The sequence below is a fragment of the Molothrus ater genome, chromosome 2 (assembly GCF_012460135.2).
Source record: "Molothrus ater isolate BHLD 08-10-18 breed brown headed cowbird chromosome 2, BPBGC_Mater_1.1, whole genome shotgun sequence".
In the NCBI taxonomy this organism is placed as follows: domain Eukaryota; kingdom Metazoa; phylum Chordata; class Aves; order Passeriformes; family Icteridae; genus Molothrus; species Molothrus ater.
The window spans coordinates 5,152,880-5,376,698 of NC_050479.2; the positions used below are offsets into that span (position 1 = coordinate 5,152,880).

A 223,819-nucleotide genomic window follows, 5' to 3' on the forward strand; every position below is an offset into this window, starting at 1 on the left:
GGCTTTATGCTTACTCTGAATCAGGTGAGGGAGGAGGGCTGGAGCTGTGATACCTCCAAGCTTCAGGAGAGCACTGTGCACCTGAAAAAATACATAAACACAGAAAATGGAAGGTGTGGCTGAGAAATACTGAGCACATAAGGCCACTGTTGGTTTCCACACAAGGGGATTTAGGAAAAGAAGGTAAGAGCAGGGAAAAAACCAAACCCCAAAAGCCCCAGAGGTCCAACACCATAGAGACACCAGAGAAGAAATGAGAGTTTCTGTGTGATCTCAGCCTATCCCACAGGTGCTGTGCCCACCCAGGCATCAGTCCTGAGAGCCCCAGCTTCATTCTGGAGTTGCTGCCCTGTGCAAGGCCCTGTTCCAGACGTGCCACCTCAGGGGCTGTCCCCATCCCCTCTGCCTGATCCCCAGAGAGGAGCAGCACTTCCCAACCCATCCAACACCACCTGCATTGGTTTTGACAAAACCAAACTTCTGAAGCACCGTGTTTGACCTAATAATTTCCTGATTGCTTTTCTCCTGGTTTCAAAGGTGGCCTCCCAGGCAGCCTTTGGGTTGTTTTGGCACAACAGGCCTTAGGACTTGGACTGCTGAAGGCTTTTATCTTCCTTATGGTAGGGCAATTTCCTACCATTTAGTGTAACATTTCTTAACTTCTAGCTACTTGTCAGCTCTTAAAAACAATCAGAGCAGGGCCAGGGAGGGGGGAGAAGCAGTGGGATGGTGGAACCATCTCCCCACAGGAGGCACCTGCAGAGCAGGCAGGGCAGGCTGCAGCCCCTTGGGTGCTCTGCAGCATCACTTTTCCTATGGGAAAACCACCAGGTGACCCTTCCTGGTCATCACCAAAATAAAGAGATTCAATGCACTTTTTGCATCTTTGACAGAATTGTGTCTTTTTGCTTTTGAATATTACATATGAATTAGTTTTGTGCATCTTTCCATTACAAAGCTCAAAGTGAGAACTTTCAGCTTCTTATGCTTGTGTTTTGGAGGAATTTTATTTGTTGAAAAGTATTTCCAACAAAGTGGGAGGGATTTTGTCCTACAAGGGAAAAAAATAATAGGGTTCTTTTTCCTAAAGGTGAACTTATTCAATACTGTATGAACTCTATTTATATCCATCCCTATTTCAGACATGGGAGGCATTTCTCATTGACAGCCACAACTGATAAATTAGATATTTGTAGTAATGTAAATTAGATATTTTAGTATCCTCCATGTCACAAGAGCCCAGGCTGCAGGCAGAAGAGGGAGATGGAGCAGAAGGGGCAGAAGAGGGACATGGGGCAGAAGAAGGAGATGGAGCAGAAGGGGTGGAAGAGGGAGATGGAGCAGAAGGGGCAGATGGAGCAGAAGGGGTGGAAGAGGGAGATGGAGCAGAAGAGGGACATGAGAGAGAGGGACATGGAGGAGAAGAGGGACATGGAGGAGAAGGGGCAGAAGAGGCAGCTGGAGCTGCAGCAGCTCCATCACTCAGCAGCACGGATCACATTTTCACCTCCATCACTTAGAGAAAATGGACTGAAAACTTTAAAATCCAGTTTTCCCCTGATGTGCAGAGGTCCACCATGATGCTTTGTGCAGAGAAATCATGGGGAGCTTTTCCAGAGCCTGGGAGATGGGCAGTGAGGGTGGCTGCAGGAGGAAAGCAGCGATCCCGATCCTGAGGAGGACCATGGAATTCTCAGCAGATTATCAGCCCATCGTGTGAGTCAGCTGAAACTGCAGATAAGTTTGTTGGTCCTGCTCCTTTCTGGACATTAATCAAGCCCTTATCTGCTGGCTGTCACCCCTTGGGCCCGATCCCAGCTGCGGGCACAAAGGCAAATCTGGCCCCGAGCTCTCGCTGCGGAAAGAGCGTTTGATTGGCATCTCAGAGCAAACACAGCACAGGGAATGGGCTGCCTGCTTTCTGCCAGGGGATTACTTAAAGATCTTTAATATGTTTATATAGCAAAGCCTTGAAAATTATCTGGGGTTTCCCTGTAAATGTGTTTCCTTCTGAGAGGCCGGCACCTGCCTAAAGCTTTCGGTAACTCTGTGATGGAGCTCAGGCTCTGCAGGTGCCCAGGAGGGGCCTGGAGGGCTCCTTCCTCCTCTCCAGGCTCCTTCCTCCTCTCCAGGCTCTGTGTCCTCCTGTCAAAACCCAAACCATTCCTCTGGCTGCCCTAGAAGACTCAAGACCCTGGCAGGAAGCTCAAAGTCAAAGACAGCTGTGCCTTTGATTTTAACCCACAGAAACAATCACCAGCTTTGTGTGAAGAGTTACAAACCACAAAAGTTTGAACAGAATGTTAGTGAATTTATCACAAAGTAAAAATGTGGAATTTTGGAGTTTTTGAATGGAGGTTCAAGAAGCAAAATAAAAGAATCTAAGTGTGTTGAATCTATGTGTTCTGTATTTCTTCTTCTTCTTTTCCTCCATCACCTGCTGCGACAGTGACAATTTTAGATTAGTTTAAAGTAGAGAGAAACTGCCTAACATAAGTAATAAGTATTACTTATAAGTAGTAATAATAATAATAATAACAATAAATAAAACAATTTAATAATAAAAAATATTTAGAATAAAATAAAAATCAATAATAAGTAAAAAAATATTGTAAATAAAATACATGTCGTTTCTAGTATAAAAAGTTAACACCACCCCAAGGGCGGTCAGTGTGCCTCAACCCAACCTGCTGGACAGACCTCAGCAAGTCAAAAAAAAAAAAATTAGATAAAAAATAAACAACCTCAAAAACCAAAGCTGAAGAATCTTGACTTCTTCAGTGGCAGAGCTGAGAAAAAAGACTCTTTAATACCTTGAAAGCCATTCCAGCAACACCAAACCCGAGATCCTCCCTCATCATCCTCCCCTGGTCCCTTTCAGCTGCACTGGGGTGCTCTCATTTCCTCCCCAGCAAGGAGAAACCACAGCTGGATCTTGCTGTGGAATGGTGGCAGCCTAAAACTCTTTATTCTCCTAATCCAGAATTTTTGAAGGATAAGGGTGTTTTTTTTTCTACCTCTTTTCACTTAAAATAACAAGCAAACAGTACAACTTTGATTTTCATCCTGAAGGGACTGTTTTTCCCTGAAGGGAATTTCTTTTTGTGGTAACTCTTCGTTTGGATGCTGACATGAAGAAATCTGTCACTGGGCCAACATCACTGCTGATCAGCCCACAAAGTAAATCCCAAGTTTTTAGTGCTCTCTAAAATAAATCATCATAACAGAGAAAAAAAATCAGCGGCAAAGGAAAGGGGTGTCTGCAATTTGCTCCTTCCAGCTGTGTGAGGCACAGAAAATATTAAGTTGGCACATGGAGTTCCTCAAACCAGGACAATATCTATATCAGATAACACTGAGGGGTCAAAAACAAACAGAGAAAACCCTACATCTTCATTTTGAAAATGGACAGTTCAAAATGACCCCTGAGATCCCTGGCTTTGATAAAGATCCCTGCCACAGATGTGTTCATGCAGTTGTCGAAATCAACTTGAACTTTGTGAGTTCAAACTCCTTCAGGGGAGTTTTTTTCAAAGAATATGTCATTCCTGTAAACCACAGACAGTGCTGGAAGAGGACTTTTGTCACATTTCTGTGGCAAACATCCTTGCCCAAGGTGAAAAGAAAGATTTAATTACTGAAGTGAATCAAATGTGTAACTCAGAGCTGAGTCAGATCTAAAAGCCTGAATTTCAGCATCCAATACACTACAAAAAGGTCTGATTGTGACTGCAAAGCCCAGTGCCAGCTCAGAAATACTGATCTGAGCCAGTAATTTTCCCTAATGCTTCTGGGATCTCCAAGCAGTCCATGATCTCAGCATTGCCATCATTTTCTGTGAGCACCAAAATAACCCCAGAAAATCCTTATCCTTCCTGAAATGAGGTGGGGACCAGCCTGTGGAGAAGAGGACACACTGGCTGGAGCCAGCAAAGCAGGGAAATATGTATTTTGTTTATTTTCTAGACCCCATCAGATATGTAGTGACCCAGAGAAGGAAAGAAACTCCTAAAAAATGCAGATCTCGTTCAAAAGGTCTGGCCTCTGAAAGGTCTTGTTATGATAATGGTTATGATGCATTCCAGTTTACCATGCCACAGGCAATGAGGGAACCCAAATCCTGACCTGCTACCATCTAAAAAGGGAAAAATAAATCAAGAAGACTTATTAAATTGGGCTTAAAGGAAGAGTGAAATGTGTGAGGTGTTGGTAAACAGCAGGGTGCTATTGAAAGACACAATCTGAAAAACTCAGTAAATATTTACCATCAAACAAAAAATATGAGAAGGATGTCCTCAGGCACACATATAGACCCAGAATAATTAAATGAGAGAGTAAAGGAAGATACTAGAAGAAAAAAGATTTTTTTTTAAAGTAAAATAAAGAAAATAGAAAAAAATACTGCAGAGAAGTAAATTCAGAAAGAGGTAAACAAATAACTTCAGAGAGGAGACAAAGGCCAGCAATCACAGGGGAGAGGAGAGGATTTTTGCTCAGCATACTCATAAATGATCAGGAAAGCTTGGTGAATAATGAAGCAATGAATATGCTGATGATTCAGAATTATTTTTCATATTTTTTTTTAAGTGCAGCTAGCTGAACAGGGGTGAAAATATTTTACAAGATTGACTGGGTGATAAACGGTAAATGAAATAAAAAGTAAAGTGCAGAGAGGAAGAGTAACCTAAGATATAATCACCAAGATGGGCTGCAAATTAGCTGCTGTCACTCACAGGGCTTCCCATCACTGTGCATGTGCCAGCTGAATATTCAAAGTGAAAAAAAGGCAAATTGCTTTCAGCGGTTATTAGGAAAGGAGCACAAAGGAGAAAACACAGTTCTGGTTCTGTCCCAGTCCCTTTGTGACGTTCTGGCTGCCCTGGGTTAAAAAGGAGACAGTGCAATTAGAAGAGATGCTGAGAAAAGCCCTCTGGCTCATGAGAGCAGTGAGCTATGGAAAAATGTTTTGAAGAGAGTTGGGATCTTAGAAACTAAATCATCCCAGGCCAGATGGGGAAATTTTCTCCTGGATTAAAACAAGCAGAGAGCAGGATGGTTTTCACTGCAGGGAGAGGTCATGAGAGGGCTCCTGCAGGGAGTTATGCTGGGACCTTTGCAGCCTAACGGGCTCAAAAACCTCTGAAAGAGGAGGTGAGAGAGTAAAATCTGTTGGTGACACAGGATTTCAGTGGCAGTGAAAATATGGGGCAGCTGCTCTGATGGATTGTGCAAAATGGAATGACTGCAGGGTTGGATGTGTGTGAAACAACAGCTCACTTTGAAAAGTTAAAGAGGTTTATTAAACCTTGACAGAAATACAGCAAAGGACTACATAAGGAAAAAGCTGCAGTGCTGGGAACTGCCCCTCATGCACACCACATGGCCAGTTCATCTTCAGGATGGATGCTCAGTCTTTTATACCCCTGGGGGTTGCATCAGCCAGCCCTGGCCCTCCCAGAGTCTGTCACTCAGCTCTTCTGTGCCATTTATCAGTGCAAACTGCTTTCTTGTCACTGGATTGGAGCTCAGGTGTTGCCATGCCCACCCCCTGAGCACCCCCAAGCTTTTCCATTCCCAGCTGCCCCATGCAAGGGACACCTGTGCAGCTTCTTTGTACCTGTCCTGGACAGCCCAGGCTGTCTGATGGCAACAATACAGGGGGGAAAGGGAACCGTGGGGAGAACAGAGGACATCTAAACCACAATAACATAACCATACATCACTAAAGCTTTTATTGACATTCACACGATAGTTATCCCTTAATTGCCAGAGCCAATCATCTCATTATCCATCTCTAACAGGTGGCATGTGAGGCATCACATCTGGAAATGTGGAGTGATGCACACCTGGGAAAGGGACAATCCCACCTTTTCAGCTCCAGCAAAGGACCCTGAGCTGGCTGTGATCACTGAGTGTGACGGTGTCCACAGGGGTCTCAGGATGAGGGAAGAGATGAGGATCTGACTCCATGTTTCAGAAGGCTGATTTATTATTTTATGATATATATTATATTAAAACTATACTAAAAGAATAGAAGAAAGGATTTCATCAGAAGGCTGGCTAAGAATAGAAAAAGAAGAAATGATAACAAAGGCTTCTGTCTCAGACCCTCTGTCCGAGTCCCCTCACTGTGATTGGCCATTAATTAGAAACAACCCCATGAGACCAATCACAGATGCACCTGTTGCATTCCACAGCAGCAGATAACCATTGGTTACATTTTGTTCCTGAGGCCTCTCAGCTTCTCAGGAGAAAAAATCCTAAGGAAAGGGATTTTTCATAAAAGATGTCTGTGACACTGAGGTTCCTGTGAGTGCAGGGTGAGGATGGCAGGAGCTCATGGAGGATAACAGGGAGTTTGGAGAAAACAGCAGCTCAGTGCTTAGCAACCATGACAAAAGAAAATGCCAGATTAACAATCCTTAGGCAAGGAATTGAGAATCACAGATTTACAAAGTTTTTCCATTTTATAAACCCACTCTGTGTCTACTTTTTCATCCTGTGCTCTCAATCTCCAGCCTGTAAAAGGTCCCTGTGAAAGGGAACAGCAGTGTGGGCCAGCATGCCCATCAGGAATATTTGTGTACACCAGGCCTCTCCAGGTCCAGACAGGTCACAGGGGGCACAGCTCATGGTCTCATCTAACATAAAAGTCTCAGTGGTAAGTTAGAAGCACATGAAGGAAGATGGTTCATCACACAGCACAGGGATACGATGCAATTCAGCTGTGGATGCTAAAACTTCCCACAAGTCTGTTTGTTTTTTGACCTGGATGAATTCATTGAACAAATATTGTTTGGGGCTGTTAAATCCCCAGACTGCACATCTATCTCAGGAAATGTCTAAGCTGCAGATCCTTGGAGATTGGAAGGGTATTTTTTGGAAAGTGTCACTGCCTGTGGCTGGCTGGACTTGAGCAAAAGTTACTCATCGTTTCTCAGAATAAAACAACCAGAAAGCATTTAATAAAATGATGGAGCAGGATTGGGAAATGAGAATTATGTAGTGTATGACTGGATTATCTTTGCTTCTTGTTGAAGATCTCCTGTGAGCACCTGTAACTGGCTCAGGAAACTGGGCTAGGGAGGGATTGATTTAGTTTGGCCAATCCCACGATTTTATCATTGCATCTTTTGATTTTCATCATTTCTCAACGACACCTTTTCAAATCATCTAGTGAAAGTTTCAAGCTCAAAGACAAGATAATCTAGCTTGGGTTTAATACTGAATCTGGTAAAATTTGGTCCTGGTTTGGAGAATGTAAAATGCTGATGTGTGACCGTGGTCACAAGGGTTTTCAGGATGAAGAAGAGATGAGAATGTTGACTCCATGATCAGAAGGCTTGATTTATTATTTTATGATATATGTTACATTAAGACTATACTAAAAAGAAATAGAAAGGAAAAGGTTTCTTCAGAAGCTAGCTAAGCTAAGAATAGACAAGAATGAATAACAAAGATCTGTGTCTCAGACAGAGCAAGAGCCAGCTCTGCCATGAGTGGTCAGTAAATCCAAACACCCACAGGAGACCAATCACGGGTCTACCTGTTGCATTCCACAGCAGCAGATAACCATTGTTTACTTTTGGTTGCTGAAACTGCAGCTTCTCACAAGGAAAAATCCTAAGAAAGGATTTTTCATAAAGATGTCTGCGACACTGATGGGTGAGGCTTCACAGATCATTCAGAAACTCACCAAAACCTGAAGCAAACCCCACATCTGTGGATTGGCTGTGATTCCCAGAAGAAAGACCCAAATCCAGCATCAGTTGTGACGTGGAGAAGGCTTTTGGGTCTGTTCCCTTCCACAGTGACTGGAGGGATTCTTACAGTGCAGTGAAAGAGCAGCAGCTGCAAGGGACTGAGCCAGCCCCTCTCACTGCACACAGGTACAGGGACCAGGGGGTCACTGAGACCACCCAGCAGCCCCAAACACTGATGTTCTGAGGGCAATGGCATCAAACAGCTGATACACATTGCCCATCTTGCATCTGTGAAAAAGGAGTATTTTGTGATTGGCTTTTCGCAAACATTCAAATGAATATTATGTGTGTTATGTTAGAAAGTTATGCTGTATTCATTTTCTTAAGTAGTGTGTTAAGTATAGTTTGAGATTATAACATAATGTTAAAATAGAAACTATGCAATGTAAGATACTTTTTTTAAAGAAAGGACTCACACCAAGATAGCAGCCACAGGACACCTGAATCTGTCAGAGAAAGAGAATTTATTGCCCCATTATCAGAAGAAATGAACTTCTTCCTGCCTCGTTCAGCCCTGAAGATACAGTCAGGATAAAGAGGAAGAAGCTGACACTGCCCAGACAGAATCCTGTGTTTGAATGGAATTTATGCATCATGTATGAGATGTATGAATATGCAACAGGCTGTTGTTTTTAAGGGTTAATCCTCTGTTAAAGTGTGTCCTTTTTCGGGCTTATGCTGCCCAGAAAAGGGTACCCAGGCTGTCTGTAATTCTTTGTCTCTATTGTCTTGTTTTGTTCTAATCCAAGTTGTCCAAATTATTATTACTCTAATTATATTATTATTTTTATAACCATTTTATTATCATTAAACTTATGAAATTTTAAAAACAAGTGATTGGCGTTTTTCACACATGACTTTAGCATAATTCATTCATTAATGTCAGAGCAATTAGCAGTGTAAACAGGAGCAGGCAGGGGTCAGCAGCCATTCACCCTGCCAGCTGAAAGGAAATGTTACCCCTTTCCTTTTCTGGCAGTTTCTTAGAGCAGATTGAGAGCTCTGGGCTTCACCTCACATGTCAAGGACGGAATATTATTTGGAACACATGAGATAAAAAAAAAAAAATCCATGGCTCTCATTTGCTACAATGGGAACAATGATCAAAACTTTGAAAACCAGGCAATGCAGGCAAAGGGCTGCAAGGTTATTTCTGATACAAATAGCTAAAGAGATAAGTACGAATGAGAAATGCCTGAAATAGGAGAAGCAGGAGACTTAGGAAATAATCAGTGAGCCTAAGACCCTGTGTGGGAGGAAAAGGTCATTTCAGAGGAGTTTTGCTCTAGTGGTTTCAAAAGTGGGCAGCAAAAAGATATTGCTTGAACTGCTGATGGTGAGGACTGGAAAGGCTGAGAGGGACGTGCAGTGTGACAGGGTCTGGGAAAGAATTGAGGTCAGAAAGTGACCTGGGCTGGCTCAGCTGAGCTGATAGCAAAAATTACCTACAGAGCTGGCAGAGTGCAGTCGAGATTATTGCTGTTTTTAGCAAGTTTCACTTACTGCTCTTTTCATTGATGACTGTGAGGGGAGGAAATATTGGCTAGGAAGTGTTTTTCTGCATCAATTCAATGTGGTTAAAAATAGAGGGAGAAATATTAAGCTCCAGTGTTAGCAAGAGTTGATATATGATAATTACTGGGAGAGCTACTTCAGGGGAAAACTGGGTCTCTATTCAGTTGAATTCTTCAAGGGATTTAACAAAATAATGATAAAGTAGAAAGTAGAAAGAAAGTAAGTAGAAATTTCAACAGAAAAAAGAAAGGCTAGCTATGAAATTCCTTTGAAATCTTCACTTTAAAGATTTTAAAGAGACTGGGCATACAAAATGAACAAATGTAAAGTTCTGGCAAGAATCAGAAAAGAAAAAAAAATCTCTCGAGACAGAAAAATCTTAACAAGAACGTCTTATTTTACTGTGGTTTTTTCACAAAAAGTTACTGCAGGTGAGAGCATTGCAGAAGCCAGAGCTCAGCCTAGAGGAGCACATTGGAGATTTCCAGCTGGGATGAAGGATGCCCCAGCACAGGAAAGGGCACCTGAGGCTGCCCTTGCTGTGTCCTGCTTACCTGGAGTAACCCCAGGAAAGGAAAAGAGCTGCAGCCACTCTGATCTACAGCTGAGGAGCAAGGGCTGGGCCAAATGCACCCAGCAGGATCAAAATTCGGCTGCTAGAGCTGGCTGGGGGCTCTCCAACATGAAGTTTTGTCAGGATGAGTGGACTGAAGCAGAAACTTGAGGCCTGCAAGGATTGTGTTGGCAGAACAGAGCTGTGACAGCCCTTCCCCTCCTGAAGGTGTTTTGGGATAGGGCAAACAAGAGGGGTCCTTGTCACCTCAACAAAAAGCCATTTGCAACAGTTCCTGGGAGGGAAAATCCATCTGGGCTTTTAAAGACCAAAAATATCACAGCTGGTTCATGAATTCCCTGAGTCTGTGGCAGCAGCAGCTGGGAGGACACGAGAAGGGGACACTTCCCCTCTTGCTGTGGCCTAAAGTGTGTCCAGGGCCCAAGGCAGCACAGCTTTGCCCGTCCACGCTTGCTGTAAGAGCCTAAGTGAGGGATGCAGGACTCCAGGGCCTCTCCAAATGCAGTTTATTCCATCCAAGAGGTTGCAGCAGCCCAGGGTGGTGGGTGACAGAGCCTGTGCCTACAGCTGCCAGCTCCAGCTGCAGGCAGGCCTGGAGACCCTTTAGTTTAGGTTCCAATGCATTATAGACTGTTCTTTGCCCGCATCTTCATGCAGTACAACCAATCTATACCTCAACTTTTATCTATAGCCTATCATAACTACTGTAATTACCATATTCATGTTACTGTTCTCCAATCACTAAAAGTCAGTACATTGCAGTTTAAGCTAGAAGTTGTTTTTCAGTTTTCTTGCAGTGGAAAATTCTGAGACCTTTTTTCTACTTGCAGCTTTGCTGCCTTGTTTGCCTGTGCTGTCTTTCTGCTTGGTAAAAACATCTTCTTGTTTGGGGTGGGTTTATCCTTTGCTCTAAGCCATAAAAGCCCCTTCTACCTAACACACCCTGTGCCTCCTTGGTTATCCAGTCAGACTGGCCCAGCAATTCTTTTCTTCTATATCAAAACTTGCTTCCATCTCTATTCCTTCATCAGATTCTACGTTCAAAAATCTTTCTGCTAAGCATACATATCTGTGAGACTTCCTTGTCAAACTTTCATCCTTCCCAACAACTTGCCAAGGGTGTGGCACTGCCTCAACCTTCCCCACTCTCATATGAAGTCCTTTCTCAAGAGCAAAGTGAAAGCCAGAAAACCTCTTTGGTAGTGAGAACATAAAGCTAGTTTGGTGCAAACAGCAGAGCAATCAAATGTTAATGATGAAAGATTTTCTTCACATTTTCTCTATATGTTAAACAGACAATGCAGTAACCCAAGAGGGCTCTCACGTTGGATCACTGGGTTAAATCTATCATTTGTAGCATAATAAAATGAAATTAAAGATATTCAATATGAATTCAAATGGATTTCTGTCCACAGCAGCAAAACAGCAATTAATCCATGCCCATAAATATGGGGAGGAAATTCTAACACTGCAGTAAACCAAGCAGCTTCCCTCTCTAACATATTTTGCTTTTCATAAATGAGACCTGAATTCTCAATGTCTCTCCACTAATGAGAAAATTCTTAAAACCTAATTAAAAGGTCTCTATTCAATGGGCTGTGGAGAATTTATAGCAGTGGAACTGCCTGTGTCAGACAGATATGCTACTGATAGTCCTGTGGGAGCTGATGATGAAGGGCTGCGAGTCAGAATAGAGAGGAAAAGGAACTGGGAGAGCAAAAATAACTGGGCAGCAGGCTGGGCATGTGGAGCCATGATATTTTCTGAAAAAGCCTTTCCTTAGGATTTTTCCTCCTGACAAGCTGAGAGGCCTCAGGAACAGAATGTAACCAATGGTTATCTGCTGCTGTGGGATGCAACAGGTGCATCTGGGATTGGTCTCATGTGGTTGTTTCTAATTAATGGCCAATCGCAGTCAGCTGGCTCAGACAGAGAGTCCGAGCCACAAACTTTTGTTATCATTCTTTCTTTTTCTATTCTTAGCTAGCCTTCTGATGAAATCCTTTCTTCTATTCTTTTAGTATATTTTTAATATAATATATATCATAAAATAAAAAATCAGCCTTCTGAACCATGGAGTCAGATCCTCATCTCTTCCCTCTTCTTGGCCCCCTGTGAACACCACCACAGGCATGGTTTCAGGCAGCTGGGGTGGTGTGCAGGGAGGCTGGGGAAGGGTCAGGGCTGGTGTGAGAAATAGCTACTCACTTTAATTTAGAAAGGTTTATTAAATCTTATCAAAAATACAACAGAAGACTGAATAGAGAAAATGTTATGGTGCTGAGAGCAAAGTATTTTCCCCACCACGTGCTCACCCACACAATGGAGGTTTTGCCTTTTAACCCTTTAGCCCCCCCCAAAATCCTGTCCATTGACTCCTTCACTGTCCAGTGGGATTGAATCCCAATATTGCTGGATGGAACGTGCCTGGGCTCGTCTGACCCTCGGTGCTCGACCAAGGGTGGCAGCTGTGGTGGTTTCACCTCAGAGACACCTTTGGCTGGCTGGATGCTGCAGCTGGCGCTTGGGACAAGTCCAGGCAAGCAGGAGCTCAGGTTTACCTCTGGTGGAAGGCCTTAGGGGATGGTGAAGGAAAAAGAGATGGGTCCTGCTGGAGGGTTTTGATCCAGAGCTTTATTCCTGGCACCCAGGCCTCTGAATGCAGCACCAGCTCCAACAGAACCAAGGGCCACGTGGTTGCTGTGTCTTTTAACCCCGGGGACAGGGGCAGGGAAGGGGTAGGGGTCCCACCAACCAGGTAAGGGAGGGGAAGTCTCAAGGGACAAATGACACCTGGATGCCCAATGTCCCCAGGGCTGAGAGGCATCTTTGGAACTCTGCCAGTCAGAGGATGCCCTTGCTGGAATGTTAAGATTGATGGACAGCACTTAGCAGGGGCAAGGGAGGGGAAGGGAGGGGTTATAGGTACACCTGGGTAAGGAACTGGGACACTGAGACAGGGTAATGGTGGAGTTTGCTTCCTCAAATCCTGACTGGAGGTCAACCCTCCCAAATATCCCAACTCCAGCTGTCCCTTGATAACTACACAGGAGGTGAAAAAAACCCCCCCTTTTTTTTAACCTATATACCTGATATTTGTCTGGTAATTGTGAGAGTCAATCATCACATTACTCATCTATCACAGCTGGGGATGTGCTGGTGTCAGCCCATGCTGGTGACATCCAGTGGCTCTGGTAAAAGCCACTGAGGCTTCTGGAAGGGCAACAGCAGCAGCAGCAGCACCTGTGAGGACAAACAGATGTGCTAAGAGCAGGCTTTGCTGTTGATGAACTGCATGGAAACCTGGTGGATTCAGGGGGAGTTCACAGCACTTCTCATTTCAGCAGCCACAGAACAAACTCTGCTTTTCTCCCAAAGTTAAACCAGTTTGCTCAAAGCTGGAGCAGGCTCTGGCCCAGCATTACAGGCATGCTCATGCCAGGCAGGTAAACAAAGGAAAGCAGCCCAGCTCTTTCACCAGCCCTGCCCCACTGAAAATGCTGAATTGGTGGCAAAAGTCCCCCTCCTGCAGCTTTAGAGAGCCACTGGGTTAAATTCTGAGCTGGCACCAGTGCAGAGCACAGGCACACAGCACGGTGCAGCCAAGGGTCTCTCACTGTAGATATTCCAGAGCACTGGACACAATTCTGTGCTCTGGGATGCCCCTGCTTGGGCAGGGAGGAGGGACCAGATGAGCCTGACCCTTCCTGTGAAGGGCTTTGCACTGGCAGCACCCACTGAGGCCAGTGGGGATTAATTGCTAATAACCTGAACTATGAGTTTCTGCTTGTTGGAACCCACTGTTCCTCTGCTGTACAAATGCTCTTTCTGGGTTTTAGTCCCAGCCTGGTTGGACTTTGTTTGGAGTGGTTCAAAACCTCTTTATTCACCTCCTCGATAACAGAGGAGAGGTTTGGAAATGTGGAGAACATGAGGCCCCTGTAAAAATAGGGGACTGATTTCTGAGGAACCCTTCCCTGCCTGCTGGATGTTCCTCCTCATTTGGCAACAGGAGCAGCCACCTTCACCTAAAGCCCATTTAATTGTTGGCATTAAGAAGGGGAGAAGCTGAGAGGGGAATTGTGTGAGCCAGAATGAAGCCTTGGAAGTTGGGAGCCCCAGCCTGCTGCTCTCACCTGAGGGTTTCAGGATTGGAGCTTTTCCCCTCATTCTCTCCTCTAGACTGGAGTTAAATGCCTGGCTCAGTCCCTTTACCCCTTAAAGATATTTTTACTTAATAAAATTGCATTAGCAGTAAGAAAAAAACTCCTGCCAATGATTTAAATTATTTGTTGCCACCTCTACAAGCCCTGCTGTGTGTGCTGGGATCTGTTCAGAGTAACTGTTATTTAGTAAATGCTTTGTTTGCTATTCCTAAGAGTAGTTTTATACAAACTTTGATTAGAACGTTCCCTACCAGTTATGGGAGTGAACACACTGGTCAGGAATTTTTAGTCAGAGGTTTTCTTCCCGTGTTGGATCTAAACTTGGCCATTGTAACTGCATGATGTAACAAAATAATCACTACTGCAAGCCCTAATTTGGTGAATTTCTTGGTGTTGCATTGCTCTCAATGAGATTTGCAATGTTCAAAGCAAGGGATGCCCATTGCTGCCCTTAGGGAAGCACAGACCTGCAGATGGTGTGAAAGGATGAGATACCCTCAGCTGAAATGCTCCTGAAAAACAGCTCCCAAACAGATTTCAGGTGAGAGGACAGCTGGGAAGGTCTTTAAAGGGCAACCTTGGCAATGAAGCTTTCTCCCTTTTTGAAGGAGCCTGTCTGGACATGGAAAGGTGAAATTAATTTGCTTTAGATGTCACCAGGGTCAGGGACCAGCCTGGCGTGAACATTTGGCTGCCATTCACATTAGGTGGGTCATCCTAGTGCCAACAGGACTTTCTGGAACTTTCCTGACCTCATTCATTTCACCTTTTAATAGAAAGAAAGAAAACAAATTTGCTTGTGTCCTTGGAGAGACCAATTCCTGTGCCATGGTGGCAGCAAAGGGGGTGAGTGGGGACAGGATGAGGACAAAGGGCTTTGTGTGCTCCATCTGTCATCTTTATGTTCCTCTGGGATATAAAAATGTGAGTCACCTGTCTGTGGGACTGGTAGAGAGAAAATGAACCCTTAAATAACCTCTTCCTCTCTTTCTTCCTCTTTGTAGTTGGTTAAATCCACTGGGCTTTGTGCATAGAGACCCCTACAAAGCAGATGTGCCTTAAATCCTGTCCTTTACTAAAGTTTGGGCCATTCCTGTTCTGAACTCATCCTTCTCATGCCACAGCTCAAAGGAGGGTGAGATTTAGGAGAAGGAAATCATTTTCTCTTAGCATCCTTTTACCTTTCTAGACATTTTAAAATTAAAAAACTGCTCATGCCCTAGTGAATATTTGCCTTAACAGCTTCAGGATTCCTGCACTGCAGGTTACCCCTCTGACTCCAAGTCCCCTGAAGCTCAGTGTGGGTCACTGATGGCTTGGTGTGACTGCTCATGGTCACCAGGGAAAACAGCCCAGCCAAAGCCCCACCCCTGATTCCAGGAAAATGCTACAACAACCCCAGACTGAGGTGGCCAGACCCCTTTTTCACCTCCCTGCACACCCCAGGAGGCAGCAGGGCTCTCCTGAGCCCCTCATTTGTGCTGGGTCAGTGTGTGATCCTGCAGGAATGAGGCTGGAATTGCTGGAACAGCCTCTTGCCCTGGTTTTGGGAGCCAGCCTTTTGCTCCTACCTCATTTTCCTCACAGGAGAGTCAGCAAAGCAGCAGGATGAAAGCAGATTTCAGCAGGTTCTCTGCTTCACCCCCTTGCCATCCAGCTAAACTCAGATGGTGTCTTTCCTCTCCAGTCCTCCATAACAAACCTAAAAGTTAGCAAAACTGGCTTTGAAATCACAAATTAATTAGGTTGGAAAAGACCTCTGAGATCATGGAGTCCAAAAAATTCTCCTCCACGTGCTGTGGGGTGTGGTTGATTGTTCAGAGCTGAAGTCATGGGAGTAGAACCCATCTGAGATGTGAGATCCCTGCAGGAGATGGGGAGGGATGAAGCCACAGCCCAGCACTTTTCCCCCATTTTTCCTGAAACCAGAAGTGCCCAGGGATAAAGGAGCAGGAGTTCAGCTTTGAGTGGGCCACAGGGAGGGCAGAACCTGCACCAGCCATGGCTGGGCCCTGCCTGTCCCAGGTTTGGGGCCATCTCTGACCTGGAGGAGCCAGTCCTGAGGGCTGCATGGGAGGGGCTGATAATTGCAAACTCCATTTTTCCTCCAGCTTTCCTCTTCTTCAGCAGTATTGGGACAGGAATACGAAGGGATTAATTACCAGAGACAGAGGTCTTTATGTTTTCTTGGCAAACTGAGCACGTTTGGGTATGCCCAAGTCCCTGAGTGCTGTTCCTCAGGGCTCAGTTTGGTTGTCTGCACCCTTAATAGCCCATGGCATCTGCAGCACCAGCCAGGACCTGGGGGATGTGCACAGCACCCCAGTGTGAGCATCCCCATCCATGCCCAGCCTCTCTGCCCTGCCCTGGTTCCTGTGCACAGCTGGGACAATGCTGCTGTTTAAAAGATTCCCATAATCCAGGGGTGCTGAGAGGACAAATTTTCCCATTCCCCTTCCTCCCTCCACCAGCATCTGAGCACATCTATGCCTGAGCTTGCTGCAGCAGAAAGGAATTGATTTTTTTCTGGTTAATTTGTGTACTTAATGACCTGGAGATAGGGTTGTTTTTCTTCCAGGATTACCCTGAGCTCCTCCTAGCCCTTGTTCTTGCTCCCCAGCCATGCTCAGGAGATCTCTGCTGTGGGCACACACTGGCATTTGCCTCCCCAAGTATTCCCAAGTCCTCCTCCCATGCCACAGCCCTGGAATAAGGGACACCACAGCACAGGCTGTCCCCTGAAGGCTGCATGTCACAGAATCGTTGACTGCTTTGGCTTGGAAAGAACCTCAAAGATCATCTGTTTCCAAACCACTGCCATGTCACAGGGTCCTGCTGTCAGCTTCTCCTTGGTGCCTCTGCTCCTGTCAGGGCCACACCTGCCCTTGCACTGATGGATCCAAACCTGGATCCAAAGCAGCCACAAGCCCAGGGCTGCACTGTCACTAGAAATGGAACAACACAGGTCAATCCTCTGAGCAAAGGGCTGCCTAGTGAAATAGGTTATTGTCACAGGCATCTTTTATGGAAAATCCTTTGGCTAGGATCCTTCCTCCTGAGAAGCTGAGAGGCCTCAGGAACAAAATGTATCCAATGGTTATCTGCTGCTGTGGAATGCAACAGGAGCATCTGGGATTGGTCTCATGGGGTTGTTTCTAATTAATGGCCAATCGCAGTCAGCTGACTTGGACAGAGTGTCTGAGCCACAAGCTTTTGTTATCATTCCTTCTTTTTCTATTCTTAGCCAGCCTTCTGAGGGAATCCTTTCTTCTATTCTTTTAGTATAGTTTTAATATAATATATATCATTAAATAATAAATCAAACCTTCTGCAACAAGGAGTCAGATTCTCGTCTCTTCCCTCATCCTGGGACCCCTGCGAACACCACCACAACCTTAAAGTTAAAACTTTCTCCATAAGAAACCTTAAAGTTAAAGCTTTCTCCATAAGAAACCTTAAAGCTTTCTCCATAAGAAACCCTTCTGAGCTGTGTAAAGCACGGATTATACAGGATGATGCCCCAGAAACTTATTTAAATAAACCTTACACTGTTTGCAGATTAACTAAACCTTTAGGAAATCTTTTTTCCCTTCTGAATATTGGCTTGTTTTTTGAGTTCATTTATGTTGGAGAATGAAAATTGATTTGATCTTTTGTAGCACAGTCCTTGGGGTATGTTCTCAAAGCCACTTTATTTTTCCTGATGTCACATACACAACAGAGTGAGAGGCTCCCATACAGAATTTGAAAGCATCAACACAGCTTTACTCCCTAGTTCTCTGCTGGTAGGATGAGGCTGCTCCCTTTGAGCTACTGAATGGTTTAAATCAGCTTTTCACCAACTCAAGAAAGAAAGAAGCTCCAATAATTCCTAATCTGATTCAGAAAAATGTGATTTTTGATCTGTTCAACAAGCAGCATTGCTGGGACAGCAGATCTCTGTGTGACTGTGCTACCACAGCTCAGAGAAACCCAAATCATTGGTGTCCCAACCTTTACCCTCCTCCTTTTCTGAGGAACAGTGCTCAAATTTTCTTCATTTGCTGTGTCCATCATGTCCACCATGGTCCTGTACTGAGCTACATTTCACCTTTGCACATAACTTTACAGCTATAAGCATAATCTTCACTTAATGTTTAATATTTCTTGGTAGTGAAGCATCACTTCCCTATGAAGTGTTATGCAGGAGTCCAGGCTAATTTCAGATGCTGGGTTTTACATTTCCTGGATGCTGATAGAGAAACTCCTGAGTTATCAGAGATTCAGGATAATGCCCATCTGCAGGCTTTGGGCAGGACATGTATCCAAAGGAAAAAAATCCCTTTTGAGGCTTTTATTTGACACTGGTTGTGTTCACTCAAACACACTGATATTAATTGTGGAGCTTTTAATTGTTTTAATTTTTTAATCACTTTTGATTAACATGTTTTTAGCACATTCAAAGCAGGCAAGTGGCTGATCCTGGGCAAAGGGAAGTTCAACCATCAAGCTGGGCATTCTCACCAGCCTGGCTCTCATTTATCACTGGGTGTGTGCTCTGTCAGCTGCTAAATAAGTTCTCCAATACAGTGAATCACCAGATCAATGCTTTTATATGTGTGTGCAGCAATATTTTCTATTTGCTTCTTAAATTATGCAAGTGATGGCGATCCAGGGGACAAAATGAACAGGGGCTGCAAGTGATGGGGGGGAAAAGGAAGAAATTGTTTTTTTCTTTGCGAGGCAAATTTGTGCAGCCCCAAATGAGACAGGATTTACAGAGGGGCTTGTTATTATACCTCCTTTCTTTTACCAGTGTTTGGTGGATTTGGTCCCTGTGCTTTCAGGTAAAAGGCAGAGCAGTGGTGCAGTCCTTCCATTCCAGGCTCTCCCTGCCTTGCTAGATAATCTGCAGAGGTTGTAGCACTGGGGAAATTGGGATTCTGGATCTGGGGGAGCTGCAGTTCAGCAGCAAAACCATCATTGACAAAAAAAGCCTGGCAGAAGCCCCATTCCTGTGTGTGCCTGTGGTTTCTGTTGCTTCCTGGGAACTTCCAGAGGGCCTGAAGAGAGCTCATTAAATGCTACACTCATTGCAGTAATTGCTATCCATAGGGACTGATTAGGGCTCAGTCAACATTGCAGGGCTGGTGACGTCAGTGGGGTACAAAAGGTGACACTGCTGCCTGCCAAGCTTTGGGGTGCAGGGGTCACCCCAGGCAGGCACCAGCTGGGTGCAGGCAGCCCTGGGGAACAGGGAGATTTTGGGAACCGGCAGCTCTTGGGAACTGGCAGCTTTTGGGAATGGGTAGCTTTTAGGGGAAGGTAGCTTTTGGGAACAGGCAGCCCTTAGAAACAGGGAGCTTTTGGGAACAGGCAGCTTTTGGGAAGAGGCAGCTTTTGGGAAAAGATAGCCCTTGGGAAGAGGGAGCTTTTGGGAACAGGCAGCCCTTAGGAACAGGCAGCTTTTGGGAACAGGCAGCTTTTGGGAACAGGCAGCTTTTGGGAACTGGCAGCTTTTAGGAGAAGGTAGCTTTTGGGAACAGGCAGCTTTTGGGAAAAGATAGCCCTTGGGAAGAGGCAGCCTTTGGGAACAGGCAGCTTTTGGGAAGAGGCAGCCCTTAGAAACAGGGAGCTTTTGGGAACAGGCAGCTTTTGGGAAGAGGGAGCTTTTGGGAACAGGCAGCCCCTAGGAACAGGCAGCTCTTGAAAACAGGCAGCTTTTGGGAACAGGGAGCTTTTGGGAACAGGCAGCCCCTAGGAACAGGCAGCTCTTGAAAACAGGCAGCTTTTGGGAACAGGGAGCTTTTGGGAACAGGCAGCCCTTGGGAACAGGCAGCTTTTGGGAACAGGCAGCCCTTGGGAACAGGCAGCCCTTGGGAACAGGCAGCCCTTGGGAACAGGCAGCCCTTGCTGGACTGCAGGAGCCCTTCCTGAGGGGAAGGATGCCCTGTGGGCTGGGAGCTCTCTCCCAACAGCTTCCCTGTCCTTGGGATGGCTCTGGCTCCATCCCTGCTCTGCTGCAGGGCTCACACTTGAGCTGTGTGTGTTTGTGTGATTCTCATGAGTGACAAATCCCCCTGTCATGCAGGTCCCTGTGAGCTCAGGTCTGACAGTGACACCCCTGGTGTCTCACAAAGGGATGCTGGCAGCACTCACAGGGCTGTCAGGAACAGCAGTCATCACCCCCCTCCCCAGCAAATCCATAGCTCAGGCAGGGACCAGGATTTTTCAGGTCCCAGAATCAGCCTTTGCAGTGGGAAGGGGATTAATTATTTACCTGAAGCAGCATTTCTGAATTTCCAGTCCCAATCTGTCAGTGACCACAGCTGTTGCTGGACAGCACAGCAGCTGCCAAAAATGAAAAGGAAATTTCAGGGAAAGGAAATTTCAAGGAAAGGAAAAGGAGAAAAGGAAAAAGAAAGGAAAGCTTTATAAATATGAACAGGTGTCCATGCATACACATGGGTGAACAGGAAAAGGGCAGTCCCATAAATAAAGGAGCATCTCTACTTGTAAATAAAAAATCATTTGGCTGCATGGTCCAAGGTGGTCCTGACTTTGTTTCAAATGACTGTGACCCTTAGCTGAGAAAGCTGGGAAGGGCTGATCCAGAGGTGCAGCACATCTGGCACTGCACAGAAAGCTGGGAAGGGCTGATCCAGAGGTGCAGCACATCTGGCACTGCACAGCAGGCAGGGCTGCCAGAGGAAAGGCCTGGTATCTGTCAGCACACAACCTGGGATGCTCCCAGTTTGCTCCATCTGCTGCTGGCAGGGAGGGGAGCAGCTCTGAGTGCCCACAGCCCCCGAGGCAGTGAGGTGTGCTCTGCCTCTGCAGCCACTGACCTGGCCTTGAGCTTCTCTGTGGAGCCCAATCCCCACCAAACACAGCCTTTTGGGAGCTCCTGGACTGTGAAAGATGGAGCAGAAGGTCCTGGATATAAACCACAAACTCAAAGCTCTTTCACTTTTCCAAGGTGTTTGTTTTCAATCCTATCTGCAGTTCGAGGCTCCATTCCTTTCTCTGCCTCCCTCCTTTCTCTGCAAACACCCCCCAGGAGGTTCAGTTCCCCAAGAGTGAAGGGTGAGGTGGCATGGGGGGCTGTGGATCCCTTGGGAAGGAGCAGGGGACAGGATCTGCTGCAGTGACACCTGTGCAGGGACAGCAGCACAAGCCCAGGGATGCTCAAGGACTGACTGGGGCTGTGACAGGGACAAGAGGCTCCACCCCAGATGGGTGAGGAGCTGAGGATGCTGCCTTGAGGTATTTGTAGGGTCCCCAGGACGAGGTGAAGAGATGAGTTTGACTGTATGTTCTTAGAAGGCTAATTTATTATTTTATGTATTTATATTAAAACTATACTAAAGAATAGAGAAAAGATACAGACAGAAGGTTACAAAGGAGAATAATGAAAAACTCATGACTGACTCTTCAGAGTCCAACACAGCTGATGGTGATTGGTTATTAAGTAAAAACAATTCACATGAAACCAATCAAACAATGACCTGGCAGTAAACAATCTCTAGACCACATTCTAAAGCAGAAAACACAGGAGAAGCAATTAGATAATTATTGTTTTCACTTCTCTCTGAGGCTTCTCAGCTTTCAGGAGAAGAAATCTTGGTGAAGGGATTTTTCCAGAAAATATGACAGTGACACTGCCTTAGGAAGGGAATTAAGGCTTGAAGTTTTCTTATACCTTGGGGTTCTGCCTGTTTCTTGCAAGTGGGGAGCACATCTGCCCTCCTCCCTCTGGGCTGCCCAGTCCCCCAGTCACTCCATGCCGTGGTTTTGGCTGGGACAGAATTAATTTGGCTGGGACAGAGTTAATTTTCTCCTCAGTAGGTGGTAGAGTGCTGTGTTTTGGATTTAGCAGCAGAATAATGTTGATAACACACGGATGTTTTGGCTGTTGCTAAGTAGTGATCACTTTAAAACAAGGACTTCTCAGTCTCCCATGCTCTGCCAGTGAGGAGCTGCACAAGGAGCCACGAGGGACAGGACAGGTGATCTGAGGAAGCCAAAGGGATATTCCATGCTGTGGAACCTCATCCTCAATGCAGAAACTGGGGGCAGCTGTCTGAGAGGGGCTGGGGCTGGGCTGGGCATTGGTCACTGGGAGGTGAGCACTGGGCATTGGTCACTGGGAGGTGAGCACTGGGCATCACTTGGTTCTCCTGGGTTTTATTTCTCTCCCTCTCTCCTTTTCACTGTTGTTGTTGCTTTGATTAATATTATTATTTTCAGCTATTAAGCTGTTCTTATCTCAACCCACATTTTCACCTTTTCCTTCTGATTCTCCTCGTCCTGAGGCAGCTGCGTGGGACTGGAGTCAAACCACAACACCCCTCATCCTGTTGGACAGAATTTGAGGCAGAAACTGCAGGAGAAACTCCTGAAACGGTGACACCAACATCTGCCAAGTTTTGTGCCAATTTGTGACAGCTCCCACTGAGGGAAAAGCAGGGATGTGGCAGGTTTGCCTTGGCACCAGCTGCTGGGCTGGGGGTCTGGTGCCTGCCCTGCCTCCTGGCCAGGGGACAGGAGGGACAGCCAGCAGAGGGAAGGTTGGCATTTAGGGACACAGACCTGTGGAGAAAGCAAAGGGCTTGTGAGGCAAGAAGGTGTCTGAGAGGTGGAGAGGATCTGGGGTATTGCAGAGGAGGGGCTATAAAAATCAGGGATTATCCTGGTGTGGGTGATGTGGGGATGCAGAGCCAGGGAGGGACAGGGACACAGAGCCTCCAGCTGCCATGGGCATCCTTTCCTCTTTCTGCAGGAGAAGCAGGAGAAGGATGTGGTATTTTTTGGGGTCCCCCGTGGCAGGAAGGAATGAATCTGACTCCATGTTCTTAGAAGGCTAATTTATTATTTTATGATGTTATTTTATATTTAAGAATGCTATACTAAAACTATACTAAAGAATAGAGAAAGGATACAGACAGAAGGCTTAACAAGATACTAATTAAAAACTGTGGCTCTCTCCAGAGCCTCGACACAGCTGGACCATGATTGGTCATTGAGTAAAAACAATTCACATGAAACCAATCAAACAATGACCAGTTGGATAAAAATTCACATGAAACCAATCAAACAATGACCAGTTGGTAAACAATCTCCAAACCATATTCCAAAGCAGCAAAAAACAGGAGGAGCAAATGAGATAATATTGTTTTCCCTTTTCTCAGAGGCTTCTCAGCCTCCCAGGAGAAAAATCCTGGGCAAAGAGGATTTTTCAGAAAATTTGACAGTGACAGGAGGAGGTAAAGGAAATCTTGAATAGGTGTCACCTTTCTCTTCCCTCTTCGTTGCAGCCACGGTACAATGAAGTATTTTGTTTCTAAAGTTTAACTTCCACTTCCCTAACAGCTTCTTAAAATTATCTGTACCTGGCTGTAAGTGTCTAGCATCAGGAACCTGTGCAGGAATATTTTTATGTGATGTATCTTATTTTGCCCTGAGGCCTGTAAGTTGTGATCCCATCCCAGTTCTAGTGCTAGGTGTGCACTAACAGTGTTAATAAAAAGGAAGGTTGCTAAACCTCTAAATAAACTTTTTTCTTCCTGTCATTGGTGAGTGACAAAATAATTTCTAAGGAGAAGGTTCTTTTTCACTGTTCATGTCCAATTATAAATTCAGCCTCCAATGGGAATAGACAGGTGTTTGGAGATGTGGATAATAAACTGCTCAACAGATCTCTCTGGATCAGAGCCAGCTCTGCAGTGACATCTTACTGCTATTCCACTGTAATTTTTTAAATATTTTGAAAATAACAATATATGACAGCACGAGGAATGCTGAGGCTGTGATTTCCAGGGCATCCCACAGCATGAGAAGCCAGCAGCACTAGCACACAGCACTCACACAGTTTGGGGATCTGGGGCCAGCACCCACCAGAGGAGACCTGGGGAGGGCTGGGGATGCTCTGACCACACTCCCAGGTGCCTGAGAGTCCCCTCCTCTGCTGGGGGAGCTCCATCTCCTCAGTAACCTCTCCTCAAGCAGCCAAAAATGTGACAAGTGCTGTGACTGCATTTGCATTGTCCACTGCTGCTGGCTGGGGCATGAACTGGGCAGCGTTTATTTATTTATTTGTTAACAGAGGATGGAGGCAAAGTTTTGCTGTATGCTGCCATCTGCTGTGGGCTTCACATGATTATGAGCATTTCAAATTTGTTTCTGACAGAGATAATGCTGCTTAGAGGAAAGGTGGCCAAACAAATGACACATGGAGTTGTATGAAAAGGATCTAAAACTCCCTTTCCACTTGACCCCCTATGCAAAACATCCTTCAAACAGTGAGAAACGTGTAGGAATGAATTATGATTTACTGGTGCTTTTAAGGGCAAATTATTTCCTCTAAGTGCTTCATGCTGTGGTGCTTCAAGGCATTCTTGTTCTTTTCTCTTCCCTTATCATTTTCCTCCCTCCCTGCCTTCCCTGTCTCACCTGAAAGCTCCAGGGGGACCAAGTTAAGGTTGGCAGCCTCAGAGCAGAGCTCTGACGTGGGTGCCTGAGGCAGAGCCAGGCTCCTGTCTCAGCTGCCAGCCCTGTGCCTGCATCTACCTTGAGTAAATACACTCCAGCATTAGGAGGTGGGGAAATCAATAATCTTTTTTCCTCTTGCTCATTGCATTTTACAATTGCATTGCTCAGACTATCAAAGCTCTCTTCAGGGAAATGAATTGGTGATGGAGTCAGTTTTCTTTTGATCAAGAAATACTGGTCTAGTTGTATTTTGACAACCCATAAGATTGGTTGCCTTTTTTACCTCCCCCTTGCCAAAAATGATGCAAACTACTTAAAAACTTACTCATACACCTGGTGGGGATGCTGGGGCCACAGCCTGCTGTCCTCTGCTGGAGCTGGAGCTCCACCAGCAAGAAAACAAAGTGTGACAAAAGCAACAAAACAAACTTGGAAGCCTCTGCTGGTGTTAAACACATCAAAAGAGAGATTAGAGGCAATGATCAAATGTGCTCTTGCAGTCCAGATAAGAAACACTTCCTTGTACCTTCCCTAAAGTCAAACACACCAGGCAAGCTCCTTTCTTACTGTGCTTTATGTAATCTGGGGCTCTTGGTGCTCACAACTCTGATACTGCTTCTAACAGGGCTTTTTGTTGGAGGAAATAAATTTGGCCTGCAGGTCTCAAACCAGTGCTGCTCTCCCAGAGATGCTGGATGTGTGTGCAGCTTCCAGGGATCCAACCAGGCTGGAAGCAGCACCAGCAGGATGCACAGTGCAGCCCTTAGAGGGAAAGCTCTCAACCTGCATTGTTTGGGTATTGGAGGCACTCTAAGAAGTGAAGAGCCACATTTAGGTGCTTTTGCTTTAAAGGTACTTAAAAAGTACCTTTAAATTTGCAGTACTTAAATTTGCATTTACAGATTTGAGTCTTCCCCTAAGAGCAGAGCTGGGCAGATCCTCACCTCTGTGCTGGGATGTACCCAGTGCAGGATGTATTAAAAGCATTTCAATTGCAAGTTAAATGCATGTCACCCTGTCACTGTCATATTTTTGGAAAAATCCCTTCACCAGGATTTCTTCTCCTGGGAAGCTGAGAAGCTTCAGAGAAAAATGAAAACAATAATTATCTGGTTGCTTCTCCTGTGTTTTGCTGCTTTAGAATGTAGTTTAGACATTGTTTACTACCAGGTCATTGTTTGTTTGGTTTCATGTGAATTGTTCTGACTTAATGACCAATCACAGCCAGCTGTGTCGAGGCTCTGGAGAGAGTCACAGGTTTTATGTTAGTATCTTGTTAAACCTTCTGTAAGTATCCTTTCTCTACTCTTTAGTATAGTTATAATATAATATAATATAATATAATATAATATAATATAATATAATATAATATAATATAATATAATATAATATAATATAATATAATATAATATATCCTTCTAAAAACATAGAGTCAGATCCATCTTTCCTCCTGCCACGAGGAACCCCAAAAAATACCACATCACCCCTCAGAAGTCACTTTGGCTTCCTCAGACACCAAACTTAGGCTCTCATTTTTACGCTTATCTCTGACTCTTTACAGAAATTTCCTGCTCATTTGTACATCACAAGTGGAAGAGAAAATATTTTGGATTGGCCAAAGGAGAGTTCATCCATGTGATATTTCTCAGAATGTCTGGGGAAAGTTCATATTGAATAAAAATCACATGTGGTTCATCCAAACTTCCCAGCTTTGTCTCAGTTTCCTGGCTAAACTGTCACAGCGACAGGAACAGATGATGAATGGCAAAGGAATTTTTCCTCAAGTGCTGGACAGGTCTCACAAAGTCCAGCATGTGGAGAACATTGGATTCATGTCCTGACAGTCTGTGGCACGTTGCTGCAAGGCTGTGCCCACAGGCAGGTATTTCTAAGGGATACTGTGGTTGTAATTTAACCCAGTGTCACACCAGGGTTCCCAAAGCAGAGGCTGTTTCATCAGCCTCTTTAATAACGTGGCAAATAGACACTCCCCTAATAGAAAGGTCTTAAACACTCCCAAGGTGTTTACCATGAAACCCCTAATCGGGATTGCTTAAACCAGAGCTGCCTCCAGCCCCACCTCCTTTGGCAGCCCTCTGTACCTGCACATGTGGTGTTGAAAATGGTTTTTGTTGAACGAAGAGAAGAAGTGCCAAGGAAAAGGAAAAGTTTGTTAACCTGCCTTAAAAACTCTTAAAAAAACTTACTCTTGTGTGCACCAGTTCATTCCAGCTGTAATGCTGATAACCAGTTCATCAGTCCCACACCTCTGAATAAAACACAATGCCCATGTCCATACAAAACACCTCCCACAGCAAACGTCTTAAACCCCCAGGTATATTCCCCTGGCTTAATGTTAAGAAATATGTTAATATTGTGATTATATTTATTTTAAAGCCTCTGGCATGAATGTTAATGGCATATGGAGGGGGAGGAAAATCCAACTGTAGGGAGACACTCTTTTTTGTGGCAAGGGGGTTGGAGTTGGATGATGTAAGGTCCCTTAGAAACCAAACCATTCCATGATTCTGTGATTCTACATCCTGCCAGTGCATTATTAAGACAGCACTGCAAGGGGTCTAGCAGAAATCAGAAGGAAGAATGAGGGAAGATTTGCAGGCTCACTGGGCTGGGTCTACCCATAAGTGACTGTCATTGATCTGGGGGTCAGTGTGGCTTCTGGTTGGGAAGATTTCAGTAGCTTTCCACAGTTTACACTGGGTTTCTCTTTAATACAAAAGCAGACCACAATGGATACATATCATACAGCCTTTTTATAGAAACAGAAGAGTTCAAAAGGAATTTTCAGGGGTCCTTTCAGAAATATGAAATAACAACACTGTCAGCTCCAAGAGCAGCACCCTCATCTCCAGACTGCTGATACTACTAAAATATCAGCCATGTTAGGCTGTGAAAATGTCATTATAACAAGCAATAAACATGAAAACTCTTCTGAAAATGTCTCAGCTACACAAGGGTTCAACATACTTTGTTGTAGCTCTGTCATGCTTCTGTCAGTTGAAATTAATTCCAGTTTTGGTGTCAGCTTTGCAATAATCATTCCCTTTCTTTTTAACAACATGCAGGCTTGGGAAGTGCTGTTTCCATTGCACTGCAGTTTCTTCAGTCAGGGTGAAAGGGTTTGGAGCAGTGTCCTGTGATATCAAGGTTTGTATCCACAGAACAGAGTGGAGGCTGGCAGTCCATGTGGGTTTGCTGTTTTCTCCTGGATTTGACATTGCAGCAAAAATTCAGTGCTGATTCTGCTGGCGCTTTCTTGCAGCAATGGTGATCAAATACTGATTGAGAAGCACACAGGCTGCATCCAAAACCACATCTCAAGCAGATCACCAGCACCTGATCAGATGATAAGATTAATTTTGGCTGATATTGGAAAGCTCTGACAATATTATCCATTATTCAGCCCACGCCATCCCCGGCGATCAATTCAGAAATTGACAACTTTCACCCTGGGAGTTTTACAAAGGGCAAGTGTCAAACCATCAGGCATTTTCCAGCCTAAAAATAGCTGAGACTGTTGCATTAAAATGGAAATCAGGAAACCACAGCAGCATTTCTGATATTTTGTCCTTTGTCTGGCTGGCATCAGTCCATCCACACACTGATGTCACTAAGAGGGACAGAGGGTGTGGGATCTGTATTGCCCCATTAACAGAGAAAAGGAGGGAAAGCAGGGCATAAAGAAGCTTCTCTTCCATTTAAATTCTGTAATCTCAGAACTTTCCAGTCAAGTTACAACCTGTTGCTCATTTCAGAGCTATTTACTGCAGGAAAACACAGAAGTATTTGATTTTTATGAACTTTGTTCGCAGCGACATGATAATACATTTGAATTCAGAGACTATTTTTTCTAAGAGTTGAACATACTTGTCAAAAGTGCCAACCTTCTGCTTCCTGCTTGCTTTTGGATCCAAAGGAAGCTGCTGCTGCCTGTGCAACAAGAGCAACAAGAGCAACAAGAGCACAGAACTCTTTGTGGACCTATATGAATGCTTTCAGGAAAATGGTATTTTTGCAGTCGGGTACTTGGAAGGTAAATACTAAAACAACAGCGAGCAACCTGATCTATAGTTATTCTAGTCTTTGTCTGCAAAACTTTATTGTGACAGCATTCAGGGTTATCAATCTTAGCTTTTTCTCTCTGTGGAAAATCTGTAGCTGACAGCAAACACACATGCTGATCATCCATCTGCTTCTTGCACCCAAACCAGGCGGAATGTGCAACAGTTTGCGTCACGTGCAGTTGCCAGTCACAAAAAGAAACGGTGAAAGGTGCTCTGTGAAGGTCCAGAGCTCAGAGCAGGTGACCAGAAGAATGGGCTGGGTCCTTCTGCAGGGCTGGAGTGTGGTGTGGGTTTTCAGGAGCCCAGAGCAGGGCCACTCCCCTCAGGTCTGCAGTTCTTCTCTCTGGGGGAAAGAAAAACACATTTATGCATCTCTTGCAAAGGCTGGTGTTGGCACCCACTGAGCTCTGGAAGGCTTTTCCCACTGCACTCAGGTCTCCAAGGGGACTGAGGGGCTGCTGGAGCTGGTCCTGCCAGCAGGATCATAGAAACATGGAATGGCTTGGGTGGGAAGAGACCTTAAAGATCATCTCATTCCAACCCCCCTGCCATGGGCTGGGACACCTTCCACTATCCCAGGTTGCTCCAAGCCCCAATGTCCAACCTGGCCTTGGACACTTCCAGGGATCCAGGGGCAGCCAGAGCTGCTCTGGGCACCCTATGCCAGGGCCTGCCCACTCTCACAGGGAAGAATTTATATCCTAACATCTAATTTAAACCTACTATCTGTTGGTTTGAAGCCATTGTCCCTTGTCCTGTCACTCCAGGCCCTTGTCAAAGTCTCTCTCCATCTTTCAGGCTCCCTCAGGCACTGGAAGGCTGCAATTAGGTCACCCCAAAGCTGCTCTGCTCCAGTTTGATCTGGGCTGTGCCCCAGTACAGCTCTGCCAGGTACAACCCATTTCCTTGGCCCCACTTCTAAAGGTACACTAGTTCTAATTTCTTTAGGTTTGCTTTAAAGTCCATTAAAAAGTGTCCAAGTTTCCATGCTGCACCTGAAAATCCTTTCTAAGGGGATAAACTTACATCTGAAGGATGTCCCTCTGAAAAATTCCAGGATTTTAGCACTTGGCTCAACAAAGATTTTGCTGCACTTTTTTTCTCCTTTGATTGCTTTATAACGGAGATCTGTAATTTCATGTGATATGAGCTCTTAATCTGAAGTGTTTGTATAAGCAAATAAATCACAGTGATATATTCAGGGGGAATAAAATCAAGTAATATTACAGGTCTTGAAGACTCAGAAGTATTCTGTTTTCCTCTTTCCTTTGAGTGACAGATAGGCTTGTGATAGCACAAATCATCATGTGCAATACAAGTTGTGAAAACAGCGTGTGTCATCCAGCATTCAGAGGTGGGCTGAGCTGAAATTGCACACATCACCTTATTTTGGGCATTTGCTTGTCTGTGAATGTTTGATATTGGCAGTTTGGTTTGAGGAGGGAGTCTCACATACTTCACAAGCGAGGTGGCCACGGGGGTGGTTTCAGCAGGTGCCTGCATTGCTGGGTTGCTGCTGCTGGGATGGCACCATTGCTATCCCTGCATAATCCCCATGTACTCCCCCCAGGCTGGGTGTGGGAGCAGCAGCTCTGCCTGCCAGGGCAAAGCTGCAGCAGGAAGGGATGCACACTCTGTGGCTTTGCCACAAAGACAGGAAAATCACAATGAAAAGCCTGTGCACAGCACTCTACCTGTGCAGAACCCTCCCAGGGAGCTGGAGGAGGGTTCTCCTGCCTTGCACTTGCCCTGTCTGTCACTGTCATATTTTCTGGAAAAATCCCCTTGCCCAGGATTTCTCTCCTGGGAAGCTGAGAAGCCTCAGAGAAAAAGGAAAACAATAATTATCTGATTTGCTTCTCCTGTGTTTTTCTGCTTTGGAATGTGGTTTGAGATTGTTTATCCAACATGTGAATTGTTTTTACTTATTGGCCAATTGTCACAGACACCTTTTATGAAAAATCTTTTCTTTAGGATTTTTCCTCCTGAGAAGCTGAGAGGCCTCAGGAACAAAATGTAAACAATGGTTATCTGCTGCTGTGGAATGCAACAGGTGCATCTGGGATTGGTCTCATGGGGTTGTTTCTAATTAATGGCCAATCACAGCTCAGCTAGCTCGGACAGAGAGCTGAGCCACAAGCCTTTGTAATCATTCCTTCCTACTCTATTCTTAGCTAGCCTTCTGATGAAATCCTTTCTTCTATTCTTTTAGTATGGTTTTAATATAATATATATCATAAAATAATAAATCAGCCTTCTGAAACATGGAGTCAACATTCTCGTCTCTTCCCTCATCCTAAGACCCCCTGTGAACACGGTCACAGCCAATCACAGCCAAGCTGTGTCAGACTCTGGAGGAGAGAGACACGAGTTTTTCATTAGTATCTTTTATCCTTCTGTCTGTATCCTTTCTGTATTCTTTAGTATAGTTTAGTATAGTATTCTTTAATATAATATAGTAACATAAAATAATAAATTAGCCTTCTAAGAGCATGGAGTCGGATTCATCATTTCCTCCTTTCATTGGGGGTCTCAGAAAATACCACACCCTGTCTAGTGCCACTTGAAGGGTCTGAGTGCCCTTGGCACCACCTGAGCCATGTAGGGTATCTGAGCCATCCCTATGGGGATGCAACCCAGGGTGAGCTGCAGGTCCTTGCCTTCTTCAGGAGCACCTGTGAGCCTGGCAGGACAGCCTGGGATCTTTGGAATGGCTCTGGATGGCCCTGCCCGGGCAATGGAGCCCCAGCAGGAGCACAGTGCCTGTCTGTGCTCAGCTGCCTGAACCCTGACACTGGGCCACCCTTGGGTCAGCTGAAGGTGGCTGCAGTGTCCCCTCACTTCCCTGGCTCTGCTCTCCTTCCAGCCAACACCGTGTTCCCTCTTCGGCCCACTCAGCTTCCACTCCCCAGGCTCCTCTGGAGAAGCCCCAGGGCTTCAAACCAAGTCACAGAATCACAGAATGGTGAGGATTGGAAGGGACCTCTAAGATCAGCTCATCCCAACCTCCCCTACCTCGGGCAGGGACATCTCCTGCTATTTCAGGCTGCTCCAGGCCTTATCCAGCCTGGCCTGGGACACTGCCAGGGATGGGGCATCCATTACCTCAGGGCCTCCCCACCCTCACAGTAAAGAATTTCTTCCTGTCTAACCTCAATTTCCCCTCTTTCTGTTCATACCCATCACTCCTTGTCCTGTCACTGCAGTTCCTGACAAGGTGTCCTTCTCCAGCTTCCCTGCAGCCCCTTCAGACTCTGGAAGGTGCTCTGAGGTCTCCATACAACCTCCTCTTCCTCAGGCTGAACAGCCACAGCTTTCCCAGCCTGTCTTCTTTGTGGAGGTGCTGCAGTCCTCTTATCAATGTTGTGTCCCTTCTCTGGACTTGCTCCAACATTCCCATGCCTTTCCTATTTTGAGGCCACCAGAACTGTACATTATATATTCCCCAATGGTTTCCTGGTCCCCATCTCCTGACCCAGCCCTTCCACACCTCCCTGCTCCCTGTTCTGCTCCAGCCCCCCTTCCCTATGATTCCCACCCCTTGGATGTGCTGGCCTCTCCTCTCTACCCCTGTGGGGTGCCCCCAGCCCCTCACCAAACCCCAGCACCCTGCTCTGCCCCAGCCCCAGTCCCCAAACACCCCCTCCAATCTCAATGTCCATACAACACAGCTCAGCTCTGACAAATATGGGCCAAACCCCGTGTGGCACAAAGTGACAAGCAGGGGTGACAAGCAGGGCAAGCCCAGACCTCCATCTGCTCGTGGATCCAGTCCAGGAAGGAGGTGGTTCTGCTGTAGACCCCTGGCTTGTTCTTCTCTGCACAGCCCACTCCAAAGCTGGTGGTGCCCACCAGCTTCCAGACACTCATATCTTCACATGCTAAAGGACCCCCACTGTCTCCCTGAGGGAAAAAGAATTAAAACAAATGTCAGTGTCCTAGAAAAGGAGGGAATTGTGTGTTTGGGGAGGCAGGGGGAGAGACATAGTCCAGTAATTCAAAATCTCTTGTTCCTGCTTTGTTCTGGATCCTGGGAAAAGCACCTTACGGGAGGGCTTGGAGACTTTTGAGACATGAATGAGATCATATTTTTCTTTCCCTGGCTCCTGGCTATTGAGCTGAGCTTAGCCCAAGGTTGCAACACCAAGCTCCCATTTGACCTCCTCCCCTGCCTGCTCCTGCCTGCTTCTCCAGCCCTTCCCAGGCACTTTGCTAGGCAGATTCAGCTCAATGAACTCACATCCAAGTACTGAAAACTTCCCATTTCTTCTTTGCTGCCCTACAATAATCAGAGCCAGAACAACAACTGGAAAAAAGGGAATTTGGAACAAGCATTCCCACTGGTGAGCAGGGCTCCTCCTGTCACGTGGAGCTGTGCGTTGAACACGCTGCCTTTGGGCAGCTCTCCTGGTTCCAAGTGCCTTTTTGGGGGGGTTATGTGCAAAAAAGAGATGAAATGCAGATTTAGGCACACACTGCCTTTGCTTTTTTTTTGTCCCAAGTGTGATTGGTATGGAGCAAATCTGGAAACATGAAGTTCACAGAATCATTGACAGGTTTGGGTTGGAAGGGACATTGAAGTATGTGTAGATCCAAGCCTCCTGCTTGGAACAGGGACATCTTCCACGAGGAATTCCTGCCCAGCCCGATCTGGCTGCTTTTCACCATGGGCTTTCTGCACCTTGCAGGTCTCTGGAGCTGCTCACAGTGCAGGGAAGTGCAATTCAGTGCAGAGCAGAGGTCACAGCCAAGGCAGAGAAAGGATGGCACCGTGCTGCAGCACATGCAGCAAAATATGTCTTAAGCAAATTTGGCTTCAGAAGTATCAGATAAAGTCCAGAGAAGAAGTATAAAAAGGAAATTGTAGCGTGTGAATGCACACGGTCAGTGATTGATAATTGTGGTGAGCAGAATAAATGGCACAAACCCAAATGTTTGCCCAAGAAAAGCCTGGGAGTGCCTTCTGATAACTTATCACTCATGTTTTTCCATTTCCAATGAGCACAGTTGCAGTTTGGAAACTTCCATACCTGGCAGGTGTCCACCCCTCCCTTTAGGAAACCAGCACAAAGCATTGAAGAAGTTATGATCCCACCGTAGACATCCCTGTGATTGCAAATTGCATTGGAAATCAGAGGAACACCTGCATAATTCATGGTGTCAGATGTGTCACCTGTTAAAAAAAACCAGAAAAAAACAGTAAAAACCTTCCTGCCCTTGAAAATAATCTCCATTTATAAACAGAGAATGTTTTATATACAAAGAATTGGCAAGGAAGGATGAAAGAAACGTGGTTAAATGGAAAGACAAAAGTAAGGCAACTTGGTGTCTCATCATTTACAGAACACAGCAATTATCCATTCTGCAGAGATGGGGATTATCACAGTGTATAAAATAACAATAAAATCTGGACATTGTGTGTTGCCACTTCAAACTAGACAATTAATTACACTAATAAACCAAAAAGCTTGTTGAACATTGTGTTCAATACTAGTGCCAAAACATGTTCCGAATTTATCGCCTGTTCTGTTAGTCAACAAATCATCTGCAAACATCTGATTTACTTTATAAATATTTATTTTATTTCATTCACAGCCTGAACAGATCCTTTCTACAAAGGGGAGTATTTGCACACTGCCTATTGTCAATTTAGGGCTGTTTTTTTTTTTAATGTGGCAAACCTTGCTTTCATTTTCTCCCCACCTTTGGCTGTTATCTGTGGGTCAGGTAATGTTCTGTTCCTGTTCTCTGAACAACAGGAACACGTTCAGTGACACGAATGAAGAGTGATAAAAAACAATTAATGGGTGACAATTCACCCATTTTCACGTGAAGGTGGTTCAGTTTATATTATTGATTAACATGACCCATGAGTCATGGTAAAAAAAAAATTCCCTTTTCTTTTTGATTTTGTTTTATCCAATTTCTACCCAGCCTGCTTTAAAATACACATATCCTTTCTCTAAAAAAAAAAAAAAGGATGGTTAATTCTTGCATTCATGCTGTGCTTCCTATGCTTGGAGTTCTAAAGGGCACAGCCCTGTTTGACTGAGGCTGGGTACAACACTTGGGACATTTTATGTGTGTCATTTTCAACTGTTTCAGAGAATGCCCATCCATTCCTTGTGATAAGAGTTTGCACAACACTTTTGCAGTACAGTTTGTGCATAAAATTTAGTAATATGTCTTCTTTCCCCCTCCAGATATTCCAGAAAATTTAGTGTTAAACAGTGCCCCAACCAAATCCTGTATTTACTGCATGTAAGATGTGTGCATGTAGTGAAATCATCAGCAGGCAATTTAAAATACCTCCTTCCACAGTTGCTCCCCATCCTGATACCCAGCACATTTTCCCTGCTGGGAAATGTTCACCAAAATTGGGCAGACAGATTGGCTCAATGTGACCTATTTATGAAAAAAAAAAAGGAAAAAAAAAGAGAGAGAGAGAGAAGATAATCAAAATTTAGCAAAAAAAAAAGTTTATATGTCTCAGAAAAACTTGAAGATTTGGCTTGCAATGAACTTGTGATGAACACCACCCACTCCCCACATAAATAGCCTGGCAGTTTTCTGAGGTTTTTTGTCTTGTGGGCAACACTGAGGGTTTGAGACAACACCCACGGTAGCCCCAGTGAGTTTTGGGTATGAAGCAACACAAGGAGGTCTCAGCAGGTCAATAAATTGAAGAATGAGCAAAAAGAAGGGCAGATCAGAGGCCCTGGGGTGAGACAAGGAGCTGGGTGTGCACATCCCTGAGAGGGCAGAAAAATTCTTGGATTCTTTGCTTCCCACCCATCAGCTCACAGAGTTTTGGTGCCTCTGTGCTCTGGGACGTGGAATTTCATGGGGTAAAATCAGAGCTTGATGCTTGCAGGGACAAATGGGTGCTCAGGAAAGGGAGGGAAAATACAAAATACAACTGGGCAGCCCCCAGGGGTTCTGTTCTGCACAGTGCAGTGATCCCAGCTCAAGGCATCAAGCCCCCAGCATGGGATACAGTGGGATTGTGCTCAGGTGCAGAGACACTACTATTCCTTACTATTCCTTCCTACTATTCCTTAAATATCCCTTAATATTTCTTATTCCCAAGTAATGAGCAAAAGAAATCAACAGAAATATGAGACAAAACAGAACAAAACCTAGATTAATTTTCATTAAAAGTGAAATTTTAAACCATTACAAGAGAATTGATTTAGAAAATGACTGCCAAGATGTGTCAAAGAGCACCAGCTCCCCTTTACAGCCAGCTCACAGTGATTAGGAGGTATTGGCAGGTATTTCAATTCATACAATATTATTACATATTATTCAACTCATTGTATCAACTGCAGGTAGCATCCTATCAAGAAAATAAAAGTAGTTTTCATTTAAATAATCATTATATTCAAATTGCCTTCTCTTCTCTTTGAAATTCAAGCTTGATTTTCAGCTTTGGACACTTCTGGATCCCCCGGCACTCATGGAAAGGACATGATAAAAATCTCTGTGACCTCCAAGCAGAATGAGGCAGGGTGTTTATTTTAGATAGGAAGAATACTTAGAAAGAATAAAGTTAATGTTTGCCTATTAATAAATGCCTGCAGTAAATCAATACCAGAGTGCACTGGGAACATTTTGCAGCACGTTGTTGCTGTCCATGCCTGGATATGGAGCACAGAGGAGATGCTCACACTGAGGCTGGGGGGTTTCTGCTGGTCCTGTGTGGACAGGGATGTTTTAGCTGGGGAGGTGGGAAAGTCAAGTGAAAGCTCACAGAGATAAATTACCATTGAGAGCAAGAGGTGCTGCCAGTTTCATCAGGGCTATGTCATTCCCCATGGTCTTGGGTTTATAATTCCGGTGGTAAATGATTTTTTCCACTGAGTGTGGGTGAGCCTTGGTGTCCTGCTGAGTCACAAAACCAACCTGGACACTCCATGAGCTCGGCAGGTACAGGCTGGAACAAAGAGGTAGAAGAGAGGGTCAGACCTCCAGAAAAACCCTCAGGTTTTTCTAATTGTCCCCTGAGCTTACACATACAACAGGCAAATAACTCCAGTCTGCTGTGCTGGCTTACCTCTCTATTAATAATGGCCATGTTTCGCATCTAATTTTTAAAAATGAAAAACTAATTTTAGTAAGACACTGGGTCACTGGCACATTATCAGGGCAATTATATGGATCTTCCTAGAAATATCTGAGAGTTTTCCATCAGCCCAGCTGTGTGTGCTCCTGTGAGACCCCACAGCTGCTGCCTGGCACACCTGCACTCAGCCAGGCCTCAGCAGCTTGTGGCAAGGTGTTTTCAAGGAGAAGCTTTCCCTCTGGAAGGTGTTTCTGCCCCAGTCCACGAGCTGGCACATCCTTCAGCCTCCAGCACATGAGCAGCTCCTCTCTTTTTGGCCTCACTCCCCTGGGAAAAGGCTCCAGGGATAGGGGTTGTGTTGCCAGCTCCCATCCCCATCACCCTTCAAACACTCCACAACCAACTGGGTTGGGGTGACAAAGTCAAGGACAAAGGTTCTAAAATGCTGAATTCCTAAGTAATTATTTTTATGGCAACACAGGGCTCTAAATAGGAACTAGGAGTGGGGTTTGTCTATCCTATCTCTTCTCTCTCCTGGGTATAAAAGCATCCTACAAGAACTTACTCAGAAGAAGGCCTCCATGTTGTAGGTGCTTAAAAGTGGGCAGACAAATCCCATTTTAGCTGTCTAAATGTCTTTGGTGAAAGTGGCCAGGAGTTTGTGAGAGCAAGAGGTGCCTCTGCACTATTAGCATCAAACAGGACTGCAAAACCAGACAGCTCATTATAAATATGTTTGTAATTACACAGGGTTTAAATAACTATTTAGCATCTATTTCCCACCTGAAGACCTCTTCAGCTGCATAGAAAGGAGCAGTGAGTAAGTGGCAAAGGGCACAAAACACAGCACAAAAGACTAATAATCACTGATTGATCCTGTCAACTTGAAAAGAATCCTGTAATTTATTTTGGAGCTCCACTGGATCAGAGAAGCCAAATACAAATTCTGTACATGCAATTTACAGAAATTGCAGGTTGGGATACCTAAAATCTAGCACTTAAATCTTGTTTTAAGATGTTTTCCCAGGGAGCTGGGAGTGGCCAGGACATCTGGAAACTGGGGTCCTGAGTTTAGATCACTTCTTGGGGAAGTTTTTTTCAATACTCATGCAAAAAGAGAGGAACAGCTTAAATGTTATGATGCCTTTTGGGGACTACCTTAAAACAGATAGCAGAAAAAAATTAAGAGAATAAAAAATAGTTATATTTATTGAAGGGGCATTAGGTACACTTAGGGCAGACAAAGCCCCTCCAGGGGCTATACTCAAAATGGATGATGGGTCATGGGTTTTCACACTTTTATAAGTTTGGTCCATTTGCATATTGGGGGTGTGATAGATGAGTAATGCAATGGTTGACTCTCACAATTAAAAGGTAAATATCATGTATATATGTTCAGAGAAGTTTTATAGATTTATAGTTATGTTTTATCCCCCCTTGTGTTGTTATTATGGGGTGGCCTGGGTTTGGGACATTTGGGGGGGGGCAGTTTGTTACTATGGCAGCACCTGACATCCAATCAAGATTTAAGGAACCAAACTCCAGCACTGGACAGCAAAGAAGGAGTTGATGGACAGAACTTTGGGAGGGGCTAAAGGGTTAAAAGGAAAAACCTCCCTTGTGTGGGTGAGCACATGGTGGGAAAGATCCTCTGCTCCCTGCCCCATATTATTTTTCTCTATTCAGTCTTCTGTTGTATTTTTGATAAGGTTTTAATAAACCTTTAAAAATTTTGGAAGTGAGTATCGTTTCTCACAGGGGTTAATCTTCCAATTACAGCTTCAGGTAATGAAGCCATTTACTCCAAGTTTGCTCTCCCCCACCTCACTTTTGTTTACATTTCTTGGTACTCAAGACAGTGAGGAGTCCTTGATTCCCAGGCCTAGAGAGGAATTCTGTTGTCTGACCAAAATGGGAAAGCAGCAGCTAACACATAATACTAAATACTTAATACTCTACTAATGGAGCTTAGAGTTACACACTGAAGAATTACAGGATTACAAACTCATGAAAACCATAAAAGCCAAAACCGCACGGCATCGGCCCCGGATGAGGCTGCGCGTCCTGCAGGTTATTTTGAAAATCAATCCGAGTGTCCCCCAAGCAGGGGGGTTTGGGCAGGGGGGTTTGGGCACTCACTCATAGACGCAGTGGGCGGCTGTGAGGATCCAGAGGGGGGTGATGACCGAGCCCCCGCACAGGTGGTGGCCCTGGAACTGCAGGCTGACCTGCCACGGCCACTGCCGCGGTGACGACGCGTTGCCCCCCACGATGCGCGGCCCGTAGCTGGCCCGAGTGCCACACGCTGCCAGGGAGCAAAGGTTACAGTGCAGAGAGGAAACACAGCCCTGGTTTGGGTCACATTCAGCCCCTCTCACAACCACAGAAGCACAGAATAATGAGGTTGGAAGAGACCTCTAAGATGAGTCCAACCCATGCCCTAACACCTCAACCAGTGCCATGTCCAGTCTTTTCTTAAACACATCCAGAGATGGTGATTCTACCACCTCCCTGGGAAGAGCATTCCAGTACTTTATTATTCTTTTGGTGAAAAATTTTTTCCTGATATCCAACCTCTACCTTCCCTGACGTAGCTGGAGGCTGTGTCCTCTGGTTCTGTCAGTGCTGCCTGGTGGAAGAGACCAACCCCACCTGTCTGCAGCCTCCCTTCAGGAAGGTGTAGAGAGCAGTAAGGTCACCTCTAAGCCTTCTCTTCTCTAGGCAAAACAACCCCAGCTCCTTCAAACGTTCCTCACAAGGCTTGTGTTCAAGCCCCTCACCAGCCTTGTTGCCTCCTCTGGATGTGCTCAAGCATCTCCACATCCTTCCTGAAGTGAGGGACCAGAACAGGGCACAGCACTCAAGGTACAGCCTCACCAGTGCCCAGTGCAGGGCAAGGATGACCTCCCTGCTCCTGCTGGCCACACAATTCCCAATGCAGGCCAGGATGCCATTGGCCTTCTTGGCCACCAAGGCTCACTGCCAGCTCATATTCAGCCGGCTGTCGACCAGCACCCCCAGGTCCCTTCTTGCCTGAACACTGTCCAGCCACACCGCCCCCAGCTTGTAACGTTGTAGGGGATTTTTGTGGCCAAAATGTAGAACTCGGCACTTAGACTTATTAAACTTCATCCCAGCCTTGCTGAGGGTGGGAGGTCTCTGCAGCTGGAGCATCCCCACTCCATCCCCATGGCCACATCCCAAGGGTTTCTCCTCCTCCCTCCCATCCCTGCAGGTCACTCATGGTCTGGGGTTTGTGGGGTCCATGTCTCTCCTTCCCTGCAGGTGCAGTGCTCAGCTGTGTCACTGTCATATTTTCTGAAAAATCCCTTTGCCAGTATTACTTCTCCTGGGAAGATGAGAAACCTCAGAGAAAAAACAATATTATCTCATTTGCTACTCCTGAGTTTTGCTGCTTTGGAATGTGGTCTGGAGATTGTTTACCAACTGGTCATTGTTTGATTGGTTTCATGTGAATTGTTTTTACTTAATGACCAATCACCATCAGCTGTGTCAGACTCTGAGGAGTCAGTCACGAGTTTTTCATAATCATTCTTGTTAAGCCTTCTGTCTGTATTCTTTCTCTACTCTTTAGCATAGTTTTAGTATAATAATATAATATAATAATATAATATAATATAATATAATATAATATAATATAATATAATATAATATAATATAATATAATAGCCTTCTAAGAACATGGAGTCAGATTCTCAATTCCTTCTTTGTCCTGGACACCCAGCAAACACCACACAGCTGAGCTGTAAAACCCCCCTGCTCTGCCCTCCTTCATCCTCAGGGTCCCACACAGGCAGGCTCAAGCATCTCCTCTTCCCTCATGGTGATTTTGCTGTTGTATTTTGATTTTTTGTATCCCAATTTGAGAACTAGGTGGCATGGAGAGGTGTGGGATGGGAATTCCATTAAGGCAGAATTTCCCTTTTCCTGCCAAGATGCCAAGGACTTGGAATTATGGTGTGAGTCCATGGACTCAACACACAGTCCTTAAATATACACTTCCTGCTGGATTCTCACTGCAATGCTCCTGCTGTCTGATGCTCCCAATCTGCCCTCCCAGCCTATTTTCACTTTCTGAAATTCTTTCAAATTTTACATAAAAATACAATTTTTTTTTTGGTGTGATAAGCTGATAGTATAATATGCCCTGAGTACACAGCTGCTCTCAAGTCTTGCCATGCAGTGGATAAAGGAGAGTTTCTGCTTTTATTTTCACTTTTTCTCATTCTTACCCAAACACTTTAAGATGATCACATTGCCAGAAGTGCATTCCTCCCTGAGATGAGAAGACAATGCAGCATTAGTCCCAATTCACAAATCCCTTGGGTTTTTTCAATATTATATCATTTTCCCGTGCACACAAATTTAAGTAACTCATATATTGAAAGAGGTACAAAGGCATGAACTCATCCAATCTAATCAGGGCCTTTAACTGGAATTCTGAAGTTGGGAGCTTGGCCACCATCAGGACCACGTGCTGCCCTGCTGAGGAGGGGTTCACTCTTCCACCAGGGAAGATCTGAAGTCTCCTTGGATTCATTGCTCCCTTCTCGCTGGAAGGTAACTAAAAAAACCCAGCATTTGTCAGGAGGAGTAAATGGACCATAAAGGGTTCATAAACCCACTGAGAAATGTATAAGGATCTGCAAACTGAAACAAACTGCTTCATAATGGAAAAACAGAAGTGCCTGGTGCCTATCCATTTGTGAAAATGGCATCATGGGACAAACAGTCATCTCAAACAGCTAATTTGAAAGCCTTTGTTGATTTTAAATGAGTCCTGGATCAGACTCTTAGTTTATATTCCAGCAAGATGCTGCTGAACCTCAGTCCAGCATGTGTAACACCACCAAACACTTAGAAAGTACCTGAAAAAACAGCAACAATCCCAAACTATCAGTAATTCCCCTTCTATTGATTAGTGCCTTCCTGAAGCAGCTGAGGCATACCTGAGGTTGGTGGCATTGTGCAGGGATGTCACTTGATCAGCTGAGAACCAGTGGCTGAGGGACACAAAATGTCTTTGGAACTGTTTTTCAACTGCATCCACGGGCAGATCACCTGAACTCACATAACTGCAAATAAACCATAAACACAGCTTCCCCAGACAGCATTGCAGCAACCTGCTTAAATAATTCACCAGTTCTGCTAATGAAAACCACAATAATCAGATCCTGGCATTTGACAAAAGTAATTATTTCCTCCCCCTATGCTCCTTACCACGTGCATGTATTTTTGACATAATCATGTGTGGAAGCCACATGTGCTGAGATGTATTTAACTGGCAGAGAAAACAGATTTTAATTGTAATATTACAACGAAGCTTTTCATTGTGAGTGGCTGGCACATTTCCTAAGCCACTTATAAGCTCATTGTCTCCTTTTTCTAGAGTTATGTTTCGCAGCAGGGAGGATGAATAATTTTTAATTTTTCTTCTCTTCTTTGTTGAAAAACTGAGATGTATTTTATCCTAAAGGCAACAAGAATTTATTCAAAGAAACTTTATACTGCTAACTATGAAAGAAATCGTAAGAAGTAACAGAGCATCATGCCAAATCACAACTTCAAATCTTTCTCAGTTTTGTGAAAGTTGGTGAAAGAAACGGTGCTTTTTCAGGAATGGGATCAAGCCAGCAAGAACTGCCTTGCCATGTTCTTCTCTAATTATGAGGTGGACCTTAAAGCCTACCAGATGTCATGACATGAATTGTGTACACAATTTACCTATAGGGGAAGCAAAAGAAGTGGAAAATGCTCATATATTCTTAGTGAGACAAAGTAGAAATTCTCCAGAGTAGAAATCCATTTTGATGTAGGTGAAATGTACATCTTTGGGTTAAGTCTGTGGTTAGAAAACATGGCTATTTAGCCCGACTGCAAAAAGCCTAGGCTCAGAGAAACTGCTTCAGTGAAAGACAGAGATAAGGGGGGGGACGGGACAGAGGGTGATAAAGAGAGACAGAGACAGCTGTGAGAGCAGGTCAACCTGACCTAAGAATTCTTTCTGATAAAGAAGAACTAGCAGCAAATGTCATGTGAAATTAGTAAAAATGAATATGTATGAGCCTATTGTGAAATTGTATGCATATGGATTTGAGAAGAGGATAAAAAGAGACCTGAAGTCCCCAGAAGTACACATGTCATTTTAGGGGAACGATTCCCACATGCGTCCAGCGCTGTAATAAACATACCAGCTTTCATAAAGTTGTAGAGCTTTGTTTATCTCCACAAAACATTAGTGCCTCTCTGACAGGCCACTAGAGTGACAAATAGGATTTGGGCACCTGCATCGCACAGGAAGACTTAGCCAAGCCATTCTATTTAGCCATCCTGCAGGATTTATAGCAGTAATAAAAGGTATTTGCCATCTACAAGTACATCACCTCAAATCTCCTCAGCCGTGTGACTCACAAAGGTGGATTGTTAAGTCATTTTTAAGGCACAAACTAGCACAAGGCTTCATTAGGAAGGCTGAAAGACTCAGAGCTTGTTCAAAATGCCAGATGAAGCTGCTGGCACGTGGTGTCCCTACCTTGAGAAGCCCAGGTGCTTGCAGGTGCTGTTGCCATACTCTGCCCGCCAGTCGTCGGAGCAGACGGTGCGCCAGGAGCCCAGGGTGAACACCTGCAGCACTGCCCTCTTCCCACTCAGCCTGACTTTGGGATTCAGGACAAGAAAAGCCTCAGTGAGCTGTGGAGATGAACATCAGGCACACAACAGGCACACCACACCGCTGTGGTGTCTGTGTTTTCTGGCTCACTGAGCCACTACTTATCTTTTTCATCATTTGGATTCTTTGACAGAATTTTTCTGTGCTTTGTTTTCTTTTGGGTTTTTTTGGTTTTTCTTGTTTTTTTTTTTTTTTTGCTTTCTTAAAATAAGGTACTCTGAGCTAGGACAGCTAGGGGAAGAAAATCTTTGCTGATAGGAATGCCAGCTCAAATCCAGGAGGTGGGGCTGCCTGGCCCTGCAGTGAACTTTAAGGAAGTCTTGGTGATTGCACTGAGCTGGAGCTGCAGGTGCTTTGCCCTGAGGAAACCCATGGTCAGGGTAAGGGATGAAGGTGGTGAGCACCTCCTGTGTCAGAGAGGTGACACTTGTGCCCAGCTGTCCTGCACCTGGGAAAGGGCACATTTGTGAGGGAGAAGGGGGGCCATGCATGTGGTCACTGCTGAACAGGGCTTTCTCCCATGTGCCCATGATTCCAGTGGTATGGAATTGCAAAGGAAGACAGGAAAAGCAGAGGCTTTTCCTGGCTCCACTGATACCTCAAGCCTCCCTGGGGAAAACGCTCCAAATGCTGAACACATTGTTCAGGGTTAGCTGGGGCCAAAACCTTGTGGTTCTTGTCATTCCTACAGAGGGAAAGCTGTGCTGCCTCCTTGGCTGTAGGTACAGGAGCCAGGATTACAAGTGCACTGAGCTAAAACCCACTTATTCTGTTTATTAAAATTAGAGTCCTTTCCCTCCAGAGGGTGTGAACACCACAGTCACCTTCCATAGCAGAGGGAAGTCACTTCCATAGGACAGGGAAGTACCCTTTAAATATCCCTGTGATTCCCAAAACCACTACAGAGAGAAACTCAGAAATAAGTTATACACTTCACAGATGAAGCAACAAATTCTGCAGCACCAAATGCACAAAAGGCTGGTTTCTCCCATTCCCACATCCTTTAAGATAACACCAGGATTTTGCAGCCTTCAAAACTGACACAGCACAATGGTGTGCCAGTGAATTCAGTGTATTCTGTATTTACACACCATAAGGCAGTGGGGTTACACCTTGCAGGCAGAGGAAATGTGAGCAGTCAAAAAGCATCTGGGCTTCTGATGGAGAAAATTATCAAAAATGGCAGTAACAATACTCAGCAATCATCACGTTTATCTAAAAAGCAGTTTGGTTTTTCATAAACTGCAAATCAGTACCTCAGTACCTTCCTCTGAAGTGGTGATTTAGATATTCCATTGGTCTCTGTCTTTCTTGTCTCACCCAAACTCTTTACAACAAGCATTCCTTGATAACTTGCCAGTTCTACAGGGGGAGGTAGGAGGGAATTATAATCAAAATTAAATTACCACATCTGTACTCATCCTCCCCTTCTTTACAGTTGAAGACACCATTGCACCTGGCTGATTTCTGGATACACTTAAAGGACGAGCGACAGCGAAACTTCCCAATGCAGTTGTACTGGACTAAAAGGAATAAAGAACACAGAGCAATGAAAACACACTTGGATTTTAATTTAACACTTCTGCATTCCATTATCTGTCCAGATTTCAGTCTTGCTAAGGAAAAGCCAGCTCCTGTATCTCAGGTTCTCTAGCTGGTCAGAGTGACCCTGAGATATGTTAGAAAGTCTCTTTTCCCAGCCTGGCAGTCGAAGGAGTCAGAGCTCTTCAGTTCTCAGTCTCAAGGTTGTTTATTGTTCCTTATCTATAAAATTCTTTCTCCTGTCCTGCCAAGGTCCACTCAGCAAGACAGTCCAGGCACTCTGCCTGCCCCCAGGGCAGTGTTATCTTTTTATACTAAAAACTACATATACAATATTTACAATTGCTTTCCAATACCTATCACCTATGTTAGACAGTGAGCTTCTACTCTAAACCAATCTAAAAGTGCCACCATCACAGCAGAAGATGGAGGCCAAGAAGAAGAAGGAGAAAGGCTGGACATGCCCAGATTCTTCCATCTTGCCCCCTGAACCCCCATTCTAAAAACCTCAAAAAATCTACTTTTTCACTGCATGATACATTCACTATCATTCTACTTAAACTCTCTTGACTTGTAATTCTTCATACAAGGTTGGTAATTGTTTGTTCCAAGGGCTGAATCAAAGGCACAGGGGTCTTGGGCTCTGTGCCAAGGTCTCTGAGCCCCCTGGGCAGGGGCTCGAGTCCTGCAGGGCAGCCAGAGGAATTTCCTGGGTTCCGGTGCCTGTACTCCAGGAACTTTTGAAATACAGCCTGGAGGCTGCTACCTGGCGCTGCTAAAACTCATTTATTAGTAATGATTTGCAGGAGGAGTCAGCCTTGCTGTGTGTGCTGCCTCCTTCCCAGCTCCCTCTGCACAGTTTAAGTTTCATTTGAGGATGAGTTCCTGCCTGGTGCCTCAGACCCTGAGCAGGAAATTAGGGAGACCCTTGGAAAACACATCCAGTGCTCACTCGCCCAGGGGAATGCCTCAACCTCCCACAAGCTGCTCCCTGCTCCAGGTGTGGAGACACAACAAGCCCTGCACCTGGGCAGATTACACTTCCCAGCCACAACTAAACTCATTTTGCATTTTCTTTTCCTTTGTAGAAGTTGTTTTCGATAGGGGAAAGTTCTTTAATTCTTTGGAAGCAAACTTAGAGGAGTGAATTACAGAACAAAAATATAGTGTGGGCTACCCACAGGAGCCTTTTTGCCCCCAGTTTCTAAACTCAGCACAGTGCCTGAGGGGAGCTGATAAAATTTTACTGGGGAAAGGTTTCCTGAAGCTGCAGGTTCCCCAGTGTTGTAAATATTACACCAATCTTCCCAGGAATGCCAGACCTATTTTACCCCTACATGTAAATAAAATTTAAAGCCATCACCTCAACAAGATTTTTTACTTCCACAAACAAGCCACAGTAGCAGTTTAATTCCATTCTCAGTAAAATGCTCATGAAAAATTAAGCATTTGAATGGCTAAGTGAGAACTTAATAAATAACTAATGGTACTCACCACCCAGGCCAATGGCAACTGCTAGGATTACTGCAAGGAATAAACCACAGATATATGGGAAGTATTTTAGGGAGACAAGAGCATGGCACATTGAAGGTGGTTCAATATCTCCTGGAAAAAAAAAATCCCAAAAAACAGTGAGAAAGTTTCTGTGAGGTTAAACCAGCTGAGCTGGCAATCAAAAAGGTTTATCCAACATTAAACTAGATGTCATCCCTAACTCCTGGATATGCTTCATGAGCTGACCTCACCTGAAGGGATTTAGATTTGCTCTTTCAGGGAATGAGAGGTTTCCAAGTGCTTTGGGGCTGCTGCTGCTCTCAGACATCCCTTGAGCATTTGCCTTGGGAGGGTCTGAGTTGTGCCCCTGCAGAGCACCTGGCCTGTCCTCAATGCAATCAGCAATGTGAGCTCCAAACTCTCATTTTCATGGGCTACATCACACTGGGAGCTTTTCAAGCATATGAGCACCTCTGCTGAAAACTTGAGTCCTGGGGTAAAAATGAAAATCAGACCTGTTCTGTCCCTGCAATCAAACCTGTGTGTAGCTCATAAATAGAAGTTCAAGACAAGAAGGAGGAAATTCACTGGCCCTTTGGACTTGGAAGCAAGGTTAACTGAAAATTATTGAAAGCTAAAGTGATTTGTTCAAAGTTTTGCTATAAATGCAAGAAGAGAACTGAGTGATGGCTCAAGGCTGAGTCTTGAATTTTCAAGTACAAAAAGCTGCATCTAAAGTTGAAATATACATTAGTAGTTATTGCAGAATACATTTCATGAGCTGGATCTGTTTACCAACCACTGACCTCCAGAGCTGACCTCTGCTTAGGGACATTGCCAGTCTGGAAGATAACAAGAGATTCTGCTGAAAATAATGAGTGATTCACTTGTCTCAAATGTATTCTGATGTACAAAGGGCAAACTGTGGGGAAATAGCAAACACCGCTGGGTCATGAGTGCATACAGGAACTGACAGAACCTTGTCTTTAATTTTCGTTCATACAGCTCTTCACTTCCCCATTCCTCAGGCTTTATAATTGAGATTGGCAGGTACAATAAGTCAAAGATAAGGAGTGTCTCCAAGGGCTTAGAGACTCTCTAGGTAAAGCCCAGCTTCCTCAGACCCTCAGGAGCAGCTGAGTAACTGGTTTTGGCAATGGAGCTGGTGTATGCCAAAAATCTTAGACAGCTGTAGCAGCTAATGGACTAGAAAATTAAATAGCTCTATTTTCATTCTGGAAGCTCAGCCTGTCTCTATTGGAACCCATGGTTATTTTGAAACCAATGGGAAGCAGCAAACAGACATGCTAATCCTCCAGGGCTGCTGCATTCTATATTCAGGTTTTTTAATGGACCATTTTCCAGGCTGGCAAAATTTCAAACAAACCATTCAAAAATGTGTCTGGAAAGAGAGGGGAAACGATTGCTTCTGTGTGAACAATCTGGCTGTGAAAAATGCTTGTGTGTGCAAGTGGACACAAGATGTCATCACATCACTGAGCTGGCAAACCTCACACCTGGGGGAGGGAGGTTGTGTTTCCTCCTCCTCGGTGCGATTGCTCCCTCTGGGTGGGCAAGCACAGCTTGGCACACAGTGGTCCACACTGGGATTGCAAAGGCCTGGATTGTCCCACAGTCCCAAAGGGCTCTGGATTGTCCCTACCAGATCCATCTGCACTCGGGTCCACTCTTGCTTGTGGTATGAAGAAGAATCTTTTGAAGGTAAACTGAATTTGTGGTACTGGCGGTTCATCTTCTGTAACGGAGATGATTTCAAGACTTCCAGTAGTGGGATTTGTCTCTTGAACCTGGCTCAACAGGAAAGGAAAAAAAAAGAAAGAAGAAAGAAAATAATCATTATAATGTTGTCACAGAGTCACAGAATGGTTTGGGTTGTAAGGAGCTTAAAGTTCATCCATCCTCTGCCATGGACAGGGACACCTTCCATTATCTCAGGCTGCTCCAAGCCCTGTCCAACCTGCCCTTGGACACTTCCAGGGATGGGGCACCCAGAAATTCTCTGGGCTCTCTGTTGCCAGGGCCTCACCACAGTCACAGTCATGAATTTCTTCTCATCTAAACCCTCTTGCAGCCCTCTTTGGGTACTGGAAGGGCACAACAAGGGCTGTCTGGAGCCTTCTGTTCTCCAGGATGAACAACACCAACTCTCTCAGCCTTTCCACATAGCAAAGGTGCTCCAGCCCTCTGAGCATCTCTCTGGCCTCCTCTGGATTCACTCCAGCAAGGTCCAGGTCCTTCCTGTGTTGGGGACTTCAGAGCTGGGCACAATACATCATTATGTACTTAATTTTCATGAGAGAAACACTTACAATTAATTTACCAGCAAACAACTCAGGTTAATTTTTGTTCAGATTTGTCTAAGCACTGGAGCTACTTTTAATAACTCACACTGGGCTGTGAATCCATCTCCTGCTCTATAATTGCAACAGGAAACAAGAGAAAGCCTAAAATGCATAGGACACCAGCACAGCACCTGACAGGATGTTCATTCATGGAAATTTTACTCCAGTAAAGTTTTGATGGCTTACTATACAGGGGAAAAAATAAAGTTAGCTACACTAGAATTTGGGGCAAATAGATTTGAAATGCTAATTTCCGACTCTGATTCTGCACAATGGCAAAAAGAATCAGATTTTTGATCTCAGAGTGATTGAAATAGGTCCAGGTTTGTTAAAGGCAGTGGAGCTGGTAAGCTGTAAAAGCATCATGCTTGCAGAGTCAGTCCCATAAAATGCTGACAGTAACACATTTTTGGCAAAGAATACATGTTCTATCTGTGATATATCTATAATGGAAAATATCCTGGAGTATTTTTTCACCTTTCAGCAATAAAGGTTTATTTCATTATTTCTTTCATTTAATTTCCTTTATATCTTTCATTTGGTAAAATTTCACCTACATTTAATTGAACATAAATTAAACTTTGTAGAGAATCTGCCAGCATGATTGTTAAATATTAAAAGCAAAAAAGCCTTCTAGCTGGTGCATAATTTGCCCATCAGGAAACAAAACTGCACTCTGAACCAAATTACATGCAAGCCAAACACTGACATTTCGCTTATCCAGAGGCTGTGCAAGGCCCAGAAAGAGTTCGGGCGGGACTCCTGGCTATCACATGCTCCCAAATCTTCACTCACCTCTTCCTGAGAAGTCATAGTTAAAAGCAAAACTGTTTTCCTTCTTCATTATCAAACTCAGAGTTTGCTGAGCCTCTCTGCTCGGGGAGGGTTTCCAGCTGGCCGCTGCGTGCGGCATCAGGGCCGCAGCCGTGTAACCCAACCTGGAGAGGGGTATCGGGTGGCCCTGGATGGCATGGCTACGGAAAGGGGCAGATAAAAATTCAGCATGCTGTTTAATTAGCTGAAAAACGCCAGGCAACACTGTGGGATCTGCAAACCTTCCCATAAACCCTTAGCAAAGGAGCCCCATGAGCGCTCGCTCATCCTCTGCCAAAAGCGAGGGCGCTGAACACCAGGAGCTGGGGGTGGCAGGGAGCAGCAGCCCCAGGACTTCATCTCTTCATCTCTTCTCTTCATTGTCAGAACTCAGGACATCCCCTCTGGCTGTCCTGGACTCCCAAGACCCCTGCTAGGGGCTCAGAGACCCCGGCACAGAGCCCAAAACACCTGTGGTTTTGATTATGACCCATGGAGCAAATTACCAACTTTAGATGAAGATCTGCAAGCCACGACAGTTTAAGTAGAATGATAGTGAATTTATCACAGGGTGAAAAAGTAGATTTTTGGGGTTTTTAGAATGAGAGTTCAGGAGGCAAGATGGAGGGATCTGGGTGTGTCCAGCCTTTCTCCTTCTTCTTCTTGGCCTCCATCTTCTGCTGTGATGTTGGCACTTTTGGATTAGTTTTGAGTAGAAGCTCACTGTCTAACATAGGTGATAGGTATAGGAGAGTAATTGTAAATATTATAAATGTAGTTTTTAGTATAAAAAGATAACACTGCCCTGGGGGCAGGCAGAGTGCCTGGACTGTCCTGCTGAGCGGACCTTGGCAGGACAGGAGAAAGAATTTTATAGCTAAGGAACAATAAACAACCTTGAGACCAAGAAATGAAGAATTCTTCGAGCGCCGGGCTGGAAAAAGAGACTTTCTAACGTATCTCGAGGTCACTCTGACCAGCTAAAGCCCTGAGACTTCATCTCTTCATCTCTGATCTCACAGACTCACCTTGCTCCTCCTTCACTGGGTTTAGCCTTCGCCATGTGCATACAGAAGGTTTGTGAAAAAGCAGCCTCTCACATTGCTGAAGGATCAACTCAGGAGTACTCTGGGATTTAGAAAATGGAAATGTACATTTGTGGTGGTGTTCACAGGGGTCCCAGGAAGAGGGAAGAGATGAGAATGTTGACTCCATGTTTCAGAAGGCTGATTTATTATTTTATTATATACATTATATTAAAACTATACTAAAAGAATAGAAGAAAGGATTTCATCAGAAGGCTTGAAAGGAATAGAAAGGAAAGGAATGATAAAATCTTGTGACTGACCAGAGAGTCCGAGCCAGCTGAGCTGTGATTGGCCATTAATTAAAAACAACCACATGACACCAATTAAAGATGCATGTGTTGCATTCCACAGCAGCAGATAATTTTTGTTTACATTTTGTTCCTGAGGCCTCTCAGCTTCTCAGGAGAAAAAATCCTAAGGAAAGGATTTTTCATAAAATATCACGGCTACATACGCTCAGCTGCAAGGAATGCTCAAGAGTAGTAATAGTTTGGCTGGGTTGTTTTCACTTAGAAGAGAGATTCTTGATAGAGGGAAGGATGGAGGGAAGAAGGAGAAGGAAGGATAATGCAAAAAGCCACAGCAGTGTAAGTGAAACAATGAGAGGCCAGGGAGGACATGAAAATTAAGGAGGAGGACATGATAAAATCCATGTCCCTGGAATATGGCTGAGGTGAGAGAAGCTCTTCAGTCCTATTTCTGTGCATGATGGAGACTGGCACTTCCAAAGGAGAGGACCCCACCTCATGTGCAGTATTTTCAGGGTCCCCTGTGGCAGGAAGGAAATGATGAATCTGACTTCATGTTCTTAGAAGGTAAATATATTCTATTCTATTCTATTATGCTATACTAAAACTATACTAAATAATAGAGACAAGATACTTACAGAAGGTTTAACAAGGTACTGATGAAAACTCGTGACTCTCCAGAACCCCGACACAGCTGGACAGGGATTGGTCATTAAGTAAAAACAATTCCCATGTTGGATAAACAATCTGCAACCACATTTAAAGCAACAAAACACAGGAGAAGCAATGAGATAATTATTGTTTTCATTTTTCTCTGATGCTTCTCAGCTTCCCAGGAGAAGAAATCCTGGGAAGGGTTTTTCCAGAAAATATGACAGTGACAGGGATTTTTCCAGAAAATATGACAGTGATACTCATGATCCTGTTAACTTAAGCCATGACATCAAGAATCCTTCACCATCTCTTGTGTGACTCTTTCAGCAGCGTTCCCTGGAAATGGGGACACTCTCCCCACCCGGTTTCAGACAGTTCTGATCATTCTCCAAATGGCTGGAGAACCAGCTCAAGCTGGCCAGGTGTCCCAAGGGGAACTTCAGCCAAAGTGGGGAAAACATGAGGGCTCATTTCAGGTGACCAGCAGCTCAGGTGATCTTTTCAGTCCATGGGGTGAGGTGTCCTGTCCTCCAGAGGGAACACTGATACCTGCAATGAGGACAGAAAAACTGTCACCCACCAATTCACTCACTCTGTCCATGCTGGAAGGGCTGGGGACCAGCCAGGGCAGCTCTGCAAAGGCTCCCACAGTGGGATTGGCACCACTGGAAAGGACAAATTCTTCTCCCTGCTTCCACCCTGAGCTGCTCCAAGCTCAGCCTCAGGGTGTGATGTCTGGGTAGGACATTGGGTTTAATCTTCCACAGTTTTGTTGCTCATTGCTTTTGGCTGAGAAGACCAAAGCAGAAGCCTCATATGGTATGGGCAGGAGGACTTGAAAGCTGAGCCCAAAAGGAGAGTTTTGACCTCCAGACTATCTTCCTACTCACTGCAGGACAGCCCCAGTTGTTCCCCCCTGGTGCAGTTGCAGCTCAGGTGGATTTTGTGGCATTCATGAGACAGTTTATAAGTGAAAAGCTTATATATTCCACCTCAGCTCCTTCAGCAAGCCCACTCTGACTGTGGTGGTTACCTTTGGGCTCCTCATCTTGTTCTGCCAGGGCAGATAGGAAAATAGGATAGGAAAAGCTTTTGCTTTTTCAGCCACCCTATGACAAAAATTCAGAGGCGCAGATTCTATGAAAACAGGATGTCAGCTTTTGTCAGAAAAGATCACAAGGGGTGTAAGGCTGGTTTGTTTTTTTTTTTTTTTCATTTATCTGCCTCCTTCTCTCTCTCTCTCTCTGTTTCATTTTCTGACTCCCTCCCTCTCTCCTTCACACCCTCCTCCCACCTGCCAGTGTGCCAGAGCACACGGAGAGGGGAGGACAGGGAGGAGATGGCGGTGGCTGAGGCACAGCTGTACTCAAAGGTGTCCAACAAGCCCCGGGGCAGGGGCACCTCTGCCCTCCTGGAGCCTCTCCTGGCCAAAGGATTCCCGGCTCATCTCGCGTGAGTACTGTGCTCAGCTGCCCTGGCTCTGGCAGATTTATCCAAGATATGAGGGGTTTGCCATAAAATCCCCATTTAGGCAGCCTGGTTTTCTTGATCAGGCGATTGGGCTGCTCCTGGGGGTGATGCTCCCATGCAGGGATCTGACCTGTCTTGCTCTGAATTTCATAAGGAAATTCTCATATAGAGTATGATACATGATATATATTCTCATTTATATATTCTCATATATAGCGTGTATTGCCCACCCAGCAAAACCAATCTGCTCAATATGCAATAATTTAAAATACTGTGTAAATCTATAGTATGATATATATTCTCATATATATATATATATATATATATATATATATATATATATATATATATATTCTCATATATAGGGTGTATTGCCCACCCAGCAAAACCAATCTGCTCAATATCCAATAATTTAAAATACTGTGTAAATCTATAGTATGATATATATTCTCATATATATATATATTCTCATATATAGGGTGTATTGCCCACCCAGCAAAACCAATCTGCTCAATATCCAATATTTTAAAACACTGTGTAAATCTAAAGTATTGTGTAAATCTAAATCTATAGTAGGATATCTATTCTCCTGCATTCTCATATATAATGTGTACTGTTCACACAGCAAAACCCATCTGCTCAATATCTAATATTTTAAAATACTATGTAAATCTAAAATACTGTGTAAATCTAAATCTATAGTAGAATATATATTCTCATATATATATATATTCTCATATATAATGTGTATTCCCCACGCAGCAAAACCAGTCTGCTCAACATCCAATATTTTAAAATACTGTGTAAACCTAAGTCACAAACCTTTCCACATCCTGAGTTTTGAGAGGCTTCTCAATGAGTTGAGAAGTTGACCATAGTTTGTTCTTGGGATACATCCTCTTTCATTTTTTTCTGCTTATTACTCTTATTATAAGGGAATTAAACATGGGTGTAATTTCTAGCCAAAGGTTTTTTTCAGGCCTGGCAAAAATCTCCTGCTGAACGGTGTCACTGGAAACTGTTTTTTCTCCTTAAGATGCTCCCTAAGTCTGTCAATTTTTCTTCCTGTCTTGAATCAGGATCTTGTTCCAAAAATCATGTCCTGCCTAGAAAATGCCATAGTAAAGAATGAGGCTCTATTCTTGGCAACTCCAATGGATGGGAGAGTGACTGGTGGCAGGTAGACGAGTTAATGCAAAAGAAAAGTGCAGGTCATTCCTCCCCCAAACATCTCTCATGTTGGACAGGCATGTTTTGGGGAGGATTTTCCAATTTCTGGATGGCAAGTAGGGACATTTTTGTTCAAACTGTTCAAAAAATAAATCTCATTATTTAAATATCAAAGAACCAATCAAAGAAATATTTTAGAAAGAAGAGCAGTACCTTTCTACCTTTTGAATGAAAATTAAGTGAGTGGAAGAGGTTCCATTTGTAAGTGCTGTGTTGTTTTTTGGGAACAGCTGTGGTAGCAAACAGTATCAGACACGATGGGCACAGCTCTCAAGGGAACTGTGAGTCCCTTGTTCCCAGTGATGCACATTGGAATTTTAGCTGAAAATATGGCTCATAATTTCTTTATTAGTACTGTAACTTTGGTCAGGTCAAAGTAATGGCTACTTTTTGAATTTTTTTCTGTTTTATGTGATGCTTTTCCAATCCCCTTCAAAACACTTTCTGCTGTTACTGAGATGACTTTGTGCTTCCCAGTTCAAAATCAAGAAGCAGCAGCAGAAATACAGTGCAATTTGATGTAAGATAACAAAATCTCAAAAAGACATTTTAAAAAATTTTATTTCCTATTATTGATCTTAAGACATTCAAAATTTTGGTTGTATTTTTAAAAAACCTTTTAGCTGTCTCTGTTGTCCCTCAATTAAACCATGAATGAAAGTACTGAAAAGTTTCTTTTGAGATGTCCTGGCCTGAGAAATATGAGGTGGGGTGGAAGGATTACAAAATTTTCCATGTAGAACCAACAGGCCAAAGCAGCATTTCCCCAATAAACAAAACTCAAATATGTGAAGGTCAAGTCTAGCCTAAGATCAAAAAATTTCCACAAGAAACTGTGCCAGCAGTTTCTGTTTTAGGGAAGAGCCAGCTCATTCTCACTGTAGATGTATTTTTAATCTACTTTCATTACAGATTCTCAATGGTTTGTTCTTCTCTCTATCTGAGAGAAATTGGTACGTGCAGAACTTCTTCTTTGCGTTATTTTTCAGTTTTGACTTCTCATCTTGGAAGTGTAGGATTAGTCACACCCCTGGTGCTAAGGGCTCTATAAACCTTGCTGGAAATCATCCTTACTGGAATTTCCTGCTGGAAATCACGTCCTCATATGTGATGAGACAAAAGGTGGGACGGGTACGGAGAGGAACACGAGAGAACGGTGAGATGGGACTGAGCAGGATGGCAGTTCATGGCCTCAGGTCTCACTTGTCTTATTACATTTAGTTTTGAAGGCCTCGTTGAAAAGAAAATCTGAAGCCAAGCTCGGTTTTAGCTTCAGAGCTGTTTGCACAGAGCTTGTGCCCAGGTGGGAGAGCAGCATGGCATGGAGTGGTGAAACACTCCCTTGGAGGTGCAGGGAGTGGTTCTGAACCCTGCCATCGCTGCCACTGACGCTTCCACCAGGCACAGGCTGGGAAATGGATTGGTAGAGAATTCTGACAGAAGGCTCACACAGTGTGCATCTGCACGCAAACCTTGAGACAAGAAATGCTAACTTAGAAATGCCATGGAATAAGACAGATAATGTTGAGAGAGAAATGGAGCTAGAAACAAGTTTCAAAGGATGGCCTTGCAAATAAGACGGGATATTTTAGAGAAATAGAACTATGAAAGATGCATTGGAGTAGGACCCACTGTCACGGACACAATTTATGAAAAATCCTTTTGCTAGGATTTTTTCTACTGAGAAGCCTCAGAGGAAAAAAAAAACAATGGTTATCTGCCACTGTGGAATGCAACAGGTGCATCTTTGATTGGTCTCATGTGGTTGTTTTTAATTAATGGCCAATGACAGTCCAGCTGTCTCGGACTCTCTGCTCAGTCACAAGATTTTATTATCATTCCATTCCTTTCCTTGCTAGCCTTCTGATTAAATCCTTTCTTCTATTCTTTAGTATAGTTTTAATATATAATTTTCTTTCAATATAATATAAAATAATAAATCAGCCTTCTGAAACATGGAGTCAAGATTCTCATCTCTTCCCTCATCCTGAAACCCCTGTGAACACCACCACAACCCACGAGGGGTAATTTTAGATGATTGGCTTTAAGGCATTTACAGCATGGTGTGGCAAAAGCTGATAGGCCAAGAAACACTTGTGATGTATTGTAAGTAGGAAATAGTTGGCTTCTGATTGTGATGGTGTGAATTATAACATCTGTATTGTCTCACCCTTCACATGAGACTGAAAATGGAATAGGAGTTTTTAAATCACCTCTCAGTTGCCCCATCTCTGGGTGAGAAAAAGGCTTAATCCAACAGCAGAGCAGAAAAGACTGTGTGAGGAGAGGGACAGATGGAGGGCTCAGAGGAGAGGTAGAAGGTAAAGTTTGAGTGGAAAGGCTCATGTTTGTCCTCATCCCAGTTCACCCCCACTGAAGAGCCAGCAGTGGCTGCATATAAATGTTATTAACAAGCCCAAGTGTGGTTTTTACACTGAAGAGAGGGCAGAAGACTGGGAGAGAACATAAGCCTGAGTCCTGCAGCTCAGAGCACTCACTGCTGATGTGTGATGGTGTCATGGGGATGGATGAAGAACAAAAATGGGAGGAGACAACACAACTCAATGCCCTCAGGAGCCAGTGGCCAGAAAAGATGGCCTCAAAAGAGAAGGAAGAACATCAGCAGATCCCAAGAAATTCAGTTGTTTTCTTTCAGTGTCCTCTGTCTCTGCTTCCCCTTCATGCTGCTTCTGAGAAGTTTGTAGGGGCATTTCAGGGGTGGAAATGGGGATCATGAATGCAGCTGCTGCTTGAACACTGGAATCCTCCACCCATTACCCAGTATTTAGGCACAAAGATTTGCTCATGTGAAACCTGAGGCTGGCTTTTTGAAAGCTCTAGTTAGAAAAGGAAACCAAATCCTACCCCAGAGAACGGAAGTTGCATTAACAGAGAGAAATGAGAGATTTTGTCCCCTCATCTCTGAGTTGCTGGCTTAGATTTGGCTCTCTGCTGGCTCTGGGGGGTCCTCAATCCAAATGTCAAACCCCAATGTAATTTTGCTTAGTTTTAATGTATGGGCTTGGGCCCGGCATCTTGAATCAGCCCCTTTTTGCTATGAACCAAGAGAACCCTGTTCTTACAGTGCTTGGGTGGATGGTTCATCTAACCCCAAGGAAATTCATACAGTCAGTAAGGCTGCTAAGGAAACACCTCCAGAACACAAAGGAAGGCATCTCAAGGGGAGCACAGGGTACCAATCTTCAAGGAATTAAAGACCTGCAGTGAGGAAAAAGCTGTTTGGAAGGCTTCAAGAACAATAACATTTGCTAGGAGAAACCTTCTTGCTAAAGGTCCTGCCTGTGCTGGAAAATAGACTTGATGATCAAAGACACTGAATGCCTTTACTTCATAAAAGTTTTCTTTCAGGAATTCTGAGGAACCAATTTTGTGCTTTTTCTAGGCAAAAAGCTTTGGTTGCTACTGGACAAAAGACAGTAGAAGATGCAGTAAAATGGTAAGTACCTGTGATTTCTAAGGTGTGCCTTCACCTTTAAAGCTGCCTAAAAATCCTTGTTGACGTGCTCGTCCTGTTGCTGAATTTGAAGTTAGATGCCATAAAAAACAAACCTGAATTTGAGATTTTTTTTTTATTTCACTCAGAGAGAGAGAAATATTTATATTTGTACTTATTCAGGGACACAAGGTAACTTGCAGAAGGTCCAGGTAAATTAAAAACAAGCAGCTACTGTTATCAATGGGTCAGTTCACAGGACCAGCTGGTCTGGTCAGAAAATCCTCCTCAGCTTTAAGCCTCCTGAGAGAAAGGAGCAAGGAAAGAGGGAAAATTTTTGTAAACCCCTGCCTGCACTTAGAAACACGTGCAGAAACAACAGCTGAAGGGGAACAGAAAGGCCCATCACAAATTAAGGTGAAAGGCTGATGGTCAGAGGGAGGTATTATTACAATTTAAATAACTTCTCCGTTTTGAATGCCACTATGTTTTCTCCTCTCTACCAAGACTCTCACAGAGTGAGAGTGTCATTCATGTGCTGATAACTGATTTTTTTTGTTGCTGTTTTAATTCACCTTCACATTAAATACAGTCTTTCCTTGCACTTTCTTTTGTCTTTTTCCCCCCTTTTTTCCTTGGTTCAGTTGTTTTTTCTTTTTTCTTCTATTTTATTTTCTTTTGTAAAAAGCCAGAGGAGGCATTTGAGAATGGCATATTCTTTCCAAATAATTTTTTTCAGGGATGCTGCCACACTTCCCAACAGCCATTCCCAATCCAACAGCTACAAAGACAAACATCATGTGAAAGACATGGCGAACAACATCATCACATGGCATATAAATTTCTGACCTTTCCTTGTGTGTTTCTGATTTGTCTTGCTAGCTTTTCTTAGGGCTGAATAAAAAAGGTCATTCTGAGTGGTTTTTTAATCTTCAGCTGGTTTTAATTTTGTCATTCTTCAACATATTCCACCTATTGCCTTTTTCCTCCTCCAGCTCTCTGTTTCCAGTCATGAAAAAGGGGGGAAAAAACCCCAAACCCTAAAAAAGTTATTTTTAGTTTTCCTTATTTTCCTGAGATTCCCACAGACTTGTACCAAAGCTGTCTGCATCCTAGCATAACACTGTCCCTGCTGCACAGCTGGCTGACACTGACAGGAGTAAAGGCACATGAAAAAATGTAAAGTAGTCAAAAAATAAGCAGGAAAAAATTGAGCTTTAACTTCAGCTTTTCATTTGAAAGAAAATAAAACCGTATTTCCTTTTTGTGATCTCTGTTATAGAGTGTGGTAATGTTCCTCACTTGGGGTCACCAAACATTGTGGTGTTCACAGGGGTTTCAGGATGAGGGAAGAGATGGGAATCTTGACTCCATGTTTCAGAAGGCTGATTTATTATTTTATGATATATATTATATTAAAAGAAAATGATATATTAAAACTATACTAAAAGAATAAAGGATTCATCAGAAGGCTAGCTAAGAATAGAAAGGAATGATAATAAAATCTTGTGACTGAGCAGAGTCCGAGACAGCTGGACTGTGATTGGCCATTAATTAAAAACAACCACATGAGACCAATCAAAGATGCACCTGTTGCCTTCCACAGCAGCAGATAATCATTGTTTACATTTCATTTCTGAGGCCTCTCAGCTTCTCAGGAGAAAAAGATCCCATCAAAAGGATCTTTCATAAAATGTGTCCTGTGACAATAGAGGCCTTCAGCCCCAGGAAACCAGAGCGATGCACACACTCACTCTCAGCATTGTACTCTTGATTTCAGGCTGCATTCCCACTGCAATGACCCCTCCCTGGATGACCCAATCCCCCAGGAATATGCCCTTTACTTGTGCCCCCGGGGCCGCCTGCACAGCCGCCTGCAGGACTTCTGGAGGGAGAGCAAGCGCCAGTGCGGCAAGAACAGGGCCCACGAGGTCTTCCCACACATCACCCTCTGCGACTTCTTCACGGTGAGGCAAGGACAGTGCAGGGGTCGGGTTTCAGCTGGGTGATGTTTGGTGTAACTGGGCCACCTGCTGTTGTCTGACACCACAACTTGCTGGTGATCAAATGACGTGAGCCAGGTCCAGGCACGTTGCTTAATGTCTGAGTGATGCTGAATGTCTGAGTGAGGATTAATGTCTGAGTGATGATTAATGTCTGAGTGATGATTAATGCCTGAGTGATGCTGAATGTTTGGGTCACAGTTAATGCTTGAGTTGGATGTTTCGGGGTAGCTGGCAGCTGGTACTGGAATCAGATTTATTTCATTTCCTGACCCTTTAATTTGCTTTGTTGCAGTCATCTTGCCTTTTCCAGCTTTAAGAAAATCTCTGCCTGCTCAGCACAGTGTTTCAAAGGACAGGGTTGTTTCCAGTGCCATTTTGGTAGATCCATCTAGAGCAGCCCTGTGCAGTCCAGCAGCTGTCAGACTTCCATGTGTCCATTGCTGCATGGATTTAGGATGATAAACTTTCCCATCCAGGGCAGCAGGGACTGCCATCAGCCAGCTGTGCAGCAGGGACAGTGTTATCCTAGGATGCAGACAGCTTTGGTACAAGCTTTTGGGAATCTCAGGAAAAGATCTGCCTTCCCTAGAGAGCCCCATCACTGCTATGGTGGTGTGTCCCAAACTTTACTCTTTTATTGAAGCTGAAGATTTTGTGAAATCTTTTGTGATGTCCAGCATTGGACTGGTCTGGAAAAACTCTGGAGCCTCCTGGGAGCCAGTTTTAGCACGTTGATGGTGCAACACATGAACATCAGCTGTGTCTGGGATGTGCTGAAACAGGCTTGGGCTAGAGCAGCTGGACAAAAATTACCTTGTTCATCATGCTTTTATGTTAAACCATTAAGTGCTTCCTTCCCACCAAGGGTGGATCATCACAACCATGCCAAAAAGTAGAGACAGTGAAAATAAGACTGTTGCAAAATTCTGAGTGGTGCTCTTTGACCATTAAACACAATTCTACAGAACAAAAATTGTTCATAAATAATGAATGCCATGCACTTGGGAGGCATTAAGTTTAAAGGCCTGTCTGGAAGAGATGACTGCATTGCAACCCTCACCTTGCACATCTCAGTAAAGGACTGTAGGGTAACAATAACACAAATTCCTACTTAGAACTGAAGAAGGAAATCATGATCCCTGGCTCATTTCAGACTGGTTCCTGCACACCTGACAGATGGTAAAATATTTTGGCTTTTTCCTACCCAAGTGAGATAAACCTTGGGTTGAAGGCTCCATCTCCTGTCATAGAACCAGGACATTGTGCTGATCCAGCTGCCAAATACTGCTGGGTTTAATGCCAGGGATTTCAGGCAAATTCCTAGGTATTTTGTGTTTCTCAGGAAGTTTATAGCCCCACAGTTTTCTGGCAGTGCTGTATGACAGAGGCTACAACACTGGCTGTGAGCTGGTGGATGAAGCCTGCTCCTCCTCTGTTTTCTTTCAGTGTGAAGACCAGAAAGTGGAATTGTTGTACGACGTCTTAAAGAAAGTGGGTGACAGCTTTTCCCAGATCTTTCCACCATCCATTTTCCTAACACTACATGCATCTCCCAGCTACCTTGGCTTCTTCATTGATGACAGCCAAGCAAATGTCCTCAAAGACTTTGCTGTGGCATTCTCAACAGAGGCTTCAGCCCTGGCAGGTAGGACCAACACCAGGGGGAAAATGGGAGGGTTGTAGCACAAATGTGTAGCCACAATACTGAAAACATTCCCTGTGTCTCCAGGGGAGCTTAGATGATGTTTTCCTGCCAGCTAACAGCTTCTGCTGCTACAGATTTGCAAGCAGAGTAGCCAGAGGAGGATGTTTTAATCTTTAAAGACACAGCACTTTTGCCTAGAAGCTGAAATAATTTTGTGTGCAACTTGGCAGGTGATTGATCAGGATATCTGAGATGGGCAGGGACATAACACATCCCAGATCTCCACCCTCATGGTGCTGTGGCCCAGCTTGAACTCAGAAGAGGAAAGTTATTGGAGAAGACTTCAGCAAAATATTTTATGTATTTTAGAATATACAAATGTTGTAAAGTTTGTAAATGACCTGGCTGCATCCTTAGGAACAGGGCCCAATTCCTTTTCCAAGGGAAACTGCATCACCAGTGGAGACTGAAGGGGCACAGCCCCACCACAGCTTTGTCTGGGAGAAATGAGTTCAGTACACCTCAGGCTGGGAGAGAAATTCAAGCATGATCATTTCTTTTCCTCACAGATGAAGCCAGGAAGCAAATCCAGTCCACATTTGTGAATGATTTTGGCACGATTAAAACCATGACGCCCTTCAAAACCATTATTCAGTAGATCTGCTCTACCACTAGTTGCTGTGATATTTCCTACATCATGCAGATTGTGTGGGATAAAACAAGAGGAATTTTCAATGACCTTTCTTCCTATGTTGTGCTGTGATTGTTTCATCCCTAGACTGCCACGTGAAGCCCTCCTTGAAGCAGTTCCACCTCACCTTGGCTCACAGGTTTTATCCTCACCACCTGAAGACTTTGGAACAACTGGCCAAATGCATTAACCCAGGGGAGCCCTGCCAGTGGGTGGCTGCTCTCTATTCACGGGACATGCGTTTTGTGCATTACCAGGTACTGGAGCCAGATTTATTTCATCTCCTGAGCCTTTCATTTTCTTATCTACAGTCTTCTTGCCTTTTTCATCCTTAAGAAAATCTCTGCTTGCTCAGCACAGTGTTTCAAAGAGCATGGTTGTTTCCAGTGCCATTTTGGGCTGTAGAACTGCACTCCTGAATCAGTAGATAACACCTTTATTTTGGCAGATTGCTTGACCTGTATGTCTCAAAATATAATTCCAAACGCCAGGGAAAAAAACCTAATCTTACCATGACATGAGAAAATAAGAGACAAGAAATTGTGATTCTTTAATATTTTCTAGGATTTGTCAGTTTACAGTTTTGCAGCAAAATTCCCTTCAGCAAAATTAGTTTTCTTGATTGTTCAAGCCATGCTGAAAACTGCAGCTGTGAGCAGGGGTCAGTTCTCATTGATGATTTTCTGCTTAGCAGACTCAGTTGAAACCAGTCAACATTCTTTCAGTTCTCATTTCCAAATTTAAATTACAGAATGTTCAAGAGCTTTTTGTCAGATCAGTAAATCGCTTTGTCACAAGTCTCATGTTGGATTTTAGTCACACTCAGGAGACAAGCAAGCAATCACAAAAATAGGTCAGATCTATGTTTGCTTGCAAATGTCTGTACCAGTTAGAGGGGGAAAAAAGTATTTTTGTGAAAACCAAGTGCCTGTATTTAAACATATTGTAAGTGTAGTAGTTCTTCCTTTTCTGTTGGAATCTGAAACGCAGGGAATTCTCTGAACTTTGGGCTTGGAAGCCAAAGTTTAGAATTAAACATAGGATTTTTTCTGAGACCTTGGAAAAGGTTTCCAAACTTAGGTGCTAAGAACCTGGCTAAGAATGTGGCTTTATGGTTTAAAGTAGAGACATGTTAAGTAGAGGAAAGTTTAGCGTTTTAGAGCGTAAGATATAGAAAAATAAAAGTAGCTACAGAGGAAAACAAGAAGTTTAGAATGCAGCACTGTAGGTTTGTGTGTCATAACATGGTTGGCTAAGAAAGCTTACACTGTAGCATGGGTCCATAAGATGAAATATTTAAGGATTGGGTCAAAACCATAAATATCCTTGTTGGCAGTGTTTTATTGGTCAAAAAACCCTTAAAAGGTCTTCTAACTAGGGGTCCTGTGACCTTCTGAACCATGCAGTAAAGATGTGAGCCGAACTCACCCTTCCTGCCTATGTAGAAGAAAAATAAATCACATCATTAAAAATCTCAGAGGTCCCATCTCGGATTCTTTCCAAAACCCCTACACTTTCCCTCTGCCAAGGTGCCACTGCAGAGCAGGCTGCAGAGTGGGAAACAGAGCTGGTTCCAAAGTGCCACAGCAGAGCAGGCTGCAGAGTGGGAAACAGAGCTGGTTCCAAAGTGCCACAGCAGAGCAGGCTGCAGAGTGGGAAACAGAGCTGGTTCCAAAGTGCCACAGCAGAGCAGGCTGCAGAGTGGGAAACAGAGCTGGTTCTATGTCCAGGAGAGGCGAACAGCCATCCCCTGAGCAGCTGCAGCCCGGGGCACACCCCCTGACCCTGCTGTGCGTCCCTGCAGAGGCTCAGGGCCCTCTTCCAGTACAAGCCCCAGAACATTGATGAGCTGATGATCAACGCTGGGGACTTGATCTACGTGGATCCCAGGCAGCAGAGCGAGGCCGGCGAGGGCTGGGTGATCGGCACCTCGCACCGCACCGGCTGCAGGGGCTTCCTGCCCGAGAACTACACCGAGAGAGCCCTCGAGTCAGACACCTGGGTCAAGCACAGGTAATTTGGGCTAGGCTTTTCCTTGGCAGCTCCTCCTTGCTGGGAATCCTGAGGGTCTGGGTGGGATGCTGGCACGTCCTCTGAGAGAAAAGAGACAGGACACAAAGCTGCAGGTTTGAGCACAGAGTTCGTAAGTGCAGCTGCTCCAGGGATGACCCCTGATCACTCTTGAAGAACCTGAACACCCTAATGAATTTTGAAAGAGCACATTCTGCCAGGGTAGGCTCAGCCTTCAGCCTGGCTCTCTGATCTCTTCTTTTTTTTCTCCTCATTTCAAGGGCTTGTAAAGTTAGCTTGAAATGAAACCACACAAAGGTTGCTCCACCACCTTGGCACCACCCTTATCTTGTTGATGTGCCCTGCATCAGAAGGCACCTGTCTGGCTTCCTGCACCTCATTCTGAGGCACAGCTGATGCTGCTTGCAGATTAGAGCTGATTTTTCTAAGCTGGGAAGTTTTGGTGTGCTTCTTGATGTCTCAGAGAAAGGGAGGAGGCCACCAGGTAGTTATTTCCTGCTTGAAGGTCCCACTTTGGCAGGGTTACACCATCAATACACACCATCAGTTCCTCATATTTTAACCTAATTTTTATGGGGCATATTCTAAATGAACAGCAAACTGATGAGCTGGATTGCAAGTGTGCAAAAAATATTGAATGGAACATGAATCCTGGCTTGCTGGTCCTGTAAACAACATCATGACTCAAAAGTCTCTTCTATTTGTGTGTGTGTGTGTTGCTTCTGCTTTTTCTACAGGGAATATGTTTTTGACACAGCTTCAAGATCCTTCACCAAAACAGAAAAGCAACCCAATGTAAAGCCAAACGGGGAAGCCCATAATCTCAGTATGTCAAGAAGTGTAACCAATGTTGTTTCTCTTCAGGTAATTGTTTTTTCCATTTCTCATCTTTGCCACATGCTTAGGCAAATATGCTACTAATTAATGGCATTTAGTTAATTCAGTAGTATCTTCCTTTTCTTCCCTCGTATTTTCGTGTTTTGTTGTACATTTATACACGCTTTTATTTGTTATATTGTATATTTATATATACATACAAACTCATACTGTATTGTATCATATCTCATAGGGGTTTTTTTTAATGTATATGATGTATATCACACTTGTCTTTCATAAACTTTCCCTGTTCCTGTCAGAGTAGCACAACACATGAATTCTCTGCTCAGGTTTCTCTGAGCACAGCCTCAGTGGGTATGGAGGCAAGTCTGACAGGTGAGACACAGGCACAAACTCCCCTGACTTCCACATGGCTTCAGGCAGAGTAAATAAATCAGAATTAGGCTGACTGTTCACAGCTGCTCTTACATCTGGATTCTGTGGATGTCAGCTTGGAGGTTTCCAAGGCCCCAGATAATATTGAAATGTTCATTTTTCTTCTTTATTTTTAGATATGTAGCTAGTGCAGATAACTGCACAGAACAGATAGCTGGAGTGGTTCACAGCACTGGTAGGATCACATTTTTCACCCAGGTCCAAAATCTACATGATCATTTTTTCCCATGTCCACTGATCTTCTGGGAGGAAGAGCAAAATGAATAAGGATTCTGATTTTTTTCCTACAGCACATTTGCACCTGAGTTGCCTTTTTGGCTCTGTCAGAGATGCCAAAATGCATTTTCAGCACAGACATGCCTCAGAAACCCCTTTAGCTTGCTGTGCTGGGCAATAACCCTGGGCTGGTTTGTGCTAACATCAGAGGAACTGGGGGCACCTTGAGGGAGTTTCCATCCTGGGGCCTCTAGGACAACATCTATATGACTGTAAGAACTTTCTGAACATCACACGTCCTTCCTCTGGCTCTTGGCCTCTCTTATCCAGGTCAGATCTGGGGCAGAGCCAAGGCTTGGCCTGAGAAATGTGTTTTGCAGAAGGGCACATCTCCAGTCTAGAGCTTCCATGGCCTCTGGGTTCCTCTCAAGGAGAAGGGGAAGACCACAAAACCTTGGGTTTATACTCAGATCTTGTGGCAGTTGATGGGTGTTTCATGGCAGAATTGCAAGTATTTAACAGAATGCATGAACATCAACCTCAAACAACTTCTTAAGAGTTCCCTTCTCTGTTGCTGAAGATGCAGAGCACTTAATTCAGTCCTGCAGCAGTAACACTGTTTTAAAGTTTTAAAACCTTTGACCTGTTTCTCCTTATCTTCTTCTCATTTGTATTTAATGTGCATTGTATACTAACCCCAAACTACTTCAAGTTTATTTGTAATTCCATGCAGACTGAGTAAAAAAGTGGCCTTGTAGGAGATCTGGGTTCACTGTTGATTTGGCCACACAAATGAAAATGTAGAAATAGTATTTTCACTAGGAAAAGAAGGAGAAGCTTGGTGTTAGTCCTGGTGTAGAAAAGGGCATTGCCAGTCAGACCTTAGCTAATTTTCTGCTTTTTGTTTATATCACCCATATGATATAAATTAAAATTATGATTCCTTCCCACACTGAGGTTGAAAGATCTGTAACCAGCACTGCTTTTCACTTGTGCTAACACAGAATTAAAACCTGCAGCCCATGAGGGTCAGGGATGTGACCTTTGACAGGACAAGAGCAAGAGACCTTAAGAACACCAGGGGAGGTTCAGGCTGGGTATCAGGAAGAATTTTTCCACTGAAAGGATGGTCAAGCACTGAACAGACTTCCCAGGGAGGTGTCGAGTCACCAAACTTGGAAGTGTACAAGAAACATCTGGATGTGGCACTCAGTGCTGTGCTTGATTTGACAACGTGCTGGTCAGTCAAAGGCTGGACTCAAAAATCCCGAAGGTCTTTTCCAACCTTAATGATTTTATGATTCTCTTTCATTTGCCTTCAGTGGAGAACCAGTCAGGCTTATCACTGTCCTAAGGACAGGCATCTATTCTGCTGTCTCTTCTCCAGGAATCCAGGCTTTTCCTGCAGGTTGTAGATAACATCCTTATGAAATTCCCTCTTCCCAGAACGCTGCCCTGAGGAGAGGGGTGCTGGTGATGAGCCACGGGGAAAGAGTGGATCAGGTCTTTGGCAAGTCTTGGCTTCAGCAGTGCTTGACTGCAGATGGTGAGTAAGGGAACAGGAGGATCTTCAAAAGCCAGGACCAAACCCAATTAACCCCAGGAATGGGTAGAGGAGATTCAATCTTTGTGTAAATGATAACAGTGCAGGTCAGGCACAGTGCTGCTTCAACCTGCACATAACCAGGTCACGGTGTCCTAAAGTCCATCGTGTTTATGCTCCCTACATTCTGCAGATAAACAAAGCTCTCGTGCTGCTGATGGAAGTGTGTCTCACTGTGCATGAACAAATCACAGGAGCACCCTCATCACCTCTCATTAGGTGGTTCTTGTCAGACCCCTCCACCTTTCTGGGCCTGGGTCAGAACTGTGGGCTCTTGATCAGAGTCACACTACATCACTAGTCTAACCTGGGCAATCTGTGGTGGAAATGAAATGCCAGCACTAACCTAAATAAAAATCTGAATTTCCTCTCTCTCAAAAAATAAAAATAAAAAGGTATGTTTTCAGGTGAAGAAAATTGACCCAAAACAGGGAGATGTGTGTCAGGAAGAAGGAGGGGAGCAAGAAGGTGGGTGTTCAAAAGTGAGAGGTTTGTGCTGAAAGTCTGCCTTGCTATGCTGGAGACTTCCCATCTTTAAGGCGTGGAATTCACACCAGATAAGGAGAGTGGTGTATATATATACCATATAGCTGTGTAATCAATAATCAATTGCTTTCATTTTGATTCAGTGGAAATGGGGTTTTTTCAGTGATTTTGGCAACTATAAAAAAATACAGATAAAGAGTCAATTTTTGTTTGTCTTGAGTCCCACAAAGCCAAATTCTCCTGATTTCCTGTTCTTCCTCTCCTCCTCCCCATTTGCTCCTTCTCAGCTTGAAGAAGAGAGGGGCTGTTCTCTTAGGACAGATGATTTCCCAAGCCAGTGTTTTGATCTTAAAATAAGGTAATAGCACTGGCTGTTATTCATCAGTGAGACACTGACTGTCTGTAAAACAAACACACCACAGCTGCTGCCTCCATTGTGCCACAGCAAAACGTCCTGCCTTGTTTCAGGGAAATACTACAGAGCAGATCTGAACTTTCCCCCCTCCCTGCCGAGGCAGAAAGACAGCATGAAGCAGTTTGAATGTGATCCTCCTTTATCTTGCTGTGGTATTTTCCAGTCAAGGCTTATAGGTAAGCTGGATATTATCCTCCTGCAAATGTAAGGGTTTGGGAAGCAGGCTGTCATCATCTGCCAAAGCTCATGCTGGCCTTGCAGCAGAAAAATCTCCTGCCAGCATTCAATTGTGGCCACAATTCTCTGTGGGCAACCACTGCAATATCTTCTTAAATAGTAAAACAGAGAACACAGCTGATTACTTCTCTTTGAGATCCCCTCTGCCAGTTCCTGGAAGAAATCAGAACACAGCCTGTGCCCTGCTGCTTGTCTGCAAGGGATGAATGGGAGTGAAGGGGCTGGCCAGAGGGAGCAGCTCCATGGTCAGCAGAGTGTGGTCACCTTGCTGCAGGAGGATGGGTGGTGTGGGTTAGGCTGACTCAATTCACTCACCAGATTGTGCTCCCTGGGCAAGAGGCATGACTGTGACAGTGCTGGTCTCCTGCAATTGCTTGCCCCTGATGGTTCAGATTTATGGACACAGCCACATGCCTAACTGCTGTTTGCAAAGTTGGGGTGAATCTTCTGTAATTATCTTTCCAGCACTCATTTTAGAATTGATGTTTCCACCAGAATGAGCTTTCTAATGAGCTCAATCAGCAGATAGTGAGAAAAAAGTGAATGAAAAGGGACTGTCAATATATGCCATGTGGATGAAATTGCAAAACTCTGAGGGTTTTTTTTGCAGAAAGTGTTTTGTAGTAATCTCTCATCTGTCACACTTTGCTGTTGCCATCCAGGGGAAGCTCTGCTGGACCAGGAGGTGACAGTCAGCTACGTGTACTCGTCCCCTGCCCTGCGCTGCGTGCAGACAGCTCAGCATGTACTGCAGGGTAAGGCAGCAAAACCTGCCAGGTGCTTCTGCCACACTGCAAACATCTTCACCAAACCTCTCTGAAGCCTCTGACATCAGCAATTAAGGGAGATGCTCAACTTTGTGGTTGTTTGTGGTTTTCTTTAAGCAGGCAACACGAGGTGGTTTTGACTGCTGGTAAGGCAGGCAGCAACAAACCTGCTGGTGTGTGTGTGTGTGCATTCTGTGGGATACATCAGGGTAACTCTGGGCTTTCCTGGTTAGAATGGACCTGCTGGTGTGTGTGTGCATTCTCAGGGATATATCAGGGTAATTCTGGGCTTTCCTGGTTAGAATGGACCTGCTGGTGTGTGTGTGTGTGTGCATTCTCAGGGATATATCAGAGTAACTCTGGGCTTTCCTGGTTAGAATGGACCTGCTGGTGTGTGTGTGTGCATTCTCAGGGATATATCAGAGTAACTCTGGGCTTTCCTGGTTAGAATGGACCTGCTGGTGTGTGTGTGCATTCTGTGGGATATATCAGAGTAACTCTGGGCTTTCCTGGTTAGAATGGACCTGCTGGTGTGTGTGTGCATTCTGTGGGATATATCAGAGTAACTCTGGGCTTTCCTGGTTAGAATGGACATGCTGGTGTGTGTGTGTGCATTCTGTGGGATATATCAGAGTAACTCTGGGCTTTCCTGGTTAGAATGGACCTGCTGGTGTGTGTGTGTGTGTGCATTCTCAGGGATATATCAGAGTAACTCTGGGCTTTCCTGGTTAGAATGGACCTGCTGGTGTGTGTGTGCATTCTGTGGGATGTATCCCAGTAACTCTGGGCTTTCCTGGTTAGAATGGACCTGCTGGTGTGTGTGTGCATTCTGTGGGATTTACCAGAGTAACTCTGGGCTTTCCTGGTTAGAATGGACCTGCTGGTGTGTGTGTGCATTCTGTGGAATACATCAGAGTAACTCTGGGCTTTCCTGGTTAGAATGGACCTGCTGGTGTGTGTGTGCATTCTGTGGGATTTACCAGAGTAACTCTGGGCTTTCCTGGTTAGAATGGACCTGCTGGTGTGTGTGTGCATTCTGTGGAATACATCAGAGTAACTCTGGGCTTTCCTGGTTAGAATGGACCTGCTGGTGTGTGTGTGCATTCTGTGGGATGTATCCCAGTAACTCTGGGCTTTCCTAGTTAGACTGCAATCTAATGTTATATAAAAGAGGTGTTTCATATCTGCTGGAATTCAACATTAGTAGCTGCTCATCAAATCACCACTGCCATGTCTTCCAGAAGATGTTTTGGCCCAAATATCAGATGTTTCCAGAGCTCTGAAGGAACTGATTGTGAATCAGGGAAGACTGCTTCCATGCTTCCTTTTGCAAGCCAAACTATTTTAATCCTTCATATTGCAGAACATCTTTCCCTTCCTTTCCTCTCCCTCTCTTCTTTTTTCATCTCCTGTTCCTTTCAGCAAGTTCACACTTCATTGCCATGTTTACATCAGAATGCATTCACTGCCATGGAGTAACCTGTCTTGAGAATACTCAAAATATTTCTTTTGACAAGAGAATTCCATTTCTAATACTGGACAATTTGGACAGTTTACTGCCCCACTGATGGCAAATTTACTGAGGAACATTGGGCAAAATGCCATAAAAAAATGGTAAAAATATTTCCTGTCTGAAGTTTTTTCAGATTGCAACATTGCAAAACTGAGTTTTTCCCCTCTAGCAGAGCATCACAAGAGAGCTTCAAAAATTATGATTATGATGATAATAATTTGCAGTCCCTTTATGTTAGTCATACAAGAATATAATGGTGGCTTCCTTTAATCATTTGGTTACTAATAAGTAATTAATTTTCATTAATGAAAGTATAACAGCAAACAAAGCAGAATGTATAACCTGAATGTAGCACTTCGAGTGTACCTTTCTCCTAAGATCTATTTCTTGTTCTTGCAGGGCTTAAATTAAATCAAAAAGTCAGAATCAGGGTGGAACCAGGACTGTTTGAATGGACCAAGTGGGAAGCAAGCAGAGCAATCCCTAAATTCATGACTGTGGCAGAACTGGTGGAGGCATCTTACGACATAGACACCAGTTACAGGTAATTGTGTCTGGCTGATAAAGCTGTGGGGTTTTCCCTGAGATGTCTTGTCCTTTTATGTGTCACAAATCATTGCAAACACTGCAAAGATGGGGTGATTCTGATCAAATTCAGATCAAAATAGGATATAGAAATAAGATATGCTGTCACCAGCACATGGGTGCACTAGCACAAATGTCTTGTGCATGGGACCAGCCCTCCTCTGGTGCTGCCTTGACATTATGGGCATTAATGTCAGGTCCCAGGAGCTTTGCTTTTGTCTTTGGTTCATGTGAGAAACACTTTGGAAATGTGAAGAATAACCTGATTTTCAGTGACAAAGAAATGTGACATTATATAAGGTCAGTCAGCCCTTGGCTGAGGGTCTGCAGGGCAGCAGCAAGAGGTCTTGGGGACAGGCAAGATAAGAGCATTTCACTTTAATTGATGTTTCTGGCATCATTTTAAGTTGCTCAAAGATTAATACTGTGCTCAGCAAGGACTTTTTGGAGCCCTCATAACTTGGCAGGGTGAGGGTCGATGCCGTTTCAGAGCTCTTGCAAACCACAGCCTGGCAGGAAATGATAAACCTCCAGTTCAGTCTAACTCCTCATCTTGTTCACAAACCAGGCTGCTCAGTGTTTGCAGTGCACAGCCAGATCCAGGAAATTACTCAGCTGTCTCTGGGATTTCCCACATATTCAAGAAACAGGGAAAGGAAGCATCTAATTTCTTAACACATTCCTTACAGCCAAGGATGTGTCTTTGTTTCAGACTGCATAAAGTCTCCAAAGTCCTTATTTTTTGGAGCACAGGTCTTTCTGGTGTGTTCTTCACTAACAGGCTGTATTCTCTAGGGGTTTTTTTTGGTCCAAAATCACTTGCCTCAAAAGAAACTGTGCAAATGCACAGCAGTGGGAGGTTCAGAGGGGAATCTCTAAGGCAATGTTACCTACCGTGTTGAGGCCCCTCACAGCTCACTCAGGTCCAGGCAAAAACAGGGGGGGATGAACTATAAACTTCCACATAGAATGCCAATTTCTTCCCATCACATGCAGGGCTAAAAAATCCTTGGGTGCCAGCTGTTACCAATGAGTGAGATCACTTAAAGGATCATCAGCAAAGGGTATCAGTAAAAAACAGATATAATATTAAGCGTCAGCACAACAAAATTCATTGGCAAGGTTCACCCTACTACTGAGCTCATGGGACAGCAGGGTCTGGTTTTACCAATTCAACCCCTGCAAAAGCTGTCCATCACCCAAGCCCCACCAGACATCTGAGGCTGCCCTGATTCACAGCAGTGTCAAGGTCTGGCTCTTAGTTTTTTTGGGTGCCTGAAAAGCCTTGGTATATAAATGAAAGAATGCCTGGTCTCAGCAGAAGTGCTCAGATATTTTGGAGTGAGGCATTGTGATTTCTGTCCCTGGAAACACCTTTTTTTTAAACTCTAGCAGTGAAAGCCTTTACTATCCATTTGGCCAGCATTGCAGATAAGCCTTGTTCATTGTAGATTTTTATTTACTTGGTTTATTGAAGAGATTAATGCTGAGGTACCAAATCTTGCAAGCATTCACATCATTGTTGTCTCTCCTGCTTGAACTCAGTCAGGATTAGAAGACCCAGGCAGCTCTGCAGCTCATGTCTGGGCAGTGGTTCTTGCTGGCAGAATTGCTCAAAGCTTTTCTTAGGCGCAAATCCTGCTTTAAATAATCTCCACTGTAAACTACAAGTTTTATTGAAGCCTGGTTTTCCCTGCATCTGGTGCTTTATGAGCTATGAGACTTAGACATGAAATGGAATGGAAATTACTCAGAGAGAAGCTAATGCTTCAGACAAGCAGAGGTAACAGTGTGTCAGCCAAGGCAGTAGATAAATCTTTTCACTAAGTGCCTTTTTCTCTGGTCTAGTCATTCAATGCTGCTAAGAGTGCATTCATCTTGATTAACATATATTTGTGATTTTATTGTCAGGGGTAACTTCCCACTCTCCTCTCTGGTGCCATCAGAAAGTTATGAAGACTATGTCAGCAGGAGCTCTGCGGTTATCAAACACATCATCAGTGCCTGCCCCTGCAAAGGTAGGGGTCTCAGGTCTTTGAATATTCTGTCAGACCCTTGCAGTAAGAGGAACTGGCAGAGATTTGCCATCAGAAACACATTTAATGTGAGCTGTTGGCACTGCACAGAGCTTAAGGTAGACTCAGTGCTTGCCCTGGGCTACACTGAAGTAACATAAATGCAATTTATAGAATAGAAATGAAAAAAGTGAAATAAAACTGAGACAGAGTACTAAATTGTAAAAGTATATGCTTTTCTTTGTCTTTCTACACCAGGAGGTAGCTCAGCAAAAGATAACATGCTTTTCTGGAAAGCTTTTTTCTCTTTCCCTCACAAATGCCTTCTCTCAGTAGCTGGCATGCTTAACACACCAGATATTTTCTGCCCATCACAACACACTCTGCCACATTATCAAAGAGGTCTGCAAAGATGAACAGCCCCAAAGCCACCTCATCCCCAATTGCTGGTGGAGAACAGGGCAGTGCTGCAGCTCCCTCACTCCCTCACATGGTTCTTTGCTTTTCCTGCTGTGCCAGGTGTCATCCTCATCGTGGGCCACGGCTCCTCCTTGGCATCTCTCACCCGGGCACTCACAGGGCTCCCCAGCAGAGACAGCAGAGACTTTGCCCAGATGGTGCAGAAGGTGAGAGGATTTTATTCCATCAGGAAGCCTTTGGGTCGTTTCATTTTGTTTTCATTGTGTTTTTAATAAGGAGAGTGCTCATGCAGCTAGACATGTGTAACAGCATGCCAGCAGCAGTGACATCAGCTCTCTCCTTCCAAAGGGAGTCGCACACAGTTTTAGCAAAGCACCGGAGGTAAGGAGAAGGATTTTATTCTGGGGGCTTTGTATGTGACTGGCAGCTAAGTCTTTGGAGAAGATTTTCATCTGGAAAGTCAATGCCATGTAACACCTACAGACAAGAGGCACATTTGGAAACCTCTCCATTTGGAGCTGGTCTCCTTCCTTTCAAAGTGGGAAAAGGAGGCTTTGGGGTGACCTAATTGCAGCCTTCCAGTACCTGAAGGGAGCCTACAAGAAAGATGGAGAGAAACTTCTCAAGAGCCTGGAGTTACAGGACAAGGGGCAATGGCTTCAAACTGACAGAGAGTAGGTTTAGATGGGATGCTAGGAAGAAATTCTTTACTGTGGGGGGAGGGTGAGGCACAGGAACAGCTTGCCTAGGTATGAATGTGGAGTGGTGACACAAGTTCAGCTTTCACCCCCGAGGCTTCCAGCATGGTTTTAGTTCATTTCAGAAGTGACAGAATATCAGGGGCTGCACTTTTCTGTGGCAAAGCCCCTCCTTCATGTCAAAGCAGTGACCCTGCTGGTAACTTCCTTCTCAGATCCCTGCCCTGGGCATGTGTTTCTGTGAAGAACAGAAAGAGGAGAACAAATGGCAGATGGTCAACCCACCAGTGAAGACATTAACTCATGGAGCAAATGCAGCATTTAACTGGAGAAATACTATCATGGAAGATTAAAAGGCCATCTCTGCCTTTGCAGTTGTCAAAAAGGAGCCAAAGGCAGATTATGGTTCATCACAGTCCAGTGATTCATCCAGAAGACACACAGAGGGTGGGAAATGCCCTCTCTGAGCTGTCAAAGCACAGAAAAACACTTCTGAGTTTGGTGCTCGGATTTTGTTTTTATTTTGGTGACTGAGAAGAATGAACTCGAGAGGTGGGGCTCAACTGAGAAACAAGACTTTTGATGGTAGTGAGAAAAGCACCTTTTAACCTTTCCTGAGCATAAAAATGTTTAATAAATATGGATATATAACTACCTGATTATCAACTCCACTCCATGAGGCACTGAAGTAAACAATGTTCTGTGTTTAAGACTGAACTACATCCAGCAATAATTCCCTTTTTTTTTCCTTCTTTAGTCACTTGGATATTATCAGACAACAGAAAAACTGGGACTGAAAAAAGACAACTCCTACCTAAAGAGGAGACCAGCTCTAGCCAAAGCCACTGTGTTTCCTGTTCACTCCATCAGTTCTGTGAGAGCAAATACCACACTGACTCTGAATTTACCTCTTCTGTGAAGGGAGTCCATTTTCTATCACATCAGCTCCTCATCCAGCAATTCTCAAGTGATGCTTATTGCTAAAGGGTCTAAAATATTTCTTTTTGAAGGGAAATGAACCCATTGCTTTACTGTTTCCAGGACAAGTTTTTGGTGACAAAACTGTGACATGAGCAGCTTTAACTCTGAACCCTTCCCAAGGTGGCACTTGCAGCACAAGAGCTTTGCTTTGTGCTGGTTTGTGCTGAATTTATTAATGGTGACCCACCTTCCCAGTGGGTCATCTGGAAGGTTTCTGCAGCTCTTCTCTAGGTGATGTGTTTAATTAACAGAAAGTAGCCCTGAAATTTTATGCACAAACAGGAACATGCCTTTCCACTGTCCATTTTTCTCTTGCTTTTCCTCTCTGCTTATCAGATAACTGCCTCCAGGAAAGTACAATGTTTCTTTCAATGAAAGGAAAAAATGAAAATGTTTCTCTCAGAGCACGGCTAAAAATGTTTTCACTTTCACTCCTCACTACCTGCTCCTATGTGACATCTCCCTGCATGCCATTAGCCATGGGGGGCATGCAGAGGAGCCCATCCAACATTGCAGCTTTGGGGCTGAGAAGTGTCTGACAGGAACATTTATCTGTGGGTGTAGAGATTTTGTTATCTCAGCTGTGCAGCTGCAATGATTCATCCTGACTTTCCAGCTCTGGTGGAGTTGCTTGAGCTCTCAGTTTTCTGACAATGCTGCAATTTTACAGTGAAAGTCAAATGTCCCAGGGCCAAGACAGGAGCTCTTTAATGAGCAAGGGCACAGGACTCAAGCTCAGGAGATGGGTGGCTACAGCTGCAGTCCTAGAAAAAGATAAAAACACCAAATGTCACCACAACCTTTTCTTGATCAGGGGAAGCAGGATGCCACTGCAGTGCTGAGAGAATTGTGGCTTGGCTACGTCTCCACATCTCAGCTCAGCATACACTTGCTGTCAGCCAAGAGAGGCAGGTGTGGTGAGGGATGAGTTTGCTCTCAGCTCTGAAGGTGGTGGCCAGGCTCCTCTGTGGCCAGCAGAGAGGGCAGGGACTCACAGGTCTGGCTGAGAAAGGGATGTATTATACAAGAAAATCAGCAAAGCCACTTAAAAGACTGGTCATTTTTAATGTATTAATTATATTAAATTTCATTACAAATTTTCTTCTACCTTTCTAGAGATAACAAGGGTTTTTTTTTTCCATAATGTTGTTATACATTAATCCTAGATTGGGCTGCAAACACCAGCTTGATTTAAGAATCTGTGTCTTCCTTTAAAATACCCAAATAAAATACCATATGAGATCTCTCCCTTCACCCAATGGAATCACATGTATTGTCAGGGTGGGTCTGTTGTGAAAAATAACCTGTAAGAACATTATCATCCCATTTCTTTAACAGCATCATCTCCTTTCTTTAGGAGCTTTTTCTACATTGCTGCCACTGTGTATAACATAACAGTGAAACTTCTTTTTGTTTTTCAGTCCTTCTGCAGAAATAATGTTGCTGAAAGCCAGTTAATGGCACTCTGATCCTGTTATTATCCATCCAGCTCCTATCCTTAATGAGTGTGTGCAGCTCCCTAGAGGCAGGTGACGGGAGGGGAGAAGGAGGTGGCTGGGGGAACTGTCTGTCTGTCTGTCTGTCTCTTACAGGGGATGGATTTCACTGCTCCACCCAATTTTGGCATCTAATCAGATGCCCACAGTGCATGGACAACACTATTGACAAGCTAAATATACTTAACAGGCAGATTCCTAAAGCACTCAAACCAGAATCCCACTGTGCTTTTCTTTTATTCTCTGTACAGATGCACTCCAATGAATTTTACTTCAGAAAGCAATGAATTAAAACTTCGGAGCATATTTAAAAGAGGGTTTGGGAGCTTAAGTTTTCTTTTGTGATGAGGACAAATGCTTGGTCACAAAATACTGTACTAAAGTTTTAGAGACTTCTCCATGCCTGCTGTTTGAGTCAATTGAACAGAGAGAACAGGCAACACCCTCAGGAACCCATTGAAACCATCTCAGTTTTAATCATGGAAGGGCAAGGACAAGCTCTTCTATTCACAAGGACCCTGCTTTTGGCTTTCCTGGGACCCCATGAACACAGATTCAACCCTAAACACTTTTTAAAATCAGAGATGAAATGATGTCATTAACATACAAGGTTTCTTGGTTGTACAATCTGGTGCTTGGGAGAGAAAGAGAATTCCTAATGTGGTGTGTACACAGCATGAGACTAATCACAAAACACAGGTGAAATGAAGAAAATGTCCTTGGAATCTTCCAAGTTATTTTTGTGGTAAGCAAAATAAATGGGAAATTATTTTCCAGTTTCTTGGGGTTTTTTTTGTGATTTTTTTTGTTTGTTTGGGGTTTTTTGCTTTTGTTTATTTGTTTGGTTTGGTTTTTTAATGCAACTTCTAAAATTAGTTGTTGCTTTACTCCGTTGCAGTTTTCTTTCACTGATCCATTTTATTACAAAGTTATGTGCTTCAATAGATGCTTTTAGTACTGCCTTGAGAATCTGAATGTTTTCTTTGTATCCTAAAATGTGAGAACATAGATTCTTTTGATGAAGACCTGCAGTGAGGCTAATCTTTGGTGACCCCTTGTGGGACAACAACCTCAGATTTATATGGCTAAATAAAGTCTGGTGTGATTGAGGGAGGAGGAGGAAGAGCAGCAATTTTTATTAACAATAATGCTTCTTCCATACCCTTTGAAAGGATATTAACATCAAAAATTGTATTGTTTGGAATTACTTTTAGGCAGAGGAGCTTGGAAAGACACTTGAGACAAATTCTTCAGAAAAGTGAGATAAAACATGCTGTGAATGTTCTGATCCTGATTTTTCCAAAGCTTTTTCCCTTGTGCCAGCATTAATATTGGTGCAAGGAATATGCACAGTTCTGCTGAGTCAGAGAAGCAGATATTTCTATTCTTTGCACAATTTTAAATCCCAGGTCAGGAATAAAACAGTTGAGTGGATTTTTTAACTTCTTTTTTATTTACTGGGGATCTCCAAAAGGAACAAGTCCTGTTCTCAGGAGTAACCTGTAACACACTAGAGATTTGCAGATGTTCTCAGCTTTCCCTGATTGTATTCCAAACAGGAGGCTTTTTAATTTTTTCAGAAATACCACTGGAGGTCACTCATGTACTAACAAACAGTGCTGCAGGGGAAAAAAGTAATTTAAACCATCCAAGAATGAACTCGACTTGAAGATGTCTTTAAAATGGAAGCGAATTTGGAATTATGTTGGGCAGGTATTCCTCGCATTTACAGTAGACTATGACAAAAGTAGCAAGTAAACTAATTATCCTGATTTTCTTATAAAAAGACTAAACCCCTCCCCACAACATTAGCAGGCCAAGTTAGCTTTGATCTAGCTACATTAATAATGGAAATGCAGCACAACTCTTCATCAAAAAAGCAAAAAATAGGAAAAGAGAGTTTATCTAAAAATGCTCACTGGGGTGAGGATTGGGGGACATTAATGTGACAAGAAATTGCAAAAAAATGTAAGATAGGAGAAGAAAGATTGCATGGGGATTTTATCACTATGGTATTTCTGATAGCAGAAAAAATGCAAGGAAGAAGTAATAACCTCTATTTCATGTGACTGGTTTCCCTATCTCCACTTTCTCTTAATCCGTTTTTGTCACTAACTTTCAAACTTCCAGATACATTTTTGTTGGAATTCTGAGTTGTAGAGAAATGGAAATTGTTAAAATGTTCTTCTTCTTTCTGCTAAAAATTTAATATTGATTTCTTGCTCTGAAGTGAAGAAGTAGGAAATGTAAGTCCTGTTTCAGCAATATCAGTACAATATCTCATCCCAAATGGGCCCAACCTCATTGTTTCACTTCAGAAGCAGAAAAAAACTGCTACTGGCTGGTAACTCTCTACCTCAGGCTCCAGGCCTATTAATATCCATACCAAAATTGCCACAGTATGAGAAAGACAGTTAAAACCAGACAGGTATATGTGATAATTAAGGTATTGCTTACAAATTCTTAAGGAAAAAAGTTTCAGAGCAGCTTTATTCACCTGCACAAAGAGAGAAAATCATCTGTCAGTGGAATTTAGCGCTTGTACAACACTTTGTCCACATCTGCCTTGTTCTATACTTTTAATTTACTATTTATGTCTTTCCATTTGTTTCTGGAAGCTTCTAGGAGGACTCTGCAGCTGCTGTGTCCCGCCAGCCACTTTCTGATTGACAGGTTTTTGATTTCAAAAAGCTGCATTAAAAAAAAAAAAAGCTTTTTTGATTTTTGATTTCAAAAAGCTGCATTAGCTGCATGTTAAGTAATTACCTGCCTGCTGATAGGGACCACTGGGCTTTGGCTGCTCTGTAAGGATGCCTCTCCCACTGGGAGATGGGAGCAGAGCAAGCAGAGCTCTTGGTAATTTGTGTGGGTGCTGGGGAATGGCAGAAACTCTCCTCCAAGCAGTGGCAACTGTGCAACACCAAGGCTGATGAAACACTGGGCCTGATCTCCAGAGCCCTGGAGCAATTTCCCTTGGCACCATGCTGGTGACAGCCTAGATGTGGCCACATCTCTCTTCACAGAGAGCAGCAGGCACAATTCCCAAGGACTTATCCTAGGAAACACAGTGAGAAACCTCAGGGAAGAAGAGAAAACAATTCTTATCTCTACTTGCTGCTCCTGTTGTTTTGCACATGTGGAATGTGTTATGGAAATTGTTTACCTGAAGGGATTTGGTAACTGGATTCTGGTGATGGTTATTTATATTAATTAACCAATCACTTGAGGCTGTGCCTGACTGTCTGGAGACAGGCACAGGTTTTTCTTTAATATAATATCTTTCAGTATCTCTTTAGCATAGGTATAGTATTAATGGAATATAGTATAGTTTTAATAAAGCAATTGTTCAGCATTCTGAAGCAATGCCAATCATTCCCTGCATCAGGGGCTCCCTGCATTTGATACCCAGACAGGATTTGGGCAGGGGGACGTTGTGTCTGAGCCTCTCCCAGGGCTCTGGGCTCCTTCCCTGGGGGAGCTGTGTGGTGGTCCTGGTGCCAGGTCCAAGGAATTGCAGGAAGAGGTGTGCAGACCGCTCTCTTTGCAGAAGGGAAAATGGGATATCAGCTGGAATTCTACAGAGGTGAGAGCCTGAACCTGGGGTGGAGGGATGGCAGGAGCTGTGCTGGGTGGAGCAGTGGAGGAGGATACCCTTGAGGGAAGCTGCTGAAGTTCACGATTTCTGACAGCAGCAGCAATGCTCCTTGTCCCTGCCCAGACCTAAGTGCACAGTATGTCAGTGTCAGGGCTGTGTGTAAGCCTGCAGGACACTGCTGGGAGCTTTGGATGTACTGGAGGTGTGGGAATGTCCAGAGCTGCTGTTGGTGATGGCACCAGAGAGCCCCTGGGGAAGGACTGAAGGGCAAACAAATGAAGCAGAATCACAGGCTTAACAAGCAGAATTTTATTTAAATCCCTAGCAGTCAGCAATTCAGTTTGCACATCTGACAGCTTTACTGTCTGGAGAATTGCATCAAATTGCAGATATTTACATGGCAATTGCTCCGGTCAGGAGTTCAGGTTTTTGGGTTGTTTCAAAAAATCAGTGACCTTGTACAGAAACCAGGAAATGTAAAGGTGCTCCTGCCCTGGAAGATTCAACTGTTCCATGTAATCATATCCAGTAGATGGATGTTGTGTTCATATCAGCAGTTAACTTAAGAGCATCCTCAACAGAGTTAGAAGAGGTTCTAAAATCATCTATTCCAGGAGTGGGTGGGAGGATGGAAGGAAGAGAAAGGAGAAAGGGAGGAAGTTGTGGTGTGCTCTGTAGTGCTGCCTCCCAGGATCACAGCAATAAGGGCAGCCACAGGACCATGTGCCCTCTCCATAGCTGAGCTGGGTCCACGTTTGGTTGTGAGAAAGAAAGCCCACATGGTTTCTCAGTTGGGATTTTTATCTGTTGTAAATCTGACATCCTGAGCTTTCAGACTAATGGATGTTCTAGAGATGATGAAGAGAAAGTAAAGTATATAACATCTCTCATATGCCAATTCAGCATGGAATATTGCATCAAAATCACTTTATCCAAAAGTGACATTTCTTTACCAGAAGTGACCATACTTCTGGGACATCTGTTAAAGAATATTCTGCATTACCATTGTGGGAGGCTTCTCTTGGCCATCCAACCAGGACAATGACCCCAACAAATGATTCTTGAAGGAACCAAGGGACGCCTCCAAACCAGCCGCCCTTGTCCCTGTGGGGGAACTCAGCTTGCCAGGTGCTCACTGTGAACACCACACAGCTGGGCCAAGCAGCCCCAGGAGGTTCCCCAGACACCTGGATGACAACTCCTCGGTGCAGGGACTCGGGAGCAGCTGGCAGAGGTGCCCTCTGGGATTGGGTGCTCGTTCCCAGAGGGGCTCTCGTGGCTGCTGTGGGATTGTCTGGGCCACAGCGACCGCGCAGCCGCCGAGTTTCAGATCTCTGCTGCTCTGCCTGCGCCCGTCTGGCTCCGAGATGGGCCAGGCACAGCTGAGCCTGGCTGGAAAAGCAGCATCTTTTATCCATGTGGCCATGGCAAAGCTGCTGTCCCAAAAGGGATCCTTTCACCCCGTGTGCAAGAAGCCAATCCCCACACAGAGTTCAGGTATTTCCTTTATTTACAGCTCTGCACAGAAGGAGGTGCTGGGTGGCAAATCCACAAAGGCAGCACAGTGACTATCAGAACTTTTCACTATTTAAACATTTTAGTGAACAAAGGCATTCATGTTCATTGGCTACCAGTTATATGGCTCTCTTATTAAGTTGATATATTATTTTTTGTTAAAATTATTTTCATTTTTTTCTAGCATCGTATATAAATATTTAGATGTTGCATTTTATTATATGGAACTCTAATGTTCTAGATCACTTATTACATTTTTGACATCTTACAATATTCAAAATATATTATTTCTCACTATTTATTATATATAGACATAACTATTAAATATTATACAATATTTATATTTGTATTTTATAATGGTATTTTGTTTCTGTATGTATTAAATACTGATGTAATCTTTTATCTTATTATTGAATAATATTCATTTACAATAGCTCAATAATTAATATTAGTACCTTGGCATTAATATCTCAGTATTGATACTTTTCTTCTACTGGTTTAAAGATTCCCTTGCTTTTTATGCTAACTAGTCTTTCTCTGTGCTCAGTCTGTCTCTTCTTTTTTCTTGCTGTGTTTCTGGGGTCACAGGGCCAGGAGTTGGTGGTTGCTGTCTCCCTGTGCCAGAAGTACCTTTTCCCCAGCTGGAGCTGATTTCAGCACAGTTGCTGAGTTGGCTTTATGAGTTTTGTCCTTATCTGGGAGGTTGTGCCAAATGTCCTTGTGGCTGTCACTCTGCATCCTTGGTGTCCCCTCTGAGCAGGAGCTCCTTCTCCCCGGGCTTTGTGCACCTGCCCTTGGCTCTGACATGGCTGGTGCCTCTCAAGCCCTAAGCCTCAGCCAGGCCATTCTCCCGACAAGGAGCTGATGTCCCTGAGCCCTGGACATCACAGGCAGCCCGTGTGACACCGGACAGGCTCTGGGCCTGCGGGGCCGGGCCTGGCGCTGGCAGCGGGCACTGATTGTCCGGCTGTGCCCTCAGGCAGGGCCAGCGGAGCAGCGCCCGCAGCGCCCGCCTGAAGCGGGACGGGCGTTTCTTGGGGGGAGCCGGCTGCTCCCTGAGGGCCTGGGCTCCCTCCTGGGGAGCTGAGGGGTCTGGGGGGCTGCTGGGGCTGTGCAGGGCAGGGCCCTGGCTCTGTGCCCCTGCTGCCTTCACCTGCTCAGCCAAGGCAGGAGAAGCTGCTGCCTTGGCCGAGTCCTGGGGAGCAACGTCGGGGTCCTGCAGGAACTGTGCGTACTTGGGGTTGATCCAAATAGTGTGGATGGTGATCTCTTCTGCGTCCTTCTGCAACTCCTCCATGTTTCTCCTATGTCCCCTTTGGGACAGCTCTGGGTCTTGTCTGACTTCCTCTTTGTACAGCTCTTGGTCAGTGGAGCCTTCCCATTGGGAAGACTCATGGTATTTCTCATATTCCCACTGGTAAAGATTTTGGGCATGTTCATTTTGCCATTGAGAAGGCTTCTTGTGTCTCTCATACTCCCATGGGAACAGTTTGTGGACTCTCACATCTTCCCACTGGGAATGCTTCTCGTATCTATCATATTCCCATCCATGGAGCTTTTGGACATTCTCATTTCTCCATTGGGAAGGCTCCTGGTATCTTTCATATTCTGACTGGTCTAGCACTTGGACATTCTCATTTCCCCATCGAGAAGGCTCCTGGTATCTCTCATATTCCAACTGGTCCAGCTCTTGGACACTCTCGTTTCCCCATCGAGAAGGCTCCTTGTGTCCCTCATATTCCCAAGGGAACTGTTTGTGGACTCTCATGTCTTCCCAGTGGGAAGGTTCCTGGTATCTCTGATATTCCACCTGGTCCAGCTCTTGGACACTCTCCTTTCCCCATTGGGAAGGCTCCTTGTGTCCCTCATATTCCCAAGGGAACAGTCCTTGGACCCTCACATCACCCCACTGGGGCAGGCCCTGGTATCTCTCATATTCCCACCTCTCTAGCTCCTGGCCCCTCTCCTTTCCCCACTGGGCCAGTTCCCAGCCCACATAGGGTTTCCTCTCTCTCTCCTTCCTGGCCAAATCCCAATCCACAGTCTGTGGCCCTGGCAGCTCTGAACCCCCTACTGCCCCCTGCCCCTGCTCCCTGAGGTCTTCCAGCCACCCATGGCGGCGGCTGGAGGGCCACCAGATCCTGTGTGGGGCACGGCCCTGCCTCTCTGCCCGGGCTGTGGGGGAAGGAGGCGACCGCCTTGCCACAGCCGCTGGCCCGGCCCTGGCCCTCAGGCCTCTGCCTGTGGCCCCATGCCAGATCTCTCTGTCCCCTCTCCCTCCATGGCTGGCCTTCACCTGGGGTTTCATGCGCCGGCCCCGCTGTTCCATGGCAGGAGGGGAGTTGGGGTTCACCTCCTTTGTGAGCGGCTCCATCGTGCTCTGCCACAGAGGCTCTCAGGGGAGCTGCTTCCTCCTGGCAGAGCGGCTCTGCTGGGACTGGGCACCCCAGGGCTCTGCACCCCTCAGACACACTCAAGACACCCTCACACACCCCTCACACACCCCTCACACACCCCTCAGACCCCTCACACACCCCTCACACACCCCTCTGGCAGGGCAGGGTCTGCCGTGTCACAAAGGCCTCTGGCTGCCACCGTGTCCTGCATCGCTACAGGCCCTGGCACCACACACCTGTGTCACAAAGGGCCACACCCCACATCCCTTCCACAGCTGATCCCTCTGGAAGCAGCACGGAGAAGCCCCGGACTTGGCACTTGTAGCCCCTGATGTGCCCAGGCCCCTTTGAGGGGGACTTTCCTTAGGGACACTGGGCCAGGAGAGGCATTCAGCTGCCTGCCAAAGACACCAGTGTCAAACTCAGAGTTTTGGTCAGTTTTCATACAACAAAAGGTTTCCTCTTTCTTTTTTTCTGCCTAAAAAAAGAAAGATCACAATCTTTGTGTCCAGGAGGCCGAGGCCTGCTCACCTGGCTTGCGGCAGAATTGCAAAGTCCAGTGAATAAAATTGCAGTGCTGCCCCTCAATACTCAACAACTGCAGGAAGGCACCCCTTAAAGTGACCTTTGGGGTTCTGGTTCTTCACATCCCTGTGGGAACAGCTACAGAGATCACCAGACCTTTCCTCCCCCTGCCCTGTGTCTTATTGAAGGGTGAATGAATGCAAGAGGCCCTTTTCTTCCTGCTGCCTCCTCTCCTGAGAATGTCAAAGTAACTGGAAGGAGGAGAAAGCCCATTCCTTGTTTCATTGTGTCCACAGCCTGCAACATCAATTCAGAACTAAGGACTTTCTGAAAATGGTGCTGCATGATTGTTGTTATCAGGAGGAGGTTTGTGATAAAGGGAGAAATTGCACAGTTATCCAAAGTTTCAGATTTCTTTATTTCTGTCTCATTCTTTTTCAGGAAGTTCCACTTTGGATTTCAGAGTGCCACCATCTCAGCTTAGTGCTATTCGTGTCTTTTCTCTCCTTTCTTTCTTTGCCAGCTATGCTTCTTTCATAGTGTCTGTCTTTACCTGTGGCAATCCACATGCTAAAACAACCCTTGATTAAGTTATAAAACCTTGTCACATGCAATGTCATTTTAAGGTCTTGCTCCTCTTGGCTTTCAGCCCCTTCAGATCTTTGCCTTAAAGGGCAGGAACATCTTTTCCTTGCTGGAAACTGGAATTCCAGGCCATTGCAGTGTGTGCCATGGACCACAGAGGGGAATTCCCGAGGCCCTCGGGGTGCTGGTTCTGCCCTGCTGCTCGAGGGAGCTGTGCAGGTGCAGGTGACAAGGTCCCAACGCCACACGGGCTCCCAGAGCAGACAGCAAAGGCTTCTTGGCTGGACATTCTCAAGCACATTCCCAGCTCAAAGCAGAGGCAAGAAGAAGAGGGAAGAGAGGAGCTGACAGAATCCTGGAATGCTGGCGGCTGGAAGGGACCCTGAGCAGGTGTTATGAGCCCATGAGGGAGAGAGGCCTCTGCCCAAATGCAGGTGCAAAGGAGGCCATATGTGGGCAATACTGAACATGGAGTTTATTTACCAAGAAAGGGGAGGTAGACAGGTAGAAAGAAATAGCAAAAGGGTCTCACAGAGAAAGAGACAGTGAGAGACAGAGAGAAGACTATCAGCTGGAACCAGATGATCTTTAAGGCCCTCCCCTTCATTCTGTGATTCAAGAAGATGTGGATTTTGATATTATTATTTGCTACTACAATTTCAACTTCTTCATCTTATTATTCTTATTCACTATTACTAGTATTTCTTTTTCTTCATCTTAGTAATTCTTGTTCTTCTCATTGTTTTTCTTATTCTAATTGTTATTAATTAGTTCTACTATTATTTCTTATCTTATTCTTAATCTTGTTCTTCTTATAACACTTATTCAACTTATCCTTATTCTTTTTGTTGTTCTTCTTATTTTTTACTATTTCTTCCTCTTTATCATCTTCTTTACTACTACAATGATTTCTTCTTCTTTATTGTTTTATTCTTATTCTTCTTATTCAACTTTTCTTCTTTTTCTTTTTCTTCTTATAATTATTATAATTTGCTACTAATATTTCTTAATCATCTTATTCCTCTTAATCTTACTCTTATTCGTACTCCTATTCTTATTTTCTTGGGGTTTTTTGTGGGGGGAGAGGAGTTTTGTGGGGTTTTGTTTTGTTTATGGGAGGATTTTTAGTGGGTTTTGGGTGGTTTTCTTGTTTTGCTTGGTTTTTTTGGTTTTGTTTTTGGGGTTTTTTTGGTGGGTTTTCTTTTCTTACTACTACTATTTCTCAAATGAAACTTTCATTGTTTTTGCTATCTGTCCCTGCCTCTGGCACCTGCTACTTGAAGGAGGGAGAAGCCCTGTGCTCAACCCAGGCCTCTGAGGGACAGGCACTGGGAGCCTGTCTGCTGCAAAAACTCCCAGCCTTTGCTCCCTGTCTTCTTCTTCACTCAGCTCAAAGAAGCTCAGTTTGTGCCAAGTCCTTCTCCCACAGCAAGGGCTTGACCCCATTGCTCACATGTTCCCAGTTGTCCTGAGCAAGCTCTTTGTCACCATCATTGTCCCAGCTGGACTGCACAGAGGGTCTGCTACCATTGCCTTGGGACAACTCCTGGCCAGTGGAGTCTTCCTCGTTGGAAAGCTCTTGACCAACAGAGTCCTCCCAGTCGGACGGTTCTGAGGAGCTTCCAACTGCTCCTTGGGACAGCCCCTGCTCCTTGCATTCTTCCCCATGGAAAATTCTTGGTAGCTAAGGGCTTCTCCCTGCTCTGCTCCTGCTCTCCTCATCCCAGCTGGAGAGTTCTCCATAGAACATCTCCTTGGGAGAGCTCTCGCTCAAGAGACTCTTCCCAGTCAGATATCTCTTGGCAGCTCCTAACATCTCTCCATTGGGAAAGCTCATGATCCACCTCAGATTCCCGCTCTTCCTCCACGCTGACAAAGGCTCCCTCCTCCTCAGTCCCTGACAGGGGCAGGACTGAGCCACCCACTGCCCTCACCAAGTGCCTGCTCAGGGCCTGGTGTTCGGCCAGCTGGGCAAGGAGCTGGGGGGCTGGGAGCTGGGGTTTGCTTTGTCCTCTTCCATCTCTGTCCTGCTCTAGCACAGAGGCATCCCAGGAGCTGCTTCCTCCTGAGACAGGCCCTGGGGTTATTGCATGGCTTCCCCAATGACACAAACAGTAGATCCAGCCCTCTCTCAGCATGTTTGCAGGGATGGGAAGCTGAGCAGGGCAGGTGAATTGCTGCCTTGCCACCTCTTGTACCTCAGCAGTGATAGGAGCATGGTGCTCCTGCTTTGGCTTTAATCACCATGGCTTCCTCTTTGAGCAACAAAGTAAGTGTGTGTTTTCCAATAAGTTTGAGAATCTGATGAGGAGAAACTTGGTATCTTGGAGGATGGCAAGAACTGCTTACACTAAGGAATTAAGTTGAGGGTTGCTACATAAATGGAGCAGGTAGCAAGATACCCATAAGGAAGATAAAACAACTCAAAAGGGTGCCTGCCTTAGTGTATATGTGTAAAACTGGGAAAAGAAGGAACTAGGAACTGCATCAGATGCAGAACAGTGACATCCTTGGGAACACTGAAACACAGTGGGACAGCTCACATAACCAGACCTCTCCACTGAATGAAGGGCTCATTAATAAAGACAGAAAGGTAAAATTTGGAGGAGAGTTTTTCTCCATGTGAAGAAGATGCTTGGATGCATGAAACTATTCTGTATATGAACAACATTTTTACTAAGAGCTTGTGGATCACCGATGATCATTAGGATGATGTGGCAGAGTGCCAGGAATGTGTTACAGAGCCACCCCCTCACCCTGATCAGTTCAATATCTTTGAAACAGCTTAAGGAAGGCACATGGTAAAAAAGGATATTAGGACTGAGCTGCAACACACCAAAATCAAACCAAACCAAAACAAACAAATAGTATGCAGAAAGCAGAAGGAAAAGCAGCATAAAGAGGAAGAATTTAAAAACATTGCACCAGTGTGTTAGGATAAAAAAATTCAATTGGAGCTCCAACTAGCAAGGGAAGATTTAAGGCAACAAGAAGAGCTTCTACAGATGCAAGGACAAGAGTAAAATAAACAAGGAGAACGTAGGCCTGGAATTGTGCCATAGTGACAGGGAAAATGGAGAGAGCTGGGAAGTCCAGTGCTGCCTTTGTCTTCACCAGCAAGATCCCCAGGTCTCTGCCCAGAGACAGGGTTCAAGAAAGACAGCAACCACCAGGAGGAGAAGAGTAAGTTGTGAGGACACAGCTTCATGGCTTCATGAATCCAGAATAATTCCACACTGGATTTGACACCTCATTCCTGGCTACATAGAATAAAGGAAGTTGCTGTGAGAATCTGAGAGTATAAAAGGTCCAAAGATACACATTCCAGACAGAACACTGACAGAAATGTTTATTCAAAACACCTAGAAATGTTTATTCAAAACATCTTAACACAACCTTTTACAAATAAAAATATTGCAGGCTTACCAAACAAAATCATCTACTTTAAAATTTTATTTTTTGGGTCTTTTCCTTTAGTTATACCCAATTCCTCTGATTCCTCTGGTTCATCCTCCAAAATCAGTAATTTCTGTGGAGCAGAAGGAAAGACAGGGCATAGAGTTGTATTTTATTATAAAACACTGGAAAATAATCCCAGTAATCTAAAGCATAACTCTAGAACTCTGCTGTCCACCTCAGTCCTCCTCACCCACTGCCTTTCAATGCCAGTAGTTGAATTGAAATTGTTTACATTGTTTGTCAGCTGGCAGACAGACTCAGTACACCCACACTGACTGCCAGCCAGCCCATATGTAACTCTGAGCAGACAAAAATGCCTCCTGGTTAGATGATATCATAAGGAATGCAAAACTAAAAAGAGGGAATTTCTGTGTGGAAATTTCTATCTGGAAAAAAAAAAAATATGGTAAAGAGGCAGGGAATACCAGACTGCAAAGTAAACAGATTTTGTTATATCTGCTCTTCACAGGATGAATATTTTCTTCAAATCATTCCCTCTTCCTATAACTTAATCTTGCTAAATCTAAAGACAAGGGAAGCAACATGTTGCCTCATTAATTATGGATGGAGACCAATGCTGAAAAATGTTTAAAATCATCCAACTCCTTGATTCTGGAAATAAAGAGTTGGAGGGAACTTTGAATCTATTACTTTGCTGTGTTTTCAGGCATTGGCATCTGCCTCTGTGCCATATCTGACAGACACCTGGGCTCATTTGTTCTCAAAAACACCCTAGAAAAGCCACTGGGAAAACAACTGCTTTGTTGTGGTGGGCCAGAAAATTTATTAGAATCAAGTTCAGTCCAAATGGTTATTTGAGTCCAGGGGTCTTTGAGACAAACCAGGCTCAATGCACTTTTGCCAAATCCAGAGCTATAATCTGCTGAGATTTCTGATGGATTTGACCCAAGCCCAGGGACCCTGTAAAATGTCAGTCCTACACACCAGGTCAGCCAGATGCCTGTTCTGCCCTGAAGCTGGAGAGCACCTTCAGAGCTGGTGCTCAGAAAATTAAAAGCAAATAAACTGAAAACTACAAGAGCTGACCTAAATGTTTAGTGTATACCTCCAGGCATTTTCATATGGTTTAAGGTATTTTCTAATCCATAAAGACAGTGGTTGGCTTGGATTTATTGTCAAATGGACTGATTACAAATAGATACATTTAGGTGATATTTTTATATCAGATAGGCAAGCTTGTAAATTTTAGGAATAAATACAAAGAACACAGTTGGTTGGAGGCATATAAGCTAAACATGAGTAAGCATGGATGCATCCTTGCTGCTTGTATTTAAAACAGGCTTCTGAACTGCCTGGAAGAAAACCTGAGCACCTGGATTTCAGATCTCCTTGGTTTGTAGAAGAAACAAACCAACCAAAGACTATTCAAACCAGAATATATAACAACACCAAAAATTTGTTTCTTCATATTTGTTTTACCTGCTTTTGAACTACACTTGGGAGAATTAAGAATACACAGTTGTATTCATGAGAGAAAAGTGAAATGCTCAAAACTCCTGAACTTCTCAGGATCTGACATAGTTTGTCTCATTTTTGAATTTCCAGACTGTGGGGTTTTTTTAACAATCTCTTACAAATACAACTCTGCAGGTGCTGTCAAGTGTATATGCACAGAAGTGTCACTTTTAATTTGTTCTGTTGCAGTATATGAATTTACTTCTCATAGTTTCTCATAGAGGACTGCTCTCCTTATGAAAGGCAGAGATTCCCATGGTCTCCCAATAGCAGCATGGCTTCAGCTGATTGACATCCACAATTTCAAACCCTGACTGTTAATTAAAGAATGTGCACACGTGCCCCATTTCTCACCTTGATCCTCCTGATCTTGATTTACTTCTTCCTCTCTCTTTTCCTCACCTTCCCCTCCTGCATCGCCTTCTGGGTGATCCTCACCCTCCTCAGCATCTGAAATATAAGAAATTAGAAATACCAAAGAAAACCAATTTTACAAATTTGCATTCAGCCTTTGTTTCCAAGAAATAGCTCCTAAGTCCTACTGAAGGCTGCAGTTGTTGTTCACATGAGAAATCCCACAAAATCTTCTCTGTTTATAATCAGGTTTGTATAATAAGCCATGATATAGTCAAATAACTCACAGGCTTTCCAAGACAGTTGTATCTCATGCTATGTGAAATAAAACACATACATACATATTGTGCAGTTTATGAATGGACTTGGAAGTTCCAAATATTCAATACATGGAAAATCACAGGAAAAACAAAACAAAACACAGAAACGCTCTCACATCACTTGGTATTAAACCCCTAAAACAATGGTCACCATAGTCAAAACATGGAGTTTCCAGATGTTTCCAGAACAAACCTAGAGCTGATGGAATTTCCTCCTCTTCAGCTTCTCCACCTTCAGCTTCCTTGGGGACTAGCAGCTCCTCATCATGGGGAGACCAGGGTGTTAATTTAGTAATTTCTGATACTTTCCATATTGGTTCAAGAGGTAATGGTCGTTCATCCTCATCTTCCTCCTCTTTTTCCTAGAAGAGAATTCATGAAATCCAGGATTTCATCCTACAGACAGTAACTAAAATGATGGGTTAGTCTACTAAAACCTCCTTATCTGGCATCAAAATGGCAATAAAAGTATTTACAGGTGGAGCAACTTCAGCAGCTGCACATCTTGGACAAGAACTACCAAGTTCTTGAACCCTGATGAAAACAGTTGGCTGTTACTGATGATTGCTACCTGATGCTCTGTCTGGTAGATGCTGCACTGTCTCACACAAACAGAATGAAAAAACAGCTGTTTCTGCCTCAATCTTTGCCTAGGGAGAACATTTGAAAGGATCTAGGAAGGAGTAAGGTTGTGCACAGAGCTTATGGTTTTGAAATGTGAAAATATTTTTTAAATTTAAAAAAAAATCATGTTTTTTCTACAAATATGAAGGAGTCAATAATTGAACCATTGTCTGTATTATTATTTCTTCTTTTTTTAATGGGGTTTGTTTTATAATTACTTCAACTAAAGCAAATGGGCAAAATTTAATGTTACTTTAGTGACAGCACTGTGCCTTGCTTTAAAGACACATCTAAGAATTCCCAACTGAACTAAGGAAACACACATTACTCTGGATACTCCCATGAATCTGACACTTAATTTGAGGATCTCTTGCTTTTAGCCAGAAAAAAGCAAAACAGCCTTCAAACTTTGCAAATATCTATCACAATTGATAGGATTTTGATGATTATTATTTTATTCTTCAGAATGATTGCTGCATCACAGAGTTTTCAGAGTGTGCAACAGGAACTAATGTGTCAGACAACAGAGGTAGCAAACTCTAAGCTAAACTGTGGCAATTTTTTTAAAAATCAAACAGTTATATTAAAATATATCTCCTACTTCTCTAGCTATTTTTGCACCATATCAAACAGATATGTTTCAAAGCATTCATGCATAAAGAAGGGAAAACAGACTTTGATCCCAACCACTTACTAGAATTATTAGAAGCTGTGGATATTAAGCTCCTAACATGACCAGAACAGCAATAGTACATATTTCCCAAACATGACCCTGCTGGAAATTACCATTTGTATGCATAGCACCAAGCAGTTCAGAAACATAAAAAATATTGCTCATGGTTTTCTGGTGTTGAGAAGAAAATGCAATAGAGGCTAAATGTGTATACATAAATATCTATATTCCTCTGTGATTTGAAGCTTCAAATGTTTTGGAAATGTCCTGATTCTTTTTAAGCAGAAAGGATTCATGTCTGCAAGCAGTGCAAAATCACACCTTGTACTTTTCTAAGGTTACACAGTAGAAAACATTAAAAACAAAATGAAACCTCATTTAGCTCTTAAAATGCATGAGTTTCTTTTTTGACTCAAAAGATCACATCACTGTCTGTAAAGCATTTTATATATTCCTCAACAACAGATTTGATTTACTGAGTGCTCTTGCACTGTTTCTTTTACCTGCACTGGTTGTATGTATTCACCATGCTGCTCACATCCAATATCAAAGATGAATTTGCCACGACCTAAAGGCTGCATAAAAACACAAAAGCATCAGGAGAACCAAACAGCTGATCCATTCTAAGCCAGAAATGTAAAATATCCTTTACTACAAATTCCATGCAATAGTCAGTAACACTACAGTTGGAAAGCAATGTTGCAAAGAAACTTAACATTGTGTTTATAGAATAATTCAGTTTCATGTGTTACACTAATGGTACAGGAAATACTACAAAAAATCAGAAGCCTAGCTTGTTATTTTAAGTGGAAATAGGTCATATTAAGGCAATTCCATGCTAACTGTTCAGAATAGAAAGCACACTTACCTTTCCATTGAGAAACCTGCCCTTAAATCTGTGGTTTAGGTGGATAAGTTCAGCTGGTCCATTCTGGATTCCATTAACCCAACAACCAACATACTTAGATCCTGTCTCTTTATAGACATATGTGCCTTGCCCATGCCTAGGGAGAAAATAATAATTTTGTTTTATGCCAGTGAATATTGAGAATTTAGGCTGTTGTTATAATTAAGACACAAAAACTGTATTAATTAAGCAGCTGAAATTACTCAAGCTGGACTAAATTGCCAAGGTCACCCCTGGACCTAATTTGCTGCAGTCAGACATGCTCTGAAAATAATGTTTGCATTTTAATGCCATTGGGTGACCTGAAGCATCCCTGTGAGAAGGAAACAAACCTCTTGTTGTTAGCCCATTCTCCAGTATAGGTGTCTCCATTTGCATACAGATATTCTCCATGGCCCTGTCTCTGGTCATGCACCCAGTCTCCTTCAAGGACAAAAGGATAAAAGCAGTGTGAGAGCTGGTTTCTTTCACAGTAGCCAGTTTGTAACATTATCATACAAGTATTAGAGAAAGAAAAGAAAGCTATGGCACTGCTGGGATTCCTCACTATTCCTTACACCACTCCTTACTCTAAAGTAGAATCCCTTGCTCTTTTTTCATCAGTCTGTTCCTCTCCACAAGTATTTATGCTGCTGCCTGACGTCCCTTTCCATTTTTCCATAATTACCTGCCTTCATTATCACTCTCTATTACCATTATGAACACATAAAAACCCAGTCCTGTCTTTGATTGGGAAATGTATTACAGTTGCATTAGATAATGTGACATTTCCACATGAATTTAAAGAGGAGCTACTTTAATTTGCCTCATTTTCTGAAGTTGTCCTGTCAGTATTGGAGCACATCTATTCAGAAGGATGCTGGATGGTTTCTATCTTAATTATTCTTCTAATCAAACCTAAAATAAATAAAAAAAAAAATACCCAAAACCAACTCAGAGTATATGTTCCTGCAAGGCAAGATTGGACTGCTCTTTTTGCTGTCAGCTTTTCACCCTCACAATGTGAATGTCTTTTCTTTCCTAGCTTAGAAATTAGGAGGGAAATATTGTTCTTTGAAACTTAACTGATAGATTCTGATTGTTTCAGGTACTCTCCAGCAAGCAGGGGAACTCTAACTTTCATTACTTCTTCAAACTTCAGGTATCCCAATTCCTAAATAAGGGCTTTATTGAGAAGCCTATTTTTTTTAATGTTAGACCTAACAAATGTCCTAACACAAATTCCCATAAATAAACCCCAAGCTTCTCAGAACTGTTAATAAAAAGGTAATGAGAGGAAAATATTTTGTAGAAATATATGTTGGAAAATATCCTGTATCTTCTTAAAACAAGACATTCTCCAATTCACTCTCTCTTTTCATTTGTTGGGGGAGGAGGAGCGGGGGTGGAATGTGTCCTTTTGGCAACAGAAATCCTTCCAACTGCGTTCATTGCTTTACCTGCATATTTCGATCCATCTGGATAAAAAAAGACACCTTTGCCATGCTTTTTGTTTTGAAGGTAGTTCCCGGTGTAGAGAGCACCGTTTTTAAACCTGTAGGTCCCCTGAAACACATTTGGTACAGATGAAACAGCCATCAGTTCTCACCCTTGTTTCAATACAGAGCCCAAACAGCCCAACTGCAGAAGCAGAACCACAACCAGGCTCGGTGTCTTACATGTCCACTCCTCAAGCCATGCTCGTATTCCCCTTCGTAGGTGTCACCATTGGGCAGCCGCGCCTTCCCGAACCCGTGCCGCTGCCCTTGGCCATCGCGATCGCCCTCGTACTCCTGCCAAACGGGAGGGAAAGGGTTCAAGGGCTGGCCGGGCACAAACCAACTCATCAGAGGGACACAGGTGTTTGAGGAAAGCCGCTCCGGCTCGGCTCCAGACCCCGGCACCCCCAGGCTTCTTGGCACAGAGCTGAAAAGGGCGGACGCGTTGTTCCACACCCGTGTTAGAAGCCGGGAGGTGGCACAGCCGTGCCCGGGGCTGCCCTCGGCAACGCTGCCCGGCCTGGCGGGCACTGAGCACGGCTGTTCCTTCCCTTTCCCTTTGCCTTCCCTTTCCCTTTCCCCTTCCCTTCCCCGCTCCCCCCGGGCCCCGCGGACCCCGATGTCTTTCCCGGCCTCGCCGGACTCGGCGTCCTCGGAGCCCAGGTCCGACATGGCCGCGGCGTCGCCGTCGCTGTGACAACCGAGCGAGCGCGGCCCTCAGCGGGGCCTGCCCGGACACCCCAGCCCGAGCCCCGGGAAATAAAAACGAACTCTCCAAGCTGCTTGTTGGAAAGGCAGCGTTCGTTGTGAAAAATGCGTGTATTTTATGATCGGCTTTTCGCAAATATTCAAATGAATATGACATGTGTTGTATTAGAAAGTAATGCTGTATTAATTCTCTTAAGTAGTGTGTTAAATATAGTTTTAGGTTATGAAAATTGTTAAAATAGAAACCATGCTATGTAGGATACTTTTCTTTAAAGAAAGGACTCTCAGCGAGATAGCAGCCACAGGACACCTAAATCTTTCAGAGAAGAAGAATTCATTGCCCTCTTATCAGAAGAAACGAACTTCTTCCCGCCTCGAAGGCGCTGTTAGGATTCAGAGGAAGAAGCTGACACTGACCAGACAGAATCCTGTGTTTGAATGGAATTTATGCATCATGTATGAGGTGTATGAATATGCAACAGGCTATTGCTTTTAAGGGTTAATCCTCTGTTAACGTGGGTCCTTTTTCAGGCTTATTTTGCCCAGAAAGGAATACCCAGACGTCTGTAACTCTTTGTATTTATTGTCTCATATTGTCCTAATTCAATTTGTCCAAATTATTATTACTCTAATTGTATTACTATTTTTATAACCATTTTATTACTATTAAACTCTTAAAGTGTTAAAAACAAGTGATTGGCATTTTTCACATTTGTGATTCGGTGTTGAAGGAACACGGGGATGGCTCCCCACAACATGAATGTCAGCCATCAAAATGCTTATCTATTTATACATTTCAGTGAAGAGATTAATTTAATTAGCTTACAATTCACATAGTTCTCTTCATTAATTAGTATTCTGTCTTCTATTTGTTATTGATTTCTCACTTCTCATGCTAATTAGTCTGCGTTTTTCAGTCTTTTTATTATCTTTTTCCCAGATAGGGCATTTCTGCTTTATGTAATGTGGTTTATGAATTCTGTTCAGTTGTCAACAATAAATTTCCCTCTCAGGCTCTGCCAATTTCCTTCTCCAGGTCTGAGAGCACAAAGTATGTCAAGCCCTAAACTCTTAATTGGTTTTTTCTAACACATGGACATCACCCAGAGTTTGCCCATCAACTGTTAATTGTTTCACAGATTAAAGCCCTTCTAAACATTTCCCCCCACCACTGCCCAGGCTCCTTTTAAAACAGTGCCAGACTCTGTTCAGTTCCCAGCATCAGGATGAGGAGCAACAGCCGTGAAATAAAACACAAGAAGTTCCACCTCAACATGAGGAAGAATTTGTTTATATTGAAGGTGGCAGAGCTCTGGAACAGCTGCCCAGGGAGGACACAGAGTTCCCTCTCTGGAGACATTCCAGAGCCACCTGGATGTGCTCTGTGTCACTGCTCTGGGTGACCCTGCCTTGGCAGGAATTGGACTGGGTGATCTCCAGAGGTCACTCCAACCCTCTGCCTCTTCCCCTCAGCTTTTCCCAGCCAATGCCTTCGTTGTGTTGAGATAGGGCATTTCTGCTTTATGTAATGTGGTTTATAAACTCTGTTTGGTTGTCAACAATAAATTTCCCTCTCAGGCTCTGCCAATTTCCTTCTCCAGGTCTGAGAGCACAAAGTATGTCAAGCCCTAAACTCTTAATTGGTTTTTTCTAACACATGGACATCACCCAGAGTTTGCCCATCAACTGTTAATTGTTTCACAGATTAAAGCTCTTCTCAACATTTCCCCCTACCACTGCCCAGGCTCCTTTTAAAACAATGTCAGACTTTGTTCAGTGGTGCCCAGCATCAGGATGAGGAGCAACAGCCATGAAATAAAACACAAGAAGTTCCACTTTGACATTGGGAAGAATTTCTTTATGTTGAAGGTGGCAGAGCTCTGGAACGGCTGCCCAGGGAGGACACAGAGTTCCCTCTCTGGAGACATTCCAGAGCCACCTGGATGTGCTCTGTGTCACTGCTCTGGGTGACCCTGCCTTGGCAGCAGTTGGACTGGGTGATCTCCAGAGGTCACTCCAACCCTCTGCCTCTTCCCCTCAGCTTTTCCCAGCCAGTACCTTCTGTTTGTTGAAACTGGTGACATCTGGGATGTGACCTGAGACTCCCTCAGCCTTCTGAGAGCTCCCAATAGTTCAGCTGGTCTGGCCTGAAAACAACATTTTAGATTTTAAACCAAATCCTCCACCTAGATTCTTTCATTTTAGGTCATTTATTGATGTTCAGAAATACCAGTCCACTTTTTGTTTTCTCTCCTACAGGAGTCAGGCAAATCACCTCACCATCACTTTGCACAGTATTTTAATGGCCAAGCATTCACAAGAGGAGCCAGACAAGGACATGCTTGGTGAAAAGCAGTGAGCTATTCAGGCACTGGGCAGAGCAGGTGATGCTTCTGAGTTAGACAGGATTGGCAAGTGGCTGGAAAATGAGTGGAGGTCACCTTATGCCCTAAATCAAAGCTCCATCACCCAAACCAGAAGAAAAACAGGGTCATCACTATACAAAGATACACCATATTCAGGTGGGTTTCTTCCTTCCATAGGCAGGAATCTAAATAGCCAGTATTTGAATAATGTATGAATAGTAATAAGGTGTCCCTTCTGTGGCAAGTCTCTTTTTGACTTCAGTTGGGTAAAGATGAAAAAGGAAGAGACTATTGCTAAATACCTCTGTGTTCACAGGAACCCTTCCAGCTTCTGAGTTAACATCAGTTACTCATTTGAGAGCACTTTGCCTTTGAAGCAGTTAAGAATGCTGAAATGAAATTTTGTTAGCTGGCAGAGCATGATACATTTATTGACTCCAAACTGTATGCTTATTTCTCTTTCCTGCACACTCCCAGCATTTGACTAGGGAAGCCCAATTTGCATAATGTACTGTTAATAAGCAATTGCAGAATATGCAAACTACTGCTCTGCTCATCTCCTGCAGAGCTGACATGAGTGCACAACTTGGTGATGCCTCTGTTTCTCCCTTGCACCTAAGATTGGCTTAAATTCTTTTAGCTATGATAAGGTAATGTCTCTAATTTTAAAAGTGCTCACTTGGTCTGTCATGGAAAATTAATTCTAAGCAGATACTGAGGCTCAGAGTGACAAGGGAATTAATGTTTGGAATGCATAGGGAGGTGCTGCCTGTTAAACTCGAGGACAAAAATAACCAGACGTGTCTTTTGCCCTGGAAGGTGATGTGGCTCAGGGAACAGCTGTGACACAAACAGGAAGCAGTGACAAGACATCAGTGACAAGACATCAGAGCCACTCCCCTGGATGACCACTAATAATGATCATTAACTGCTCTTGCTTATTGTTTCAGAGCTCTGAAGAAGGAAGAGGGTCTGAAGCAGCTCAGTTTTCTTGAGAAGCAGCTAAGAACTCTTTCTTTATAGAAGTTAAACTACTCAGTACCTAGAAGTGGCAGATAGAATAAATGTCTTTGCAACAGGATCATTTTACTTAAATGAGGGAGGCATCATTTAAAGTTTTCTACACCTGGAAACTGCCTTGTGAGGACAGCTACAGCTTATACATAATTAATGACAAGAATTTATTTTGTAGTTTCTTGTCTTGCAGTTGAATTTGGATACACTTCAATGTCAGATTAAATTTAAGCTTCGGGTATGTCACTGTTGAAAGGAGGTCTGCTATCATCCTTATTTTCCTGTTCTTTTCCCTTTTCTGTCAAAGGACCAATATTCCTAAGGTCCTGCTGATCTTCTATACAAATGTCATTTGTCCAAAGTCCCGAGAGGGTAATTTTTGCTGACTACCTGCTCTGCCCTTGCTGCTGGCTGAGCTGGCAGCTGCCAGCACTGCCAGTCATCCTGGCAGGGACAGCAGAAGCTGCCACAGCTGTGAGTGACCCTGAGGAAACTCCTGGTTTGCGTTTGACAGGAGCCCCACAGGGAGCCAGAGCTGCACTAAAACCAAAATCCATTGCTGCCAGAGGTGCTTAAAAACAGAGAAAGACAACAACAGAGGGAAGGAAAAGGCCGCTGGAATGAAGGTGTCAGAAGGTGCCTCCTGTGGGAGAGGACAGCCCTGGATGTCCTTTTATCCTGCCTTGAAGGTCCTCACTTTGATTTTTAAGCTCCTCTTTTGATTTTCCAGCTCTTCTGCAGAGAGAAATGGCCAAAAAGCACTTTTAAGGCCAGTTATGCTCCTGTTTCTCCTTGGAGTTTACTCTCTCTTAGGAGGGGGACACTTTTGCAGTTCAGGGATTTTGCAGGGAAAATGCTGCTGTTCCAGGCCTGTGAAACAACCTGAACACTTCCTTCCAGCATTGACCAAGCTATGGAAACACACAATGAACATCCAAAACCACAGGACTATTTGTTGACCTCTGTGATTCAATCAGTGTCCTGCCTCAAAGGGGTGATAAAAATCCAGCAGGGTGCACACACAGCCTCTGATGTGGCAAAGGCAGGATGCTCCTTCATTCCTACTCAGTGCACTTGGGAATTCCTGCCCCCAAGAGCTCACTGGTCTCTGCCCCTGTCCCACCATGCATCCTCCTTGCAGGGGCAGTGCCTCCTGAGCCAGCTTTTCTCCACCCCGCCAGCAGTGCGGTCCAGGGAGCTGTCTTTTCACCTTCTGCCATCAAAATTACCAGGATGAGTGGAGATCATTTGCCTGACTCACAGGTTGGTTTCCTCACTTCTCACATTACTCAGCCATTCCTGACAGAGTTGGTGACTCTGGGAGGGCCAGTCCTTGGCACTGAATTCAGTTTGAGTTTTGCTCTGGGCTCAATTAGAGATGCAGGTGATCCTTCATTGCTATTGGTAGGGCAGACCTGAGCAGGATTATATCTTCTGGCAAGACTTTAAAGAACAGAAATCTGCAATTTCCCCTCTTAAAAAACAGTAATTTCCATCTTTCTCTTTGTAAAAGTGTTTATGGCTGGTAACAGATATTAGCAAAGTGTCAACAGGAGCTGTCAGGAAAATCTTAATGAAATGAGATCTGTTCCTCCTGACACTTAAATATAAACAAGATTGTTTTCAACAGCCTTTTTGGAAGAGAAATGTGGGATTAGGGAACTGAAATAATATCCTAAGGGGAGTTCTTATTTGGGAATATACACTTCAGATCTTTTTAATATTCTGCAATATCATCAGGCACACTTTCAATATTTTCTGAGATAATGGGAACAAACAGTGGACAAAGTGGAACTGTCACCAAGTTCCATATACTGGGTTTTTTCATCCAATTGAGAATTAAGCAAGATTCTGAAATGTCAAAATCCTTTGCAAAATGGGAACTTCTCTCCACACAACCCTTTTTAAGCTCTTTACAAGCAAAATGAAATCTGCTTACTCTGTGTGTATGCCAAATAAAGATAGCCTCTGTTTGTGCTCATAACTAAGTCAGAAGAACAAGCAAATGACCTTTCTAGCCACTCAGTTTACAAATGCCTCCTCCAAGTACAATTAACATTGCATATCCTGAAGGCAGGACGATTCAAAAACCTAAGTTTGTGTGAAAGCCATTCTTGAAATACAGATAATGCTTTTTTTTGTCTCTTGGCTAAATATGACCTTTTATTTCCCTCCTGCAGATTATCCAAGGGAAAGTTCTGTTGTATTTATATCTTGCCTCCCATTTCTCTGACCTCACTGCTCAATTTGAAGTACAGTCTGCATTCCATTCTTCAGACATCTGGGAAAATTGTCAGGTTTTTCCTTTTACCTAAAGGGTCTCCCTTTTCACTAAAGTGCAGTGGGGACACACAGAGGTCCCTGTGGTTCCATTTAGGAAATTGTTGCTGATGTCTTTCCTCAAGACTTTGACAACAGTCAACATTACTAGTGATACCAAGAAAGCAGTTAGCATTCATGAGATAAAAAAAAAATCTTATGGTCAGTATAAGAATAAAGCAGCACCAATATTACAATATTACAATTTTCTCTATTTTTCTGTGGAAGTGTTTTTAGTTGTTGGGTTTTTTTCATTAAATAAAACCCCAAGCCTAAGCTTCTTTATTCAGGCAGACCTTGTAATGCCATAAAGCTCAAGCAGCCCAATCCTTTTGTCTACACCCCCTGAAGTCCTAACCTGATAATTCAGAATTAATTCAATAGACAATAATGAAATGATTGAGGTAGATGGGACTAATTTGCTGTCTCCTCATTCCTGTCAGCTCAAATACCTTCAAACATCCTTTTCTTATTCATGACTTGCAAGACAATTGCTTTAGTGCAAGCTCTGCTCTGCTTTTTATTTTACTGTGATTCTGGTATTTGATTTCTGCTACAATATGTGCTCCCTCCTCATCTAACTACCCTTCAGTGACCAAGCCTGCAAGCAAGGAGAAAGGAAATCTGCAGAAACCTACCTGCTTAATTCACTCTGTTTACTCCTCAGCAATTGTTTCTGTAGCCATATCTTGCACTTCCACCCAGTTCTCCAGGAAATCTAAGAGTAGAAATAAGGGCAAAATAACAAGAAAAACGATCCCATTTCCTGCAGGAAGCAGAATTAAATTCTTCAAGATAAGTTCCTCAAAATAGATTTGGGCATTTTCGTGGACCACGGTCTACATAATGTTTCACAGATTCCATCTACAATAACACAGCTTGGTTGTGGTTTTGTTTTAAATTCTGCATTCTCAGAATATTTTTGCTCATTTTTCTGTGAGCAGGTGGCTGAAGGTGTGGGAGCTGCTCCAGGGAACCTCCATCCCTGCTCCAGCAGCCACTGATCCCAGGCCACATGCAGCAGCCCTGCCCCTTCAGCATATCCCAAAAAAACCCCCACTGCTGCTACAGCCACTTTTTAAACAGATCCTTCCTTAGACAGCATGAGGTGGTTTAACCATCCCACTCTCCAGCCCTCTGGAAAGCCTTGGGCAGAGTCAGAGCAGGCAGAGTCCAAAAGACAACTCACAGGTTTCAAATCAATGCTGCTATTTCTAATTGTCTCCCCCAGGCTGACCAGTATCTATCTTTATGTAGGCATTTTTACACAGTTTTACGGCCCCTCCCTGCCTGTGTTCCACATGTTACACGGTGTTTTCTTCATAAATCATCTTTAGAACTCAGGTACTGCCCTGTTCTGCTGGGGAAAAGCCTGTGCTGGCCCAGTGGTTGTGCCTGCTGATGTCTTTTCCTAAAGCTATCAGTGATTCCCCCTGGATTTCTGGCAAGATACAAGCAATGAAAGTACCAGTGTGGAAATTCTGTGGTCATGTTAGTGTGGCACTGAGCCAGCACTAGAATTTCTCAGGCAGGACATAATGTGCTAATTCAGCTTGACAGCTTCCAGCCCCTCCAAGTGCCCATCTACTCCCAAACACACAGACACAGCCTTCAAAGCCTCTCTTTTTTTTGGCTCCTTTGGATATTTTTCTTTTGTCTGCCAAAGCTCGATGGCAGGTTATAGCTGGATTGCACCCAGTGCTGATGTCAATTGCTTATACAGTATTCCAGCTGCTCTGTTGGGAAAACAAAGCATGTAAAACTAATAAAGGCAACAAAAACCATGATTATATCAGTCCTCAGAATCCTGCTACTCGTCAGGAATAAAGTCTAAGTAAATATCAATTTTTACATAGTCAAATACCATTTAACAACCCATTATTATGTAAATTAGTTTTCAATTTTTTTTTATTCCCCTAAGACAAAGCGATCACTCTGTGGGCAAACAGATTAGTCTTTTCCAATTGTGCAATTATGAATCATAAAAGATATTTTTTATGCAATATACTGGAAAGAAAATAAGTATTTTAATCAGTTAAGGGATGCAATTGTTGGCATCCAGACCTCTGCTCAGCTAACATCACTTATTCAGTGAAGGAAAGATGGCACTGACACCCACTGACTTCAAAGTGTTTTGCTTTGTCTGGACTTGAGGAGCTAAGAGCACCACTTGTGAAAGTAAAATTTAACTGTCAGCTGGGAAATTGGATTGTCTCCTCTGAGAGAAGCACCATCTCAAGCACATGAAAGCATCTGCCAACTCATACACCTTCACTTCTCTTTGCTTTTGCAGACAAGAACTCATCCTTTTCTATTTCCTCTGGCACAAACGCTGCCAGGGCTTAAAAAGCCAAACCACTGCCACACTTTCTACCCAACACAACAATTTCCTGGCCCAAACCCTTCATTTGTGTTTCCTTCTGGAAAGCAACTTGCAAAGCGTGATTTCTGTTTGTTTTTTCTGCGAGGCTCTAGATTACACATGTTATTTTAAACCATGTGGGTGTGTTTGTTCTGTTTTTTTAACCATGTAGATTTCCTTTTATCTCTGCCCGACCTCTGGCACCTCTGTGAGGTCATTGTGCAACCAGCAGCACCAGCTCCTGCTGCTGCCTCTCCCTGTATTCCCACTTATTTCATGGCTCCTGGCAATTGTAGCTGCTGGTGACCCAGGCTGGCATAGCAGAGAGAGCAGCTGTGCCAAGTGTGGCAGCCAGCAGGTTTCAGTGATGCCAGGGGAATGGATTACAGGAAACATTTATTTGTTTCCTGTAGATGCAGTTTCTACTTTAAGTCTGAAAAATATCAAGGTTTTCTGGGGCTGTTTGGCTCATGCCTTTTGCAAGCTGCTTATAACAATAGTAAGGTACTCAAGCAAGGTTAAATTCTTTAAGGAATTAAAAAAGGGCCAAGGCAACAGCAATTTTTAAAAAATGAGGATTTCACATGATGATTAATAGTTTTTGTGATAATTTGGCATGGCTAACCATGTATACAGATGCACTGTGATGAGTCTGACCTTTTCTGCTGTAGGAAGACAAATCTTTTTTCTTGTGTCTTTTCTTTTTTTTTTTTTTTTTGTGTCTGTGCACCAGTCTGAATAGACAGTGCCTGGGTTCTTCTGGTGCAGAAATGCAGCAGCATGATTCATGAAAATCATCTCCTCAGAAGGTAAGATTGGTGATTATCAAGAGCAGTGCATTAACTTTCCAAGTAGGACATTTGTAGCATTTGGAGAAACCGTTTTTGGTTTTTTTTAAATCTCTGATTCACACATTAAAAATCTCAGCAAGAAAGATGGAATCAGTATTTGCCACCAACAAGCTTTAAAGCAGCAGATTTTACAGCACCCACGGGTGTTTGCAATGGTTCAGGTAACACTCTGAGACCCTGATTCTACAAATGTGAAAATAAGGGTGAAGGGTTCCTTTACTGCCTGGGAGAAGGGGAAGGAAAGGTGCCCTGGGATCATGGAGCAAAGCTGAGCACATGTCTAAGTGTTTGACATGTGGGGCCTAAGGAGCATCACACTGGGAGTCAGCTTCTTTTCTTGGTATTCCCAGCACAGGCAGTGCAAGATCAGAGGGAAAAGAGCACAGCATCAGACACTTCAGTGAGGGCCTTAAGGGGGTCATTTGTCAGGGACGTGGTGCTGTACAAGGGTCAGACTTACACAGATAAATCTAAACCTGCATGAGGTAACTTTAGCAGCTATTCAGTCTTGGATGAAGGAAATAGCGCAGGGTTTTTTGCCCTGGTGAGGTGGTCATGATGAAGAAATACACCTGCAGCAGGAAGTGCGTGTTTATATAAATAAATTGACCTTTGATATAGGGTTTCTGAAACACTGCAGGATCAGGAAGCCAGGAGACAACTAAAGTAAATGTATTCTTTCTTCTTTAATGAAGTCCTGCTGAATGTTTCCTTCAGCTTTCAGATGATCTGTGACTGTTTGGCACCAGGAATACCTTCATGTGTGTCTGACAGTGCTGCAGAGAAGCACCTGTGTAAGAACCCAGGACATCCCTCTGGCTGTCCTGAGCAGCCAAGACCCCTGCCAGGGGTCTCAGAGACCCTGGCACAGAGCCCAAGACCCCTGTGGTTTTGATTATGACCTGTGGAGCAAGTTACCAACCTTAGATGAAGATCTGCAAGCCATGACAAATTATTTATCACAAGGTGAAAAAGTAGATTTTGGGCTTTTTTAGAATGGGGGATTCAGAGGGCAAGATGGAGGGATCTGGGCGTGTCCAGCCTTTCTCCTTCTTCTTCTTGGCCTCCATCTTCTGCTGTGATGTTGGCACTTTTGGATTAGTTTAGAGTAGAAGCTCACTGTCTAACATAGGTGATAGGTATTGGAAAGTAATTGTAAATACTGTACACGTAGTTTTTAGTATAAAAAGATAACACTGCCCTGGGGGCAGGCAGAGTGCCTGGACTGTCTTGCTGAATGGACCTTGGCAGGGCAGGAGAAAGAATTTTATAGCTAAGGAACAATAAACAACCTTGAGACCGAGAACTGAAGAGCCCTGACTCCTTCTTCGAGCACTGGGCAGGGAAAAGAGACTTTCTAACATATCTTGGGGTCACTCTGAGCAGCGAAACACCCTGAGACATCTGTGCACACTGCCCAGGCTGGGGGCTGCCTCCCTGGGGATCTCACTGGCAATGCTGGGCTGTGCAGAGGGCTCCAGCCACCACTCTGGAGCACCTGGAGTGGAAGAGGCTGCTGAGGTGAGAGATGGCGACAGCAGGTACAAGGGAGCCTCTTTTCTCTCTCTGGCAGGACAGGGGTGAGCTGGGGCCCTGCCAGAGGCCAGGGGCAGCAGTTCACAATCACAGAATGGTCAGGCTGGAAGGGACCACAGTGAGCCACAGGTCCAACCTGCCTGGTGGACATGGCACAGGATTGTGTCCAGATGGTTCTGGAGTATCTCCAGGAAGAAGATAGATATTCAGATATCCTGCTATTCATCCACACCCTCTCTGGACAATCTGTCCCAGTGCTCAGTCACTGTTCAGGTGGAACTTCCTGGGCATCAGTTCCTGCCCATTCCTCTTGTCCTGTTGCTCAGCATCAAAAGAGCCAAGATCCATCCTCTTGACACACTTCTTTAGATATTTGTACACATTAATGAGGTCCCTTAGAGTTATCTCCTTAGAGGCTGAACAGCCCCAGCTCTCACAGCCTTTTCTCACCAAAGAGATGCTCCAGTCCCTTCATCTTCTTGGTTGAACATCCCAAGCTCCCACAACCTTTTTTTCGTCACAGAGATGCTCCAATCCCTTCATCTTCGAGGTTGAACATCCCCAGTTTCCACAGCCTTTCCTCAACACAGAGATGCTCCAGTCCCTTCATCTTGGCTGAACATCCCCAGCTCCCACAGCCTTTCCTCACCACAGAGATGCTCCAATCCCTTCATCTTCTTGGCTGAACATCCCCAGCTCCCACAGCCTTTCCTCACCACAGAGATGCTCCCGTCCCTTCATCTTCATAGCCTCCGCTAGACCCGCTGCAGGAGCTCCACGTCTCTCTTGTCTTTCAGAGCCCAGACCTGGACTCAGCACCCCAGAGGAGCCCCACCTGGTCTAAAGAGAGGGGCAGGATCACCTCCCTGACCTGCGGGCACGGCTCTTCCCACAGCCAAGGCTTCGCTCCGCAGGCTCCTCCTCCGCGGCGGGAGGGGCCGAGGCCGCCGGGTCCCGCCGCGCAGCTCCGGCGGCGGGCGGCGATCCGCAGCCGCGCCCGGCCCGCTCGGCTCGGCAGGCTGGCAGCCGGAGGAGAAGGAAGAAGGGAGGAGGAGGCAGCGGCGGTGCCGGGAGCAGCAGCCCGGGGTAGGCTGTGCGGGCGGCCGCGCACCTGCCGAGCCCGCGGCGGGGGCGGAGCGGGGGCGGCTCCTGGGCCGCGGGGCCGCTCGGGAGCGGCGGCCGGGCCGGGCCGGGTTGAGCTGAGGAGCGGCGGCCGCGGGCTCGGGCGCTCTGTCACTCTGCCGGCGCTCCGCCGCCTTTTGTCTCCTTTTCTCCCCTTTTCTCCCCTGTTTATTTTCCCCGGAGCCCCTATCCTGCTGGACGGGGAGGCGCTGCTCGGTTTCGGGGGTGGCACCGCAGGTCGGTGCCGCGGGGCTGCGGTGGGACCGGGACAGAGCCCGGCCCTGCCCTGCCCGTGGGTCCCGGGGGAAGGCGGTGCCTGTCCCTTCGCCTGCCCGGCTCCGCTGCCCTTGACCTTTGGGATAGCCGGAGCCGCCCTGATCGCTCTGCGGGTCCCTAAGCATCGTGAACCTTTTCTCCCCTGTATTAAATAGAAGGAACGCGGCTATTTAAGGCGCCGGAGTGATGGATTTGGCAGGTCCTGGCTCAGGTGCAGAGCTGCCGGGTATTAAGCGCAATTTGCATTTGATCCGCGTGTGTGCGAAGGCGTTGTGAGCCCTTAAGGTCACCCCGGGGAGGGTTTGGTAACCCGGGGTCTGCACAGACATTGACAGAATTCATCTCAGGACCTTCCCCCTGCCTGCCCAGCACAGCTGAGCCCGCCTGTGCCGTGTTTGCAGGGTTTGGAAAAAGCCGCTCCCCGCTGGCTGCTTTCCTGAAATAGGGAGGGAGGAATGCTTCAGCCACTGCAGCGAAGGAGCAATAGCAAGTTTGGAAGGTAAATATGGTTTCAAAGTAAATACGGGAATATGGCTTTGTGCGTTGTGGTGCAGCAAGGAGGAAGTGGAGGGTTGGTTTCGCTGTCGGCAGAAATAGTTGGTGAAAATGAAAGAGTGTAAAACAAGTTTGAGTTGATTTTCCCATTTGAATGGGACGTTGTCCTTGGCTGCATCAGTAAAACTGAAATGTATAAAATTGTATTGTTGAACTACTGGTTGTGTGTTGTAGCTTATTAGTGTGATTTCTGAAACATAGCTTGGTTTTTAAAATCTGCTTAATCTCCAATAAAAGGTGAAATTTACAGCCTGCTATCACAAGTTTTATTGCCACAAATTTCTTTGCTTATGTGTGATGCCTTGAGAGCAGAGGCTAGACAGTGTTAAAGGAATAAAGTAGGGATTTATTAAAAAGGCCTTCAAAGGATACACCTTGGGCAGTACAAGAGCCTTGCTGGGGCTACACCCAAGATGCTCACAGCTTTTCACACTTCTGTAAGTTTTGGTCCATTTCCATATTGGGGTTAATTGTCAATTACAGCTTCAGGTTATGAAGTCCAATCCTCCCAGATTGCTCTCCTTAATTAGCTGTTTATACTTTTTGGACCTGAAGCTGCAGTGGTTCTTGGGCTGGAAAAGGATTTTTTTGTCTCAAAACACTTGCTCATACTTTATATGAAGTTCAGAGTTCTACACTAATGCAGTACAGAATCTGGAAAATAGTTAAAAACTTAAGGCATCATCTGGAGGATATTTTTTATGTTTATTAAAATGCACATGAATGTCAGAGGAACTTAGAAATATGTGGAGACAGGAACAAGTTATTGAGATGTAAATAAGAACTTAGGTGTTCCTGCCTGCAGTACATAAAATGAAATCAACTCCTGTCAAATAGAATTAGGCTGCAGTTCTCACTGTGCTGCTGATAGTCCAGTCATCTTTGCTGTGAATTACTGGGATCCTTGTGATGGGATTTATCCTGAGGATACACTGCTGGGAGGTGGTGTGAGTACAGTCTGTGCAGCAGGTGCACAGATGTGCAGCCTGGCGTGACCACTGAGCACTGAAACCTTCTGTAAGATGTGTGAAGTCTTTTCCTGCTTGCACTAGAGCTGTTAAATAGTAACCTGCTGAACAATTGCTTTGCTATAACGATGATTGCCCTGTCCTATTATATTTTTAGAGAACTGTTTAAGGAAGTATTTGACCTCAGGTGTTTGTTCTTTGCTGGCTTCTCGAGTTTTTTTCCCACCAGGTATTTCTGTCAGCTCAATTGGTGTGGTTGGTGAAAAAACTTTGGTGTTTGGAGAGGACTGTGAGAGAGGAGAAATGGGGTTTGGGATCACCCTGAAGTGAATCTGTTACTGCTGGGGGAAAACTTCACTCCTGCTGTCATCTACTTGTGCCAACTCTTTCTCTCCTTACCTTTTTTCTCCCACTTGGAGCTATCTGTGTTTCATTTCAACCAAACACAGACTACTGATGAGAAATAGTTGTTTTGAAATTGGAATTTTGAAATCTGACCTAACTAGCCAGCTGTGGCTGTAAGGGGCAATCCCACTTTTTAATCCTTGTATTTATGCCCCTGCTGCCTTGGATTTATTCTGTGTGACAGTTTTATGGCTATGGAATGAGTTAATATTCTCTGTTGGATCAGCTGCATTTCAGGGCAGGATTTCTGGTGGATCAGGCACCTGAGCCATGGCTGTAGGACTGCGAGGTCTGACACAAGGAGGGAGGCAGGGATCTTTAGCTGGAGTTGGGAGAGGGGAGGAAGGGGTAGGGTTGCACTTTAACCTCAGCAACCTCAGAGAGGAGATAGGAAACTCGTGTTGGGCAGGAATGATTATGGGTTTGATTAATTGCACAATCTGATTCAGGGCCAGGGAGGGGGTGGAACATGCCAAACAAGATTAGCAAGTCAATTCACTTTTAGGATAGGAAGGTGGCAAGCTGAACCAGGACACTGTAGAAAAAATAGAGGTATGACAAGAATGTGTTAGCATCAAGGAGCAGACCCTCGATCTTTTGGTGGGATACTCAGTTATGTAAAGAGAGGGTAGTGTTCCTCTATTCCTGGGGAGAAAGCCTGGGTAGGTGCTGAAGCTTTCAAGTTGCCCACTTGGACATGGCAGATCCTGTTTGTTGTCACTTACCTGGCTGAGGACAAGCAGCTTTGATTTCTGTAGTGAGATGGGGCAGTGAAGATGAGAGGAGAGAGCCTCACACCTTCACCTGCCCTGTGGCAGCCCCTAAAATTCCCAGGTGAACACCAGCTGTGGGTTTGGCAGTAGTGCTTTCATGCTTTCACTCACCTCCTGTTGTTTACCAGGAGAGCTCACCCTGAATCCTACCAGCTTCCCATCAGGAGCATGGCAGTGGCTTGGGCTGGCATTAAAGAGGGCTTGTGGGGTCCTGGGGGGCTGCCAGGGGGGTTGTGGGGACCAGGAGGGCTGTCAAAGGGGTTTTGGGGTCCTGGGGGGCTGCCAGGGGTGCTGTGGGGTCCTGGAGTGTCCCTGGATCCTGCTGGATTTGCGTGCGTGAGTTGCGGTCACACCTTTTGCCTACAGCTCCTTTGTCCACCTGACTCTGCAGCTGAACTGCAGCCAGTTCCTGTTGCAGCACCTGGAATAAAATCTGGGAGTTTTTATTGTCAAGGGGCTTCAGCCCATGTTGGAACAAACAGCAGGAACTTTATGAGAGTTCAAACCAAACCACTGCAGTCTCACTGTTCTCTGTGTACTGGGGCCACACATGGTCCTGCCTTTTGCTGCTGTAGGGAGCTCAAGTGGTGAAAAATCCCGGTTTTTCCTTTTCCAAGGCTTTCTGATGATGTGGAGCTTTGTGCAGTGCTGATGCTGGGTCAGGGAAATGGAAGAGGGAGTGCTCCTCAAGCCTTGCTGGTAGCATTGTTTAGCAAAACCCACTCTCAAGCTGGAGGAGTCTCTCATTCCAGGCTGGAAACACTACAGCCGTTCTTGACAAATTGCAAGCTCATAAATGTTCCTGATGTGCTCAAACAGATCTTTGTGAGCTGAGGAGTTGCCTGTTCATAGCCATTCTGGGACAAAAGCTGAGTGTTCTGATATAAGCTGGCTTTGGATCAAGTTCTGAGTGCATCTTTCCTTTGTGTGTCCCCTGCTTTGTACCATGCCAAGCTCTCAAAATTAATTATAAATTAAAAAATCAGAGAAGGCTGAAATTTATATAGACTTAAAATTCTCCACTGCATTTTTAATGTGAAGTTTAGTGAATGTGAATTACTTACCTCTGAAATGGATAATTGCTGATTCAATATTATGATTAGAAAATATCCCAATAACTCAACCAGACTGTTTACTTACCAGCTTCTCTTATTTGCAGATCAGCAGTAGACAAAGGCAGAGTGAAGAATTTGCCACGTCGTGACTGAAGGTAGAAGGAAAAAAGAAAAAACAAACCTGCAAGGAGATCAGCCCAGCAGCAGACATTCCACATTTGTGGATTCCACAGGCTTTGGGGGATCTTTGTCACACTTCCAGAAGAACAAATAACACACATCCATAATTGTGTCACCTGAAATCTGGTAGCAGCTGTGGTGTAGATGGCTCAGCTTCCTCCTGGGATCCGTTTCATCACTTCATTCTCACGAGATCAGTGGTAAGTCTGGAAGTGGTGGTGGTGATCCTTGCTGTGCACAGTGTGAGCTTGTGTCTGCTGCCTTGCTCAGAATTTTTGCTTTCTCGTTGTTTAATACATCTAGGAAGAACAATACAGGCAGTTGTTTAATAAATAAATATTGCTGACCTATAAAAAGTGAGATACTTTGCTGGGAAACCCAGACAAACCCTTACTGGTCAAGTGTGCTAAAGAGTAAAGCCTTTTGTCCTTTTCTGTGCAAGGTATGTGTTTGAAAGAATAAATTGCATTTTCAAGATCCTAGGTGGGAGGAGTGCTCAAGATTAGCATTCTTTTCTTAGCCAGAAGTGTCTTTTCTCCCCAATAATTTGAGGTATGATACAGACTTGTGCAATTACAGTTTTTAGTTCTTGCTACTGCAATATTTAAAAAAGTAGAAACTACCAAGGCCCCCCCAGCAAAACCAAACAAAAATCAAATCCTCCTTGCATTAGGAAAACTAGTCCTGGAAGTTTTATGTCATCAGTTCATGTGGTTCCTGAGATAGAATACTGAGTCAATTGTGTGTGAATAACAAAAAAAAAAAAAAAACAAGTGAAAGAAAAAGCTCTTTCCACCTGAGCCATTTTATGACATTTTCACTAGTTGAGCAGCAGGAACAAAGTAATTGCAGTTTTATCCCTTGTCAGGATGTTTTCAGTCATGAGGGTTAATAACTCTGCTTGTGGGATGACTCTTTTCCCTGTGAATATGCCAGAATTATCAAACAAGACCCTGGTTATGTAAAAGTTCATAAGGCAAAAAATTATTGAAAAGGGTTAATTAAAAATCAGGGACTGTGGTAGGCAGTGTGATAATCAGATGTTTGTGTGTATATATGTACTTACATTTACAGATGTTAATTTTAAGATCAAGGCTAGAAGAAGCCAGGAGACACATTTTGGGTATTTTTAAAAGCACAAATCCACAAAATGCTTTCCTTAAACAACTGAAACTATAGATAGGGAATAGAATAGATCAGATTATTATCTTTGTGTAATGCTTTCAGTGACAGTGAAATTAAGATGCCCTTTTAATTCAGCTGAACTGTAGAGAAAGAGCCAAGGATCCCAGTGAGGCACAAAGGAGAACTCCTTCCCAGTCCCAAAGCTGCTCAGTTCTGTTCATGTGCTCCAGTGTCAGTCCCATTGTCCATCTCTGGAAATTACTGATTTCTATTAGAGGAGGGCAAAATTAAATCCTAGAAGCAGTAAGAACAGAAGGAATTTCCAAACTGACAATTAAGAGAGCCATCACTTATGTCCTAGCAATGCCATCATGGAGACAGGGAGGTGTGGAATCTGACTCTCAGTGTGTTGAGCTGATGTTTAATAATTTTGAGCTGATATTTAACAGCTCCCAAAGGAGGGTTGCACCCCAGGCAGGTCAGCTCTGTGGGCTCAGGGCACTGCCACATTGTCCTGCCTGTCCCTATGTTCCTCCCAAGGCCACATCAGAGCAGATGAGAAGCAGCATAACTGGGAGGGTGCTTCTTCAGGCTGCTGGAGAACTCAAAAGAGTTTTCTTCCACTATTCCAATATTATCAGTGACTTTTGTAATGGTTCTGTGTGACTTGGTGCTAAAAGAAAATCTAAATAAAATAATTTTCAATTTTTCTTTATTTTTTATCATAGGTATAGAGCTTTCATTTTCTCTCTCACCTTCCTGCTGTATGCCAGCTTCCATCTCTCAAGGAAACCTATCAGTATAGTGAAGGTAAGAGGTGTTGTCCTTGTTCAAACATACTCTTGCTCCTGTCAGACAAGGATGTTGTCTTTTTCAGTATTTCCTGTTGTGAAAGGCAGGGTTAACCTTTAACTTGAAATGCCTTCAAGATGAGAGACTGATAAAGCTGGCACACAGTGATATTTGCTTGATAAACTTTAGTGAGACCCCACCTAGAATATTGCATGTAAGTCTGGGTTTTGGGCTGGAAGCAGCTGTGCCTGCACTCAATTCATGTGAATGAATCCAATTAGAGATATTGGAGAGGTTTGCATTCTTATGGTGGAGAAAAGTTGCTCGTAACTGATGAGTTGAACATTCCACTGGCATTTACAAGTGCTCCCAGTTATGTTGAGCATCATGGTCATCATTTTCTGTACCCTTGTGGCTGTTCCCAGTGAAGCTGATGACACAAATTCTCTAATTCTGGGTTTGTTATTTTAATCTTCAGTGTTTATAACTTGCCAGACACAAACCAAATTCCCTAGTACTGCATTGCATAACACTGAGGAGTAACAGTGGGCAAAATACTTGGTGTTACTGCAGAATTTCAGAGATTATCACTGTCAGAAACACCAGTTTACTGGAGAATATTTTTTCTAACCTTGTATTGGTGGCTTCCCCCAGCAATATACCAAGCAATTAATAAGGGCCAACAATATTTTGATTTTGGTAGATTTGACACACAGGTACATATAAATCTAGAATTGTTAAATTTCTTGCTGTAGGAAAGTTATCAGTCCCCAATTTGCAAGTGAATTTTCCATTTTCAAAGGTCCTTTCTGTTTCAGGGAGAGCTGCATAAGCATTGTGCAAGTCAAGTTGAACTTGACTCCTATAAAGAATATGCAGCCCAGATCCAGCCTGTCAAAAAGCCATTTAATGCCTCTCAGTGTGGATGGGAGCCATTTGGTAAGGCTTGGCTTTTTTGGTTTTGTGTCTTTCTTTCCTAATAATGAGCTGATATTCATAATTAGATTATTAATTATTATATAATCATATTTAGCTATTTCTTCACATGTGAGGGATTTGTATGGAAGGGGTGTTTTGTTTTCCATGTCCTCGCTGATTCTCCACAGAAAGTGAACTTTCCTTGTGATTTTTTGCTACCTAAAGCCACTTAAGTGATGTTATTTTACTTGTTAAATCTAAGAGATGGTTTCAGTAGATCAGTTTTCAGTCAGAAAATGGGTTTTGTCTTTAGCATGTCTGCTTAGGAAAAAAGGGTGAAGAATTAAATCAATCATAATTATTTTCTGCTTGTTTAATTCAAGCAATCTTTTAAGTGAAATTACTTGGTTCTTATCTAAATTGGAACTTTGCAGTGTCCTTATCTGCTTGAAGGAATACATTTCTCTCCATTTTAATGAAGAAAAAGGGGAGACTTCATTGCAGGAGAGACTTGACAACTTACTGGATAGTTTATGAACCTGGCCTTTCACTTGAATAGAAAAAAAATATTTGTCTACTGGATGATTAAATTTTTAATTTAATCGTATTTGGCTTTAAATGAGACTTTGAATCATTCCTTGACACTTTTATTGCTCTCAGAACCCTCAGTGAAACAGATTAGTCCACTCTGTCAATGTGCCAGTTCACTCCAGTCTGTGTAGCCATACATTCTAATTAGTCTTTAATTAGCAATTAAAAAAAAAGTCCTGCTCTCTTCAAAGATAATTAAAGATCTGAGCTCTGGGGTTTCTGGGGACAAAATCCAGTGTATTAACCCCTGCTGCAGAGTCTACTGGAAAAATTCAATCCCCCAGGTGGGATGCACTTAAGCCTGGGCAGTGTTTCTTGTCCCTTGACCAAGGGGGAATTGAGTTTTTTTGTCTGAAATACTGATTGACTTTTTTAAATGGAGACTTCTCAGCCCAAATGTCCTCTTTTTTCCATGGACATTATTGCCAAGCTGCCCCTTTGGATTGGCACTCTAGACTTGTTCTTTCAGGTGGTTTTCTGGCAAAGCTGGGAGTTTTGCCAGAAAAACACTGGAGGAAGGAATTTGCTTTAATATCTGTGACTTTGTGCTCAAAGCCAATTGAAATGGTGGCAATTTATTGCAAATAAATGCACAAACTGCCTGGGTATGAGCTCAGCTCCCTTGAGAGTTGACTTGGTGTTTCCATCAGGGTGGAGCCCCTTTGCTCCCTCTGTGCTGTCTGCAGTTCCCATTTAGGTGTGATTGTGGTTGTTTGCTCTACAGGGCAGAACTCTGGGGTTTTTTTTAAGCAGAACTTCTGGGTGCTTTGTGAATAGCTGGAAAATGAAATACAAAAGGCTTGTTTCTTTTTTCAAAAGTAACTTAATATTTTCAATATTTAAATAACTTAATATTTTGAAAAATATTAAGCTGATTGTTTAAAAGCCTCTATGATGATGGACTTTTTATTTTTTTTTAGACATTTTGACTGTTAGGACCTCATGCTTTTGCAACTCATCTTACCACTTTTAATCAAGTCTGTTAAATTGGATTTTGGATTTTCTTTTGCCTAAGGCCTTTAAAGAAAAGGGCACCTTGCTAATAACTGATGTTTCTCCTATTCCAAAATGGTGTTTTAAATAAGGTAGAGTTTAGCATGGGCTTGCCAATATTTTCCTGATATGTTAGAGGTAGAAGTGTATTTTTTTGTTAAATACAGCATTGGTAAAATGTTTGCTGAAGTCTAAATGTGCCTATTGGAAATTGAATGTCAGTGCACATTCACTGACATTTTTCTTGTTATATGTAAAAATGGTTAGGAAGTAATTAGTACCTTTAAAGTGACAATTTGTTTTGAAAATTATTCTTAGATAAGAGCAACTACAAACAGCTACTGGGAGCTCTGGATTACTCATTTTTGTGTGCATATGCAGTTGGGATGTATTTAAGGTAAAACCCCACTCTCTTTACTGTTTATTTATTAGGTTATTTGACTTCTGTGATATTGTGCTTTCCTACTGCAGAGATTCTGATGGAGAATGAGAAATTGATTGCTGAAGGGAAAAAAGCCAGCATGATTCTGAGCCCCAGTGGTATCAATCTCTGATACACTGGAAGCTTTTTAGCTGCACCAATCTTGAGTGAATATTTTCCAGGTTGAAGTCTAGCCTTTTTCTCATCTAGAATGTAAATCAATCAGTCAGTCAATCTCCAGTCAGTCTCCAGATTGCACTGATTGGGTTAAAATGATTGTCCTGGCTTTCTTTGGTCAAAGAATGGGAGCAGACACCTCCTAAAATGATACCAAACCCATCCTAAAGTGTGCAGTCTTAGCTGCTGTTTGGAGATGCTTCTTTTTGTTGACTAAAGCCAGAACTTCATGACTTGAATTGTTAGCAAGGGAGACAAGTCTCACTTTCAATGGCTGGAGACACATAATTGGGAAATGACTCTGTAAGTAAATGACTCTGAATATGCTCCACATGAGTATCTCCCTGAAAGATGCTTGTGCAGATGTCAGAATTTAGCAATTAATGAACTTTTGTTGGGGCTTTTTTCCCCCCCATCAAGTGCTAAAAATTGTTCTTTTGCTGCTATGAAGGCAAGCAGCAGTTACCAGTAGAGCTTCTCCTCAACCAGAATTTTAAACACCACAAAATATCCTTCATTTGTGAAGGCTTTTGGAGTGTGATCTCATTTTTAATGATGGCTTTTCTCTCTATTTCCTCCCCAATTCCAAGTGGACTCATCGGAGAGCGGCTGCCCATCCGCTACTACCTGACAGGGGGGATGCTGGCCAGTGGACTCTTCACTGCAATGTTTGGATTGGGTTATTTCTATAATGTGCATAATCTCTGGTTTTACATCGTGGCCCAGGTAGGCACAGTGTGAATTTAGACACTCAGAGTTCCTCCCATGGTGCTGTTCAGGGTAATATTGAGGTTTTTCACTTGCACACAGTGATGGTTGGGTGGGAGGATGTAAATGCTGGAATGTCTTGTTGATGACAGGCAGAAGTGATAGAGTGGGTACCCCCAGGCTTTATTTTTGAAAAATGGTGGGTTTTTTTATTTAGTTGAAAGCAATTTAATGTGTTTCACTCTGTGTCAAATCAGCAATCAGATCTTTGCAAGCTTAAATGCGGGTGAGTTTTGAAACAAGCGTGTTTACTTCTGTCAGTCTGCCAAGACCTGAGTGACACATCCTGGCTTTCTCTGCAGGAAAATTCCATTTACACTGCTAATGATGAGCAGTCTCCCACACTGGTGTGGCTGGGAACAGGCAGCTTATGTAACCAGGTTCATTGTGGGAGATTCTTCAGAGCTCTGATCAGGTGTCAAGAATTTTTACTATTGACCAAGATGGAATTTAGGTCAGGACCAGGCTAGGGCTGGTACTGGGGCCATTTTGGACAGGTCTGCACCTTGCATTGCTGCTTTCTGTGTTGTTGCAGTAACACTCTCACCTCTAGCACATCTGCATGGCAGTGAGCAAGGTGGCATGGGGAGATACTAACCTGGCACAGCACTTCTGTAACCTTGCCACCAATTAATCTGTGATTAACTAATAACCCCAGCCTGCTGGCATCAGGGGTTTTCCAGGACAGGAAATGCCACCTTTAGGGTTGAGCTGACTGTCTCTGCTCTGTGGGATGTGCTCAGTGAGCCCTGGAACTCCAGGGGGGTCTCACACCACCAGCCCCATTGGCTTTTGTTGGGTAGAGTGAGCTTGGTTTTGGTTGCATGTTCAAATGCTCATTGTACATGTGAGGTTTTGTATTGTGATGTTTGTGTTATGGTGCAATTGTAGACAGGGAGCTTTTTGTGATGCTTTTAATGTTCTGTGCAATATAGAGACTAAAATAATTCTTACTTCACCCTGAATATATTTAATTAAATTCCTCCTCTCAGTTTATTTACAGATGTCTGTTAAGCATTTTAAAGTTATCCAGTCTCCCCTAAAGTTGTCTTTTTTTCTGCTTTATTTGATTGCAAACATGCTTTGCCATATGCTCAAGTTGAGATAAGTGATATGCTGCTGCTTGACTGTGGGGAATTCACTTCTCTTTTCAGCTCAGAGCAGTGTGATTTTTGGTAAATATGTGACTGAATTACAGTATTCTGTGATTTAAATCATAAACTAATTATAGGTATGGAGGTAGAGGGAAGAATCTCTGCAAAACTTCGTAACTTGTTTCTTCTTGGGGGGGGGAAGAAATGCTTTCAAAACCACCCACTAAATTTCTAAATGCAATGCATTTGTGTAGACTTCCTTTTCCCAATGCAGAACTTGGCAGGAATTGTGTAGGAACCTGGTTTATGGCAGGAAATGTTTATTTATTATTTTTTATGTACTTTCAGATAGCCAATGGGTTGGTGCAAACCACTGGCTGGCCAAGCGTCGTTACATGTATTGGCAACTGGTTTGGAAAAGGAAGGTAAATGATACAAAATCCACAGCTTTGCAAGTACAGATCAATGCATTCTGCCTGTGCTATTATAATATCTATTTAAATATCTTTCTTAGGCTTCTGTGAGTATTTTTTGGGGTTTTTTTTGGTTGTTTTTTTTAAAGAAACAAAGCGGTTAGAATTTTGAGAGGAGCCTCCTTTGTTATGCTATTTAATTTATATATGGGTTTGAAACTGTCTCCCTCATGTCAAAACAGTGTTCTGTGGTAGCTCTTCTTCAGATGAATTATTTCAGAATTGTATTAGAATAATTCTTGTAAATATAAACAGTCTAAAACTACTCTTAGTAAAGGCTGTTATTATGCCATTTTAATGTGAAATTTCCTGTGTTTTCCTCTGTGTTGCAAAACAGTTGTCAGGGCATAACTGTAAAAAATACCTTTGTGTAATGTATTTTTTTTCTAACACACTTACATAAACTTGAAAATTTAATTTAGAAGACAAAATACATATGGCAACTGATTTAATCTTTCTTTTATCACCTTCTTTAAATCATCTGCTTGGTTTGTTTTGGTTTTTTTTTTTATATTAATCCTGCACTGTGATCACTCATGATGTTTATTTTGTCACACCATAGAGTAATTTTCCATAAATTTTGCAAGAGTTGCATGCCAAACCCACTGGCTTTGATAATGGTTGATGCATGTAGCATATAATGATGCTACTGTGGTACCATCCTTTGTCTGTGTAGAGCATTGTTGTTAATCAGTTCCAGAGAAGGATGTACTGGAATTCAGTATTTCATTTTTATATAAACCACAGGATAGTTAAAAAGATAGTTAAAAAGATGTAGCCTCAAACTAATTTTCCATTAGGAAATGCAGAGAATGGTAACTGTCATATAATATTGAACAAGACTGGGGAGTCTGTGCAAAATAAATACATTTATTCAGGCTTTGCTTTGTGCAGAAGCAGCATCCTTTACTTTTAGGATGCCACACAGTGGGCTGGTGAGTAGGGCTCTGGTTTAAATGTCAGTGACCTGGTCCTTGTTTTCATTCTGCTCTAATTCCATGAAGCATGAGCAGAACTCTTAAATTTTGTCTTCAGGCCATGGAAAAGATTCTGTTTAAGTTAGGCTGCTCCAGGTAAAATTCTGCTGAGGGCAAGGCAGTTTTCCCATGACTTAAAAGGGAAAAAAAAAACCTGTTTTCATGACTTCAGTGGGATTTTGGTGCTTTGCCTTAGCTCAGATGGAGCTGATGTGCAGCAGCTCTAATCTGGGATTTCCAGCAGACAGGAACCTTGATGTGTGCTTATCCAAGCTGGTGCAGGTGTCACCTTCTGCCAGAGCCCAGCAAGTCCATAATGGGATCAGAAAATACTGAATTTGCTCCCCATATCCTCTACAGTTTGTTTTCTTCTGCATGACATGTGTTTTTGTTTGTTTTGTTTTTTTCTTTCTTTAATGCAGAAGAGGTTTGATCATGGGAGTAGCATGAATAAATGATCAGTTAAAGAATCATAATCTATATTTCGCTGACACCTCAGCTGCACAGCCATTTTGTTACACTTTTCTCAAGAGATTAATGCTTGTAATAAATGCTTGTGTGTTTTGTTTCCTTTTTTCTAATGCAGGAGAGGTCTGATCATGGGAGTCTGGAATTCCCACACTTCAGTGGGGAATATCCTGGGATCCTTGATTGCTGCTTACTGGGTGTCCACGTGCTGGGGTCTCTCCTTTGTGGTGCCTGGGCTCATCGTGGCTCTCATGGGGGTTCTTTGTTTCCTGTTCCTCATTGAACGTGAGTGCTCCACTGGGACACAGCGTGAAGGGCTCAGCTGTGCCCCTGCTCAGAGAGCTCCTTCCCAGGGCACTTGGTGGGGAAGAAGGCACCTGGTGGTCCTTCAAAGAGCTTATCCAGTCACAATCACTGAGGTTGGAAAGCTCTCCAAGGTCATCCAGTCCAACTTTGACTGATGCCCACCCTGACCCCAGCCCAGAGCACCTCCAGGGATGGGGACTCCAAACCTGCCTGGGCAGCCCCTGCCAGTATTTAACAACCCTTTAATTGAATATATTCCTGCTGCTGTCCAAGCTGAGCCTGCCCTGGCCCAGCCTGAGGCCGTTCCCTCTGCTCCTGTCCCTGTTCCCTGGGAGCAGAGCCCGACCCCCCCGGCTGTGCCCTGCTGGCAGGGAATTACAGACAATAATAAATACAGCAATAAAACACCCCCTGAGCCCCCTTTTCTCCAGGTGAGCCCCCTCAGCTGCTCCTCATCTGGTTTGTGCCCCAGATCTCTCCCCAGCTCCTCTGACAGAGTGATGCTTGAGAGTTCAGCCCCTGTCCTGTCACCAGCCCCCTGTGTTGGTAAATGCCTTCAGTGTCCCTTGGCTGAAGGTCCCACCTGGCTGCAGTGAATGTTCTGTGCTGCCATTGAGCCCCCACCATCATCATCCTCTGTGCCATGAGTTACTGGAGGCAGCTGAGGGAGCAGCTTTTGACACTTCAGATTAGAAATGAAAGAGGAATGCCCCATCCTGTCCCTATGCAGACATGTGAATGTTTGTTTTACTGTAACTGTCCTGTCTCAGGAGGTGAATTTTGGCAGATATAACAAGAATTCTGTAACTAGCTGGACTGCCAGAGTAGCACTTTTTACCTCTACTGTCAGTTTATTGTCAGTAAGTTACACTATTTAAAAGTGTTTCAGGAGATTTCTTAGGCTTGTTTTCACTGTTAGCTCTGTGTGGTATTTTATTTCAGATCCTAAAGATGTCAGTTGCTCCTGCACACCATCCAGTGTAAGTAAATGCATTTTCTTTTTTGATTTCTGCCTCCTAATAGACACATTTATTAAGGTGGTTCTGTGAATCAGATTGTGTGTGTGGCCCTTTGTGCCAGGCTGTTGTAACTGATGCTGTGCTTGAGGCAATGATTGGTTTTCTGTGCTTCACTGATAAACCAGGAGTTTCTCTCAAAGTAAATGAATTTAAGAGGTGAATTAATTTGTTCTGGAACACTTGATCTTACAGTAAACCAAGTGAAAACTGTCCATCTCTTTTTTTCTCTTTTTCTTGAGTTTTCTTAATTTACTTCAGTCTTCCTGAGCATCTTTGTAGGGTGTTTTGTTTAAGTATTTAGTATTAAGATAAATAAGTAATAAATATTATTTATTTATTAAGTATTTTAGAATGTTGTATCAGAGGTGGAAAGATTTCCCTAGGAAGTCCCAAGCTACTGTGTGAGATGATTCCTTTTCTGCCTCATGAACCCAAGAAGAGGAAGGCAATTCAAATGGAATTGGAGAAAAGTAAAAAGCAAGGAAAGGCAACAAAAAGGGCATTAGGAAAACCAACTGTGTGTAACTTCTCATGACAGAAATGTCATTCCTGGCCCAGTTTTGTTCAGGACTGTGCTCACAGGTCGATTTTGTTTCATGTTCCCTGAGACTCTGCTCTGTGTTTGTCTCTACTGCAGCCAAAATCTGGAGCAGTTCTTGCTTCAGGCTCTGAGGAACCCTTGGGCAATCAGTTCTGCCACATTTCCAGGTATTTTTCTGGAATAGTAGAGGGGATTGGCAGAGCAGGCCATGAGGTTTCCCATGTCTGAGGGCAATCAGGGCTGTTGGTGAAAGTCCCAAGGGAATCCCACATGGAAATTATCTGTACATGTGGATTCATCTATGCCTTTTCTTTGCCAGTCTCACAGGTAAATTGTACAGGGTTGGTTGCTCTTTTTTTACCCCCCAATGTTTTCAGATCAATGGAGTTTCACATTTTAAATGCTTTGAATAGGAACTGAAGACAACTTTTCTAGTCTGTGTTCTTTCCTCTTTTCCAATTTTTTTTTTAATCTTCATATGAAGCACTTCTGATAAAGCTTCTGATTGCTTTTGATAGTCTGTGGAGCTCCTTATTTTATTCCTGTGAGACAAGGTGGGCTCACACTATGCTCTGTATTTTTCCTTTTTTTCCTCTTTCATTTCTTAGAAGTAATTTCTGTAAATTGTGAGAGTATTTGAAGTGACTCTCATTGCCTGCTGTTAAGAGTCCCATTTTCCTTAGATTTTATATAGTTCAGAGCATTGTTTTTATAGAATATCCTGTTAAGCTTTATGGAAATAAGTATTAATTTGTTTCAAATACACTTTAACTGGAGAGAGCACAACTAAAGAGCTCCTCACAGTATATTGCTCATATGTCTCAGTGAGCTGGTGTGGAAAATTCTGACATGCAATATCTACTTATCATGATACTTTTAACAAATAATTTAGTATTTTAGGAGCAATTTCCCCCATTTGCAGAAAAGGAGGAGCATTTGACTCCTTTTCACTAGAGCAGCAGCAAGGTCACTGCCCCAGGCTCATTCTCACTGTGTGGGATGAATTTGACCTCCTGTTTCCCTGGAAACCTCACTCTGCAGAGCAAAAGGCATCACTTCTTCCTTCCCTATTTCCATTTCACATCTGGAAATCTGGGAGGAGTTTACCACAGGGCTTCCCCACTTGCCTTGGACCCTTCTCAGATTGAGATTTGCCTTGTCCTGGGGAGCTTTATGTCATTGGAACTGCCCAAAGACTTCGCTCCTGAGTGGTCTGCAAGGATTCTAAACCCTTGTGGAAGGGGCTCACAGCTTCTGTTCACCACAGACAGGTGGCCTTAGAAATTAAGGAATTTAATTAGGTAGGAGTTCAAGATGTCCAGATGTAGATGTGGTGATGACAGTTTCTGACTGTAAAGAGAAGTGAGTGTTAATTGAAGGGAGGTTGATGTAGTAAAATAGGGAAAAATATTTGATCTGTGTTGTACAAGGGATGGAATTTAGCAGGTGTAAAATACTTGCTGTCCTTTTTTTTTTCAGTCATTCTGTTCAACCTGAACAACCTTATGTGCTTTTGCAAATAGTTAGAAATTTTTTTTTTTTTTTGAGGTATTAAACACACACACTTGCTTTTCTCCTAAGGCTGTGGCAGGAAATTTTGGCCAGATGTCCTGGGTAGGTGCAGGCAGCTCTGCACTAAAAACTAAATCTCCTTGTGGAAGAATGAGGCCAGTTAAATTTAAGCAGCACTAAAATAAATGCTCAGCATGAGGGAAGGGTTTATATTAAGATTGAGAGATCACAGTCCTCTCTGTGTGATGCCAGTCTTGGATGAATTTGATCTAATGTTTATTTGCAGCATGGTCCTGAGCCCAATATTTCCACAGAGTTTGTAGTGGTGAGTAATCAGATTTCACTGAGCTGTCCAAAACCACAGATGGAGAGTCAGGCACAGAGCCTTGAGCGTGTGGTTCTTTCTCTTTATTCTCTGGTTTCCTGGGCTGTGCTTCATTTGCCTGAATTCATCTTGGCTCTGATTTACCCATCTGAAATTTGTTTCCAGATAAATACTTGAGGGCAATAAAGTGCTTCTAAATGCTGGCATTGGAGGCTTAATCTTGACTTTCTGGAGGGCTGTACCTATGACAAATGCAAGTGAGAAGTCAATGGGTGTTATTCAGAATTGCTGCACTTCCTTTATGAAAGTTTAAGAGGAGATTTAACTTTTTTTTTTTTCCCCCTTTGGGAAATGTGATTTAGAACTGGTTTTATTGCTTCTCATATTTTCTCCCTATGCCTTTCCCCCCCCCCCATAGTTATATCATTTTCATACAAACTTGTCTTTGTACTCTAAGAACTTCTTTTGTCTCAACTTTGCATTCCCAGAAAACTTCCCTCCCTTAAACTCCTGCTGCAAAGTGCTTGTGTATTTAAAAATTACCAGGCTGCAATTTTTATCTCCTGGAAAGGAGGAAGAAGTTTAAGTATTAAATGTGCAGCCTCTCAGTCTAGTCCTTTTCCCCAGACATTTTCTCCTTACTCTAGTAAATCTTATTTTTTGACAGTCAAATGAAAAAGTCATTCATTTTTCCTCTGCTGAGCTGCTGATTAAAAATGTAGATGACTTGTCTCTAGGTAATGGATTTTCTTCCTCGTGGATTCTTGTAAATCACATTTTTGACAAGAGCCAGATTTTCTGTAAGATAAAACTTAAAAATCTGTTTCACCAGACCCTGGGGGCTCGAGTGTTGTTGGTTGATTTTAAAGAATGCATGTCCAAAACTGCTTGTGCCTCAGCTCTGTACTGAGCTGCAGAATTACCACAGTTTATCCTCAAAAGTATTTTTTCTTCTTAGAAGGATTTGATTGATGAAGGGAAATTTGTGTAAAAAATACTGAAACACATACTCTTGATTTTTTTTTTTTGGCGGGGGGGGTGAAGAATTACCCAGGAGATGGAAAGTTCTAAATATACACAATTATTTACAAAACTCAGTGATTGATTTTGAGCTGGATTGTTCAGTCAGGATTTGCATTCCTTTTTTATTTGTGAGCTTGAGGAGGGGGTTATTAGGGGCAGAGTTTGTAGGGCTTTTTATTGTTCTGTCTTGATTTTTTTATTTTTCACTGTGGCATCCAGTGTTGGTTAGACCCTTCAGCATCTCATCCCTGAGCAATTCACAGTGCTTCTTTTGGACTTAGCAATAGGTTGTCCATACCTGACTGCAAGACTACTTTAGAGCTGTATATTTAATTCAGCAGACAAATCTGAGTGTCCCTGGTAAATCTTTTTCGACTAAAGATCTCAGAATGGTGTTTTCCAGTGAATGCAGTGAATTCCAATGAATTTTGGTGTGAACTAACACAGGAATGTACTTGTTAATAAGTGAGGATAGAAAGCAAGTCCATCTGGTGCCTATAATGTAGATTTTTGTGTCATTTTTTTCTTCTAGAACTTGCTGGAGTGATCAGACTCCTCATCAATACTCCTGCCCACAAGAACACAAGAATTTATGGGCTAAAAGAATTTAATCTCACAGAATATAAGCTAAATGGATGAACTTTTCTTTTAAAGGGATTAAGAGAGTGCAAAATCAAGGTTTTTATGAAACAAATCAACTTCTGTAGTTGCTGCTGGAATCATCTGCTTAAAGCAAAAACTGAGTTTGTAATGTCAGTAAGTTCAGTAGAGGAAAAAGCAGCTAAAGATGTTGAGAGGGGCATGACTGTGCTCTGAATTCAGCTCCTTCTGTATAAAACCAGTGTGAAATAAGCCTTCAGATCAGTTTGTGAGTGCATTTTATGTCCATTGCCATAGGTCTGTGTAAGCACTTGAAAATCTCAAAACACACAGTCATCAAATGAAAGATGCTCCAGTTGGGGTTATGTTTCTGTTACAATGCACAAAAACTTGTTCCAGAGAGATGATTTATAATAATATAATCCTAAAAAAAAAAAAAAAAGAAAAAAAAAAAACAGAGAAAATGAAAAAAATAGGGTTTTTTGTTTTGTTTTTGTTTTCTTTTTCCAGAGTTCTAAAACCTTCCTGAACGGTGCCTCTCGGTGCAGAATCCAGATGCCAACCTTAAATGCTAAGGAAAATGGCAAACCTCAGGTAAAATAGGAAATATTGCTGTAAAATAGCACAGAAGACTTCTTAAGGTTCACATGAAACATTTACTGTTTGTAAAGATTCTTCCTCTTTTTATGATGCTGAAATCTGCTTCCGTCTTCAGACACAAATGTAGCTTCAGAGGAGGGAAATGAGCATTAGCTGCCATAAATAATGCAAACTGAGCTGTTTGAGATGGCACTGCTTGCTCAATTGGTCTTTTTTATTTTGTGATCTTGACACAATTCCATCAAAAATAATGCACTGCAAAATGCTTTAAAGGCAGCCCACTTGAAATATTTAAATTATGTATATTTGTCCCGTCCTTGCAGTCTCACTTCTCTCTCTTTTCCTTTCAAAAGCTGTCTGTACCTAACAAGATTATATGTAGAAATGGAGAGTTCTAAATATACACCATTATTCACAAAAATCTTGCTTAAAACTCATAACCATAAGGGCTGCTATTTCTCACTAGAAAATGAATTCTGGACTTGCCCATTTTGTGGGCAAAATAGCATTTTATCTTGTGATGGACTTGAACTGAAAATTTCCATTTGAAATTTTGTGTCTGTATTCAGTACACTTGGCACATTGTATCCTGAGAGGATAACTTTTTTTAAACTTCTTTCACACTTTTCCAGGAAAATAGAAACTTCCTGTTCTCTTTATCCTTTGCCCATAGAATAATAATGAGCATTCACAGGGTGGAATAATCAGTGTTGAGGAAAAAGTTTTGAAATTTTTGCTGAGGAAACACTTCAATACAGCTTAAACCCCCTCTGTACTGAGTTTATTATTTTAGTTTGAGCTGCCCAACAACAGTCTCCAGCACAAAACCCATTTGTGTTATTTCACAACCAGCTGGAAGGTAAGGGGAGATGTAAAAATATCAGCAGGTGTCTTTAGACAGGATGGAATTTACAGAAGAAATTCTTTTAAATGTATGGAAGAAAGGGTGGTGAAGCACTGGAACGAGTGGCCCAGAGAAGCTGTGACTGTTCCATCCCTGGAACTGTCCAGAGCCAGGCTGGAGGGGGCTTGGAGCAACCTGGGATAGTGGAAAGAGGTTGGAATTGGATGATCTTTGATTCCTTTCCAGCCCCATCCAATCTGTGATTCTAAATCATGATGACAGAGCTAAAACCCACAGAAATCAGCAAATCAGCAGACAGATTTCCTTTTTAACTCTGCTACTGCCACCCTGTGAAGGGTCTGCCCAGCCAAGGGTGAGGAACCTGCACCCCTGTCCCACTGACTGGTGTCCCTTGGGAGCAGGACAGAGGGACAGCACGGACAATGAACTGGGGGAACTGCTGGCAGTCCTGGGAATATCCCCCCTTCTCCCTCTTCCCTGCCAGCTGGGGAATGCTTGTAATACAGAGTCTCAACGAGGTTTAAAAATAATAAAATCACTAAATCCCCTTCTTTGTTGCTCTTTGGAGCTTCCTGATTTTCTGCCAGTGACAGAAGAACGAGTTGTTCTTGTCAGAGCCAAGCTGAACATCTTCCCCTTTTCACAGGGGTTATTTGGAGCTGATTTTCACAGGCAGCTTTTGAGCCTCTACAAACAGCAGATGTTCTGCATTTATGCCTTGGTCTCCAAGCACACTGGAATGGCAGCTTTTACTGGGTTTTCATTGACCTCTGCAATTACTGTAAAAAGGAAGCAAATACTCAGGATCTGCAGTGACTGAAAGCAGAATGTGGTTTTGGCTGCGTGACCTGAATAACTCTGTGCCTTCTTTGCTGCTTGTGTTAGCTTGGCCTCTTAAAAATGACACAAAACTGGGGGATAATGAATCCTTCCCCAGAGATCAAGAGTGTGCCATATGCCTAATCATGCTCTAGACAAGTGGGCAAAGCTGTACAAGTCATCTCTGCCAAGCACAAACTGCTGGGTTTATTTATCCTTTAGCTCTGTGCAGCATAAAAACCCCCAAATCATTGACAAAAGTTTCCAGCATGAGTTTAAATAAGTTATTTAGACTTTGGTCACCTCTGCTTCAATATTTACCCATTCCTCTAAAACAGATTGAGAGCTGCTTGTCTGAGAAATGAGCAGCATTGCCTCAGACAGTCCTGGCTGGGTTTGTTCTGCTGATTGTGCAGGAGATACTCAGACACCATCTAGAATCCACTGGGGAGCTTCACCTGCTTAAACCCTTCTTTTTTCCCTTCTTTTTCTCCTCTCTCTCTCATATTTTAAAAAATTTTAATAGCTTATGGTTTGAATTGGTGCTGTTAAAATAGTTCAAGTTTTGAAGTTGCTCCAATAATTCAGAAAAGAAATATTTTTATGATGATGGAGTGACTCCTGGGCCATGACATAGGTCTGCAGGGCTATGTCAAAGGTCTCTAGATGTTTTTTTCTGTCTTTTGGTTAATGCTTTATCACCTGAGCCCAGACACTGGACTCCTGTATTTCCTGCATCCCATCTAACAATCAAATCTAAAATTTGGATGCTGCATGGCATCTAAAACTATGCTGAGTATCTGGGCTCAGGTGTCCAGATGGTTCCCTGGTGCCCTCTCCTAAATGATGTTATTTAAAAACTGAATTTATTTAGAAACACTGAATGTAAAATAGCAGAATTGAATTTTTCCAGCACTTATGGGTTTTTTCTTTCCTCATCAGCTTAGCAAATATTAATCCAAGTTTTCATCTTTGCAATAAGCACTGGAAATGGAACAGCCTGCTGTTATATCCTTTCTAGCCTACAGTCAAATATATATTTAAGGCTTAATTCTTCACTGAGGCTTTGTTCAGATGCTGAAGAATTAGGAGAAGGAAGACAGTGTGTGGAATACGTATATAGGAGAAATGCACAGCTTGGTAAAGCCTCTCAGCAAGCAGGTGACAGTGAGGATAGCTGCATCCCATCCTTTTTCCAAGTTGGAAAAGAAGTACTGAGGTCTATTTATACCTGATTTTTGGGGTTTTTTTCTGTGTACAGCTGTAAGATGTAAATTTCCAGTTCTATTCTGAGAGTTCACTTCAGTCTGGTAGAGGAGTAAAAATAACAAACTCTCCTGGCTACACTGGGGTGGCTTGTTCTTGTGCAGTGGTAACTTGCTCCACAAGTATTCTTAGCAGCCAGTGGAATTCTTGAAATAAAATCCTTCCTAGTACTAGAAAAGAACTCAGAATTCACAACTTGGCAGTGCTGATGAACTCCAGGCTTTTATATTTTGGGGATTGCAATGCTCAAATGGAACAGATTACAGATTTGAAAAAAAATAAGTGATTGCTTAACAGAAAGCACTCACTGTCCATAACTCATGTGGAAAGATGGCCTGTACTTAGATCAGTCAGTAAAATGATGTTACAGAGCCTGAAAAACTGGCTTAGTATTTGTACAGAAAGAAGATAATACATGATTTTATCCAGAAATGTATCCTTGTAGAAATTTCTTTTACACAGTGTTGTAGGACTCAGTAGCTTGTCAGCTTTAATTAGACCACATTTATGTGGTGGGGTGAGGGAAGATTGGAAACTGTTTTATTCCATGGAATGTATTCTTAATATGTGGGGGGTTTGCAACTTGAAATTGTTTTTCAATAGAACAGAAACTTGATTCTGTTATGGAGTGTTTGTACACAGATAGCACCTGGTATTCTGAATATAGTCTCTACTCTCTCTGTATATTCTGGCTATCCACACCAAGACATTTTTACAGGCTGTCACTTTTTACAAACTGTCATTTTTAAAAGCTATGCCAAATTAGGTACTTGTTTCTAAAAATTATTTTGGAGCTGTGTGATTTCTTGATACATACTTTGTTTTTGTTCTCTTCTCTCTCTTTACCTGTTGCTGGGGGACGTTGCAGGACGCAGAGATGCAGCATTTGCTCAGTGACAGTGAGAACAGCAGCGTGGCCACTGGGGAAGGAAGGCATGGACATCAGCCATCAGCTTCCTTGGGGCCCTCAGGATACCTGTGAGTGCCTGTGCTGCTCCTCTTCACAATGAAGTTTTGCCTCAGAATCCATGTTTCCATGAAGTCCTAGGTGGGACACTGTGGTGGTGTGTGAGAGTCCCCAGGATGAGGGAAAAGATGAGAATCTTGACTCCATGTTTCAGAAGGCTGATTTATTATCTTATGATATATATTATATTAAAAGAAAATGATATATTAAAGCTATACTAAAGAAAGAGAAAGGAGACATCAGAAAGCTAGAAAGGAATGAATCATAAAAACCTGTGACTGCTCACAGCCTCGACACAGCTGGCTGTGATTGGCCATTAATTAAAAACAATTCACATGCTGGGTAAACAATTCTCCAAATCACATTCCAAAGCAGCAAAACATGGAGAAGCTGAAGCTTCCAGCTTCCCAGGAGAAGAAAGGGATTTTTCAGAAAATATGTCAGTGACAGGACAGTAGTGGGTATTAACTTGATATCACACTCTTGAAATGCAGGGGCTTTGGGCTTGATTAATTAGGAGGAAAGGAGGCTGAGAAGGGACCTCACTGTCCCTGCAGCTTCCTGAGGAGGGGAGGTGGAGGGAGAGCTGCTGGTCTCTCTCTGAGAATGTTCAGGGGGCATTTGGATAATGACTTTATCAGTGTGCTTCACCTTGTGTCAGCCCTGAAGGGGTCCAGCAGTGGGACAGGGTGCTTGCTGTAGGTCCCTTCTGACTGAAATTGTTTATTCTGTCCTAAAGTCTGTTCTGAAAGTTGACTGAACCTAATGGCATGTACTTGTTAAAGGTGGAATAGCAAACTGAGTCCATAAGCACTTCTGTGTGTCAGAACTTCCCTTTTTACATTCCTCAGCATTGTTTTAAAAACTTAAATCTTAAAATCTCTTGTCTGAGAAGTTTCAGGTAGCCCAAACATTTGGACTGCTGGTAAAGGAAAGGAAGTTTCCTCAAGGTCAGAACCTGTCGTTTTTGATTTTCCTCTTGAACTGAAGCCTGATGCAGAATTAGGATTATTTGCAGATTGATTTGGACCATGTGTAGAGTAAAAAAAAAAATCCTGCACCCAACCACTGTATTCCTGCATCTTCTCCTCATGTTCAGTCTGGTCCTCTACTGTTTTTCCTGTAGCAGAGTGGAAGTAGTGGGTGACAAATTGCTGCTGCTGCCACCTGGGATCTCTGAAACCCTGTGGGATTTGTCCTGCCTGGTGTTGGGAAGGGTCACAGCTGCATGTGGAGCGTGTGTGCTGTTCCTCAGGGAAACTGCAGCCCTCCATACCAGGGATTTAGGAAATCTGCTTTCAAACAAGAAGTTATCAGATGGTGAAGGGAATGAAGATGGGGTAGTTTAGCTGCAGCTCTGTACAGTAAATACACTTTTATGTGCTCAGCAGGAATGAGGATGGAGCAAGTTAGAGCTTTAACAGGTCATTGCTCAGTCTGTGATGTGCTCTTACCACATTCTGGTCTGAACTGTGTCACACTGGTTTACTGGCTTTTTACAGAGCTGAACAATAAGGGAAAAATCTTGAACCCATCTGAAGGAAGGAGATAAAGAGCACAAAAAAGTGCCAGTTTCTCTGGAACACACTCCAAACCTGCTATAATGCTGTAGAACAACTTTACTTAAGGGAAATAAGTGATGCAGGTGTTCCCAAACAGTGTAAAATCCTTCCCCTTCATTTCTGTGTTCTCTGCTCAGGTTATTCAGTTCCATTTTAGTGTTCTCTCTTCAGGCAGTTCAGTACAATTGAAAGGAAACATGTAAGTAAAATAACCACAGTCTGCTCAGAGTACAAGCTTTGTGCTCTCAGGGAAAAAATGCCTCTTGGGAAGTCATGAGAGAAAAAGAAAAGCCTAAATGCTTGCTAGAAACCATTTTCATAATGGTCTGTGAAAGCAAATAGCTCTAAGATAGTAACTCCCTGTTTTCATTGTTCTCTCAGGGAGTTGTGGAGTTCTCCCTTTGTCTCCTGTTTGCAAAGCTGGTGAGCTACACTTTCCTCTTCTGGCTTCCCCTCTACATCACAAATGTGGGTGAGTATTACAGGAAAGGGGTGCTGGGTTATGGCTGCACAGTCTCTGCAAATAGGAGCTTGGAATAAATAAGAAAATAAACATTACTGCTTCTGAAAGAGGCTTTTTTCTGCTGCAGTAGCAAGGGAGTTGTAAGTCACCAAGCAGGTTAATGAATTCAGTGCTATGAGAGGGCATTTTCAAAATAAGCAGAAGTCTCTGTACTTCAGTAATTCCAGGCATAAATGCTGTCTCTTTGGCTCTTGCAAGCAAATCAAAAAGTTTTACTTTCTAACAATATTTAAGACTGGAGTGTCCTATTAAAACATACACAAAATAATGTAAATGAGTTTCTTTATCTGTCCAGTACTGCAGTTTTGATCTTTTTATACTTTTAGAGTGCAAGATGGACCAACTTTTTAGCAAGGTCTGTTGTGATAGAAGAAGGGTAATGATTTTAGACTGAAAGGGGGTAGATTTAGACTAGATATAAAGAAGAAATCTTTTGCAGTGAGGGTGGTGAAATGCTACAACAGGCTACCATAGAACCTGTGGATGCCCATCCCTGGGAACATTCCAGCTCAGGCTGGATGGAGCTCTGATCTCATTGAAGATGTCCCTGCTCATGGCAGAGGGCTTGGACTGGATGACCTTTGAATATCCCTTCCAACCCAATTTTGTAATTCTGTGATTATAAAAGTGGTAAAATGTCTCTTCCAGTGAGAGCAATTGCATTCAAAAGTCTGTATTGCTGAATACCTACTTTTGTTCTTATTTCTTTTACACAACATCACCTTATTGTGGATTATCTGAATGAAGAATTCTGCTGTAAGATGCCTTTGCCCTGGCATTACAGGACTGCTGAGATTTCCATGTTTTATAGTCCAGAAATGAGACAAATGTTTTGCTTCTCTCACCAGAGCATCTTGATGCCAAAAGAGCTGGGGACCTTTCTACGCTGTTTGATGTGGGTGGGATCTTTGGTAAGTTTTAATGTTATTTCACTCCTGATCACACCAGTTCAGGAAAGGCTCTGGTGTACACAGCTTACATATTTTATAGCTCATATTCATTATTTGTACTGTAGGAGAGCAGCAGTAAAGGTACTGAGCTGAGAGTTGAAAAGTGAAAATCTAGTAAAATACCTTCACAGCCAGTGCTGCTGTCCAGTACAGATCAGAATAGACAAAATATGGAATCTTTTATCTCCATCAGCTCTGGCCCATAAGTCCTGGTCACCACCTAGTAAAATACTTCTTTTTCTCAATCTAACTTAAGATTAGTGGTTAATTTCCCCAGGTGTTTTGGTTTGTTTTTTCCTTGATGCTTTATATAGATGTATGTCATAAAATTGGGAGATCATAATAATAATAAGGACTAGGCTATTCCTGTATCATTTTCAGGGTGACCACTGAATAAATTTTAATGCCAATGCAGACAATTTAGTTTGTTTGCCTGGCTGCAGAGAACCAAGTTTTCTATTGCATGTGAGACCAGTGAGTGAATACCAGAACTCCAGCAGCAGGGCCATGTGGCACCTGGTAAAAGGCTTTTTGCCTTGGATATTTGAAATAAATAATAAGGAGAAACAAGTTCTGGTTCTGTTGTCTTCAGGTCAAAACTGGTTGGGTTCATGAGGATGTTGCTGTATGAATTGTGTAACTATGCAGCAAAAACCAATGGGTTCTGTTTAATTAAATTAAACTGATGTCTTTTGTGCAAAACACACCCTGAATGTTTTCCTCACACCTGTGTGTTCTTTCAGGTGGGATCTTGGCAGGTCTGATTTCAGACAGGCTGGAGAAGAGAGCATCAACCTGTGGAATGATGTTGCTGCTTGCAGCACCCACAGTAAGAGCCTGCCCCTGTCCCACAGCTGTGACACCATTCCCTGGACAGTTCTGCAGGCAGCATCTCCCAGCCTGGATCTAAAGAGTCCAGGCCAGATTAAAAACTGGCAGGAAAAGTTGAGCAAGTATAGATATTGGGGCTTAACAAGCTTGTTCACTAAACAAGTCTTATGTATGAAAAGGTTCACTCTCTTGTAAAATCTGATGTTTAGTTGTTAGCCAGAATTGTAGGCTAAAATTTCTGAGCTGTAATTGTTGGAAAACTAGCAGATTGACATGAGAGAGACATTTTTATTTGATGTTTTTAATGAGTTGTATTCTGTGCTGTGTTAAAGCTGCAATTGGAGATTTAAAATTGAGTGGTTTCATAACACTCTTCTTTCTTAAAGGACATAGAGGAATGGGATTCTACCCCTTATCTCCTTCTGTGTCCAATCAAACAGTCCTTCTACTGTGGCCTGAAAGGACTTAGTAAAACCTGGAACTTTCATGTAATGCCAGTTAAAATATCTTGTAGTTAACATGGGGCAAATGGGGAACCCAGGATTAGTCCATATGTTGGTATTCTGAGTGCTTGTTTATTCTCTTCCCAGCTCTACATGTTCTCTGCAGTCAGTAAAATGGGCCTTGAGGCTACTGTAGGTGAGTATTTTTAAATTTTTCTGCCTAGCTTTCTATGAACTTTGATGCTTTTTCTATTTTATCTTTGGTTTTCTATTTTATCTTTTCCTTAGAGGAGGAAGTATGGAGTAAAATTCTTAAATTTGGTCTTGTAGGCTTCTTACAGGTTGAAGTAGGAAGATAGAAAATCAGTAAGAGGTGACAAGAGAACAGATCTCATTAATATCATTAGTCTTCCTGGAGCTTGTTGTGTCAGCACAGGCTTTTTTATATCCCTTGTGCCGAATGTCAGAGATGTTTAAATATTGCCTGTAGTGCTTTTGACAGCAGCATTAACTTCACTTGAGTAGGCAGAATTCACCTGTGGCTTTGTGTGTTCCCTCAAACCAGAAATGGAAGCAGGAGGGAGGCAGTGCTGTCTCACCTGCCTGAAGGGCTCCTTCACTTTCAGGGTCCTCTGCTGCTCTACAAGGAAAGAAGGGACTTGTGGGTGTATCTTGTGAGCACCCCCTGCCCTCGTGGCCAGTTTGGGCAAATATTCCCCTTTCTGTGGCCTGCCAGGATCAGTAAAGACCCTGGGAAGTGCTTTTTGTCTCAGCCCCATCTGCTGGTACATTTGAGAATTCACATCATGGAGTGAGCACTGAAAAGAGAGGAATGGATGTTGGTTTTCTTTCTTTCTTTCCCAATTTTGGGTCAGGGGAGCCAGGGAAGGATTAAACCATTTGGGAGCCATGGGCTGTGCTGTCCCCTGTTGTTATGGTGAACAGTTTCTTATGCAACTCTGTGGCATTCACATTCTCTGAAAAATCCCTTTGCTCAGGATTTTTCTCCTGGGAAGCTGAGAAGCCTCAGAGAAAAAGGAAAATAATTCTTATCTTATTTGCTTCTCTTCTGTTTTGCTCATGTGGAATGTGTTTGGAGATTGTTTACCCACAGGTGATTGTTTCATTGGATTCTGGTGTGAGTTGTTTTCTTCTTTGGCCAATCAGGGCCAAGCTGTGTCAGGACTCTGGAGAGAGTCACCAATTTTCATTATTATCTTTTTAGCATTCTGTCTGTATCTTTTCTGTGTTCTTCAGTATAGTTAGTTTAGTATTCTTTAATATAATACAGTATCATAAAATAATAAATTAGCCTTCTGAGAACATGGAGTCAGATTCATCATTCCTGCCCTGGGACACCCTGCAAATACAATACAACTCACATTTTCTTCTTCTTTTTTTTTTTTTTTTTAACTTGGAACAGTGATGCTGCTTATCAGTGGTGCCCTGGTGAATGGCCCTTATGCCCTGATCACCACTGCTGTCTCTGCTGACTTGGTGAGTTTGGCTTTCCCTGTGACATTTGGCCTCCAGGAGAGCCCTTTGACTTCTGCAGGGTCACCAGGGAAGGGGCTGCATTGGCCCAAAGCAAAGGAGTAAGGAGATGGAAAAAGGAAATGCTAAACTCAGCCACTGAGATTTGTTTTAGAATTTGTGTTTTAGTGTGAGTGCCATGCTTTTGAGAGGCTTCTGAATTATTCTTGACCACTCACAAGACTGTGGGTGACAGCCCAGAGTGAGTCTGAAGGCTGCATGCAAAGCCTGGCCTCTGTGCAGGTGCCTTGGCCCCGTTTATATTTTGCATTTTTAAATGATTAGGGGAGCTGTAGCTGTGTGAGACATGAGCTGGTGATTTAATTCCCATCAGAAAGTTCTATCTGGCACAGACCTTAACACAAGTAAAGGTGTGTGAAAATAAAAAGTCCACGTACTTAAGCTGCCAGCACTTCCAGCAAGATCAGGTCAGCCAAGTCACAAATGCCTTGTGAAAACACCAACATTGCTCAGCAGGGAGACTTTGGAAGTTCGTTTTGTAATGTGTTGGTTCCTTAGGGCACCAAGCAAGAGGCAAAAGTCCTCTTATTGTCTTAAATGCAGGGATGTTTTAAATACAGGACAAGGAGCAGGGCAGAAATCTCCAGGCATCCTCTGGAGCCCTGCCCTTGGCCTGGAGGTGTTGGCAAGGTGACCCCAGGCAATGCCCACTTCATCCTTGGCCTTGAGGCATCTCCCAGCACAGAGCCCTTGGGAGGGGTGGGAGATGGGTGCTGTTATCAGGGCTCAGCTGAGGGTGGGTCTGAGCCATCTCTGTCCCCCCAGGGTACCCACAAGAGCCTGAAGGGGAACGCAAGGGCCTTGTCCACGGTGACGGCCATCATCGACGGGACAGGATCTGTGGGTAAGCCAGGGCCACCTGCCCCAGCTCTGACAGCTTACAACAAAGCATTTCCAGAAAACTTCAGGTCACATTTGGCCAGGACTCAGAACAGTTTTGAAAATGGGGAATAGCACAAACTTCACATGAAACCTCCAGTGATCCCACAGCTGAGGGTGGGAGGAAGGGGCATGTCACTGACATATTTTCTGAAAAATACCTTTGCCAGGAACTTTCTCCTGAGAGGCTGAGAGGCCTCAGAAAGGAAATGTAAACAATGATTATCTGATTGCTTAGAATGTGGTTTGGAGGGTGCTTCCCAACAGGTGCATCTTTGATTGGTTCCATGTGAATTGCTTTTCCTTGCTGACCAATCATGGTCCAGCTGTGTCAGACTCTCTGGTCAGTCACAAGATTTTATTATCACTCCTTGCTAGCCTTCTGATGTCTCCTTTCTCCTTCTTTAGTGTAGTTTTGGTATATCATTTTCTTTTAATATAATAGAATATCATAAAATAATAAATCAGCCTTCTGAAACATGGAGTCAAGATCTCATCTCTTCTCTCATCCTGGGGACCCTCAAACACCACCACAGGGGGGGATCACTGTGATGCCTTAAGTTTTAGCTTTCATATTTTCCAGGTTATGTACTGCATTAGTACAGAACTCTGAACTTCATATGAAGTGTTAGCAAGTTCTCTTTGCAGTTTAATTAGATAAAACAATCCTTTTCCAGCCCTTGAACCAAGGACACCGTTGCAGGTTCAGGCCCAAAAAGTGCAAACAACAGGGAACTGAGGAGAGCAATCTGGGAGGATGGGACTGCATAACCTGGAGCTGTAATTGGACAATTAACCCCAATATGGAAATGGACCAAAACATAAAAGTGTGAAAACTCATGGCCATCTTGGGTGTAGCCCCAGCCAGGCTCTTGTACTGCCCAAGGAGCATCCTTTGAAGGCCTTTTAATAAATCCCTGCTTTATTCCTTTGATACTGTCTAGCCTCTGTTCCAGGCAGCCTCTCAAAGCATCGACTGGGCACAGACAGCAAAAGGAGATGGCACTGGGCTGTCCTGGGATCAGGGATATTTTATTTATGCCCTCCATGTGGAAGGGAAAACTGAGTAAAATTCAGCTTAATACAGGATGAACATGTTGTTGAGCCAAAGGCAGATGTTTATCACACATCTAACTCTTCCAGCTCCCCATCTGTACCAGTAATGTTTTTGCACTTACTGGGACTTTTTAATACATCAGATTTAATACTGAGTTAACTAGGTGGAAAAATGGATACTCTAATTCAGAATAACTGCATTTCACTTCAGTGAGTCTTACATTGCACAGTTCTGACAGTATGTAATATAAAATACCAAAATAAAATGCCAATATTATATTTCAGGTGCAGCTTTGGGGCCTCTCCTGGCTGGCCTTATTTCTCCTTCTGGTTGGAACAATGTGTTTTACATGCTCATGGTGGCAGATGCATGTGCCTTGCTAGTAAGTCTAAAAATTTAGATGATGTGTATTTCCTCTGTGCTAAACTATCCCAAAATGCAAATTGTCCTTTTGCCTTTTCAATATCCTGTATTGTATTAGACTTCCAGTGGTGTAGGAGATTTTCAGTCTAACAGCAAATTTGCTTGTTTTGAAATTCTTATCTAATTTTAATCAAAAGTGCAGATCAGTTCTGATGAACTTCAATTCCTGAGCAAATACCCAGCTGTTAATTGCTGGCTGAGCAGCTTAGGGCAGGCATAATTCAAGTAAAACTTCACATTTAGACCTAGAAGTTGCCTCAGATTCCACTCATGGAACAATCACTTCTGTTGCCTTTAAAGCCAATTTCTCAAAGCCATAAAAACTATTTCCTACATTGCTGTATCACCAAAATCACCCTGATAATGAAGCTGTTGAAAGTTAATGCATCACATTTTCCAGATGGGCCCTGAGACAGCTGTACTAAATTAGATGAAGAACTGGCAGTGCTGGCTTTTGACAGTAGCCAGGAGCAGATGTTTGGGGAAAGAAGAGAAGAGCACACAGGTGCTGGCTTGGTCCAAAGCACTGAGCTCTGGGCTCCTGCAGAGGAGCTGAGAGTGTCAGACCATTGCCTTCCTGACACTAGAAAATCAGGAAGCCATTGAGTTACAACTGAGGCTTTTTTTTTCCTAAATATAATTTAAACCCCAATTTTAAAACTTATTTTTTTCATGGTTAGGGGTATATATTAAATATATATAATATATATCATAAATATATATTTTTTCATGTTTAGGAGTATAAATTAAATAAATAAATTAGGTAAGTTAATAGCTGAAGTGTGTTGCCACTGGTAGTCAGCAGCTTGTTTCAGTATTTGGTATTTCATGCTGCAGAGTGAGGCTTGGGAGGTTGTCATATTTTTCCTAGATAAAGTTAACGTTGTTTTTCTCTTACAGTTATTGATTAAAGTGAAAACAATGTCACATTTCTTTGAGGAATCAGTTAAAACACCTTTGCAAAGCTCTGGTTTTAAAAGATTTGGCTCTGCAGTTGCAATAAATCCTTTTTTGCATAACTGTTCTGCTTTTCCTGGTTTTTGCAGAGCAGCACATGGATACCTGTGTTCAAATGTTATTTCTCCAAGGGTACCTGGAGAGGGCTTTATCCTCTTATGTGCCATTCAGTTCTGTCATTCTTGGCCACTTCTGTGCCTCTGAAAATATTTAACTTCTTAATACGTTCATACTTACAACAGAGAGCAAACTTAATTTACAATAGTGAGATTCTGAGGATGATGCAACCTGAAATAGTGAGGAGCCCTGAAAGCTCCAACTGTATTTGTAAAATCACTTTCCTGCTATTATCTGAATAATCCTTTTAAAGTGCATTGAAATCCCTGATGCTGCACAGACAACTAAATGTGAACTGCCTGTACCCACCTTGACTAATTGTGGGAATAAAGCTTTTCACACACAATTGTTTTTGCAAATAGCAGCTAAAATTTCTTTCTGACACGTTTTCTTGAAGCCTCGGGGTCCCTCTGCTGGTTTCTTTACACATTTGCTGGTAAAGTAAAACCAGAAAACCATTGTGTTTTTTATAAAGAAATTGATCTCTCAGATGCAAAAAGGAAATTATTTTCCTCTTGCCTGCTTGTTGTGAAAGCTCCTCTACCAAACATTACTGAGCATCTGAAAATCTTTATTTTTTTTAAACCCAATTCAGCATTGCAGGGTGATGTTTCAAATGAGAAACTCTCCAAATAACAATGAATAATTCTGCTTCTTGTTTATCTGGATGGTACTAAAGGAGATTTTCTGGTTGTTTTTGCAGCTCTTACTCCGTCTTATCCAGAAGGAACTTCAGTGTCATGCAGATCACACCCTGTAAGTGTTTTTTATGGCTGCTGCTCTTGAGTAACACCTTGAAAACACATTTCTAAGCCTTCCATGTATAGCCATAAATGATCATTAAGGGTGGAAAAGACCTCCAAGATCAATTCCAACCTTTGTCCCATAATACCTAAATGTAGACTGGACATGTTAAGTTTTGTGCAGATCCATTTCTCTCTGGTTTAATTCTGCTTCAAAAGAGTAACCTCAGTTTGATGTTTTCAAAGCATGGACATTTTCCTTTAGAACATCTATCAAAAAATATCTTAAAACACCTCTGTTACAGTCTCTTGTTTGTGGGGGCTTTTTTTTCCCCAAATATTTAATCCTCCATGGGTTTCGTTGTGCAGGTGGGGAATTGCCTGCCCTGTGTTTAATAATAGTTTAAAGTGTAACTTTTTCCAAAAGTTCTCCTTAAAGAAAAGGGCGACTCTGAATTTCAAACTGAGAAAAAAAGAATTCACTGAATCCAGACACAAAAACTAAATTGAGCCCCTTGATTGTAGAATATTGGAGAAGTAAAATGGAGAGAATAGAAAAATGCACAGCAGGGGCTGGATTCTGCCTTTTGGTGTCTGTTCTGCCTCACACCTCAGCTTTTCCTGCCTGGTTGCTTTTCTCCCCCAGGTTCAAAGAGCACTGAGCTAGCAGAGCTGGGATGAGGAGTGTGCCAGTGGATGGAGCTGCTCCCTGAAAACCCAACCCCATGGGACACCTGATTCTGTGTTTGAAGGCTCTCTGTGTGGTGAAGAGCCTTGCAGGTTTGCTGGGGGCAGTGTGAGACATGGGAAATCCCTGGAGCTCTGATTTTTGCACATGAATAAGTACCTCAGGATGGCCACTGCTCATCACAGAAGAGATGGGGACTTGGGGAAGGTTTCAGCAGCATGCCTCAACTGAGCCAAAGAGAAATACCAAGTGCCTTTGTTCTTTCTTTTGATAGGATGTTTTTAATTGAAACTATGAACTGTGTAATTGCCAACTATCAAGGCAAAGCTAGAGCAGGAGGAAGTTGAAATTTTAACAGTCTGTGAGTGACTGTGCCAGGGTCAGTGAGCAATGTGTCTCTTATGTCATCTGTGTACACTGAGAGCATCACTTTATAGAGGACAATATCAGCTGGCTATGAAGATGTGCTGCCATTAGGGTTTGAAGCTGCTCACACAATAATCACCTGGCTGTATTATGAGTGTTTAGCTACAGTTCTACTTCCCAAGGACAGCATCCAGCCTTTTGGTAGGTTATAAAATAGAATTTACTCTTGCTGTGTACTGCAGTTAGCAGTTTTCACAGATCCTCTGGATGGATGTTAGTCCTCCGTTAGGATGATGCAAAAAAAAATTTAAAAAAGAGTCCTGAGTAACAAAAAGCAGTTTATGAGTCAGATTTTCCAGTGGGGGCTCTAATGATTTTTCAGGGCATTATAAAATGGTTGTGCATTTTAACTTCCCTGCCAGGCTGGGCTGACATGAGAGGGGTTTCTTTGGGGTGGCAGAGAGCTGTGAGCTGTGCTCTGTGAGCAGCACAGGACTGAGCAGGGGGAGCTGCTCTGGTGCCCACTGGCACAGGGGTCCCTGTTGGGTTCCAGGGCTGGTGTATGCACGTGGAAATCATCATCAGATCTGGGCCTTAATATCCAGAAATCTCTCTCAAGTGGCTCTGGGTTTCAGATTTGGAGCCAAAATATCAGAGAAGAAAAATTACCTGTGTGGGTGGTAGTTTGTAAGAGAACATTTGAGTACCTAGTGCTACCCAGAAAATAGATGGTGTAATGTGTTCAGAACATATAATTTCTTTGTATAGCTGTCTGCTTTGCAAACAGAATGTTTCTGTGATTTTATTTTGCCTTTTTTAAGATGTACAAAGTGAAAAGGAATCTTTTTTTGTATGGGGTGTTTATACTTAAATCACAAAGATTAGGTAATTTAAACTGTGTGTTATCCTTAACTGTATTTATTAAAACTCTAGGCCTTTGTCTTGCTCTATGCTCTTTAAGTTTTGTGAGACAGTGCAAGAGTCTTTACACTTGACGAGCAAAACACTTCAAAAGCCCTGCAAAATATTCAGGAATGTCCCATCAGCTGCTGCTAACGCTTAATTTCCAGGGCTGTTTTGTACCTGCTCAGTCTTTGAGTTGCTTCCGCTGGTTTGTGCTTCATGCTTGACCTGGGCAGTGTCAGGGTGGGCTCATTTTTAGCTGTTTAGCTGGGCAGAGGTGCAGGGATGACCCCACAGGGCCTTGGGGAAGGTGCCAGGTCCTTGCAGGGAGCTCTGGGAGGGTCCTGCCCCTGCACTTAATGGATGGAAGGTTGACTTCACATATTTGGAGTAAACCAGGGGGGATTCTCAACAACTGAGCTCAAAAATCTGTGCTGTGCTTGGGCTGTGGTTAAATGTGTCAGAATTGAGCAGCAGTGTTACTTGGAAGGGTTTCCACACTCCTGGAATGGGAAACTGCTCCTGGAATGTCCAACTGCTCCTCACTCAACCAGGCTGAACCGGGGGCACTGCTGAAACAGCCTCTGATGGGGCAAAAATAACATTGCAACCCCAAAACAGCTGTCCTGGCACAACTGCAGTGCCTGTGTGGGGAGGGAGAGATGGAGGGAGGATCACTTTAGCTGGGGATTCCAGTCCCCTTCCCCAAAAATATGTGTAGAGCTTTATACTAGTTTATGGAAACAGTTCAAGCTCTGCTGTGCTCAGATTTTGAGAAGCTGTTCCCTGTGGGCTGAAGTGTGATGTTAAAAAGCTTTTGGTTGTATTTCTGAAGATATTTAAGTGTATTTTGGGTTTTACTTGTTGGGGCTGCTGCTGTTATTTATTTATTTATTTATTTGAATAGCTTTTGCACTGCAGTGACTCGGGTATGGGGTAATGACAGATTATATTTCAGTTCCTCCAAGATACAAATTTGTTGGACAAAAAAGACTTGTTTTTCTATTTTAAAAAACCCTGAAGGTCCCCCAAATAGTGAATAAACTGTGTGTTTTGTTAGTATCAGGTGTTTATATCTGGAAATGGGCAAGACTGACAAAATTTTGTATGTCAAAATGTGAGTGACCAGTAGGTACAGCCAAAATTAAATGTGTCTGCAGGGTTAGTTTGTTGTTTTTTTTTTTTTCAATGCTGATTATTGTGATTTTTATCCATTCACCATCCTGTATTGAATAAAAATAGATTCTATTCTAAACAGAGAAGTGTTGAGTACTTTATCTTTTACCATCTCCATGAAGAAATGCTCCATTTATTGGTTGGAAGGACAGACATCCCTGCTGGGACATTTGCCTGTGTCAAATTTGGGCTGAGTGTGGCTCCTGTGGTGAATTTTAAGGTGACTTTTTTTGTTGTCTGCTTTGCTCTTCAGTGTATATAGAATTGACATGGAAAAGCTTCATCCTTTCTCTCTAGCACTGATCATCTCCAACATTTATTGTCTTGATTCTCTAATAATGTTTGAGGGTTTTTTGTGCCTCTGCCTGACATACAATGTCCAAACCACAGATGCACTGGGGGAAAAATGATTGGAAAGGAAACCAACTTCTGGTTACAGAATTTCTGATCAAAATGTGCCTGAGGTCCCTCCTAGGAATAGGCAAATAATAGCTGGGGTGCTTTATAAAAGAAAGGAGACTCAAATCCCAGTTCTGTTCTGCCTGATGGGGAGCAGGAGCCTCCCTTGTGAAAATCTTTGTAAAACCCTGGCTGTTGCTGGACAGGCTGAGGGGAGTTTGTCTCTGTGTGTAGAAGGGTTTGTAGGGTGGGAAGAAGGTAAATCAGTAGCAGAGACAGCAGTGCTGTGTTCATAAATTGCTTTGTGACTCCTTTTGCCTGTAAGTTCTACAAACCCACTCCGTGCACCAAGACTTAATCCCGTGTGTTTTGCTAGCAAAGGAAATTCCAGAGGGGATTCTGCCATTCCTTTAAGGAGATTATTGCATGTGCTTCTGGCATAGCATCCTTAGAATGGGATGGGAATCCTCCACGAGTGCTGTGCCAAGGCTGTGCTGCCTCAGACTCTGGCTGAACTCGTGTTTGGGCTCAGTTCTTTGGTTGCTGCTGGAAGGTTTCTGCAGCAGCTGATGCCTGGGGTGGTTTGTGCTGCTCAGGATTAGGCAGGTGTAAGAGGGTGTAAATTAAACCAGAGGGTGTTTAGAGCTGTTGGAGGCTGATGGATTTCATACAGAACTAATTTGGGGAAGATTTACCAGAATTCTATCAAATGACGAGGCCCAGGATGGGTGATGGTGGCAATCTCTGCTCTGAACTAAATGTATGGCCTGTGTATGATGTAAATGTTAGATTAGATTATGTCATGGTTTGTCCCAAGCTCTGACAGGATGTTCTGATTGCTGACATGTGCCCTTTTCACCTTGGAGCAAGGCTGGTTTGGTTTTGTTTTGAGCCAGCCAGGGGATGGCGGGGACACGTCCTGCCCTGCTGTCACAGCCTGCAGGGATGCTGGGGACAGGGGACACGTCCTGCCCTGCTGTCACAGCCTGCAGGGATGCTGGGGACATGGGACAGGGGACACTCCTGCCCTGCTGTCACACCTGGCAGGGATGCTGGGGACATGGGACACTCCTGCCCTGCTGTCACAGCCTGCAGGGATGCTGGGGACATGGGACACTCCTGCCCTGCTGTCACAGCCTGCAGGGATGCTGGGGACATGGGACACGTCCTGCCCTGCTGTCACAGCCTGCAGGGATGCTGGGACATGGGACACTCCTGCCCTGCTGTCACAGCCTGCAGGGATGCTGGGGACAGGGGACACGTCCTGCCCTGCTGTCACAGCCTGCAGGGATGCTGGGGACAGGGGACATGTCCTGCCCTGCTGTCACAGCCTGCAGGGATGCTGGGGATATGGGACAGGGGACACGTCCTGCCCTGCTGTCACACCTGGCAGGGATGCTGGGGACAGGGGACACTCCTGCCCTGCTGTCACAGCCTGCAGGGACTGCAGACCCTCCTGGGGGTTGTGTCTGCTGCTCTGGGGACCTTGAACTACATTTGCTGCCATGCTGAGTTAAAAATGTGACTGTCACCCTTATGGCAGGGAGAGGGAAGGGAGGGTTTAACTCTGGTGGAATTCAGCCTCATGTCCAGTGACCTGAGGTGCTGGGTTATGTCTCACTGCCCAAGAGTTTCAAAAGCTGGATTGTTATAAAGTGTTAGTTGTTTCCTCCTTTGTCTCCCTTCTTTTGGTTAATTTCCAGTTTGGAATAAGGAGATAATTAGTTGATGCTTGGGATGTTTTTTGGGGGTTTCTCTTTTCCTCTGTAATTCCTTTGTCTACCAGTTCCCCTTTGGCTGCTCTGTAAAATGGGAATACAAGAGCCAAAGTTGCTTTAGCATATTTCAGGATCCTGCTCAACTCCTGCATCAGGAGATCAGCTATGAAAATGTGTGCCAAGTCTCTTGATGCTGTACTTAAGGATGTTTTCTTCACCTCATGCTGATACTGGGGTGGGATTTCTCTCCCTCCTTCTCTTACAAAGCAGCTGACAAATACCCACATTTCCACCATATTCCCTTTGGTCCAGTTGTTTGTTTCAGCAGAAGAGGACACTAAACCTATTTCACATGTGCTGCCATGTAGGAATGAACTTTGGAATGCTGTTACAAGGCTGGAGTTACTCTCAGTTTATCTGGTACCTAAACCCTGAACAGGTGGTCTGAATTTCATGGGTTATTCAGGAACCAGCAGCTGCTTCCAGCCTTGTGGCCAGAACTGGAAGCAGCAGCCTGAGCTGGGATGTTGAAACAAAGTGATCAATAATAATGTCTGAGTTCTCAGCTTCTCCTCCCTGTGATGTGAAGGGTGGCTGGTGTGGGCAGCCCCTCACAGCTGAATGAAACAGGAAAAACCTTTGGAAGGGGTGAGTTCCCTCTGAATCCTCCACCAAACACGCTGCTGTTATTTCTGCTGCAAGGACAGAGTGTCATACTCCAGTCTGAGTCACCCAATTTCACCACAGGCCACATGAGGCTTCAGCTTAGTAAGTACAGCAGGTTCTGAATTGTATTCTTAAATTGCTCAGATCATCTGGTTGGAAGCAGCTGAATGTTGTGTCCTTCTGTGGCAGAATCTGCAGGTTTAGTTTTGTACTGAGAGGTAACAATGGGATTCAATTTAGCCATTGCAGTTAAAAGTCTTTATAAAATCTTCCTCCCCCTCTCCCTCTGCCTGCAGCTTTTCAGTTGCATGAAAGGAAGACAATATGGTAAAAAAAGAACAAAAGAGGTAAAAAAATACCTTCAAAGCATACTCTTTCTTCCAAATTTTGGTCACTTGCTTGGCACCAAGGGAGATCCACTATCACAGCTGGTTTGTGTGTGTCTGCCTGTAAATCTGTGCAGTTGCTGAAAGCAGAGAAAAATAGAAACCTTTGGCTTTCCTTGCTCTGATTTTCACAGTGGCAGCTCTCAAAATAGATGTCCCCAGCCCAAAAAGGCAGAGCCAGGGTGACTGAGAAATCTGGGGTGCAGGCAGAGAAGCCCAAGGATGTTTGGTTTAGGACAGATACCTGTGTTACAGCTAAATTAGATAGATTAAATTCCCATACAAATCATTGCCAGGCATATCATGAAGCTCTAAACTTACCCCAGGTGTCAGCAAATAATCTCTGAGGAGGCTGAAATCCAGCAAAGCACCTAGAAATGGAGCTGGAATGGATGAAATCCCCTGAACATCTGAAGCAGAGCTAACACAGGCATTTCTCAGAACAATATTCACTGTCATTTGAAATGAGACCTCCTGGAAGAAAGGTTGCAGATGATGTAATCCTTACAGTAACAGGGAAAACAAAGCTCCCCTGTTTGCCTGCTTGAAATCCTCTGATGAAATACTGCATCTGTCAGAGCAGCATCTAAATGTCATCCCTCTGTGTCATCAAAGGGGAAATGTTATTCCAAAATGCAGACTGGTTCCCATGCACAGGGTTTTTTCAGGCTTCCCAGACCCATAAAAGCAGTCAGAAGCTATGATTAGCAGCCCTGGTACATTCACCTTATGCATCTCTGTAAACATCAGGAGCTGCCTTCTGCATTGTTTTTGCTGTCTCTGTTTTTCAGGCACAATTGGAATTGTCCACTTAAATGGGTTCTGCTTGGAACAGCAGCCAAAAAAAACACCCCCATGATAAACTGCCTTGCTGGTCTTATTTTTGAGGGGAAAAAAAAAAGGGAAAAAAAAAAAAGGGAAAAAAAGAAGATGTAGTGCTGTGTGCCTTCCATGCAAGTTTAGTATTCTGTGGCATGAGTCTGTTTTCAAGCAACTTTGCCCAAGCAATTACTTTGTGAATTACAGTTTGGTTCACCCAGAGTCAAATCCTGGGTTGTTTTGGAGCAGCCTTTGCTGGGCTCTGCCTGTGCAGATCTCTGAGCTGCCTTGCATCAGCTCCTGCTTGTGCTGGAGGCTGGGCTGGGCTGCCAAGGGCAGGATGCTTTCACAGAGTGATCCTGAGTGATGGGTTCAGGAGGATTTGATCGAGTTTAAAGCTCCTCAGCTTTGGAGTGAGAGGCAGAGCTGGTTTCTGAGGCCAGCAGGCTCCCAAGGGATCACAGAGTGGGTGCCTGAGCAGAGGCAGCACTGGGAGAAACTGGATCCCAAGGACACAAGGAGAGTGTGGGGCCCCTCTTGGGTAGGGCTGGGATATCTTAATCTTGTTGGAGCTTTGTGTATCCTCGCAGAGGACTCAGTAGGAATTCCTAAAATTAACATTCAGCAATGCTAATGGTGATGTTTGTTGCAATGTGATGCTGCAACATGCTGGCAATATTTAATTCATGGAGCCACCAGCAGTCTCAGTGTGTGTGTGTGTGTTTGGGGGGGAAGGAAGCCTGTTCATGGTGCAGGTCGTGCCTTCAGGCTTTGCAGAGGCTCTCCCAGACATGGCTGTGCTCACAGATTATTGTATTTGCAGGGTCCCCCCACAAGGGAAGGAATGATGGATCTGACTCCATGTTCTCAGAAGGCTAATTTATTGTTTTATGATACTATATTATATTAAAGAATACTATACTAACTATACTAAAGAATACAGAAAGGATACTTACACAATGCTAAAAAGATAATAATGAAAGCTCCTGACTCTCCCCAGAGTCCCAACACAGCTTGGCCCCAATTGGCCAAAGAGTGAAAACAGCTCACAGCAGAATCCAATGAAACAATCACCTGTGGGTAAACAATCTCCAAACACATTCCACATGAGCACAACACAGGAGAAGCAAATGAGATAAGGATTGTTTTGCTTTTTCTCTGAGGCCTCTCAGCTTCCCAGGAGAAAAATCCTGGGTGAGGGATTTTTCCAGAAAATGTGAATGCAACAAGAGACCTGCACACAACCCAGGTGCTCCACTGAGCAGCAGCTCCTGTTCTCCAAACACAGCCCCAGCCTCAGCCACTCACCCTGGGAATGTGATGTGCTCAGGTGGGAGGAGGGGAGAGCAGTGTGGAGAAATAAAACAGACCAAAAGCACCATTTTAGCAAGAGAAACAAGTGTGGTGTTGCCTTTGGCTTTCTCCCCAGCGTGGCAGGTTCCAAGGGAAGCAGGGCTTGGGTTCCTCTGCAGGAATCCTGCTCGGCTGCTGAGTGATTCTGGGCTTTGCTGCTGCCCCTGGGCACCATTCCTGGGGCAGAGGGACGCAGAGAGCTGGTGGCTCTGCTGGCAGAAGGGCTGGATGGCAACTGAAGGGAGATTGCACCTCTGGGATGTTGGGAAGGATGAAAGATTAACAAGAAAGTCTCACAGATATGTGTGCTTGGCAGAAAGATTTTTACATGTAGAATCTGATGAAGGAATAGAGATGGAAGCAAGTTTTGATATAGAGGAAAAGAATTGCTGGGCCAATCTGACTGGATAACCAAGGAGGCAAAGGGTGTGTTAGTTAGAAGGGGTTTTTATGGCTTAGAGCAAAGGATAAACCCACCCCAAACAAGAAGATGTTTTTACCAAGCAGAAAGACAGCACAGGCCAACAAGTCAGCAAAGTTGCAAGTAGAAAAAAGGTCTCAGAATTTTCTACTGCAAGAAAACTGAAAAACAACTTCTAGCTTAAGCTGCAATGTACTGACTTTTAGTGATTGGAGAACAGTAACATGACTATGGTAATTACAGTAGTTATGACAGGCTATAGATAAAAGTTCAGGTATAGATTGGTTGTACTGCATGAAGATGCTCAGCAAAGAACAGTCTATAATGCAATTAACTAAAACTAAAGGGTCTCCAGGCCTGCCTGCAGCTGGAGCTGGCAGCTGTAGGCACAGCTCTGTCACCCACCACCCTGGGCTGCTGCAACCTCTTGGATGGAATAAACTGCATTTTGGAGAGTGCCTGGAGTCCTGCATCTCTCATTATGGCTCCTACACTGGGATGAAGAGAGGCAGGGGAAGAGTGTGGAGCCCCCCTTGAGCCAGGCAGGGATGAAACAGCAGCAGGGGAAAACAAATGAGTAAAAGTGCAGGAAAAAAGGTGTGGGGTTGGAGAAAGGAGCAGGCATAACATTGTGCCCTGTTTAGTGCAGGGCTCCTGGGTTTTCAATTTATTTCTGTGTGTTTATTTCTGTACGTCCTTGATCTCAGTTCCCTGATCTGTTTCTTGTTCCTGATCTCAGTTTCTCATCTGAAAACCTCCTTCCTGTCTATTAGAATCTTTTAGGCAGAGGCTAAGGTCCAAGCAGAGGAAAGTCTTCACATCCAGTGTCCAGCTTGTGTGGGAGCAGCTGAAGGTGAGAGGATAAGATTTAGGGAGAAAAAAAAGAATTTGTGTGAATTCAGTGAAATCCATTCCAAGATGAAGGAAAAGGAGAAAGAGGAGGATGAAGGACCAGGAAGGAGTCATGGCTTCAGCTGTGTTGTGACTGGAGAGGGTCCAGCCTCTAACAAAGCCCTTCTGGAAGAAGCTTCTCGCTAAAAGGTTTGCCTGGGGCCACCTCTAAGAAAAGGAGGTGCAGGAGGGAAGGGGAGGCACGGGCTGAAACCCAGCACTGGGGTGAAAACCTGGGCTGTGTCCAATGAAATGGAGGCTGCAGAAAGCAGAGTGGAAAGTAATCCAAAAATAAAATAAAATTCAAGTTCTGTATGAGGCACTCCCTTCCCCCAAAAGCTACTTCCCTTTCATTTTCTGCATTACTTCAGCACTGCCCTCTCTCCTGACCATACCATTAATCCAGGATGTTTACTGTTTCCTCAGGAAATTGGATTGTCTTATTGCATGAAAATCTCAGTTCAATTTTCCTCAGTGAGAGTTTCTGGCTCTCAAAGTTCCAGAGGGAATCTGATGTACCTGACATGGATGAACAGTCAGGTTCAGTGAAGAGGAGCCAACCAAAAAGAAGAGCCACAAATGTGTTATTTGAAGGCAGAGAGTCATGATTTGTCATCCAATCTTTTGAGTTCCTTTGGTGGTGGACCTGTGACTTTTGGAGGGGGTAGGAAAGCTCTGGAGAGTTGTGTGACTCCCAGGAAAAGTCACTCTCAAGTATTCTTAATTTTGGGAATTAGTTAAAAATGTTCCCATTTCATGTTGGCTTCAAATGTTCTGGCAGAGCAGACCAGACAGTTTCAGTGCTGCTGGAGGCTTTTGTCATCTTTTTTCACATGGATTCTGTGACAGTTTTTTGGCCTCCCTCCCTAAAAGCTGAGAGACTCTTTCATCTCTTCTATTGAGAAAACGTTCTGCCCCTTAATGGAGACAGCCCCGCACAAAGGAACAAAAATGAGAAAACACCTACATCACAGAAAAAAAATCTCATATATCTGAGAGATTATCTTAGCTATTTATGAAGACTGGCACTTTGAAAATGTTAACGTGGGAAGTCTAATTTTCAATGTACTGCAAAGAATTGTGCAAAGTCTGCTTGACCCTCCAGGAATTCCACGTGGCTGGCTCTGAAGTGATGCTGCTGAGGGACAATCTCCCACCCCAAAAAGCAGCCCTGTCTTGGTTTGGAAAGACAGGAGTCTGCTAAGGAAGGCAGGAGCCTCCCCTGAAATGGAGAATGTGTACCCTCCCCACTCCTCCCAATTGCTATAAATTTTAAATTAAGGGGCTCTCAGGCAAAAAATATGGGAGCAGGAAATAACAGTTCTTTAATAGGGAAAAGAAAAAAAATAAAAGGATAAAATAAACAATGCAGTGCACTAGAACAACACTGACAGAGTCAGAACACAACCTGACACCCTGTGGGTCAGGGTGTTGGTAGCAGACCCATTGGAATTGTGGCTCAGCCCTCCTGCAGTGCCAGGGGTGGTTCTGCTGCAGCAGGGGTCCTGTAGAGAAGGATGTGTTCTTCTGAAGATGCAGTGGGAGAAGCAGCTGCTGCTCCTCTGGGGAATCCAGTGGAGAAGCTGTGCTGGTGTTCCAGAATCTCCAGATTATATCCAGGTAGGAATGCTTGGCTCCTCCCTCTGGGCTCACATCTCCCAATGGGATGCTGCAGGTCTTATCAGCCATGCAGGGACATTCCATAGCTGTTATCAGCAGATGTCCCCCCAGAGGGAGGAGTGATTGTGGTCACTCAGAGAGAGAGATAAGGCAAACTGCCCGCTTGACAGAGGTAATCTGCCATACAGATGGGAGTTGAAAACATCTTGCACTGCAGTCTTCAACACAGCCCCAAGCAGTGAAACCCTTTGCAGACATTGCTGCTGCTGTGCTGATGTTGTTGCAGGGGTGATCAGCAGAGCAGGAGGCTCCAGGGATGAGTCAGAAATTTTCACCTCGTGCTCTGCCCATGCCAGGTCTGTGGCACTGTCGCCACTGTCACCCTGTCCCCAGCTCTGTGAACTGAGGGACAGATTGCACCAGGCTGGCAGCAGGATCAGCAGCCCTCAGCCTCTGGGTTAATCTTTGGCTCGCCCAGATTTGGGGATGTCTGAGCTCTGCTTGTCAGGGAGATGGAGGAGCTGATTTGCAGTGAGTCACTGCACAGCTCTGAGCTGCTCACATGGCAGCCTCCCAAACCAGGCATCTGAGGGAACTTCACTTTCCTGCACCACAGAAAGTGCCAGGCAGCTTCCTTCAAGTGGAGCCATCTATCCCTTCTGTCACAGACATCTTTTATGGAAAATCCTTTCCTTTGGATTTTTCCTCCTGAGAAGCTGAGAGGCCTCAGGAACAAAATGTAAACAATGGTTATCTGCTGCTGTGGAATGCAACAGGTGCATCTGGGATTGGCCCATGTTGGTTGTTTCTAATTAATGGCCAATCACAGTCCAGCTGGCTCGGACAGAGAGCCGAGCCACAAACCTTTGTTATCATTCTTTGCTATTCTATCCTTAGCCAGCCTTCTGAGAAAATCCTTTCTTCTATTCTTTTAGTATAGTTTTAATATAATATATATAATAAAATAATAAATCAGCCTTCTGCAACATGGAGTCAGATCCTCATCTCGTCCCTCAACCTGGCACCCCTGTGAACACTGTCACACCCTTCCCTCCAGTCTGGGACCATGGGCTGCAGCCCCTGCTCAGACCTTGCTGCCAGGAGCATGAGCCAGCCTTGCCCAGTGGAGGGAATTGATTTTTCCACTTCTTGGCCACCATCCCTCTAAATGATCTACTGGGTGACTCCAGGCACACTTAATTTCATTTATTTTTTTTTTCTCATCAGCTCTTGAAAGTTCCAGTTGGGTCTCTTGAATTTCTTCCATAACCTTGTGAAAACACAGCTCTGGGAGCTGGGCTTTCCCAGCAGCTCTGCTCCAGGGATGCAGCAGGGTCATTCCTGCCAGCTGTGTGTGTTTGTGTGCTTTGCCTTGCAAGCTCCACATCCTGCAGAGGTGCCTGGGACTGGATTCTTGGCTCTCCCCTACCTGAAATGAAAGCCCAGGAACAGACAGCTGGATTGAGGAGATGGCAGTGGGAAACAGAGGTAGGAAATGGAAAGCAGAGAGGGAAGGGAGGCTGGAAACCAAGCAGAGAGGCTGCAATGGAAAGCAGGGCAGCCAAGGCTCTCTGCAGGCACGGCAGGGCACAGGGATGGAGATTGCTGGGGTCCTGTGGCTCCTGGAGGTGAAATTGGAATTGAATTCCACTGGAAAGTGGGATCAGGATGGAGGGTGTGCTGTGCTGTGTTTCAATGCTTGTGGAGAGAGAGCTCCTTCCACACCCATCAGGGAAAGGCAGTGGGTCTGCCCCACTGGGAAACCTTCAGGAAACCAGCCTGGCAGCTGCCAGGCACTGCAAGTGCTGTAGGAAACAGATCACTGAAGAAATGCTAACACAGAGCAGGAGAAAAAAAGGGTTTTTCCCTCCACAGACAAAAGAGAAAAGCCAAGAAATGCCAGATGTTATGTTGGACAAGTGCTTTAAAAGTGCTTTATGGCTTGAGTCTGCTCTTCTCCAAGCCAGCACTGCACACACAGATATTTGTGAGGTACCAGGGATGGCTGCTCTCACTTCCACAAGATTTGAGCCTATTAACTGGCTCTGACACACAGCAAGAATCACTGGTAGGCAGCAGAATTTTCCCTACAGCTGTAAAGAGAAAGAAGGCAGTGTTATCACCAGGGTGGCCAAGGCTGCTGGAGTGAGGAGCAGAGCTGGTTCCTGGGTGAGTAATCCCACATCTCCCACCCACAGAGCTCTGCTGCTGCACCCAGTGCCCCAGAGCAGCCACGTCAGATGTCACAGCTCCCCTCCAGCCCACGTTCCTGGGGCTTTGCCATGGAAACCAGGCTGACAGCGAGGGTGGCTGCACTGCATGGACTGGGGATGGGGCTGGGGAGGGCAAAAGGACCCAAAAGCGGGGCTGGAGCCACGAGTGAGGTGGAGAGATGTGCTGCTGACTGGGGAGGGGCCAAACATCACTTTCAGGGTGTTCAGGGCCTGTGTGGACAAATCTATAAAGGTTCTTGTGACAGTGTTCACAGGGGTCTTATGTCGAGGGCAGAGATGAGGATTTGACTCCATGTTTCAGAAGGCTTGATTTATTATTTTATGATATCTATTACATTAAAACTACACTAAAGGAATAGAAGAAAAAGTTTCATCAGATGACTAGCTAAGCTAAGAATAGAATAGGAAAGAATGATAACAAAGGTTTGTGGCTCGGCTCTCTGTCCGAGCCAGCTGGACTGTGATTGGCCATTAATTAGAAACAACCCCACGAGACCAATCCCAGATGCACCTGTTGCATTCCACAGCAGCAGATAACCATTGTTTACATTTTGTCCTGAGGCCTCTCAGCTTCTCAGGAGGAAAAATCCTAAGGAAAGGATTTTCATCAAAAAAGATGTCTGCGACAGGTTCTAATATTAATAATCAGTCATTCTCTAATTAACATTCAATATGATCACTTCCAGGACTGGACCTGTGGAAATCTGGCAGAGTGTAAAAGAAATGTGAGAAGAAATGAGGTAAAATTTCCATGTGCAGCACGCCACGTTCCTTCTGTGGGTTTAGGGAGAGGAGGGAGAGCTGGGCTGGAAAGGTCAGTGGGGCTCTGCATGGAGGAGCTCCCACTGCCACAGCCACCATTTGGCTGTTAAATTAGAAAGTTTTTTCCAATCAGAAAGTTAATTCCTGCAGAAAGCCTGCATGACTTCAGGTCTGTGGGGAAAAAAAATAAAAAACCTAGAAGCAAAAATGGCAAAACACCAAAGAGGGTGAAAAGAGGGAGAGAAGACTGAGTGAAGCAGGGAGAAGAGGAGCTGTGGGAGGAGAAGAGGAGCTGTGGGAGGGGAAGGAAAACCTCCCCAGCTCCAGGGGCAATCTGGCATTTTGGCAGGTTGGAGCATGGAGAGGTAAAGCAGCAGGTCAGGGCCCTGTGGGGACATGGAGACAGACAGACAGACACAAGGGACCTGCAGCAGGAGGGATTAATGGGCAAAGAAAGCACGAAGGCTTAGATATGGAACTGGTAAGGAAGAAAGTTGATTTCATGTTTTTAATTCTGTTTTCTTGTAACAGACATCTTTATGGAAAATCCTTTCGTTAGGATTTTTCCTCCTGAGAAGCTGAGAGGTCTCAGGAACAAACCAGGATAACCATGTAACCAATGGTTATCTGCTGCTGTGGAATGTAACAGGTGCATCTGGGATTGAGCTCATGTGGTTGTTTCTAATTAATGGCCAATCACAGTCCAGCTGGCTCGGACAGAGAGCCGAGCCACAAACCTTTGTTATCATTCTTTCTTTTTCTATTCTTAGCCAGCCTTCTGATGAAATCCTTTTTTCTATTCTTTTAGTATAGTTTTAATGCAATGCATATCATAAAATACTAAATCAGCCTTCTGAAACATGGAGTCAGATCCTCGTCTCTTCCCCAATCTGAAAACCCCTGTGAACAATGACATATTTTCTATTCCCTGTTTTTAATTCTAGGCAAGCTTTTTTCAAAGTACAAAATCTTTCACTGGGAGTTTTACATTTTCTGTCTCTTTTCCCCCCATTTCAGTCCCTCTGAAGATCCCTGCTGTGCAGTGCCCAGGTCTGGATGTGCACACACTGGGTTGCAAGGGGCACTGAATTTCTTGGCTGCAGCAAGAAAACCAGGTTTGAGGGAGGCTGAGGGCTGTGTCAGCGACCCCAGGGCTGGGGAAAGACACAGATGGGAGGGGACAGGAGTGGTGCCACCCCAGGACTGCACGGGGAGTGACCTGAGCAGCCCCTTTCATCCTTAAAGCTTCTCCCTCTCCCTCTGAGCAGGGTTTGCAGCAGGGGGAGATCTCAGCCCGTGCAAAGCCAGCCTGGCTGAGCTGTGCCTCCACAGCAGCAGCCCCAGGGCAATGTGGGATCTGAACATCCTCTGGTCACTCCTTGGAAACCCTAAAAAGCTTCCCCTGCACCACCCGCACGGAGCTGACGCCAGGCTGGGAGACAGAAGTTCCACATCCCTGGGGTTGACCCTGAGCTCTCCAAAAGGCACATTCCAGGCTTGGAATGTACAGAGGGAAGGGTGTTGGCCTCAGTAAAAAATCCACGGGAGGCAAAGCAGAGCTGTGAAACCCCTGATGGGGTCAGGGGCACAGGAGCCTGGTACTGCCCTGAGCTGGGCAAAACATTCCTCTAAGGCAAATGATGGAAAATCATTGCCTGGCACTCTGCTGCTTGGATTTGGTCCTGGATTTGAAGGATTTGATGAGAGAGGATAATGTTTCCCAATATTTTTTGCCCCAGATTGCCCAGTGTATACTGAAATAAGGAGACTCTGGAAGGTTAAACCAGCTCAAGGCAGTGATCTGCTGGAGCTGCACACTCCCTTTGATGAATTTTATCTTTCAGGATTGGTCTTGAACTGGGCCTTTGATTGCATCAGGCTTTTGTCATCATTTCTGAGTGCTCAGCTTTTGAAGATTCACTCCTGCATGAAGTTCTTGAAAAGAGCAATAGTCAGCAGCTGTACAGCAAAGCAGTTTTTCCAACAAGTATTAATGTAATTAGGGAGAGGGGGATGTGTGTGGAGCTTAAGAAACACAATTTTAAATACACAGGGAGAGTAGATAGGACAAGGGCAGTGGAGGGGCAGACTGGGATCATCACAGGGATTTCAGAGCTTGTCCTTTTGCTGGCTGGAGAAACTGGTCACATTTAAGAAAAAAATAATAATCAAAAAGTAGATTCTCACCAGTGTGGGACTGTGATCATTAGATATCTCAGTGATGTGTGATCAAATCCTGAAATGCCCCAGTGATGTTGTCTGACCACTCCTGGGGTGGGTGATGACAGTGGGAGAGCTCAGTGTCCTCCTCTACAATCCCAAATGTCCCGTGTGCATCCCCCAGAGTGGGTGTTCTTGTTGTCTCTCTCCAAATGGCTGCATTTTGGTCATCATGGCCATCCTCCCCAGGAACCTGCTGGGACAATCAGGTCACTCAGGCCTGAACCACAGCAAAGCAGGGTTAAGGCAGTGCTCAGCAGAGCAGGGTGTGGAATGGTGGGTCACAGAGGCCCTGACTGGTGTGCAGAGGCAGTGGGGTTGGTGTGGAGGGGCTGTTGAAGAGGGAGAAGCTCAGAATAGCCATGGGGATCACCTGTGGGGCAATCTGAGGGATCAGCCTCGGGGAGAGTTTCCAGCATAGTCTGTGGGATGGACAGACTGCAATGCAGCCCAGAGGATAACTGAGTGTGTAGTGGGGTATGGGACAGGCTGTGGCACAGCTGAGGGGACAGGACAACCCCCAGGACACCCCTGCAGTGCCCAGGGCTCTCTCCTGAGAGACTCCCAGTGCCTGCTCCAAGCTGGCAGAGGAAGGATGTAAGGCAAAAGCTTGCACTTCCCAAAAAAACCACCTTGCTGCTGCCTCTGAGAGCTTTAGAAGCACCTCTGGCTTCAGCCTGAAGGGTCAGCCCAGCTCTGACGGCCAGGCAGCTCTGGGACCCACTCGACCCTCCAGCCCTACAAATCCCCTTTGTGGAGCAGCAGAGCCCTGTCTGCCTTCCCAGGGGCAGCAAACCACGGCCAAGGAGAAGCCACAGCCAAGGAGAAGCCACAGCCAAGCCCTGCTGGGGTCAGTTTTTGTCTCTCTCTGGCTGCACAGAGGACTCAGGGTGGGCAGGGTGAGCATCACTGACTGTGCTGCCCAACCCGCACAGCACAAAAGAGGCCGGGAAATGCTTTTGCAGCCCCTCCGTGACAATCCCACCAAAACCAAGGGTTCGTGCTGGCAGGACAGGCTGTGTGCTGCCTGTGCAGCCTCTCTGCTGCCTCTGAGCCCCGGGCAGCGCAGCCCGGGCACGGCAGAGGGCAGCGCGCTCCGGGAGCATCGCCGGGGCTGCGCTCCCCCCTGCCCTCCTCGGGGGTGATGCCTCTGCCAGGAGGCTTCACATTCCCCCAAATAACAAATTCCTTCGCCCCGGGGCTGGCGCGGATGGCGGTGGGCGAGAGGATGGGGTTTGTGGTTTCTTCGCGCTGCTGGAGCTTACGGGGGGGAAAAAAGCTCCTTCTGTCCTGGTGATGATAACGGGAGGGATGTGGAGATGGAGCTGCTGAGTTTGGATTGAGACGGTGCAAGCCCTGGCTGGCAGTGGGTGTCTGAAAGGACACTTCCAGCGCAGGGCATTTCCAGACGGGAGCCTGTCACTGTGCAGGCAGCTCACCAGGAGAGGCACTCACTAATAATACGGTCCTATTTCAGAGTAAAATCAAATTATATCTCTCACCACCCCGGTAAAGGGGGTTTTTCCTCCTCCACAGTCCCCCCGGGGGATAAATGCCACTTGATCTCGTGCAAAACAGGAGCCGGCCAGTCCCAGGGTCAGAGCCCGAATGCGGATGCCCAGCAAGTCTCAGCCTCAAAGCCACAAAGAGGGGTTGTTGCTATGGGGATGGAGAGGGGGCTCGCAGGCAGCATCTGGAGCCTGTGCCTTTCCCTGTCCGAGGCAGCTGTGTTCGGAGGGAAGCAAAACTAAAAGGAGGTGGCAGAGAGAGACGGAGGCACAGCAAAATGCATGCATGTTAGAGGAGGGACCTTCCCAGAATGAGAGTACAGTGGGATACAGAAGAGCGGGGACACCGAACTGTCAGGCAGCGGTGGCTCGGCTGGCTAGGACAGACCTGATTTTCTGCTCTGATTGACACTGGGAACAAGTGCGGTGAGAGCCCAGCCGCAGCAAGATGGGATCTGCCTCCTCCACTTACCGGCCCAAATGTATTTATTTGGACATTGATGGAAGAATTCAAAAGGTACTTTTGCTGGTTTTCCGGCTGCGGGCGGCGTTTGCTGCGCGGCCGATCCCGGACGGGCTCCGCATCCCTTTTCCAGGGGAAGGGGGGGGATCCTGCGTGCCTTCTGCTTTGTGCACGGATGTTTATTTAAAGGGGAAGGGGAAGCTGGCAGAGGGGAGGGCTGGGCGCTGCCAACACCGAATCGCTGCCAGCTCTCCCTGCCGCCGTGGGGATCCTCGGTTTCGCAGCCGCCTCGGTTTCCCCTCCCGGAGCAGCATCGCTGTGTTTACAAAGTTCGGCCCGCGGCGAGGTTTCCCCCCCAGGCAGTGGGAGCGGAATTGAGCTCGCCGAGCTCCCGGAGGTTGGTTCTGCCCCTGGGCACCTCGCTCGGCCCTGGCAGTGCCCGGCTCTGTGCGGTGCCGGGCTGCGGGACCCCTCTGCCGCCCTGCCCAAGTTAATGCTCGGTAACGCCGATAATTCAAACTTTCCCTGCCGCTCGCCTGCCTTGTTTGGTTAAGCACGCTTCACAGCGCAAGGACAAATGTGTCCTGGCTAAAAGGGAGAGCTCGCACGCTGTCGGGCTGACAGCCCACTGCTTTTAAACACGAACAATGCCGACGCCTTTCTGCAAGCCTTTTCTTCCCCCCCCCCCCCCGCTTCTCTTTGTCAGCGGTTCTTTGGCCGCAAACCAAGTGCCTTTTCTGTAACAGACAGCTCCAGAGCAAGTAAACTCTGATTTGCAAAATTCACATCACTCTCGCCTTCCTGCTCCAAATTTTCGAATTGGTTCACCCAGTGTCGCCTTTTGGTTTTAATTTTGTAAAGAAACAGCAGCGGTGCCGTGTCCCTTCCCTGCCCTGTGCTGTGTAAGTGAATGGAGAGCTGCTGCTCACAGTCCCATCCCACCGCACTCCTCCCCGCTGCCCTGCAAACCCACGGCCACCGCTCAAAGTCGCGTCCTCAGGAACAAGACCTTGGAGAATCCAGATCTGTGCCGGGTTCCCCAGAGAAAGCTGCTCCCCTTGATCCATCTTAGACGTAGCTCAGTCGTGATGACGGTCCCTGTGCTGCCGTGAGATTGTCCCTGCCGGCTCTGCTGAGCTGAGGGCTCTGATTCTCTTTTTCCAGGGTTTAATAAATTGGTTGTTTAATAAATTGTGGCCCCCACAGAAGCGCGGATTGAATGGAGCCTCCTGGTACCTGTACGGTTCAGTACAAAAATGGTACTGAAAATTTTGTACTGAAATTTTGTACTGAAATTTTTGTACTGAAATTTCGAAAGGGTGGGGACTGTTTCCATGGATGTCGGTAATGCACGGTGTTTGTCATCTATGCTGGATTTAAAAAAAAATAATACAGCATTTCTCCAACCAGCCTCTGGAGAGTACTTTTAACACTAAAGGCGCGGGAGAGGCACAGTCACAGAAGCAAGCAAATGCAAACTCAGGCAGCATTAAAGGCGGTTTAATCTCAGTAAATGTTAACTGTTTCTTTTGTCAGATGTAAAATCCCACCCGCGTAATGTTTGGAAGGATTCCTGAAGTAAAAATGCCGTGTAAATGGGGTTCACCCAGCGGTAAGCAGGGCATAGCTCAGATTCTCCTGCCTTCTCAGTAACATCATTAGAAAGAAGCAGAAGGGAGGGGGGGAAGAAAAGCAGCAGCCCTTAATCTCCCAAGGAATGCAGCAGTGGAGGCTTCTGAAGGGAACTCATTAAATCAATGCTAAGCTTCTTGTCGACCAATAGCGAGGAACGAGCTTCATTATGGCAGCACTTGTTGAGTTTGAAAGGGCTCAGCTCCAACCCCAGCCGTGCAGTAGAACCGAGCATCCTACCCCAGCTCTGCTTGTGGCTGCAGCTGCTCAGAGCCAATTTCTGCGTTTCCATGGCCTCATCCTGAATTTCCACCGGTGCTGCCGCAGGGTGTGCTGTTGGCTTTGGGAGGAGGAGCTGTTTCACCTCGGTGCGGGGTAAAGGAAGGGACAAACCCGGCTGCCCCCCCCGGGACCCTGTGCCCCGCAGGTGCTCTGCAGCAGGAGAGTGCAGCTCAGCTAAGTAGGTTTGTGTGCTGGCAGCTCCAGAGGGACACAGCAGCGAGGGCAGAGGCACCTGGTGGTTATGAAAGAAGAGCTGGCTGGCTTTGAAACCCTTCCCAGGAGTTATTAAAATAAAGGAGGCACCATCAGCCCGCTGGAAAGCAGGACCACGCCGGTGCCAGCACGTCCCAGAGGAAGGGCTGAAGGCCATGTCTGTCTGTCACAATGTCCCTCTGGGCCAAATGTCCAGCCCAAAATGTCCAGCCCACAGCTGGATAACCGTGTGGAATGGTGGGTGAGCAGCTGGCTCACAGGTCAGGCACAAAGGGTTGGAGTGAAGGGGCTGACATCAGGCTGGTGTCTGGTCACTGGTGGGGTTCTGGAGGGCTCCTCAGCACCCTCATCAACAATCTGGGCACAGGACTCTAATGAATACTAAATAATTTGTTGATCACACTGAATTGGGAGGAGCTTTTGGCTCCCTCAAGGCCAGGGAGGCCCTGCAGAGAGACCTTGACAAGTCTGAGGGCTGGGCCATCACCAGCTGGATGAAGTTCAACAAGGGAAAATGAAGGATTCTGCACCTGGGATTGGGGTAACCCTGGCTGTGTGCACTGAATGGAGAGTGAGATGCTGACGACCAGCAACAAGGAAAGGGACCTGGGAGTCCTGGTTGAGAGAAATTTGAATATGAATCAGCAGTGCCCTGGCAGCCAGGAGGGACATCCCAGTCCCAGGGCCATCAGGACATCCAAGTCTTGGAGCCATCAGGCCCAGCATGGCCAACCAGGCGAGGGAAGGGATTGTCCTGCTCTGCTCTGGGACAGCCTCACCTCGAGTGCTGGGGGCAGTTTTGGGCACCACAATATAAAAAAGTAATTAAACTATTAGACAGTGTCCCAAGGAGGGCCATGAGGATGGTGAAGGCCTTGAGGAGAAGCTGTATGAGGAGCTGCTGAGGTCTCCAGTTTATTCAGACTGGAGAAGAGGGGACTGAGCTAAACTGACCTTCCAGAGGCACAGCCAGGCACAGAATTGCCTTCACCAAAGCTGACCACAGCCTTGGGCTCTCCTCCAGAGCTGGCTGAACACCTCTCCAAGCTGGGGCAGCTTTAGGAGGGACCAGAGGTGGCCCAGCCCAGCAGATTCCACCTGTGAGACCCCAAGCTGGCAGAGGTATGGTCAAGCAGGGAGGGAAGATCAAAGGCTCTGGGATTACAACCACACTCCAGCTCCAGGGCTCTGCACAAAATAACTTCAAAGAGGCCACTTGTTCTTGGAGCTGGGTGAAAAATGAAGTTCCAGTGTAACCTTCTTCCTATCCAGCACCCACGTCAAGGGACACACACCTGGGGGAAACAAGGGACGCACACCTGAGGGAAACAAGTGCTGCTCAGTTTATTTATTTATTTGTAAAGGATCTCTCGGGATTTCTGCTTGTGAGAGTGACCCCAAGATATGTTAGAAAGTCTCTTTTCCCTGCCCAGCGCTTGAAGAAGGAGTCAGAGCTCTTCACTTCTCGTTCTCAAGGTTGTTTATGGTTCCTTATCTATAAAACTCTTTCTCCTGACCTGCTGAGGTCCACTCAGCAGGACAGTCCAGGCACTCTGCCTGCCCCTGGGGCAGTGTTATCTTTTTATACTAAAAACTACGTGTACAATATTTACAATTACTTCCCAATACCTATCACCTATGTTAGACAGTGAGCTTCTACTCTAAACCAATCTAAAAGTGCCAACATCACAGCAGAAGATGGAGGCCAAGAAGAAGAAGGAGAAAGGCTGGACATGCCCAGATTCCTCCATCTTGCCTCTTGAACCCCCATTCTAAAAAAGCCCAAAATCTACTTTTCCACCTTGTGATAAATTCACTATCATTCTACTTAAACTGTCGTGGCCTGCTGATCTTCATCTAAGGTTGGTAACTTGTCCCACGGGTCATAATCAAGGCCACAGGTGTTTTGGGCTCTGTGCCAGGGTCTCTGAGCCCCTGGCAGGGATCTTGGCAGTCCAGGACAGCCAGAGGGATGTCCTGGGTTCCAACAAGGATCTTCTCAGCCAGGAGTCCATCACCCACTTGCTTGGACACACAGCTCCCTCTGCACTGCTCAGGAGCAGCTGGGGCTGAGCACACGGGGAATCACCTCTGTGTGCCAGCCCTGCCCTGCTGTGCTGCCAGGCCCAGAAGAGGACAGCAGGGCAAGGGAAGAAGCCCTGGCTGTGTTCCATGTAGGATAAGGTGATCTCAACAAACCCCCATGGGCTGGGATTTCTCCTCGTTCCTGGAGTGCCTCTAGATGGGGTCAAGCACCCAAACCCCCAATATCCGTGAAGAAGTGCCAAATTTAAGCCAGATATTTAAGCCAGATCTGGAGTCTTATTTTCCTTCATACTGTTATTAACCCTTTGGCTGCATTTTGAAGAAATTTTCTTACTGAGCCTGTTTTGAATTAAAAATCCACCAGGAAAAAAAACAAAAACCAACGTTCTCCAGCTCATGCCCAATCCTTTTTTCCATGGAGAAACTACTGGGAACACTTTCTTTTGACCTTTGAGATTTAAATGGTAGCAGAGCAGAACCAGCCAGTGGCCTTATTCCCAGCAGGATGGCTTCATGGCTCCCCTTTTAAAATGTCACAGGCTAGTGGCTTTGCTTGAAGAGTTTTAAGGAGTTCATCTGAGAAAAATGTGTGTTTCAAGAGGATTTCTGTTTCCAGTGTCTTAATCAACATCATATTTGTAACAAGTATGGAAAATCAGAGAGCTACAGAGCCTGAAGTAACTGGAAAAAAATGACTGTTGCCTTCGTCAAGGATTCTATGAAATCACTCAATAGTATTTTCCTCAGAAAGCAAGTAAAGAATTTTGGAGTAGTTTTGCTGGTTTATTGAGTCATTCTGGATGTTAAGCAGAAAATTTGCTGCTTTTTTTTTTTTTTTTTTTCCCTCAAAGAAATGCATTGAGTTCAAGCTTTCTGGGTGTCTACTGACCTGGCTTGTGTTGCAGGACACCGAGCCATCCACAGCCATTATCCCTGTTGGTCTGAGGTCCCCAAAGAAGAGGACAAGGCTCAGACTGAGCTTTGGGGTCATGGTTGTTGCATCGAAGCATCAGCGCGCAGGAGTCACTTCTGTCACGTGAGATTTTCCTTTCAATTACAGCAGCAGCATCTGTGCTATGAATGCCCAGATTCTAGCAAAGCCAACAGATTTTTCCAAGGCTCACCAGGCTATTTTTAACCAGCAAAACTGGATTCAGATGAAGAACAAAACACGGCTGAAAAAATAATGGTGTGATGATCCCTTCGAGGCGAGGAAGCGTTTTTGCATCCCCATGACTCTTTCAACACAGCAAGGCAAGCCCATGGAGCCCATGCTGTGTCTGTTTGCACTGGGGGTTTAGGGGAACACCCTTCCAGCTGCCAAACACCAAAGGGGTGCCCAGGATGGGCGTTGATGGCAGTCAGGACATGGGCACCTCTGGGGGCTGCCCTGTGCCACATCCTGCTCGAGCACGGTGAGCCGTAGGAATGTTTTTGTGGGATCAAGGCCATTTTCTTAATGCTGGCAGAGATCTCTGGGTGTGGGAGGGAAAAGGTGGAACAGCCTGAGCCTGGCCAGGTCTTGGCTGGCTTTGGCTTTCTCACTGCAGCTGGCCCTGGTGAACTCCAACTTTACTTGTTGTAAAGCAGCACGAAATGAGCAGCAGGTTCCTTGAACTCTGTCACATTGCAGCACATAAACATTTTAAGGAGTAAAAATGGCTTCAACCCATGCTTTTAAAAATGTGAAAGATAATGTCACACATGGGCCTCTCTCTCCTCTATTCCCCCTTCTCCTTCCTCCCCAGGGGGGGCTCCTCAGAGCATCTAGGGGAACAAACCATGAGACCAGCACAGCTCTGTAATTCCAGCACAGCTCCAAAATTCTTCCACACCCATCACCCAGCAAGGCTTGTTTACTGCTGTTTATCTTTGTGAAGTCACACTCAGTATATTGTATTTATTGCAGTTTATGTTCACACTAGTCCAGACAAAGTGTAAGTTTAACACTCTCAGTCTAACACTTTTCTCATAGGTAACTCTGGTGTTACCCACAGGTTCAGAGCAGCCAAATATAGCTTATTCTCCTCATGAACAACTCTTCTGGCTCCTCACAAACAAGACAAAATCATTCTGTTTCTAGAACTGCTGCCTTAAGTTTTAGCTTTCCTATTTTCCAGGTTATGTACTGCATTAGTATAGAACTCTGAACTTCATATAAGTGTTAGCAAGTTCTCTTTGCAGTTTAATTAGATAAAACAATCCTTTTCCAGCCCCTGAACCAAGGACACCATTGCAGCTTCAGGCCCAAAAAGTGCAAACAACAGGGAACTGAGGAGAGCAATCTGGGAGGATGGGACTGCATAACCTGGAGCTGTAATTGGACAATAAACCCCAATATGGAAATGGACCAAAACATAAAAGTGTGAAAACTCATGGCCATCTTGGGTGTAGCCCCAGCCAGGCTCTTGTACTGCCCAAGGAGCATCCTTTGAAGGCCTTTTAATAAATCCCTGCTTTATTCCTTTAACTCTGTCCAGCTTCTGTTCCAGGCAGCCTCTCAAGGCATCAGAACCTTCCTCATGAACTTGCTTGTATGGATTCCAGTCAGCCTTTTGCTGGTCTCTCCTCAAACCTTGCTCACTCCATTAATTAACATTTTCCTTCTAACAGTCCTCTATTACCCACCCAGTTCCAATGTCAGACTTTAATTGTGTGAGCAGCTTGGAAACAAGCACTTTCACTCACAGCTACTGAGAACATTTGGTGCTAAAGCATCCCTCTAATCCAGTTTACAAAACATTTCAAGCCTCATGCCTTCATGTGCTGCAGGGTTAATTGCACTTAGAACTCCATTAGCAGAAAATGTGTGCCCTTCTTGTGTTAAGAAAAGCCAGAATATAGACATTTGTGTTGTTTGTTAAAGGTTGAAATAAATAATTTTATGAAATGTTTTTATTTTTGCTGCAGAAGTTAGGGACTTCCAGCCTGGCCCCTCACAATCAGCCTTGCTGGATCCTGGTTGTGTTCTGCCATTAATAATCAGTACTGACAGATGCAATATTTGCAATATGTCCCTACTGCAGTCAGTAGGTTGCACAAGTCTCTCCTGAATGTAATTTCCCTTTTTTTTTGAGCCCTAATGGCTCTAAAGATTACTGAGATGCTCCTTTGCTCCCAGTGGAAGAGGCATCCTCTGCCACGCTGCCCCTCTCAGTGACTATCTGCAGGGCTGTCCTGGCCTCACACACCTGTGGCTGCATCATGCACATTTTTCTTTCCTAAAGAGAGGAAAATCTCTTTTCCCACAGCTCTCTTTTCAGAGATGTTACAGGGGTGGGAATTGTGACTTGACACACGTCACATGCCTTGGATCCTGGTATATCAGCTCTGTCTGGCAGCTCCTGCTTCCTAATTTAGGGCAATGTATAGGGAAAGGAATGGGGTTGACCCCAGTTAACCACAAGGGAGGGATGGCTGCTCCAGGAGAGTCCTGCAGTCACTGGGGGGGCGGGTGGCATCTCCAGGGATGATTCATCCCACCCCAGAGGGGGTTTTGGGGACATGTGGGCTGATTTGGAGATTGTCCTCCTTTTCTGCTGGCAGCAGAGGGCACCTGGCAGAGAGGCACTCGAGAGATGCTGAGCCTGGGGATGGTTAAAATCACATCAAACAAACCCCACACGGACATTTCGTGTCGAAATGAACATTCTAAGCCACGTCCCTGCTCAAAACTGTGTGAATCAGCAGGATTACAGAGCTGTGGCTTTTGGGATAAAATATCTGCCACACTTCCCATCCCCTGTCAGAGTCAGTGTTTGAAGAGCTCAGGGGAGTTGTTTTCATTTTTGCTCAGACCCTCAGCTGAGGGCTCTCGTGTTCTCTCCCCCACACATGGACATGCACACATGCTCTGGTTTTCTGTTCTTCTCTCAGAGAAGCTCCCACTGCATCAAACAGATGGCAAATCTGGCAGCCTATTTTTAATGCTCCTAACATTCGAAGCTCAGATAAATGAGTGGTTTTCTGAATATCAGCTGTTAATTAGTGCCAGAAATAAAAAAAAAAAAGGAGACTGAGAGTTTGGGTATAGTCGGGCTGATGCTATGTTTGTATCTGAGTTTAAAGAATGAGAAAGCTGGAGTGTTTGTTAATATGGGATTTTAGGTAAAGCTTCTTTTGGATATTGGGGACTTTGACAGAGAGGACATCTATGGATGTTTTTTGAGGAAGATCTATTTGCTTACAGGTCGAGAAATATGAATTCCTTGCAGTGATTCCTACAGAGAGATACCTGGATTGTTTTTCATTTTATTATGGATGACAAACACTTCTGGAAAGACAGGGAAAATCACAATGAAAAATTTCACATGAACCTTCTGCCTTAATAGTTCAAAGATCCTCCATGAAAGCTGCTCTTGCAGAAACAGCAGCGATTTTCACAGTCCATGCAAGATACATAACTGAGTTTTACTAGAATCTTTTCTGACACAGTATCCCCCATTCTCATCAGTGAAAGACTGTAATTTAGATGGTTTAAAGCCTGCAATTTCAGCCCTGACTCTGAACATTGCTCACTGAGCTGAATGAAAGACACAACCAAGTGCTAAAGTATTGAAGACAGCAGGTTGAAACCAGAAGAAATGAAGTAGAACTGGAAACTGAGGGAACACTGGCTTAAAAAATATTTTTACATTATCTATTTAGGAATTTTACTAAGGTAAAATAAAAATAATCAAACAGAAATTAAATTCTTGGAAGAATACCCAATTACAGACAGCAGATCAGAACATGATAATGTTCTGGACAGAGTTTGCTGTTTACAGAGAGGATTAGTTGTTCTGAGGATCAGATATAGAACAGAAATTGGATTTGTAAGCTGTGTTTTTACCTATCCTATCTGAAAGCAAAGTATAATGTGATTATTTGTAAACTGGTAGGCTGCAGAGCCTGTGCACAATGGTCCTTTAGTAAAATCTCCATCACAGTCCTTAATCTGAGCTCCTCTCCAAGTGGGGAAGCCAGCCCAGAGCACCAGGGCTCTTAATCCCTGCTCTTCCCAAGAGGGGTTTTTAAATCCTTGTCCTAGACCAGAGGTGGATACTGTGCATTCAGGGACAATGGCTCCTTATTTCAGAAGAAAATGTTTCCAAAAAAAAAAAAAAAAAAAGCAGAACTGTTTCCAGGAAAGAAACCAGTCCCACAGAATTGAGGGCCAGGCTAGGAACCAGGCATCCCCTCAAACTGTGCTGTCCTACTTTGCAGTCCCTGCATGCCTCATCAAAATGTTATTTCCACTCCAAAAAGCCTCAGTCATTATTCATTCTGCTTTTCCCCCAGTTGCATCACATTGCTTCCCAAGGCACACAGAATATTGCCCTCTTAAATGGAATGGCTGCTCCTTGATCTTGATGGAAACTCCTTGGCACAAACAAGTTAAACATTCAGAGAAGGCTGCTTTTCCTGTCTTTTTTTTTTTTTCTACACGTGGTAGAATCATAGAATTGGGTTGGAAGGGACCCTTAAGGGTCTAGTTCAAGCCCCTGCAATGAGCAGGGACATTTTCAAATTGATCAAGTTCCTCAGAGACCCATCCAACCTGGCCTTGAATGTTCCCAGGGATGGGATATCCACCATCTCAGAGGTTTTGATAACAGCAGCAAGGACAGAAATATGAAATCATGTTAACTCTCAAGGGAAAAAAAAAACAAAACAAACCCTGTTTGCAGATGCTGCATGACTTTCCAGGAATCCAGCATTTTCCTCCTGGCACAAGCCCAAGGGAAATGCAGATAACAGGGTTTGTATGTGGCTGATTTTCTTCCTGGCAATTAGCCATCAATCTGCAAGCTGAAGCAGAGGCCTCTGTTTCCCTTCCCCACGTGGTTTGTCACTGCTGTGACTCTGCTCAGACCTGATTTCAGTTCTGCCTTTGCTTTCAGCAGCTGAGTCTCTTGTGTGTTGACTTGCAGGAGACTTTCGTGCTACCAGGCAATATCAGAGTGCTTGTATCCTCTTTTTCTTCATCCCTGGAGGTTCATCCCTGGGTTTTTGGGCTGATTTGCATGATTATGCACTCTTAAAATGTGTACTATGAGGAAACCTGGAATTCCATTACAGGGAACCTTACACATGCATGATCTTAGCCCACTACCAGAGCTGGCGGAGCTGCTGTGCTCTCCCAACTCTGGCCTCTGTTAAGCAAGTTCTCAGTCTTCTCCTGAGCAAGGATATCTTCCAGCACCAGGCATGAATGCAGGGAATGAGGTCCTGTGAGACGTCTCAGCAGTGGCTTGTCACCCACAGGGACCTAAGGAAGATGTGGGCCAGAGACAGCTGAGACAGGTCTGAAGGGAGATTAAATTTGGGGATCAAACCCCCAGACAGTGCCAGAAATGTATGATCATGGAGACTCAGGCTGAGCAGCAAAGGTCTGGGGACACCTGCCCCAGCAGGAACACCTCTGTGGTGGTGTTCACAGGGGTCCCAGGAAGAGAGAAGAGATGAGAATCTTGACTCCCTGTTTCAGAAGGCTGATTTATTATTTTATTATATGTATTATATTAAAAGAAAATGATATATTAAAACTATACTAAAAGAATAGAGAAGGGATTTCATCAGAAGGCTTGAAAGGAATAGAAAGGAATGATAATAAAATCTTGTGACTGACCAGAGAGTCTGAGCCAGCTGGACTGTGCTTGGCCATTAATTAGAAACAACCACATGAGACCAATCCCAGATCCACCTGTTGCATTCCACAGCAGCAGATAACCATTGGTTACATTTCATTTCTGAGGCCTCTCAGCTTCTCAGGAGAAAAAAATCCTAGCAAAAGGATTTTCCATAAAATATGTCTGTGACACATCTGCACAGGGCTGGGTGAGATGTTCTGTCCCCCAGTGCCAGGGCTGCCTGTCCTCAAAGCTGCAGGTCACAGGACAGCCCACGTGCCCCACATGGGTGCCACCAAAGTGTGGCCACCAGCCAAGTGTCCCCACATTGCCTTCCTGCTGCTGCTGTCCCCCCAGGGGCAATGGACTGCAGGCACACAGGATTCCTGTTCTGTGCTGGCGCCATCAATAGCACCCAGGGCTGTCCCGCCATCCTCCAAACCACATTCCAGTTGTGTTCCATCAGCACAACTGGCATCTGCTGGGAGCACAAACCTGGGAACAGTAACAGGAACAATTGCACATTCCTACAGAACATTTGAGGCTGGCTGCTGGGCTTTAGAGCACAAGGGAGATGCTCAGAACAGCTCAGCAGGCTGCAAAAGAAGGAAATTTTAATAGCATGTGCTTTAAAAAAAAACAAAAACAAAAACCAACCAGCTGAGGACTAAGAACCATGAGATGAGTACGAAACTGCAGTGGGTGATTCACAAACCCAGTTTTAGCAAACCTAAGTAAAAATGCCAAGTATGGAAAACTGAAAAGCATGTATGGAGATGGCTCATGATCTAGTATCACAGCCTTTGTTTCTCTTCCCACTCTTTCACTACTCCATGGAGTAAAAGGAAACATTAAAATTCATCCTCAGTGTGTTGAAAGTTCCTACTGCTTTCTATGAGTCAGGCCAACTTTCTTACCTTTAATGCTCCCTAATAATTTTCTTTTATCTTTTCCTCTCTTGTCTGTCCTGGTCAATAATAATTGATTTCCAGAACAAGAAACCTCAATACCTGAAATAGCACTCCTGGCACATCACAAGCCTTTGGCCTCTGTTCAGCCACAATTAACATCATCTGCCCAGTTACTGCCTGTACCAGTTGTACTCCAATATTCTGCCAGTCAATTTCAGCAGCTATCACTCTGCCAGGATGCTGGCTTCTGCTAGGAGCAGGATTTCAGCCCTGTGTGAACTCCACTGGCTATGTTTTATAGCTTTGATTGCTTCTGTGCCTTGATAACCAAGGGTCAATCTTGACTTTTGAGACACACCCATTTCCCCAGCAGCAGGGAGTGTCCCAAAGAAGGCAGGAATGATGACTCTGACTCCATGTTCTCAGAAGGCTAATTTATATTATATTATATTATATTATATTATATTATATTATATTATATTATATTATATTATATTATATTATATTATATTATATTATATTATATTATATTATATTATATTATATTATATTATATTATATTATATATAATTACTGAATGCTAAAAAGATAATAATTAAAACTCATGATTCTCTCCAGAGTCTTGACACAACTTGGCCCCACTTGGTCAATGAGTCAAAACAACTCACACCAGAATCCAATCAGGCAACCACCTGTGGGTAAACAAGCTCCAAACACATTCCATATGAGCAAAACACAGGAGAAGCAAATGAGATAAGAATTGTTTTCCTTTTCTCTGAGGCTTCTCAGCTTGCCAGGAGAAAAATCCTGGGCAAAGGGATCTTTTTCAGAGACTATGAATGCCACATGAAGGTTTTGTGGAGATATTGCCTGGAGTAATTTCACCTGGGGCAGAACACAGGGAAAGTGGGTGTGAGTGTAGGTGTGGGTCACAGCCACCCCTAGAAGTGACCACCACCATCCTCCTCTGTGCCACAAAACCCCTGATGCTTTGCTCAGGAGTGAGAAGGCTCCTCCCCACCAGTGAAAACTGAAAGCTGGAGCTTTGCTGAAGTGTCTGTGCACCCCCAGGGCAAGCCAGGCCTTGCTGTGCTGTCCAGACTGTCCTGGTACTTCAGGCTGGCATGCCCTGATCCCTGAGCAGGCATTAGCAGCAGAGCACACCCTGGGGTCTCCCAAAACTTACCCATTTCCAGTGGCAGAGCTCTGGTTGACAGCCTGTAACGCCTCCAGGCGAGGGACTTCCCCTGCAGCCTGAAGGGCACCTTGGAGGAGCAGGGGAACCAGTGCTGTGACAATTTAGGAATTAAAGCACCTGAAAGTCAAGGCTGACATGGTGAAGCTGCAGGCTTAATTACCTCCTGGCACCTACACCTTTCAGAGGAGGCTTTAATTAGATGATGATTGTTATTTTTCCAGTGTGGTCCTCACTGAACACACACGGCCTGCTCAGTCTGGGAGGGTGGCTGCAGCCCCCCTGTCTCCTCCCAGCTGTCATCCCAGGTGACACATTCCTTATTTCCTGGGTCACCAGCCTCCAGGCTGCTCTGTGGGCATGCACACCCCTCATGCCTGTGGTGGGCGGCCACAGAAACTGTGCCTGAGAATGTGGGGTGGTTGTGGGGGGTGGAAAATTGCATTTCTGACACTCACAGGGAGAGGAGAACTTTGACCTTGATGTCCCTGATCATCTGCAAAATGCAAATTTCTTGTTCCTCCTGAGTTTTGCCATTAGGCCAATCTCCACAAGTGCCTTTGAGCTGCTGCATCCTGAGCCCAGTGGCTCTGGGGCTCTTTTCCTGTGGGGTGTGAGAGGAGAGGGCTGCAGGGATGGGCAGGGAAGCTGCCCCTCTCCACACCACTGCTCTCCCCTGCCAGCCCCTGCAGCATCCCATCAACACCAGCAGCCTCTGGACAAACCATCCCCATTGGATAAACCACCCCCACTGGACAAACCACCCCCATTGGATAAACCCTCCCCACTGGATAAACCATCCCCACTAGATAAACCACCCCCACTAGACAAACTATCCCCATTGGATAAACCACCCCCACTAGACAAACCATCCCCATTGGATAAACCATCCCCACTAGACAAACCATCCCCACTAGACAAACTATTCCCACTGGACAAACCGTCCCCATTGGATAAACGATCCCCACTGGATAAACCACCCCCGCTGTTTGTTGCTGTTCCTGGCTTTCAGGAGAGTCTGGCTGCAATGAGGCATTTAATTTCCATGGCAGGTTCAAAGCTCCACCATAGTCACTGAGAGGAGCTCAGAGTTGCTCTGAGGAAAGGGGCACAACACTGGCAGAAGCATTCAAGCCCCATCCTTCATTCTCATGTCTGCAATTTATTTTTATTCCACCCACACTTGCTTTTTTTCACTGGCAGCAGAGATCCTTTTCAATGGCTCTTTTCCCCAATAAATCCACTAGGAACCAGATTTTGATTTAGAGCACTGGAAGATTCAATAGTGCAACGTGCACCCAACAGAGGAGATGTGGATTTGGATTGGAGCAACCTCAGGGACCTCAGTCACAAGGACAGACATCCTACAAACACACATTTATTGGAATAGGACACTCCTCATGCAGAGTGCTGCTGTTGAATTCTTGAGTGTTTTTCTTTCAGAGGCAGTGTGCTGTCTCTTAATCCAACAAGACATCAAATTAGGACTCCTGGGTTCTGTTTCTGGCCTGCCACTCACCCATGATAAGATACAGGGCAAGTAATTTAACAAGCTTTAGATTACAGAGTTTAAATATTGCACTGGGGCGTAGTGAGACTGATGGGAAGTGCTGTAATGGTATCATTAAACTGTTTTCTGACTGCAGAAGAAGCTGAGAGGACCATGACCTACAAGTCCTGATGGACAGAGGAGTCTTGGGGAAAATTGTGGCTGGGATTGTTTCATTGAAGGCACAGGAATAGCAGGAATGGAAAAATGGGATCAGGCATGTGCTGCTCAGTCTTGTCTGCACTAGGACTGCCTGGTGTGTGTGGAAGGGGGGGGGGATGAAGAGTGTTGGGGGAGATGGGAAGGTAACAGTGGCAAATTTTGTAATTCCAGGTCTGGCTTCTGACCTAACAACAGGAATGTCTGACAGTCAGTAGGAATTTTGGCACAAGCTCTGCTCACTTTCAACCTAGTATAAGCTGGTGTGGTCCAAAACGTGGTGCCCTTTTACACCATCCCAGGACCTGCCCAAACCAGGACATTTTTTCTTCCTAAATCCAGGCTCTTACACTCTTTAATTTACAGTTGTTTTCATCTCACAGCAGCACTGCATTTTGAGGAAGCCCCTGCTCTCAGCTCACACAGGTTATTGTTCCACTTCTCAACAGCACTTAGGTCTCCAGAGCTTACTTGTTTTATTGACAAAGACACAGGTATTACACAGGAGCAGAGAAAGATTCCAGCTCACAAATCAAACCAGATAATTGAAATCACAGACTGTGCCTTAAAATTAGCCCAGTGCATGCCTGAACAGGATTCATATCTCTGTGGGAACTAACCATCCTTTCTCTTTTTCTTCATGTTTTTCCCTCTGCTGCTGTTTCCTTTGGAAGGTGATCTTCAGTAAATACTGCAATTCCAAAGATATTATGGACCTTTGCTGCATTGCAACGGGCTACCGAGGTGGGTCTGTCATTTGTGACATTCATTTCACTTTTGTTTCTTTCCTTTGGGAGCAATTTAAAGACAGGCCCCAAATGATTTATTTAGCTGCTATTCAGGCTTGTCTCTTGTTGCAGTCAGCTGGAAGAAGAAACTGGGGCAATCAAGAGCTGGAAAATGTGGAGGCAGGGAATTGAGCCACCTCGGTGTTGGCTGCACATGAGGAACAGAGTGGAATGGAGTAGAACAGAGGAGAAATAGTCTAAAATAAAAGCAATTGAAGAAAAACAGGCCTGAGTACACACAGGTTGGGCACAACTACCACTTATATCTCAGTGATACATTTCTGCCCATATTGCGTGAAATGCAGGCACTTGTTTAGAACCTCTTTTTTAGGGAAAAAACTGGGGCTAACAAGAAGTATTGCCACCAGGTAATGAGCTTTCTCTTTGGGTGTTTTAAAATCTAATCCCAGCTATGGGATAGTCAAACACAAAGCACCCCAGCTGAACCATTTTATAGAGCATAAATATCTCCAAATCCATTGCCCAGGCCACGCATTTCCTAATTTATGTTGTCTCACAAAGTCCCTGTATCCCTCCTGCTGTGATTTTCCCATTTAGGGAAAATCCAAATAGGATTTGTTCCCTTCAACCTCAAGAGCAGTATCCAGCTGAAACCTCAGTGCTGAGAGGGGTCCAGGGTCACAGGAGGGTGTGTGGGAAAGGCTGGGATGTGGTGGATGGTGTAACATCCATCCATCCATCCATCCATCCATCCATCCATCCATCCATCCATCCATCCATCCATCCATCCATCCATCATCCATCCACCATCTCTGGAAACCCAGGGCACTGGGAATATTTCTCTGTCTGCTCTGGGGTGCCCTGACCCCCAGGGATGCACTGACTCTGACCCTCATTCATGGAGAAAGTTTCCCAGACTTCAAGATAGACTGGAATCCACAAAAGTGTGAAATAGATTATAGAGAGCAGTGTAGGTGCATCACTTGGTGAGAAATTGAGGTTTTGGGGTCTTTAGTATGCTGTGGATGGGAAGCAAGATGGAGGGCACAGGGTGTTGTCCTGGGTTTCTTCTTCATGCTTCTCCTTCCTCCTTCTCCATGGGTTTGGGTGGCATTTTGTAATTGGGCAGAAAAGTCCCCATTGCAGCTCTTTGGGATCAGTTATTGGGTTAAAAGGGAAAATAATCCAGGTGTCAGTTCTTCATTGGATAGTTCAGTCTTAAAAGTCCTTGTACCAAGAGATTGTTGGCCATTTTGTGCCTTCTAATGAAAAGCTGCAGAACTCACAGTAGTGCTACTGTTTTACTGATAAGAAATAAAAAACAGCTGAGTCTGAACACAAATTACTGTCTCAAGTGCCCTCAATCCAAACCCAGAGAAACCCACAAATGGAACCACCACAATCATCCATCCATCCACCATCCATCCACTCATCCATCCATCCATCCATCCATCCATCCATCCATCCATCCATCCATCCATCCATCCATCCCCATCCATCCATCCACCCATCCATCCATCCATCCAACACTTCCAGGCACTGGAGCAGGGGAAGGAAGCCCCTCAATCATCTCTAGATCCCTTAATCACCTCCAGAAGGGGGAATCTTCTGTCTCAATAAGGATCTGGAGCAGCACAGGCTGGATGCAACAAGGCAAAGTCTTTATCTCTGGACACACAACTTTACTGTACAGGAAAAGTGCAGGAGAAAAATAAGCCAGTCTTCTAATCATGGTTTTATTGCATGACTCCAGCTCTGAGGATTGAAAGATAAAATTGAATTTGCATAAGCTGCTGGACAGAATTAATGCCCTTTGCTGTTTGTTCTATTTCCTCCTATTTGACATTAGAGAGGTTAATAACTCTCATTTTCCTGTGATGTCAAAGACTTCCACTCCATCATCCAGGAAACTTTGTTCAGCAGTTTTAATCATTCACATTCACTGCATATTTGGTATTTTATTTTCATCAGAAGATTTTCAAAGGAAAATTGCATTTCAACCAGGATCCTGGAGCCAAAGTAAACCTCCAAGGTTTACATCTGAGCCTATGAGATCACCCTTATACAGTAATTAAAAACAAAAAGACCCCATATTCAGCAAGATATTTGTTTTGTTTGTTTTGGTAAATGAGTAACTAAATAACTTCATGACATTCATAGCACCAAAAGTCATTTGCATGGTATGAGTCAATACGTAGCTGCTGAGTCAATCTATCACAAAATACATCTTTTTAACAGAAATTATTATTCAGTGAGTCAAGAGAATAAATGAATTAGCAGGGAGCTAGGTCTGCTCTGAGATCAAAAATTATCACCCTTCACATTTTACATGGGCGAAGCATCAAGCCTGCTCTGCCCTGGGCTTTGACTCTTTCTGCTCTGAGGTAACAGAGGTGCCAGGAGCAAGGAGAAAAGAAGCATCTGCAGGAGGGAAGATGGCTCTGCATCCCATGCAGCAGTACAGAATTCCAGCTGGCATTTCCAGGCCACATAACCCTCTTTGGAACTTGCTTTCCAGGAACACCACCATCTCCCTTCTGACAGCAGACAACTGCATGGTGTCCATTGACCCCACGATGCCTGCAAACACTGAGAGGTGAGCCCTGCTGCCACCTGCTCCTCCAGGACAGGCTCAGCCCCAAGGCAAGGGAGGGGCTGCCTGCAGAAGGTTTTTGTGTGCAGTGGGAGGTGAGCAGAGGGAGGGGATGGCAGAAGGAATGTGTGCTGGCCTGTAGCACGAGTGATGGTTGGGAAGATTTTTGGTTTTTCACAAAACTTTTACTTGTTAAAGCAGGAGTAATTGTCTTAGAGGGAAAAAAATACTGCTTTTAGGTGTTTAGTGTAGAACATCTGTTCCCATCCCTCTCTGTTTGCTGTCAAAGCTCTGTTGTTCCCCCACTCCTGATTGCTCTGCTAGGGCACAACCAGCAGATTACTGGAAAAGCAAACTCAAAGCCTGTGAAGAGCGATGAGTTCAGGTCTCTTCATTGCTGGCTTTGGCCCATATTTCATGATGACTTTTCAATGCCTTTATTGATACTGTGTGGTGCAGCCCCAGCAGCTGGGAGGGAGCTCCTGCACAGGACAGTGCCCAAAAGAGGGCAAAAAGAGGTTGTGGCTGTCACACCCCTGGGTGTGTCCAAAGCCAGGCTGGACAGGGCTCTGAGCAACCTGGGATGCTGGAGGGTGTCCCTGGCCATGGCAAGGGGCTGGGACTGGATGATTTTTAAAGTCCCTTCCAACCCAAATTCTATGGTTCAATGATTCTGTTTCTAAATCAGAGAATCTAATAATTCTGTTTCTAAATTCCCTGTAAATCAGAGGGTTGTGTGTTCAGAAAAAATGCCCATTGCTTACTCAAACTCACAGGTTTTAAGAGAGCTTGGAATATCTTCAGATAGTTCTTTGTACTTCTCAGGGAGCACAGATGTGCAATACAAACTGCATTTTGAGTGTTGCTAACATCAACCCTCTGTGGCTCTTCCAGGTCTCCATACAAAGTGATACCAGTTATGACTGAGCATCTCTCAGGTAAAATGACCCTTTTGAGCTGAATCTACTAAAGCTGAATTTGCAAACATTTGCATGTGGAAATTACGTGGCCATGAGGCAAAAACCCGAAGATGTCAGTGTCATGGTTGTAGCTGCAGCAGAATAAGAAGTGTTTGATCAGTGTTCTGCAGGAAAGCTGAAAAAATGTGCCTGAATTTCAATGAATTTGAGGATCAGGTGAATGGCTGAGTCCAGGGAGCTTTCCCTTGCTCTGGTCTGACTCAGCACTCCTGATGCCCTGGGGAAAGCCTTGCATGGAGCAGAGGGGGTTTTTCAGGCAAGAAAAATGAAAGTCTGTTCTCCAATGTTTTGTTAACCCTGCCCATTCCTCTGCTGGAAAGCTGAGCACAACATTTGAGCCTCGTGTTATTTCCAAATGACTGAGGAGAGAACATAATTTCTGTTGTGGGCAATGGTAGCACTAAGTGTGATAAATATTTAAATTCACCTGACAAGATTAAAGAGGGCCTGGGTGAAAGAACACATCTGGAGCACATTCCCCAGCCCCAGGCAGGGCTGGAGTGCCTCTTCTCCCACTTCTCTTTGCTGTCAGTACCACACTGGAGCAGAACTTTGGCTTGGGGCAATTCCTGTGAGCATCTGGCTCGTGGTTTCTCTCATCTGTGCAGCTGCAGAGTCTCCTGCCACTCACATCAGGGCACTCTGGAGCCACAGGGAGAGGCTGGCAGGGCTGCAGCAGGAGAGGGGACATCAGCTGGGGACACTCCTTGGAGCAGTCAAGGGGGAAGATAGGAGAGACAAAGGGCAAGAGGCTGTGACTGTCCTGGAAACACAGAACAGGAGTGAGACAGAAAGCCTGGGGCTGGAAAAAGTGCTGTGCAGGAGTGGGTGAGTTTGTTGGGACAGGAGAGATGATGTTTTGGTGCTCCTACCTCATCTTCTGGCTTAGGGTTCTGAATTATGGATGGAAACAGAGTGTCTGACAGCACTGTGCCTTCTAGAAGGGGAGGCACAGGGGACTGAGGCTGCTCCCTGAGGCATCTGCCTTGGCAGAAACATCTGGAAAGGAGGATGTGGGGAGGACACAGAGGCAACAGCAGGGAGATTGTGCAGGGAGCAAAGGTGAACAGAGAGTACAGAGGGTAGGGAACAGGGAAGAGCCACAGAGAGATTTGTGAGAAGCCATAAACAAATCCCGTGCCGGTGATTGCCAGGAGGAGGGAGTCGCAGCCAAGGGACATGTGTGACTGCACAGGGGAAGGAGCTGTCTGCCAAAGTGTTTCCTTATTGTGACAAACCCTGCTGCTGCAGCAGCAGCATCACCCTCCTGGCCTGGGAGCACCCAGTTTGCATTATCACAGGAGAAAAGGTGGGGTGGAGCACGTGGCTCTGTGTCCCTGCTGCTGTGAGTAACCAACAGCCCCATGGCAGAGAAATGGGGCCAGCAGGGAATGCCACCTGAGTTATACCAGCTGGGAAGCTGATTGAGAGGGGCTTTCTAGAAAATACACTCCTTTTTGAATGTATTTTTGTTATTCCCTTAACATGAAGCTAGCAGTATATTTTTATAGGAGCGTGGATGACTTTTCACACTCTCCCAAGGCACTCATTTTTCATCCCCAGCTGACAGCACATGGCTCTGCTTTGTGCAGAGCACAGCTCACTGTGTCAGCAAGATCTCTCTTCACTCCCTGCATTTCATAAAACAAGGATTTCCAAAGATCCCAGCTGAAAAGGGCAAGAAAAATTCTGGCCATAGATTGTCAAAACATAAGACAGAGTCTGCTGTGGAAAGAGGAAGAAAGTTGAGCTGAGTGTGATGGAACTAATGTTCCTTGGTATCCTTTTCTCTTTCACATGGCTTGTCATTAATCTTAAGCATTCCTGACATTTTGCTGACAGTAGGAAGAATAAACAGAGTGGGAAATTGTTCCTTTTCATTAAAAGAAAAAAAAAAAACAAAAACAACCCAGCTCTGTTCTTTTCTTCACTTCTCACACAGCTCTGCCTGCATCATTCTGCCTCCCAAAGCAGCTCATCCAAAAAGGGGGTCACCCCAATTTTCACAGTGGTGGGAGGTAATGCACCTCTTCCAGCAGTCTCCCAGGCAGCTGCAGGAGAATGACACAGGGAACAGAGGCTGTAAAAGGTGGGACTGGGAAATATAATCCTTAGGGAGGAAAAACATAAGCAGTGGCTGCTATCCAGCAGAGGAGATATCCACTGGAGTCCTGCTAAGGAACAGTTCTTCATTTCCTGGCCACAGCCATGGGAGAGGGCTGGAAATGAAAGCATTATTATTCCAGAGAGTGTGGGATGCAGCAGCCATGGATGTGCCAGGGGTCAGCTGTCTGCAAGTGCTGGGATTAGGGTGAGGGTCAGGATCAGGATCAGGATTAGGGTTAGGGGAGGCCTGAGCTGGCTGGCTCTGAGCCTGTGAAGCTGCTGGATCACACCCTGTCCCTCCTCCTATGGCCTTGGAGCAGAAGATTCATGGCTATCCATGCAGAGCATCAAAACCCCTGTGGCAAACCCTTTTCTCTGTGGTATTTTAATTTCCAAGCCCATTGAATGAGCATCCTCTCCCACCCCCAGCAGAAGGGCTCTGGTCTGTGTCCCCCTGGTGGAACTGGCTCACAACTCACAAATTGATGGCTGTGTTGTTGCTCTAATTAGTGGGGTTCAGGCACTTCTAGATTTGACAGGGGTGACAATTAAATGAACAAACCCTATTAGCAGCACCCTCTTGAGGGATAAAATTGAAATCTGCTGCGTTTCTGATAGTGCAGAGAAAGGAGCTGTTGTGGAGTCAAAAGTGGTCCTGACAGGACAGGAAAACATTCTCAGGGAATTTCCTACTGCTCCAGAGTTAGGGCAGCAAAGCCCAGCAGTGGCTGCACTGGGATGATTTTCCCCCTGGATGATTCAGTACCTGAGATCTTGTGTGGTTTGGTATTGGTAAAATGACAGAAACTTGCCACTTTGTCTGAATCTTCTTATTCTGGCATCTCTCTCTTCTCCTTTTGGAGTCTTGCTCATGCTCTCAGCTCAGGCAAGACTGAGGAGGCAGAGACTGGGAGAAAAAGATCCTCCTCCCACTGCTGCTCCATGCATTGGGATGTGGCCAACTCCTTTGGGATTGCTCACCTGATGGGGAATTTGCATGCAACAGCCCAAATTAACCTGAGCTGTGAATTACATGAATCTGGGGCTCCTTGTGACAGATTCATGGATGTGGGCTTGGGCTTAAAATTCACCCCTTCCCAAGGCTTTTGTCCACCTGGCTGCTTGTGGCGTTATTTTAATTCCTCTGAATTAAAACAGAGCAAACCACAGAAAGTGAGATGCAGGCAGAAGCCTGAGCCAGAAGCAGAAGCATTTGTGAGAAACAGGGCAGGAATTCACCAGCCTGATGCTGGCGAGGAAAGGGAGATGCCCGTGCCCTCCCAGCCTTGCTTGGCCAAAGCAGAAAAGCCAGGGGGAAACCAAGCCACCCCCCCAGCCCCAGGGACTCCCTGCCCACAGCCTGTTGAGGCTGGCAGGGTGGCAGAGCCTGGCAGGGTGGCAAAGGGAGCCACGAGAGTGGGAGGATGGAGGCTCTCCCTGGCCGTGATCCCAGAGGGTGAGAGGGCACAGGAAGAGGTTCTGTGAGCAGGGTGGTGGAGGCAGAGGGTGCCTGCCAGTGGGTAATAAACCATCTGTGCCAGGACAGCTCACCTGAGCTGCTCAGCGTGCCCCTGGTGCCAGGCTGGCAGGGAATCTGGGCTCTCCCTGCCAGCCTCCCCCCCGGCCGCGGCGGGGGCGCAGGAAAAAACGCTGCTGCCAAATTCCCCCACACCTGCCTTCCTGCCAGAACCTGCTGGGCACCAGGCAGAACAGCTCCTCTCTCCACCGTGTCCTGGCCAAGCTCCCTGCTGAGCTTGGCAGAGGCCATAGGGCAAAGAGCAGGAGTGGCTGTGCCCAGCAGGGCACAGAGCCCTGGGCAGCCTGGGGGAGCCTCAGCTCTGCCCAGCATTAACCACTGCAGCATCCTCTGGGGGGTTCTGGCTGTCATTTGTCAGCTGCAAAAGAGCCAGGGTGCTGTGCAAAAACCTGACTTGCTGAGCACCTGCATCTGTAAATATTGCTCGTTTGAAATGAGGGGAGAAGAAAGGGGAATTTTTTGGGGGTGCTGCAACAGGACCCTCAGTAAAGCACCCAGAGCTGCTGCCAGTGCTGCTTGCAGCAGGATCTCCTTTTCAGAGAGGGAATTGCAGCAAAACAAAGGAAGCAATCCGAGGGGAAAGGTGTCTGTGTGAACCTGGGGCTTCAGCCCTGCCCAGACATATAAAAAAGTAAGGCAGAGGGTAATGAAGGGAGCAAAAGCACACCTGGCCCTCCTATTTTACAAAGGAGGGGACAAACAAGACTAAATTATGTCAGAACAGTGTCTTGTTTTCTTCAGAACCCAGGGTTACCAGAGGTCTTCCCCTCAGAAAGGAAGAGGGCAGAGAAATGGATCTTTGTCTCTTTAAGATGAGGCGAGCTGCCACTCTTAGTCATATATCTTTACTGCACCCTAGGGTTATAAAAACATACATCTTCATTTTGAAAGTCTTTTATTACATCCATAAACATCAGATTGCAGCTGACTGTTCCCTGGATGGGAATTTCTTAGTACTCCAGTGAGTTTTGACAGGGGGAGGGAGTGAAAGTAAGATTGTTGGGGTTTGGTTTTTTGGTTTGTATTTTTTTTTTTTTGCTGGAGCAGTGTTTATAGGGAACTTGTCAGTCTCTGGCACGCTCCAGCCACTGTCAGAGGGCTGAGCAGCATCGAAGGGAGAGGACAGGGGTTTCTCTGCTTTCCCTGCTTATTTTCCCTGTTGGACTCTGTGCCATCCCAGGTGCTGCCCACGGTAAGTTTTCCTCCTCTCTTAAACAGGACGCGGCGTTTGCTTTGTTTCAGCGCTTGGGTTTTGTGAGAAAACTGGAAAATGGGTCTCTGTGAGAAGAAGCAATTTCTGTTTTCTCTGCTAGCCACTCAGCCGGGAGCTGGAGAGGGGGGAAAAGGGGAAAAAAAAAAAGAGGGAATTAGATCTGAGACTTTCAGAGCACAGAATGCTTGCTCCAGTTTTGAGGCGCAGGGGGTAACAGGCAAATTGTTTTGATGTGAATGCTCTCGACAAGTACTGCTGATGTCTCTAATACCCGAGGAGCTGCAAATCCTTTCAACAGGTACAAGAGCTGTTAGTTAGAAATAAATGGTAAATGCTGGGCTGTATTTCCATCCCATGTGTTTTGCCTGGGTGATTGCACTCGTGAGGTTTTGTGTTCCCTCGGGGAAGGGCAAGAACTATCTGCAGAAATGCCATGGGGTGTTTCTGTGTGGGTATAAATAGGTGTTCTGAGATCTGCAGCGTGTTTCTAGTGCACTCAGTGCTTCCTTTCCTTGAGCACACCCCCAGTGCAGGAATCACTGCAGCACTGTGGGGCAGTTGGCATTAGCTGCTGGGGCAAAGAGGGAACAGTCCCAAAACAGCATCTCAGGGCTCAGCAAAGGTGATTTGGGCTTCCCCTTTCTCTGTGGACATGCTAAAAGATGGGAAAACCTTGCTATCATGCTTCTTCCTTCCTAAAGTGTGCTGTCCCTTGAAATCTAGGGTCCTGCTTTGAGGGATTGTTTGCTTTTCCTTGTGTTGGGAATTGCAATCCTGTGATTTTCTTGGGAAGAGGCTGGGGCTTCATCAGGCTGACTTTCCCGAGCCAGCAGAAGATCCTGAGAGCCCACGAGGGCTCCCAGCATGGAGGAACTCAGGGAACAATGGGATCTTGACAGGATCCCTGTGGCAGCTCCGTCCAGCCTGTGTTCTCAAGGGAAAAGGGGCTGGGAAAGTTGTACCCTGCTGTGCCCATCCCACAAACCAGGAAGGGCAGAGCTCATTCTGCAGGGACAGCACTTTGTCATCTCGTGTTTGTCTGGAGTTTATGCAAGGCAGCACAATCCTCAGGCATTTGCACCAGGAAAAAAAAAATAAATGGTCTCCAGAATAAGACTGAAAGGCAGGCTGGGTTTTATTTAGTGTTCATGGGCTGTGGGGCTGTTCATGGGCTGTGGGGTTGCTCATGGGCTAGGGGAATTGTTCATGAGCTGTGGAGTTCTTAATGGGATTGTTCATGAGCTGTGGGGCTGTTCCTGGGCTGTGGGGTTGCTCATGGGCTGTGGGGTGGTTCATGGCTGTGGAGTTCTTCATGGGATTGTTCATAGGCTGTGGGGTTGTTCATGGTCTATGGGATTGTTCATAGGCTGTGGGGCTGTTCATGGGATTGTTCATGAGCTGTGGGGTTGTTCATGGGCTGTGGGGTTGTTCATGGGCTGTGGGGCTGTTCATGGGATTGTTCATGAGCTGTGGGGTTGTTCATGGGCTGTGGGGCTGTTCATGGGGCTGTTCATGAGCTGTGGGGCTGTTCCTGAGCTGTGGGGCTGCTCATGGGCACTCTGTCACAGAGTGCTGGTGGTGTGAGAGACACCGACTGTGAGCAGGAAATTTCAAAAGCCAGTTGGGATTCTTGATGTCCCACCCAAGGTCTGTGAAAGGGTCTCCTCTCCAGAAGATGCTGCCCTAAAGCAAGCCACCTCTCAGAGACCCAGCCTCCCAAAAATAAAACCCTGGCTGTAATCTGCAGGGAAAGCAGGTAAGACAAGGAGTCTTTCCCAAACCCTGTCACTCTTCAAAGCACCTAAACAATTTTTTGGCCTCACCATCAGAACTGGAAGCCTGGGGACACCACTTTGCAGAAGGGCTGAGGGCATCTTCTTTCCTTTCTTTTTTTTTTTTTTCCTATCATGTCTTCCTACTCTACTTTTTTTTTTTTCAGAGAAAGAAGAATTGTTCCAGAATTTATTGGGACAGATTGCTGAGCAGTTCTCGAGGTAAGAAACTGAACATCATTATTAATTTAAAATGCTATTTCTTTTATCAGCCTGAAGTGAAATTTTCACAGGAGGCAGAGGGGCATTTAAGACATCTTTCAAATCCCACTCTGCCTGCCAAATTTAGGTCTGGGACACATTATTTCCTGCTGACAGCAATACAGTAGCTCAAACCAAAAGCAATTTCAGTGATTATCTTTGATCTAAAAAGGAGATCACATAGTAAACGCTCCTTCCCTCTCAGGAAGCAAAAGAAACGCTGCTTCGTTGAGCAGTCAAATCATCAGATTTGTTTCATTTTCCCCTTTATCACCCAAAAATGTCTCTCCTCAGAGAGGATTTCTCAACATCTGTGTAGCTGCTTATTTAATCCCAGCTGGTTTCAATAAGGCAGATCAGTCCCACCACAGCCCAGAAATCAGCAGCGTAACGCGGCAGGAGGGGAGGAGGAGGTTTCAGAGTCTGCAGACACCAAGACGCTGCTCTTGGACAATTGTGAATTACCAATTGAACAATTACCAACTTAACTTTGCTTCCCTGGGGGGGTACAGTAGCAAGTCACTGCTGGGAGAGGGGCAGATGAAGTGTTGTAGAGCCACAAGACATTCCGAGGGCCATAAAAAGAAAAAATCTCTCCTGTTAATTTTTCTGAAAATTAACCCCAGGTGTATTTTCTGCCCCAGTGTTAGCATTCCCATGGAAAATTTGCTTTTCCTTATGACAAACGTGGGCTGGGCAGATCAGTCATAGAGACACAAATATGGACATTTCTAGCAGATGCCCTTAGCACCTAGGGTAGGTAGAGCATTAAATGTATGACATTAATACATGAGGGTTTTCTTTCCAGGATTTTTAAAATCAATGAACTGAAAACGGAAGTAGCTAATCACTTGGCAATGCTGGAGAAAAAGGTTGAATGTGAGTGTCCCTTTATTCCTGTCACAGTGGGAACTGGTGCCTTGTGACCTCTGACCTGTCCTGCTCCTCCACTTTCTCTAACCCCTTGTCATTTGGCCAACCCTGAGCCCCAAAGGCCACAGGTCAGCCCGTGGGGATGGTGGGAGCACTGTGGGGACCAGGGTGGGCTGGCTGGTGCTGCCAGCATCCACAGCTCCTCCTGGCCTCCCTCTGAGGGGCTGCTGAGCCCTCCACTGAGCTTTGGGGCTGGGGCCATGTCCTGCTGTTCCCATGTCCCTGTGGCAGAGGGGTCTCCACCACCCCCCTCCCCATCTCCACCTCCCAGCCCCTGGCCAGCCCTCCCCTGTCCCCCATGGCCCGGGGCTCTGTCACCCTCTGCACCCAGCAGTGACCTCCCCATCCCTCTGCACTCCCTGATCCTCTGGGGAACCTGCTCCCACCCTCACTGGGGCTTTTGGTCTGTGATTCCAGGGGGTAACACCCTCCTGCTGCTGTCAGTCCCATCCCCCAGAGAATTCACAGAATCCACTGAATGAATTCACAGAATTCACAGAATCCCTGGGTTGGAAGAGACCTTCAAGACCATCGAGTCCAGCCCAGCCCCAACAGCTCAACTCAACCCTGGCACCCAGTGCCACATCCAGGCTTTGTTAAACACACCCAGGCATGGGGACTCCACCACCTCCCTGGGCAGCCATTCCAGAACTTTCTCACCCTTGCTGGAAAAAACTTCTTCCTGATATCCAGCCTGGATTTCCCTTGGTGCAGCTTGGGGCTGTGTGCTCTGGTGTCATTCTGGAGAAAGAGCCCAGGGCCAGCTGAGCACAGGCCCCTTTCAGGAGCTGTGCAGAGTGAGGAGGGCAGCCCTGAGTCTCCTTTGCTCCAGGCTGAGCACCCCCAGCTCCCTCAGGGCTTCCTTGCACTGTAACACAACCATATTTTTACAGTGCAACAGCCAAATTCAATTCACCTGGTCAATGAGCTCCTTTCCTGGTGTTTTGGGTTGTTTTGTTTCCCCCTGTGCAGCTTCTGAGTTGTTTCAGTACATTAGGCAGAACACAGGTCCCAGAGAGGCAGGGAAGGGTGTGAATAAGGTGCTGCCATCCAATTTTGACTTCAAACCCCACATCCTTGAGGATGCTCAGCATTGAACTCAGGAGCAGGGAGAGCCTTTCCCAGCACTACAGCTGCAGAAACAACTTTCCCACTAGAGCTGGATGGGGAAAAAAAAAGAGTTTCTGGTTCCTGAAACTTCCCCTGACCAGAAGCTACCTTGACCCTGCAGCTGCTCAGGGAGACTGATCCCTTTGTCAGAGAGAGAGGAAGAAATGTCCTCATTTGAGGAGCAGCTGCAGGGAAGCCTCTCCCTGTGCCTCCCCAGCCTCAGCTCCTGGTGCTGAGGGATGTCCATGGAGGGGGCAACCTGCAGCTTTCCTAGCCCCAGAAAGGAACCCAGGTATGAATTCCTCCCTGTCTGTCTGGCTGCTGCTTCTCCCAAGGCTCTGCTGGTTTCTTCTTTGATCCCCCCAAAAGAAAGAGAAAAGAGGAATGAGCTCAGTCACTCTGCATTTTCAGTGAAACTTCTGCCCAGCTCCATTCCTCAGGGCTAAATGCCATGGGTTAGAGCACATGAGGTAAGCTGTGGGTCTTTGTATCCCCTTGGCAGCCCAAGAAAGGAACAATCCCAGCCAGCCAGGGGCTGCTTTTGGGATCCCTGGCCCAACTCTGCCTCTCAGCACTGGCACAGGAGGGAGATAACCAAGGCATTCATGCCATTCCTGGCAGGAAAAAACTGAGCACCTGCCCACTCCAGCACTTTATTTAGAGCTGGTTTAGGGAAGGCAGCATGCCCAGAGCCATGCAGGTGGGTGAATTCCCCAAAGGAGGGCTCTCTCCCTGGGTGGGTCCCACTGCTGATGGAACCAGCAGCTGATGGAGCAATCCTTGAGAAAGAGCTCCCTGGGCTGCCCCTCTGCTCCAAATCAGACTTCCAGGGTTTGCAACAGAGCCCATTCTGCAGCATCCTGAAATAACTCCCTGGGCTGTCTTGTTTAAGAAGCAAAACCGTGGGAGAGAGGGAGTGTCCAACCTCCCTGCTTGAGCTGGGCTCCCAGAGGTTGCTCTGAGAGCCACGTTTCACTGCTGGATTCAGCCCAAGGATTTCTTTAGACAGCACAGGGTCTTTTCAGAAGGTATTTCTCACTGCAGAACAGTGTAATGGGCCCTTAATCAGTGCACATGACATGGCCGTTTATCATTTGCAAGCCAAATGTGGAAAGAATTGTGCTTTTATTTTGCCTTTTCTCCTGCCTCCTTCAGAGATCCCTTTTCCATCACTTCCACATGTGCTCTCCAGGATTTCTTCCCCAGAGGGGACGTGTGTGTGTGTGTGTGGGGGATGAATGCTCATGACAGCACCACATCTGCACCTCCCATGAAATGTTCTCAGCTTCCTTCCCATTCCTGCCTAGAGACCTCACCAGAGATGTGTTTTCAGGGAGCCAAATCTTTTAGCTGATTTTTAAATCCCAGCTAAAGTTTGTCAGTTCCCCTTGGAAGACGAGCCTGTGCAGAGCAAGCCCTGGGAATGCTTTGTCCCACGGCTTGACTTATTCTGCACAGCAGCCCACACAAGAACAAGGAAGCTGGCAAAAAACCCTTTGCAATTTGTCAGCACTTCACATCTACCTTTAGAAAACAATTATGTAAAATTCTCTGCTCCCCCAGAGAGATTTGGGACGAAAATCAAAGAGATGCAACAGGAGAAAAATGCTCAGGGCTGCCCATTTTGCACCAGAACTCCTCTTCTCCCTGCAGTTGCCTGTCCCACCTCCCTGTCACTGATAACTCTGTTTGGCTCCCACTGCTTCAAATAAGCACTGGCCACCAATTAGACACCTTGGCAAATGGAATTTCTCCCAGGTGAATGCACCAGTGGGGTACAGAGCAGCACAGGGCCTGCAGGTCAGCTAGAGCTGACCATCAGCAATTGAACAAAGCAGCAAAAAAAGTGCAGGTATCCAGAACTAAGATATCCAATGAGCAGGACAGCAGCTTGCCTGCACCACCACGTTGTGATCACCCAAAGAAATTGCCTGTAACAATGACAGATGAAAAAATATAAATGCCTAAATGGGATTTTTAAGAGAGCATCCCTGTAAACAAAAATAAACTAACCCCCTTTCCCTTTCCTCTCCTAATATGTGGCATTCTGGGCTTAGTTCAGACACATCTCTTTCCCTTTTCCCAGTTCCAGCTGCAATCTTTGTTGTTACTCTCCTAAAGGTAAACAAAACTGAGGTCTCTGCTTATCTCCAGAGCTGTGCCCTTCAAGGCAGGGTTTTATCACTTGCTCTCCAGATAAGTGAGATCCAGACTGTGATTTTCTGAGAAAGTTGCTGAATACCGATGCTGCTCCATGCAAACAAGGAGTTCAGCGAGCAAATGAGCTTGAAATGATTGCACGTGAATGACCTGCAGTAATAAATGGGGCTGTGTCCTTGATCACACTGACAGTTCAGCGAGGGGGAAAGAAAAGGGAGAGTTATTCTCACACTCTCATTGCATTGGGCTCTCTCAGCTATGGGGAATAAAGTGCCCTGCTGCATAAAAAGGCAATCAAACTTTTTGCCTCGTGGCTCTTACAATTACATGCAGAAGGCAAATATAGGATTTTCTGTGCTGCATGTAGAAATAACCTTTGATTACAGAATCGATTGGCAAAAAGAAGTGACAGGATTTCAATAGTAAAAAAAAAAGAAAAAATCTATCATCGAATTTTCAACATTTGTCTCTCCCCCTTGCATTCTCCCTTTGGTTTTTCTGTATCCAGCAATGCCTCTCAGATCTCCTTAATGCTCTGCGTGAACTTCCGAATTAAAACCTTTTATCTTAATGGGAATTCTAATCCTACCGGGACGCGTTTGCATGGCCCTGCTTATCATCCCATCAGGGGAGTGGGGCTTTTTCCTGCTCAGGATTTCCTCTGATTCCTGCTCTGCAGCCCAGGAGTGAAGGCACCAGAGGAGCTGCCTGCTGCTGTGCAGAAGCTGAGATGTTTTAGCCATCGAAAGAATTAAAGCTCTGGGGCTGTTATCTGCACTGACAGCAGAGAATCCCTGTGGGTTTCCAAGGTCTCCTCTCGCTTTGGCAGCGCCTCTCACCTGTGGGAGAGCCCAGCAGCCTGTGGGAGCTGGATAACCCCACTGGCAGAGCTCCCTGAAGTTTTGCACCATTGTGGAACCAGACCCTGCGACTTCTGGCCATGGTAACAGCCCTGTTGTTTCCCTTTGTTGACAGTGGAAGGCCTGAAGGTGGTGGAGATTGAGAAATGCAAGCGTGACATTAAAAAGATGAGGGAGGAAATGGCAGCAAGGAGCAGCAGGTAAGTTCTGCTTGGCACCCAACCACAGGAATGTCTGGTTTCAAACCCTGATGCAACATTTCCACAGAATTATCTCCTGGGCTTAGAAGTAAAAGAGCAAGGAAACCAATAACCATCAAGGACAGAGACTTTATTTTACCATTTGAAGATTTATAGCCATTCACCAGTTAATTTAGCTTGGGCCATGGGAATGGAGAAAAGGTCCTGGGAGTTATTTGTCACCATACAGAATGGGAATTCTTCATCCAGATTTACTGGGAGAGAGAGAGAGAGAATGGGAAAAGAACTTCTGCACACTGCAGCCTTTGGTTGGGAACCAGTTAGCACTCGAATCAGCTCCAATATATTCTGGGAGATTACCAAATAAATATGTAGCAGCTCCTCTAATTATGATCTCATGCTATTATAAATCACCCGTTTCAAATTCAACGAGAAATTGAGAATTTGCATTCTAATGCAAGGGCTCATTGTGATGGTGGAGCTGGGTTTTGCTGTAATTAAAACAGCAGCAGAAAAAATTGCATTTCCTACGGTGCGTGGTCTCAGCTGGAAAACGCCCCCTGTGCCACTGAAGTGCCCCACTAGGACAAACAAATCACTCTGAGATTGGGAATGCTCCTGGGAAAGATGCTGGAGAGGAATATACCCTGCAGCTCAAAATGGGGGTGAAGGGGATTATTCTGGAGAGGAATACACCCTGCTGCTCAAAATGTGGGTGAATGGGATTTTTCTGGAGAGGAATATACCCTGCTGCTCAAAATGTGGGTGAATGGGATTTTTCTGGAGAGGAATATACCCTGCTGCTCAAAATGTGGGTGAATGGGATTTTTCTGGAGAGGAATATACCCTGCTGCTCAAAATGGGGGTGAAGGGGATTTTTCTCAGCAAATGTAACTTTGCTGTCTTAACAGCCTCAGGGTCAAATTGTCTGACCCTTAATCAAAACTGTTTCCTACTGAGGGCAGTGGGAAATGTGCTAAAAGATTCAGGCTTTATAGTCACTCGTTTTTGTAAATGTTGCCAAGCAGATATGTCAGGAGGCACAATGATAATTCATTCCCATGAAGTCCAAGGCCAAATTCAGCTGTCATATTAGCATAAAAGCAGAGTAACATTATTAACCTCAGATTTGTGTGCCTCAGATTTATCCCAGCAGGGTGGAATGCAGTCTGCCCTGTGACTTGCATCATTTCTTTTTGGGGTGTGTGGAGAAATCTCATTAAAAAATCCAAGCCCAGGCTGGCAGCCAATGCAGGAGCATGTGTGCTGGTTTGTGCTGGGTGTGATGTGAGAAACGTGTGTGCCCATGTGTCTTGCCTCAGCTGTGGCAGGGAGCTGGCAGAGCTGAACTGTGATGCACAGTGATGAAGATGAGCAGTGATGCACAGGTGGACAGGGAATTAGGTCCAAAAAAAGAAGTTATGGCAAGTTCATGTTCACTCCGTCACCACGACAGCACATCAGGGAGTACCAGACTGTCCCAGCAGCCATGACTAATTCCCATCCCAGATCCTGTCACCCTCCAATCTATATTTTGTGGTCCAAACAGCAACCTGCTAACAAGAAAAGCTGGGATGGGGGGTGTTCCATCTGCTCAGTGCAGCCAGCTCCAGCTGGGGTGTCACCTCCACCGAGGGCTGGTAGTGAGCTGTGACAGGCTCCAAAAGGAGGGACCAGCACGGGGTGTGAGGCTGGAGAGCTGTGCTGAAGGTGGGAGTGGGCTCAGCTGGGCACAGACAGCCATCCTGGCTTGTTCTGGGCTCACACTCACAGCTGCTCTCTCTGGAGCAGGAGCAGGAGCAGGGCTTGCTCTGCTCAGCATCACCTTGGTGCTGTGTCCACGTGGCTCTGTCACAGCTCCTCCTGGTTACCCTGAGCTTCCTCTCCCTCCTCCCAGCTGCTCAAAGGCTCCTCCTGCTCATGCAGAATTCTGCACCCTGTGGGTGTGGGAGCCAAAGCAGCAGCTGGACGTGGGTACAAGACTGAGGAGATGATGATGCTCCTTGGTGGCTCCCATCAGGAGCTGCTGAGGAATGAGCTGAGGTTCCTTATTCCCAAGCCACCAGAGCCACAGGTCACCCCAGCCCAGGGTGGCTGAGCAAACCCTCTCCTGCTGGCATGGGATGTGTTGGGAACAGAGGCATCCCAGGGAAGTGGAAATGTTATTTACTCTCATTTAGACCTGTCATCCCTTGTGCAGTGTCATTTGCTGGATAATGCATTGTGGTTGCAATTGGGGATCCCATCTAAATTTAATTGATGTACATAAATATTTGTGAGTGCCTGTATTCCTTCAGTAAGATCACAGTGTACACAGCTGTATGGGTGTTTACCTTTTCTTATATTTGCTGTTACATTACCAAATGAGAGAGTAAGGTAGGGCAGGCAGGTTTATAAAAGCTCAGTGAATTGTGCAGCTCTCTGTTCAGAAGAGCAAAGCAGCTCCATTTGCATCCTCCTCAAATTGCTTTTTTTTTTTTTTGCTTGTCTGCTTTTTGCACTCACCACTGGCAGATGCTATAGCATTATGGTGTCATTTAAAATCATGATCATTTGCAGATCCAGTCTTGCATTTGTGAAGGTCTGATGCATCCTGGCTCTGGTGTGTTCCCCAGTGTGCTGGGATGAAGGCTTCAATATCCTACTACAGCTGGGAATTAGAGATAGCTGGCTGACCCTCAGCTGACCCCGGCAGTCAGCTCCAATTAGGGCAAGGAATGCCCCAATCTCACTGTTTTTATCCTACTAATACCCCACACAGTGGAGTTCTGAGGAAAGGGCTTTAGAAGTGATTAAGACAGCTTTTCATCAAGTGAGAATCTCCTTACACAGGGCAGGAAAGGCAGCTGGTTGATGTCAGCTGACCACCATGAGCTGTGAAATGACATAACTTTCACAGGATTCTGACAGAGCCATCAGAAATCACAGCAGACATCAATGTTAAGAGGAGAAAAGAGACCTGGACTAATTCCCAACAGGGAAGAGAATCACTCAAAAGAGATACAATACAAAATGTAATAATCAAAAATGCACAAACCAAGTTAATGGAATGCTTTGCTTGGCTTCTTTTGGGAGGTTTATTTCTGCTTCCTTTGGCAGGAGGCTTGAAAACTGAGAGAGGATAATCCAAATGTTAGGACTCCAGGGATAAATCCCTGGCAGTGCTCAAGGCCAGATTGGAAGGGGCCCTGAGCAGCCTGACCCAGTGAGCAGCACCCCTGCCCATGGCAGGGTGGGTGGAGCTGGATGGTTTTTAAGGTCCCTTCCAACCCAAACCATTCCATGACTCTGTAAATGCAAAATGCAGGAAGATCAGCCTTACACAAGAGTTGATAAAGTCCATGTGGACAGCGAGCTGGGAAAAGCCCTGCAAGGCCATCTTGGCCAAGCTGTGCCTGGTCCCCACCTTGTCCCCAGAGCTCTGAGTGCCACGTCCAGGCCTTCCTTGGACACCTCCAGGGATGGGGACTCCAAACCTCCCTGGACAGCTCCTTCCAATGCTTGGCCACCTTTTCAATGAAGGAATTCTCCCTGATGTCCAATCTGTCCCTCCCCTGGCACAGTTTGAGGCCATTTGGGAGAACAGCCCAACCCTCTCCTGGCTGCAGCCTCATCAGGGAATTGCAGAGTGATGAGGTCCTCCTGGACCTCTGCTCAGATGGGAAAGCATCAGCTTGGCTTTTCCATATGCAGAGGAAAGAAGAGTTGATAACTGGCAGTGTTAACAACCAGGCAAGCATTAATTACCTGTAATTGCTGGCAGAGGCTCCCTTTCTCCAGGATCAGGGAGCCAGGCAGAGGTGTCTGCCAAGTCTGTGCCTCTCTGCTGTTGTCCCACACGAGGGGCAGCAGCCAAGGAGGTCACAGCATCAAGGTGGAAGTTCTCATGGGCTGCAGCAAGGCTCAGTGGGTGCCCTCAGCAGTGAATCAGCACAGGTGTGCCCATAGCCAGCATGGTCCCTGGCAGCCCTGGAGAAGGATGCCTGCCATGGACAGCAAGCTGCTCACTGGAAGTCTAAGGAGAAGTGGTTGGTTAGTGTCTTGCTTTGGAAAGACAGGTGTCTGCTAAGGAAGGCAGGAGCTTCCCTGAAATGGAAAATGTAAACCCCCCCCTCCCTCCGAATTGCTATAAAATTTAAATTAGGGGCTCTCAGGCAACAAATATGGGAGCAGGAAATAACAGTTCTTTACTAGGGAAGAAAATAAAAGGATAAAATGAACAATGCAGTGCACTAGAACAACACTGACAGAGTCAGAACACAGCCTGGCACCCTGTGGGTCAGGGTGTTGGCAGCAGAACCATTGGAATTGTGGCTCAGCCCTCCTGCAGTGTCAGGGCTGGTTCTGCTGGAGCAGGGATCCTGGAGAAAGGTGCAGTCTCTTCCTCTGAAGATCCAGTGGAGGAAGAGGCAGCTGCTGTTCCTCTGGGAATCCAGTGCAGAAGCTGTGCTGGTGTTCCAGAATCTCCAGATTATATCCAGGCAGGAATGCTTGGCTCCTCCCTCTGGGCTCACATCTCCCAATGGGATGCTGCAGGTCTTATCAGCCATGCAGTGACATTCAATAGCTGTTATCAGCAGATGTCCCCCCAGAGGAAGGATTGGGTGTGGAAGAGATAAGGAAAGCTGCCTACTTGACAAAAGACAACTGCCATCCAGATGGCAAATAGAATAAGTCTTGCTTTGCAATCTGGAACAGGTATCCATGGATACATGCCTGAACTCAGATGCTTCTCTCTTGAATGCAAATAGACCAAGAAAGGGCAACAGGGGTGTTGCACAAGGGGAGAAAATCCTGAGGAGGATCACACTTCCAAAGCATTTTGAACAACACTGCATTAGAAAGGGAGAGGTGTTGGAGCGGGGTGGTTCTCTGACGGGTGGCCACTGAGGCACTGTGCTTGTGTTCCCTCAATGTTAAGAGATGAATATTTCATTTCAGGACTAACTGTCCCTGCAAGTACAGCTTTTTGGATGAAAACAAGAGGCCAGCTCCCCGGAGGGATGTACCATCCTACCCAAAGGTACCACACAGTTTTCTCTTCCCATACTCCTGCTGCCATCCTGACAATTGCTGCTTTACAATGTGTGACTCCTTAGCCATTAATTCCCTGCTATTCTAAATCCAGGGTCTGATCCAAAATGCCAATGGAAAAAACCATCAGTTGCCCATGGTGACTTAAAGTTTAATTCTCAGTAGTCTTTAATACTTGAAAGCTCGTTAGTGTTTGAAATGTTAATGAACATTGTGCATTCATAACATTTAAAACTCTTTTGTCCAGTTATATTTGTTTATTCTCACACTCATAGAAACAATCAAAAACACCCTGTAATGCTGTGTTCTAATTGAAAGTAGTGCTGCTGCCTGTTTTCTCCTAATAGATTATTTTTTAATTTAAAAAGTAATTTGTGGGGATGCTTCACCTAGGGAAACAAAGAAAAAATGCGACATTAGATTCTCTCCAAAATGATTCATTGTCCCTGTGAAAATGAGTTAGTGTATTTGCTAGAGAAAACAGTAATGCTGGAAGAAAAATGTCTCCTGGGCAAGCACAACTACAAATCCACAGTGATGAATGAGGCTGAAACCATGAAGAGCACAGGGTCTTGAATCCCAGAACCTGCAGTCTTTGCCCACAAGAATTATTTAAAGCTGCCTGGTTATGCCTGCCCAGTGCCCAGCTCAGACCTTGACAAAACACCAGCTCACCCATTTGCAAATCATGCTTTAACCATGAGCATCTCCTCACACACACCAAAGCTGGCTCAGGCACCCTGAATCCTCACAGTCCTGTGTGATGCAGATCTATGACATGGACATGGCTCTGTGCACATTTGTCCTCAGAGCCCAAGAGAGCAACAAATTCTGCTCTTTGTTCTGTTCTGCCTCGCTAAAGTGACCTCCACTGAAGCACAGACTCTGGCACTTCTATTTCTTTTAGTTAACTTTTGCCCAGGAGGCTTGTGCTCCTGACACTAACACATGATTTCACAGAACACATCAGTTCTAAGCCAGTTTTTTTTCCCTTGATAAGTATATATGTCAGATTAAACTTTGATGGACTGCTGCATTAGGATCTTGAATTAAGAATAAAGGCTACATAGAGTTGCACTGACTTGCTGCAGAGTAAACTTTCGTATTTCTGCATTATTCCTAGACCAAAACTCATGGGAGTTTGGGGTTTTGGACATTTGCAAAATTTGTTATCAGTTGTCAGGTGCTGGATTTGTCCAATGTTAGTGAGGCTGAAGGAAGATGTCATCACAACACCAAATCTGTACTGCTAATTTGCAGTTTTCTTGCAGAAAGTCACACTAAATGTGCATTGTGTGTGTAAATGCAAAACTCCTTGCCTTTTGAAGAAGAAAAATTAATCCTCTGTGTTGGATTAAGTATCAATTTGATGGCTCAGAAATTGTCATTCACCTGCTCAGGAGAGTAAACCCAGACTAGAGACAGCCATGGTAAATGGGCCAATTGAAGCCACAAGGGTTTTGAATCCCAAAACCACTGATGAATAGGATCCTGAAAAGATCAATCTGTAGAGTCCTGATATCCCCATGTCTTTTAACCCTGCACATTCCTTTTCTTTTCATTTTCTATGCAGCCATAACTGGTGAATGAGCTTGATTTTGTTTTAGGCTTTGAGCGTAATGATAAAAAATCACTTGAATCTTGCAGGCTGACAACCAATTTGAAACTGTGGGCACTCTTGAAAAAACACTTGAAATGAGAGCATAAATCATCTGAAAATAAACATATCATCCCCACCAGCTAATTTAGCACTGTAAGCAGAGACACTTCACACCACCCTCCCTAACTGGCAGCTTTGAGTGCAGCTGATGCTCTGCAGGCAGCAGAACCAGTGCAGGGATGGGTCTGTGCCCTGTGCCTTTGATTTTCTGTGCTGGATTTAGCCATGACCCTCTCCTTAACACCTCCACTCTCCCTTTTCTCCCAAGTTCTTTTCCACAGGATCTGCCCCAATGAGCAGCTGCCAGCTGGTGGGAAGGGTGAAGAGGGTTGAGTGGCCAGAGGGAGAGAGATCATTTGCTCTCTCCTTGGGGAATGTGGCTGAATCCCTCATGAATGGAACCCTGGCAGCCCCAAGGACGTGCCAGCAGCATTCCCATGGCAGGGACACCCTTGTTTACCCTCCTGCCTTTCTGTCTGCAGTACATGCTGTCCCAGGAGACCATCGAGGCTCTGCGGAAACCAACTTTCGACGTCTGGCTGTGGGAGCCCAACGAGGTGAGGATGCCAGGTTAGCTGGGTTGGCACTTTCTGAGAGCCAATAAGGCCAGAAGAGCCCTTTGAGGCAGTCTGCAGGGTTTTCCCCCCTTTCCTGCACCTTACTCTCTATATTTTTTTCATTTCCATACCACACCAGAAAGGCAGTGCTTCTTCCTAGCAGATGCCAGGTGGATTATGCTGCTCATCATATCTTGGCTCCTCTTTATTTGCTCCTTAATCTCTTCCTAGTAAAGTCCCTCAACTGCTGCACTGTCATTACTGCCACATGAGTTCTCCCATGCCATTTTATCTGAACAAATCAATACCCAGTGAAGTGTGTGCTTAAGCACATCATCAATAACTCCACTCAGATCAATAAAGCAGCAGGGCAGAGGTGCAGGCATTGATTCACACCCTTCAGCTGAGGGTTTTTTCTGCAGCTTGTTCTGAAGAGGTTGCAGGGCTGCATTCAAAGCCAATTAGTATCTCCTTATTGCTTCATTTTCTTCCTTTTTTTACTGCTGTTAGTGTTATTCATGGCTCATCATTTGCACTGCAGAAGATTCTGGAAGGTTCTATGTGTAAACCTCCAGAAGTGTGAAGGAGAAGGATATTAAGAGTAGACAGCTTATAATATAATGTAAAATCAGATATATATAATATAATGTATAAAACCAGCTTATAATATAATGTAAAACCAGATATATATAATGTAAAGTATAAACTCAGTTTATAATATAATGTAAAACCAGATTTAGCAAGGACTAGCAAATCTCACTCAAGAAAAACATAATGGAGGACAGGACTAAATCAGGGGTTTAGTGCTGGTTTTTTCCCAGGGAAATGCTTGGGTAGCTCTGGCAGCACCCCCAGCAGCAATCACCCAAATTACTTAATTATTTTCTTCCTTTTTTAACTGCTAATTTTCCTCCCTTTTTAACTGCTATTAGTGTTATTCATAGTTCATCACTTGTATTGCAGAAGGTTCTGGAAGGTTCTATGTGTAAACCTCCAGAAGTGTGAAGGAGAAGGATGTTAAGAGTGGACAGTTTATAATATAATGTAAAACCATATACATATATAATATAATGTATAAAACCAGCTTATAATATAATGTAAAACCAGACATATATAATATAATGTACAAAGCCAGCTTATAATATAATGTAAAACCAGACATATATAATGTAAAGTATAAACTCAGTTTATAATATAATGTAAAACCAGATTTAGCAAGGACTAGCAAATCTCACTCAAGAAAAACATAATGGAGGACAGGACTAAATCAGGGGTTTAGTGCTGGTTTTTTTCCCAGGGAAACGCTTGGGTAGCTCTGGCAGCACCCCCAGCAGCAATCACCCAAATTACTTGATTTTCTTCCTTTTTTTACTGCTATTAGTGTTATTCATGGCTCATCACTTGTACTGCAGAAGGGTCTGGAAGGTTCTATGTGTAAACCTCCAGAAGCATGAAGGAGAAGGATGTTAAGAGTGGACAGTTTATAACATGATGTAAAACCAGATATATAATATAATGTATAAAACCAGCTTATAATATAATGTAAAACCAGACATATATAATATAATGTACAAAACCAGCTTATAATATAATGTAAGCCATATATATAATATAATGTATAAAAACAGCTTATAATATAATGTAAAACCAGATTTAGCAAGGACTAGCAAATCTCACTCAAGAAAAAGATCTCAGCAAGCACAGCTTTGCAGCAAGCCTGCTCCTCCTTCTCAAATGCCCTCTCACTTTTCAAGCCTTACAAGAGTCCCATTTCCAAGCTTTTGCTGCTGACCAAGAAAGCTGAATATGAAAACTGAGATTCCCCTGTGTTCAGGGGAGTTTTGGGACTGAGAGTCTCCTCCTCGCTCACCCAAAGCTCTCTTGGCAACAGCTGCATTTCTAATTCAGCACTTCTGGATAAAGTTTCTTGTCTTGGAAAGTCTTTTATGGAACTGTTGCAAAACATATATTCTACCAGGACAAGGGGATTTTCAGCAAAATGCTGTTCATGTGATCTGAGCAGCATTCAGCTCATGGCATTGTCCCTCAGGTCTTGCAGGAAAGTCTCTTCCTGTTTGGATTACTCAAAATCAGCCCTGTTGTTACTCCATGATTTACATTTATATTTCCCTGGATAAATATAAAGTTTCATTAGATTAAATCTTTTTTTCTGCTGAGTTTCTAAGAGTCTAAATAACAGAAAACTAACTAGAAATGCCTTCAGGGCTGTATTTGTGACATTATACCCCTCATGCTGAAACCCCTGGATTGCTTTACAGTCTAAAAACTGCATTTTCTAACACAATGGCCACATTCCATCCCCTGCAGATTGGCCCTTCAGAAATGGGAATGAATATACACATAAACTCCTGAACTCCAGGAAACCTGTTCATTTCTGACTGGTGGAGGCTGTTAGATTGAGATTGTCATTATTTTTTTGCTTTCAATTCTTTCAGATTATCAATATCTTTTGTTTTCAATTCTTTGAGATTATCAATATATATTGTTTTCAATTCTTTCAGATTATCAATATCTTGAGATTGTCAATGTCTTTTGATTTCAATTCTTTGAGATTATCAATATTTTTTGTTTTCAATTCTTTCAGATTATCAATATCTTGAGATTATCAATGTCTTTTGATTTCAATTCTTTGAGATTATCAATATTTTTTGTTTTCAATTCTTTGAGATTATCAATATTTTGAGATTGTCAATATCTTTTGTTTTCAATTCTTTCAGATTATCAATATTTTTTGTTTTCAATTCTTTCAGATTATCAATATCTTTTGTTTTCAATTCTTTGAGATTATCAATATCTTCTGTTTTCAGTTCTTTTAAGCCCAGATGATTAAACATGAGGGGTGGTGCTAAATTACCTGAATCCCCCTTGCTGCTGCAGAGCAGAAGTTGTCTCAAAAGAGCTGCCTGTGCTTGCATTTCAGCTCTAGGAATTCATAGTTACAGTCTCCATGAGGGGATAATCACAAAACTGCTGCAATTTCGTAGGGTTATAATGGGAAATCTTTTAAACAAGAAATATGAGGTAAGATAGTGGTGTTAGGAGCTCACAAGAAGTCATAAAGAAAGAAGGTATTGACAAATGTGTGAGATAAACGTTTCTTCAGGGATCTCTTGTTTTCCGCTGCCATTTTCTGTTCTGCCGGAGCCTGATCCATTTCTGTGCAGCCAGGGAGAAGCTCCCACTGGTTTCACTGAGCACTGGGACACATCCCAGCTGAACTGGGAAAATGGCAGTGCTCTGTTTGTGAGCAGGAATTGCTGTGACACACACCAGTCACAGCCACTGAAGAGGGCTGGTGTGATATTCAAAGCCCTGCACAGAACCTGCGAAGCCAACAGCAGCGCCTCTGCTTCAAAAAGCTTTCAGCCCTCTCTGCCTCCCCTCTTGCACTTTAATCATGCAGTCTTTGAACATCTTTCTTTCATCCGAAGAGGGCTCTGCAATTATTTGATGCTTGCAAGGGGGAAATTCACTTCACAGGGTGTCCTCAAGGGGTGTTTACAGAGCCAACCATAACCTGCCTGTTCTGGCTGCAGATGCTGAGCTGCTTGGAGCACATGTACCACGACCTTGGGCTGGTAAAAGACTTCAACATCAATCCTATCACCTTGAAGAGGTGGCTGGTGAGTATTTCAAGTTACTGGTGTTTGCAGTTTTTCACATTCAAGAATCTATAAACAAGGCATTTAATCATGGCATTAACATGACTGGCACGAGTAGTCCCAATGAAAGCAGTCAGTCTATACAAATTCTTAAAATTTAAGTTCTTCAGAAAATGTTTGCATTCTTGTGGTCACAAATGACTCTTTTTAAACTGTTTTGCATTCATTTGCTGAGGTTCCTATTACTGAAAGCAGTTCATTTCTGCTGAATGCTCTTGATACCTACTGTAAATGGAGGCAAGACAAGTGCCTTCAGATATAGCTAGAAAGTGCAATAATCATTCAAAGGACTAAATACAGGGAGCAGAGGAAAGAGCAAGTCAGGAAGGAAAAGGAATTGCTGAGAAGGTAACTTTCTGTGCTTCAGTCTTTGATGTGAGAATGTTGCAAAATGTGAGAAAGATGAGATCACACCAAAAGTGAGATGGCTGAGGGAGAAACACTGGAATATTTAAAAAAGCAAAGAGTTTTCAGGTCCAAGGGAGAGCAAAGGAAAGTGTTTGCTAAGAAGCTGAAGAATATATTTGCTTTCTTAGAAAAAACCCATCATGTTCCTAGAGAACTGTGGACCAGTAAATATTTTAACCATTGTTTAAAAAACATCCAGGGATAGCCTGAGGAATTATAACTAGGAAAAACTTACCTCTGTGTCTCACAAATTGACTGAGACAATAATTAAAAACATCATGGTGTGAATTCATCACACAGATGTTTTATAAAATAAAGACTTACACCTCATTAATCTCTTCTAATTCCCTGAGGGCACTGGTTTGCATGGATGTGGACTCCTAAAAATGCCACAAAATCAGGAGGTAGCTGGAAAGGACAAAGAAGAGACCGGGTCCCATCACAGGTTACAGCACAGCAGGAGGCACATGGGGCTGTCACTGCTGGGTGTCCTGCTGCAGGAGGACACAGTGAGGCACAGGGCTGAGCAGAGCCTGCCATAAGGGATAAAATGTCACCACACAAGGCAGGAGCCTCACCTGAAATTTATTCCCAGCACCGGTGAAGCTTTTTTTAGAAAAATAATATTGACTGCATTAAAGGAGACACCAAAAATTATCAACATCTAGCAAATCTCTCCCTCTGAAGAAGGCAAATGAAAAGCTGGGTGGTGTTGACCCTATAAAGCAGCTGAAGACAAGGGGTGGGATGAATCCCAACACAAACAAGGGTAACACAGAGTAGATAAAGCAGAAGATCTCCTCCTCCTCCTGTTTCACAGCCCAAAAACATGGGAAGCAAGGTGATATGTCAACACACACCAACAGCCCACCCACACACCCTGCTGCAGGCAGCTTCCCCGAGCTGTCTCCAAGCAATTTGTCACCACTAGCATTTAAGGCAGCCTCACTCTGAGCAACAAAAAGGGGAGTTTGTTGTGTATTTTCTACAATGGTAAGGCAGGGTGAGGTCTCCCATCTTCGTGAAGAAAGAAAAATGATTTTTAAAAGCCTCAAGGGCTCTGCTCCAAAGTGGCACAGTGTGGGCATCACTTTGTGTCACCACGTTCCTATTTACAGGAAAAAGCAAAGCACAGCTTCCCAAAATATTTCTAAAATTCACATTCTCTAAACCTCAAAAAAAAATTCTTATCTCATTTGCTGCACCTGTGTTTGTTCACAAAAAAAACACATTATAAAAATTATTTACCTAAAATAAATTAATAATTAAATTCTAGTGTAAGTATTTTACTTCACTAACCAATTAAATCCATATATATGTATATCAACACCATCAGCAAACAATCACAAAATACTATACAATAAAATACAATTAAATACTTAACAAATTCAATTATAATGTAATGTAATATAATATAATATAATATAATATAATATAATATTTAAACTTCTAATAAAATAAAATCCTCCTCATCATTCCTTCCAAACATCAAACAAAAATATCACCAATAACTTTGAACTCAAGTAGGAGAGAAAAAGCCACCTCATGCTTACCCCACATCCACTGGCTACAGAAGTCTTCCAAAAAGAGGAGGAAAGAATGATTAATGCAACCCAGTCATTCCATCAGGAGTCCCTTGGGATGCTCTGGGCTCCAGAGCTGGATGTGCACATTACATCCATGCAGCTTTGTGCAGTGCCATGTGCAGGCTCTGAGATACCACCTGTGAGCCTGGCTGACAACCATATCATGCCATTCCTAAGTCATTTTAAAGTAATGAAATGTGTTTCTAAAATCCTTACTTGCAGAATCATCTGTGCAGCTTTTGCAATGAAGCCCACAAATACTGAATAAGCACTGAAATGCCACACTTCTCTTGACCTCATCCAGAGCTTTGAGGTCTCCTGGAAGTCAGGTGATGGGTTGAAGTGTTTGATCCTGATGGGGTGTGAGGACTCCTGAGGTAAATTCCTGATTTAGCTGGAGAAGGGGGCAGGAATTCTGTCCATGCCATTAATTCAGGCTCAGTAACTGAAGCATGAAGGCTCTCCAGGCTTTGGAGGAGGACTCAGCAGAGGGGTCCAGCAGTGCTGCTCTGTGAGGGACAGGAAGCCAGAGGAGCATTGGAATAATGACCATGGCATGTGTCAACCCAGCTGTGCCAGCCTCCCTCTGCCAGCCTGGCTGGCACCAGCCAGGACACAGGGACAGGCAGGCTTTATCCTGCTGTGGAATGAGGGCAACCAAGCCAGGACCTGTAGAAAGTCAAACCACACAAGAATGGCTCATGTGAGCCCATGACAGCTCAATCTCTGCCAGGCTGACAGAAAAGAAAACCCACCATAGAAACATAGAAACCCAGCATAGAAAACCCACCCAGGTGTGCTCCAGCCTGGTGTGCATTCACACCTTCTCTTTGCCAAGCAACACGTCCCAAAGTGCCGCCTCTGAGCGCTGGGAAATGACATGACAGCCACATGTCAGCCCTCAAGGTATCAGAGCTCTGGTTTGTATTCAGCAGGAGAGGGGGACAGGGGTGGGCTCTGAGCCCTTTACAGTCCCCCTTTAGCCACGGCAAGGTTTGAAATACAAATTCAGGATGAGGTCAGAGGACAGAGATGCAGCTGTGCTGGGATGTTTGTCCATTGCTGGCTGGCATGAGAGGGGATTTTCTGTGAGCTTTACCTGCTGGTGAATTCTTGGAACGCACAAACGTGAAAAACACCTTCACTCTCCTGTGAAAATGTAATGTTTAATAAAGGACAATAGGAGACAAGGACCATGGAGCAAAGGTTATTATGGCTGGGTGCATCTTGGCACTCAGCTGAGAGCACACTGTTATCTTCAGAGATACCCCTAAATACCTTTTAATTACATCAGCCCTTTGCATAGTCATAGACCCTTATGCATAGTAAACTTTTCTCCAAGCTAGTTTACATGTTCCAAGAATTGTTTAGCACATCTCCTCCTTGGGATCCACCTTTTTTGAGCATGCACAATCCTTGGCTGTGGTTTTAGTCCTTTTTTATCACCTCCAGATTTTGGGCTTTGGCCCACACTATCTTCAGACAATGAGTGCTGATAATTGGAATATCTGTACAGGTGTCCTCATCCTGTGTTCATAGGGTGTTATCCCATCCAAGCAGGAATTTTAACACAAGCATACTTACATCACTATTTCACTATTTCGTCACTATTTCAGACTTACATCAGCTATTTCACTACTATGTCTAAGCTTAATTAACAACAGAAATAAAATCTATATCTTTATAACTAAGTTACTTTAACATCTCACATATAGACTCTATTTTAATATTTTCAAAAAGCCAATATAATAATATGTATTATAACACAAATCTTAGCCAGGAAGGCAGAAATTGTCAGAGGCCCTGTGCTGTCACTCTGTCCTAGCAGAGGATAATCCTGGGCCCCATAGTATAGGAATATGCCCCTTCTTGATGGAGTAACAAAACTATCCTTTGTCTCCTCAAAAAGGAAAAGAGCCCAGAAGTTTCTTTCCTCAATTAGATAAAAAGACACCTCATAGGGCTTGGGGGACTTCACCTCAAACTTTAGGATAGCCAATTGGATAAGAGGCAAAAAGTCTGGCCTGAGCAATTTACTAGAAAAAGAAGAGAACAAAGAAACTAATGGCTTTTGTGAGGTGTTTTACCAGGAGCAAGAACCTCTTGCACCTGGCTCGGTTTTTCTCTGTAAAGAGTTTTGTTATTTTGCCTTTTATTAAAACCTTTCTGTTTCCAACACTACCACAGAAGCCATCCTGCTGATTTTATGCCAGCTGAGGTAGCTGAGCTATCTCGGGTGTGATACAGATCTCCAAGAGCTCATAAGACCTGGCTTGAGGAGACCCCTATTTCATGATAGAACTCCTTTAAGGATTTCCAGGGCTTGGCAAAGAGCTCTGCCACCTCTGACAGCTCCATTCCCTCTCTCTGCAGCTGTGCATCCACGACAATTACAGGAACAACCCCTTCCACAATTTTCGGCACTGCTTCTGCGTCACCCAGATGATGTACAGCATGATCTCGCTCTGCAGCCTCCAGGTACAGCCCCTCCGTGGTTTTATCAGGGCTCTGGTGTTGAGGTGACCCCGAGGTGTTAGAAAGCCTGCTTTTCCCAGCCCTGAGATCAAAAAAAAAAAAAAAAAAAAGGCAGAATTCCTTGGCTCTCGTTCTCAAGGTTGTTTATTTTTTGTTATCTGAGATCTGTCCAGCAGGTTGGTTCATGGCACACTGACTGCCTTGGGGTGATGTTGTCTTTTTATACTAAGATCTATGTGTACTTTATTTACAATAACTTCCAATACCTATCACCTATGTTAGACAGTGAGCTTCTACCTTAAACCAATCCAGAAGTGCCAACATCACAGCAGAAGATAGAGGCCAAGAAGAAGAAGAAAGGCTGGACATGCTCATATTCCTCCATCTTGCCTCCTGAACCCCCATTCTAAAAACCCCAAAAATCTATTTTTCACCCTGTGACTAACTATTATTCTACTTAGACTTTCGTGGCTTGCAGATCCTCATATAAGGTTGGTAATTTTTTCCATGGGTCATAATCAAAGGCACAGGGGTCTTGGGCTCTGTGCCAGGGTCTCTGAGCCTGGTTTGAGCAATCCAGGACAGCCAGAGGGATATCCTGAATTCCAACATCTTTTTATACTAAGAACTACGTGTACTTTATTTACAATAATTCTCCAATACCTATCACCTATTTTAGACAGTGAGCTTCTACCCTAAACCAATCCAGAAGTGCCACCATCACAGCAGAAGATGGAGGACAAGAAGAAGAAGGAGAAACACAGGACACACCCAGATTTCTCCATCTTGCTTCTTGAACCCCCATTCTAAATCCCCAAAATTCTACTTTTTCACCCTGTGACAAATTCACTATCATTCTACTCAAACCCTTGTGGCTTGTAACTCCTCACACAAAGTTGGTAATTGTTTCCATGGGTTAAAATCAAAGGCACAGGTGTCTTTGACTCCATGCCAAGGTCTCTGAGCCCCCTGCCAGGGTCTGGAGTCCTCCAGGGCAGCCAGAGGAATGTCCTGGGTCCTGACACAGGGCACCCACTCCATTCCCACCCTGAAACCTGAGCCACTTCTCCTGCAGAACGGGCCACAGCCTGCTGTGCTGCCAAGTGGTGGCTTCTGAGGAGGCTGCACCCAGTCCCTGGGTGTGGGAAATGGATTTGTAGAGGATTCTCCAATCCTGACAGAAGACTCACGCAGTGTGTGCATCCCTGTGCAAACCTTGAGACAAGAAATGCTGGCTTAGAAATGCCATGGAATAGGATAGACATTGTGAAGAGAGAAATGGAGCTAGAAACAAGCTTGAAAGGATGGCCTTGCAAAGGATGGCCTCTGGATGCTTTAGGGAAATAGAACTATGAAAGGTGCATTGTATTAAGACCCACAAAAAGTGATTTTAGATGATTGGCTTTAAGGCATTTCCAGTATTAATTACATTATTATTACATTATTATTAATCACAGTATTATTTAAAGTATAGCATGGCAAATACTGATAGGCCAATAAACACTTATAGCTGTATTATAATTAAGAAATAGCTTTTTTTACCAATTTTTACCAAAATTTTTACCAATATTTAAGGTATTTTAAAAATAGTTGTGTTATTGAAATTTCAAACTAATATTTGCATGCCTGTAAAATCATAAACTAAACATTGTTCAAGAAGAAGTAAAATTGAGCTACTTGTGGCATGTTAGCAAAGGACTTCTGATTGTGATGGTGTGGATTATAACATCTGTATTGTCTCAGCCTTCATATGAAACTGAAAATAGAATATAAGTTTTTTAAATGCCTCTCAGTTACCCCATCATCTCAGTCTAGATCAGAAGAAATCTTAATCTGACACCCAGGTACACAAGGAGAGGTGTTGCATTTCCATTCCTGACCCCCAGCACCTGCACAGCTTTCTGAGGCTGCTGGGGAGGTAACTGCACCTCCTGGATGTCCACAGTTTGTACTCTGATGGAGTGAAATATTTAGGAATGACAGATAAACCTCTGCTGAGTTATGGTCTGTGGGTTTGTTCTTTGTTTGGGACACAAAATGCTCCCACAAGAGGTTTTCTCCAAATGTGTGTTTTGACCTGTGCTTGTCCTGTAGCCTGGCAGGTATTGTATGCACACATTTCACCTTTATTTTGTCCAAAACCATAAGCATCAATTAATTTCACTGTCTGGATAACCTGCACTCATATATTCATTTCATTTCTTTACAAAACTGCTTTTTTTCACTTTAAAAAACCCCTTTTTTCTCTATAGTTACACATATCAGTTACTGGCCTAATTCTGTTTTCTTGCCAGTAGCAATATGAAGAAAAATTTGCTTTAATGCAAGTCCATGGTGCTCAAAAGCTGTGGGAACTCAACATTTAATTTTTCTTGCTCTTTTGCTAACTTTATTTAATGCAGAATGCAGCGGCAACAGAGCCATCTTCCAGCCCTCCCTTTACCTAATCAGGGTGCTCAAATGACTTCTAAGAGACTGAACTGATGTCTCAGTGCTTCTATATCATCTCTGCAGCAATAGCAAATTTCAAGGAAATTGCCTCCTCTGAGCTGCTGTTATTTCATGCAACAAAGGCAAATCTGAGTCGTTTTTACTGGAAGGGAAGGCAGATTTCTCTCTTTTGACTGAAGTAAATTCATCTAAGGAAAAATGCCTCATTTTGCTCAGATTTGCATTTCTCTAAAAAGTAAATATGTCTGATTTCTTTATTTCTTTTGATTTCCAGGGATAGGGGAAGTAAAATCATAATATTACATTCATGTTTTGTATTTTACAGGAGAAATTTTCCCAAATTGACATTTTGATTCTCATGACTGCTGCAGTGTGCCATGACTTGGACCATCCAGGCTATAACAACACGTGAGTCTGCTCTCTTGCCTTCTCTTCCCTTAAAATCTCTTGGGAAGGTAACACTGGTCGGCAATTTTTGGTAGATCAGGTTTTCCTCCTCACAGCCTGACCTTTTCCCAAGGCACTGCTGGTCACTCACATGGGCCAAAGCAGAGCTCAGGTCTGGGATGGGGTTTGCCAGCTGTCCTTGGTTCTGTAAGGAAAATGGGGGTTTTTTTTCAGATTTCTATTTAAACCCTTTCCCCCCTAACTCCTGAGAAAACAAGGTGAAATACTTTACAGCTGGTAACAGAGCTATAAATTATTATACTGGAATAATTACACTAAGATTCAAAGGGGGATTTAGCTTACACTTTATTTCATAATTATAAATCATGAAGTGTACTTTACTCTGTTTATTTTCATGTGAGGAAATTATTGCTATTGACCCACAGACACTTTAGTGTGAATGTGAAAGAGAGAGAGTCTGATTTATTTGTAACCACTCATTAAATAAGGGCAGAAACCAGTTCTGACTGGGATCAGTGAGAATCTCTGCATCTGCCATTAGTAGGGGTTGAATTAAACAGTTCAATTCTGGTTTTGTTCTATGTCAAAACAAAAAAAAACAGTTTGGATGGTGTTTTAGAGGTGGAAAAAATGTCAAAACAGTCTTTGATGTGTTCAGAATCAAAAAAACCCAAAACCAGTTCCTTCTGCTTTTGTTGTACATTGTTTTAAACCAGAAACGTGGCAAAATATTAAACTAGAAATTTAAACTAGACATTCTAAACTAGAAATGTGGCAAAATTTAAAGAAGGAATAAAAACCGTTTGGGGTTTTTTTTTTTGTATTGGTATTTTGGCATTTTATATATTGTATTTTGGTATTTTATAATATATTCTATATATTATAATCTTTATTAGTATTCACCCACTGAGGGGGATCAACACCTGAGATTTTATTAAATATCTATTTTCTGTGAAAATCTGACTTCATACCAACGACCAAAAATCCCCCAAAGCTGCAGCTCATTGAATAAGCACAGAAAAGAATGCAAGCAGGTGGTTTGGAGCAGCTGGGGGGTGTCTGGGGAGCTTTCTGCTCAGGGTTTGCCTGCCCTCAGCTACCAGATCAACGCGCGAACGGAGCTGGCCGTGCGCTACAACGACATCTCCCCGCTGGAGAACCACCACTGCGCCGTGGCCTTCCAGATCATCTCCCAGCCCGAGTTCAACATCTTCTCCAACGTGGACCAGGACCAGTTCAAGCAGATAAGACAGGTAGGAGTGCTGGACACGCCGTTCCTGAGGGTGCAAACACGCACGGAGTTCCCTGCTCCGCGATGGGAGGGATTTGCCCTCCCTGGAGGGCAGGGCTGGAAAAGCCCCTCACACTTGGGAGGGTCCTGTGGTGGTGTTGTGAGGGTCCCCAGGATGAGGTGAGAGATGAGAATCTCTCCAAGTTCTTGGAAGGTTGATATATTATTATATATTATATTACATTACATTACATTACATTACATTACATTACATTACATTACATTACATTGCATTATGTAATATTATATTATTTTAATAACATTATTTATTTTGATATTCATTATTTATTTTTATTATTTATATAATCTTTATTTTTACTTATATAATATTATTTGTATTATATATTATATAATTATAGTATTTTTATATTTTTATATATAATTTTCATATATTTATCTAATATAATTTATTTATTTATATTATATTTATTATTATATTATATTATATTAATATTATCCTTATAATATTATTTATCTATATTTATTTTTATTTATTTATATATTGTATAATTATATTATTTTATATTATTTTATATATTTATATTATATTATTTCTTATTATTATATTATATTATATTATATTATATTATATTATATTATATACTAAAACTATTCTAAAGAAAGAGAAAGGATACATCAGAAGGCTAGAAAAGAATGAATAATAAAAACTCGTGACAGACTCAGAGAGCCTGACAGAGCTGGCTGTGATTGGCCATTAATTAAAAACAATTCAGATGCTGGGTAAACAATTCTCCAAATCACATTCCAGAGGAGCAAAACATGGAGAAGCTGAGGCTTCTTGCCTTGTCAGGAGAAGAAATCCTGGTGAAGGGATTTTTCATAAAATATCACAGTGACAGGATCTGAAAGGGATTCTTGGAAAATTTCCACAGCAGCACTCCCTGGAATGCATTGCTGAGGAATGATGAGTGCATCCTGACTGTTAAAGCCTATGACATTTTGGGGGTAGATGTTTAGATTGTTAGAGGAGCCAATTAGCTCTGACTGGAGAAGGATTAAGCTCTCAGGGCAGAAGTTTGTGCTTTACAGGAACATTGTATTAATTTTAAGAGGGGCTTCAAAAAGGGAAAAGATTTGCAACAGCAGAGCACTTGTACTGTTGGAAGAGGCCCTGATGCACTGGGAGTCATCTCAGTTATCTCTGAGGCACTGAACAGTGTTAGAACTCCCATCAGGGCTCTAAGGGCCAAAATTCAGTCTTAATTTCCACATGACACCTTCCTTACACAGCGAGTGAAGAAGTGGTACAAAGGCTGGTTGGAGTTCCTGATTCTGTCGATGTGTGGGAAACTGGCACGGGCCCAAAATGGACTTTTCTGTATGAAAACCCACAAATTTAAATTAACCACATGTTTTCCCATCATAAATTCTGCACAGAGTGGGGATACAGAGCTCCTTGTCTTCATCCAAATGTTTCAAAGCCCTAATCCAAAGAGGATGGGCACAGCTGGCATCCACATCATGATTTTTGTCTCAGGGCCTCTAAGAGTCAGCAGCAAAACCCACAGTGCCTTCCAAGGAGAGGAAAGTGGATCTTGGCAGCCAGAGTGTGGCTTTTAACATCCTGTTAGTTGCTTTTCTACAATTAGTCAATGAGAAAGGAAAAACCTCAGTGTCTCTGGAATATCACATAAAACCATGATCCTCATGTACCACGAACTCTTTATAACCCTCTTCCCATATCCTTGGCAGTTCCAAGTCAGAAACTTCCCCCTCCAGCATGAGCAATTCAGTGCATCTGAGGCATTTTGTGTGCAAGACAGATCCTATTTGGCTTTGCAATAGCAGACCTTGTAAGGAATGTCAAGTTAATATGTGAACATGTTTTCTTTGCTAGGGGATAATTACATTAATCCTGGCTACAGACATGGCGAGACATGCAGAAATACTGGACTCTTTCAAGGAAAAAATGGAAAACTTTGATTACACAAATGAAGAACACATGACCTGTGTAAGGAGGTTTTGTGGATTGTTATTTTTCTGTGCATGGAGTGAAAGCTTGTAGATTAACTTTTGTATGTTGAAAAACTGAGATTCAGTATGTATTATCAAAAAATAATCCATCCTACACCAAGAAATAATTACAATTTGGAAGTGCTTTATATTAAACAGATTTTTCCAGCTTTAGGAATCCTGGAATCCCATCAGGAAAACAACAACAAAAAAATTACTCTATTAGGCCACCAATTTTTACCGTCCTTTACTATGGGGCAAAAAAAATCCATGAGTAAAACCTCTAGTCTCCTCTATTCCCCAGTGCAGCTGTGTTTGATTTCCAGGGAAATCTTTTCCCAGCTGCCTCTGCCACAAAAGCTTTAATGGTCACTTGTGACTGAATCTCTTCCTGCAGCAGATAAGTGCACATCCCACTGTGACACATCCCAGAGGGGGAAACCAAGGCAGAGAGGGGATAAATGATTTACACAGAGCAGCTGAGAGAGGGGAACAGGATCCAGGTCACTTAAGAGCTCTGGTTAAATCCTGAAATTGTCCTTTCTGGTTGAAAGCATTGCAAGGACAGGGGCTGTGGAAAGGGGGGAAAGGGGGAAAGGGGGAAAGGGCTGGCTTTAGGAGTGCAGCATTGAAGTGTCATCCTCTTTCAGCTGAAGATGGTGCTGATAAAATGCTGTGACATCTCCAACGAAGTCCGCCCGATGGAGGTGGCAGAGCCCTGGGTAGATTGCTTGCTGGAGGAGTATTTTATGCAGGTAAGAGAGAGGGTGGATGCAATTGCACAATTACACAATTTCACAATTTTCTGCTATTTCCAAATCTCACAGGTGCCTCACTGTTTGACAGCCCAGTCTGGTTCTAGCTCTGAACTACCTGGTTTAGTGGAAGTTTCCCTGCCCATGGCAGGGGGTTGGAACTGGATGATCTTTAAGGTCCTTTCCAACCCAAACCATTCTGTGATTCCATGGAAAGCTTCTATTACAGAAAGTCAGAGAGGAATGCCAGCAAAAGAACCTGCTCAAGAGGATGCAACTGATTTTCTCTTTTAATCATTAGTAAAGAATGAGATATAATTTCTGTTTGAATACCTGAAAATAATCACTCTCTGGAGAACAATGAGGAAATCACAGAAGTCTTCCATCTCTTTCAGAGCAGCAAGAGCCATTACCAGCTTTCTGAATGCTCTGAAATATTTCACCTCACAAGTCCAGTGGGTTTGCAAAGGGAGTCAGCTGCCCTGCAAGCCTGGAGGTGAACACTTTGATGCTGGTGCTGAGCAGAAATAACTGAACAGGATTCTCTTTATTCAGATGCTGCTCTCCACAAAGCAGAGACATTGCCCTGAGGGCAGCACATCCCCGTTCTGTGCTGCCTACAGACACCTCTGTGATCTGCATCTGAGGGCTGCTCATCTGCTTGCTGCATCACTCTCCTCACAGCCTGCTAGACAGGATTAATATTTGTTATCTCTGCCTTTGTTATCTCTGGGTTGTTTCTCTGCGTTTGTTCCAGAGCGACCGAGAAAAATCCGAGGGGCTCCCTGTGGCGCCGTTCATGGACCGCGACAAAGTGACCAAACCCACGGCACAGATTGGCTTCCTCAAGTTTGTCCTCATCCCCATGTTCGAGACAGTGACCAAGGTAAAGTCACCCAGGGCCAGAAACCAGGCAGGGGGAGAGCAGAACTGCAGTGTTTGCCTCAGCAGGTGTCTGGTTACCCAGGGAAATGGGGATGTACCTTCCACACCCCGTTTTCAGCATGTACAGTTAAATGATGCAGCAGCAAGTTGAGGAATGCAAAAGGAAATGCTGATAGTCTTTTTCTTGTTCCCACCTAGCTGTTCCCAGAAGTGGAGGAAGTGATGCTCCAGCCTCTGTGGGAATCCAGGGACCACTATGAGGGTTAAAACAGATAGATGATGCTATGAAAGAGGTAAACTCCAATTATCTCCTTGATACTGCAAACATTAGAATTGAATAAGCCAAACACTATAATTAAGCAGTAGCTCAATTCTGAAACAGTGGGATTGCTCATGGCATAATCATTATCCTGAGAAACACATTCATTACACCTGCCTGGAGAGAGGTGTGTGCCACCAGTCCTTGCAGAGTCCACCAGGAACCACACAAATATGGGCATGGGACAAGAGCTGCTTGCAAGGCACAGAACCCAGGGATAACCCCTAAAGGGAGCACAGATCTCCCTGGAGGGATCTGCCCTCCTTTGGAAAGGAATTTGCTTGGGTTACACTGCAACAAAATGCTCTGGGGTCGGGCAGTTCAAGTTTTGCAGCACCAGTGCATGAGTTTATTTTCTGGGAAGGAACTTCCAGTCACCTGTGTGTCATCAAGGATGTGCTTGGTGTTTTATGAGGAATCACTGTGTCATGCAAAGCACCCAGGAGGATTAAACACACAACCAGTGAAGCTCTTTAATTGCCCACTGCGGACTTTAATGTACAGAGCATCTCTCATTTTGTAGGGCTCAGGGGAGGTGGGAATTCCAGGTGAGCCCATTTGCTGCCTCTCAGCAGGTCTGCATTGCCTCAGGAGCCTGGCAGGGCAGAGAGCAGTGCCCAGGGCAGCAGGCAGAGTGCTGGTCCAGCTCCCTGTGGCTCTGCACTCCTTTCTTGCACACCTCTTCCAGTGCCTCTTTTCCCTGCCAAGATCCACTACAAAACCTGCCCTAATGGCATCACAGAGTAGGGAGTTTCTGACATGAAAAAATTCACCATGTAGGCAGGCTACTATCAGCCACTCCATCATTAAAATAAGGTGGGAAGTGCCCTGGAGCACCAGTTGTGCTGATATTTGATGTGTGGGTAATGAAGGTTCCTCACTTGATCATCCATGAGTGGAACTGAGGCTTTGCTGTAGCTCCCATCTCCTCCCAAGTGCTTTGGAGAAAAAGCCCCTCAGCACTTCAAGTACTGAGGCTGGTTGATCAAAGAGCACAGGCTCTGAGGGCACTAAATTTTAAAGGAGAACAAAGCCTTTTGGGCACTTTTCCATTTAGAAAGGAGCATTTGTCAAACGAGGGCAAAAGAACTCAAATACAACTGCCAGACTTTCTGAGTTTTATTCACCTTTCAAGTTGAGCTGAGATTTTACTTCTGGTTTACAGCATCTGTCAAACAGCATTTTTACACAAACTGATGGAGCTTTAATTGCAGTGTATTGGCACTGTAAGAGGCCTTAAAAATAGGAGCTGCTTGAATTCAGAGATATTCTGAAACAAGAGGACTTAATTAATAATCTGAGAACCTGGTACAATAGCTGATGAGAAAGACTGAGTTCTGTTTGCCCAGGATGTTTATCCAGAGCAGTTTGGATGAAACAATGCCTGTGATATTCCAAGCTGCTGCCTATTATTTCCCAGGAAATGCTGCACATGCCTTGTGGAGAGCACAGCAGCACTGTGAGAGTGAGTCAGGGGAGATTAACCCTGCTCTGCTCTTCATTCCAGCTGCAGAAACAGAAAAGTGAAGGTTTGACCACCGGCAGCAGCTGAAAAGTGAGAGGAAACGGCCTTTGAACAAATAAACCACGAGCCTTGAGGCTGCCCTGCTTTGAGAAATGCTCCATTAGCCAAGCAGAGGTGGTGGCTACATCAAAATCCAAGAGGGACCATGCAGGGAGAGATGGATCCACAGCCTGCAGCCTCCTCACAGAGGGGCTGCTGCCATCGGACACCGCGGGCAACCCAGACCCCTGAACTGTCACCACAGCCTCCTGGCAGGATTCCCCAGGCTCCTGAACTGTCACCACAGCCTCCTGGCAGGATCCCCCAGACCCCTGAACTGTCACCACAGCCTCCTGGCAGGATCCCCCAGACTCCTGAACTGTCACCACAGCCTCCTGGCAGGATCCCCCAGGCTCCTGAATTGTCACCACAGCCTCCTGGCAGGATCCCCAGGCTCCTGAATTGTCACCACAGCCTCCTGGCAGGATTCCCCAGGCTCCAGCATTCCCACCACAGCCTCCTGGCAGGATCCCCCAGGCTCCGAATTCCCACCACAGCCTCCTGGCAGGATTCTCCCTGGGGACACTGCTCAGGCTGCAGCACAGCTCCATCCTTCAGCAGATCTGCCTCTCTGGTCACCCAGCTGCCCACAGGCTGTAGAGACAAACCAGAGTTTAGCTAAGGAGCCTTTTCTGGGACATGATCCCCTGGCACCAGGGGTTGTTTTAGTCAAGACACTCTCTATATGTATACAGCAGGATGCTAATTACAGCATAGCTCACCAGATGCTTATACACTGACAAGGGTCCAGGCATGCATTTTTGTTTGCCTGGTAAGCCCTAATGACACATTTCTCCTCATTATCCTCTGAATTTTATAGTGTTCACAGTACATTCAGAAGCCCAGCATAGTGGATGCAATTTTCTTTTTTTTTTTTATTTTCTACACTAGAAGAAATCAGAAGAAACCTTGGTGAGTTTGCAGGGTGGCTTTGTGGCCTGGTACAGCTGGACACCATGGGATCCTTCAGCATGGACAAAGAAGGGAGCACAAAGCTGAAAAAGCCACAGTGCAAACACATTTTTATCCTTGTTGATGAAAAAAAAAAAACCCAACAAGAGACAGCTTCAAAGATGTACAGATTTTTTTTTAACTTTTAAACTGATCTGCTAAATAATATATTCTTCTACAGAAATGGGTGTTATTGTTTCCTTTTGTGTATGTGTTCACATGAGAACAGTCCATGTTCCTAAAGACCAGTAATGAATACAAGGGAAGGGGCTTGGAAAGGGTGGGGGGGGATGGTTTTCCTTGGAGGAGAAGCCTTGGAATTATTCCTGTGGCACATCATGGAAAGCTGCAGTTCCATGGATGGTTTAGTGATGGTTGGGAGCCAAGCTGTGCCCAGGTGTTGCAGCAGTGAGAGCAGACAGAGCTGGGATTGATTCCTGTGCTCCAGCTCACCAAAGGGAAGGCTGGAATAAATCCCACAGGAATCAAGGCACAGCCATGCTGCTCACCTGGTTTCTCCCAGCTGGGAAAAGTTGTCCTTGCTGAGGGATTCAGGCCCTACCATGGTGTGGGAGCAGGGATCTCCCACACTGGCAGTCACAGGCATGGACATTGCTCAGGTTCCCCTTGTTCCCCCCGCTCTGTAAATCCCAAAGCTGCAGCTGGTTTGTCAAAGGGGACAATCCTTCCCCCCATGGCCCAGGAAACACTTCAGGCAGCTCAGCCTCTCTCCCAGGTCTCAGCTACCAGCCCTGAACAGCAAATCCTGCCTCCTGCCCTGGAAATTCAGATTGTCCTCCTGTTGTTTCTGCACATTAATCCTGAGTTTAACTCTCATTTCTCCCCCAGTGCCATTTCCTGTGTTTGGTCTCCTTCATTAGCACACAAATTGTGTTATTGCAGTTACTCTCCAATCTCTCAGGGAGATCCAAATTACCCCAAAACTTCCATCCCTCTACTCTGTTCCTACCAGAGACCCAGGACAGACTCACAGCTGGTTCTGTCTGCTGTGCCTCCTCCTTTAAACAGCTTTTTGTGTGTGGTTTTGGGCTTTCTGCTGCAAACTGGAAAGGGCTCTGATCCCTGGATTTGAACAGATCCCAAGGGAAATGGAAAGATCCAAGCCCAGGGTCGGCTCCAACTCACACAGAATCTTCATGAATGGATGAACTACACCCTGGTTTTGATTTACCTCAAACTCCTGATGCTCGAAGGTCGAATCTGAATTATGTGGTATGAGAAACAACTGCTTACTTTGAAAAGTTAAAGAGGTTTATTAAACCTTGACAAAAACACAACAAAGGACTGCATAAGGAAAAAGCTGCAGTGCTTGGAACTGCCCCTCATGCACACCACATGGCCAGTTCATCTTCAGGATGGATGCTCAGTCTTTTATACCCCTGGGGGCTGCATCAGCCAGCCCTGGCCCTCCCAGAGTCTGTCAGTCAGCTCTTCTGTGCCATTTATCAGTGCAAACTGCTTTCTTGTCACTGGATTGGAGCTCAGGTGTTGCCATGCCCACCCCCTGAGCACCCCAAGCTTTTCCATTCCCAGCTGCCCCATGCCAGGGACACCTGTGCAGCTTCTTTGTACCTGTCCTGGACAGCCCAGGCTGTCTGATGGCAACAATACAGGGGGGAAAGAGAACTGTGGGGAGAACAGAGGACATCTAAACCACAATAACATAACCATACATCAATAAAGCTTTTATTGACTTTCACACAATAGTTAACTTTTAATTGCCAGAGCCAATCACCTCATTATCCATTTAACATGTGGTTTGTGCCCTTTTTCTTTCCTAAACCTTATAATCCAAAGTACGTTCCCAGATTGTTCCTCTGTGGAATTCTTCACCACTTATGCACGGGTAAATGGAATTTGCCATCTCCCTTCAGGCAGATTTCTGTCCCAGACCAGCTCCCAGGGCAGATGAGCTGTGCAGGAGCCACCAACAATTGCTCAGGCCTTGCCAGCTCCTGCACTGAGCTGCTCACACCAGATGAGAAAACCTGCTGTGCAACCTCCACTGCCCCCTCCTCCCACCAAAGCTTCCTAAGAGTGAGATCCTTACAGGAAGTTTTGTTTCAGCTGGAAGGGTTTTCTCTAACCACAAACCCTAATCCAGCAATTATTTATGCATCTGCTGAGCTCCCACCAGCCCTGGCAGAAAGGAACTTCTTCCTTGCCTTTCTCTGACTGAAGGATTTTTGGGAATTGATGGTTTGTTTTGGCCTGCAACAATTTTAGGAGCAACCAAAAAAAAAACCAAAAAAAAACCTGTTTACTGGAGAGAGATGAACAAAAGACGCTGATGAAATCCTGCTGAATATTTTGGAGCTGCATCACAAATGTGGAAAAAGGGAATGCAGCCCATCCTCAGGGCTGCAGCAGTGACTGTGGTGATGCTGTAATGTGCTGTGAGGGTTATTGAATAAACAGGCAACACCCAGGCTGCTTTCACAGGCAGCTGTAAAATAAATAAAAAAAAACCCAAAAACATGCAATGACAACCAGCTGATGGTATAAATGGGACTACCACAGTATTTTTTTTTTAAATCTCATTTGTCTTTGTAATATTAGATTTCTATGAGACAGTCCTCCCAAGATATGTTTAACCAAGGGAAATGCAAGGCATTCTCTCATAATTCTAGTTTCTTATGCTTTCCCCACAATATTTAACATTGTGATTCACATGCTAATTAAAGGATTTGAGAGTCTCAGGCAATCAGCCCATTAAAATGTCACACATTTTCAAGGTGACATTTTAAAACCAGACTCAGCATGAGAATGAAGTTTTTTGAGGCAGGGAGACAGATGTCTGAGTGTGATTTAATCTTTTCTCCCCCTGTTCCAATGACTAAGAGTGGGTATTGTGTCTCAGTGTTGTTTCTGCTTACAGTAGGTGTCTTACAGAGAATTTTCTATGACCTGTGGCAGCTTTCAGCATCATGGCAGTGTCAGGTGCTCCCCAGCCTTGCACTGCTGTCCTAGACTTGTGATCAAAGCTGAACATAAAATGGGTTATAACAATTCCACACCATTTAGCCTGGGAAACTAATGATGAGCTCTGGGATTTTACTACTTTTTTTTTTTTTTTTTTTTTTTAGAGCTGTGAGATCCCACAGCCCATTACTCTGTGTTTTAGTGTGGTTTGATAATCAGATCAAACTGAGGCTGCACGCCTTGGGAGGGGAAGAGCTTTTTAAAAATGTGAGTACCCCCACAGCAGCCAATTTACAAAGGAAGTTTAGTGCCTGTTAATACAGGAGCCTTGTAATGCCACAGGAGTGTCTGTGCATGGAAATTGTTCATCCCAGAGCTGCCTCTGAGCAGCAATAACAGCATCTGCCCCATGTGGGAGTTTGAGCCTGTCAGGAGAAGCACTGCCATGCACTGTTCAATTTTCCCATTTTAACAGCAGATTTTTTGCTGCAAGCTTCTCTCTAAAAACATCTGAAGGGCAAGTTTACCTGCATGCCTGGTTATCAGGGTCTCTCACTGCTCAGAGTGACCCCAAGATGAGTTCCAAAGTCTCTTTTCCCAGCCTGGCACTTGAAGAAGGAGTCAGAGCTCTTCAGTTCTCAGTCTCAAGGTTGTTTATGGTTCCTTAGCTATAAAATTCTTTCTCCTGTCCAGCTGAGGTCTATTCAGCAAGACAGTCCAGGCACTCTGCCTGCCCCTGGGGCAGTGTTATCTTTTTATACTAAAAACTACATGTACAATGTTTACCATTGCTTTCCAATCCCTATCACCTATGTTAGACAGTGAGCTTCTACTCTAAACCAATCTGTAAGTGCCAACATCACAGCAGAAGATGGAGGCCAAGAAGAAGAAGGAGAAAGGCTGGACATGCCCAGATTCCTCCATTTTGCCCCCCGAACCCCCATACCAAAAACCCCAAAAATCTACTTTTCCACCCTGTGATAAATTCACTGTCATTCCACTTAATTTGTCAGGGCTTGTAGATCTTCATCTAAGGTTGGTAATAATCATTTGCTCCACAGGTCATAATCAAACCCACAGGGGCATCTTGGTCTCTGTGCCAGGGTCTCTGAGCCCCTGGCAGGGGTCTGGGCTGCTCAGGACAGCAAGAGGGATGTTCTGGGTCTGACACCTGCTCTGTGGGATTGAGAGCCACACTCTGCTTTTATTCTCTTGTCACGCTGTAAAAATTTCTGTGGGAGAGCAAACAGAGTGGGCAAATCCTCTACCCCACTAACACAAAACCTCCCCTATTTGCCTGTTTCCCATCTCCTTGGCTCACCTGTGGCTATAAAACAAAGGATCAAGCCTGTCAGGGATGAGGAGCACTCAACCCTCAGCCCACAGGAAGAGTTTATAGGGAAGGAGCCTCATGCAGGACCATCCAGCTGCTGCTCTGACTCCCAGCTCAAAGGAATTACTGCCCAGAGGTGTTTCTGGGGCCTCCTGAGCCCCCCCTGTGCATGCACCACCCTCTTCCACACAGCACCCTTGTCAATAGGGCTGTTTAGTACCAGAAAAATACAGCAAAAACTTTCTGAGGTGTGTTTAAAATAAAAGAGCTTGGATGTTCCTTTTCTAGGCAAGATGGGAGAGCAGCAGGTGATCTCCCCTTTCTCTCAGCTCTCCAGGGCAGTGCCCAGGCAGAAATGTTGTTTGGACTCTGACAAAATGGGACATTGGAGGTCTGTGTGTGAATGCTGTGACGGCACAAAAACCCCAGTGTCAGGAAAATTAATGCACAAAACACCAGAGGTTTATGTCCAAAAAGGAGACAGAGGAGTCCTTTTACTTTATTGGAATAAAGGGAGAGGCCATGGCGCATTCCCCTGGGGTCTCTCAAATTTTTGGAGGATGCAGATTCCTTTTTATCCCAATTTCCCGGCTGTATTTCCCTTCTCTCTTTCCCCATTGGCTGAGATACTTGAGAGGTACAGACTGCCCAGAATGCCTGACACCAGAGATTTCCCTCTAATGTATAACCCTCCTTTTTCATTTTTAATTCTTATGGAATTTAGGGGGTTTCCCCATTGTTTCTTTCATCTCTCAATGTCTAATTTCATTTGTCAGCAAACCTAAAGTTTATTTGTAAAAGCAAAATATCTTTTTCCATCCATCAATCAGTGGAATCCTTCCCATTGTTTCTTTTATCTCCCAGTGCTGGTTTTATCTACCAGCAGACCCACAGCTTGTTTGTGAAGACAAATCTGCCATTCCTCTCACCAGTAAATCATAATAATAAATTTAATAATCTCTCACTGGCTTCAAATCCCTTCTAGAGTGAGTCAGCAAGCCAGAGCTTCCCTCTCCTTTCAAACAATCCACATTTGTAAAGCACCTTGTGGTTTTTTGGATGCAAAAACCAACATTCCCATTACCAGAAAACAAAAACTTCTGGCCAACCCCACTTTTTGGGTGTCCCCATAAAGGAAGGAGCCGTAACCAACAGGTCAGACACTGAGGTGTAGCAAACCTGGCCCTTGGCTGGTGAGAAATCAAACTCACAGACACAAAAAAAGCTTTCTGGCTCTTTTGGCAGGTAGTCAGGAATCACAGGTGTACTCAGGCACAAGCACACACAGAAAGCAGCTATCTGTAGACAATTTTGTAACGCCACTCTTGGCTCTGTTGCAAGACAAACTTAGAACCAGGAGGGTTTGGAAAGTGCAGCCCGGCGTTGTCGCAGCCAAACGTTTGCTGTAAAGTCTCTGAGGAAAAATCTGTTTTCCAAACTGTGTGGAAGCACAGTTACAGCCTGGCTGGCAGACCCAGCAGATCCTCTGCCCTAAAGCTCCAAACTGACAGGGACTTGGAGCAGCTCTGTCATTTTATACAAAAAAAAAAAAAAAAAAATTAAAAAAAAAGCTTGTTCTCAGCCTACTGATGGCATTCTGCGCTCAGGACAGCTGGGACACGCTCCAGGCTGGAAAGTGACAGGAGAAAATCAAGACAAAACCACATAAATCCCCCTCAAATTTGTGTGCCCAAGGCATGCCTTCTGGAATGGCCAGCTAGCAGCTGCCCTGGGTAAGCCCTGGGAGCCAATTTGTCCCTCAGTGCTGCTGCTGCCCCTTCAGGGCTGGCCAAAATTGCAGCTTGTTATTCAGGGCATTGCCAAAACACACCTTAAGCACCAGCAGGCTTGGGGCACTAACCACCTCTCTAGGAAGGTGGAAACATTTCCCTTTTGATGAGCAAATTCCCCACCAAACAATCCCAGAAGCCCAAAAACCAGTAAAAAATTGAAAGCTCAAAATTTAATTTTCTTTACTGAGCAAGCCCCAGCTAAATGAAATGAACATTCAGAGCAGTGCTTATGTGTTTGAGTTATTATTTCCCTTCCCAAAAAAAAAAAAAAAATTCATTTCAGGCAGAGTTATATTAACAAACAAACCCCTAACATGCCTGTTAGAAGTGTTTTCCACCACTTTGCCTTGCCAGGCTTTGGAATAGAGATGGAAATTCGTGGTTGGGGCTGGGATTCCTGCTGCCCTTGGGCCCTGTGGAGCGTGGTGGGCAGCAAAGAGATGGATAATGCACAGGGAGCTGTGCAGGCAGCAGGTTAAACAGCCACCAAACCCTCTCACACTGGGAATTTGGTGTTTCCCCAGGGGCAGCTGCCCTCCCACCACCCCCCAGTGCTGCCCAGGGCAACTGGACCCACTGGTGCCTCCAGGACTGGCTGCAGGGAGCTGAGTTCTTATCGTGGGGAAAAGCTGAAGAAATGTGTTCCTAAAGGCTATGGGGTCACAGGTCCACAAAAGATATATTCCTAAATGTTATGGGATCATAGGTCTAAAAGATCTATTCCTAAATGTTATGGGGTCACAGGTGTAAAATATATATTCCTAAATGTTATGGGATCACAGGTCTAAAAGATATGTTCCTAAAGGTTATGGGGGTCATAGATCCAAAAGATATATTCCTAAATGTTCTGGGGTCACAGGAGTAAAATATATATTCCTAAATGTTATGGGATCATAGGTCCAAAAGGTATATTCCTAAATGTTCTGGGGTCACAGGTGTAAACCACCATGTCCTCCTGACAATTCACCGGGGTGGCATGTGTGTCATAAAGGATGATTTCATTGCCTCGTTTATTTTCTTCTCCATTTTTCTCCCCCTCACCCAAGATGTGATCCTCCTCCTCCTCCTGCCTGCTGTGTGTGTTGCCAAGGGCAGATCTCCAGGGCAGTGACTCTTCCCAGCTCCTTTCCCTGCAAAGGACACATCACCCATTTTAGGGTTGTTGAGCCAAGGCTGTGTCATCCAGAGCCAGGGAGATCCTGGCTTGCAATGGACAAAAAGTGCAGGAATGTCCCCTTTATTTACAGTCTTTCATTTTATTCTCCCAGTTGTGTCATTTCTCCACCCTGCAGGGTGATTTTTACTCCTTGACCTGTGCTTCAGGCTGCCTTTTCCACCCATGCAGGAAGCATCAGGTGCTGCCTGATGGCTGCAGCTCCAAAGAACAGAGCTAGGACAGGTCATCCAGCTTCATCCACTGGCAACTGTATGCAAAAAGGCAGAAAAAATTGCATTTCTAAGCCTACATTTTTATTTGTGTATTTATCTAACTGTTTCTATTGAGGAGAAAATTGTGAGCACTCAGCAGCTCCCACAGCTTTGAACTGCACTGAATTATAGACATTCACATGGCTTCATGTAGGTGTTCCACAAATCCAGGCATCTTTTGCATGAAAATACCTAAAATTAAATTGAAAAGGTTACAAGCTGATTAATATTAAAAGCTTGCACCAATTAGTATGGCACAGCTCTTTCTTTCAAACATGAACTGTGCAGGCTAACTCAGAGTGTTTACTCCTTTCAATGCTGAGCTTAAGTCCATTATTTCCAGTGCAACAACCTTGTGACACCTCTGAATTTATCTCCAGGACAAAGGTCTTTTCTCATCCCAGTCGTTAACATTTAACCAGGGAGACAATAATCACTCTGAGGGACACATTGTACATGGAGAGGGGCTCCGTGGCGTGACTCGCAGGAGGAACTCAGAGTTTGCAGAGTGAGAATGGTGTTTGCAGACTGTAAAAGTGAATAACAACCTTTATTCACATTGACATTCTTTCAAAAAAAGAACTGAGTCCTGTGCTTTGCTTCATGGATGGATTTGTTACTCCATAGCATGGGGTCAAAATCAAGGCCCGTTTGCCACATGGAGTTTGCCTGAGGTTTTTAAGTTATATTTTTGAGCCCTGTCTTTTTCAGAGCTCAGCAAAAAGTTCATTTCACCACCCTGAGTTGTATTAAAATGTGCTCTCTGAATGTGCATTTACCCAGGGCAGCCTTCCTGAAGCTGCAGGCTGGTGCCTGCA

The 223,819-nt window shown here is 44.5% G+C and overlaps 5 protein-coding genes across 6 annotated transcripts; 3 read left to right on the plus strand and 2 right to left on the minus strand.

The window, feature by feature from the left end:
- Nucleotides 1–28,895: 28,895 nt before the first annotated feature.
- TMPRSS3 (transmembrane serine protease 3) lies at nucleotides 28,896–49,541 on the minus strand. The gene is made up of 13 exons (XM_054514021.1): nucleotides 49,524–49,541; nucleotides 48,029–48,173; nucleotides 46,366–46,476; nucleotides 44,736–44,852; nucleotides 43,192–43,315; nucleotides 41,609–41,734; nucleotides 40,892–40,935; nucleotides 38,778–38,943; nucleotides 36,340–36,509; nucleotides 34,883–34,978; nucleotides 33,604–33,746; nucleotides 32,324–32,476; nucleotides 28,896–28,916 (listed from the first exon to the last, which is right to left on the minus strand). Exons 1-13 carry the CDS (start codon nucleotides 49,539–49,541, stop codon nucleotides 28,896–28,898), a joined length of 1,434 nt encoding a protein of 477 aa, XP_054369996.1.
- Nucleotides 49,542–52,870: 3,329 nt separating this feature from the next.
- UBASH3A (ubiquitin associated and SH3 domain containing A) lies at nucleotides 52,871–74,638 on the plus strand. 2 transcript variants are annotated; one of them, XM_036387737.1, is made up of 14 exons: nucleotides 52,871–52,983; nucleotides 57,635–57,688; nucleotides 59,466–59,652; nucleotides 61,138–61,336; nucleotides 62,115–62,284; nucleotides 63,832–64,040; nucleotides 64,796–64,924; nucleotides 66,986–67,092; nucleotides 68,104–68,226; nucleotides 68,950–69,042; nucleotides 70,967–71,111; nucleotides 73,064–73,170; nucleotides 73,687–73,793; nucleotides 74,501–74,638. In XM_036387737.1, the coding sequence occupies exons 1-14, from the start codon at nucleotides 52,871–52,873 to the stop codon at nucleotides 74,636–74,638; spliced, it is 1,881 nt and encodes a 626-aa protein (XP_036243630.1). The 2 variants fall into 2 exon arrangements, with proteins under 2 accessions (XP_036243630.1, XP_036243639.1); XM_036387746.1 differs by having other exon boundaries at nucleotides 64,796–64,922; nucleotides 66,993–67,092; nucleotides 73,064–73,176.
- Nucleotides 74,639–88,700: 14,062 nt separating this feature from the next.
- Nucleotides 88,701–95,348, minus strand: RSPH1 (radial spoke head component 1). The gene is made up of 9 exons (XM_036384746.1): nucleotides 95,285–95,348; nucleotides 94,850–94,963; nucleotides 94,631–94,736; nucleotides 93,524–93,614; nucleotides 93,153–93,288; nucleotides 92,788–92,859; nucleotides 91,181–91,349; nucleotides 90,668–90,763; nucleotides 88,701–88,907 (listed from the first exon to the last, which is right to left on the minus strand). The coding sequence occupies exons 1-9, from the start codon at nucleotides 95,339–95,341 to the stop codon at nucleotides 88,885–88,887; spliced, it is 864 nt and encodes a 287-aa protein (XP_036240639.1). The 5' UTR covers nucleotides 95,342–95,348; the 3' UTR covers nucleotides 88,701–88,884.
- An 11,096-nt stretch (nucleotides 95,349–106,444) lies between these two features.
- SLC37A1 (solute carrier family 37 member 1) lies at nucleotides 106,445–142,960 on the plus strand. The gene is given in 22 exon segments (XM_036383158.2): nucleotides 106,445–106,911; nucleotides 107,625–107,722; nucleotides 111,084–111,359; nucleotides 113,013–113,094; nucleotides 113,895–114,015; nucleotides 115,897–115,975; nucleotides 116,767–116,902; nucleotides 118,387–118,463; nucleotides 120,075–120,241; nucleotides 121,205–121,242; nucleotides 125,793–125,876; nucleotides 129,701–129,761; nucleotides 129,764–129,810; nucleotides 131,743–131,833; nucleotides 132,733–132,795; nucleotides 133,578–133,663; nucleotides 134,256–134,304; nucleotides 135,532–135,605; nucleotides 136,428–136,506; nucleotides 137,883–137,980; nucleotides 139,799–139,851; nucleotides 140,485–142,960. Coding segments are annotated over 20 exon segments (1,557 nt in total). The 5' UTR covers nucleotides 106,445–106,911; nucleotides 107,625–107,722; nucleotides 111,084–111,303; the 3' UTR covers nucleotides 140,501–142,960.
- Nucleotides 142,961–158,166: 15,206 nt separating this feature from the next.
- PDE9A (phosphodiesterase 9A) lies at nucleotides 158,167–215,688 on the plus strand. Its single transcript, XM_036387796.2, is given in 19 exon segments — nucleotides 158,167–158,485; nucleotides 173,704–173,770; nucleotides 176,293–176,374; nucleotides 177,266–177,309; nucleotides 184,147–184,201; nucleotides 185,049–185,119; nucleotides 189,419–189,503; nucleotides 194,445–194,526; nucleotides 196,680–196,754; nucleotides 200,312–200,398; nucleotides 204,805–204,909; nucleotides 207,683–207,765; nucleotides 208,862–209,018; nucleotides 210,915–211,028; nucleotides 211,681–211,785; nucleotides 212,543–212,671; nucleotides 212,869–212,929; nucleotides 212,932–212,963; nucleotides 214,497–215,688. Coding segments are annotated over 19 exon segments (1,548 nt in total). The 5' UTR covers nucleotides 158,167–158,416; the 3' UTR covers nucleotides 214,542–215,688.
- The last annotated feature ends 8,131 nt before the right edge of the window (nucleotides 215,689–223,819 follow it).

What these genes read in the sequence shown, in the direction of transcription:
- TMPRSS3 (XM_054514021.1), bottom strand. An exon ending in GAGGGGTGGACACCTGCCAG is followed by an intron (nt 32,477 to 33,603) that starts GTATGGAAGTTT and finishes TTTTTCCCTCAG; the next exon opens with GGAGACAGTGGGGGTCCTTT. An exon ending in GGATCCACGAGCAGATGGAG is followed by an intron (nt 28,917 to 32,323) that starts GTCTGGGCTTGC and finishes TCTTTCCCCCAG; the next exon opens with AGAGAAGAACTGCAGACCTG.
- UBASH3A (XM_036387737.1), top strand. Translation starts at nt 52,871, where the DNA reads ATGGCGGTGGCTGAGGCACAGCTGTACTCAAAGGTGTCCAACAAGCCC. An exon ending in GCAGTGCTTGACTGCAGATG is followed by an intron (nt 67,093 to 68,103) that starts GTGAGTAAGGGA and finishes GCCTTGTTTCAG; the next exon opens with GGAAATACTACAGAGCAGAT. An exon ending in TTTCCAGTCAAGGCTTATAG is followed by an intron (nt 68,227 to 68,949) that starts GTAAGCTGGATA and finishes GTTGCCATCCAG; the next exon opens with GGGAAGCTCTGCTGGACCAG.
- RSPH1 (XM_036384746.1), bottom strand. Translation starts at nt 95,341, where the DNA reads ATGTCGGACCTGGGCTCCGAGGACGCCGAGTCCGGCGAGGCCGGGAAA. An exon ending in GAATGGGCTAACAACAAGAG is followed by an intron (nt 93,289 to 93,523) that starts GTTTGTTTCCTT and finishes TTTTCTCCCTAG; the next exon opens with GCATGGGCAAGGCACATATG. An exon ending in TCAAGATCAGGAGGATCAAG is followed by an intron (nt 88,908 to 90,667) that starts GTGAGAAATGGG and finishes TCTGCTCCACAG; the next exon opens with AAATTACTGATTTTGGAGGA.